This window comes from Budorcas taxicolor, chromosome 11, assembly GCF_023091745.1.
Source record: "Budorcas taxicolor isolate Tak-1 chromosome 11, Takin1.1, whole genome shotgun sequence".
Lineage (NCBI taxonomy): Eukaryota > Metazoa > Chordata > Mammalia > Artiodactyla > Bovidae > Budorcas > Budorcas taxicolor.
In genome coordinates, this window is record NC_068920.1 from 42382358 (window position 1) to 42662128 (window position 279771).

Genomic DNA, 279771 nt, shown 5'->3' on the forward strand with positions numbered 1-279771 from the left:
TTACAGCCTGGGAGCCTCAGACCCAGAAAGGGCCAAAGGCTAGTCAACCTGGTGCCCAGTGCTCACACCCACCAGCCTAGTGCAACCAACCCACACTAACACTGAGACCTAGAAAGGTATTAAATCACCTAATTCCTCTTATGAAGAAACTGAGACTGAGAAGCCAAATAAGTTGCTGAAAGTCACACCAGGAGTCTGTCTTTAGGTCACTGAATGGTTAACGAGAAACATCTCATGGGATGCAGGGATGCAGGAACTGAGGTCTGACCCCAAAGCTGGGGGATCTCTACTTGGCTGGGGCATAGAGCTGGTCCCTGCCCTGTCCACAGAGGAAGACGCCAGGCAGGAAAGGAGACCAGGCAACCCCAAGCCCACCTGCTCACTGTTTAGTGGCAGCTCAGCTCTGCCCTCCCAGCACACGGTGGGGAGAGCTGCCCCTCTGTGGTCAGCTGAGCCTGGGCTCTGCTGGACCCGCACCCCTCACCCAATTCCAGCCCACCCTACAGTGATGCTGGGAGACACTGAGTAGCAAAAAGAAGGGGGGACTCTGCGAACATGAATATTAACCTAAGCACAGTGCCAGGTGCTATACAGGGCACATCTTTCACCAGAAATATCTCCAACCCCCAGCATAGTGCTGGCTTTTGAAAATACTCAGTAACTGCTGTATGAAAGGCTGAGAAATACAGAGATCAACGAGGCACGGACCTGCCCTCCAAGAGGTGACAACCTGATAGAGGAATCAGTTATGCAGACTACTAATTAATTATAACATGAGGCAAACAAAATATCGTAGAAACTCAATGGAGGGAGAGGTTAATTCCAACTGCAGGACTAGAGAAGACTTCATGGAGGAGGTGGCATTTGAGCCACATAATAAGAACAATAGTAATGATGATGATGGCTTAGATTTATTGGATTTGTTCAGCACTCTTGTCAGTGCTTGTTACACATTACTATATTTATTCTTCATACTACCATCAGATATAGATACTATTAATATACCCATTTCACAGATGATGAAACCGAGGCTCAGACAGAGTAACATGCCATTAAGTCACACAGTTCTAATAAATGAGCAGAACCACAGTCTGAGCCCAATTCTGACTCAAAAGGATGTTTGGGTTTCTCTCTTCGTCCATTTGACATTCATTCAACAATTACTTATTGAACTACTGCTCTGTGCCAGACAGTCAGAGGCTAACTGACCACAAAACTGACTTCTACAGGTGATTCAGCAGGACTATAAATAAACTTAACATAAAACAGGAAGTGATTTGGTTCATAAAAGACGTACAGAGGATGGAGAAAGTGCAAGGCAAGGGTAACAGAAGCTTCATGGGGGAGGAGGCCTGTGAGCTGGACTCTGAGAGATGGATAGAATTTGGACACCCAGAGATGGCAGGGGTATTTTAGGCCAGAAGAACAGCTTAAGCAAAGGTGCTAAGGCAGGGGTGGGAGGGACCCATACAAGAAACGGTGAACGGTGCAATTCGACCAAATAGATTGCAAACTGGCACCTGTGTGCCACATCCGAGCCTCAGACATGTTCTGTCTGGCCCACCTGCACTGGCCTCCACAGCGTCCTTGAAAAAGGTGCAGTCCATCGCCAGAGCCAGAAGGTAAACAGTGAAATTGGGGGTGGAGGGAGGCGGGCTCAGTAGTCTTAAATTCCAGAAATGCAGCAACCATTGAGAAACTGAGTGGCACACCTCCCGCCCCAGCCCAGTCCACTTCCCTTGTCCCCAGTTACCTGTCTGGCCCCTGCAGGCACTTGAGTTTGAGGACCTGGATGAGAGCCCAGGACACCGAAGAGAGCAGCAGTGGATAACCACGGAAAGATACCTTGAGGTCTAGACACAAAGGGCCTTGAACCCTGGGCTGAAGAATATGGGCTTTATGTCGGCAATAGCTGTGTAGTTACAGCCCCTCTGCCACCAGCAGTTGGGTGAGAAGAGCGTGTGTGTGCACACACACACACACACACACACACTGAGGGGCTGGGGACAGTCTAAATTGATGCTCACTGTACTTGGGAAGTCCCAAGAGAAATCTTTACACATATTGTCCTGGCCTCAGTCTTAGTTTTCACAGCCCTCCTGTCCCCATGCCCAGCTCCAAAGTTGTCCTAGCTGTGCCCTCAGGAAGCTTCTCTCTTCTTTATGCAGAAGGGAGTCCCAGAGGTGTCTCCTGACCCCAGAAGCTCCCCAGCCCCCAGTGCGAAGTTGGCTGGCCAGAGTGAGAATTCCGGACAGGATTTAGAACTGGAATTTCCCTCTGGGTGGGCGGGGCTGATCAGGTGAGCTGTGTTACAGGGCTGGGGGCTGAGTGGAAAAATTTGGCCTGTCCCAGCCCCTTGCCCCAGTGACTCAGGCCCTGGGTGGTGGTGAGTCTGGGGAGGGGACGAGACAGGAACCCACAGAGAAAATTTCTCTTGTCTCTGGCTCTGCCATGGCTCAGTTCCCCTCCTCCATTCCACACACACACCCAGCCTTGCTGCTCACCACAGTCGCTGTCTGTACCTGCGGCCACAGACACAGAGCCAGCACGTCCCAGGGCTTCCCAGCCTGGCTGGGAGCAGGGTGACCAGTCCACTGGAACTTGAGCCAAGCCCACTTCCGGGCAGCCTAGGGGAGATGGTTGTCCCCATGGTGGTTGTGGGGGTAGGCTCGCAGGTTTAGCAAATAGAAAGACAGGATATTCACTGTCCCATGCAATATACTAAAAAATTATTTGTTATTTCTTCTCTCTTCTTTATGCCAAAGGGAATCCTGGAGCCAAGCACTCTGAAATTCAAATTTAACCAGGAATCCTGAATTTCACCTGGTGAAAGGCAGGGGTGGGGATAGAGAATACCCAAGGCACCCCCACCACTCAGGCCCAAGATCTTCTCTGCCCTGCCCCCCTGATCACATGCCCCTGCTAAGACCCCTTAGTCCCCTGCTGTAACTCACTGCGCCCCTTTCAGCCACAAGGCCTCTCTCAGATCTTCTAAGTCCCCAGGCATCAGGCCTTTTTTTTTTCCCCAGAGTCCTGGGACCTCAACCCCCATGCCAGACAGGGAGCTGGCAAGGAGGTAGGGGGTAGTTTTCCAGCATGACTATGTCTGAGGACACTTCACCTCTGCGGCATTCAGCTTCAAGTTAGGAGGACCGTGGGGAAGAGGGGTCAGCTACTCCAGGGGGCCTCTCTCTCCTCTGAGTTTCTCCCCGGCACCCAGGGTCTGGTTGAAACAGTGTTGCTCATTCCCTGTCTTCTTCTGGACCCCACATGCCTCCCAAAACACACTTGCCCATGACCTTGTTATAGCCCCCATCCCTGCAGTATTCAGGCCCAGGCCAGGGGGCTTTGTCCAGGGAACAGAGCAGTGGGGGAGGTGGGCGGGGGGGAGAAGGGGGGGTTGGATTTCACCAGACTCCCTGCCTGCCTGGAATAAGCACCTCCTATGTGCAGACACTGCGCTAGGCCTCAGGACAGCGGTGGCCAAGGGCTTCGAGCTGCTCCCAGCTTGCTGGAAGACAGAGGACATTCACCAGGCAGTGAAGGAGGGGCAGAGAGAGGGAGGAGAGAAGGACAGAGGACGTGGCTGCCTTTGGGGACGTCAGGGAGGACTTGTAGATTTCATAAGGCAGACGAACCTGAGCAGCCACTGCTTCTAGATTGCGGCTGCGAAGGGTCCTCCTCCCCCTCCCCTGCCCCATCCTCCGCAGGTTTAAATTGGGCTCCTGTCTGCCCCGGCCTGTACCAGCTGACTGGCTCTGACAGTAAGGTCCCTGAGGGCAGGGCCCCCAAGCTGTGTCAGATGTATCTGGAGATGGAGTGTTTTGACTCAGAATGAGTTGACAATACAATTGCTCCTTTTTTTTTTTTTTTTTTTGGCTGCAGCTGCCTCAGGCCAAGGGATGAGGGATAGGTAGCTGCTGAAGGACCATCTTGTCCCAGAGACACACCATCTTTTTCCTGGAGACTCCCACACCCACCTGCAGTAGAGAGAGGGCAGGGCCGGGACCCTTTGTCCACATGGAGAAGCCAAGTCTCAGTGACTCACCTAAAGTCATGCGGCCCACGGAAGGAGGGTGGAGCCGGGAGAAGAGCCCGGGGGTCCCAGAGCACACTGCAGCGCACCCACCACTTCCCTGCCTCCATCCACCCGCAACTTCGTCTGGTGATGCTGGCCGAAAGGGAAGACACTGGCTGTCACCCTAGTGAGGCCCTCTCACTCGTTCAAGCAGAGCAAGCAGAAGTCAGAGGGAGAAGAGAAGCATTTCTCTGACCTGTGGGACCCCTGCACAGTCCAGCCAAGGTCCTGACTCTCAGAAGAACTGGATCCTCAGATGCCAGGTTCTGAACTGGCTCAGTCAGTCTTCCCCTCCCACCTCCTCTGGGATCCTGACTCCCAAACCGCACGGGTCCTGCCCAGGTTGTTACCTCCATATTCATGCACACCCTCCCCACCTCTGGGGCTTGCCTTGGACAATCACATCCCAGCCGTGATCAGCCATCAGGCCTCTGTCAGTCCCCAGACTAGACAGCACAATGGGCAGAACATGGAGCCATGAACCCAGCAGAACCACTCTGGCCACCACCCAAACCAGACACTCCCCACACAGTAGCCTCTGGTCTCAGAGTCGGGAGAGAGGGTTTTGTTGAAAACAGAGGCTGAATCTTCAGGAAGGGGCCCTCACTCCACCCCAGCCACCTTCACCAGCAAACCTGGGGACCCTCAACAGGGAGAAACAAGGAGGAGAAGAGGAAAGACCCTGAGAGGCCCACAGTGGTCCCTCAATACACAGACAGGGAAACTGAGGCTGCAGGATAAGGGAGAGAAAAATGAGCTTCCAAAGCTCTGTGGTTAGCACTCTCTGCTTATACGGCAGGGGACATGGGTTCCATCCCTGGTCAGGGAACTAAGAGCCCACATGCCCTGCAGTGGGGCCAAAATTGTTTTTAAAAGAAAAAACAAAACTCTGGGTTCTAGTACTGGCCTAGCCACTGTGTGACTCTGGGCTAGTGCCTTCCCCACGCTGTGCTCTGGGGTTCCCTCCACCTTTGCTGTTCCAGGGTTCTGGTTAAAGCACCTTGCCCAAGGAGTTCAGGTCTGGCCACAGTCAGCCTCCTAAGGACGCCTCTCCTGTCTTCCCCTCTAGCCCCCTACCCCAGCTGGGTCCTGGAGACTTAGGGCAGATGGGGTGGAGGGAGGGGAGGAGGGGGGTATCACCCAAGGGAGGGGCAGTAGGGAAGGGAAACTGAGTATGTCCCTGGCTTGCCCCAGCCTGTCCCCCGCATCCGGAGGAGGGTAAGAGTGACTGTCAGCTGGGGAAGGAGGGGGCGAGAGGGGCAGGCTGGGGAGGGGCAGGGAACCCCCGTCCAGACTTGTTGGGGCGGCTGGGTGCCGCTGTTTCCGGCTGATGAAAGGGCCCTGATTGATATGGCAGCAGTGACTGACTCTAACCCCCAAACCTGAGCCCTTCCCGTCCTCAACCTGGGCACACCCAGGGCCCTGCTTTAAGGATAGGCAAAAGCCAGGGATAAGGGCTGCCACCGGGGACAGTACTCCAAGGAACGCGAGAGGGAAGCTTGTCTAATCTTCCTGCCCCAGCCCAGGAGAACAGGCAAGGGAAGAGGGGCAAGGGGGTTCTCCTTCCTCTCCGCATCCTGGGGTGAATACACACATGTTTGATTATTCAAATATATACACACAGAAATAGATTTTATCTCTGTAGCCTGCAGGGAGGCAGGGAGGAGAGCAGGGATTGTTACTGAATACTCGTTTTACCAACTATCTAGCCATTTTCCTTTTGCCAGGCCCACATAGTAAGAGCTAATGTTTACTGAGCATGTCCTCCTGTGTACAGGGCATCTTTTTAAGACCTTAAGGAGCATGAGCTCGTTGACCCTTCACCACAGCCCTATGAGGCAGATGCTATCATCACCCTTATAGATAAGGACGTACGGGGGGGAAAAAAAAAGGACGTAGAAGCCCAGAGAGGTTAAGAACTTGCCAGTGGTCCTCAGTGGCCAGAGGCAGACTTATGTGAACTCAGTCTCCACTGTGTTACTGCCTGCAGGGAATTCACGGTAGAGACCCTGCCAAAGTGTAACCAATTTGTAAATCAGTAATGACCTTACAAGTGGCAAATAAAGGTGTACAAGGTACAATGAAAGGCACAGTGGGTGAGGGTAGAGGGGAAAGGGAGAACCATACAATAAACATATTAATTGAAATTTAAAGGGTTTTTTCTACTTTAGGCTTTTGCGGGGGGTGGAGTTAGTTGTTTCTTTTTTTGTCTTTTAGGTTTTTTTGTTATGGTAAAATACACATAAAATCAAGATTGCCTGGAGAAATCAATAACCTCAGATATGCAGATGACACTACCCTTCTGGCAGAAAGTGAAGAGGAACTAAAAAGCCTTTTGATGAAAGTGAAAGTGGAGAGTGAAAAAGTTGGCTTAAAGCTCAACGTTCAGAAAACGAAGATCATAGCATCTGGTCCCATCACTTCATGGGAAATAGATGGGGAAACAGTGGAAACAGTCTCAGACTTTATTTTGGGGGGCTCCAAAATCACTGCAGATGATGAGTGCAGCCATGAAATTAAAAGACGCTTACTCCTTGGAAGAAAAGTTATGACCAACCTAGATAGCATATTGAAAAGCAGAGACATTACTTTGCCAACAAAGGTCTGTTTAGTCAAGGCTATGGTTTTTCCTATGGTCATGTATGGATGTGAGAGTTGGACTGTGAGGAAGGCTGAGCACCGAAGAACTGATGCTTTTGAAATGTGGTGTTGAAGACTCTTGAGAGTCCCTTGGACTGCAAGGAGATCCAACCAATCCATTCTGAAGGAGATCAGCCCTGGGATTTCTTTGGCGGGAATGATGCTGAAGCTGAAATTCCAGTACTTTGGCCACCTCATGCTAAGAGTTGACTCACTGGAAAAGACGCTGATGCTGGGAGGGATTGGGGGCAGGAAGAGAAGGGGACGACAGAGGATGAGATGGCTGGATGGCATCACGGACTCAATGGACGTGAGTCTGAGTGAACTCTGGGAGTTGGTGATGGACAGGGAGGCCTGGCATGCTGCGATTCACAGGGTTGCAAAGAGTCGGACACGACTGAGCAACTGAACTGACTGAAAATATACATAATATGAAATTTACCATTTTAACCATCTGAAGTGTACAGTTTTTTTTTCCAGTGGAAGTTTTTAACTTTGATGAAGTTCAGTTAATCTCTTATTTTAAAGAAATCATTGCCAAATCCAAAGTCTTGAAGATTTCTTTCTGTTTTTTTCTAAGACTTTTAAAGTTTCGGCCCTTAAATTTAGATCACTAATCCATTTCGTGGTAACTTTTATATGTAGTGCAAGGTAAGGTAACATTATGAAATCTGCAAACAGATAGTTTTAGTTCTTCCATTCTTGCTGGATGTCTTTTATTTCTTTTTCTTGCCTACTTGCTCAAGCTAGGATTTCCGTTACTGTGTGGAATCTTGTTTCTGATTGTAGGGGGAAAGCTTTCTGTCTTTCACCATTAAATATGATGTTAGCTGTTGGGGAAACAGTAGAAACAGTGTCAGACTTTATTTTGGGGGGCTCCAAAATCACTGCAGATGGTGACTGCAGCCATGAAATTGAAAGATGCTTACTCCTTGGAAGAAAAGTTATGACCAACCTAGATAGTATATTCAGAAGCAGAGACATTACTTTGCCGACTAAGGTCCGTCTAGGCAAGGCTATGGTTTTTCCTGTGGTCATGTGTGGATGTGAGAGTTGGACTGTGAAGAAAGCTGAGCGCCGAAGAATTGACGCTTTTGAACTGTAGTGTTGGAGAAGACTCTTGAGAGTCCCGTGGACTGCAAGGAGATCCAACCAGTCCATTCTGAAGGAGATCAACCTTGGGATTTCTTTGGAAGGAATGATGCTAAAGCTGAAACTCCAGTACTTTGGCCACTTCATGCAAAGAGTTGACTCATTGAAAAAGACTCTGATGCTGGGAGGGAGTGGGGGCAGGAGGAGAAGGGGACGACAGAGGATGAGATGGCTGGATGGCATCATTGACTCGATGGACATGTCTGAGTGAACTCCGGGAGATGGTGATGGACAGGGAGGCCTGGCGTGCTGCAGTTCATGGGGTCGCAAAGAGTCGGACATGACTGAGCGACTGACCTGAACTGAACTGAACTAGCTGTGTATTTTTCATATAGGACTTTGTCATGTTGAAGAAGGTCCCCTCTATGCCTAGCTTGAGAATTTTTATTATGAAAGTTTTTATATTTTGTCAAATGCTTTTTCCACACCAATTGAGATGATTATATGTCTTTTTCTCCTTCACTCTTTTAATGTGGTATATTACATTGACTAATTTTTGTATATTGAACTATTCTTGCATTCAGAGGTAAGTCCCAGTTGGATCATGGTGTATCATTCTTTTTAAATACTGTTTTATTTGGTTTGCTAGTATTTTGTCGAGGATTTTTTTGCACTTAGGCATTTAAGGGGTATTAGCCTGTAATTTTCTTTTCTTATAGTGTTTTTGTCTGGTTTTGATATCAGGGTAATGCTGGACTCATAGAATGAGTTGGAAATGTTCCCTCCTTTTCAGTGTTTGGAAGGTTTCGAGAAGGACTAGTATTAATTCTTTACATATCTGGTAGAATTCATCAGTGAAGCCATCAATCCCTGACTTTTCTGTCGTGTTGAGAAAATTCCCTTCTGCAGGAGTTTCATTACTGGTTCAACCTTTTCCATTGTTATAGATCTATTCAGATTTTCTATTTCTATTTAAGTCAGTTTTAGAATTTTGCGTGTTTCTAAGAATTGATTCATTTTATGTAAGCCATCCAATTTGTCAGTATATTATTTGTTGTAGCATTCACATATAATCTTTTTTATTTCTGTAAGATTGGTAGTAATGTACCCTCTTTCATTTCTGATTTTAGTAACTTTATCTTTTTTAGTAGCTTTTTTTAAAATCTGATTTTAGTAGCTTTATCTTTTTTTTTTCCCAGTCAGTCTAGCTAAAGATTGTCAATTTTGTGGACCTTCACAGAGAATTTTTGGTTTTGTCTATTTCCTATATTGCTTCTCTATTCTCTACTTCATTTATCTGTATTCATATTTATTAGCCTTGCCTTCTTCTGTTAGCTTTGAGGTTATTTTGCCCTTCTTTTTCTAGTTCTTTAAGGTATACACTCAGGTTATTGATTTGATATCTTTCCTTTTTAATGTAGGAATTTACAGCTACAAATTTCTCTCTGAGTACTATTTTCTCTACACCCCACAGGTTTTGGCATGTTGGGTTTTCATTTTCATTCATCTCAATGTATTTTTTAATTTTCCTTATGACTTCTTCTTTGATTTAATTGTTAAGAGTATACTGTTTGATTTCTACATATTTGTGAATTTTTCAGTTTTACTTCTGTTATTGATTTCTAGTTTCATCTCACTGTGATCAGAGAAGACCCTTTGTATGATTTCAGTATTTTTAAATTTATTAAGACATTTTGTGGCTAAGATACAGTCTGTCCTAGAGAAAGTTCCCTGTGCACTTAAGAAGAAAGTGTAGTCTGCTGTTATTAGATGGTGTGTTTTGAATATATCTGTTGTGTCTAATTGGGTTCACAGTGTTGTTCAGTCAGTCAGTTCTGTCGCTCATTTGTGTCCAACTCTTTGCGACCCCATGGACTGCAGCACGCCAGGCCTCCCTGTCCATCACCAACTCCCAGAGCTTGCTCAAACTCACGTCTGTCTAGTCGGTGATGCCATTGTTCAGGTTCTCTATTTCTTTAATGATCTTTTGTCTAATTGTTTTATCGATTTTTGAGGGTGGTTTTCTCCAATTGTTGGAACTATGGGAAGAGTAAACATTTTCTTTTTTTTTCTAGTGCATTCTATACTGTTTTAATTATTTATAGTGAGAATTCATCATTTTTATAACCAGGAAAAGCAATGATGCCTTTTTTGTTTTGAAGGGTAAAAAGAATAAGTAGGCATTCACTGTGGAGACAAAGTGGGGAAGGACTTTGGTCCTAGCAAGGCAGAGAACAGCAAAGGAGAAGCGACCAGTCTTCAAACCATCCTCTATTCCAGGAACTGCCAGCCATAAGGCATAGCTGTAGGGCATTGTAGGTGGCTGGAAAATGTGGCCACATTATCAAGGGCCTCTCACATCATTAAAGAAAAGAATACAGTGTTAGTTCTTGCCTCAGGGGCAGGAGATAACAGGTTTTGACTTTACATGTTAAGCAAATTAGTTAATGGGGATGGGGAAGAGCCCAGAGGCTGGAAGGCCACTGGGGAAGGTGTTGCAGTAATTAAGGAAAAAGAAGGTGGGACTGAAAGTGAGTCATAGCTTGGAGGGTAGAGAATAAAAATGGAAATACAAGATAAGTGGAGGCCAAATCAGACAAGAATTACCCATGAATGGGAAGTGGATTTGTCTGTTTCACCAGGGTCTCCAGTGCTGTAGCCTAGCCTGGCATATTAATTAATGGCAAGAGGCCAGGTCCAGGGGTGATCATGATCACAGTTATTATCACTAACATAATCATAATGAAAATAATGCTGATTCACAAGGAGGAGGAGGAAAATTCCCATTAAAGGAGTGCTGTAGCCCCTTTACAGCTGAGAAAATCCTCTGACTTCCGTCTCCTAACATATCGCAATGTTACTCCCATTCTACAGATGAAGAAACTGAGGCCTGGAGAGGTAATGCAACTAGATCAAGACCCATACTCCTTGTTGCTAACATTTATTCATCCATTCATTTATAGCCACACAGAGGGAAGCTCTGCTATCCCCCAGCAGAGCCTGAGCAATGACTGTGCGTTCACTTTCTACTTGTACAAATTTTACATTTACTATGCCTCAGTCTCCGGCTCTATAGAATGGCAGAAATAGTACACTTCCTCATATGGTTGCTGAAAGAATTCAGTTACTTAAAGAACCTACAGCCTGGCACATAGTAAGTGCTCAGTAAACAGGTGCTCTGATTACTTTTTCTAATTATCACTAGTATCTACATAGTATCCCAGGCAGATCACCTAAAAAGAATGAAAGGAGGGGGAGAAGGAGTGGAGCCAGACTCCTAGCATCCACCAGGCCCTTTCCTTACTTCTTTCCCATGAAGAAGACCCAGAGGTTGGAATCTGCATCTGTGGTCTCTTTCACTAGGGCTCTGGGCCTCTTTGCAGCACCCACCATTTCTGTTCCTTTCCATGCTTCTTGGTGCTAACATTTATTCATTCATTCAACAAACATGCACCAAACTCTGGGCCCATACTGAGGGCTTAGGGCTACAAAGAAACTTACAGCCTGGGCCTCCCTTCAAGAAGTTCACCATGTAGTCGATTCAACTTACCCACTCCCTCACTCACCCACTCCCTCATTTATTCATCATTTACTAGGAGCATCCTCTGGGCCACACACATACACTCTGTTTATATCTCCTCCTGTCTCTGGACCCAAAGCAATTATTCCAGGAGTCTGTTCCCAGGGTTTTTTTGGCTTCCAGTCTTTTTCTCATACTTTTCTTCTGTGTACCCAGATTGTGCCCACACACGAAATCACAGAAAGAAACCAAAACAGAGATCCCGGAAGAATACACTCTTCTCCCATATTTCCTGTGGCTGAAGACCTTCCACTAGTTCTTGGAGTCTGGAGGGGAGAGAAACAACAACTGAATCCTTTGGACTTTCTTCCTTTCATTCATTCACCCATTCATTCATTTATTTATTTAGCAAACTGCTTATTGAGCACCATGTCTGGGCCAGGCCCTGTACTGGTCAGTACAGAAAACCGAAATGAATAACCAAAGAGTACACCCTCCAGGCATCTCCACTGAGTGGCTCAGAGGCTCCTTCTTTCCAGGAATATTTACTGAACATCTTCCACGCATCAAGCACCAGTTAAGACTTTGGGACTGTGGACAAGAAAGATGAAGTCCCTGCCCTCCTGGAGCTTACCGGCTAGACAGAGAGACAAACAATGGGCAACCCACACATAGACAGGCAATGACCCATGATCAAAGTTTAAAGAAAGTAAAACAGCTTGATATGGTAGTGACTGAGGGTGAACAGCACAAGCTATTTGAATCTGAGCCGGGCACTTGCCTTCTCTGTAATTACGCCTACCTCTGCTGTCGGACACGACTGAGTGACTGAACTGAACTGAACTGCTGGGAGGAAAAATGAATTAACATATGTGAGGCCTAGCACACAATAAGCACTGTAAGTTATCTATTTTTTAAAAACAGATGCATAAATGGGTTATAAAACACTGGCAGCCAGTGCCGGAAAGAGTGATAGAGAGGTAAGGCATTCTGAGAGCGCTGGGGAGGAGCCCCAGGGGGCCAGATGTGACCCAGCCAGGGACAGAGGTGACATACTGAACACAGAAGCTCTTCTTCCTCCTCCCCCACCCCCACCTGAGTCCTGCGGTCCCACGGGCCACCCCTAAAGATGCTGGTTCTCTAAGGAGATAGAGTGGGTGGGGTGGGACAGAAGAATTGCACATGCCTCCCCTCTCCCTCCGACTGGAGAGGAGGCAGGGCTCACAGGTGTCCACTGAGGCACAGGGCAGGGGGCAGAGTGCCTGCTTTCAAGGCCAGAGCCCTACCGAGGCCCTTGGCTCTCCAAAGCGCCCATTGCTTCATCTGCTGATGGAGATGCAGGGGCAAGGGTACCCGGATGCTCAATCCACGGGAGAGTGAATGAAAGGTCAATCTCCATCCCTGGAGTCCCTCCCTCGATCCTAGGCTCCCTTCCAGCATCCCATCTTTCGGATGAGCACACAAGGGCAGAGGGAGAATACAGATCATTCTTGGTCACTCCGTTCAGAAATGGCAGTGGCAGTTAAAACCTGGCCTGCCCAGCAAGCGGCTATTCTTCTTTATCTTCCTCCATTCTGCTTCTCCTCAAAGGGAGCGAGGAGCCTTTAGAAAAGACTATGGGGCGGGGGAGAAGGGGGTGCGGTGGCTAGCAGAACTGGGAGACTCAGGAGGGCGGAGGGAGTGAGACACGAACTGAGGTGAGGGCTCCAGGCTTGGGGGCGGGGGGGGGGGGGCGCGTAATTACAACCAGGAAGGGACGGAACCACAGGAGAAAGCCCCACCTGCCCCACCCCCACCACAACAGGCATCCTGGCAAACAGGATGAGGATGGAGCAAGGCCCTCCTCTCCGCACCAACCCCCCCACAACACCCGTAGCATCAGCTGACCCGGCAGCCCCATTTCAAGCCTTGTGCCCACAGGGACCAGGATGTGGGCACCCCAGGGACGGACAAGCCCTGACGTAGACAAGTCTGCGGCCCCCCATGCCTGGCCTCCGCAGCCGCAAGCCAAATATTCCTTGTGGTTTGGGCCGGGAGCCAAGAGCCCACACCCCGGCTCACGGGACCGGGACCGCAACTTCCCTGTTGCATCAGGTTACCGAGCGCGCGCACAGCCCAGAGCCTGTTACACAACCGTGGTGCGCGCCCCCGGCACCCACACACCCCGGGTGGCCCGACAGCCCCGCAAAGGAAACTGCAGCCGTGCAGGGAGGGCACAGGCCCCTCTACAAGCTCTGGTGTGGAGAGCAGTTGGGGGAGCGGTGGGGAAGACACCCAGCCGGGAGCCAGGGCTCTTCGGGCGCCGCCACCGGCTCTCGGCGAAACCCCTGTAAGCCATGTCCCCTCAGAGCCTATCTCCCCACCTAGAAAGGAAGATCTCCTTCCACCCTCATGAACCTGAGACTCCCTCCCCTCGATGCCACTCGGCACCCTCTGAAACCCCACCACCATCCTCCTTCCCCCTAGGAAGGTCTCTGAGAAAGGGAGGCATGAATTATGCAGGGTGGAGACAGAGGGTTGGATGCGATGACCGCTAAAAGGGCCCTTCTCCGGATAGGGCTTCCCCCTCAATAGAAGTGGGTGTGCCTTGAGGGGAACCCCATGGTCACCTCCTCCCTGGGAAGAGGGAGGGCAGTGACCAGAGCTTTTTGAAGTGACTCTAAGGATCAGGAGATGAGGGAGGTAATTTTCTTCCTTGCACTTTTTTTTTTTCCTTTCTCTATAACAAACATGCTGCTACTGCTACTGCTAAGTCACTTCAGTCGTGTCCGACTCTGTGCGACCCCATAGACGGCAGCCCACCAGGCTCCCCCGTCCCTGGGATTCTCCAGGCAAGAACACTGGAGGGGTCGCCTTTTCCTTCTCCAATGCATGAAAGTGAAAAGTGAAAGTGAAGTCACTCAGTCGTGTCTGACCCTTAGCGACTCCATGGACTGCAGCCTACCAGGCTCCTCCATCCATGGGAACAAACATACGGTTGCATATTATTAATACTTTGTGATAGAAGCGGGGATGGGCTTAACTTTCCCTGGGGCATTTACCCTCCGCCCAGGATGGTGCCTGAAACCAGTGTTTCCCTAAGTGTGCCATGTGGTGAAAGGGCTGCAATCAGCATCGGAAACCTGGGCTGAACAGTCTGACACTTTTTCCTGCCTGCAGGACCTCTCTGAGCCTCTAACGTGCTAGTATGGGCTGAGACCTTCTGGGAGGAGGAGAGAGATGAGGAAACACATTTGGATGCAGAACTCTCTATAGGGAAGCATCTCTAGAGCCACTTTCTAGGGACTGTGGGAACTCAGGTCCAGCAGAGGCGGGAAGCCAGGCACACACCCAAACGTGAAGGTCTGCCACGGGAGGAGAGATGGCAGGCCCTGTAGGGCACAAGGGTGGACGCAACTACATGAGTCAAACCCCAAACCCTCTGCCCAGAGCTGGCCAGAGCACCGCATCCCAGCGATGATGGTTGCGAAGGCAGGTAGTAATGTGAGAGGGCCCTTGCGTGGCCCGGTGACCTCCCTGAGGTTACCTAGATCTGCAGTGACCCCTGCTGGTTCTGCCCAAAATCACCCCTACCCTTATTCCTTGCCTTCCTGGTCCACCTCACCCTCCTCACCCACCTTCTCCTCCCCAGTCTCTGACCCTCCAGCATCTCCCCCAGTGCCTCCACCCAGCCCTGTCGGGGTGTACTCTGCAGCTAGGATCTGGCTGGGCTGGGATCTGGCTGGGCTGTGATAGAGTGCATGAGTGAATTCTGAGCCCTGAACCGGGGAGACTCTGACGGCACAAGGAAGGGGGCTTCAAAGACTGCCTGTCTCCCTCTCGAGGGCATAGGACACCCCTAAGAACACTGTAATAATGGCAGACATTCACTGAGCACTCACCATCTTCCAGGAACACAGCTAAACCTTTATGTAGATTATTCCCTTTGAGTCGCGTAAGAATCCTAAGAAGTAGGCACTATTTCTTCCTCTGACATTAACCCAGTTTCTATAAATGAAACTGATAAGTAAAAAGGTAGCGAGCTGCAGAGCCTGGATTCAAATCCTAGTCTCTAACTTCACTTATCCATTAAGCTATTTTATTATTCTCACGTCTCCCCACCACCAGGACCACCTTCATGTTCCAGGTCTGCCCAGTACCCATTGCTTTAGGGAAATGTGCCTCCAGGGGGCCTTGGCCCCTGACCTCCAGGGATGGCCCAGGGAACCCAAATCTAACCAGTTCTTATACTGTTCCTCCTGGTAAATTGGGCTACAGATTTTGATTTCTCTGCCCAGGACCCACTCCTTCTTCTGATCATCGTGTCTAGATTTCTTCTGAGCCCTCGACAGAAATGACTTAGATGGAGATGACTCACCTCCGCCCCCATCTCCTGGGGGAGACATGTGATTCAGGCCTGGCCACTCAAGTGCCAACACGTCCTAATTGGTTCAGGAAGTCACATATGAACCAAACCAGGCCGATAGAGCCAATGCTGGGATTTTACTGAAGCCCCTGGGAAGGAGAATATTAATAGTTGTCTGCTCTGGAGTTGCTAACTGGGTGTGCGTCTGTCAGAAGCTGCCTGAGAAGGAACCCGATGCAGGGGAACAGAGACCAGTCCTGATGACATTATTCCTGCTGTGCCAAAGACAGGTCCACTTGTGGACTCTTCAGTGACCATAAGCCAATAAGTGACTTCTTTGTTGTTCTTGTCTTGAGCAAGTATGAGTTAGGTTCCTTCCTTTAAAACAGAGATCTATCTGAGCCTCCCCCCTATGGTTAATCATTGTTAACAGCTGTGTCTCCTTCCTGCCTGTTCCTCCTATGCTTATTTAAACATACTGGACATTTTTTTAAATAAAAATTGACACCACTGGCTACTCCTTCCTTCAAGATATATATACTCTTTTGCTTATTTTTTATGAAACTCCACTCCCCTAGTTTTCCTCTGGCCTCTCTGAAGTCCCGTCCAGCTCATTTTCCTTTGCTGGCTCCTTTTTATTTGTAAGTAACAGAAACCAACTCATTTATAAGGCTCTCCCCCCCCCCCCCCCACCACCAGCCTCCACCACCAATAGCATTTATTAGAAAAATATTGAGGAAGTAGCTCAGGGGTTGGACTGGGAGACTGGAAATGAGACATAAATTACTTGGCTGGATTCCAAAGGCCTCTTCCATGCTAGTGTTAGGACACTCAAGATACCCAGTTGCAAGGCAGAGTCTGGTCAGCTGAGCCCAGCTCACAAGACCACCGCTAGGCTGTTCCATGCAGGTGCGAGGGAGGGTCTGACAGGACAGGGCTCTAGAAATCCTTCTAAAACTCCAGAAGGAGAGGAGATTACCTGATATATCACCCTACAAGACGGTAGAGAGACTATCCCCAAAGGGAAATAAGGACCAGGAGGCCACAAAATGAGGGTTCTCAGGGTTGTGCCTCTAGTGTTTCCTCTTCTCACTTTTAACTGCTCCCTGGGCCTTCTCATTCCCTCCCGTGATGACTGCAGTTGCCGCTAACATGCCTGTGTGTGTGTGTGCTCACTCATGTCTGACTCTTTTTGCAGCCCCATGGACTGTGGCCCACCAGGTTCCTCTCTGTCAATGGAATTTTCCAGACAAGACTATGGAATGGGTTACCATTTCCTACTCCAGGGGATTTTCCCAACCCAGGGATCGAATCCACATCTCTTGTGTCTCCTGCATCGTCGGACAGGTTCTTTACCACTAGTACCACCTGGGAAGCCCCCAGCTGACAAGCCTACAATTTCCAATATAGACGTACAACCCAGGCTCGTCTCCTGAGGCCAGATCCATGTCTCCAGGAGCCTTACTACGTAGATGATTCATAGGCCCCTCAACTCAACTGGTCCAACGCTGAACTTGTGCTGATCCCCACATCTGCTCCTTTGGACTTCCCTCAAGGACCAGTGGTTAACAATCTGCCTTTCAGTGCAGGGGATGTGGGTTCTATCCCTGGCCAAGGAACTAAAATCCCACATGGCATGGGGTAGCTGGGCCCATGCATCACATCTACTGAGCTCTGCAATAAGAGAAGCCACTGCAACAAGAAGCCTGCCCGCTACACCTAGAGAGTAGCCCTCACTCTCCACAACTAGAAAAAGCCCGGGAGCAGCAACCAAGACCCAGTGCAGCCATAAATAAATAAATGTTTCAAGGTAAGTGTTTGGAAGGGGGAAAAAAAGCCTGCTCCTCCTTCAGGGTCCCTCAGCTCAGCAAATGCAGCCATCAGTCACCTGGCTGATCAGACCAGAAGCTGGGAGTCAATGCGTCATTCTCAGTGCCCTGTCCGCCTGAGTGCCTCCACACATGCAAGTCCCTGTCTCCGACACCCTTTTCAGTCTTCATTGCCCCCGTCTCTCACCCAGCTAAGACCTTGTGTCATAGACTTCTATCCATCTCTTCTTCTTTAGTATTAACAGTAGAACTGCTGATCTGTTGCTAAGGCCATGGCCATCTAGCATAAAGACAAGGTTCCTCAGCCTCACTAATTTAGCCTCAATGGGTCTCAGAATTCCAGCTCAACAAACAGGCTCATATATAGCTGAGAGTCTCCTCCAGCAAAGAGGAAGATGGCACTCACCAGCATCTTCCCATCAGGTATCAGCCCCAGGTAGCCATGAGAAAAAATGGGTCCACAGGCCAGGTGTGCCCCTCCAGGGTCTACTGTCTCCAGTTCTTAGTGCTTGCTCCGGTGCTCCAGATTTTCTCTGACCTCCAGACTCCAGAGAATTCCCCTCTCCACTTCTGTCCTCCACCCTCGTTGATCTCCCAAACACATGAGGATGTGTCCAAGAGGTGAAGTATGGAGGGTAAGGGATGGGGGACTGGTTTGGGATTAAACCCCACTAGGCTGTGACCTCCTTAGGGCAAGGATTAAGTTTTATCTGTCCCTTTCCTCCTACACCTGGAAGGGTACCTGGCACAGAGTGGGCACTGAGTAAGCATCTCCAGGATAAATAGAAAGGCTCTAGGGTGTGTGGTGGGGTGGGGTGAGGAGGATAATTTGAGATGCCGCCCACTGGGTGCTCTGAGGGCTGGAGGAGAGCATGAGGTGGGAAGGGAGTGACAGCTAAGGGTCTGCCTGGTCCTTACCACTGCCTTTGATGGGGAAGGGGACACAGTCAGGGGAGGCCAGGGGGAATCCAGGGTTGGTGGGAACTGGATCCCAGCAGACCCTCCTCACCCCCACACCCACACCCAGACGGGGTCTGTGAGTGAACAGGCACATTCGGCTATTGTCTCTCATCTATGATGGCCCTGCTCCTCTTGATAGAGCACAGTCAAAGGGGCACTGCCATGAGGCCACATAAGAGCCACACAGGGGCCTTCCAGGGCAGTGTCTTCTCTCCACCCCCAGCCACTACCAGGACCAGGCTGATCCCAGGGAGGCCCCAGAAACAGGAAACGTTCCAAACAGGTAGCTTGACTCCAAATGTCACCTGGAAAAACCTTCGGGGAGCAGCAGGTTGAGTCGGATGACTGCAGAGAGCAGATGAGGAAACTGAGGCCAGAGAGCAAAGGTTTGCCCCCAGTCACAGAGGATGCTACCTGCAAAATACGGATATAGCAGTGATTGTACTCATCTTACAGTGATGTGGGGAGCTCCATCAGGACACATATCGAGTGCTTGGAAAGGGCCTGACACGTAGCAGGCGCTCAGTGAACACTGGCTCTCGCTACTGAATCGCCGTCAAAAGGTCCCCTCGTCTTGCCAGAGTCTTTCCCAACCCAGCAAGAGCCTTCCCCTGAGGAGTGATTTGCAGGAGCGAGCCGCAGGCAGCTCCAATCACACCCACTTCCAGAGCCTGGGCCCTTCCCGAGGCTCTCACCCACCCCACCCTCCACTCCTCAGTCTCTGGGATTCAGTGGCCCCTCAGCCTCTCCAGTCGCCAGCCTGTCTGCCCGGCTCTCACGCCTGATGCAGAGATAAACACATCCCGTGACAGTATTGTTTCCCACTTCCAGAAGCTCTCAAGTGCGATCCTAGATGGTGGGATTAGCCAGGCATTTGGGCAGTTTAGGGGCTTGGAAGGATTGAGAGGCTGTTCCCAGAACTGGCCAGCCCCATCCTTAAAGGCAGCTGAGGTTGGCTGGGCCTGCAGACAAGAGGTGAGGGGAGCAGCTGTGACCTGAACTTCTGGAACATTCTGCCGTCCTCCCCGACCACCATACACATTTGGCCTAAGGTGGCAGGAAGGGCTGCCCAGCTGAGTGGAGAAATGAGATAACTCTCTCCAATAGTCAGTTCTCTCTCTGCCCCCAGAACAGAGCCTTCTGGTCCCTCTATTTCCCCACATGACTGAACCACATGACCAGCCAGGGTCTCCGGGGGAAGAGAAACTCCAAGCCCATGGCAGAGAACACCCACAGCACCCAGAGCCACTGAGGGGCAGGCAGAGGGGAGTGAAGTCTGGAGGAATGAAGTGTCAGGAATGCATACATCAGACTCCCCTGGTGGTCCAGGGGTTAAAAGCCCACCTGCCAGTGTGGGGGACGCAGGTTCAATCCTTGGTCTGGGAAGACCCCACATGCTGTGAGGCAACTAAGCCTATAAGCCACAATACTGAGCCCGAGCTCTATGAGCTGCAACTGCTGAAGCGCTCGCGCCTGGAGCCTGGGCTCCGCAACGAGTGAAGCCACCGTAATGAGAAGCCACGCACTTCAACTAGAGCAGTCCCCAGTCGCCACAGCTAGAGAAAGCCTACCTGCAATACCGAAGAAGCAGCACAGCCAAAAATCAAATGATAATTTAAAATATCTTTTTAATTAAAACAAATTTTTAACCTATGTGTAAAAAAATTAGTAAGAGGGCTTACCTCATCATTTCTGGTAGGGTCAGCCTGAGGAGAGAGGCCTTTCTCTCCCAGCCAGGGCGGGCCCTCTTTCCCACTCCACCCCCCAGGACTCTGGGTACAGCTACTCTCATGACCTCACTATCACGGCCAGGCCAGGCAGGTGGCCGGGAGCCAGGGACCCGCCAAAATCCGCATCCTCTCGAGATGAGCACGAGCCAGGCAGGGCCGGGACGTGTCGCTCAAATAACCTCCACCCGCCTGAACCCACGCCCATGAAGACAGCCTGTGTCCCACACCGGATTTACAGCTGCCAGGCAGGCTCACCTCCCCTCCCTGCAAGGTTGAATCTTGGGTTCCCTCCACTACCGATGCCATCTGTCAGCCAGATATATACCAAGTATACCCAAGTCCTCCCCTGCTAGGTTCGGCTGAGCTGTCCCGGCACAGGAAGTCTCCCCCGCGTCCCCTTCCTGCCCCGGACCTCTCCGGTATGTCACATAGTGATCGGCCATCGTGGTGGTGATGGTGGCAGGGGTAGAGGGGAGGTGATGAAGGTGAGAACGTGGCCGTGGCTGTTGCGGTCATCCTAGCAGTCTCAGTGGTGGTGGTGGGGGTGGAGCTGGTGTTGATGGTGGTCATGGTGACGGTGCTCGCAGAGGTAGAGGTGACGGTGGTGGTGACGGAGGGCTGGCAGTGACAGCAGAAGTGATGGCGTTGCTGGGAGGTGACGACAGCGGAGGTACAATGGTGGCTGAAGCAGCGTGCAGGAGGTGAGCAGGGCTGTCTCTCTTCCGTCCCTAAAGCTGGGGATGCAACCAGACCCTCAGACGTGTCCCCGAGGACTCCAGGGACAGTGGTGAGTAAAGAGTATCCAGGACATTTAGTCACAGAGGGCCCCAGAGCAATGAGGTAATGACTCCTCGCCCAGTTCGCCCGTGAGGCATGGCGTGTTCCCCTCCTGGGCCCTGGGAGAACTTCCCTCCAACTTGAAGCATGTATCCTCGAGCCCAGAAATTGCTGAGCTTCCCTTGAGAGAAGGTGGGAAGAGGGCAGGCTTCAGAGACGGAGGATCCGATACTGGAATCCCAACTTCGTGGAACAAACTTAGGTCTGAATCTCTCTATAGAAAGGGAATCAATTCTTCCCGGCAGGGTCCTTGTGAAGAATGAGATAAGTATCTTCAAATGTGCCTGGCACAGGAGAGTAGTATGATGAATAACAGAGCTTTTTCATTTTTCATTCTGCTTTACACGCTTTCTTATCAACCCCTGGCCCCACCAACCCCTTTGCCATATGCTTCCTTTTATCTATTTTCTAGAACTACCATCACAACTTACCACAAACTTGGTGGCCTAACACAACAGATATGCGTTACATTGCCATTCTGGAGGCCAGAAGTCTGGAGGCAAGGTGTCAGCAGGGTCAGGCTCCCTCTGAAGGCTCTAGCAAGGAGTCCTCCCTTGTCTCCTCCAGGTTCCAGTGGCTTAAGGCATTCCCTGGCTCCGGGCTTGCATCTCTGCTTCCAGCTTCATGCACATCCTCTCGTGGCCTTCTTCTCCCTTCTCTCTCACATCTTCACATACAAACCTCCCAGGGGTTTCTGTATGTTCATTTCTGCTTCTAAGAACACTCTCGTTGGATTTAGGGCCCAGCCTAATCCAGCATGATCTCATCTCAATCTGTACCTTAATGATATATGCAAAGACCCTATTTCCAAATAAGATCACACAGTGAGGTCTCAGGTATAGATTTGGGGGGCTGGGGGTAATAAACCACTGAACCCCTCCCCAACCTCTGCCAAACCTAGTTCCCCAACCACCCTCCCACTTGGCAGGATCATGGCCCCGGTCCCCCTCTACCTCCCAGGCCAGCACCCAGACACCCTGCCCCGCCCCCATCCTGTGGCCAGCCCGGCCCTCAGCCCCCGGCCGGGCTCCCTGGTGCCATGCATGCATGCCTGTGTGCATGTGCACAGACTCTCCTTTTCACTTGGCGGTAAGAAAGGGGGATTCTAGGTTTGAGTTGGAGCCCACAGGGGCCTCTCTGCTCGGAAATGCTTCTTCCTCTCCCCCTGGCAGCTGTTTGGCTTGGCGGGGGCCCAGCTGGCAGGCTCAGCAGCCAAGGAGCCCTGGGGGGCAGGGGGAGGGAATAGCGAGGGGCAGGCAGCTCCCTCTTCGGGCCCAGGCCCTGGGAGCCGGGCCAGTGGCGGGCCTCCTTGCTGGCCGGCTCCAGCCCCCACGGTCTTGATCCTCCTCCTCCTGTCCCCTCCATCCCACAAAGGGGAATTCTGGAGACCCTCCACCACTACGCCCCGGCCAAAGAGAAGACATGCAGAAGCGGAGCAGCCCTGGCAAAGCAAGAAACACACACACCAGGAGGAAGAGCGGCCAGCAGGCCCAGGGGCTTTGCTCAGAGGGCTGGGGGCACTCTGAGGGCACCTCGGGGCAACCTGGACTCCTCCCAACCTCTGGATCTCCTGTCCCCAGCCTCCCAGCCCCCCTCCCCACCCTGCTCCTCCCACGTCCTGAAATCTCCTGTTCTTAGTGCCCCTCTAGGGCCCTTGGTTTCCCCTCCCAGGGCCCCTCTGAACCCCTGAGCTGTTGTCCATTTTTCTGACACAGTCCTCTCTTTAGGTGAGCCGGATTGAAAATGATGCAACCCAGCCCCTAACAGGTCTTGGAACCTTTCACTACTAATTGAAACATAGTAACAATAGCAACAAAAACCAGGGAGGGGCCCAGTATAATGAGCCTGGATTTTAGGGTCTAATAGGTCTGGGTTCATGTTGACCCATGTGACCCTGGACAGTCATTCAGCCTCTCTGATCCTCAACTTCTGCTCATAAAAATGGGGGTACTCATAGTTAATTTCCAGGTTGCCAGGGTAAAATGGCCCAGCTTCTGAAACAAGGTAGGTGTTTTCTGAATGGTAAAAATGTACTACATGCCAGGCACCACGTCAAGTGTTTTGCATAGATTAACTTATTCCACTCTAATAATAGCTTCATGAAACAGAAACCATTGCATGGCCAAGAATGCTGAGCAGTGTGCCTTGGGTTCCCTAGCTGGTAAGTGGCTGAATTGGGATTCAATTCCAAGTGCTTAGAATTCAGCCCCTGATCTCTGCCTCCACCACTGGCAGTATAGCCAAGGTCGATAGTATCAGGATTAATATTAGTAGAGAAAAAGTGTGCTTATGTAAATTTTGGAAGGGAAAGTGTATCAAAAGTATAGTTTTAATCTTATTTGGGCTTCATTTTAAAACTTTTTTTAAAGCCTCAGTTATTTTATGGATTTGTTCGCTTTTGGGAAGAGACGCAAATTTGGGACCAGCCCTAGAGGCTCCATGTTTGCGTGACTGGCATTGGTCGTCATCTCCAGAGTCTTGCTGGAGATGAACCATAGCACCAGAGCCCATGCTTCATCGTCAGTCTCGACCCAAAGATGTCACCATTCCTAGTTACCTGTCACCACATAACCAGCATTGATTGGAAACTTTTCCCGAAATAGGATAGAACCGCTTATTTGTCTCTTCCAAGTCATTTAAGCTTAGTGATATAAATGAAGTAATAATCAGGGATTTCCCTGGTGGCTCAGTAAGACTCTGAGCTCACAGTGCAGGAGCCATGGGTTCGATCCCTGATCAGAGAACTAAGATCCTGCATGCCGCATGGTGCAGCCTGAAAACAAAATAAAGTAACAGTTGGATGTTAATTTAAAAAAATTTTAAAGGCATAGTAAGCAGCTGGGCCACAGGGGTTTTCCCTGCAGGTGCAGCACAGAAGTCTTCCTTGCCCTGCTCACATGGATTTGCATGAAGCTCTTGAGTAGGGATCTGCCCAGCTGCCTTGGCAGTCCTGAAGTCTGGGACACAGAGGCCAGCTCCTCCCAGCCTCCAGCCACGGCAGGAGGCTCCTTCGGCTCTCTCGTGCCCTGGCACATCTGGAAGCTGTTAGCCTCCATCCCTTCTCGCACCTCCCCCTCCCTGCTCCAGCTGTTCTTGGTGGCTAATTCTGGGAAAGACCCCCTCAGCCATGGATGCCTGCAGAGTGGGCGGTGGGGGAGGGGGGCCTCCCCACCGTGTGGGTGAGGTGGGAGGGAGGTGGGCAGGCTGCAAAGGGTGCATGTGTGTCACCCAGAAGAGCTGGTCTCCTCCTCCCTCAACCGTGCAGACAGTCTGCCTGCCCTCGGGGTTACTAGGGGTTGAGTAATGAGGAGAAAAGAGAGAGGGAGGAGGCAGGGGAGAGTGTGGAGGGAGACCGGGGACAGAGACGGAGAGAATGTTTCTGCTGGAAGAAATCTGCAAAAAGTCATCCGATATTGTCTATCCCCCTGTTGCCTGGAGGTCATGACAGCAACCACATCGTGTAGCGGACAGAGGGCAGCCTTTGTGGTTGACCAGAGCTGGGTCACAATCCTGGCTCCTTCACTGTTGGTCCATGTGACTTTTGAGCAAGGTCCTTACCCTCACCAGGTCTAAGCAGCCCCAGCTGTGCAATGGGAGGATGGCACTGCCCTCGCCAGAGGGTTCGCTGGTTTGGTTTACACCCAAGATCCCTGCCTGCCCCCTCTCTACGAACTGCAGGAAACTGCATGAGATGCCTTCCCCTGACTCCACACCCTGCCCCACTTTCTGGGGTCTCACTCACTGTGGCTTCATCCAGTTCACTCACTCCCCCACCTTGCCTGGACCCACTATGAAAGCCAGGCCCTGCCCAGATGGAGCCTGACCCTCCTTCCACTGTGCCCAGTTCTGCCCTCCTCACTTTCTAAACTTGCTGAAAACCTCCTGCCGAGGGAGACTGCCCCCAAATCTCCCTCTATCCCATAGTAAATGTGACCATGGGGAGGTTATTGAACATCTCTGAGACTCAGTTGTCCTAGGGGTTAAAAATCAGCACCGCTGCAAAGATACGACATGTCATCATCACAGAAATTCTGGAAACTATGGTTTCTTCGCCACCATTCTGTAGATATGGAGAGGACACATGCTGACATTCATTAAACCCCTGCCACACAACAAGCCATGTGCTGTGCCTGGAAGAAAAGCCGAGGAAATTCTGGATTCTTCTCTTAAAAGATGTGGGCTTGAAAAGGCCAAGGACTGGTTAATGTCTCCTGTGGGTGCTGCTGCGTAAGGACCGTGTCCCCAGGCCACCGCACAGCCTGCCCTGCCTGTCGTCATCCTGGCTGGGACACTCAGAGCTGCTCAGTTCCAAGCCAAGAAACTGATCTGAGCACCTGCAGTTGGATGGCCCTACACCCACCCTTTCCTGCTGGTCGACAAGCTCCAGTCCCCCTGGAACAATGAAATCACATCCCCTCACCCCCACCCCTGGGCTCTGACCTCATTCTTAGCCTTTCCTCTCCCCACCCCTTATTCCACACCCCCTTAACCCATTTGAAGACTGGTCCCCAGGAGCCAGGGCTTCCCTGGTGGCTCAGATGGTAAACAGTCTGCCTGCAATGCAGGAGACCCCGGGTTTGATCCCTGCGTCGGGAAGATCTCCTGGAGAAGGGAATGGCTACCCACTCCACTGTTCTTGCCTGGAGAATTCCACGGACAGAAGAGCCTGGTGGGCTACAGTCCATAGGGTCCCACAGAGTCGGACGCGACTGAGCAGCTAACGCTTTCACTTTTCTTTCCACAGGAGCCAATCCAGGTTGGCTCCTTGTTATTTTTTCACTACCATTTCATTGCTTCTTTTGTGCCAGGCGTCAGCTATCTCATTTGACCTCCCGCAGCAACCCCCCAAACGTGTATTATTTATGCCAGTCTTGCAAATGAGGAAACTAAGCCTCAGAAACAGAGCTACCCCGCACGCTGTGCAGACCTGGTTTGTGGGACCAGAACCCTCTGTACCTGGAAGCAGCCTTACACCGGTGGTAAAGAGCAGACTCCAGTCAAGCCAGAGCACAGGATTCTAGACCTGAGTAATCAACTGCCTATGCATCAGCGCCCCCTAGGTGCCCGCTAGGGACTCAAACTCAACATGTCCAAACCAAACCCTTGATCTTTCCCTCCAAAGGCACTTCACTCATAGCTTCCCCACCACAGCTAACAGCAACTCCTTCCTTCCAACGAATGGCTCAGTGCCACCATTGACACTTCCCTTCATCTCACCTTCAGTCATCAGGAAGTCCTGTTGGCTCTACCCTCAAAATACATTCAAGCCCTATGACTCCCAACCACCAAGCTGCCTTCCCCTCTCTCCTGGTTTACCTCAGGGGCCTCTCACAGATCTCCCTCCTTCTGCTCTTGGACCCTACAGTCTACTCTCTACACAGTCACCAGAGTTAGAGTTGATGCTTTTCAAGCCAACCTCATCCGTCCTCTGTTCAACACACACCAGTGTTACTTCCCACTTGGAGTAAAAGTCAGAGGCTCACAATGGCTTCCAGCCCTCTGCCCCCTTCCTCCCCTCGTATCACCCTCCCCTTCCCTCTGCTCCAGCCACACTGGCCTCAAACACTTTTCTGCCTCAGGGCCTTTACTTCTGCTGTTTTCTTTGCCTTGAATTCTTTGCCCCCAAATATCCTTACCTCCGTCAGGTTTTGATCCTAAATCTCACCACTCAGTTAGCCTACTTTGACCCAACAATATACTTCTGTAACCAATCTTCTATCAGCACTCTCAATCCTCTCCCCTTATCCTATTCAACTCTTAATTTCCAAAGTCCTTATCAGTCTCTAATATACCCCAAATTTACTAATTTTTGTGTTTTCTTCTTTGTCATCTCTCTCAACCACTAGAGTGCCAGTTCCATGTGGGCAGGCAAACCTATCTGTTTGTTCACTGTCAAATCCCAAGTGCCTAGAACTATGCTGGGCACACAGTAGGTGCTTAATTAGTATTTCTTGAGTGAGGTGGCTGAGCTGGTACATATCCCGAAGACACCTATGGAACACATCTTGAGGGATTCAGATGAGCAACAGTAAATCTACTTTTTTGCTAAGCAGTTTTGGAAGTCTGCCATGTATCAAACCCTGTGCTGAGTCCAGGAAAGTGATCAGGGACAGACATGGTCCCTGCTTGGAAGACTTCTTACCCAGAGGAGGGCACAAATACCATCTCCAGGAATGGGGTCAGGGGATGCCAGTTTTATTTTGTCCTTTAATGTAGATTTCACGATTGAAAACACCTCTCTATGCATATCTCCTGGGTCACCTACTGTCACTACCATCGTATCAACCCCCAAAGCCTCCCTCTTCCCTCTCTTCCTCTATTCCTCCCTCCCTTTATTCTCTCCTTCTTTCCTTTCTGCTAAAACACTTACTGAGCACCTGTTCCATTATAATACAGCAAGGTGGGACTTCCCTGGTGGTCCAGTGGTTAAGACTTCACACTTCCACTGCAGGAGGTGTGGGTTCAGTCCCTGGTTGGAGAAGGAAACTCCCTCATGCCATGCGGCACGTGAATGTGGTATGGTAAACACAAAAATAAAAATTACTTTTTTAAAGTGCCAGCTGATCTTGTACCTGATGAGGTACTTTAAAATGATAATAATAATAATACAGCAAAGTGTGGGTTGCAGTATACCAATGTGGTTTCAGAGTCCCAGGAAATTTAAAACTACAGTCACAGCCATTTCAATAGAACAGCAAGCTGTTAGATAACAAACAAAGCAAGTCATAGCCCTCAAAAGCAGGTTCTTGTCGTTCAGCCGCTCAGTCGTGTCCGACTCTGCGACCCCATGGACCACGCAGCACGCCAGGTTTCCCTGTCCTCCACTATCTTCTGGAGTTTGCTCAAACTCATGTCCATTGAGCTGGTGATGCCATCCAACCAATTCATCCTCTGTCAACCCCTTCTCCGAGGCTCAACCAAAAATATAGGGCGTTCCCAAGGAGAGAGTAGAGCTGAGCCAGATCTAAGAAGGGAAAAAGAAAAAAAAAGGATTATCAGATTTTCAGATAGAAAATAAGAAAGAAAAGGATGCCAGGTGGAAGGAAGAGCTTGAACTAAGGCTGGAAGAAGAGACAGTACTGGTCATCAATCTGATTGGCGCAGCAAGGTCATCAGAGGGGTGCTGGGAGGTACAGACAACCAGACCACATGATGAGTAAGAAGGTCAGCAGTTGGACTGTGCAGCTGGCCTTGATGGCAGGCAGTAGAGCAGAGCACCCACTCTGGATTCACACGAACCTGGAACCAGATCCTGGCCAAAGCCCTGGGGCAAGTCACTTTCCGTGTATTTCTCAGATCTAAAATAGAGATAATAATTCCCAGCTCACAAGATGTTTATGAGGATTAAATGAGATGATGTATATGAAAACTTCTGGCATAGTACCTCATAGATGCTTTTTAAAAAATGTTTATTGAATCTGAGAAAATGAAGGCAGTGGGTGTGAACCGCTCATTCAAGAAGCTTAGTCACGGAAAGAGAGAAACATATTGCACAATGGCCAGAGAGTGCAGAGCAGGGTCAAAGGAGGCTTTTTTTCTTTTAAGTTGAGGAAAACTGTGGGTGTTTGAAAGCTAAGGAAGATGGGTGCAGCCAAAAGATGGGTGGGCTAGTGATGGAAATGTTCTAAAACTGCTCGTGGGGATGGTTACACAACTCTGCAACTAGACTAAACCATCGAATCCTCACTTTAAGTGGGTGAATTGTGTGGTATGTGAATTACACCTCCAGAAAGTGGCTTAAAAAAAAAAAAAGCAGGCTGGATAGAAGGAAGGTGATGCTCTGCTAGGGCCAGACTTAGAGAAGCTAGGCAGACTCAGAGTTCCTCAAAAGAGACTGGCAGGCTGGTGGACTCACTTCTTGGTGCCATGGGCTTTAATGAGTGGCTTCCCAGGTGGCTTGAGTGGTAAAGAACCTACCTACCAATGCAGGAGACGTGGGTTCAATCCCTGGGGTTGGGAAGATCCCCTGGAGGAGGGCATGGCAACCCTCTCCAGTAATCTTGTCTGGAAAATTCCAAGGACAGGGAAACCTGGTGGGCTACAGTCCATGAGGTCACAAAGAATCAGACAATACTGAAGCGATTTAGCACTCACGTAGCACACAGCTAGTGCCAGGCACTATGTCAGAGGCTGGGAGGCTGAGATGCTCTCAAGGTGCTCACAGGGCCTGGGAGAGGCCAACAGGAGCCGAGCCATGGCAGGGCATGGTGGGGGCAGGGGAGACACTGCCCTGCCCGCAGTCTTCAGCTGGAGGGGAGCTGATCTTTCTCTGAGACAGACTCACCAGTGGGCGCAACGCTGCAGCAGAGAGATGCCGGGGCTGTGACTGAGGGAGAGGAGAGGGGGTGTGAGGAACAGCAAGGAGGGGCGCTCCCTAGCCTAACTGGGACAGTTGTTGAAAGTGCCCCATTCTGAAAGAGGTCAGAGTGTCTCAAGGCCATCACCCTTGATCCCCAAATCACTTTCATCAGACCGGGACAGGGAACCACCGAGAGCATTTATGGAGTCCTCACCATATACAGTTCTCACCTGCCCGTGGTTCCTTTGTTTCCTTGAGTAACTGCCCCCGATCGGACTTCCCTGGTGGTGCAGTGGGTAAGAATCTGCCTGCCAATGCAAGGGACAAGGCTTTGATCCCTGGTCCGGGAGGATTTCACATGCTGCGGAGCAATTAAGCCTGCGTGCCACAACGAACACACCCCTGCGCTGCAACTACGGAAAGCCCTCGCACCTAGATCCTGTGCTCCGCAACAAGAAAAGCCACCACAATGAGAGGCCTGTGCCCTACAGCTAGAGAGTAGCCCTCACTCTCCACAAGCAGAGAAAGCCCGCGTGCAGCAACGAAGACTCAGCACAGCTGAAAATAAATAAATAACAGATAAATATAGCAGTGTGCACGTCAAAATAAATTTTTAAAAATGTCCCCCACCCCCAAAACATGATGAATCCTGCTTATGTGGTAAAATGATGCTACTGATGACAGCTGGGGAGAAAGAGAGAGTTACCTGGTGGGCTTGAGGACAGGGCAAGGCGTTAGTCTGGGTCACAGAAGAGCCACCAAGTGGACAAACCACAGTTGAAAGGGCACTAAGAGTCAGATATATCTCTTGAGTCCACAGCAGGGGTCTTTGGGGGCACAGCCCAGTTCAGCCTGTAACAGCAGTTTGTTTAGCATGTCTCCAGACACCAGGCTGTCCCCACCACCACTGCCCAGAACAAACCGCCATCTCAGAACTACACGCCTGCTGACCCTTTCCCCAAACCAACCCGCCCCACTTTGGGCCCATCAGGCAAACTGAGGCAATGTGCTAGCGGAAGGGTCCTCAGTGCGGTCCTGGCTTCTAGCCCCCTAGGTTTTGCCATCAATCTGCGGTGTGACTGCCTCTCTGGGCTCTGCCCCTCACCTGTGAAGCCAGGAAACACGGGGGGGTTCAGAGCACAGACTCCAGACCGGAAGCTCCAGACTCCTAGGTTTTGATTCCCAGCTCGTCCCCCGGCAGTTACGTGAGCCTGGTGGTAAGCTCAGTGACGGAGGGCAGGGGCAAGGGCACATTCTTCATCATTTACGCCTTCATACACTTAAAATTTTGAAATATGCAAATATATTACCTACCAAGGAAAAATAAAATTTTTAAATCCAGATGACACTCATTGGAAGTTCCCTGGTGGTCTGGAGGTTAGGATTCTGTACTTTCACTGCTATGGCCCAGATTTAATCCCCTGGTTGGGGAACTGAGACCCTGCAAGCTGCATGCCATGGCCAAAATTTAAAAAATAAAATTAAAAAGATGAGATTTCATTCGACCTAGAGATGTCTTTGCTGGTCCTCACCCACTGAACCTCTGCTGGGTTGCCTCTGTGAAGCCACTTTCCTCAACATCTGATAACATGCAAAACTTTCCCTCTTGACCTCATCTTCACCTATTCAAGGCCAGGCCTGTCTCACCCAAAGGTCCCATTGCTGTATTTCCCCACAAAAGAACCACTTCCTCAAGATGAAACATAGTACATTCCTCGAAAGCAGAAAAAGTAGCTGTAGCTTCTATATTCAGTGGCCCTTTTATTTTTCTGCCAGGTCTGTTTCCACACCAGCCTCCCATCTGGACTGTGAGTTTCTTGGGGGCAGAAACCTGTCTTATTCATCCTCTGTCTCCAGCCTCATGTGTCCAGGGGATTCACAGCATCCTAAGGGCAGGAACTCCAACTTAACACATCTGTTCCTCCGTCAATGCCTGGCACAGGACGGCTCAGACCTCACACAGAGAGCACAGCAAGGAAATGTCTGTCAGATTGAATTGGTCTGGTGAGGTAAGTGTGTGGACGTGAACGACAAACAGGGAGGGTGCAAAACGGGCCAGATCTGGAACAGGAAGGCAGCGGCTGTGTAATAAGCACAGCTCATGTGAATTGAGCATTTTACGACATGCCAGGTGCTCCTCTAACAGCTTTTCATGCATTAACTCACTTAATCGCCACCACAACCTTACCAACTACCAACAACCCTGTATTATCCCCGTTGTACAGATAAGGAAACTGAGGCACAGAGCAATGAAGGAACGTGCCCAACATCACAGCTAACAAGTGGCACAGCTGGGATTTGACCACCGTCTGAACCCACAGCATATGTCCCCAACTATTTAAATTGTCCCGAGGCTTCCCTGGTTGTCCAGTGGTTAGAAATCCACGCTTCCACGACAGGAGACATGGGTTCAATCTCTAGTCAAGGAACAAAGATCACAAATGCCTCACCATGCAGCCAAAAAATAAACAGCAAAAGCCAGAAAATCCATATATTCAGCACCTTATAAATATTCAATAAAAATTAGCTATGGTAGAAGCATGATAAGGGCTTTCCAGGTGGCTCAGTGGTAAAGAACCTGCCTGCAATGCAGGAGAGGACAGGTTCGATCCCTGGGTCAAGAAGATCCCCTGAAGGAGGACATGACAACCCACTCCAGTATTCTTGCCTGGGAAATCCCATGCTCAGAGGAGCCTGGCGGGCTGCAGTCCATGGGGTTGCAAAAGAGTCAGACGTGACTGAAGCAACTGAGCACATACACAGAGACATGATAAATGGTTATTAATGAATACAAATTTAAAAATCATTAGGATAAATAAATAACCACAATTTTTATGCTCTCTAGAGAGAGGCTGGCCTGACCACCACACAAATGAGATGGAAAGGCTCAGCCCAGCAAGAGCGTGGTGTTGAGAGGTGGAGAAAAGGCCTTAGAGAATCTCCCTCTGCAGAAGTTTTTCCAGTGAAGGAGGACCACTCTCAGTCTAGGCCTGCATGGAGCCCAGGGGCTGGATAATATCACCTTCCAAGGTGTTCACCCTCTTCTGATCCACACCTGAGCTGAGAGCCCTAAGGGCAGAAGTCTATGTCTGGAGGTCACTCAGTGCCTACTGCTTGGAACAGCCACCCATGCCAGAGGTTAAAAGTGAGAGCGTCAGTTCCTTCATACAAGGAGAGAGACAATGATCCATCTGACCCCAAATCCCTGCCTGGCAGACAGAGGCCCCGACAAGGCTTCCAGGAAGCGGGCAGGAGACAAGAAGCCTGGGCCTTCCAGCTCCCAGACTGCCAGCCCCAGCCCAGAGTCGCCTGACCCTTCCCACCAACTACCCATGCTCCCAAATGCGTCCCAGCCCATCAGCAGGGCCCACACCCTCCCGTGGTACAGCCACTCTCAGCTTTGATGTGTACCAGTAATTACACACCCCAAGAAATCCGTTCATTTTCCTCCCACAAGTTTTCCCTGGGCTCGCCACGCTGAAAATCCCAAGTTAAGCACCAGAGATACTGGCCCGCAAAGAAGTTGCCCATCCAGGGACTTCCCAGGCAGGCCGGTGGTTAAGACTCCACCCTTCCACTGCAGGGGATGTGGGTTCCATCCCTGGTCAGGGAACTAAGATCCCACATGCTGCGTGGCCAAAATAAAATAAAGAACTTCTTCCGAAAAAAAATGAAAAAGTTACCCATCCAGTGGGGGAAACCGGTGGCGTTTATGTGCCTTGTTGAAAGGAAGCACACGCCCTCATCAGTTAGACACTGAGAAGGAAATACGTGAAGGATGCAGGAGTCAGTCAAGGTTACTTAAAGGAGTTAATGTTTGAGCTGAACCTTGAAAGAAAATAATAAATGAGGTCGGGGGAGCAGGGGAGGGGATGGGCTTTCCAGGCAGCGCTGAGGCCATCTCATTTGTGTGGCGACCAGGCCAGACTCTCTCTGGAGAGCATATGCTTTATACTGTGGGAGCCTGCGGGCCAGCTGGGGAGGGTAGGTCGTCTGGGGTGACTGGCTTGTGGAGCCCAAGACTAACATCTAGAGACAAGATGGAGAGGCGGGGGGAGCAGAGGGCTGGGAGCTGCTCAGGCCCCTGCAGTGTCCTGGGCTTGTGCTGCTGGAGACAGAGAACCGTGGAGGGACTGTAAGCAAGGGCATGACAGGGTCTTCTTTCTGGCTTAGAAAGATCATTCTTTCAGGGAAAAAAAAAAAGTGATCCAAAGGGGGAACCCTTGACTGTCAACCTCATGATCTGCAGGCCCATTCTGCCCTTCACACCAAGCAAGACTCTGTTGACGTGTGTTCGAACCACACTTCGCAGGCATGTGAAGGGCAGAGAAAGGAAAAGGGCCCCACACATGCCTGGTCTGAACGCTGTCCTAGGCCCCAAAGGTGGCAAATGCCAGGCCCAGCTGGTCCCCGTTGCTATCGACCACATCTCCAGCAGCGGCTCAGAGGAGAACAAAGAGAGCCTTTCATGGGACAGGAGAGACTGGAAAATAAGGTGAGGGGTTTAAGATGACAGTAAACACTTATTGAGTGCTTAGCGTACACTGGGGGCTCAAGGTTTTATATATGTCAGTTCTAGGAAGTAGGTTCTACGACTGTCATCGTTTTACAGAATGAAGCAAGTCCCACAGTATCTACCAAGGGCATTCAAATCCAGAGTCAGGCTCCTTTTATTTATACTATAAATACGTACTGAGCACCTACTATGTGGATGGCACTGTCTGGACACTTAGTATGCAATGGCGGATAAATAACAAATTTGCAAATAGTCCATGTAGTCAGCAAGTACTCCGTGCTACCTCCCTAGGGTGGGATGAACAGAAGCAAAGGTCAATCCTCCTGCCTGGAGAGGATGCTCAGTGCCCCCAGGGCATCACTGGCCCAGTTGCCAAGGAGAAAGAACAGCCCCTCTGCTAAGAAGCTGGTGGCATCTGAGGCTCATGATCCCCTCTCTGATAGCCAGGCTACAGAACAGAGGACCCAGGGCTCAGGCCCTGCAGCACTCTCACCACTGGGCAGAGTGCCCCTCCCGTGGTCTCTCTGCTCTGTACCCAATCTCTTGGCAGCCACTGGGGAGGGGGAGGGGTGAGAAGGGTAAAGGGCAGTCTGCCAGGCAGACTTTACAGGAGAAACAGAGAGAGAATTTATCCTTCCCCAAGCCTGTTCCTGACCTTACAAGGGTCTCTCTAAGGCTGGAAGTGAAGTGAAGTCACTCAGTCATGTCTGACTCTTTACGGCCCCATGGGCTATAGCCTACCAGGCTCCTCCATCCATGGGATTTTCCAGCCAAGAGTACTGGAGTGGGTTGCCATTTCCTTCTCCAGCTGATCTTCCCAACCCAGGGATCTAACCTGGGTCTCCTGAATTGCAGGCAGACGCTTTATCATCTGAGCCACCAGGGAAGCCCCTAAGGCTGGAAGCAGAGCCTATAGGCTGGAGGAAATGGCAGAACACTGGGGCAACTGCCTGGGTGGTCAGCGGCTACCTCTGCGATAGTGACTCAGCAGCAGCCTCTAAAGCTAAGACAAGGGCTTTGGTGTTGCAATCTTGCACCAGCTGCTCCAGGCAGGCGGGCTAAGGGCCAGTGGTCTGGCCTCAAGGGTGTGGACTAGGGTAGTGGTGTGTATTGGAGGGATCTTTGGGGACTTTCTCAAATTCATAAGCCAAAGGCAAGAAAGACATTGTCTGAGCTTATATTCCTGCTGCAGGCTCTACAGAGCTCCAGCCATGCCCTTCTTCCAACCTGTTCATTTCCTACTCCCCTCTCTCCAAGAAGCTCCCTGAAATGCTGCCTCCTCCAGGTAGCCTTCCTGAACTGTCAGGAGTTAATGCTCCTCACCTGCATAGATTGACTCAAGGTTTCTCCAGTGTTTTCCTCCAACTGTCATCCAAGTCAGGGAGTATGGCAGGCCAATGCCTCCTGACACAATGGTCAAATTTCTTTGACATCTAATCTTTTAGCTCCAAACATATGCGAGCTTTGCATTCTACTCCAGGATACAGCTATACATATCTGTTAGTATACATATTTAAATGTCTTAAGTTACTTACAAGGTGAATCATAATTTTTCTCCTAATATCTTCTAGGAAATTGATGCACCAAGAAGATACCCCATGTGTAAACTGTAACTAACTTCGTAAACTGCCTGGGACTTCAGCACAAAAACATGAATTTCCTCCATTGCAGGACCAATGAGGCAATAAACTTCAGCTGGAAAGGCATGAGCACTTCTTGCTGACACAGAGGTATGGAGTCATGCAGTCCTTAGGGACAGCCAGACAGGTGGACAGCTGGAGTCCTCTCTGTGGTCGCCTCTGGTGACATAGAACAAATACATAGAACAAATATCCTGCTTCCCTGGTGTCTCAGAAGGTAAAGAATACCTGCAATTCAGGAGACCCGGGTTCAATCCCTGGGTCGGGAAGATCCCCTGAAGAAGTATCCCACTCCAGTATTCTTGCCTGGAGAATCCCATGGACAGAGGAGCCTGGCAGGCTATAGTCCAAGGGGTCACAAAGAGTCAGAAACATGACTGAACGATTAATACTTCACCCTATGGATATCATGATGAGACCATGGTCAGAAAGAAGTTATCTAGAACAGTGGTTCTCAAACTTGTGTGTAAATTAGAATCTTCCAAGGACCTTGTAAAAAGGAGCCTGGTGGGCTACAGTCCACGGGGTCGCAAAGAGTCACACTGGCTAGTGAAAGTGAAAGTGAGGTCGCTCAGTCGTGTCTGACTCTTTGCGACCCCGTGGACTGTGGCCCACCAGGCTCCTCCATCCATGGGATTCTCCAGGCAAGAGTGCTGGTGTGGGGTGCCATTTCCTTCTCCAAACTCTGACTAAGGACCTTGTAAAAGTCCCAGTGCTCAGGCCACAGCCCATACCAATTAGATCAGCAGCATCTCTGAGGATGAAATCCAGTTAAGGGTAGTTTTTAAGGCTCTCCCAAAGGATTCCAACACGGAGTGCCTTTGAGAAGCAGGGATCTGGGCCAGCCCCTTTCTAATGCAGGTAGAGATGCTGAGATGTGAACGCCCAAAGTTATGAAGCTCAGCAGTGGCCAGACCCGTCTTTCAGTGCCCAAGGCAGATGTCCTTCTGATGTGCTCCTGCCCCCATCTTCCACGTTGCTGTGGAAACCAAGCCGGCCAACTGCTACTCCCAGAGGGACCTTGGAGTTCTTGGCTCAAGGCTGGCTCAGAGGAAGAGATCCAGGACAGGCTGAAAGAGTCTGCTCACCCCAGTGTGCCCCCACTAAGCAGCCCCTGAGGCTGGACACCTTAGGGCAGGGCCCCACCCAGAAATCCTTTGGATTTAACGGGAGCTCAGGGAGACGGGGTGGTGGGTGGGGCTTGCATCAAGGACACCAAAGGGAGATGTGCTACAGCCTGGGGGTAGAGAAGATGATGTCCCTGGACCCGCCCTATGGGGCCCCAGTACACACCACTCCCTCCATTCTCTGCCCTGCTAATGACGAACTGACCCCTGCCCTCCACTTCACTGTCTTCACCCTCAGGGAGGTGACAAAAATGCCAGCAGCCTGTGGACTGTCAGCCGCTGTTTTTATTCTGGAGTCTGGCTGGGCTTGATGGGTCCATCCCGGACCCCGCAGGGCCCTGTATCCAGGCCATCCTCTTCGGGAGGCACACTCACTACACAGAACTTCTAGAGGCAGGGGAGGAGGCAGCCCCAGGTTCTGAGCCACTGGACCTGGGGCATTTGCGGCCCTTGGCGGGGGCTGGGGACACAGGGGACGACCGAGGGGCTGAAGTGGGTGGGAGTGTCTATCCTTCTTCCTCTCTCCTAACCCAGTGCTCCTCAACCCTGAGGGCATCGAGAAGCACTTGGGGAGGTTATTTCAAAGACTGATGCCTGGGTATTTGAAAGTCACTAAGACAGCAGATCTTAAAAGTCTTCATTAGAGGAAAAAAATTATCACTTTCTGTGGAGATGGATGTTAACTAGACATATTGTGGCTATTGTTTCACAACATACACAAATATCAAATCATCATGTTGTACACTTGAAACGAATATAGTGTTACATGTCAATTATATCTCAAAAAATATTAAAATTTAAAAAAGAGGACTGATGCCTGGGGACTTCCCTGGCCGTCCAGTGGTTAGGGCTTGGCGCTTTCACTGCCAGGGACCCGGTTCAATCCCTGGTCAGGGCACTAAGATCCTGCTAAGACACTGCAGCATGGCCAGGAAAAAAAAAAAAATACTGATGCCTAGGGGCCCACCTGCTTTAAATCCCCACAGCGGATGCTAAGGCGCAGCCCAGAGGGAGAAACTGGCCTCACTGAATCCTGGGAACTGGAGGATGGATTCTCAAACTGGGCAGAGACTCAGGGAAAGTGTCAGTCCTTCCTGGGGGTGCAATGTGGGTGACATACCCTGGGCCTCCGTCTTCAGGTCCGTCATCAACACAGTGCAGCGAAGGGTCATGGCTGGAGCACACGCGGATGATGGTGCTCACTCTCCCCTTTCCTCGCCTTGGGTAAAATCACTTGGCTTTCCAGAGCCTCATGGAGAGAACTGTTGCCACCTGGGAGATACCGGTGACAATTAAGTCATTATGTCTATGCGGTTCCAAGCACACAGTAAGCAATCAATAACAGGTAGCCTTTTATTATTTTTTTAAAAAGCTAATTTGTACACCCATGTTCAAAGCAGTCTTATTCACAACAGCTCAAACATGGAAGCAACCCAAGTGTCTGTCGAGAGAAGAATGGCTAAGCAAAATGTGGTGTATACATACAAAAGAATATCATTCAGCCTTAACAAGGAAGAAAATTCTGCAATATGCCACAAGGTGGACACACCTTGAGGATGTTACGCTAAGTGAAATAAGCCAGTCACGGAAAGACAAATGGTGTATGATGCTACTTATATGAGACACTTGGAAGAGTCAAATTCAGAGAGACAGAAAAGATTGGCTTGGCCAAAAAGTTGGTTCAAGTTAGTGAATACATTGTTCAAAACAGTTCTAAGTGAAAATGGAAAAGGTGTCTTTTATTTGTACTTAAAGTTGAATGAACTTTTTGGCCAACCCAACAGAATGATGGTTGCCAGGGGCTGGGGAGAGAGAGGAACAAGCAATTAGTGCTTCATGGGTACAGAGTTTCATCCACAGATAAAGAGAGTTCTGGAGATGGAGGGTGGAGACGGTGGAGACGGTGGTACATTACAAATGTACGGCACACACCTGAACTGCACACTTAAAAAAACGGTTAGGATGATAAATTTTATATTATGCATATTTGACCACAATTTTTAAATGTGGGAAAAGTAAAAGCTCATTTTTAAAGAATCGGTGATATGACTGACCCCAGGCCTAAGCAAGGCCGTTCCCAGGGAAGGGTGGACACACGGCCCTGCCTTCGGGCCTTTTCCTCTGAGACGGTTCAGGGAGACAGATGCACAATGAATGAACTCAGGATTTACACTGCTAATAAACAGGAAATAATAGATGGGTTTAAATATTTACACGGTATGCAGGCTTCAGGGTGAGGACCTTACAGGGGCAGGCCAAGAGGAAGAAGGGGAGGAGGGGCAGGAGACACCCGGAGAACGTAAACCCTGGTAGAAAATGGAGGGGGGTGAAGCCGCCCAACTACGTGTTTCAGGCGCACCCAGGAGGAGGGGGAACCCCTGTTCAGGCCCTGGGGAGTGTGCCAGAGCCTGGGCAGCGTGTCCCTTCCTTCCACGGGAGATTCTTGTTTACCCTGCGAGGCTGGAAGAGAATGTAATCAAATTATGGCTCGTTATTCTAAATCACTGCCTCCTGCGGGGCAGGCAGGGAGCCTGGAAAGGGGAAACAAGTTGTTTTCCAGGACACTGCTTGTTTGCTCATTCTCCAGCTCCCTCTGTCCCCAAGCTCTTTCCTCCCTTTCTGCCTCCCCCTTCTGGCCTCTCCCTCCTTCCTTCCTGGATTCTGCTCTCTCCCTCTTACCAGCTTCTTGGGTAGATTGAACGGGGTAGAGTGCACAGTAGGCATTTCTTAGCAGTAGGCACCATGGGGAGAACCACAGGAATAATCTACCACCCAGGACTACCTGACCAGCCCCTCCCCGCTCCCAACCAGAAAGCGCAAATACAAGGCCTCTTTTTCCAGATGTCAGGTCATTTGATTGACTCGGACTTTGCCTCTAACTTTCTGTGTCACTAGACCGCTCTGGGACTGGGAGGTCCTTCCAGAAAGAGGAACTCCCTCTTCTTGCCCTTTCCTGCCTCCCAGGACTGCTGCCACCAGTCGGAGACCCTCGGCTCTGGGAGCCTGCAGGCCTGAGGTGGGGCATGCGCAGGTCTTCAGGGGCGAGACCACAGGTACGGTCTCCATGGATATCCCAGGACCAGCCTGGCCTGGAAGGGCCCCTCTAAGAGCATCCCATGCGTTGCTTGGTCTCTACTCAAGCCCACGCACAGCTTCTCAGAGAGGAAGGTCGCGGGAACATAGGTCCCTGTAAAAGGTCAGATGGGCTGGAAAGGAGAAAGCAGAGAAGACATCCGCCCCCACTCTGTGCCCGGGGTGCCTTCCAACACCCCCAGGACTGAGCAGAGAGGCTGGTTTCACTACCTCCCCTGCGTTCTCACGTTCCAAGCCCTGGTGGCTTGTGGTGCTACACAGAACTGAAAATCTTCTCAGGGGTCAAAAGGAATGGAGCCAAAGGAAAAGGTGGCCTTTTTCCAAACTTGACAGACATCTCTGCCCTCCCAGCACGCACATACACAAGAGCACACACCACGTGGTCACGAGATCTGTGTCACTGATAAAATCTATTTACATTCTTTTATTATTATACCCTTGACTTTAATCAATTCACCCAGAGACTGTCGGACTCAAAGTTCATCCGGAGGCTGCTACCAGCCAGGAAGGACAGTGCAGAGGGGAGGTTGTGACTGCCCGTTCCTGGCCCTGCAGTTTTCTCACTGCCTACAGCACCTTCCAACCACCACCCCACCCCCTTCTACACAAAGGCAGGCTTCCTGAAGGGCCAGCAGTGGCTTCTGTAGGGACAGCAGGGCCAGCGTGAAGGAAAAGAGGAGAAAGCTTAGCTTTCCGACTCCCAGCCTCTCCCTTACCCATCATCGCCCCAGAACGGAGGTGCAAACGATGCACTTCAGCTCATCAAGTCAGAGATGACCTCAGAGGCTCACACTCCACCTCTCAGTTTCCCGTGAGGTCACTAGGGGCTTCTCGGGTGGCTGAGTGGTAAAGAATTCACCTACAATGCAGGAGACACAGAGACACGAGTTCAGTCCTTGAGTTAGGAAGATCCCCTGGAGGAGGGCATGGCGATTCACTCCGGTATTCTTGCCTGGAGAACTCTATGGACAGAGGAGCCTGCTGGGCTATAGTCCATGGGGCTCACAAAAAGTCGGACATGACCGTAGAGACTGAACACACACGAGGTCACTGGAGTCCAGAGCAGCCCAGGGACATGCCCCAGGTGCCGCAGGCAGCGGTGGGCCCAGTCCTGAGAGCCAGGGGACTTGCCTGTAAGCCGTGAACCCCCGGATTTCTCAGTTGTCTCCCTCCCCACCTCCCACTCCCATGCTGAGTAGGATACTACCACAGACTGGACGGCTTCAAAACCGGACAGTTCATTCTCATGGTTCTGAAGGCTGGGCAGGCCGAGATCCAGGTGCCAACCAACAGATAGGATTCTTGGTGAGGGTCCACTTCCTGGCACTGCAGACAGCCCCATTCTCACAGTAGCCCCCCAAGGCAGAGAGAAAGTTCTGACATCTCCTCTCATGAGGCCGCTAATCCCATCACTGGGGATTCACGCTCAGGACTCATCTAAGTCTAATCAACTCCTAAAGACTTTCACTTCTCACTCAGTCACATTGGGGGTTAAGGGTCCACCCTATATATTTGGGGTGGGGGGCCATGCCAACGTTCAGTCTCTGACAACCACGTTTTGGCTTTTGCCAACCTCCCATCAGACCATTCCAAACAGCAGAGCTCCCCAGGGGTTCTTGCCAGTTGGTCCCTAAAGTTGCCCCTTTGTGACCTAGATGCCCATCCCTGGCCTAGGACCCAAGTGATTATATCCTCTGATAATGTCCACAGCAGCAAAGATAAGATCGGGGGTTTATGGGAGGACCTGGGCGTGGCCTCTGGATTCAAATCACGCCTTTGAATAGAGCTACTCCCGTACCCAATCACTCTCCACCCATCTCACCTGGTGATTCCCCAGACATCAGTTTTTACAAGAGGAGAAACTGAGGCTCAGAGACATGAACGGACTGGCCCCAAACGACCCGCCTGATCAGTGGCAACTGTGAGCCCGTAGGTCTCCCACTCAGTGACGGACTCCATGAGGCATTGTCCAGTCCCCACTTCAGGAATAAAGGGCGGATTGTTCCAGCTGCTGAGAGTGCTGCAGACAGAAACACCTGAGCTGCCAACCTCTGCAGAGACTACCCACCTCCGATGGTTGGTTGTCATGAGGCTGTAAAGATCAGGCCCTCCTGTCCCAGCTGGAGTCACCCTGAAGGATCACCCCAGCACTGGAACTCCTTGTGAGAGGCAGGGGCAGCTCACTGAGCCCCAACACAGCCTGACCCCTCTCTCTGTCCAACCTCCCTTCCTTCCCTTTAGCAGAACAACCAAGTACTCCTAGAACACTCACTGCATACTAACCTCTGCGTCCGAGTCCACTGCTCAGGAACCCAATCTGTGACATACTCTGAACGCAGGGTGTGGGTTTCCATTGCTCTGGGAGATCTTGCATTTTCTCTAAGAAGATACATTTACCCGAAGGGAGACAAAACACAGACTGCCCCATGGGGGACATGGAGGGTGGAGAGGGCACGGCTTTTGACCTGGCAGAAGTCGGAGGAGAAAGCAGATCCACCAACTGACAGTCAAGATATTAAATGAAGGCTTTGCAAGAGCAAGATGGCACAGATGCTTGGGAAGTCCCTTCTGCTTTAGGGTCAGTCTGTGGAGGAGCAGATTATGGAGTGAGGTGTCATACCAGGATGAGCGTGAGGTTAGAGGACAACAAGCCCCTCGAGCCAGGCACATTCTGTCTCAATCTGGGGACCTTAACAGATGTAGGGTGTTGAAATGGGGGTACCAAGAGCTCGGCTATATCTTGTAACTGGTCACACAACATCTGGGATACTGGGTCCAGCTTGCTGCTGCTGCTAAGTCGCTTCAGTCGTGTCCGACTCTGTGCGACCTCAGAGATGGCAGCCCATTAGGCTCCCCCGTCCCTGGGATTCTCCAGGCAAGAACATTGCAGTGGGTTGCCATTTCCTTCTCCAATGCATGAAAGTGGAAAGTGAAAGTGAAGTCGCTCAGTCGTGTCCGACTCTTCGAGACCCCATGGACTGCAGCCTTCTAGGCTCCTCCATCCATGGGATTTTCCAGGCAAGAGTACTGGAGTGGGGTGCCATCGCCTTCTCCAGGGTCCAGCATACAGCATCTCATTTTAAGGAGAATACTGACCAGCCTCAGCTGCATACCAGAACCCTGAGGTCTGGAACTTAGGAGAGAAAAATGGAACTTAAGGATGATCAGACCAAACAGATTTGGGTGCCAGGATTGTCTTTCAACCATTTAAAAGCCATAGTGTAGAAAAGGGCATCCCATTAGCAGGAAATGCCCCCTCAAAGCCCCTGGTGGATTAGGGTCATGGCACATCCACTGTCCTCTGACATCCATTCTCTCCTTCCCTTGTGTTTAACAGCACTCCTGACTCTTAGCTGTGCACATGGCTGCTCAGAATTAAGATATTTCCCAGAAGCCCATTCAGCTGTAGCCATAGAACTTATTTCTGACAATATAAGGGATGTAAGCTAAAGCATGTACAACTTCCAGAAGGTGACTTTCAAGGATAGCAGGAAGTTGGACCATCCTTTTTAAAAAATATATTTACTTATTTTTGGCCATACTGCACAGCTCATGGGATCTTAATCCCCTAACCCGGGACTGAACCTAGGCTCTCAGCAGTGAGAGCTTGGAGTCTTAACCCCTGGACCATCAAGGAATTCCCAAATCATTCTTTGTTTCTTTCTCCTTTCTGTTCCCTAGATCATACAGGCAGAAAGGCTGGAGCTCAAGCCATCATCCAGGACTAAGAAGTGGCAGAGCAACCAGCTAGAAGGAGCTTGGTTTCAGAGTCCTTGGCCACCTTATCATCTAATAGACACTGCTGCTCGGGGTTTTCTGCAGTGCGTAGCTGACCTGACTTCTAACTAACACAGTGGTGACCATGTGTTGGCCTTTCTATCTAGTACTTTCCCTTTCTCTTTCCCTTCTTTGGGGAAACTCCTCTTTGTCTGTCCTGCAGTTTCTCCATACAGTTCCACTGGGGCCTGCCAATCTTAGTGACTCAATCCCTGCCTCAAGGCTGGGAACCACTGGCAGCCTCTCAAGGAGAGAACGACGAGAGAATTAAGGCAAAGTGCAGAGAGAAACAGAGACAAGAGCAGGAGGGGAAGAGCCTGATGGTGGCTGAGTCTCTGGCTCCAGGTGTCCCAAGGCCCCACTGAACCCTCTCCACCCAGGGTTGCTTCTAAGGGGTAGCAAATGGGGAATTCCCTAGTGGTCCAGTAGTTAGGACTCCTGGCTCCCACTGCCGAGGACCTCCATCCCTGATCGGGGAGCTAAAATCCCACAAGCTGTGCAGCCAAAAAAAAATTAAAAAGATAAAAGGTAGGAAATATCCTTCTTCAAACTGGATGACTGTCACTTACATCTCAGAGAGTCCTGTCTAATGTGGAATAGCATGTACCTGACCTGCCTCTTGAGAAATCTGTATGCAGGTCAGGAAGCAACAGTTAGAACTGGACATGGAACAACAGACTGGTTCCAAATAGGAAAAGGAGTACGTTAAGGCTGTATATTGTCACCCTGCTTATTTAACTTTTATGCAGAGTACATCATGAGAAACGCTGGACTAGAAGAAACACAAGCCGGAATCAAGATTGCTGGGAGAAATATCAATAACCTCAGATATGCAGATGACACCACCCTTATGGCAGAAAGTGAAGAGGAACTAAAAAGCCTCTTGATGAAAGTGAAAGAGGGGAGTGAAAAAGTTGGCTTAAAGCTCAACATTCAGAAAACGAAGATCATGGCATCCAGTCCCATCACTTCATGGGAAATAGATGGGGAAACAGTGGAAACAGTCTCAGACTTTTTTGGGGGGGCTCCAAAATCACTGCAGATGATGAGTGCAGCCATGAAATTAAAAGATGCTTACTCCTTGGAAGAAAAGTTATGACCAACCTAGATAGCATATTGAAAAGCAGAGACATTCCTTTGCCAACTAAGGTCCATCTAGTCAAGGCTATGGTTTTTCCAGTGGTCATGTATGGATGTGAGAGCTGGACTGTGAAGAAGGCCAAACACCAAAGAATTGATGCTTTTGAACTGTGGTGTTGGAGAAGACTCTTGAGAGTCCCTTGGACTGCAAGGAGATCCAGCCAGTCCATTCTGAAGGAGATCAGCCCTGGGATTTCTTTGGAAAGAATGATGCTAAAGCTGAAACTCCAGTACTTTGGCAACCTCATACGAAGAGTTGACTCATTGGAAAAGACTCTGATGCTGGGAGGGATTGGGGGCAGGAGGAGAAGGGGACGACCGAGGATGAGATGGCTGGATGGAATCACGGACTCGATGGACGTGAGTCTGAGTGAACTCTGGGAGTTGGTGATGGACAGGGAGGCCTGGCGTGCTGCGATTCATGGGGTCGCAGAGAGTCGGACATGACTGAGCGACTGAACTGAACTGACTGAACTGAAGGAGTCAGAGGTAGAAATCAGACAAACACTAGAGCAGCAGGAAGGAAAGGGTGAGAGAGAATGCAGAAAGATCAAATGGAGGAAGTCCTGACAAAGGGGGTGAGGGGTGGGCCAGGCTCTGAAAGAGGTGGGGATTCTGACTAGAAGGTGAGGGAGGGTATCCCCAAAGAGAAACATGATGGGGTGGACAAGGGAAGGAAAATGAGCAGGGGTGGGTTTTTTAAAAAATATTAATTATTTATTTGGCTGCACTGGATCTTAGTTGTGACATGAGGGATCTTTGGCCAGCTTCTGTCTGATTGTGGCCTAGGGCTTAGTGGCCCCACAGCAAGTGGGATCCTAGCTCCCCAACCAGGGATGGAACCTGAGTCCCCTGCATTGGAAGGCAGATTTCCAACCTGGGACCAGGGAAGTCCTAGGATCTCTTCTTTAGTTTCAGCATGTGGGATCTAGTTCCCCAACCAGGGATCAAACGCCATGCTCCCTGCAGTGGACATAAGGAGTCTAAGCCGCTGGGCCACCAGGGAAGTCCTGAGCAGAGGTAGGTTTTGAGAGTCTGTGTGGGAGGAGAGGGAGGAAGAGTGGGGAGGGGAGGGAGGCATATCATAGAAGGCCCCTCATGTCAAGCCTCAGAGCTGGGATTCTATTTCCCTTAGTCAGCAGTTTTCAAACTTTCATCTTCCTTAAAAATGCAGATTCAGGCAGTAGCTGTGGGCGATGAGACCCCATCGAGTGGGAAACTGATTGGGGTGTTTCGGGAAATCAGACAGAGGCAGCAGAGTAGACTGAAGACGGGGAAACGGACGGGTAAATTGAGGCATTAGAAGACGGTGGGAATTCAAAGGTTAGGGAAGAGGAGGAAATCATGAAACAATTTTGAAATTCATGAAAGTTATGAAAGCTTTGGAAATTGGATGAAGGCAGTCAATGGTGACTATCTGAGCCACAGGAAGACCAACAGCCCCGATAGCAAGAGAAAGGCTGTCGTGGCCTTGGGCTTCCCAGGTGGCTCAGTGGTGAAGAATCTGCCTACCGATGCAGGAGATGCAGGAGACGCAGGTTCAGCCCGAGTCAAGAAGATCCCCTGGAGAAGGAAATGGCAACCCACTCCAGGATTCTTGCCTAGAAAATCCATAGACAGAGGAGCCTGGCAGGATACAGTCCACACAGTCACAAAGAGTCAGACACGACCTAGCAACTGAGCGTGAGGTGGCCTTGCTTAGAGAGGGTGCTTATTTAAGCTCCTTCAGAACCAAATAGAAATTTCTGTAGGCAGTTGGAGACAGAGGTTGGAGCTCAAAGGTGGGTTGCTGTGGTTAAGATTCCTTCCTTCAAATGCAGAGGATGATGGTTCAATCCCTGACACGGCCCAGAAGATTTTTTAAAAAGCATTGTCATGGATTTTGGACTTATCAGCCTCAAGGTGAAAGCCGAGGGTGAAAGTGGGTGAGACTCTAAGAGAGCAAAGAGAGGGGTGAGGACTAAAGACTGAACTCTACCACTCTGGGTTACGAAGATAGAAGTGTTCACAGAACCAGAATCCTAGAACCAGACAAGACTCCTCACAGATGGAGAAACTGAGGTCCAGAGAGCAGGAGTACTGACTTCTGCTCGCCTGTTGGTTAGAGGAGAGCCTGGGTTTCAGCCTGAAGCTCCTTCCTTTTGCTTTTGTAGCCGTCCCCAGTGCATACAGGGCACAGCATCTCCTTAGGTGTTATTTTATACTCATCAGCAAAAATGTGCCAATAAGTCCAAAGTATTCTAAGTGGTTAAAAGCCTTCCTCTTATGCAAGAACTGAATTGAGGCACTGGGAGAAAGAAATTTGATGAGTTTCTCAGCCGGACAGGGACATGAAGTCCTTTTCTGGTAGAGCATCCAGCCCACTGCAGAAATGCCCAGTCACAGCCAGGGCTTGCTTGGTTTGGGTGGCCCCTACCACTGGCTGAAGATGGGGTGAGGTGAATGCCAGCCAAGTGCTGGGGGTCCGGACTAGGATACACTCGCTTGGCATGTCTCCTGGCCTGAGCCTGAAGAGTGGACACAAAGGGCACTGCAGGCCCGCTCTCCCTCCTCTGGCAGTTCTATTTTGGGGTTGCCTTTCTCTGGTCTCACTTTCTGGAAAGGTTCTAGGGTGCTGAAGGCCCTTAAACCTGCTTCCCACCAATCCCACTTCTCTTGGATTTCTCCCCCTATCCATATCAGGGTAGCAGCATGCCCAAGTGATCTAGCATAGAAATAAACCAGTTTTGCTTTGCAATTAATCTATTATACGGCACAGTCAAGTTTTATGTACATTTCCTGAATGTGTGTTTTATTTTATTTTTTTAAGAATTTTTGCAGGGAAGATGGGGGAAGGAAGAGAAAGCAAACAAGCCCAGGTCAACCATCCAGTTTATTACAACATACTTATCAGACAAGAACTTTTATCCTCGGAAAGTGTTCCCCTGAGGCATGTAATCATTTGTTCACAAAAGGTACATAGTAGCTGCTCAGCTGAGACTTGCTGGGAAAGCAAATCCAAGAAGGAATAAGGGGATAAGATGAATAACTTGGACACAGTGAAGTCCCAATGAGGAAATGAAACAACACTGGAAAACACTGAATGAGCGAGGACACACCCCGATGGTTCCCAGGGCCATTGCGTCAATCAGGGCACACCTGTAGGTAGAGAGGCCATCAGTGAGCAAGAGGTTCTTTGTCCAAGGTCTCTCCATCCACCCCCACCCATACCTGTTTGGAAGCAGCAGCCCAAACAAGCAAAGAAGTGCCCTTTTTTTAAGGTCATAGGAAACCGAGGTGAGCAGCCAGGCGAGCTGAAAGCCAGCAGTCCCTGGCTGGCACCCCCAGCCCCAACTAGGGTGTCGTCCCTTCCCTCATCTGCACAAAGCCAGTTGGGGAGGAGGGGCAGAGGCCACAGAGGAAACCAGACCCTTGTGGGGAGGCCAGCAGCCTCAGCTCCTGGCCCGGGCAGGCCACGTGTTGTTATGGTTTGAGTTGACCAGCTGGAATCAGCGGGGGGATTTGTAAGGAAACCACATTAATTAGGAAAAAGCAAACAGGACCATCCCTTGTCCCTCGCTCTGCCAGCCCTTTCTCCCAGTTTCTCGTGCGGCCCCCTCCCACCATTGTCTCTACCCTATCAGCTCTCTCCACTTTCCTGAGCCTTTTTGCAGCTGCTGCTTCTTCACAGCGAACATCTGTGTGGCTCTTGGCTCTGACCCCCTCTTCCTGGGCGAGGTGGGAGGAGGGCTGAAAGAGCGAGCACACTCATCCACAGCTGGGACCAGGACTTCCTCAGCCCCGAAGCCATAGACAGGCTGACCCACCCAGAGCTTCCTAACGCTTGCTTTTGCTCTGACCTGAGCCGGCTGTCCCACTGGCCAGCAGCAAGTCACTGAGACCAAACAGATCTTCTCTGCTGCAAGTTTTTCTTGGGGAAATGAACATTTTCCTGGGCTCCTCTGTTATGAATGTTTCCCTGAACATCTTCATTAGGACAGTTTACTTGGGACTTGAGTTCTTTCCAGGTCTAAGATCTAGGGTCCAAGAAGGACCCCAGAGGAAAGAAGGAGGATTTTCTTGGAAAATGGGGTGAAAGCAAGGGGGCTGGGTTCCTGGGAAGAGGAGGAAGATTGTGTCAGGATAAGGAGTTGTTCATCGGCCTCCTTTCTCTCATACATGTGCACACAGTGAGGCATCTTGGTGGCCTGTTCCAGGGTTGCTATTGCAGCTGGAAATAGTTCCTTCCCGTGCATGAGAGTGAATCTGCCAACAGCTCTCTGACTCTTGAAAGGACCTCCCCATTGGGTGGCAGCTACCATTTTGCAGCCCTCCAGAGAAGGGCCCTCACTCCATTATATCCCACAGTACAGCTGTACTTGAAAAAACAATAATGACAAAAGCCACAACCTACTCAACTGGGAACAAGGTATGTAAGACTCACTAATGAAAAAAAAGATGCTAGTTTTGGAGTAGGGAGATAGGTCTTCAAAAATATGTCTGAATTGGATGCAACCTAGTGGTTCAGTGGTTAAGACTCGTCGCTCCCAATGCACGGGGCCTGGGTTCCATCTCTGGCCAGGGAACTAGATCCTGTATGTTGCAACTGAGAGCCAGCATGCAGCAACAAAATCCTGTGTGCCACAACTAAGACCCAGCACCAGGCAGGAAAAAAAAACAACTTAAATGCCTAGCAATTGGGGATTGATTAAGCAAGTAATGGCACTTCCAGACAATGAAAAACAGAAAAAGAGACCAAACAGAGATTCCAGAAATAGATCTGTATCAGATAAAATGCAGTGGGGGAAATTATAATATATTTAATAAATGATGCAAGGTCAGTTAAATATCGCCATGGGGAAGAAAATGAATCTTAATCCCAATCTCAGACCACATAATAAAAGAATTCCGGATGAGTTTAAGACCCAATGTAAAAGTGGAAGACTACACAGGAGAACATCTTCATGACCTTGATGAGGAAAAAATTTGAATAAAAACCAAACAAGCCAACAACAAAGGAAAGAAAGCTGATAAATTATATGATGTTAAAATTTAAAACACTGCTTATCAAAAAATATACAGTTGGTGTATATATATAAATATATATATATATATACAAACACACACTCACACACACAGTTGGGGCTTCCCTGCTGGCTCAGTGGTAAAGAAGCCACCTGCCAATGCAGGAGACACAGGTTCAATCCTGGTCCAGGAAGATCCCATATGCGGAGCAACTAAGCCCATGCAGCACAACTATTAAGGCTGGGTTCTAGAGCCTGGGAGCCATAGCTATTGAGCCCATGTGCCGCATGTACTGAAGCCTGCATGCCCTTGACGTTATGCTCCATGGCAAGAAAAGCCACCACAGTGAGAAGCCTGAGCATGGCAATTGGGCTTCCCTGATAGCTCAGTTGGTAAAGAATCTGCCTGGAATGCAGGAGACCCCAGTTTGATTCCTGGGTCAGGAAGATCTCCTAGAGAAGGGATAGGCTACCCACTCCAGTATTCTTGGGCTTCCCTTGTGGCTCAGCTGGTAAAGAATCCACCTGGAATTAGAGAGTAGCCCTCACTGGCCACAGCTAGAGAGTCGACACAGAGCATCAGAGACCCAGCTCAGCCATAAATAAATATAATTATTATTTTTAAAATATAGTTGACCCTTAATAACATGGGTTTGAATTGCATAGGTCCATTCACATGCAGATTTTTTTCAATAATAAATACTATAGTACCACTCAATCCTTGGTTGGTTGGTTCCATGGATATGGAACAGTGATTATGAACAAACCTTATATAGGAGGAAGCCTGTGTACAGAGGTCCAACTACAAACTATACTTGGATTTTAAACTGCATGGAGATTGGTGCCTAACCCCTGCATTGTTCAAGGGTCAACTGCAATATAAAAGAATGAAAAGGCAAACAAAGAGAGGGAGATGACATTTGCTATACATACATCCAACAAAGGACAAGTATTCAGAGCATATAAAGAACTTCTGCAAATCAATAAGAAAGACAACCCAACATAAAATGGGCCAAAAGACACTTTACAAAAGAGGATGTCTAGATGGATTGTAAATATATGAAAAGTGACTCATCCTCATTTAGGCATCAGTTCAGTTCAGTTCAGTTCAGCCGCTCAGTCTTGTCCGACTCTTTGTGACACCACGAATCGCAGCACACCAGGCCTCCCTGTCCATCACCATCTCCTGGAGTTCACTCAAACTCACGTCCATCGAGTTGGTGATGCCATCCAGCCATCTCATCCTTTGTTGTCCCCTTTTCCTCCTGCTCCCAATCCCTCCCAGCATCAGGGTCTTTTCCAATGAGTCAACCCTTCGCATAAGGTGGCCAAAGTACCAAATGTAAATTAAATACACAATGAGAACCTACTCTGTACTCACCAGAATGGCCAAGATGAAAAGTACAAAAAAAAAAATCAAATATTGATAAGGATGTGGAACAACCATAATCAGTAAAACTACTATGGAAAACTGTTTGGACTTCCCTGGTGATGCAGTGGATAAGAATCCGCCTGTCAGTGCAGGAGACATGGGTTTAATCCCTGGTCAGGGAAGATTCCACATGCCACAGAAAAACTAAGCCCATGGGCCACAACTATTGAGCCCTTGAGCCTTAGCTACTGGGTCTATGTGCCACAACTACTGAAGGCCATGTGCCTAGAGCCCGTGCTCTGCAACAAGAGGAGCGGCCCCAGTGACAATCCTGCACACCTCAGCACAGAGTTCCCCTGCTCGCCACCAACTAGAGAAACCCCTTGCAAAGCAACAAAGAACCAACACAGCCAAAAATTTAAAATTTTAATTTAATTTAAAAAACTGTTTGACAGAATCTACTTAAGCTGAGTGTACACATACCCTATAAGCCAACAGTTCCACTCCTAGATATATTCCGAAGAGAAGTTTACCCTTGTATTCACCAAAAATCATATAGAAGAATGGGTATCACATCACTATTTGTAACAGTCCCAACTGGAAATTCCCTAAATCCTATCAACAAAAGAAAGGATAAGTAAATTGTAGTATAATCACAATGGAACATTATATGCAATAAGAATGGACGATGATGACAATGTATAATAAAAATGTGGGTGAATCTCACAAACCTGACATTGGTGAGCAGATGAAAGTAGATGGAAAGAGTGCATGCTACATGAGATTCCATTTCTACAAAGTTCAAATGCAGTGGGGTGGGGGGTGATATTTATGGTGTTAAAAGTCAGGATAATGATTACTGTGGTGGGGGGTAGGGAGTAGCGTCTGGAAGGGGACACTAGGGGAGTGCTAGTAATATTCTACTTGTTGGTGTGGGTAATGTGTTCCCTTTGTGGAAATTCATCAATTGTAGATAACTTGTATACTTTCTTCAATAACAACTCTTTTTAGGTAAAGGCTAGTCTCTTAGCAAAATCTGGTCTCACAAAATTCTTTTTTCACATAGAAACTAATTACAAATGGATTCACAGAAAAATAAGGGACTTCCCTGTGGTCCAGTAGTTAAGACTTTGTGCTCCCAGTGCAGGAGGCCCAGGTTCAATCCCTGGTCAGGGAACTAGATTCCACATACTGCAACTAAGACCCAGCACAGTAAAACAAGTAAATATGGACTTTCGTGGTGGTGCAGTGGATAACAATCTGCTTGCCAATGTAGGGGACACAGGTTTGATTTCTACTCTGGGAAGATTCCATATGCCAAAGAGCAACTAAGCCCATGTGCCAAAACTGCTGAGCCTGTGTGCTTAGAGCCTGTGCTTCGCAACAAGAGAAGCCACCACAATGAGAAGCCCTCATACCACAGTGAAGATTAGACCCCACTCACTGAAACTAGAGAACAGCCCACTCAAAAAGAAACAGAGACCCAGCGCAGCCAAAGATTAATCAAAAAAAGACATTACAAGACAAAGAAAACACACAGTATTATTTCATTTTGCTGAATGCAAATAATGCTTATGTCTGAATTATGGCTATTTATTTTCTCTTCATTGTTTCATTTTTTTTACAATGATAACATGTTACTTATTGTAGAAAACACAAGTTTATTTTTTAAAATAAACTTTGATTAAATTAGGATATGATAACAAAGAGAGGGTTAACATTCAAGTCTTTTGAATCACTGTGTCCAAAACAAACCCTGGATGGGGCTCTGTTACTGCCTTGGTCCCAGTTAATCCCCAGAAGCTGGAGGCTTGTAAAGAAACATGGGGTGTGGTACAAGCAGGAAGGGTTCAAGGTCATCTGTACAGAAGGAAAGTAGAAGCTACCAGGACAGATGAGGACTTCCTGCCCTGGCTAGAACACCTAGACACACGCACCACCAAATTCCCTGCTCCACTCCTAACCCACGTGTCTGTCTCACCTCCTAGACTGACCATTCTCTCAAGTTCCCCCTTCCTGGGGCCTGTCTTTTCCGAATGTGATGTTTTAAGGAAACCCAGTGCCACATTTTTCCTTCTTTCCTCTTAGTTGATACCACTCAAGTACCCCATACAGCAGCTGCTCTGCATCATCTTAGTCCACCAGTGTGACAGTCCCACCTGGAAGATTGACTCCTTCCCTCCCCTCATCAGAGATTGTGCTCTACCCTTTAATAAGCCTTATTTCCCCATGTGTGAATCAGACTAGGATAACTAGAAAATCCCCCTTCAAGTGTGGAAAATAATATCCTAACCACCATGTGGAAGAACTGAGGTGTAAATGGCTTTCCTTTCTTATATAGCTCTAGAGAAATATTCTGTTCATCCTGCAAATCTAAAAGATAGAAAACTGAGCTTTATTTTTGGTACTATAAATTTCGTTATTAGACATGTCAAACTTGTGAAAAGTACCTAGCACACGGTCATCTCAGTAACTGCCTTATTAATAAATTATGGTTATTGAGCACTTATGTTTTTATCTCATCTAATCTTCACTTATTCACTCAACAAATATATTTTGCACTCATTATGTGTCAAGCACAGTACTAAATGCTGGAGACATGAGCGTCAACAACAGAACCAATGTCCTTGCCTTCATGGAGCTTACAGTTTGATGGGGAGACACATATTACACAAATTGATACAAAACTATAATTGAACAGGGTACTAAGATGGAGGGGGCTTCCCTGGTGGCTCGGTGGTAAAGGATCCACCTGTCAATCCCCAGTCTGGGAAGGTCCCTTGGAGAAGGAAATGGCAACCCATTCCAGTATTCTTGCCTGGGCGATCCCATGGACAGAGTAACCTGGCAGACTACAGGTTAACCTGGCACACTACAGAGTAACCTGGCAGTCCACGTTGTCAAAAGTCGGACACGACTTAACTAAGAAAACAACAACTAAGATGGAGAGATATCTGGTATGGAGAACCAGTGACAGGGACATTAAGGAAGACTAACGTGGAAGTGAAGTTTGAGCTGAGCCCTGAGAAATAAGCTTCAGTTCAGTTCAGTTCAGTTGCTCAGTCATGTCCGACTCTTTGCAACCCCATGAACTGCAGCACACCAGGCCTCTCTGTCCATCAACAACTCCCAGAGTCCACCCAAACCCATGTCCATTGAGTCGGTGATGCCATCCAACCATCTCATCCTCCATCATCTCCTTCTCCTGCCCCCAATCCCTCCCAGCATCAGGGTCTTTTCCAATGAGTCTCACATCAGGTGGCCAAAGTATTGGAGTTTCAGCTTCAACATCAGTCCGTCCAATGAACACCCAGGACTGATCTCCTTTAGGATGGACTGGTTGGATCTCCTTGCAGTCCAAGGGACTCTCAAGAGTCTTCTCCAACACCACAGTTCGAAAGCATCAACTCTTCAGCGCTCAGCTTTCTTTATAGTCCAACTGTCACATCCATACATGACTACTAGAAAAACCATAGCCTTGACTAGATGGACCTTTGTTGGCAAAGTATCGTCTCTGCTTTTTAATGTACTGTCTAATTTGGTCATAACTTTCCTTCCAAGGAGTAAGCGTCTTTTAATTTCATGGCTGCAAGTACGATCTGCAGTGATTTTGGAGCCCCCAAAAATAAAGCCAGTCACTGTTTCCACTATTTCCCCATCTATTTGCCATGAAGTGATGGGACTGGATGCCATGATCTTCGTTTTCTGAATGTTGAGCTTTAGGCCAACTTTTTCACTCTCCACTTTCACTTTCATCAAGAGGCTCTTTAGCTTTTCTTCACTTTTGCCATAAGGGTGGTGTCATCTGCATATCTGAGGTTATTGATATTTCTCCCGGCAATCTTGATTCCAGCTTGTGCTTTCTCTAGCCCAGCATTTCTCATGATGTACCCTGCATATAAGTTAAATAAGCAGGGTGACAATATACAGCCTTGATGTACTCCTTTTCCTATTGAAACCAGTCTGTTGTTCCATGTCCAGTTCTAACTGTTGCTTCCTGACCTGCATACAGGTTTCTCAAGAGGCAGGTCAGGTGGTCTGGTAGTCCCATCTCCTTCAGAATTTTCCACAGTTTATTGTGATCCACACAGTTAAAGGCTTTGGCATAGTCAATAAAGCAGAAATAGGTGTTTTTCTGGAACTCTCTTGCTTTTTTGATGATCCAGAGGATGTTGGCAATTTGATCCCTGGTTCCTCTGCCTTTTCTAAAACCAGCTTGAACATCTGGAAGTTCACAGTTCACATATTGAAGACTGGCTTGGAGAATTTTGAGCATTACTTTACTAGCATGTGAGATGAGTGCAATTGTGCGGTAGTTTGAGCATTCTTTGGCATTGCCTTTCTTTGGGATTGGAATGAAAACTGACCTTTTCCAGTCCTGTGGCCACTGCTGAGTTTTCCAAATCTGCTGGCATTTGAGGGCAGGAGAAGAAGGGGACGATAGAGGATGAGATGGCTGGATGGCATCACGAACTCGATGAACGTGAGTCTGAGTGAACTCCGGGAGATGGTGATGGACAGGGAGGCCTGGCTTGATGCGATTCATGGGGTCGCAAAGAGTCGGACACGACTGAGCAACTGAACTGAACTGAACTGCGTGCAGCACTTTCACAGCATCATCTTTCAGGATTTGGGGCAAAAGGTCAGCATCAAGTTACCAGAATGAAAGACCCCTTGGTGAGGGGAGCGCAGCTTGGGGACCATGGGGAGGGGGTGGGGTGGGGCTGGGGCGTGAGCATTAATTCTATCCTAGATCTGTGGGATACCTGATGTTCCAGAATCATTGTCCTAACCATTTCAACTTCTCTGGTACAGACTTAGGCGCAGCCTCAAGAAGCTGAAAATCCACATCTCACTTGTAAAGAAAAAGTTTTAAAGAAAAAAGGATAGTGCATGTGATTTTACCGAAGTCTTCCGGGGAACGAAAGCGACCCTGGAGACTTCGAGGACTGGCCGACAGGAGCTAAAACCTCCCCAGCCTCTCAGAATGAATGAAGCACAGGCTTCACACATTAGCTCTGCTTTGCTCCGAGCTGGAGAGGTGAGGTAATCGAAGTAACTGACAAGATAACGGAGCTGGACGCTCACAAGACGCACTCTTCCTACCCCCTATTGCGGCTGCGCGCGCGCCCCGTTCCGGAAGCGGAAGTGCACAAGAGGTCAGCGATAGTTTTCAAGATGGCGGCCCTCAATGTGCTGGTCTCCGGCTGCGGACGGTTTCTCAGAGGGCTGTTGACAGGCCCGACCGCGACCAGCTGGGCTAGGCCACCAGCCCGCGGGTTCAGGGAAGGTGAGTGCTGGGTCCTCGTGACCTCCTAGGGTTGAAGAGAAGAAACGAAGGCTGCTTCTGCCCCCATGCGCCCCTCCCTCCCTTTCGCGCGATTCTGAAACGTCGGAGATGTTTGCGCTCCGGGAATGCTAGCAGTTTTCTTCCGAACCCTGATGCTGTTTCCTTGATCTCTCACCCATCGTGAGTGTCCACATGGGTGGTGGCTGGGAGGGGGGCGAGGGGGATGAAGATCGGAGAGAAAGCCTTGCTTATTTAGGAGCAGAATAGAAACCTGTCCTAAGGTTCAGAAAAGTTTTTTGTTAAGGGCCTGGCAGTGCAAGAGACATAAGAGACATGGGTTCGATCCCTGGATCTGGAAGATCCCCTGGAGGAAGGTATGACAATTCACTCCAGTACTCTTGCCTGGAGAATCCTATGGACAGAGGAGCCTGGCAGGCTACAGTCCATAGGGTCGCAAAGAGTCGGACACGGAAGCGACTTAGCACCTACGCACGCAGGCACTGGATGTTAATTCTCTATTCCGTATTCTTCGAACCGCCGCCTCCTTCACTAAAGAATGATTGCGCGATCAGGGAAGGTCAGCTGGATACCCTACCCTGGACCTCCTTTTCCAGTTTCTCATCTGAAATGCTATAATCTGATGGCAGCTTTCACTGCCCGAACCCTTAGTCTGAGAGGTGGAAGGTAAGGTGGAAAGGCCATTGAACAGCTAAAACAGGCATATCCTGAATGGTGGGTTTGCTTTTCATTTAGTCTGGAAAGGCAGCCTGACATTGAACTGAGAGCTTACTGAAGGCGAAGTGCTATACTTCGAACTGTCAGGAGGTTCCTGAGAAGTTAGGTTCTAATGAGATGATGCAGTACTCTCCCATAAATACAGTTTAGGTATTAGGTATTAGGTATTTGGGGCTTCCTCAATGGCTCAGCCGGTGAAGAATCCTGCAATGCAGGAGACATGGGTTTGATACCCGGGTCTGGGAAGATTCCCTGGAGAAGGAAATGGCAACCCGCTCTAGTATTGCTTGAAAAATCCAGAGGAACCTGCTGGGTACAGCCCACGGGATCCTAAAAGAAATGGACATGACTTAGCGACTAAGCACATGTTCAGAGAGATTTGGTTAGTGGAAACAGCAAACTGAATTGGAAGTTTTCCTGAAGGGGGTGTGTCTTTAATAGGCTCATAAAAGGATGGAATCTGGCGGAAAATGGAAAGGTCTTTTCAGTACATAACCTTCCTTTGTGCACTGCTGGAAGCATGAAAGGATAAGTGATGTGCAAAGAAGTATTTGTGTGTGTGTGTGTTTAAGACCTGGAGTAGCATATCCTTTAGCTAAAGCTGAGATATATCCAGGGGGAAATGGTGATCATTTTGCCAAGGGAAGCATAAAAGTCCAAAAAAACAAAAAGAGCCTAACAAGGGGAGCATTGGATTTGTCTCAGAAAAAGTCTTTTGTAAGTTTTCAGTAGAATGGCAGATAAGGAATCCAGTTTGGGAAAATTAAAGAGAGAATTAATGAAGAAATGGAAATAGGTGTTTGAAGAATTTAGCTATGAAGGGAAGATGGAACATTTGCTGGAAAGAAAAACAAAATCCAGGTACTGCCTCCTTACCGTTAGATGAACTAATGCATTGATAAAGAAAGATGCCAAAGAGATCACGCTGATGGTAAAAAGGACTTGGAAAGTTGTTTCATGTGTTCCTATGCTGTAAAATAGGCATATGCCCATAGCTTTTTTTTTTTTTTGGCCACGCCACTTGGCTTGTGGGATCTTAGTTCCCCAACCAGGCATCAAACTTGGATTCTTTGCAGTGAAAGCACAGAGTCCTACTAAACACTGGGCCACCAGGGAATTCCATGCCTGTAACATTTTTGATGGCATCTACCAAGTGTCAAACATTAACAGCTACAATGCACATATCCATTTCGAAATTAGAAGTTGAAAACATTTCTTTGCCATGTTCCCAGAGGATAGGCAAAAGGAATAGTTTTGTTTTTTTTTAACAAAGGAATATTTGAGATTTGAATTTTTCAGTTGGAGAGATGGCTATATGATGAGATGAATATTTGAAGTCTTCCTCACCATGAATACCTGCTAACTTCTCTGTGTTACTGTCAGACCTAAAAGCCAAATAATTGAATTGATGTGATCTTACTTGAAGGCATTAGCTTAGCTTATACTTTTCTTGAGAACCACTTATCTCCAAAGCCTTTAAATTAAAAACAACACCAACAACTTTCTCTTGATATTCTATCCATTATGTGTAAAGCTAAAAGAATTACACATATAGCTAATTTTGACTGGTCCTGGCTGGCATATTTGAGGAATAATATTGTATAGATTTGGAAAAGACTCTGATGCTGGGAGAGATTGAGGGCAGGAGGAGAAGGGGATGACAGGATGAGATGGCTGGATGGCATCACTGACTCGATGAACATGAGTTTGGGTAAACTCCAGGAGTTGGTGATGGACAGGGAGGCCTGGCGTGCTGCGATTCATGGGGTCGCAAAGAGTCGGACATGACCGAGTGACTGAACTGAACTGATTGTATACATAGAATTTAAAGTCACAGAGAGGGAGCTGGTGTCTTGCTGAAAACATTCAAGCATTTCTACTTTTCTGATACGATAGTACTCTTTAATTTTAGTCAGAGTTCTTGGGCACTCAGCACTACTGCTCCTGCCTGTAGAAGCTCTCTGTATGAAGCAGTGATTCTCAGTCAAGGGCAGATTGTTCTCTCAGGGACACTTGGCAATGTGCAGAGACATTTTCGGTCTTCACAGCTGGGTGTGTGGTGGTAGAAGCCAGGGATGCTGCTAAGCATCTTCCTGTGCACAGGACAGCCCCCCACAACAAAGAACCACCTGGCCTGAAATACCAGTCCTGCTGCTGTTGAGAAAGCCTGGTCTGATCTTTGACCAGACGGACATACAGAACCAAAAAAGATGATTATGGAAGAAGCAAGACTTAAGGGAAGGGAAAAAGTGGAAATTGTGATTTACTAAGTGCCTGCTGCAAGCACTCTGCCAGGTTTTCCACATACACTTTTCAGTCTTCTCAACAGCCTTTAAGGGTGAGTATTACTGGCGTTTTTTACAAATGAAATCTGGTCCAGAGGTGTTCAGTAGCTGTGCCCAGCATCACACAGCTAGTAAGTGCTGGAGTCAGAAGTAGGGCCAGCAATCTTCCCTCTCCACCAGTGACACCACCTTGGTACTCTACAGCAGGGCTTCCCGGTGGCTCCCTTTCCTAAAAGCTCTTATCAGTTAACTTGCTGGAGTTGATTCCATGATTGGCACCATAAGACCTAGCAGAGATAAGACCTTGTTCCCGCCTTGTCACTCTTAGAGCCCTTGTGAAGGAAAGCATTTAAAACAAGAGTAATAAACACATATGACTTTCTAAATGAGCAATAATGATCTGGCAGACCCTCAGAGCAGAGTGAGTTGAAAGAAGTAAAAGCTGAAGGGAATGTTTTTCTTCTTTTCCAGTTAGCTAAGGGAGCTTTCTGGAGGACCTAGCATTTCAGAAAAGGATGTGCCTTGCAGGATGGACAGCCCTGTAACTAAAAGCTTTGAGATAGAAGTGAGCAAGTTGGGGGCTTTAAAGAATTCAAAAGACATGGTCCAGAGTAACCTGCTAGTGGAAAGAGATTTTTGTGTAGCAGTGAGACTCCTTGTTTGAAGGATAGTGCAGAGGGAAGTTCCCTCAGGTCCAAGGGAAAAGGAAAGGGTAGGTGGTGAGAGAATCAGAAAACTTTTGTGGCAGAGTTAAAGATGAGCAGAAGGGAGCAGTGCTTGAGGGAGGAAGGAGTTTGAGAAAAGTAGTCAGTGGCCACACTTGCGAAGAGTGCTGTGTAGGATTGATGGTGCTGCCTTGTAGCCACCTTGCCATTCAGTTACTCCATCCCTTCGTGCTCTGCTTGGGACTTGATTTCCATGGAGCCTTTCCAAGAAGGACATCGGTCCTCTGGGCACTTCTTGCAGGAGTTCCCTCCAGCTCTTGTCATTCATCTCCCCTCACTTCCTCCTTTACTAAACAGTTGGGCCTTTATCCCGCCGCAGTTCTCTGTGTCTGTTTGTGTGGCCATCGAGGTCTTTTTGCCTCACTGCAATCTCACTGCGATGCTGTTTGCTCTAAACTTACAATTCAGTTATCTTGGACTCCATCCTAGGTGAGTATTTACTGAAGTACTCAAAGGACCTCTTTACGAGGCATGGACTTTATTAGAGTGAAGTTCCCATGCTTGGTTTAGTTCTCTTTTCTCCTCTAGGGCAAGTCTCCTCTTAGAGGGGAGCTCTCCACGGTGGGTGGAGCCCAGTCGTACACTCCACGGTTGCTCAGCAAATGCCTTGCCTCCTGTGGCACAGATTATGTGATATGTTAGATCTTGGCCCTTAATCTTGGTTTGGGAAACTGCTTCTTTAGTTTACTTGATCCAGCCACATCTCAGAACACAAGGGCAATTCCATCTTTTTCTGAACAAGTTTTCAGTCAGTGACTAATGGTCTCCTGTTAGTCCAGCTTTTCTTAACCACCCCCACTTCTCTTGAATGGAGAGGAGGCCAGGGACAAAATGGATCTCAGGTTTTGTTTGGTTTTGACATGTTTTTGTATGCATGCTGAAAAGCAATACTGTTTTGATTCCTATCTCTGTTTTGAGAGGCCTGAAATCTACTAGGGCCTCTTCAGGCTCCAGTGGGCCCTCAGCCCCTGCACTGAGATACCGCCCTGATCAGTCTCAGATCCATATGAGTTCTCAAGTCATTCCTCCTCGTTTGACAAATTGTCTCTATGAGATAAGCATCTGCCTATTGTTTTACCCGCTAACTTATAGTGAGATGATTCACTGGCTCGGAGTTGCTGTGTGGGGAGCTTATGAATAGTGGAGCTTGCCATGGACTTTGATCTCTCTTCCAGGGGCCAGTGGGATGACTTCAGGGTTTGGTTCTTTGCCGGGAGTGATGTGTGTTTTGCTCGACTTGTTTACCTCATGGTTAGGACCCAAGTGCCTCCACGGAGAGGGGAAGCACATGTTGGTCTGCTTCACTTCAGGGTGCTGATCTCACGCCGACTCAAGTGATTCCGGAGTAGGTCTCTCCTTTTGTTTCCTATCGGGATTCTTAAAAACCTGTGCTGCCCCCCTCACCTGCTGTTACTCAGACTGGGTCATCCTCCGCCCCTCTTCCAACTTGGTTTTTGCAGATTTGCAAAGTTTCCTGGGTGCCCAGCTGGGCTAGGTCTCGGCCCTCCTGCCCTGATGCTCTTGTAAGCTGATGCAGCGCAGTGACCATCCCCCTGCAGATGTGCTGGCCTCTAGACTGAGTACCAGGTTGAGTCTCACCCACATCCCGTTTAGGCTGGTCTCTTGGGAACAAGTAGATCTGTACGTGGGGTGACGCATTTTGTCTTAGGGAGAGAAGCTTAGCTTGTCTTTGAGTTGATTAGTAACTATAGTGTTCTCTGGAGAAAGCCTCAGGGCCTTTCTGGCCACTTGTCACTCCCTTGTGTGTGTGGAGTCGCAACTGAGGGGCTCTGAGGTTGGTTGTTTGGAGTAATGGGTCTTTATGAATGGCCGTGCCCAGAAAACGAATAGGGGATAGTTCCAGGCAGTCTGGGTTCAATTTGGTGTCAGTCACAGAGCCCAGTGATCACAGATGCTGCCCTGGGCCTCCGGGTGGGTTCGAGTTGCCTCACTTTTTTTTTCTTAGCCTCTCTGTTTTTACTGCTTATTTTTATTGCAAAAGAAGTACATGTTTATTTTAGAAACTTTAGAAAATCACCTCCTGCCACCACTGAGGGAAAACCAGTCTTACCATTTAGGTACATAGCTGCAGGGGTCTGTGAGCTTCCTGTAATCCGTGTCTAATTGTGTGTACACCGAGGGACGTGTTTCTAGGGCGAGGTCCGTAACTTTGATTAGATTCACAAAGTTAACCTTGGGTTCTTTCTAATCTGTACTGCTTCTTTCCTTGACTAGAGCTGAGTAGAACTAATTGCGGTAGCCAAGCTGCTGTTAAAATATGGTTTTAGCATTTGGGGAGACCATTTGCAGCCTAGCTATAGCTGTGTGCACTCCCATTTTCTGTTACAGTAGTTAGCGGTCAGAAGGGCATCGCGACCAATACTTTGCTCCCTAGCGTTTATGGAGCATCTGCAGTGTGCCAGTTCCTGTGCCAAAAGCCACGGCTTCTCTCTTTCCAAAGAAACTGGGCAACCATGGGAGAATCTCCAGGAACCTTCTGTTTGATTTTATTTGCCAAATGTGGGTTATGAGCTTGGTTCTCCCTTAGGATATTGTTGAAGTTGTCTTTCTGCATCCTGGTTAAATAAGAGGACATAAGTACAGCCTGACATGCATGCAATGAAATTGTTTTGCCCTTGGGTTCTTTTCTGACTGCCTGTCTCCTAAATAGGCGAAGAGCTGAGGGAGTCCCTCTCAGGATGGCTCTGTAGTCCTCTCTTCGAAATTCTGCCCCAACCCCAACCCCGTACCTGCAGGCCCCTCATTCCTGTCACTCTTCCCTCTCCAGTGTGGATAACAAAATGCATCCCTGCAGGGAGGAGAGATAGCTGCCTTTGTACAGGTTTAACACAAGGCTCTCAAGATGTTCTCAGAGTGAACTGATCTCATTATTACCCATTGTGGGGCCCCTGGGTGCTGCATCTTAGATTCAGACTGGTCAAGGTCAGGAACCACATTTGTCTGGTTTCTTTTCATGAAAGAACACATACAATGGGTACTTTTGAAGGTCTTTTTATGGCCTCTGTCCACCCCCAACCCCTGAGCTCTTAGGCCATGATTGCTAGCCACAGTAGGGCAAGATCTTGCCAAGTACCTTGGATGGAACCAAGATAAATCTTGGCTCAGAAAGGCAGAAACAGTGTGAAGACCCTTAATCTCAGAGGTGATTGATATGGGCATCTGGATTTGCCCCCACTCAGCCTGCAGGAAAAGTGAGAGTGCAAGTCGCTCAGTCCGGTCTCTTTGTGACCCCATGGACTATACAGTCCATGGAATTCTCCAGGCCAGAATGTTAGAGTGGGTAGCCTTTCCCTTCTCTAGGGGATCTTTCCAACCCAGGGATCGAACCCAGGTCTCCCGCATTGCAGGCAGATTCTTTACCAGCTGAGCCACCAGGGAAGCCCAAGAATACTGGAATGGGTAGCCTATCCCTTCTCCAGCAGATCTTCCCAACCCAGGAATCAAATTGGGGTCTCCTGCTTTGCAGGAGCCCTTACATTATGGGCTTCCCCAGTGTCTCAGCAGTAAAGAATCTGCCTGTAGTGCAGGAGCCACAGGAGACATGGGTTCAGTCCCTGCGTCGGGAAGATCCCCTGGAGGAGAAATGGCAACCCACTCCAGTATTCTTGCCTGGTGAATCCCCATGGACAGAGGAACCTGGTGGGCAACAGTCCACGGGGTCGCAAAGAGTTGGACACGACTGAAGCACCTGAGCACTGCTCTGCACAGCCTGCTGGGCACAGAGCCGGGCCCTGGGCGGCAAACCCTGCACCCCCCGAGTGGAGGCCACGGGAGGCGCAGACAGAGCGCTTCATCTTCGTTCATGTGTAAGGTTTGAGCTATTGTTTAAAACGCCTGTTCCTTATTAAATGGCTGACCTAATGTTTCCCCTTTATCTCTGTAGTGGTGGAGATCCAAGAAGGGAAGACGACTATAGTAAGTATTGTCAAGCCGGCCACTTCCAACCTCTGTACCACTTGGAGCTGCCTGGCTCCTCCTCTGAGAAGAGGGTAGGAGCCCCAACTGGACTGGCTTCAGGATTTGCTCCCTCTGTGACCATAAATCCCGCATCTACTATTTTCAACCTGTGTGCGGGAGTGTGGTTAATCAGGAACAGTCGCTGTGTTGGACTGAGGCATCTGTTACTTGATTAGAGTGGCCTTTTGTATGACACGGGCTCAGAAGTATTTGCTGCTGTGTTTTTTGGCAGGCAATAAGTCAGTTTTCCGAAGGGGAAACTAAGGCAATGGCAAGGCTAGAAAGAGTAAGTTGACCCCAGGCCAGGAGCCTGGATCTGTCTCTTTCCTTTCTGGCTAGAATGACTAAGCTACTCCTTCAGTGAGGCTGTGAGGAGGTGACACTTTCTGGGCCCTGGGCTCATAGCTGGCGCCCTGGCCCATCTGGTGGTGAGAAAGCTAGACGCTTTTTCATCCCCTCTACTCCTCCCCCAACCCTCACTGGGCCCATCTCACCTCCCTTCCTCAGGGAGTCATGGGGCCTAGATTATCCTATAATCCCTAAAAGACAACGTTGTTTTCACATGGCCTTCTGTGCCTCCCAAGAAATTCTCAACCACTCCACAGAGTTCCCAGAAGCCTCTGTGGCTTCCATGTCAACCAGGGATTTAACCCTCTGGCAGCTAGCCATGCACGGCCCTCCCCAAGGCCTTCTTATCCCCAGGACAAGCCCTTAGGGTTCCCTCTTTGGGTCTTCTCCAGAAGGCTCCCTCTCAATCTTTGTACTTGAGGTTAAGACCTCAAGGCAGTTCTTTCTAGGGACTCGCATCCCGTTAAGAATAGTTCCCTTATCCCAAACTGAAACAAGCGTTCACCCTGGAAACTCCATGCTGGTGGAGAGAAACTCATTGGGTTTCTCTGTGTGCAGAGTGTTCTTCCTGTGGGGCATGAATTTGCTATTTGTGGAACGAACTCAGAGGCATGTGGTCCCATGAGAGCCCTTGGGGAGGGAGCCTAGCCATGCCTGGAGAGGCAGGGCCATGGCTGACTTTGGGTATTACTCATTGTCAGAGTCTCACGTCTTCATCAGTAAAATAAGATCATGAATCTGCCCTCACTAGGCTGTGGAGTTAAATGAGATGATCCATGTGGACCATTATCAGCACAGAGCCAGGCCTGTAGTGGGGAGTGTGTAAATGTTAGCTGTCCCCGCCCAGGCCCACTTTGACCCCCTCCCAAGACCTTCCATGCACCTGCCCATTTTCCTGAGCTCTTGGCTCCATTTCTGGCATCGCTGGGGTGGCATTGCTGGAAAGGCAGTAACAGCACCCTGCGCAGCCAGCTTCTTTGCCTTTTGCCACTTCTCCCCTGGGAGAGTTGCTTCCCTCCCAAAGCCTCTCAGACTTGGCCCAGCCTCACTCTCATAATCCGTGGCCTCAATTCAGCAAGGCTGTCTAACCTCCCCCTCCTGCAATTGGAGCTGACGCCCAGGTCACTGTTTTATTGCGCTTAGTCTCTCCAAGGCTGTGTCACAGGACACAGCAGCCATGGCGGAGGTCACTTCACACGTGGCCCAAGTGGGGTGTGAAAGGTGTCATCCAGAGTGCTGAGAGGAAGCAGCCAGGGGACTGTGTCCCCCGCTCTGTGTTTTTAGAGGGGAGGAGGGGGTGTGCACACAGTTGTCTGCTCGTGTAGGCCTAGACCAGGTTTCTTAGCCCAGCACTATTGGTGTTTTAGATGGGCTGGTTCTCTGCTCTGGGAGCCTGTGCTGTCTGTCATAGGATGCTTATTAGCAGCTTCCCTGCTGGGGGCTTCTGTTAGGTCCATACCATTTCTGTCCTTTACCGAGCCCATCTTTGCATGAAATGTTCCCTTGGTATCTCTAATTTTCTTGAAGAGATCTCTAGTCTTTCCCATTCTGTTCTTTTCCTCTATTTCTTTAGATTGATCGCTGAAGAAGGCTTTCTTATCTCTTCTTGCTATTCTTTGGAACTCTGCATTCAGATGCTTATATCTTTCCTTTTCTCCTTTGCTTTTCGCCTCTTTTCTTTTCACAGCTATTTGTAAGGCCTCCCCAGACAGCCATTTTGCTTTTTTTGCATTTCTTTTCCATGGGGATGGTCTTGATCCCTGTCTCCTGTACAGTGTCACGAACCTCATTCCATAGTTCATCAGGCACTCTATCTATCAGATCTAGGCCCTTAAGATGGGCTCGATAAAGGACAGAAATGGTATGGACCTAAGAGAAGCAGAAGATATTAAGAAGAGATGGCAAGAATACACAGAACTGTACAAAAAAGATCTGCACGACCCAGATAATCACGATGGTGTGATCACTCATCTAGAGCCAGACATCCTGGAATGTGAAGTCAAGTGGGCCTTAGAAAGCATCACTACGAACAAAGCTAGTAGAGGTGATAGAATTCCAGTGGAGCTATCTCAAATCCTGAAGGATGATGCTGTGAAAGTGCTGCACTCAATATGCCAGCAGATTTGGAAAACTCAGCAGTGGCCACAGGACTGGAAAAGGTCAGTTTTCATTCCAATCCCAAAGAAAGGCAATGCCAAAGAACGCTCAAACTACCGCACAATTGCACTCATCTCACACGCTAGTAAAGTAATGCTCAAGATTCTCCAAGCCAGGCTTCAGCAATACGTGAACCGTGAACTTCTAGATGTTCAAGCTGGTTTTAGAAAAGGCAGAGGAACCAGAGATCACAAATTGCCAACATCCGCTGGATCATGGAAAAAGCAAGAGAGTTCCAGAAAAACATCTGTTCTGCTTTATTGACTGTGCCAAAGCCTTTGACTGTGTGGATCACAATAAACTGTGGGAAATTCTGAAAGAGATGGGAATACCAGACCACCTGACCTGCCTCTCGAGAAATCTGTATGCAGGTCAGGAAGCAACAGTTAGAACTGGACATGGAACAACAGACTGATTTCAAATAGGAAAAGGAGTACGTCAAGGCTGTGTATTGTCACCCTGCTTATTTAACTTCTATGCAGAGTACATCATGAGAAACGCTGGACTAGAAGAAACACAAGCCGGAATCAAGATTGCTGGGAGAAATATCAATAACCTCAGATATGCAGATGACACCACCCTTATGGCAGAAAGTGAAGAGGAACTAAAAAGCATCTTGATGAAAGTGAAAGAGGAGAGTGAAAAAGTTGGCCTAAAGCTCAACATTCAGAAAACGAAGATCATGGCATCCAGTCCCATCACTTCATGGGAAATAGATGGGGAAACAGTGGAAACCGTCTCAGACTTTATTTTGGGGGGCTCCAAAGTCACTACACATGGTGACTGCAGCCATGAAATTAAAAGACGCTTAATCTTGGAAGGAAAGTTATGAGCAACCGAGATAGCATATTCAAAAGCACAGACATTCCTTTGCCGACTAAGGTCCGTCTAGTCAAGGCTATGGTTTTTCCTGTGGTCATGTATGGATGTGAGAGTTGGACTGTGAAGAAGGCTGAGCGCCGAAGAATTGATGCTTCTGAACTGTGGTGTTGGAGAAGACTCTTGAGAGTCCCTTGGACTGCAAGAAGATCCAACCAGTCCATTCTGAAGGAGATCAGCCCTGGGATTTCTTTGGAAGGAATGATGCTAAAGCTGAAACTCCAGTACTTTGGCCACCTCATACGAAGAGTTGACTCATTGGAAAAGACTCTGATGCTGGGAGGGATTGGGGGCAGGAGGAGAAGGGGACGACAGAGGATGAGATGGCTGGATGACATCACGGACTCGATGGACGTGAGTCTGAGTGAACTCTGGGAGTTGGTGATGGACAGGGAAGCCTGGCGTGCTGCGATTCACGGGGTCGCAGAGAGTCGGACACGACTGAGCGACTGAACTGAACTGAACTGCTAGGAGCTAGGGACCCATCCCCACCCCACCTCACCCCCGTGGGGACGATCAGAGTTGTTTCATTGTCTGGTGTCCCCTGGAGGCCAAATCATGCCTGGTTGTTGACTTACCTGTGTTAGAGCTGGAAACTGCAGTTTCTGCTAAGAAGGATATGTGGGATAAAGGGTGAGACTTCCTTTGGACTACACATCCCTGGGCAGTTTGAAACTTTTTACCATGTCCATGGATTACTTTTTCCCAAAGCAGGGAGAGGGAAGCATAAAGTTCTGGAGTTTTTGTCTTTTTGAGGATGGAAAGCTAGCATGCAGCAGATACAACACACCTCTTCTCTTGCCACCAGCATTAAGTTCAGTTTCTATTACCTTCACAGGTCACCAAGCCCAGCTCTGTGGCCACCTGAGACCCAGTGTCCAGCAGCCGTGTTCAGGCAGAGATGCCCATTAGCTGCTCCCCCAAGGCCTCTAGAGAGGAAGCCTCACCAGCTTTTGGGGGTTCCTCAAGGATCGGGGTCTCCACACAACTCTCCCCCTCATCAGCTCTCTTTCTCTGCCTCCTAGATTGAAGGCCGAATCACAGGGACTCCCAGGGAAAGTCCAAATCCCCCCAACCCCTCCGGCCAATGCCCCATCTGCCGCTGGAACCTGAAGCACAAGTATAGCTATGAGGTGAGTCTGCGCATCTCAGAGCTCCGTTTCCCGCGGGCTTAACAGGCGTCTCACGGAGCCACCAAGACAGAAGCATTGTGTCCAGTGGCTCTCAACGCTGAGTCCCGGGGGAGCTTTAAAAATGCTCAGACCCCACGCCTAGATGATTCTGCTGGCTTGGGATGGAGCCCGGCCATCATTATTTTTTAAAGCTCCCCAGGTGATTCTAATGTGCGCCAGGGTGGAGAGTCCCTGACTCAGTTCCTGGTCTGGTTGCAGGCAGCTCAGACCACCAGGGCCCTGGAGCCCAGTCTCGTAGGGCTGTGTTCCTGAGGGATGGAATCAGTCTGGGCTTGGTTTTCCTCCTTGTGTAATGAGGGTGTGTCTTGAGAGTTCTCACTGTGATCTGAGGGCACTTCACTCTCTTCCCACACTGGAGCTACAGGGACCCCTGTTTGCTGTAGCTCTTCCAGAGCTGTCGTTTCACGGAGAGATGATGAGAGCAAACAGTGGTAGGGGCATAATTCACTTTGTTTTCACAATATCCTGGTGAAGCAGGTACTGTTTTCCTCCTCGTTTTACAGATGAGGCAATGTGAGGCATGACAAAGTTAATGCACTCGCCTCAGATCACATAGCTAGTAAGTATCAGAGCTGGGATGCACTCTGGGGTATGAAACCCAGGCAGAGCCGCCAGGCCCAGCTGCTATTCTGCATCATATCTGGAGATGAGGCGGGCCTAGGGGATGGACACAGCCCTGGAGAAATACATACTTGTCCTTCAGAGTTCTGCTGGTGACATTAAGCACCCTATTTTTAGGTTTCAGGTGATTCAGGCTTTGGGCCAGTTTGACCTGCATGTTGTCCCTGTGCCCCTCTGTGGAATGGGATGACTAAGGGCAGAGATCCCGGTCAGGTGGTAAGAGCAGGAAAGGCCACATGCCCATGGGATCTGAACAGAACAACCCAACTAATCTCCTGGGCTGGGAGCCTTGGCCTCACACCACCCCAGGGTGGGGGGATGGCGGTATTCTTTCACCCTATCCCCGCCCTTTTGCTGATGGCCACTTGGAGTAACAGGGAACTTGCAGGCCACAGGCAGTGCTCTCAGCTTCTTGTGACATGGAAGTTTGTAGGGTCCTGGCCATACCTAGGATCCCAGCTGTGGATGGGGAGGGGAACCCACACCTGCCTGACCACTGCGGAGTACTCTTCCTACCAGCCGTTTCCAGGAAATGGACTTGGTTCTGTTTATCAAGCAGAAGAAATCCAATCCCCTCCAAGGTAAAGGCTGGAGAAGTTGTTTTCCTTTTCACCCCTTTCTGCTCAGGACAGCGCCACTCTGAGCTGCAGAGAGCTGTCAGCCTCCTTGGCAGCCTGCAGTGGGGGCAGCGCTGGGGCTGTGAGCCCCGTGTATTATCCCCAGATAATCCAGTCCAAGTTCTTTTCATCAGATTCTGAGGATTATGGGGGTGGGAATTGGGGGCCTGGGTCCCCCAGGAGCTGACCAGTGATTAAAGCAAATCTACAGTTATACAGTGAGGCGCCTGCCAGGGCAGCGAATCCATGTGAGGACCAGGACTGTGGAGGCAGGCATGTCAGGCCCCTGGGGTGGTGTGGGAGACTTTTTCTTTAACCCCTGCCATCCTGTGAGAGTTGAGAGGGGACTTGCTCTCTCTGGATGCTGTCTTTGTTTATCATTATTTCCTTGACTCATCCAAAGCAGTCTGATGGTTCAAAGGAAGCCCAAGAATCCATTCCCATCTGGGCACAGGGGGCGTAGAAGATGTGGGATTTAGCTTCACAACTTGACCTCATCCTCCTCAGCTTATTGCTGCCTGGTGCTTTGTTCAGAGGGCATGGCAGAAGGTGGAGGGGCTCTCTGCATGTCTTCTGGGCTGTGGTGTGTAGGCTGTCATATGTAGACTTTGGGGGCAGAAATGGTACAGGTCTTCCCTCTTGTGTGTAAATACGTAACATACACCCTATGTCACCCAAAGAAGATAACACACTTTTCATCACCAGGAGAGATACTGTGGGTGCATGATAGCTTGTTAACCTTCTTGAAAAGTTCCTCTTCTCTCACCAAGTCTGTTGGAAGACTGTCTCATAGAGGAGCTGAGAACTCTTGGGGTTGATGATGGAGCTAGGAAATCTTGCTAAGCTGGGATTGAACTTGTTGCAGTGGAGGCAGTGGGCCTGAGTGCAGAGCTCTGTGTGGAGGGAATGGTCTCAGGTCGCTCTCAGGGTGGCGTCAGCCCCTTACAATGCCAGCCACAACAGTCTACCCTGCAGGCCACTTGGCCCTGGCTCCCTGGCAGCCAGCACCCGTCCACACGATCCTCCTCTCCTGTCTTCCGCTTCCACTAGGATGTTCTGTTGCTCAGTCAGTTCATCCGGCCACATGGGGGCATGCTGCCCCGGAGGGTCACCGGGCTGTGCCAAGAAGAGCACCGCAAGATAGAGGAGTGTGTGAAGATGGCCCACCGAGCAGGTAAAGGGCCCTCGGGCAGATGGGGCAGGGGGCTGTGGGCATCATTACACCTTCCACCCCTAGCTCCTGAAAGAACAGTGTGCGTCCAGAGACTGCATTATACTTGCCCCCCAATGCCAGCCTCCCACCCCCTTGGGCTTTCTGTTGAGCCCCCAGAGCTGCAGAGGGAGTACAGAGACCATCCTCTTAAATGCTTTTCCCTCCATTCAGGTCTGCTCCCAAATCACAGGCCCAAGCTTCCTGAAGGATTTGTTCCAAAGACCAGACCCCGACTCAACAGGTACACAGGCCTGGGCTGGGGAGGCCAGCTCCTGGAGCTCATCCTGCAACTCAGGAAAGCTGGAGCGCTCTGTCCCTTCCAGCCTGAGCGCCACCCCCACCACCCAGTCAGTCCCACCACGGTGCGCGCCTGTTACTCTCCCTCTGCCAGCCTCAGCGTCTGTCCTTGTCCCTCCCCAGCAGGGCACTTGGCCCAGGGGTAACAAGGGTAAGAAGATCTGCTGGTTGGGCATTAGAATGTGCTAATCCTCTGTTTATGACATCATACTGGGTTGCTATGGGAATGTCAGAGCAGTTCTACAAACTTTCAGTAATAGCACTGGGGTTATTAAAGGGCAAAATGAGACTTTAGAAATAGAAATGGGAGGGCTCTCTGGGGTAGGACCACGTATAGAGCTGTCAGATCATATACTGTAAAACTTGAAGGCAGCATCCATGTAGACTAGATTCTGAATGTCCTCCCTAGAGTTGTACAGTTAACCACCTGCTCAGCTGCGTATGGCATCCCATGAGATCCTGAGGTTTTATGGAACAGGAGAAAAAGATTGATTCTAGAAAGATTCTAGAACCAATCAATCTGCCTTTCAGCCTGAGCAGGGTGGCCCCCTCTGGTGTAGGCACAGGTTCCTGTCTAACACTCAAACAGCTGTCTCTGACATTACCACACTACACACTCCTGGAACTACAATACTGTCTTATTGAGAGTGGATCCAGGTGTGTAAAATTGATGTTGGTGTTTCTTGTTCTCTCCTATCAACGGCCCTCCCTCCTTCAGCCTGTCCTAATGCCACTAGATTTGCACTCTTCGGGTGGAGCAAAGCAAGATCCCCCACCCCCAGCAAACCTCCTAGGCTGATCCCCAACAGAACCCGGGAATGGAGGATGGAAGGCCAGGCAGATACCGGCTCTAGATTGCTGGGCCGGGGGTGCAGGGCCAGAGCTGGGTCTTCACTGACTCCTTGCCAGCACCCTGGCCCTTTGCCCATCTCCACCTGCACCTCCTGCGCTGCCAGCTGGGCCATCTGCCAGCAGCCCTGGGGGAGCAGGACATATTAACTTCCTCTTGTCTTTCCCAAATATGCTGTGGACCATTTGGGAGTTGAGCCCACCCCCACTTCAACTTGTTAAGAGACAGCAGCAGGCCTGAGGATACACTCCATCCTGCCCTCAGCCTCTGAAGCAAAGCCAGGCTCCCTCCCATATATCCGGTGTCCATTAGTGTGACGCAGGATTGATGGTGTGTGGGGGCTCGTGGGGCTGCAAAAGGCCCTCCTGGGGAGGAGAGGGAGTCCTGGCTACAACTAGGGACTTGACGATTGTCAAGCCGTGCCATCTCCTTCCCCGCCCCTTCCAGAGAGGTAGGAGGAAGGAGCTCGATTAGTAGGGAACCTTGGTTCTTAGAGCTGGAGTAGTCCCAGAGCGCTGACCGGAGGCCCCAGCCCCTCCACAGCAGCTGCTTGCTCCTTGTGGCACAAGCATCAGGCCCAGGGCCAGCCGAAGCCCAGCTTCCCAGGGTCTCTCCAGGGTGGGAGGGACAAGGGTGGGCGGAGGGGTGCAATAAGGCAGCACCTCTGGAGAGCCTGGTGTGCTTCAGGATCTTCAATCCCAAGGAGCCTGCTTCCACATCCCACCTCTTCACCCACCCCTCTGAAGCCAGGGAGACACCAGCATAGGGCCCTGTCAGGTCCCAGCACCACCAGCCACAGCAGAGGCGGCTCTGGGGCCAGCTCACTGCACAGAGACCTCCCTGCTGAGGGGCTGACAGCCACCCAGTGGTCGTCAGAAGCCCTCTTGCCTGCGCACCTCACACGTGGTGTGTAGTCCTACAGCTTTTACTTCCTCTCAGGACTCAGAAGACGGAGGTCCAGGGGAGCTCAGTTGAAGTGTATACATTAGCAGTCACTTTTTCACTCTTTTTTTTTTTTAACTTTTTCACTCTTCTCTAAAAATTTTCAGCCATGGTTATTCATTTTTTTAATTAAAACTTCTCATGGGAGGGTCTCTAGAGGCACTGGGTTGAGCCCTAACCTAGTGGAAGCAGGGGAGGATCCTGGCCTTTGCCGAGGCTGAGCTTTCAGGACGAAGGGTGGGCCTCTGGATAGGATCCCAATTTCGTTCTGAACAGAGTAAACCCCAGTCTTAGCCGGCATGAGCCACTCTTCCCGGAACTGTCAGGGCCCTGCCGTCCCCAAGGAGGCCAAAGGACTATGGGCGGCAGCCATCTTTCCCCTTCCCCACTCATATTACATGAACCTTCCTGGCCTACGTCTGCACCCACGGGCCCTCACCCTTGGCTCCCATCATGGCCTGCTTGAGGTCAAGGGTCAGGGGTCCTCTGCCAGTTATGGCTGCCCAGGCTTGTTCCCTGAGGGCTGGGGTGGCAGAGTGAGCCAAGTGGGGGAGAGGGAGGGATTCCTCCAGGCCCTTCCATCAGCCTCTCCTCTCCCCACGACTGGGCCAGGAGGGCCGATCTGCTCTCTGAGCCGCCTCTTCCTCTGCCTCCTCCCCCAGCAGATACACACGCACACACACTGGCAACTCATAGAGACAAGCGAGCTCGTGGCCACACATGCGTGCGGCCGCCAGAGCCCAGCCCGTCTGCTCACGGCACGCCGGGCAGTTGCTCCCAGGAAAAGCCCCTTCTCCTCAAGAAAGGAAAGCTGGTCAAAGTGTTTGGTTGACCAAGTGCAGCTTCGGCCCAAGGGGCCCATGCCCGTGGTCTCTGCCACATCCTGGGCTGCCAGCCCTCATGGCTGCCTCCCATCCTCCCCTAACAGGTACCTGACCCGCTGGTCTCCCCGCTCCGTCAAGCCCATCTACAACAAAGGCCACCGCTGGAACAAGGTGCACATGGCTGTGGGGTCCCCCCTCCTGAAGGACAACGTCTCCTACACGGGCAGGCCTTTGGTGCTGTATCACTGACTGAGAGCAGGGCCTCCTGAGAGCCTGAGCTCATCCTACACTCCCACCCCATCCCACCAGGGCGGCCCGGCTCCTCCAGTGCAGATGGCACGGGAGGGCGGCAGGTCTGCTCCAGTGCCCGGGACCTGCACCGCTACGGTGATGGGCACTGGCGGCAGTCAGGGCAGGCGACCCTGCGCAGCTGCGGTGGTCTCACGACTGGCCTGGGCTCAGGGCTGGGGCACCGGCCCTTTGTCTGAAGGAATATTATAAACCAGGCTTGTGCTCCCCCGCTGGGTGTGTGCTCACTGCTTGGGGAGCGCGGGGGCCTCAGCCCGTTTCTGGCCAGTCACTGCGCATTGAGTCACCAGGCTCTGGTGGTGGGCCACGTGGGCGCATCGAGCGGAGCTCACGGCCACACAGGTTCCCTTCCTCTCTGTTGACAGCCGTTGGCTTTTTGTTAGGCTGCCCGGCCTACGTGCAGCTCTCTTCTGAGTCCAAGAAGCTGCCCTCCTCAGAGGCCTCCTGGCTGCCACCTTCTCCCCCATGCCGTTCCCTCCCACGATTCTCTCTTGTTAGCACATTCCAGCCCTCTGCCACTTGCTCTATTTAGAGCTGGGCGTCCCCTCAGCCTGGACACCAGATGGAGGTGGAGGTGGGGGGAAGCAGCAGCACAGAACAGACTGACCAGATCCACCGCCTTTATGAAAACACTGCTCAGACTCTGCATACCCCCTGGGCAGCCCGCCTACAGCATGAAGGGCAGGTCTAGGTTCTTCTCGCCGGTGCCCACGTAGATGTAGCCGTAGTTCTTGGTGCGAGGAGCGTGGTAGAAGGTGAGGCCAGGCCAGAGCAGGCTGCGCAGCACCACCAAGGCATTGCCCCTCTCCATCTGGACACTCCAGGACCCTGGGGGGTGGGGAAGAGGCAGCAGAGGGCAAGGCCTGGGCATCGTGGAGGCAGAGCCCGGCCGGGGGTGCGGAAACCCCAGCTCCAGGAAGCCAGGCCTGAGCGTGAAGGTTCCACTGGGAAAGGGAAGACAATTTAATTATCCCGGCGCTTTACTCCTCTGATTGCCTTTGAGCCATTTCACTGCTCATTAAAGCCACTTCCAGAGGGAGGGCGAAGGAAATGAAAAGAGGTGGAACTCAAAGCAGTCCATTTTGTTCCTGTCAGCAAGTCCAGTGACAGGTTGCATGGGGGAGGAAGCTGGGTCACCCGTGCACAGGCGGAGCGGGGTTGGGGCTAGGCCGGGGAGACGCCAGGCTCCTCTCTTCCCTGCACTCGGGCTCGCTGGTGGCCTGCTGTCCTGGTGCACTTCACCTCTCTTGCAAAATTTTGCTCCAGGCCCAGCAACTTAACTCTGAGATGGATGAGACCTGTCCAGGCTCACATAAAAGTGTGGCCTTTTCAGGCCTCCAGCTCAATAGCCCTTTTCTGGCAGCTGGTAGACTGAGAGCCGTCCTTGGTGGGAGGGGACTTGGGCCGCAGCTAATGAGCCTTTGTCTGTCCTGGGTTCTGCCCTGGTTTTTGCTCCCCAGACGGGAGCAGCCCAGCCTGGGGCTGAGTTGTGCAGCCACGAGGACTTGGCGGGAAGGGCCTGATCCAGCTCCAGAACCAAGGGAGGGAGCCGCTGTGTGGGAGGAAGGAGCCTGGGAAAATCGCCCCTGGATGCAGATCTGGAGCTTCTATTCCCCTGCGCCGAGGCCTCTCCCAGCCCAGCCGCAGCTCTGCCCCAGCCCCTGCCAGAAAGGCAAATGCTTTGAAGGTTTTGGTGCTGGACCAGCCAGTGATGCACTGAGAACTGCGCCGAGGCCTTCATCAGCTGCCAGCCCAGCCTGGCTGCCTGGCTCCCGCTGTGCCGCTGCCCCCAGGCCACCTCCAACCATGGCCCACCCCATCACTCCACACCCAGCAGCCTTGGAGCTCAGGCCCCACCCACCAGAGGCCACCCTGATTACAAGAGACCTGACCACCAGGCACCCTTTGCCCTGATGGCAGCTCAGCCCATCTCAGGGCTCCAGCACCTGCCCAGGTCAAAGCTAGAGCTTTTGGGGTATATGTAGTCTTGGTGGCCTTAACCTGCTTGGGGGGTGCCCACGCAGGGGCCACCTCAGCACTGTGCGGTGGCCTGCACCAAATACCACCAGCCAAGGTTGAGGTGATGAAGCAGAAGCCACAGTATAGGCTTGACCCCACTCCCCCAGGCCCCCTCAGTGCCATCCAGATAGCATTGAGAAAGAAGAGTGTCCCTGGGTTCCCAGAGCTCTGACTGGGACACTGCCTGGGGGGGGGGGGGGTGGTCAGAGAAGTGGGGAGTATCTCCCCCAGCTCCTGCAGCTTGCCCCTCTGGATCCCTGAGATCTTCCACCTCATAAACCTGCCTGTAGGTTCTGGAGCCATAGCCTGTTGCTCTGCTAGTCATTCATTCCAGAAAACAGATGGCCTAGGGGTAACAGGAGAGGGGGTGTGACAGACCAAAGTGTTCCCAGTACACCAGTACACCGTATGCAGCTTCAGGCCAGAACACAGACCCCCAGAAGGTAGCCCCTTGTCAGCTCCCCATGCCAGTCCCCTCAGCAGCATCTGGGGAGTCCCTCTGCTCCAGGAGTCCACAGCTACAGCCCCCTGGAACTGAAAAAGGTCAGGCTCTGACCACCCGGAGAAGGCAGCTTACAGCCCCACCGGCCCCCACCCTGGGCCAAATGCTGCCCTGGAGAAAGAACTGGAGTCCTCCAGCCAGACACACTCGGCAGTTCTGTCTCCAGTGCTGTGGCATACCCTGAGCAAGGACGGTCCTGGCTTCCCCGGTACCAACCTGCCCACCTAGGGCTTGGCCACCTCTTGCTTCTAGTAGGTGGGGAGGGGCCAGGCTCATCAGGGACTCCCTCTACACTGGCCAAGCAAGAGCAAGGAGAAACAGGGTTCCCCCACCAGGGTTGGCGATCTGTGCCATGCAGGCCCAGGGTGCTGGCAGAGTACAGAAGTGGTATGTACAGGGCTGGCCAGCCAATGACACTACTTCCTCCCTCCCCTTGCATTCCTGTCACACTTCTGTCCTTTCCTTGTCCCTGGCTCAGCTTGTCGCCCAGGAAACACATACTCTCAACGTGCCAGGAGTCACGTAGCATCTACCTGGGAAGCCAGGCTCTTGCTTTCACCTTCACCCACTTTTATTGCTGCAGCTGCTGGCAAGGCTGGGCCCAGCCAGCCACCACCACTGGGACTCTAGGGGAAGCAGCCTCCTGCAGCCCATGCTTCTCCCAAGTCTCCCCAGACCTCACCCTCCAGCCCCCTGGCAGCCACTCTTCTCCACAAGCTCTCTTTTCTGAGGATGTGGTGGGATACAAGCTGGTAAACGAGGAATGGGGCCTCCTGCATGAGCAGAAGTACCCCTGGGCCTTGGGGGTCTCACTCACCTTGCCAGTGTGGGAAGCTCAGGCTGGGAGATGCTCATCATAGTTACATTCCCCTGCCCTCCAGGAAGAAAGGCAGCCAAGTTCTGAGATTAAGTTGGAGGAGGAGAGTGGACCAGGCTGGAGTTCAGGGCTGTCCAGGGGCAGCAAATGGCTTAAATCCACTCAGACCAGCACTGCACAACTTGTCTCACACACACAAAAATGGCCACAGGCCCCTTTTCAGAGCAACCACTCCCCGACACCAGGGCCACAGCACATGGGAGGGGGTGGGGGCGGGGACACGCCGAAGAGTTCCCAGTCTTACTGATAGGCAAAGCCAAGCCCCTTGGTGCAGAAGGCCGAGCACCTGTCACCTGAACCTCCACTAGACTGGAAGGGAGGTGCCACCTGCATACCCCCTTGAGAGAGGGCTGATCCTGGACCCTGCGTTGCCCACCCTCTCCAGTGCTGTCTCCCCTGTCCCCCACCTCTTCCCAGCCATCACTTACTAAAAGCTGCTTTCCAGGCAGGCAGGCCCCTTGCTGCCCTCTGCTGCCTACTCTGGGCACTGTGCTGGAATCCTGGCTGCTTCGTAGCCGGCAGTCCCTGAGATCTCTGCTCTAGCCCAGAGAGAAGCGCTCTGCCCTCCACCCGCATGCTCTGCTTCCTAGGACACCTATGCGGCACCTGCTGTTTACATGGCCACTTCCCATCCTGTTTCATTTGATCTTCCCAAACGTCTGTGAGGCACGGATGGTGCCTTGTTCTCAGCAGCATCTCTGGTCCCTGGGACATACTAGCTGCTCAGTGACTATTTGCTGACAGCATAGAAGGTTAAGGAGCATTGAACAGCAGAGTACTGCCCAGAAATCTGGCATCCTGACAGTGCTCCGTGTCTCACCTAGCAGCAGCCCAAGCTCAGTGAACTCCTGGCTGTTGCCCTGTGTCTGCCAGAAGGATGCTTCTGCTGCCAAACCCTACTCCCACAGAACTCCACAGACCCCACGGCACAGTGGGACGGCTCGGAAGGCCACAAGTGGCTCCAGGCAACATTCTTACATCCTCTCTCCAGCCGAGGGTGGTCCAGGGACCAGCTGCTGAGCACCTGGCCAATCCACGTGGCCACAGAGAGCAGGAGTCCCATGGACTGCCTGACCCATTCCTGCTCACAGGTGACACAGGGTTCCCCTCAACAGTTGCCTCAGACCCAGAAAGGAAGCTGATCCTACCTGGGCAGATCCCATACTTCCCACCAGTCCTGGTGCCCCAGGGAACTCTTTGTTGGGACTTTGCTTCACTTAGCAACCCAGCCATTCTGGCTACTGTCTGCTTGGTGGGGGCAGCCTCCCAGCAGCTCCTTCCGCTCTTTCAGGGGCAGATACTGCAGGGAGTCTGGGAGCAGAGTCAGAGGGGCTGCTCTCCCCCAGCCAGCCACATTTCCTCCGCCATATTGCAGGCCCCACCAAACCATCCTGAGTAAAACCCGGCCAGACTTCCTGCAGGCTTTCTGGTGGTGGCTCTGGGAGAAGGGGAGCTGGAGGCCCAGAACTGTGGAGTTTCCCAAAGTCAGGCCAGGAGCATATCTCCCCTCCAGCCCTCCGACACAGGAGACTCCGGGAGTGCTTCACTCCTAAGGCTCTAGCACTAAGGACAAGGCGCTGTTGGGGCGTCAAATCATCAGTTGATCTCTCAGCCCTGAGGCCCACTGTTAGTGCAAGAAGTCTAGGTTCCGGGGGGGGTGGGGAGGAGGCCCCCTTGTGTCACCCAGCGCTCTGAAGGGAGAGCCTCATCCACTGGCCCTGGGCTCCCTTCTGCCGCAGCTGAGAAGTCCTCACTGGGCAGAGCTTTCCAGCCATGCTCCGAATCGGGGAGGGGCTGCTGCCCCCAGATTAGGGGTGCTAAGAGGACTTTTCTCAGTTGGCCATGCAGGCCCTGGCACTGGGTCCCACCACCAGTGTTCCTAACTCCCTTTACCAACCAGGGATGTGCAGTCCCCACGAGCCCCTAGTCAAGTGGGGAGCACAGAGTTGGAGGAGGTAATGGGAATCTGGAAAGTGTGTCTGATGGTTAAGAAATTCTCATCCTCTATAACCATCTCCCTGCCAGGTCCGAGACCCCCAGTCTATGCTCAGGGAGGCTTGACTCTGGTGCCCCCGTGTGGTGGAGTCCAGCATAGCCACTCTGCTGGCAGCCCTTAGCCACCTGTAACCCATGGCCCAGCCCCCGGGGCACTACAGTAGCCCCAAAACGGCCTCCAGAGCCCTGGCTTGCCCTCCTCATCCATTGATGCCGCCACTGCCTTGTTATCGCAGATCTGCCTACAAGCCACCAGCAGCTCCTACTGCCTTGGTCTACTCCTAGGGTCCCACGTGGCTCAGTGGTAAAGAATCTCCCTGCAATGCAGATGTGAGTTCAATCCCTGGGTCAGGAAGATCCCCTGGAGAAGGAAATGGTAACCCACTCCAGTATCCTTGCCTGGGAAATCCCACGGACAGGGGAGCCTGGTGGGCCACAGTCCATAGCATCACAAAGAGTCTGACACAGCTGAGCAACTAAACCCTCCTACCCTTTGGCCCTTTAGGCCCTCCCTAGCCTGCCCAACCCCCCTCTAAGGCCTTTTTGCTACTGAAAACAGTATCAGTAATACTTATTGATTTTTACTTGAGTCCTTAATGTCTTAAGTGAAGTCACTCAGTCGTGTGCGACTCTTTGCGACCCCATGGACTGTAGCCTATCTGGCTCCTCCATCCACGGGATTTTCCAGGCCAGAGTGCTGGAGTGGACTGCCGTTTCCTTCTCCAGGGGATCTTCCTTGCCCAGGAATCGAACCCGAGTCTCCCGCATTGCAGGCAGACGCTTTACCCTCTGAGCCACCAGGGAAGCCTTCGATGTCTTAAGCACTAGCATAAATGTTTGGTGTATGTGTTGTTATTTCATTTAATTTTCATAACAACCCAATGAGGTAGAAAAGATCAATTTTCCCCTTTTAGAAATTGAGGTACAAGGGAATTGAGGGAATTGTCTGAGGTGGCCAGGTAGTACACAGCAGATACAGGATTCCAACTCAGGCTTTCTGGCTCCGGAGCCCTTGCGTGTAATGACTACTGCCGCCCCACCTCTACCCTGAGTTCCAGCCCAGTTGGGTTGCTCATCACTCCTCAGAAATGTTTCCCCCTAGTGATGGGGGTGACTCCTGTCCTGCGATTCCCATCGTCCACTGAAAACACCATCTACTTGACACCACAGTTAAGGCCAGAGCCTTGGAGTCTAATGCTTTAACACATACTATGTCCTTGGATTTAACTCTCTGAGCCTCTGGTTTTTTCATCTGTAAAATGGGGATAATGATATAATAGTATCTAACTCACAGATCAGCTGTGAAGATTAAAATGAACTAAGAAAAAAAAAGAGAGGCACGGGAAAGACTGGGTACAGCGCCTGGCACACAATAAGCAGTGTCATTGCTTTATGAGTAGTTCCTAGAATCATTGTCTTTGCCATCATCAGCAACAGATCCCTCCAGCTCTCAGAACACCAGGCATGGGGAAAAAAGCAGGGCTGCTGAGGCAGCGCCTCGGGTGTGGCCCCTGAATGCCCAGAGCCTGGCACCTGTCCTGGGATGCAGAGCCCAGCAAGAGCATCTTCCGAGGATGTGCTCATCTCTACTGGGGGAGCCCAGGGAGGAACCGGGGTCTCTGACCCCCACCAACTGTGGCTGTGTGCCTGGGCCAGGTGGGCCTTGAAGCACAAGAAGGTCTCTGAAGTTGTATGTTTTATGATTTAAAAGCACCCTTAGCAGGAGACAGACGTACAGAACTCATTTCCTTAGCAGGTGGTCCTCTACAGGTCAGTTGGCACCTACTCCCTGAGCACCAGCTGTGTGCCAAGCACTGGATCTAACCCCGAAAACCAACCGTGAAGATGTATATACGGCTACTATTTTCAGGGATGTTTTGGTGGGGGGAAATTCCCAACTCGCCTTCATTCAAGATTGATATGAAAATCAAGAGAGACTTCCTGTCTGTGGAAGTACCTGGAAGACAATCCTTTTGTCTGCAGACATTTGAAGCTGAGCCCTGTATTGGGCCCTGGAGGAGCCTCCTACTCAAGCCCCCATATTGAACTCCCAGTTCCCACCCAGGCCATGGGTCCCACTCTTAAGAGGGAATGGCAGGTGGCATGGCCCACTGTTCTGACCTGGGGGTGGATCCAATGTCCTCCAAGTAACAGGCTGTTACCTTTGGGGATGTCGTGCTCCAGAGAGTCCATGAAGTCTAGGGACGGGTCGAGCTCAGCCTTCTCCAGCAAGGTCTTGTTCTTCAGCTCAACAGGCTCCCTGAAGTGGAAGTAAGAACTCAGCTTCTTGGCTTCAGACAAGGACAGTCCTACAAAGGGGCGGCAGGTAGGAAGGGATGGTCATCCCCAAGCCCCACAATCCCCTTCCTCTCTGATTGGCGACCACATGGAGGGGCTTGCAAAGGGTTCAGTCAGCTACTGATGGGGAACTGAAGGGCGGCAAGGGACCAGCATTTTCTCAGCCAGAACTTGGCTCGGCCCCTGCAACGAGAACAGACTACGGAGGAGCCGCGTGAGGAAAGGTGGGGAGCCCAGCCCCACACACAGCCCTGAACTCAGGTGGCCAGACGCTCTCTCAACTCAGGCATAAAAGTCAGGGTCCAGTGACGCCATTCGGCAGGTCCTCCCAAGTGATGTGGCGACAGTTATTCCTTCTCTGAGAAAACAGGTAGGTTCCCCTGGACTCCCAGACGTGTATCTGACTGCGCTCGGGAAGAGAACTTACCTTCAAAGGTCCGATTGACATTGATAGGTCCGAAAGGGGTCTTAAAGAGGGCGCCTCTGGGGATGACAGCCACAGCCTTGTCGATCTGGTCAATAATGGACACCAAGCGCATCTCTTCCTTGATCTGGACCTGAGGAGACAGGAGACAAGCTATCCCGCTGGGGTGCTGTGCCCAGTCAGTCACGCCTGGTGCAAGCGCCCTCTGGATGTTCATCTGACCTGGGTCATCATGCAGAGATGCCAGGTGCATGGAAATTCACCATGAGTGAATTTCTTGCCTGCCTTCCCTCCCTCCTGTCCTTTCTTAAGTTGGTAATACATACCGCTGGTGAGTACGATATTTAAAACTTTTTTAAAAAAAATAATAAAAAGCAGCGTCTCATCTCATTCCTGGTCCCCCAGTCGCTCTCACTGGGAGCAGACACCATTAACAGTGTTTTATATACCGGTCCAGAAACAAACCATTCTGTCATCATATTTTAATGTTGCTCATTTTGCCTTTTTAAAATATGAAAGCTATCGTGCTGACTGTAGAATATCTGGGTGATATAGAAGTATTTTATAATATACCTAAGAAAATTAAAGCCATTCATAATCCTACCTCCTGAAGGTAATCGCTGATAACATTGGTATAATCCCTTCTATTCTTTTTTTCCTATGCCTATATTCAAAGGAAAATTAGAGTTACAGTTTATATAGTTTCTTGTCCTGCTGTCTGACTTAACATCATTTCTCAAACATCACTCCATACTGTAACATGTTTACACAGATGAAATTTGGTTAGAATCAATATCAAGGGCAACCCCAACCCAAACAAAAGGACTTCATAGAGATGTTTGGGAGAAAACAGCACTTGACAGGGAAAGGGTCACTGGGAGACCCCAGAGCCATTCAGCCATGTATTTCCCCTGGGCTGCTGATTGGAATTGTTTACAAAGGAGATGGAAACTAATAAGTGTCTAGGCCAGGTGCTTTAAATACATCACCTTGGGAATTCCCTGGCAGTTTAGTGGTTAAGATCCTGTGCTTCCAATGCAGGGGACGTGGGTTCAATCCCTGGTTAGGGAACTAAGATCCTGCAACCCTCGTGGCAAGGCCAAAAAAAAATGGCACCTCATTTAACTTGTACAAGTCTCAGTTCTACAGAAGAGAAAACAGAGGATGTAGAGGTTGTCTGGCAGACAGGGGTTTGTAGCTAAAGCATCACAGACCTAGACCCAGACATTTGGCCTCACCCAGGTTCAAGGGGAAAGGTTGGATTTTGAATCACAGGTTTGTCTATTTTCAGAAATTGGATTATTTTCCAACCATGCAATCCCATATTTTAATGTTGCTTATTTTGCTGTTTTAAAATATAAAAGCTGTCGTGCTTACTGTAGAATATCTGGGTAATATGGAGATATTTTATAATATACCTAAGAAAATTAAAACCACTCATAATCCCATCTCCTAAAAGTAATCGCTGCTAACAGTTTCAAGTGAATGTATTATGTGTGTGTGTGTGTGTGTGTGTGTGTGTGTGCGTCCTAAGTCTCTTCAGTTGTGTCGACTCTTTGCAACCCTGTCAACTGTAGCCCGCCAGGCTCCTCTGTCCATGGGATTTCCAAGGCAGAAATAGTGGAGTGGGTTACCATGCCCTTCTCCAGGGGATCTTCCCAACCCAGGGATCAAACCTGCGTCTCTTATGTCTCCTGCATTGGCAGGCATGTTCTTTACCACTAGTGCCACCTGGGAAGCCTGAATGTGTTATCTAGTAAAATACAAATCTATACAAAAACATAAGCGCCTGTGCACATCCCCTGACCCCAGAGCAATGCACAGACCGCTTCTTCCTAGCTCTGGCCCCATAACCCAGCTCTCCTGAGAGCTGCCCATCCCCTTGCCACCCTGTCAACATTCAGGAGTGATGTCACCCTGGGCGGGTGACTTAACAGAGGTTTCCTCCTCTCCACCCCCTGAAGGCAATGCACCAGCGTCCCAGGGCACCAGGTTGGAGCGAGGGGGCTGGCACGGAGCCCCAGGGCCCGTGGCCCCAGTGACTGTGATGATGACCATGCTTGCTGCCACCAGTGTCCACCAGCCCAGCCCCTTGTGTTCAGGCCCTCCTCCTCTTGTCTTCACTCACCACTACTTCTTCCTCAAAGACCTTCTCGCCATCATTCACCTTCTGCAGCTCAGTGTGTTCATACTCATGGGAGGGGTCCCCCATGAAGCGGCCCTTCACCACAGATGTCTGTATCTCCATCTCCTTTGTGGCGGGAGGCAGGAGGCTCCACTCCATGCAGTTCAGGCTGCCAACAACATCCGCATGACCCCAATTCTAACTCCCCTCTCATTCCAGCTTCCTGTCTCTGCCCCTTCTCCCAAAGGGCTGAGGCCCAAGAAAGGCTGGTGGGAGTCATACCTTTCCCCCTTAGAAGCCACAAGAGCCTGTGGTGTACCCCACCCTATATGTGATGACATACAACTTAATTTCTTAAAAGCTTCAGTCTGCCAAGATTCCAAGAGTGTCTTCCTACATATCTGGATTATGAGACCGCAGATGAGTTTCTGGAAGCTGAATTGCCTTAATTTCAGATCCCTCTGCTCCAGAGGGCCCACATCCATGCTCAGCCTGCCTGCTGAGCTGACACACAGCCATCTCCCCCACGCTTCTCCCGGCCCAGGCTCTAGGAGCTCTCCGCCTCTGAGAGCTTCAGGGGCATCACCAGCCCAGTCACTTCTTTCTCACACCCTGCCGGGAGGGGTGTCTGCCTGCTCCTCCCTCATCCGCCCAGCACCCACATCCCCAGCCTGCTCTGTGTGCCCTCTTCACTCTCCACTGGCTCCTTCACAACATGCAGATGCCTCAGCTTTAACAGTCCTCAAATCCATGCCCCTCTGGGAAATGCCCCTTTCCTGCCCCTCCCTCCTCTTCCCCAACTCTGGACCATACTCAAGAACATTTTGCCCTGCCAGAGCCCTTCCTCCTCACCCCGCTTTCACTCTGACCACTGCACCAGGATTCCCTGGCACCGCAAGAAACTGCTCTGAAGGCCAGCCATGGGACCTACAAGCCAACACATGCATTTCCATGTCTGCTTCCTTTGACACCTCCCCTTCCCCTTCTCCAGCCTTAAGTGTTTCCGAGGATCTATTCTCACCCCTCTTTTGTCTCCAGTCTCACCTACCTGACTCCCAGAACCCCAGCTGCTCCCAAGTGGATACCCCAAATCCAGTCACCTCTCACCACCTCCACTGCTTCCACCCCCATCCAAGCCACCACCTACTCTCGCCCAGTATCACAGCAGCTTCCTAACTGGTCTCCCCATGTCCATACCTGCTCCCGCTTCAGTCTGTTCCCCACCCAACTGGGAAAACCTAAGCCGGACCGTGACTCTGCAGACTCTCCCAGTGACTTCCCACTGAGCCAAGCACTCGCAGGGCCCTGCACGACTGCCTCGGCCTCGCTGACCTCATGCTGTGCAGTGGCCCCTCACTCGCTCCTCTCTAGCCACACCAGCCTCTACAGGGTCCCACAGGTGCGCTGAGCACACACCTGCCTCGGGACCTTTGCACTTGCTGGAATGCTTTTCCCTCAGATAAACACAGCTCGCTCAGCTGCCTCAGGTCTCTTCTCAAATGTTACCTCCCGAGAGAGGCCATCCCAGATCGCCCTTTTCATAATAGCACCTGATCCTGTATTCCGTGTCTCCCTTAGCGCTTAGCACCAATGCTAAGCGTGTGCAGTATATGTGTGTGTGTTTATTGTCTGTCTTCCCTCCCACCCCCAACACACACACTAAAATGTAAACTCCATGAAGACAAGGACTTTAGCACTGAATTCCCCATGTCTAGATCAATGCCTAGCACATACTAGGTGCTGGAGAAATAAAAACTTGCTGGAATACAGTGAGGTTCAAATCTCTATCTTCAGTCCAAATTTTTCTTTTGGACTCCAGATCTGTACTTTAATATGCTTCCTTACCACTCTGCCCCATGGCACCTGACAGCAAACTCGCTGGGCCTCCCCCAGGACCTCCTGAGTTCTTTCCCAGTGCATGGCACCAGCCCTTACCCAGCTGCCTGAGCTAGAAGGAAGGGTCAACCTTGACCTCCTCTTCACCTTTCCCCATTTAGTCACAAGTCCTGCCACTTCTACCACCGAAATCTTTCCAAGCCCACCCCTCCATTCCTTCCTCCTTTCAGTCTGCAACAGATATCCAAATGCTCGCCCACTTCCAGACCCTTCTGCCCACTCAGGTCCAAGCAGACTCTTCATTGAAGGCCTTCAGTGGCTCTGCATAGCCTATGGACAAAGTTCAAATCTCCTGGCCTTTCCATCGAGTTCAACATTAACACCCTAGGCTGCCACTGTCCTGGTTGCCTACCCTCTGTTCTCCCAAACATCCCAAGCGAGCTCCAGCCAGCAAGGCATGCCTCTGATTGGCATGCCTTTCCCCAACTCCTTCCTGGAGAACTCCAGGTCATTTCTCAGATCTCAGTAATCTTATTAAAAATTGCTCTCCGAGTAGCATTGAAATATGTATACTACCATATGTGAAACAGAGCGCCAGTCCAGGTTCGATGCCTGAGACAGGGTGCTCAGGGCTGATGCACTGGGACAACCCGAAGGGATGGAATGGGGAGGGAGGCGGAGGGGGGGGTTCAGAATGGGGGACACATGTACACCCATGGCTGATTCATGTGAATGTATGGCAAAACCACTACAATATTGTAAAGTCATAAGCCTCCAATTAAATAATTTACAAAAAATGCAAAAGGAATAAATAAGATCTTAAAGCTGAGATCTTGAAGGCAAAAAAAAAAAAAGATGCCCTCTAGGAGAATGTTGCACCCTGCCTCCCCTTCGTGTACACCTCTGTCTTAGTTTTCAGATGCTTTGCTGTAATTGCTGGGTGTGAATAAATTGGAGATAGGGAGAGTCTTAGCCATCTTTTTAACCCCAGGTCTAGCATGGAAAACATTCAGTCAGTGTTGGATTGCTGCATGGATAGATAAATGAAGTCTCCAACTTTCTTCAGCCTGAACAGAATCCTTGTAAGATGGGGAGCTCCCCATCAACGGGGTAGTCAAAAGGAGGGTGGATGGTCCTAAATGGAGTGTACAGGAAAAGTTCCTCAATTCTAAATCCCTTTCCCTCCATTCCACATTCGTTCACTACTTCCTGGAGTGCCTCCTATGAGCCAACACCTGCACCCCAAATGCTCCAGGACCCATTTCCGAAGAGCTCCCCGCTGCCCCTCAAGGCTTCTGACCCTTCTCCAAAGTAAAGCCAAACTTTAGTTTGGACCCTTCTCCAAACGTTTCTCTTTGGAAAGCCAGGTCCACCACAGGGCTTCTACTCCGGGTTTTCATTCTCCGGAAGCTTTCATCTTGCCCCTCCTCCGTTCTTGCCCTGCTTCCATTATTAAACCATCAGCCTCTAAGTTTCTTTGGCGCCCCTCCCCAGGTGTCCTCCCGGGGCTGCTCTCTCAGATCTCACCCCCTCGCTTTCTGGAACCCGCCCCTTTAGGTCCTACCTCCCACTCACCCCTTCCCGGCCCGGTAGCCCTCCCCTCAGTATCCCCCTGCGGCCTTGGCCAGCCTGGGCGCCCTCTCCACCTGTACAGGGTCTTGCGCGGTGCGAGCTGATCCTCGCTCACGCCCTGAGCGATGTAGTAATCGGCGACGAGGCCGAGGATGCGGCCCCAGAAGAGGACCCGATCGAAGCGGTAGTCGCGTTTAACCAGCATGAGAGAAGTGAGCAGCGCGGCCCGACGGTCTGGGCTAAGGCCCTGCCCACTGCCAGACGCCAACTCCAGTGACAGCAGGAGGCTTTCCGCGTCCATTGCGCCGGCGGCTCTGCTCAACGCCCGCCAGGTTGCTAGGAGAAACCGTGTCCATGGAGACCCAAAGCTCCGCCCCTCCAACCCTACCGGAAGCAGGATTTCACCCACCTGACCTTCTGCAGGCTAGCCTTCTGGGGCCGCCGGCCAGCCAGCCCTTCTTGCCACGGAGCGCTTCCGAAAAGCCTGGGCGTACACACGCTCCCTCCTGCTTCCTTCCCCCGCTGGGTGATGGGAGGTGTTCAGTTGTCACGGCAACGGCATGGTTTTACCCCAGAATAAGCAGGATACAGTGGTAGGTTGGAGGTCCCAATTTGGCCCAATTCCAGGGCTATCTTGCTTCCTCTAAAACCCCTCCACAGTCGACATTTATTGAGTCCTCATTGTATAACATACGCAATGGGGGCTTGGGAAGAAAAATAACAGTAAGACTAGCTATATTATTTCACTTCATTCCTGTCCTTTCTTGGCCTCAGAATTTCCTAAGAATTTCAGATCTTCCTGGTTCTGAGATTCCCAAGACAATCAATCCCCCCGAACCAGGTCTTACAGAGTGGGGTCCATCTATTCCACTGTCTTCAGTCTTCACAGATAGCTCTTGATTTTTCCCTCTCATAGGACTGTTTCAGCTAAGTGGCAAGCAAAGACCTAGAAGGGGGAGTGGGGATGACCCAGAGGTCCAATGGTTAGGACTCCAGTGTGTGGGGGTAGGGAGGGGCTGGCCAGGCAATGGGGCACCATATAGGGCCACACCCTGGGAAAGGAAGGTGCAAAGAGGGTTACAAAATGTGAGTTTATGGACTACACTTCCCCATCAACATTTTCATTTACAACATCAACAGCTACACGTTCCCTACCACCTACATTTACCTACCTCAGGCCCCACACCTACTGCTTTTAGGTTCAAATGGTAACAACAGATGAAAGGCCAGAACCACTGAAGCTGGGGCTCTTCACTCCCTGGGCTAGATACGATTTCTTCACATGCATCTCTGGAGTGCCCAGCCAAGGTTAAAAGACAAGTGCCTCAGCAGGCTTGTTGTCAGAGATGATATTTGTTGATAAAATTATTAACTGATCTTTTAATTTCTGGATTCCTTTGGAGTGGATTCATGAAATCAGAATGACCTGGGCCCCAATGCCAAGCCAAGAAGTGTCTAAATTACCTGGATAATTAACTTTGCTTTGATTGTCTAGACATTATTTGTGACAGTTTTTTAAAGCAGGACTTGAGGGATCAGACTTGCCTTAATGTCTTCTACCTCAAAAGTTTATAACTCCCTTCTTCAAAATTCTCCCTCCCTTTAAGTCGACCCCACAGCCTGTCCCTTTCCGAGTGAGAGATATGGCCCTATTCCTCTTCTGTAAGGTACTATCAGACACAAAAACAGTGGAGAGTCCAAGCTGGCGGAGTATGCTTCAGGTGGACACAGCACAGAAAAGTACTCAAACCTTCTGTTTGCATTGATTCTATATTTACTTAGCACCAGTGAAGTGGCAGGTTCCACGTCAGGAACACAATCTAAAGCCAGAGATGAAGTCCCACAGCTTTCCAATGCTACCAAATTCAGCAGGGCAAACCCTGTTTAATCATCTCAGAGTAAAGTCACACAGAATGTACAGTACAGTGTAAAGCACTCAGCCTCTGGAGTCAGCTGGACTGGGTCTGAATCCAGGTTTCAACACTTATGCAAGTTATTCAGCCTCCCCAAGCCTCGTCTCTAAGACAGAGACAATAATATGAACTCTGTAAGGTTATTAGATAATGTATGTAAAGTGCTTAAAACCTACCATAAAATATAAACTATTTTCCATGTTTTCTTAAAATATACAAAATAGCATATATTGTATGCATACACACACACACACACCACACACCTATCCCCAACACCAGCAGGGTGAGGATTCTGCCTTCAACTTGCTTCCAAGAAATAAGCAGATGTTCTCAGCGACAAAGAGCATCAGTGCTCAGTGGTCAGGACAGCACCAAGCTGGAGAGGATAACAGTAAGGATCAGGATGGCCAACCCACAGATGCTGCCGAGAAGGAATGGCCACAGGCAGGAGGGCAGGGATGGCACAAGGACAATACTGCCAACAGTAACTGCCAGCAGCCACCATGCAACTGCAGTGGAGATGGCAGGGCGCATTCCAGAAGGGACATGTGGCCTCACGGAAGTGACTCTACAGGGCAGACCCGGTGTCTTAGCCTATAGTTCAATCAGGCTCTGCAGAGACTCTCTTGGTTTTTTCTCAGGGCCCTCGCACTGTGTGACCTCTGCTTTGGGTACACATACTCTAAGGGTCACAGAACCCAACATGTGGCAAGCAAAGAACATCGGGCTAGGAGTTAGCTGAAGAGGATTCTTAGTCCCAACTCTGCTATCAAACTGTTAAAGAACCTTGGCCAAGTCATTTAACTTCCCATATTGGCTCAGGAATAATGAAGAGAAAGAACTATTAAAAACAAAGAAATCATGGAAGGCTGAAGCCTAAGAGACCAAGGGAGATTACTCTAGCCTTAAGCCTCTTCAAGCCAAAAATGTTTCAGGAAAATTTAATATGAATCCATTCATTTTATAATATATTTAAGTCTACGAGTCACACCCACATTATGTCCCTGTTAAAAATTCTGAAAAGCCACAGCAAAAGCTAAAAAGGGTCACCTCCCTGCCCGACCCCCTCCGGGGGTGGGTGGGGAGGGGAGGGAGCCTGTCTGTGGGCCCATGTTTGCTTTCCAGCCCCCAAAAGAAACACCTGACCCAGCACCCTCTGGGAAAATCAGCCTGTGATTCAAAGAGATGCTTGTTCAATGACGATTATTACAACCCCAGCCAACCATCAGTCCACCAGAAAGTCTAAGGGGGGCAGGCAGCCAGAAGGACAGACCCTTCCTCCCACCAGGAATTAACTAGGTCCAAGCAGGAGATGGGTGATGTGGTGCCACCAGGGGAAAGATAATTTAGCCACTGTGTTCACAATGAGCATTCCCATTCATTCGTGGAAGCCTTTCAGTGTCACTGGTGCCTGGAACCAAATGTAATCCTCCCAGGTTGCAGCTGGGATGGTGGGTCGGCCACAGGACAAGGTCACAGTCAGCTTGTGGCCCCGGCTGGGCACTCTGTAGTTGAGCTTGGGTCGAAACCAATCTTCTCCACAGTCGCGGTGACCCTGTGCCATGACGATGGTGCCCATGAGTGGAGGGACCTGCAGCTCACTGAAGGCATCGGCCAGGAAAATGGCTCGGAAGAGGCGGCGCAAACAAGCTGCTGTGCTCAGGCTCGGGTCCATGCTGTTGGGGGCTAATCGGGACAAGTCAAGCTCATAGAACTCCTTGGGGCTGAGGGCATTGCCCCCAAGGAGGATCAGCACTCGAGGGACTAGTGTCCGGGCAAAGAGTCCCTCCAGGTGGCTGAGGACACTCTCCAGTTCTGCCAGGGTTTGCTGGCATTTCCTGCTGCTCACCTCAGCACTGGCCCGAGGTTTCTTCTTCACCATGTCCTCTGCCTGTGAGGACAAAGAATGGAGACAGAGAAGGTCTGCGAGGTAGACGAAAGCTAATGCCCTCTGAAGAACCCTGCTAGAACAGAGCAGACTTACGGGACTGGAGCTCCAGTTCAGTGAACCGCCACACTCAAGACCCTGGGTTTTATCACAGGGAAATGTACCAAAAAGGAAAATAGATTCTTTGTACAAAATTATAATTCTTCCTCACTCAGAATAGCAAAGACAGTGTACTGAACCAGGAGGGCATCCAGAAATTAGCAACTAAAATACTAAAATACTCATGTGCTGGCATGGCAGGTAGTAAGCTTTTGCTGTGCTGAAAATAATGACAAGACTGAGGACTGGGGACTTTCCTGGTGGTCCAGTAGTTAAGAATCCACATTCCAACACACAGGAGGAGAGCTTGATTCCTGCGTAGGAAACTACGATTCCCATATGCCACGGGGCAACTAGAGAGCCTGTGCTTGACAATTATTCAGCCAAAAAAAAACCACCAAGGATTATTTGGTCTAATAAATTCTGGAATTCATCCTCCAGTTAAACATGGCATTCATGTTGAGATTTGACGGAAAACAGCAAAGTTCTGTAAAACAATTATCCTTCAATAAAAAATAAATTAAACAAACAAACATGGCAAACTGATGGAAGGTAGGAAGGAAATGAAAGAGTGGGTGGGAGGGAGGAAGAAAGAGGGGAGGGAAGCAGGAAGGGAGGGGAGAGAAAGAGGACTCCCAGTGGCAAAAATAACTGAAAAATAGATGACAGTGGCTAAAGACAACAACAGATTTTTGGAAGAGAGAAAGCAGGAAGCACTCAAGGGAGCTGAATACCAAGTGCTGTCGGGCGGGACTCCCCCGAGAAGCAAAACCGCACCGAAGAAGCCCGTAAAAGGCCCAGGAGTTGCTCACTTAAGCACCACAGAACACAACAGTTGAACACATGGGGACTAAGTGAACACCTGTGCAAGGGCCCTAAGCGTGCATGCGCGCTAAGTCACTTCAGTCATGTCCAACTCTTTGTGACCCTATGGACTGTGGCCTGCCAGGCTCCTTTGTCCATGGGATGCTCCAGGCAAGAATACTAGAGTGGGTTGCCATTCCACTCCAGGGGATCTTCCCAACTCAGGGTTCAAAGCTGCATCTCTCATGTCTCCTGCATTGGCAGGCAGATTCCTTACCACTAGTGCCACCTGGGAAGCCCAGTACCCTTCGATGGCCTGCTAGTTTCCCCCACCTAAACACAATGCTTTGGAAGTGTTCTTTCTCTCTTTCCTTCCTTCCTTCCTTCTTCTCTCATTGAGTAGTGTATCAGATGGAAGCAGAAATAAACGTGTTCAGTTTACCATGTTTAACTGAAAGATAACTCCAAAATCACCTTTATTAGAGCAAATAATCCTCTTTCCCGTTATCATTACCACTTTGTTCCCACCCAATGTCCTTTAAGTCTATCAGCTAGCTCACAGGGCCAGCCTCGCACACAGAACTTTCAATGACTTATTCTTAAATATTCAGACACCAAATAAAAGCCTCAACTCTGAAAGAGACCAAAACAAATAAATAGAAAAGGAATCTGGAAGAAACAGAGACAGTGCAAGAGACAGAAGAAAACTTCAAAAACACAGTAATTAATACCCACAAGGGAAGTTCATACACAGGAAACAGGATATAACTAAAAAGGAACATGTGGGACTTCCCTGGTGGTCCAGTGGGTAAGACTGTGAGCTCCCAATGCAGGGGCCCGGGTTCCATCCTTGTTCAGGGATAGAACTAGATCTTGCTTGCAGGTTGCAACTAAGACTCAGCACAGTCAAAATAAATTTAAAATATAAAAATTTTAAGAGAAAGTTCTTAAGACTGCGACTGCCAAAAAATTAAGTTTAAGAACATAAACTCAAGGAAGAAAAGTATAACAGAAACAAAGAAATGAGGATGTGGAGAGAAAATACTAAAATTAGAGGATCAGTTCATGAAGTCCAAATGTAACACACAATAGGAGTTTCAGAAAAAGAAAACAAGAGAAAAAGCAAGGCTTTGAATATCCAGACTAGAGTGGGAAAGGACTGAAGCCATAGGGCTGAAACATCGTTTACAGCTGCTTATGCTGACATGCGTGAAGGTTCCTTTGACCACCCTTTCTACCTGCCACCATCTAACAGCCACAAAGTTCACTCACCAATTTTCTCCCAAAGCTTGTGCCTACCTGGGGAAAAGGTTTTCGGTAGAAGTGCTTAAGCTGTTCGTAGGGCAGAGGTAGTTGCTGGCGTTGGTACATGATATGTTTTAGAAGTTCACAAGTAAAGCGACAGCAGCCTTCCTGGCTCACAGGCCCAGGAAACACCACTGGCACCATGCAGTCTCTGGGACGAAAGGGCTCCAAAGGGTTGGAAGGTTCCCGGGTGGAGGTGGTCTCAAGTAGTTCTATCTGGGGGTCCTGGGTTTCCTCCGACTTCTCACACCACTCCAAATCTAGTAGGTGCACAGAGGGACAAGAGAGAAAAACGAAAAACTTAAAAGGTCTATGGACATACCACCCTGAAGCCCGATCTCCTCTGTTCTCCAAAGCTAAACAGGGTCCGGCCTGATTAGAACTTGGATGAGAAAAAGTGAAGAGGCCAGTCAGTCTTCCCATCCCTTGCGGGGACATCAGCCACCACAGCTGAGGCCACACGCCTACACAGGCGGATTCTCTCCGCAAACTCCCCTCTGGGAGGCCGCTCGCAGGTTCCAGATCCCAGTTGTCTAAGAGACTGCAGGATTTGGGGGGGGCAGATGGCGGGAATTTCGGAGACAGCGACTGGAGATCTGCTCAGAAAGCAGAGGCCCTGAGATGGGAAAATGAGTTGAGAGAAAGCGGTGTCAAGCAGAGCCCAGAACACGTCGCGAAAAGGAGAGTGAACCAATGGAATTCAGGGCCGCGGGTGCGATGGAGTCAAAGGGGCCAAGTCAGAGCTGGGAGGGACGACGGGAAATGGGGACAAGGAACACGGGCTAGTGAAACGACTACGGGCTAAATGACTGGAGGGAGCCGTGGCTGGGAGGAAACAAACTCCTCGAGCTCCGGACTCCATATCTTACCAGGGACTGCGGCCGGGGACTGCACTTCCGGCTCCGGGGCCGCCATCACGACCTCCTCCCCGTTCTCCATTCGGTTTGAATAGGCGCCCCGCGCTGCTTCATGGGAAGCCCGCGCCTCCACTTCCTGTTCTGCTGGCCCGGAAGTGGGAGGGGCGCCGCGTCTGTGCGGCAGAGGCTTCGCTGGGTGAGAAATCGAGCGCCTTGTTAAGGAGAGGAGCCCTCCTTAACACCCTTCGGCGAGTCCATCGAACCCTCCTCCCACAGAGAAACCGCGGGTTCTCAACTACTTGGCGCTGCCTTCCGAGGACACCCCCTCTCTCGCATCCATTCTTTCCTGCGTCCTCTATTCGCTACGCACCTACTTCGAGTCAGGCCCTGTCCTAGGTGCTGGAGTCTCTGCGGCGAAGAAGCCAGCGACTGGAGGGGTCCTCAAGGGGTTCAGTGCCTGTAGATTCAAGGCAGTGTGATGAATTATACAGTAAGGTGTTGAAGGGCAGTGGTCGCGGAGAACAGGAGCGCATAACCTAGAGGAAGTGGGAGTGAGGCGTGGTCCAAGAGGAAATTGATCTTTAAGATGAGTAAAGGTAAAGAGGAGGGTCTGGTGGTCCTGGAGACTGTTAAAAACAAACAAGGCCCAAATGCATTCACTTCTGCTAAATCTCACCAAGACTCATTTCCTAATCTAGTAGGAGTTTCAGCTTCTCCTGGAGTGGAATTTTAAACTAACCAGTCTGGCATTTCAGCGATAGTGAGGTAATCTGCAAGATAAGTCCCCCAACATTCCCCCTAAATGGAATTCCCCTTTCTTTTGCTAATAACCTCATTATCCTGCCTCCATTTCTATAAAAGTCTTGCATCTTGTACAGCACCTCAGAGTGCCTTTGTATTTACTCGATGAGATACTTCCTGATTCATGAATTGTTAAATAAAGCCAATTAGATCTTCAAATCTTCAGTTGAATTTTGTTTTTAACAAGACCTTGAGATACAAGAGCATTCTCAATTCAAGAAATAAAAAGAGTTCGGCTTATGAAGTATTAAAGCTGTGGTAGAGTACTCTTGCCTGGAAAATCCCATGGACAGAGGAGCCTGGTAGGCTGCAGTCCATGGGGTCAGAAAGAGTCGGACACAACTGAGCGACTTCACTTTCACTTTTCACTTTCATGCACTGGAGAAGGAAATGGCAACCCGCTCCAGTGTTCTTGCCTGGAGAATCCCAGGGATGGGGGAGCCTGGTGGGCTGCTGTCTGTGGGGTCGCACAGAGTTGGACACGACTGAAGCGACTTAGCAGCAGCAGCAGCAGACAAACAGAAGCCAAATCATAGTAAGGAAGGCTTTCTAAGTCAAATTAAAAAGTTTGAACTTGTTCCTGTAAGGGGATGGAGGAACGTCTGAAAGGTTTAAGTAGGAGAGTGACATGGTTATATTTACATTTTACACTGAAAAATTTAACCTCTACACTGGCTGCAGTGTGGAGATTAGATTACGGAGAGGACAAAGGAGGAGGCACAGATACTAGTCAGAGCTAGCAATTGGAATTACCCAAGTACACGGTGAGAGAGGCCTGAACTAGGGTAGTCACAGTGGGGTGGAGAGAACTGGGTGAACCCTATCTATATTTAGAAGTCCAGTGAGTAAGGTGGTTGATCCCAGGAAGAGGAGAAAGAGTGAGAGACTGTCCAGAAGATAAGCAAAAAAAAAAAAACAGCAGACTTTTTACTTCAGCAACTCTATGGCCAGTTGTGCCATTCAATGAAGGAGGGAACACCAGAGGAAGGCCAGTTTTATTGGGTATGGGTAAGGATTAAAGATGAGTTCCATTTTTGATGGGTTGAGTTTGCTGTTCCATTGGACAGTGAAGAGATAATTTAGGGACACCATGAGGAACAGAAATATGTATTTGAAAGTCATCAGCATGGGAGTGGATAATCACCCAGGGAGGTTGTATACAATGAAAATGAGCAAGGATCCTGAAGACACTAATGTTTGAGGATGAGCATAAAGAAAAAGGGTCTACAGAGGAGACTGAGGAGTAGCCAGTTCAGTTCAGTTCAGTTCAGTCGCTCAGTCGTGTCCGACTCTTTGCGACCCCATGAATCACCAGGCCTCCCTGTCTATCACCAACTCCTGGAGTTCACTCAAACCCAGGTCCATCGAGTTGGTGATGCCATCCAGCCATCTCATCCTCTGTCGTCCCCTTCTCCTCTTGCCCCCAATCCCTCCCAGCATGAGTCTTTTCCAATGAGTCAACTCTTTGCATGAGGTGGCCAAAGTACTGGAGCTTCAGCTTTAGCATCATTCCCTCCAAAGAACACCCAGGGCTGGTCTTCAGAATGGACTGGTTGTATCTCCTTGCAGTTCAAGGGACTCTCAGGAGTCTTCTCCAACACCACAGTTCAAAAGCATCAGTTCTTCGGTGCTCAGCTTTCTTCATAGCCCAACTCTCACATCCATACATGACCACCGGAAAAACCATAGCCTTGACCAGACGGACCTTTGTTGGCAAAGTAACTTCTCTGCTTTTCAATATCCAGGGAAGTAGTAATAAAAATAGACAAGTGTTAGGTGATAGAGACAAAAAGAACAAGTGTGTTTCAGGAAACAGGGACCAGCGATCAAAACACTCCATAAAAAGCATAATGATTAAAATACTGTGGTATTGGCTTAGGAATAAACAAAACCGAAGAGAGTCAAGAAACAGATTAATGTATCTATATATATATATAGGTCTTAGCAATGATGAGGCTGACTCTTAAAAGCAAATAATTTGAAACAACTCCCTATGCATTTAGGAGGGGGAAAAAAAAATTAGTTCCCATTACACATTCTACATAAAGATACATTCCAAATCAATTAAACATAAACATAGAAATAAACCTCAAAACTCCTAGAAGAAAATACTGGAGAATAATTCATAATTTAGGAGTGGGGTTGGCCTAGACATGACACAAAACAAAGAAAATATAAAGAAAAATATTGCTAAATCTGACTTTAAAATGTATGTAAAGATACTATACATAAAGAATGAATTATGTATGTACTAATTATGTACCAGGAAAAAAGTCTGCGTGTGTCCATCCATTATTTACCCCACAGGCAACCACCTCATAAGCACCTCATAAGCAACCCCTCCAGGAAACTAAACACACAAATCACCTTCCATCTCCCAGGACCCTGATCTCCTCCTGGGCAGACATCCCTGCTCCTCCTATTCCTCTGCCAGCCTTCACTCCTGTCTGCGGTAAGCCAGGTTGTATAAGATCGGATATCAGAATGGGCTATCCCACCCCATCTCTTAAAAGAAGGGAATTGGAAAGAATGAAGTGAAACTGTGTGGGGGACAGCTGAAAGATCTGTGGTGACGAGAGCACAAGTGTTATCAGGTGACTGCAGCAGACCCTGGTTATCAGGAGAGCCCAGTGGTGGTGGTGGTGGCAGTGATAATGTTGGAGGAATAGTCTTAGCTCTCGCTTCCAACCCTCATCTTTCTTCAGCTGTCTCACTCAGCCCCAAACAACAGTTTTCAGTTTTCCTGTTGGGGTTGTGTCCCTGGCTGTCTGCAACATAACTTTCCTTTAGCTGAACAGAATACAGAAGTCACAGCTGCTTTCAACCAGTGAAGGCCCCATAATTGGTTGGGTCTGCTAAGCCCTTTTGCAGATTTTGGTCCTTCTGCTTTCACCGGTTTGGGGAGTTACGCCATGTGGACAGCATCTACCTGATCAGTAACCTGCCTTCCTCCTTGTGGTCCTGGGGGGGAAGCCATGGACTCCAGCAGGTCTGAACCTCTGCAAGGATCACCAGAGGTAAGCCACTGGTGCTAGTTTTCCAAGGAAAACTGAGGTCTGCAGGGAAGGGTTGTTTTATTTCTAGGCCGCGTTTGAGGATCTCGCTGTTTGTGAAGAGAGGGGAAGTGGACGTACAATGGGTGAGTGGTGAGTCACGAGACAGCCACGAGGCTGGGAACTGAACTCTGGCGTCCTGACTCCCAGCTCAGCAACACCAACTGCTTCTCCACTCTGCCTTTCTAGTGTGTTGTACACTGGTTTGTGTCACTGAATGTGTTTACTCTTTGCTGACTGCAAGAGCCCTAAAGAGCAAGAGAGATGACAGCTTGGCAAGAAAGTCAAAAGTCAGCAATCCCCTGGGCCCTTTGCCAAGTTTCTATTCCAGACAACTTCCCCCGCCCTCACAGCGGCTGACGTAACCCGAGCCCCAGCCCCGCCCAAGTAGGGGCCAGGCCCCTCCTACACCCCTGGCTGCTTTAAAACCAAACTCGGTCTTCCCGGATTGGTTCTGCTTCAAAACAAAGGGGAGGCGTAATACTCGCTGCGGGGGCAGGGCTGGTTTATGGATTCCGACCTCGTGTCGGGGCTACCGCGGTGTCTCGGGCTGCTAAAACCAGCCCCCGGAGGGTGCCAGCCTGGTAATAAACCAGTGACTACTGTGTAAAGGTGGCATAATCATCGTAACAATAAAAGCCATAATTAGGCTAACCACCATCCGCCTCCGCCCTGGCATTGGTCCTGACTCACCCAGAAGGCACGCATGCCGTTGAGGGAGAAACTGAGGCATGGGCGGAGCCAGTAGGCTGGAGGGACAAGTCGCCCTGAATTCTTCAGCTCTCCAGGCCCAAAACATCTTGTCTGCGATCGCGTTAAGGGGCCAAATCCAGAAGCGCCTACCAGGCTAGATTCTATGTAAGTTCCCCCGACTCCAGTGACTGCCCCACCTCCAGGCCCCCGGAAAAGACCCGCTCAGCTCTCGGAGACTGGAGCCAGACTACAGCTCCCTTAGGCCTTTGCGCGCAAAGCCGCGCTCCTTGCCTACGCCCCGAAGCCACCCGCGGCCCCTTGCGCCCCGATGCCTCCTGGGAGTTGTAGGGCTGCGGCGAGCTCTTTCCAGGGAGCTCCTAGGCTTGAGAACTCTGTATCCCATGGTGCTCCGCGGCTGTTTCTGATGCGACCCGGAGGCCAGGTGATGCGGAGGCGTGGCCTGCGCAGGGCCCCACCCCGCTCTCCTCTGGCTGGCCCGACTCGGCCGTGGCAGTAGGCGCGGCGGCGGCGGCGGCGTCCGCGGCGGCGGTGGCGGGGGGGAGGGGCCGGGCGGGGGGCTGGCGGCAGCGGCGGATGGACTCGCGGGTATCGGAGCTGTTCGGCGGCTGCTGCCGGCCCGGAGGGGGCCCGGCCGTGGGCGGAACCCTCAAGGCTAGGGGCGCCGGCGGCAGCAGTAGCTGCGGTGGCCCGAAGGGGAAGAAAAAGAACGGAAGGAACAGAGGGAGCAAAGCCAACAACCCCCCGTACCTGCCCCCCGAGGTGAGCACCTGAGAAGTGGCGGGGTCAGAGGTAACCACTGCTTCCGGTCCTGGGACTCCAGGAAGGCGGGACAGAGAGTAGTACCCCCTTCCGGTGTCATAGACCCCCGAGAAGAGGAGAACCGTTTTTTCCGGTCCAAGGACCCCAGGGAGGAGGGCCAGAAAGACTGGGCCTCCATTCCTGTGTCAGTACCCGGGGGAGGAAGAGTTGGGAGGGCGGCGGGAATCTCCCCACTCTGATATAAGTAACTCCAGATGAAGTGGGGAAAGGAGGTCCCACCCGCATCCCTTGGGAAGAGCAGAGTAGAATGCCCCAGCCCTTTTCTTGTGCAGCTGAAGGAAGGGAGACTGCATCCGGGGATGTGAGGAGTTAGAGTTTTCTAAACTCGTTCCAAGGAGGAGAGGAGTACCGGGAAAAGAGCAATATGTTCCCTCCCTCTCCACACACACAAACACAAGCAGAGAACACTCAGGCTAAGTCCTCCCGCCCTTTGCCTGTCCTACGAGGAAGTGTGGACAGCCTCCACCTTCCTGCTCCAGCTGCTCCCTAAGGCAGGCAATAATTGCTATTTGTCCCTCTATAGAAAAGGACACAGGGGAAGAGCCTCATCCAGTGGTTGTCAAACTTGAGCACGTTAAGAGAATCACCTGGATTGCTGCTCCACCCCTAGAATTTCCGATTCGATAGGTCAAAGGTGTCCCTGATAATCTGCATTTCTTACAAGTTCCCAGGTGATGCAAATGCTGCTGGTCCTGGGACCACACTTTGAGAAACTTTAGCCTAGACCATCATCCTTGTATCAGTATTCTGAAGCCATCCATTCTAATTTTTCATCTCCAGCAAAATGATAAAAAGGAAAATCTCTGTTGATGGGGAAAGGTCTCCTTTACACTCCCATGCGATTATGGGTGAAGACCTGTAAAAGCCTGAGAGTCAAAGAGCCTTGAAGGGATGGAATGATGACAGGAAGGGGAGAAGAAAAATGAAATGGCCAGGGAGGAGGAGTGCAGAAATACAGGACTGGCAGAACAGGCAAATCTCATATCCTTTTGCACCTGAGAGGGGAAGGCTCGGGCAATGGGATACTTCTGTGTTGGGTCATCTGATATAGGGAAGGGGAGGAGGTGGTGTGATGGACTCAAGATTTCACCTCAGCTGGGGCGCAAGGGCTAGGGGGCAGAAGGGGAAAAGCCACAGTGGTCTGGTTTGTGGTGTCTGTCTCCTTCATTATCTTTTCTGAGTTTCTTCATCTCAACCTCAACTCTGGAAACTAGACTGTCCTTCACCTGGCTCCTCTCTCATTGGGTTTGTAGTGACCAGTGCTGAGCTCACCCTCTGGCACTGCTCCAAAACCTCTTGCAACCTCTTACTCTTGGTGTCATCAGCTGAGAGGGGCAGGCAGGAAGGAAATGGTGTCTCTCAGACCAGTAGCAAAGAACTGCCTCCGCAGCCTGGACATGGAGAAGACACAGACGTGGGGACAGCAATTTGAGGCCCTAGAAGGAAGGAAAGAGGGTGATCTTGCATCTAAGAAGAGCATGCTGCCAGTGATCCGAAAAGAGGGACTCAGGGTACCGTTCCTGGCTTAGATGGATGACTGACTATGTTCTTGGAGGCCTTTCTTTCAGAGAGGTCACCCTGGAGCTGAGTACAGAGCTGGTCTGCCATGGCCTTTGACAGACACCTGCCTAAACAAGTGCGGGTCAAGCTTCTTTCTCTCTTACGTTAGCTGCCTGAACCCCAGTGGGAATCAGGGAAGTAAGGGTTAGGTCTGGACAGTGTGGTAACAGCTCCCTGTTTCTTTTCAGGCTGAAGATGGAAACATCGAATATAAAGTGAGTCTTAGGCTGGGGAGGGGCAGGTTGTCCTTGGTGTGGGATGATTTCTTTATGATCCTTCTAACTTTATGCTCTATAGTCATTTAAAGATGTGGTTCAGAGTAAGGGCTGTGTACCTCATTCTGTTGGAAGAGGACTCGCTGTCCAAGGAGGTCAGGGATGAGGGTGGTTAAGAGGGAAGGGAAGGCCCTAGTCCTTGCAGCAGGACAGATGGGGAACCCTGTGGGGTCAGGAGGAGCATCTCTGACTTTTCCTTCTCGTAATACTTCACCTGCCCTAAGCTGAAGCTGGTGAACCCATCCCAGTATCGTTTTGAGCACCTGGTGACACAGATGAAGTGGCGGCTCCAGGAGGGCCGTGGTGAGGCCGTCTACCAGATTGGGGTAGAGGACAATGGGCTGCTGGTGGGGCTGGCTGAGGAGGAGATGCGGGCTTCCCTCAAGACCCTGCACCGGATGGCAGAGAAGTATGCTTCCCTTTGGTCCTCCTTTCCCTAAATCCCCAGGACCCGCCTTCTCTGGACAAAGGGCTGAAGTGGGGAGGGTTACTTTTCTGGGATCCTCTGCCCTGGATCCAGCCTTGTTTGCCCCTTGACTTAAGGTTCATTTGTGTCAAGGGAGCTGTGGATGCAGGATAGATTGGAGGCGGGTAGGAAGTGGAGTAAGGTGTTGGAAGCTCTGGGGGAGGTATGAGAAGGCCATGGGTCCAGGGGGATGGGGAGTACAGGTGAGATGTGGCAGCTGTGGCCTTGCTGTGACAGAGTTGGAGCAGACATCACTGTTCTCCGGGAGCGAGAGGTGGACTATGATAGCGACACACCCCGGAAGATCACCGAGGTGCTAGTACGAAAGGTTCCTGACAACCAACAGGTGGGTCCCCACCCCTTCCTGTTTCTCACACCCGGGCTCCCTGGGAAGGTCCTATGGTGGCAGACTCTTCCCTGGCCTGAGACTCTGAGGTTTGGTCCCCAGAGACTGCCTGTGCCTTTTTTTTCTGGTTGGACTGGGTCTTTGTTGGTGTGCACCGGCTTTCTCTAGTTGGTGAGCGGGGGCTACTCTTCATTGTGGTGCATGGGCTCCTCATTCTGGTGGCTTCTCTTGTTGCGGAGCACCAGCTCTAGGTGCACAGGCTACAGTAGTTGTGGCTCCTGGGCTTCGTTGCTCCACTGCACGTGCAATCTTTCTGGACCAGGGATCAAACCCATGTCTCCTGCATTGGCAGGCAGATTCTTATCCACCGCACCGCCAGGGAAGTCCCTGCCGCTGCTTTTGACCTTTCGGTGGACAGAGTTGAGGGGTTGGAACCTAACCTCTGACAATTCATCTGCAGTTCCTGGACCTCCGTGTGGCCGTCCTGGGGAATGTGGACTCAGGGAAGTCAACTCTGCTTGGAGTCCTGACCCAGGGAGAGCTGGACAATGGGCGGGGCCGGGCTCGGCTCAACCTTTTCCGCCACCTGCATGAAATTCAGTCCGGCCGAACTTCCAGCATCAGCTTCGAGATCCTGGGCTTTAACAGCAAGGGAGAGGTGCATGCAATCAACGGGACCCAGTGGGACCAGACTCTGAGGATGGGATGGTAGTGGTGAAGGACAGAGTGTGAGGGCAGAGTGTGGAGACTGTGGAGTAGTGTAGATGAAGGCCCTGAGGGCACTGAACCCGCTGTGACCTCCTTAGAAAACAAACAGGGAATCAACTGAACTAAACCCTCAGTGGGGCTCAGGGTTAAGAGGCAGAGTTACCCAGGGACTGGTTTATGTCCTGGCAGCTCTTGAAGGGTTGGGGAGGCTGGCCGGGGGCACTGAGAGCCCGGGGCTCTGGGCCAGGTGGTGAATTACAGTGACTCACGGACGGCAGAAGAGATCTGTGAGAGCAGCTCCAAGATGATCACCTTCATCGACCTGGCAGGCCACCACAAGTACCTGCACACCACCATCTTTGGCCTCACCTCCTACTGCCCCGACTGCGCCCTGCTCCTCGTCAGTGCAAACACTGGGATCGGTAAGAGGCGTCGGTGCAGGGGCGGGGCTCACTGTTCTCCCCCGGGACCCTACACATCTGGGAGCCAGACCACCTCTCCTCTTGCTCTCTCTCCCTTCCCTCATCCTGACTCTCCCGCCTGTCTTCTCTGAGCAGCTGGCACCACACGGGAACACCTGGGGCTGGCACTGGCCCTGAAAGTGCCCTTCTTCATCGTGGTCAGCAAGGTGGACCTGTGTGCCAAGACTACCGTGGAGAGGACAGTACGCCAGCTAGAGCGGGTCCTCAAGCAGCCTGGCTGCCACAAGGTTCCCATGCTGGTCACCTCCGAGGACGATGCCGTCACTGCTGCACAGCAGTTTGCCCAGTCCCCCAAGTAAGGCTTTCCCACTCCAGAATCCTCAGGGAAGGCTGCCACAGGGCCCCAGAGCATGGGGTACCCCTCCCCTTCCCTCAGACCAGACCAGTTGTGGCTCAGTTCTGTGCTTTTTCAGGTTGGGGTTGTGGGAGGGAGTCTTTGCTGAAGGCTGCATCTTTCCCCCAACCAGCTTTCCTGACCCTGGAAGCCTGGAGGCAAAGTGCTGTGCCAGACGTTTCCCATCTCCCTGGGCTCTGGGATGGGTCTCACGTGCCAAGCTCATAGAGAGAGGCCCCAAGCTCCTGGGATGGTTACCAGATAGGAGAGGGCAGCCCTTGTCCACTCTGAGAGAGGCTTGCCTTTCCATGTAGGGGCTCCAGCCACTGCCTCCTATTGGAACTTCCCTCATCTGCCTATTCCCTGCCTCCCTCTACAGCATCACCCCTATCTTCACACTGTCCAGCGTGTCTGGAGAGAGCCTGGACCTGCTCAAAGTCTTTCTGAACATTTTGCCTCCACTCACCAATAGCAAAGAGCAGGAGGAGCTCATGCAGCAGCTGACAGAGTTCCAGGTAATTGGCCATCTGGACAGGCAGTCAGCCAGGGAACTAGGAGGGACTAATCTCGAGCCCAGAGTCTGTTTTGAGGTTTTGGAGCTCCCAGCCCTTGATAGAATCTTCTTTGGCTTCAGGTGGATGAAATCTACACGGTACCAGAGGTGGGCACAGTTGTTGGAGGGACACTTTCCAGGTGAATTGCCTTTCTTGCTTGTTATCTACCCTACTCAGCCCTCATACACCCAAGGACCTGAAAACATCATAGCTCACAGGCCACGCTGGCACTGAACAGATGTGCTTGTTTGTAGATGAGGTTTTCACCATCAGAGGAGCTGGAGAAAGCTCATAAATTGGCTTACAAGGGAAGAAACTTACCACTTCTTAGGACCCTTCAGGCCTCTGCAGGGGGAAGTCTGGGTCTTGACCCCACGAAGATACGTAGAGTACATTCAGCTGACTTCATTGCCACCAGGGAAACGAGGACCCCTGAGACTCTGCCCAAGGGCATGATTGCGCTTTCAGGAATCAGGTGGTCAGTGTTAAGCCAGCAGGTCCCTGTCTGCCAGGCTCTGCTAGTGTGAGCCTTCAGTCTGGACTGGGGCAAGGCAGTCATCTCCTTAGCTTTGAGTCACAGTCTGGGGTCTCTCTCCCCGACCTGAGGGACTCAGAAGGGAATGACCTAGTAGAGAAGTAGGTGGGGGGCTTACGCTGACGTTGTGCCTTCTGCCCTCTGGGCTGCAGTGGGATTTGCCGTGAGGGGGACCAGCTGGTGGTAGGCCCCACGGATGATGGCTGCTTCCTGGAGCTCAGAGTTTGCAGCATCCAACGCAACCGCTCTGCCTGTCGTGTGCTGCGAGCTGGTCAGGCTGCTACGCTGGCCCTCGGGGACTTTGACAGAGCTCTCCTTCGCAAGGTGAGGTGGAAGGGTGGATAGGAGAGAAAACACAAAAGTGTCTGGGAGGCTGGCTGCTTGAAGGAGAAGCATCAAAGGTGCTTCAGGGGAACTCAGAGGGAATATGGTCTCTAACCCAAGAAGGCTGTCCGGGTATGGACATATGCTGTCTGGGTATGGAGAAGGCTTAGGATACTCACAAAGCACAGATCACTAAATGTGAATCATTGTGTCACAACCCTAGTGTCCAGGACTCTGAAAATACCAAGCATTAGATGGGTTAGAGGACACAGGTGGGTGAGGGCTCCTTAAAGAGAAGGGTTTTCAGTCTTCTGAGGTCTTTGTGTTTGAAGTCCTAGAGGAAGAGGAAGCTGTAAAGGGTGTGAGGGCAGCCATGGAGGGGACACTAACGTGAGGTCTGCCCTTCCTGAGTGCGAGGGTTCTGCCTCCCCAGGGCATGGTGATGGTGAGCCCAGAGATGAATCCCACCATCTGCTCAGTGTTCGAGGCAGAGATAGTGCTGCTGTTCCATGCCACCACCTTCCGGCGAGGCTTCCAGGTGACAGTTCACGTGGGCAACGTACGCCAGACAGCAGTGGTGGAGAAGATCCATGCAAAGGTGAGGGGACCCAGCCATGCCCCCATTTTCCCAGGGAACAGTCAGAATTCTACGTCCAGAAAGGAGGGAAGCCTGTTCCCAGACTCAGAGACCTCCCTTATCCCTCCAAGGGGACAAAGCCCCACTCAGGGTGGGTAGATGCCTGCTCAACCCTCGAGGGTGGAGGGCCAAGACTAGTAGAGACAAGAGGCATGGTCCAGGGCCAGTGACCGTGTATCTGCTGCAGGACAAGCTGCGGACAGGGGAGAAGGCAGTGGTACGTTTCCGCTTCCTGAAACACCCAGAGTACCTGAAGGTGGGCGCCAAGCTGCTGTTCCGGGAGGGTGTCACCAAGGGCATCGGCCATGTCACCGATGTGCAAGCCATTGCAGCAGGAGAGGCCCAGGCCAACATGGGCTTCTGAACTCCAAGCGGGCACAGCTCTTCTGCTGTCCCTACAATACAAAAGGTGACTTCCGGCCACGCTGCCCCCCACGTTGGCGGCTCTGTGTGTTAGTAGGCTAGAGAGAGGGGGCGCTCTCCACTGCCTGCTCCCTGCCACATTTTCTGGAGACATGCCAATCTAGGTATGACCAGGGAGGGGCAGTCAGTCGTGAGGGAGAAGACAGAATTCAGGGCAGTGCTCAGCAGCCTGGTGTTCACCTGGTTGGCTCATCAAGCCTGGCAACCCTGCGGCCTGTCTACCGGAGGGAGCTGACCACCGCCCCAGCGGCCCCACTGTCAGGACTGGGCATGATCCACCGGAGTGGTCCCTGCACATCAGGAATTGTCACAACTGCTCGGGGTGGTCCTCGAAAGCTCTCCTTTTTCTATACCTCTGCTCAAGGCCATGTAAGTTGCCCACCTCTACTTGACTATGGACAAAAGACCTCTGCTCCGGGCCATCCGGTGGCCCAGGGTCTGAAGAAAAGGCACAGGGACAGTGAAGGCAGAGCTCCCATCCTGTGCCAAGACACAAGGCCAGCTCCTCAGCTTTCTCCCCCTTCCCTTCTTCACTCAAGGGCCACGTCCCCAGTTTCTCCTCTCAGAGGCCCCACAGGTGCTATTTGTTGTGCTGGCCCAGGTGTGGGGCCGCCAAGCTAAGACTTGGCCAACCGAAGGTCAGCTGCATGTCAATAAGTCTTGTCCCCGCCTCCGCAGTGATCTGTTGATTTTAACACTGGATCAACCAGGATGTTTTACTTTCCCTGACCACAGCTCCCCGTCCCACACCCTCGCCTCCCTTCTGGCCCCATGTGAGTCCTCTCTTGTTTTAGTAGTTTGCAGTGAGCATCCCTTTCCCTCTGTTGCAGGGAACCTGGAGGGAAGGGAAGGATGTTGCCATATTTCCTACTCTTTAGGGCATGGATTCCCTCCTTTCCCTTTGTTAGTGTCCTGGGTTCCCATGGGCTCAGGGATTTGGTTGAGGTTTCTCTGCATATATATATATATATATATATATATATATACACACACACATATATATTTAAATACACATATATATTGTACAGAATAAAAATGTTTTATTGAACACACCGTGCTTATGTTTAAGCCCCAGGCTCATCTTCCAGAGCTGAATTCCTCTCAAGGATCAGAGAAAAGCAAATCCCTTATGGTGCTAAGCCCTGATGGGCGGAAAGAACCCATCTGGCCTCTTGTTCACCCTGCGTCCTTTCCTCCGCACCACTTGCGGTCAGTGTTCCAGTGCTGTGACTCAAATATTCTGGCTTGGTTTGCATAGTTCTTTGAGCAGAATAGAAAGTGAAACTGTCACCTTTCCAGCTAAGACAGGTACCCACCCTGTACTTGAGGAGTTGGCCACTTGCTCATGGTCACAAGGTTACATGAGGAGGCTGATGACTGCCCTGTCAGAGGGAGATAAGCATGCCAGCTATGTAGTGATGGGTAGAACTTAAGAGACATGGCAATCTGATCCTCTTTTCCTAGCAATGCAAAGTGAAGTGAGGTTCGTAATATAGTTTAAACTGACTTTTTGGAGCTGAAGGCTACCCACTGAAACCTTACTGTTTGTGTTCAGAGTACCTGACTACCACATTCTATAGGTGGAGAAATATGGCTCAAGGTTAAAGTCCAATGCAAAAACCAGGGACTACATTTGCAGTACTGATCTTGCAAAAGAAATTTAATAATAAATGTGGCCTATGGTCCCAGGGGTATTCTGCCTTCAGAGTATTAAAGTGAGCCTCCCTACCATTCAGGCTTAGCTGCCCTTTTTGGTCACACCGCACAGCATGAAGCATCTGTGACACCAGGGATCAAATCTGCACCCCCTGCAGGGGAAGCACAGTCCCTTGGCTGCTTTTTAAATATCACTGGTTTAACTGGCTACTAAGAAGCCTGTGGTTGAAGAACTTCCTACTGGTGTTGGGAACTAAGAACCCTTTACTTCCTTCTGTACAGCTGCTCATAAACTGCTATGAGGCAAGGCTGCAGTCAGCATGAAGTACTACAGCTCTTGCCCAACACTGGCCCTTGCACATCTGTCTGCTGTCCCCTCCATGGGCTCCTTGCCAGTATGCCAGGGCAGGGCTGGCATCCCCAAGAAACCAAGGTGTGCTTCCGGTGTGGCCTTGTTGGTTCTTCACTAGTGTTCCCTCTCCCCTCCCCCCAGGACCGCTCCTGGCCTCTAGAAGGCCATTGGAACCAAAGTTTCTACCCACAGTGCTTTTCTGTATGACTTCTTCCTGTCTACTGAAGTGTTAACAATTTGTTCAACTTAATTTGTACAGCACCCGGAGATTTCTTTTCAAACTTCTCCCTAGATTAAGAAAGGAAGTTTTAGAAAATGATACTGAGACATCTCCACAAACTAGTGAGGCACTCTGCATTGATACAGCACTGAGAAGGATGAAAAAGTGTATAAGCAGTCTGTACATTTTTAGTGTTAGTTCCCCTAACCCTAAAATTTTCACTCTCTATATTCATCCAGTGAATATCAAGGACCTATTGTGTGCAAAGCACTGTGAAGAATTCTTCTCTTTTTTTTTTCCCCCCCATTTTAAATATTTATTTGGTTGCACTGGGTCTTCATTGCAGCATATGGGATCTTTAGTTGCAGCATGTGGGATCTAGTTCCCTGACCAGGGATTGAACCCTGCGCCCCCTGCATTGGGAGCACGGGAGTCTTAGCCACTGGACCACCAGGGAAGTCTCTGTGAAGAAGTCTTGCCTTTAAGAAATCTACAGATCTAGTAAGGAAGAGCCATGTACACGGTAAGTACTGTCTTTTATTAGATACTTAACACAAAAGTGGAAAGTATTTTTGGAGGAAGAACTAATTTGCTAGACAAAGTGGTTTTCAAATGTTCCCCCTTCAAACTATAGGTCCCCAACTTATAAATAAGCTAAAATAAGTCTGAAAGTACTGGTTTGAGTACATGTGCCTTATGCCCCCATCACTCAGTTCACCTTCAGTTGGCTTCTCTGTGTAATCAACATGTCCCACATCAGAAAAGCCACAGCCGATAGCCACACACATAAGCAGAGTAAGTATACAGTAATATAAACAGACAAGTGCAAAAAGCTACAATAATTCATTTAAAATCCCAAGCTAAATAAATATTCACACTTCAGTAGGAAAGAGCTGAACAGGACAGTGATCCTGAAGGCCCAAGCACTTCCCTTTTAAATGTGTACTTAGGGTCTAAGGAAATGACATTGCCCAGAGGACAGTTATTATTTTCTAGATCAAGTTCATTTCTCAAGTTCATTAACACACAGATTCAGCAGGGGTAGGGATAAGGCTGAGATTATGTTTAACACGTTCCCTTGTGTTGCCAGTAACAAGGTCCTGGACAAGGTGACTTTCTTGAGGACATTTTCCAAGAGGCAAAGCCAGGTTTGGAACCTCCAAGGCCAGGCATTCTAAACTGACACTGCTTCCCTAAAGACTAACAATTGAAAAAACAGTTATCTGAAAGATGAGTTTTTACATCCTTTCAGCAATAGGATTTGAATCCATGCCTGTAAAGAGATGGGAGCCTTAACTCAAGATCTGGATTATTTTTCTTATTAAAAATTTCGTGAAGTTACAAGTCTCCTTGAGAAGTGAACTTATTCCCACCTCCCAGGTTACAGATAAAATATTACCACCCTGCAGCAAGCCTGAGGGCAGCACTAGTGTGTTAATGGCTTAAAAAATGATTCCAGTGTCTGCATGCCCTCAGGCCTGGGCCGTTTATTATTTGAAGCCAGAGGGCTCTTGGGATTTCTTTTGCTTTGAGGAGAACTGGGAGGAACAACCTGCAGGTTTGAGGAGTGGGGCTGCAAAAAGGAGTTCTGTAACTCCAATGCAAAATGATAGTCCGAGTGTTCTGGCATGTCCCACACAGGTACCAGAGAGCCACACTTCTCGCAGGGCACTTGGTCCTCAGCAGCCAGAAGACTGGAGGTCATAGTTGCCTTTTGAGCCACCTCCAGAGCAGATGTGGAAGTTAAAGGAGCAAGGTTGTTGAGGCTGTTCTGGGCCAAATCCATCTCTGTGGGAGTTGTTTTGGGGGATCCTAGCTTCAACATCTTTTCACAGTCAGGGGCACAATCTGGATTCTCTGTTGGAAAATAGTTTGTTAACTCTTTAGGACTGGGCTTCTGTGGAGGGAAGAAAACTGAAGGATCAGTGAGCTTCTGCTTTAGAAGCAGACTTTTCTGCTTAAAGAAGGGCTCGGTTCCTATAGTATGACTGCTTTGAAAAGCTAATGAGGGCTTGGATGGTGGGCTCATGGGGGCCTGTGTAGCGGCAGTAGGAGAAGAAAGTGAAGCTTCTTTGACTTTCTGCTTTTCTGCGGCTTTCTGGAAGAATGATTCCAGAGAAGTAGTTGCTTTCTTAGGGGTTGTCACCGCTGCGCCACTTCCCTGGGTCTTGGCTTCTGAACTGGTGATTGGCACTTTTGGCAGAGAACTTGGGTCACTGCTCAAGAAGGTGGTGATGTCTGGGCCAGGTGAAGGGGTAGAGGAACAGAATTTGGTAGCACAGAGGAAAAGCATTATAAGGGGAGGGGACCTGTATAGAAAGTAAAAGAATAGATTAGCAGCAGGTCACAGATTAAGTTTCTAAATGACTGGGACTCTGGTTCTGCCACAAAAGGAAATTATCACTATCTCAAACTTTGGGGTATATTGGGTTAATACAGATTCAGCGGACCTGGGATGGGTGGAGAATCTGCCATTCTAACAAGTTCTCAGGTGATGCTGATGCTGCGGTCTAGGACCACACCCTGAGAACCTTTGGGGAACACCCAGCAAGTAGGATGTGTAAGTTGGCTCCCCTGACAAGTGGGTTTACTATTTGCATGATACTGCTGCACAGCTGCTGAAATTCACAGTTGAGGCAAGACACTATCTAAAGCTACAAAAAAAGTTTTTATGTAGACTGGAAAGACGGAAAAAAAAATGCTCTATGCAGTTTTTAAACAGAACCTGAACTCTCATTTTCAACTCTGGAATTTATCTAGAGAAGGAAATTTCACAACTGCTTTTGATTACCTAGCCTAGTCTCAGAAATATTTCAAGAAATTTGTCATAAAGTTCCTCTTTATGTCTCATTACACATTTTCACATAAGTTGAATTTCAGAAGATGAAAATGTGCTTTTATATACAGATTTAGTCCCTCGATGAGATAAAGGGTAAATGCTATTTTAAGATTATTATGACAGTATCTCACTATTCTCTTTCATGCTTTGGGACAGTCTTATAATCAGATACTATTATGCTTCCCTGCCAATATAATATTTTATACTCCTGGTGAAATTTGTTATAATCTGCCAGTTTATAAGGTTTAATGTGAACACAGTATCACAATTATCATTTGGTTCAGTAAAATCACTCAATATTTGAAAATAAATAGTCTTCATTCTTTACTTAGAATAATTTACTTCTTGTTAGTCTTTGTAAATAACAGGTGTACCAAGTAAGTAAGTATTCTTCAAGTAAGTAAGTCTTCTAAGTATTACAAAGACTCTAACTTTAGAAAGTAATATATTCAGATAAGCAATAACTTAAGATGGCTAACTAAACTTTTCTTTTTTAATCTCTAATGTAGATCTATATTAAACAACCAGTTTATCTTTCTCACATATTATTAATATATTTACCTTGTGAATTTGGAATACTTTTACAACTTAAGAGGCTATGTTAAATAATGATAGGATTCCAATACTAAAAATCATTACTATCTGAACAGTAAATGAACACACTCCCATATAGAGCTGATTATTTTTAATGGCCAGCTGAAGTGAAATTTATTATTAAGGAGGATGATTTTAAAATATAATAATCAGACAGTTGAGAGAGAAGTTCTCTGGAACTTGGGAGTTCTGCATTCCCAAGTACACCTGGTCGTTCCCCTGACTATAACAACTTAGTATCAGAAAGGGTAGTGTTGGTTCAGTCTGCCTCTGAAACCTACCCCTGGGCACTGGACGGCACCCAATGTAGACAAAGAGGCTGAGCCATGTTTCTGGTATTTCTCCTGGGTTCTCTCCCTTAATGCATGACCACCCCTCTCTGTAACAGGTCATGCTACAAAGAACCTACCCTAACTGGAAAGCTTATATACTAATTTTAAATAAAGACAGGGTATGAGTCTCAAATGAAGATGAGCTAGAAGGAAACTCACCATTCAGTCTGGGTTCCTGAAGTGTTACAGTTCCTGATGGTAGCAAATGCATCATGGCTCATCTTGTGAGCATCATAGTGGGTGAGGGCACAGCAGCGTCGCAAGCTGCTGAGACGTCTGTCTCCTTGTATGCGCATGCTCACAACCAGCTGAGTGGCCACCCTGTCGTTCTGTGGGTGTAAGAGGATTGAGACAGTACTAAAGTTACCTTGAGCAGCTGGATTCTAATACTGAACTGTGTGAGAGCAAAGAATCAGGGTGGCATAATGGTTTGGAAATAGGGTTTCATTTTTAAAATATTTGTGCTGTTTCTCCGTATAAGTAACTGGAGATGACATAATTTGGGTGGAGTATTAGAATATCTAGGATATTTTGACAGAATAAATGAAAATGGTTTCTCCTAAATGTTGTTCTGTGGTATCCATGCAGGAAGATTATACAGAGGTCTATAGTACTATATTCTGTGACTGAAGGAAGAGTTCATGTAAGTCACTGAAAGGGGGTCAGGATTGAGTAGCGGATCTCTTCTTAACCTCTCTGGCGCTCTGATGCTCAAGAGAAGTTTCTACTAGCATCTCCTTACAGCCCACCTATAGAAGATACACAGGTAGTGAGCTGCCTCTAGAAAGCAAGATCACTGACTCACTTTTCGGTGAAATCTAAGTATATGAATCCTGTTGATGCAAAGCAAACTAAGAAAATAAGGCCAAGAGGCAATAAGGTGACAAGTATACACAGGGACCCCTCAAAATCAAAAGATTCTAGTGAGAAGAAATATACTTAAGACAAATAAACCAAAAGTAGCAACTAGTTTTTAGGTAAAAATACATTTTGTATTGTTGTGCATTTTGTAAATACAGCTTATTCAGGTTTGTATGTATCTCGAGAGATACATAACTACAAAGAAGTTCTTGTTGACTAAAACCAGTTACCTATAACTGTATCAGGCACTATCAAGAGATAAAGGAGAGAACAAAATAAAGTCCAGGCTCTGGAAGATCTTATCTTATAGTAGGGGCTACATATAATAAACAAATAGGCTTGTAATAGAAATGACTACAAAGTGCAATGGAAAAAAGCAGAGTAAGGCAGAGAGTGACGGAGGCTGCTGATATGATAGAGGAACTGGGGAGGAAGTGAAGGCGAAATTTACTTGGTGTGTTAAATAAATGGGGAAGAGGCCAGCAGAGTGGAGGCTGTTAGTGGACTAGGTGAGGGGGAAATGACAGGACATGAGGTCAGACTATCAGAGGATAGAGAGATGAGAACGGAGCGACACCTAGTGGGCAACATCAAATAAGCCCACAGCACAACCTCTTTATGTTACCTACTGAAGAACAAAGACCAAACTGCCAACCTTTGTTAGAAAAAACACCTACTTCTGCTTTACTGACTAAAGCTTAGACTGTGTAGATCATAACAAACTGGAAAATTCTTCCAGAGATGGGAATACCAGACCACCTTACCTGCCTCCGGTGAAATCTGTATGCAGGTCAAGAAGCAACAGTTAAAACCAGACATGGAACAATGGACTGGTTCAAAATTGGGAAAGGAGTACATCAAGGCTGTATATTGTCACCTTGCTTCTATGCAAAGTACATCATGCGAAATGCCAGGCACAAGCTGGAATCAAGATTGCCAGGAGAAATATCAACAACATATGCAGATGATACCACTCTAATGGCAGAAAGTGAAGAGGAACTAAAGAGCCTCTTGATGAGGGTGAAAGAGGAGCGTGCATAAAGTTAGCTTAAAACTCAGCATTCAAAAAACTAAAATCATGGCATCCAGTCCCATCACTTCATGGCAAATAGATGAGTAAAAAGTGGAAGAAGTGATAGATTTTATTTTCTTGGGCTCCAAAATCACTGCACACAGTGACTGCTGCCATGAAATTCAAAGATGCTTGCTTCCTGGAAGGAAAGCTATGACAAACCTAGACAGCATATTAAAAAGCAGAGACATGACTTTGCCAACAAAGATCTGTATAGTCAAGGCTATGGTTTTTCCATTAGTCATGTAGAGATGTGAGAGTTGGACCATAAAGAAGGCTAAGCACTGAAAAATTGATACTTTTGAATTGTGGTGCTGGAGAATACTCTTGAGAGTTCCTTGGATAGCAAGGAGATCAAACCAGTCAATCCTGAATATTCATTGGAAGTACTGATGCTAAAGCTGAAGCTCCAATACTTTGGCCACCTGACACAAAGAGCTGACTCACTGGAAAAAGACCCTAATGCTGGGAAAGCTTGAAGGCAAAAGGAGAGGAGAGTGGCAGAGGATGAAATGGTGAGATAGCATCACTGATTCAGTGGAGATGAATTTGAGTAAACTCTGGGAGATAGTGGAGGACAGAGGAGCCTGGCATGCTACAGCCCATGTGTTGCAAAGTCGGATATGACTTAGTGACTAAACAAAAACAAGCAAAGAGCAAACATTTACTACCAATTCCACTAAAAAGGGGCAGACAGTTAATTACAGATGAGTCCTGACAGTATTCAGTTGATGTTTCAACAGGAGAGGACACATCAAGCAATACCATCAGGAAAATGAAAATCCACAGGGAGAAAATATTTGTATATTATATATTTGACAAGGGATTTGTATCCAGAACACATAAAGAACTTTTAAAACTCAATATAAAGAGACAACTCATTTCAAAAATGGCAAAGGATCTCAACAGGTATTTCTCCAAATAAAATCAGAAAATAGTCAACATGCACCTGAAAACCACTTTATACCTAGTAACTAAACAACAAAGACATAGAGAAATTACAAGCCTCTTACATTGCTGGGAGTATAAAATAGTGCTGCGACAGCCTGATGTGCTAACATAGAGTTAGCATGTGACTCAGTATTCTACTCCTAGGTATATATACAAGGGAAGTGAACACATGTCTACAGAGAAATCTGTACATGAATGTTCACAGCAACATTACTTATGATAGCCAAAAAGTGGAAACAACTCAAATATCCATTCACTAATGAACTGATAAAATGTGATATATCCATTCAGTAGAATATTACTGTCATAAAAAGGAATAAAGGACTGATAGATGCTACAATATGAATAAACCTTGAAAACATGTTAAAGATTTCAAGCCAGTCACAAAAGGCCACATATAAGATTATTGCACAGATATGAAATGTCCAGAGTAGTAAATCTATACAGACAGAAAGCAGACTAGAACTGCCTAGGGCTTGCGGAATAACTATTAGTGGGTACAGGATTTCTTTTTGGGTTATGGAAATGTCCTTAAATTTATTATGGAATAGTTGAACTCAAATATATGAAAACTACTGAACTTTATACTGTAAATGGGTGAATTTTATGGTATGTAAATATATATATATGTCAATAGTTGTTTTTTTTTAAAGAGAGAAGATAAACTAGTCATATATTTAATCTTTGCCTTAAGACTCTGTCTCTAAAACTGAATACTTCTTTGTCACATGGACTGTGTTAAAGCTGAATAATTTACAGTCTAATCCCTAAATGTCCTGCTTAACAGTTCTGTACTCTGATGAAGATCCACTGTGTATTCAGAGTTGGAGTAGGATTTAGATAATATGCAAAAATGTAAAAGCAAATGGTAAAGAGGGAGACAGGAGTAGTCAGGTCTTCACAGATCTAGTAGTCAGTAGTTCACAGATCTAGGTTTTTGAAAATCATATTGAGTTTTACGGCAGTTTTATGGGAAATGATAAAAGATTTCTTAACATTTTGTAGCTGGTATCTTTTTGTATCTTCTTTCTACTCCATACTGATACTTATATTCCAAAGCTCATCCAAGCAATAAAGAAAATCTTACAGCATTTCGGTCCTTGGTGAGTCTCTCCTCTAGTTCCTGGGCTAATTGCAAAAGCCACCATTGCACCTAAAAAGAGTATTGAGATTTTAATCTTTCATTTAAAGACTCTAGGTTTATTACAGAACTCTCAGGTAGCGCTAGTGGTAAAGAACCCGCCTGCCAACGCAGGAGACGTAAGAGACATGGGTTTGATCCCTGAGCTGGGAAGATACTGGGAGGCATGGCAACCCTCTCCAGTATTATTGCCTGGAGAATCCCTTGGACAGAGGAGCCTGGCTGGCCTCAGTCCATAGGGTCGCAGACATGACTTAAGCGACTTAGCACACACAAATGGTCATTTTGTTCGGTTCTCCCCAAAATGGAAGTGTGCAACAGTCTCCCCCATAAGGATCACCAGATGACAGAAATCTTCAGAACTCTGACCTGCCCTAATCTAAGAGTTTTCACTTTCTTTTCTTGCTGGCATGCTATCAGGTAAACTTCAGGCATGTTCCAGCTCTGAGAAAAAAGACACAAAGTTGAGGCACAATGTCCTGGCTTCCTAAGTTTTCATCTACCAAAAAATGAGTAATTCCATTTCAAACTTCAGTCAGTTCCATTCTGTTTCTTTTTGGATGAAGAAAGAAAAAATAAAAATAAAAATCCCAAGTGAAATTCATCAATTTTCAACACAAAACCCCTTCGGTTTCCTGTATATTTTACAGCATAAAGGTTCCATCTAAGTTTCCACAGCTACCAAAACCTACCCACCAGTTCCCTTAAAAGAGACAATGTTCTGTCAAGAATGTCTGCCTACCTGAAACCGAGTAGATAGAGCTGTTTTTCCTGGGAAGTTCTTGCTGCAGCCAATGGTTTTGGTTATTGGCCTGGGTTTAACTGGATCATGTTCAATCCCCCGGCACATGGCATATAGCCAAGATCTAATAAAACCAACACAAAAGTTTAAGGTGAAAGCAAATGACTATCCTTGTTAAAACAAAATACCTATATTATACTAAACCTTTTATCCTTTTCATGAAAAAGGAAAAATCTATTCAAAATTAAGTTCATCACAGAATCTTGCCCTTCCCTATGAATTCCAGTACAATAAACTGCTCACGAGAAGAATACCTATTATGCTTTCTAAGGTCAAGTCATCATTTATATTTTTGGAAAAGTACCAACCAAGCTACAGGATTTTACATCCCCAAGCTTTTTTGGTACTTACTAAGCCTAAATACAAGGATCTTAAAGAAATAACAGCATCTTTGTACATATATATAACCAAGCTTCAAAGTTAAGAGTTCCTTTCTACCAACCTAATTAGTTAGGTACATGGTGGGGGGTGGGGGGGGAACTAGACTGATAGGCTATAGTGACCTAATATTTTAAAGCAAAAGGATCAATGCAGTTACCTCAAGGAGTGAATATTAACCTAATAGGTCTAGATTTTACCTGATGCTTTTGTCTACATTTGAATTTAACATATCCATAAAAGTTATGACTGAACAGTATCAGGAATCACTTACCCATTCCTCTCCCCAAAATGACTCTGGAGCTGGGATTCAGAGAACTGGGTCAGCTCTCCCATGTATTCTACCCCCAGGATTTCAATGACAGAGGCCCCTAGTTTTCCTCCAAGTTTACGGCTAACAACAACAAAAGACATTACATTTGCAAGTAACATCATCAATATCTAGTTAGCAAATAGATACGAAACGTTTTGTCTGTGTAAGCAGCTCTCCAGAAGATTCAGGGAAAAGGATAACACACAGTGGTCCTGTAAATTATTGATTTTCTAGAATAAGACTAGATGACTGGGAATTCAATACTCTGAGAGTTAGGGCCTAGGAATAGGAGTAACCATAGCATAAACACAAAGGTAAATTCATTAAGTGGTTATCAAATCAACTATATAAAATTCTTAATTATACAGAATCTACTGTCCCATTTATGGATTCAAATTCCACCTCCCAAAACAAACCCCTTCAATAGTAAAACCTTTTGTATTTAAGAATATAGTAATTCTTCAGCCTAGCCTTTGAGATGTCTAATAATCTGTCCTTAACCTATCTGTTCAGTCCTTTTTCCATTACTTATTTTCCTCAATATGGTCCTAGGTCATGTCCCGTTCACTGAAAATACCTTATACTTTCTCCCTTTTTGTGTTCAAAACATTCTCCAAATTGGTATTTCTCTTATATTCTCATCTGACTCCAAATTGTGCCAAATCTGAAAACAAAATCCCATGCCCTTTTTATAAGTCCTTCTCCAATGACTTTTATGAACTTTGGTGACTCCCTGTACAATTCATTTAGCAGTTCCATACAGTCTTGATTACGGAACTTTCATTATTGCTTTGAACAGTTATATTTTGTCCCTTCAACAATATTATAAGCCGTTGGTCAAGGACACACAATTGGTATGCACAGCCTAGTTATTAATTTTATTTGGGAACAGTTCAGTAGCCCTGAATGGCTTGCTACGATATTAGAAAAAAGGAAAGAGTTAAAGTTCCTATTTGTTATTTAGTAATAGGTTTTAATAAAAAACCTAGAAGGAAGTTAAACGTATGGCTAACAATCAGTTCATTTTTTAAAATTCAGGATTAAGTATCTTCCACAGATAATCTGGAATTGGAGGTTCATTAAGAAAAGAAATCTCAGTGTGTTCGCAGAATTTTCTATGTTTTCTCCCTCCTGTCTCCATGGTACCTGTTTTCCTTGGCTCCAATTCTTAAGGAACAGAAGAAGCTACAACTAGAGAGGGCCTTCACATAGACAGAGGAGTGGAAGGTGAGGTGCTCCCTGAGTACTCACACTTTGTTAATAGGCACTTGGTTGAAGAGCTGTGGGACTGACCCATGTGAGACCAGGGTCTGCCGGTTGGGCTTGTTTAATCCACAGGCCAGTTTTGCCAGAACCTGGAGCATGGGAAGCATAAAAACCTCATTACTGTCAACACCCACACATGGTGAATATTAATATATACACATACCCACATTCACACACAAGGCACAGCTTAAGGGCTGTAACTAGTGGTTTCCACATTAAAAACAAAAACAGAACCAGAAACTCAAGACATCTCCAAACCTGGGTGTCTAACAACATCCACAGTGGAAACATGACCCACTATCATTATCCTCACTGTTCTTCCCACATCTTCCATTCTGTTTTCCTTTAGTAGTTTTTTCCACCCTCATCTGTTCCTTAAGGTTCTCCTACTTCAAGAGGGTAAAGAACAAAGAAGCTACAGAAGAGACTTAAGAGGCATTTCTTACTGTGTCCATATGAATATGCTAAAACAAACTCATTTTGCCCTACCCCACTTACAGACATTTCTTGATTAATGGTCAGTCCATTTTAAGTCCCAGTTTAATACAGATTACCACCATCATTTAGTATCTGTGACAAAGACTGGGCTCAAAATCATCATCCAGTAGCAAACATCTTATACTAAATAAGACTTCAAAATGAAAAACACCCATGAGAAGTCTTTTCAAAAAACAAGGTACTTCAGTGGTATCAATTCACAAATTATAATTGGTAGGAAAAAATATAAAATCAATTCACATTCATGGGAGAGATTCTCTGAAACTTCTACTAGGTCATAATTAGTTTAAATTACTACACTGAGATTTTTGTTTCCTCTCCCTCGACCTAACCAGGGAAAAGCTTCCCCAAACTCTACTGGGTAATTTGGCAACTTTCCTTTTTGGAAATTCCCTGGTAGTCCAGTGGTTAAGACTCAGTGCTTTCACTGCTGAGGGCCTGGGTTCAGTTCCTGGTCAGGGAACTAAGATCCCGAAAGCTGCACAGTGCCAAACTTTTCTCTTCTTGAGGAAGGGAGAGAAGGTAGTAACCAGGGAAAATCAGCTACCACCCTATGACTAAGCCTAGACCAAAGGGGATGAAGATCCCAGGGCCAAACTGTACTTTAATTAGAATAGAAAAAAAGCGGAGAATACCTAGGTCACACCACAGAAGTGAGATAATACTAGAATATTCAGCAAGTGAAAAGGAATAGGTTCATATATAAAATAAAAAGACTAGCCTTTTTTTTTTTGGCTACACTGCCTGGCTTGTAGGATCTTAGTTCCCCCAACCAGGGATTGAACCCAGGCCCCGGGCAGTGACAGTGCCGAGTTCTAACCACTGGATCGCCAAGGAATTCCCGCTTCCTCCTTTCTTTGGGTAGTTCAATCATTAAGGAAATATTGTGGCTACAACTATATAAATAACCATTTCCAGCAAAATTTTCAGCCTATTTCCTAGGAAAGTACATGTGCAATGTCAATTCTCATGTTGAAATAATTACTTAGGTTTTTGTCTTCAATGTGAAGTTTAAAGAGGAACCCATTTCAAAGATGTGTAATGGTTTCAATGCCCCATGCAGGGACTTCCCCTGGAGGTCCAGTGGTTAAGACTTCTCCTTCCAACACAGGGGGATGTGGGTTTGATCCCTGGTCAGGGAGCTAAGACCCTACATACCTCAAAGTCAAAAAAAAGAAAAACATAAAACAGAAATAATATTATAAGAAATTCAGTAAAGACTATTAAATAGTCCACATAAAAAAAATCTTAAATGCCCCACTCATACCTATCCCGTCTATGTTTTATTGTTGTTGTTTTGTAAAGTTTGTGTTTGTTTCTATCCCTGTGTTTAACTATAGATATATCTGTTTCTCTTTGAAATCTACTATTAGCCTTCACCTTATTGTGTGAAATCCCAGCAGAACACTGAAAACCGGTCTGCCTCTCGATGGCTGCTCGCATTTCTTCCACAATCACTGCTCCCATAGTGAGCTGTAGGTCTGGAGAGCTGGTGCTTTCAGTCTGAAGAGAATCAAGCCATTGCAATAAGCCTTGTTTTCGCCTTTCCTCTGAAAAAGTTGAGAGGTCCCAGGTAGACATTTTTTTAAAATCAGGGTTTTATTTAATTGTGTTATCTAATGTAGAAATGCTTAGATTTCAGGTACTTTAGATATGTTTTTAGACTACTCAGTATCACAACAGAGATCAATTTCTCATACCAAGTCCAGCAGCCTTAATTTCCAGCCTAGGCTGAACCTTATAAGCTTCAATAACCAACAAATATTTTGTATTATCTTTTATGAGCAATGATTTTAAAGTACTTCTGTTTTCTCTCTCCAGTTTTGAACTTTCTTCCTCCAACTTCCCTTGCATGCCACCAAGAATTCTATTAAGTTACTCAATTAGAAATTATTCAGAATTACCTCACGCTTCAGTATAAACTTAAGTTAGCACTTCTGTATTTTTAGAGGTTGGTTCCACTTGAATAGCTTAAATCTAATCAGCACCACTAGAAGATTTATTCTCTTGACAAAGTATTTAAATTAGATGTAGCTTTGTACTTACGGCCTTGAAAATAACTTATTACCCAATTTAGGACTAGTCAGTTTTGGAAAAGCATTTTAAAATCATATAACAAGAAAGTTAAGAAGAAATATACACGCTGGTTTAAAGAGGCTGAAGTGAGGGCTTCCCTGATGGCTCAGTGTTAAAGAATCTGCCTGCAGTCAGGAGACACAGGTGATGTGGGAAATGTGGGTTTGGTCCCTGAGTTAGGAAGATCCTCTGGAGCAGAAAATGGCAATTCACTCCAATATTCTTGCCTGAAAAATCCCATGGACAGAGAGGCCTGGCAGGCTGCAGTCCAAAGGGTTGCAAAGAGTTGGACACGACTGAGCACACACACACACAAATGAGCTATGACAAGGCAAGAAAATACAGAGTATCTTGAAGAGATAGAGTAAAGGTTCGTATATATGAGAGGAGGAGGAAGATGAACACATAGAAGGAAGTATTTTCCAACTGTTGTTTCTCTCCTTTGCTAACCTGTCTTCCTCTAATGCCCTAACTGTGGATACTGAGCAACATTCTTCTCTGTGTAGATAACCGTTTCTCTCGGTGAACTGGTACTGGCTTACGTTTCAATTTGCTTATGCTGAGTACATGCAAATCTTAAGCTCCTGCCCCAAATTCTTAAACTTTAATCCCTTATTTCTACCTCCCTACAGAAAATTTTTCATTAAATGTTTGAATTTTTCATTAAAGTATCAAACAAAATGCTACTGAAGTCAATCTTTATATCTTCCTCCCCAAAGGTTCTCTTTCCCAAACAACTTCCTGTTTCTCTTAAAGGTTTAAAATCTAATATTGCCTTCTTTTCTTTTACTCCCCTTCACTGTAGTTATCTATGGAGAAGGAAATGGCAACCCATTCCAGTATTCTTGCCTGGAGAATACCATGGACAGAGGAGCCCGGTGGACTACAGTCCATGAGGTCGCAAACACTCAACACAAGACTGAGCAGCTAACACAATTGCAGTTATCTAGTTACCAAGGCCACTTCAGCATATTCCACATATCCATTGCAACTCACTCTATTTTACTCATACTTCTTCCATTCTTGCCTGTGCCACTTTGACTTTTGTTTTTGGCCACACCAGGGATCAAACCCGTACCCCCTGCTGTGGAAGCACAAAGTCTTAAACACTGGATCACTAGGAAGTACCCATAAATTTATAGTTAGCTCTTAAAATCAGGTAGTGTGAAGTTTTACAAATTTTTTTCTAAAATTGTTTGACTATTCCACATCCTTTGCGTTTCCATATAAATTTTAGAATCAATTTGTCAATTTCTATAAAATCCTGCTGGGATTTTGGTGAAAATGCAATGAATCTGTAGATTAGCTTGGGGCTTGACCTGCATATATCTTGAACTGTTTTTTCCACATATATTGTTAGATATATTTCTGATAATTTCATGGTTTTAATGCTATTGCAAAAATGCCATTGCTTTTTAAATTTCAACTTCCCATTTTAGATTTTAATATATAGAAGTATTACAAATTCTTGCACATTGACATTGTCCCCTGCAACCCTGCTGAACTCAATTATTTAGTGGGAGTGGGGGGAGGGTAGATTCCTTAGGATTTTCTATAAACATGGCCATATCTCCTATTTCATTCTTCCTTCACATCTTTTATTTCTTCTCCTGTACTGACTGCATCATCTTGGACCTCTAATACAATGTTGACTAGAACTCTCGTAAGAGTGAGCACTGGTAATTTGTGCCAAAACTTCAGGATTAAACTGATAAACTCTAGCTATGGTCCACAACTCTAGGATCCATAACTATTAATACAAAAGAGAAGTCCTTATACTGATAACTGGTATACCTTCTTCTGTGCCATGAGCTGAGTAGTACCTTCCAAGCTCTGGTGGCTCAGATGGTAAAGAATCTGCCTACAATGCAAGAGACAGGTTTGATCCCTGGGTCGGGAAGATGTCCTAGAGAAGGGAATGGCTACCCACTCCAGTATTCTGGCCTGGAGAATTCCGTGGACAGAGGAGCCTGGAGGGCTACAGTTCATGGAGTTGCAAAGAGTTGGACATGACTGAGCAACTAGTACTTTCACTTTCAAGCTCCCTCTGGTTGTTCACAGAATTTATCATCTTGTGGCTGTAGGACTGAGGTCCTCCTTTCTTGCTTGCTGTCAACAGAGGGCAGCTCTCAGAGCATAGACATGGGGGCTTCTCCAAAGGCCCTCTTGCAATATGGCAGCTTCCTTCTTCAAAGCCTGCAAGGAGTCTATCCCAACTCCTACAGCTCTCAACTTTGGCAGCTGATTTTTTTTAAGTTTTTAAATATTAATTTATTTTTATCTTCTTTTTGTTTCTTTTTGGCTGAGCTGGGTAGCACATGGGCCAGGGGATAGAACCCATAGCCCCTACAATGTAAGCATGGAGTCTTAACCACTGGACTGCCAGGGAAGTCCCTGAAAGTTGATTTATAATTTTTTTATATTAATACAGCTACACAACTGTTTCTTGTTATACACATTCACATGTTCAATATTTGCTTAGAAAGAAATGAATTAAGAGGAAACAAAGGAGTTCTTTAGCTAACACAAACCAGTTACAAAGAGGCCCCAAAGGGAAAGTTTTCACTCTGGCAGTTTTTGAGTATTAAGTAATCATACTACTTAAACTTCACACACACATAACTATTTCAGAAACAGAAAACCCAAAGTTGCAAATGGGTAAATAGGACCCATTAAGAGGCAGGATGGTCAAGTTGAATGGGAACTTTAGTATCAAAACATCACAGATATCTGGATTCTTTTCCTAGCTTTGAAATATATGTCATATTCATGAAAAATAATTTCTGGGAGAATATATACACTTAGATCAGCTCATTTCTGTTAACAGATTTTTTTTCTGGCTACACACATCATGTGAAGACTCAGGAATATGATATGAAATATCACCATAAATCATTTCCTAAACATTGTATTATTCTGAACACTCTAAATAATAAGATGTTATCACTGCATCTGGAAGCTTAAAATTTAAACTGGACACAATAAAGCAACTTGTTCCTTCATATACAAATACCTTTTATTTCCTCATACAGAAATAAGACTTCTTTAAAACACTGGCATTTTATAGAAAAATATAATAAAGACAGAACAACCATTTGAGTTGAAGTAACATTTGACCACCAACAGAGGTATGCACCATCATCTTCACCAGAGAGCTCTTCAACAATGAGTTGCCTCCCACAAAACCAATGTAATGTGTAATAGTTTTTATTCTGAACTATGTAGGTTTTGAGAGGGTCTTCAAATCTCCTGAAAACTGCATGCAAAATTGTCTTATATGTAAGTATCTCTTTTTCTGAGACAAGCAAGGGTCCATAGCTTTCAACAGGTTTAAAAGGGCATACAGTCTTAAAAAAAACTTAAACAACAAATTATTTTAAGTATTATAAAAACAAAACACAACCACACAAAATCTGAGATACAGCAAAAGGAGTCCCAAAAAGGAAGTTCATAGCTATACAGGCCTTCCTCAAAAAAAGAAGAAAAATCTCAAGACTTCTCTGGCAGTCCAGTGGTTAAGATTCTGGGCTTTCACTACAGGGGGCACAGATTCGATCCCTGGGCAGGGAACTAAGATCCTGCATGTCACTTGGCATGGGCAAAAAATTTTTTAAAAGAGAAAAGTCACAAACCATAAGATGTTGCAATATATATATTTGATAATGATTCATATCCAGAATACATAAAGAAGTCCTATAGATGAATGAGATAAGACAACCAAGAAAAATGGGCAAGTGCTTAAATCGACACTTCATGAAAGAATGGTCATCACTTACAAAAAGATGTTCAATCTCATTAACACCAGGAACATGCAAACTAAAACCATAACATGATATTACCATATATGATATCACAATCATCAAAACGGTTAAAACACAAGAGAAAAGAGCAAGGGTTGACAAAGATGTGGCACGACTAGAACTCTCATATGCTGCTAGTGGAATTATAAATCAGTACAACCATTCTGGAAAACTTTTGGGGGTATCTACTAACACTGAGTACAGACAAACTAAAGCTGAATACAGGCAAACCCTACAACTGAGCACATCAGTCACATGCTCAACAGAATGTATACACCTGTTCACCAAAAGATATTTACAAAAATGTTCATAGCAACTCTGTTATTAGTGGTCCAAAACTGGAAAAAAAACCCACAAAATATCCATGGGTAAATTGTAATATATTCATACAATGTAATACTACACAAACCCAACTATATACAACAGAATGGATGAATCTCACAAACACAATATTGAATGAATGAAGCCAGACTCAAGTATATACTGCATAATTTCAATTTTAGAAACTTCAAAAATAAGTTAAATAGAAATCAGGACAGTTGTTATATAGGAGAGAGGGAAGAGGGACAGAGAACAACTGGGAGGGCAAGCAAATGTGGCTTCTAGAGTTCTGATGTTTTTTGATCTGGGTTCTGTTTATACAAGTGGGTTTACTTTGTGAAAATCAGTCAAGTGTACACCTAATTTACACACTTTATGTATATTATATCAAAGTTTAGATGAGCAAGAAAAAGGGAAATCTACTGGATTCCAGATTTCAGAAGAAGCAGAAATAATCATAATCATATAATAAAAATTATAATTTAAAAATTACTAAAAGGTATGTGGAGTCTAAAGTAGGACACAAATGAACTATCTGTAAAACAGAAACAGACTTATAAAACAGAGAACAGACCTGTGGTTGCCAAGGGCAGCAGGGAGGGATGGATTGGGAGTTTGCAATTAGCAGATACAAACTATTACAATACATAGAATGGATAAAACAACACAGTCCTTCTGTATAGCACAGAGAACTAGATCAATATCCTGTGACAAACTATGATGGAAAAAATATGAAAAAGAATTATATATATGTGTGTCTTAAAGAATCACTTTGCTGTATGGCAGAAATTAACACATTGTAAATCAACTATACTTCAACAGGGCTTCCCTGGTAGCTCAGTGGTGAAGAACCCGCCTGCCAATGTGGGAGACACAGGTTCAATCCCTGGTTGGTCAGAAGCAGCTAGGACCATGTGCCACAGCTACTGAGCCTGTGCTCTAGAGTCTAGGAACCACAACTACTGAAGCCCATGCACCTTAGATCCTGTGCTCTGTAACAAGAGAAGCTACCGCAATAAGAAGCCTGTATACCGCAACTGTAGAGTAGCCCCCACTGGCCGCAACTAAAGAGCCCACACAGTAACAAAGACCCAGCACGGTCAGAAATTTTAAAAAACTACATTTCATCAAAATGCATTTTAAAATATAAATAAAAATCACTAAAAGGTACATTAAGTAAAGACCTAAAAAGCTGGTGAAATGTTTATAGATGGGATAGTTTAACACTAAGATACTATCTTTTTTTAAAATGTGAATTAAGGGGCTTCCCAGGTAGTCCAGTGGCTAAGACTCTGAGCTCCCAATTCAGGGGACCAGGTTCGATCCCTAGTCAGGGAACTAGATCCCACATGCCACAACTAAGACCCAGTGCACCTAACTAAATAAGTATTTTTTTAAATAAATACAAATGTGAATTCAATGTAACTTCCAGAATTTTCTGAGGAATTCAACTAATGCATTCTAAAATATATACCAAACAATAAAGGTCCATAAATAGCCAAGACAATTTTGAAAAACAAAAGTAGAGGGGAGTCCTTATCAAACATTATAATATACCACAAACTAATAAAAACAATGTGTTTCTGAAACAAAAGGAGACCCTAATGGGCTATTATAGAATAACTGATAGAAGTTGAGAAAAATGGATTATTAATAAATAAATGTTGGGGAAAACTGACTCACTAAAAGATTATTAAGGTGGCTCCCTACTTTAAATCAAATAAAATGGTCAACTCCATATAGCTGAAATACCTAAAAATAAGCTATAAGGCAAATTGAAGAAAATGTAGAAAAATGTCTTTAGGAACATCTGATAGAAATGAATGTCTAAAATGAGATTTAAAATGCACAAACCATAAAGTGAAAAATGGAAGGACTAAAAGAATTCGTTCAACAAAGTACAGTATAAATAAAGTTAATGGATGACAGACCTGGGAAAAGATGTTTGAAGTGTCAAAAACAGACAAGGAACCAACAATTAGGATACAGGAGACTTCTCCCCCGACAAAAAAGGGCAGGAAATCCAATGGAAAATTGGGTGATTATAAATAAGCAAACTCATAAAAGTGGAAACTCAACTGGCTAACAAGTATATGAAAAAAAAGCTCAACTTCAATTAGTAAATAGAGAAATATAAGCTAAAACAAGCCCCAAAATATAAAGTACACCTTTATAGCCATTACATTTTAAAATATTAGATAATACCAATTGCTGGTGAGGATAGGGAGGAAATGGGAACTCTTGTGTACTGTCAGGGGTCAGGCAAATTGTTACAGCAGTTCTGGAAACCAATTTGGCAATATTTAGTGAAACCAAGTATATGTGTATACCCTATGATCTAGCAGTCCACTCCTGAAAATACTCAGAGAAACCCCTGCGTAGGTCCAAAAGAGGATTAATAAGGACATTCATCATATAAACAGAAGGGTCTGTAAACATAGTAGATCCATACCATAGATTGCACTGCAATTAAAAGCAACCAACTGGGCTTCCCTGGTGGCTCAGTGGTAAAGAATCTGCCTGCCAATGCAGGGGACATGGGTTCGATCCCTGGTCCAGGAAGATCCCACATGCTGCAGAGCAACTAAGCCCATGCACCACAACTACTGAGCCTGTGCTCTAGAGGCAGGAAGCCGCAACTACTGAGCACAAATGCCCCAACTACTGAGGCCTGTGCACCCTAGAGCCCATTCTCCACAACAGGAAAAGCCTCTTCACTGAGAAGCTCGTGCACCACAACTAGAGAGCAGCCCCCGCTCTCTGCAACTAGAGAAAACCTCGTGCAGCAATGAAGACCCAGCGCCTCCCCCAAAATAAATGATTTTTTAAAAAGCAATCAATTACACATAAATACAGCTACATGGATAGATCTATAAAACCACCAATGAAAGAAAATTAAAAAGAATGAGATCTATAATACCATGACATGATCTTGTAATTAAGAAGCACAAGTTTTTCTTTTAACATTGTTTCACGGCAAATTAATGCAGTTTATACTCAACTGCATCTTTTTAAAAAAAATTTATTGGAGTATAGGTGATGTACAAAGTTGTATTAGTTTCAGGTATACAGCAAAGTGAATCAGTTATACATGTATCAATACCTATATCCACTTTTTAAAATTTTTCTTCCATAGAGGCCATAACAGAATACTAAGTAGAGTTCCCTGTGCTACACAGCACGTTCTTGTCATCTATTTTATATATATAGTAGTATATATACGTCAGTTACGATCTCCCAATTTATTCCTCCCTTCCTTATCCCCTCGTAACCACAAGTTGTTTTCTCCATCAACTCTACTTGTTTTGTAGATGTCCATTTGTACCTTTTTTTTTAAATTTCACACACACAAAAAATCAAATTTTTAAAAATTTCACATATCATGTGTTTGTCTGACTTCACTCAGTATGACAATCTCTAAGTCCAACCATGCTGCTACAAATGGCATTGTTTTGTTCTTTTTCATGCCTGAGTAATACTGCATTGTACATAGGTACCACATCTCCTTTACCCATTCCTCTACTGATGGGCATTTAAGTTGCTTTCACGTCCTGGCTATTGTAAACAGTACTGCAATGAACACTAGGGTGCATGCATCTTTTTGAATTATGGTTTTCTCTGGGTATATAACCCAGAAGTAGGATTGATGGGTTATATGGTAGTTCTGTTTTTAGTTTTTTAAGGAACCTCCAAAACTTTTTTTCCATAGTGGCTGTACCAATTTACATTCCCACCAACAGTGTACAAGGGTTCCCTTTTCTCTACATCCTCTCCAGCATTTTTATTTGGAAATTTTTTGGATGATGGCCCTTCTGACTGGTGAAGTGATACCTCATTGTATTTCTGATTTGCATTTCTCTACTAATTATTGATGTTGAACATCTTTTCACTTATATAATGTGTGCTTTTAAAACTCTAGCACAAGTTTTAAAAGAACAAATTATATAAAAAGCACAAGTTTTAAAAGCACACATTAAGTCAGAGAAAGACAAATACTGCATGTTATCACTTATATGTGGAATCTAAAATATAAACAAATGAATACAACAAAACTGAAACAGACTCACAGATATAGAGAGCAAACTAGTTGTTACTGTGAGGAAAGGGAAGAAGGGGCAAGTTAGGCGCAGGGGTTTCAGAGTTACAAACTATTGTGTATAAAATAAATAAATGGATACAGCACAGGGAAATATAGTCACTAATTTATAATAACTTTAAATAGAATATAATCTATAAAAATATTGAATCACTATGTTGTACACCTGAAACTAATATAATAGTAAATTGACTACACTTCAAAAAAAAATGAAAAAAATGATAATTATCAAATAAAATAAACAAAAATAATTAAAAGCACAAGTACAAAGCAACATTGTACAATCTGTAAAGACATATACATATTTAAGAAGATCTATGTCAGTGAGTGCCAGAGAGTTTGTGTGGTAGGGAGTGAGGGGAATCACTATGAAGGGAAAAGGAGTAAAATAAGTCAAATAAAATACGAGGCCTTGAGCAGCTCACTGATGACATCATCCTGTGAGTACGTCAACTCCCCGTTTTTGAGGTCCCCTTAAAAAAGCTCACCCTTCTTATGAACCAAGTTATACATTAACCTACAAATAATGGAAGTGCTCAGTCAGCCTTCTACTGATAACTTTAACCTGCCCTAGTTATGCTTAAGGAGAAACTTGATTTTACAGATTTCACAGCTTCTCAATATCCATATACCTGGAAAGATAAGAGAATTTGTATATCCTTCCATGTGAGTCCTTGAGATTCATTCACGTTGTAGGTTAAGTTTCGTTTCACTGAATCCAAGAAGGAGCAGTGTGACCAAGCAAAGCAGGTTCCAAAGGCAGGAAGCAGAAGCAATACTGATGCTATGGAAGTACCTTTCTCAACAGTCCCTTCTGTTGTAGGCCCTTGGGGAAACCCTTCAATGCAGGTGGTTGGCAACAAGTCTGCTGAGATACGCTGATTTTGGAGCTTTTGTAGTCTCTCTTGCACAGCACTGGTCAGGTCTAAATAAGCCTCATCAATGCTGCCACGTTCCATTACAGCAAAACGAGACATTATCTCCATCACTTCCATACTGGCTTCCCGGTACCTAAGAGCATGATAGCATAATATACTCACATACATACAGACCAAGGAAAGGATGCTCTTTCGCAGTAGCTGGTGTTCCTTCACAGACTTGAGTAAATTACTCCAAGGTATTTTTACAAATACTTGAAAAACTTAGTGTGTATATATACATATATATATGTTTCTGCAAATCATATTTTTATTTTTATAATGTGGCATCTCAAGTTAACTATTAAAATAATTTTAAATTATCCAGGTCTTAATAACTTTTTGGTCTATAAACATGTTCTTAAATTTTTAAAAACTGCCTTTGTTACTTGATGAAGATTTTAAGGGTAAAATAAATGATCCAGTATAAAGTTGGTGGCATGTGGCTTTTCAAAATCACACTCTGAAGTCAACTATATTTCTGGGACATGACACTGTCTTTCCCAGCCAGCATAAAATTCTATTCAATGCAATGTAACATATGTCCATTAGCTAAATTAATTCTACTTTAGAGTAACAGTATTAATCTTCAGTTAAATCTGTCTTCATTTCTGGCAATAATTCCAATGTGAGGTTGGCTATGACACTCCACTTTTAGACTTCTGATAGGTGAATTCAGGAATATCTCAAGTCCCAAGTCAAAGCATGATCCCTACACACACCACCACATACATGAGAACGTGGGGATCTGAAAAAGAGTTGAATCCTCAGTCTTCTGCTTCTTAGCTGTGTGAACTTAAATTATTTAACCTCTAAACTTACCCCTCGTGTGTGTGTGTGGGTATGTGTAGGAATGAGTGGGGAGGGGGTGGGGTGGATAATACTAGAATTTACCTTATAACGATGTGAGATTTAAGAGACACTGCCAATGAAAAATTTCACACAGTGCCTGGCATATGACATATGTTCAATATGTTTATTAGCTATTAGGATTATTATAATGGTGGGGGCTTGTACCTACCTCTAATTTGGCTATGCCTATATTAACGTCTTCTATTCTGAGGCTAACTTTCTAAAATCTGGGGGAAGAGAGCTCAGTTCAAAACAGAGAAGGTCAGCACCTTTGAATCTGTTCAATTCTGGCAAATAATTCTAGATATTGCACTAGAATGTGAATCTGACTCAACTTTCTCTGGGAAAACTCTTTAAGTTTCACAATCAATTTAATAACTGCAAACACTTCAGACTTTTGGCCTGAGAACATGGGAACTGGTATTAAGTTTTAATTACAATAACTAATTTTTAAACATTTAAGGAACTGAAAAGGCATTAAGGGTAGATATTGTTATAGGTAATGATTCTCAACTGTTCCTAAAATATAATATTAAAATCTGTTTTCATTTCACACTGAAAAGTTGGCTGACTGAAGGGAACCTTTTCAGATGTCATTTACACAAAACAAATTAGAAAACATCAGTTCCTAGCCTCATGAAATGATTCCAACTCCTCCACTCCCCTTAAACCATCTTCTCTTCTTACTTGGCGAGGTTAGCTTTTCCATGGAGCTCACGAACTTGTGCCAGTAGAAGATCTGGACATAACTTCTTAGCATCATCTGCCCACATGTTTCTAGTGACCCCAAATGCACGAGCTTCATAACTTACTGCAACTATTCTAAGGTTAGGAAAAAAAGGGGAGCAAAAACATTATATGATCATAAGCAAAAGTAATTAAAATTCAGCATGATGAATAGGTTACAAACATAATAGAAACTTTTTGATCACAGATGCTACTATTTTTTTTCCTTAATTTTTTGGCCACGGAGCAAAAATATTACATGATCATAAAAATTTCACATGATCATAAAATTTCACATGACAACTAGATTATAAACACAATAGTAGAAACTTTTTGGCCACTGACGCTACTACTATTTTTTTAAAACTTTTTAGCCACACAACAGCATGTGGGATCTTAGTTCCCTGACCAGGGATGGAACCCATACCCCCTGGAGTGAAGTCTTAACCTCTGGACTGCCACGGAAGTCCCACTGATACCACTATTCATTCTCAAACACAGCAGTTCAGAACTCTCAAAAATAGGACCTAGCATAGTGCCATGTATTCTCAGAGATTAAAACAGCAGTTTAGAGTTATAAGAATAACTATGATACATACCCACCACCCTTCCATGATGTGTACTGTACAACTGCACAAGGTTTATTCCTCAAATGAGGATTTTGCCGCTGTTCCACCTGAACGAAAAAACAGTCCATGTCCACTAGAGCAACTACCCGGTCTCTTCCATTAGTCATTTTTCTGTAAGACAATATATTATGAACAGTTAGAAAGGACATTGAATCTAAATCACCAAAGAAAACTACTTCCATTCTTTCATTGTCGAATTACCATAAGCAATGGGAGCAACAAGAATGAAACAGGCATTTTCATATACTGCTGGCAGGAGAATAACAAATTGATACACCTTTAGAAGGATAATAATAATAAAAGCTTTAAAAAATACCCATTTCCCCCCAAAGAACTGAACACTTTACAAAAGATATTCAGATAGTCAACAGGCATATGAAAATGGGCTCAATGTGTCATTAGGCATAGGGAAATGCAAATTACATGTACATCAATGCAAACTGCATGTACAAATGCAAATTACAATGTACATCAATGGTGGGATAAAGCCAACAGTTAGAATCTAATGGACAGACAAATTTCAAATATAAGTTCAGGGTAAAGAGAAGCACAAAATAATATATAGTATCAAAGCATTCATGTGAATTTCAAAACTTTCTTTGAAAAACTTCTAGGGTTACAGAAAAGTCACAAACATAGTAGGGTTCCCCCATACCCAGTTTCCCCTAGTGCTACATTTTACACAGCACAATTATCAAAGCTAAAAAATGAACATGAGCGTAATATTCACACTACAAACTTTACTTGAATTTTACCAGTTACTCCCATTAATGTCCATTTTTGGTTCCAGAATCCAGCTTAAGATCCAGTCTTAGTCATCACATCTCCTTAGTCTTCTCCAATCAGTGCCACTCCATGTTTCTCATGACCTTTCACAGGGAACTACTCAGTTGCTTTGAGAACATCTCTCAGTTTAGGTTTGTCTGATGTTCCCCCCGCCCTTTTTAAAAATAAATTCTTAAAAAAGAATTTTTATTTATTTTTGGCTGCGCTGGGTCTTCACTGTTGCTTACACTTTTCTCTAGTTGTTGTGAGTGGGGGCTACTGTCTAGTTGCAATGAGCAGGCTTTGCACTGCAGTGCTTCTCTTGTTGAGGAGAACAGCCTCTAGGTGCATGGACTTTAGAAGCTGCGACTCCCAGGCTCTAGGGCACCAGCCTAATTGCTCTGAGGCATGTGGGATCTTCCTGGGTCAGGAATCAAACCTGTGTCTCCTGCATTGCCAGGTAGCTTCCTTACAACTGAGCCATCAGGGAAGCCCTGATGTTTTCTCTTGATAAGACTGAGGTTATGCATTCCAGGCAAGAACATTGTGGAAGTGTTCTGCTTTTCTCGAGTCATGTATCATGTTTGGAGGTACATGACGTCACTATGTCTTAATACTAGTGATGGTAAACATATCATTGAATAGTGACAGTGTTTGCTAGGTTTCTCACTGTAAGGTTACTATTTTTTCCTTTCGTAGAAGAGATACTTTGAGACTATGCACATATCCCGTTTCTCTTCAAATTGTGAACTTCTGAGCACCCATCAGCGGATCTGGCCTGTAACAATTACTTTGTAGTGTTCTACTGCTGATTTTCTATCTATTCACGTTCAACTTTTGAAGACAAAAAGAAAACAACAAAAAAAAGAAAATACTACACACTATTTGTACAGACATACATAAACGTATGGATGCTAGATTGAAAGAACAAACCTTATAAACCATTGATAGAGGTAAATGTTTTCATTTAACATTGTTAGAAATCTGAAAGAAGGCTTTATAAACGAAAGCAGTGGCTCCCAAACTTTACTACAGATTGGAATAACCTAGGAACCTTTAAACACTATTGATTTCTGGCTTCTACTACCAGACATCTAACTTAATCAGTATGGGTGTGACCTGGGCATCGCAATTTTTATAAGTCTTCTCTAATGCGCAGCAGAGATTGGAAACCACTGACCTAACGTAAACAAGGTATTTAAATATGAGAGAACACAGGTTTTACAGTTGAGTAAGCACTCAACTGTACTTTTTTTAAGTGTCAAAAATTAACGTTCACCTTGAAAAAAGTGTCATGCTACTACAAAGCTGAAAGATTAGAGGGGAAAATGATGACTTCAAAAAACCAGAGTAGTCAAGGCATTGCTGTTGTTGCTGTTAAGTCGCTTCAGTCATGTCCGACTCTGTGCGACACCATAGACGGCAGCCCACCCGGCTCCCCCGACCCTGGGATTCTCCAGGCAACCCACTGGAGTGGGTTGCCATTTCCTTCTCCAATGCATGAAAGTGAAAAGTGAAACTGAAGTCACTCAGTCTTGTCTGACTCTTAGCGACCCCATGGACTGCAGCCTACCAGGCTCAACTGCAGCCTACCAGGCTCCTCTGTCCAGGGGATTTTCCAGGCAAGAGTACTGGAGTGGGGTGCCATTGCCTTCTCCAAGTCAAGGCATTAATTCCTTACAAATTCCACTCACTGAAAACAGGCAGAATGAAATACTTTAAACCATAATATACCAGAAATCACTTTGCCCTGAAGTGGCTTTTGTGTAGTCTTCGAACAGATTAATATTGGATTAAAAAATAGTAAATGCATTGTCTCATACACACACACACAGACTTATATCGGATTAAAAACAGTAAATGTAATGCCTCTCTCTCTCACACACACACACATGCACACACAGACTTACATTGGATTAAAAATAGTAAATGCATTGTCACACACACACCCCTGAGTACCATATTAGATACAAATACTAGAAGTGGAGTAGGAACAGGGAGCAGTGATTTAAGTACAGCAAACATTTCCTAAATACTCAACCACCAGAAACGGATATTTAGATTTTAACTGTTTTAGTTTTCAGTTTACGTATTTTGCTGGAGCAAGCAACAGCTTTTTAAAGATAAAAAGTGAAACACGCTCTATGTTAAAACTTTCCTTTGGGAATAAGGATTAGGCTACACCTCAAATGACCAAACACCTCAAATGACCAAAACTGTACAAACCTTCGGTATTTGCAATTCCTCATCTTTAACGATCTCAATTTACCAAGATCTGTACAAAACACATTTAGTGCCTATGAGGTGGTAACACAGCCAAGGAAAACCAGTATAAGTGAAGAGGGAAGTTTTAAAAAAGGCAATACGAGGGCCTTTTCTGTAAGCAATGCTTTCTACTTTATTGTTATTTCGGGCCAATGTTGTCCTCAATCACTGCTATACTGTACAACCAATAGCCAAGGCAACATGAAAAGTCTAAAAACAGATACAGAACGGTTCTAAATTCTCTTACCAATGTGACGGCACTTGGCAAAACCGCCACCCGCGGACGCCGTCGAGACTGGGCTAGGTGTCCACTGGAAGGACGTTAAAGCGGTCTTGAATATTTGTCCCCTTTCTGGGAACGGATCAGTCGGTTTCGAGACAGATTTGTTCCCTGGAACAACGGAGAAAAGAACCGAGGGTCGCAGACGGCCCTCGCCTAGGCAGCTGCTAGCACAGTCGGGCGGGTCCAACTTCGGCCAGCGCAACCGGCATACCGTCTTCCTGACAATCACACAGCGCGCGCGCCGCCGGGGACCGTTGACGCGCCTGCGTACCGCGGCCCCAAAGTCTCTCGCTCCGCCCACCAAGGAGCAACCGTCATAAGGGAGCCGCCGCTTCCGCGGGCGCATGCGCACTGGGACGTCGGGCGCGTGCGCAGCGCCGGCTCTTTCCCGGCTGGATCTTCGGCGGCTCACGCTCCTCCTCCTGCTCCTCACCGCCCCGCCTCGGCCCGCCGCGGCCCGGTACCAGCGTGTGGTCCCGCCAACGGAGCCGTCCGTGCCTCGTGCTCCCAGGACTGCGGTGCTGCGCGCTCGTGGTGCGTGGCACTACTCATGGCGATGGATCGAGTGAACACGCTGTGCGAGCAGCTGGTGAAAGCGGTGACGATCATGATGGACCCCAGCTCCACCCAGCGTTACCGGCTAGAAGCCCTCAAGGTATCTGAGTTCTGGCGACCCGGGCCTGCCCCGAGACCCTCCCCCAGCCTCAGCCGTCCCGGCGCAGCCCACGACGCTGGCCGTCTCCCGCCCACGCGGCCCCTGGACCTCGGTCCCAACCCCGGGGGGCCCTCCCCCTTGCAGCTCTCCGCGCCTGTTCCCACTCCCCGCCTTCTTTGCTCGCCGCGCCTACCCTTTTCCCGGGACGCTCTGGTCCCTGCCTCACTGTAGCAGTCTCTTCTCACCGACACTCCCCACTGCCTTCTCCTCCCCCTGTCCCCGCTTCTATTTACTCTTCTCCGCACCACGATCCCCTCCACAGCTGGCTGAACCCACTTTATTCCCCTAACCCCCACATTCCTGCATCCCATCTCCTTCCCGTGGAGCACGTGTCCAACCCGTCCCCAACATCGGCCACATTCTTTATAGTCTCCCTTACTAAACGTTTTCCTGCTGACACACTCTCCTGACTCGCCCTAACCGAGCTCCAGCCTCTCTAGTGCCCTTTTACTTACATCCCTACACTTCTCCCTAACCCACTTTTGTGTCTTGGATATTTCTGGCTTAATTCTCAACCCCCCACCCCCATGTTTTTTACTGTGTGATATTCTTAGACTATTTTGCGCAAAGGTGAACTTCTACCACTTATTTTGCATTTTAGCAAGGGCTTTTTGGTTTCCTGAAAGTAGTTTTCTTGACTGCCAGATTCTCTACTACTGAGACTGATTCTTGTGTAAATTGGGAAAGCAAATACAAAACAAATGGGGATGCTAATACGATTTGAGTTTATTCCCCCATCGAACAGTGTATGTGGGCAATGAGAAATGACCACTGGAACAGGACTGTGTGTGTTTTAAGAGATGTAACTTCATGAAGTAGAGTGAGCATCACTTGGAGGAAGTTTTACAATGTATAGATGTATGTCATAGGATTTGGAATCAAATATTTGGGTTCTGTTTGTTGTTTTACTATGAAATAGCATAAGTAGAATGCTATAATGATCTTGTGTATACTTGTCACCTAAACTCAGCAGTTGTAAAGACTTCCACATTTGGTTTATTCCTCCCCCAACCAAAGATTTTTAATCCTAGTAATTGTCGTTTCACCCCTATGTGCTTCACGGATTTATCCCTAACAGTTCTTTACTCATATAGGTCACATTATTTATTTTTTCCAACACTAATTGGCCATTGCATGGGAAATCTGGAACTATCAAAGTGAAAATAATCCTTTATATAATATTTATCTAACTTTTGTCACTTAAAACAATAGCTCAGATTGGAGTTTTGTTTTTTTCCTAGTCCCACTTTCTCTTGGCTCCTAAGGGAAACACTAACTTTCCTCTTCTTCAGTTTTGTGAGGAGTTTAAAGAAAAGTGCCCTGTCTGTGTTCCCTGTGGTTTGCGGTTGGCTGAGAAAACACAAATTGCCATCGTCAGACATTTTGGCCTTCAGATCCTGGAACACGTTGTCAAGTACGTGAGAGAGCAAATCTTTTTTTCTTATATAACTCTTAGAGATAGTCTTTAGGTAAGTAGAAAAGAGCAATCCCCAGGGAGAAAGGAATGCTTCCTAGAGGTCATCACAGCCTCATGGGAGCTCTCATTCAGAACTTAACCTTTCCCTAGTTTCTTCATCCGTGTAAAGTGCGTGGTACATACTAAGTACTCTGCAAATATTAGCTCACATCACTTAGCTAGTATTTATTGAGCTCCTAATATATGCGCACCAACCTCAGAGTTTTTAGAATAATGCAGTGTACAGGTAAATAAATACAGGTAAATAAATACCTGATTAGACACTAGAAAAACACTGCCGTTAATTTCTTTTTCCTTAAGTTTTGAGTGTGCATGGCCGGATTCTAACCAGGATTATATGAGAATAACTAAAAACCTGTTCTAACTTGAGTCTCCTACCCCTACTGTCTATTTGAAGAATCCATCAGCTTTTAAGATTTAGTCACAGTTTTTCTGGAATTGTGCTGTTATTACCTTCTAAGCCTAAGATGGCTAGATAGCATCACTGACTCAATGGGCATGAATTTGAGCAAACTCCGGGAGATGAAGGACAGGGAAACCTGGTGTGCTGCAGTCCACGGAGTCGCAGAGAGTCAGACACAACTTAGTGACCGAACAAAGCAAGTCTAGAAAGGGAGTTAGTACTATCAGATTCTAGTTTCTGAAAACCAACTACATTGTTGCAGTTGTCCCAGATATGTATTTGCTTACGGTCTGTCAATAAAACCAAGGGGGAGAGCTCATCTGTGCACAGATCCTACCTGGATTCTAATTAATGGGTCACTGTCTGTATTAAACTCTTTTTTTTGCTTTTAGCAGTTTGATTAAATGTGGACTGTTTCTGTCCACTTTTTGAAGGATACAAAACCCAGAGTATAATTTCTGAATAAAATCACCAGCATAATTTTAACATAGGAATCAAAGCTAATCTCTTCTGAAGAGAAGGCTTCTAATGTTCTGTTGACTTTATGCATTTTGGTGGCCAGGTTTCGTTGGAACAACATGTCTCGATTGGAGAAGGTCTATCTGAAGAACAGTGTCATGGAGCTGATCGCAAATGTAAGGAATGGTTGATTGGAAGACTTGCATTTATGAGGTAGTTTTAGACAAAGTGTGACTTTTCCAGTGTAGCATTTGTGTAAAAATTCACTGGTTCTACATAGGTCAAACAACTTTATGTAATATTAAATGTTACCTTCAAATTAAAAAGAACCACCATCACTGGAAATCACAGTTCATCCCATTTACTTGGTTTAATTAATCCTTTATGTGTTGACTTCTATTTTTAAAATTATGAAGACAAGGTAGAGATAGGTAAACATTTTTAACAAATGAATAAGAGTCTTAGATTAATCAGTTCTAGATTAGATTGCACTTTGCTGTTTCCTTTTCTCTTAAACTGAATTATGTTACTAGCAGTAAAAAAAAATAGGCTAAATGAGTTTGTTTTGGGAGTTCGACTATAACTTTATAAACACATTTAGAATCCACAGCCTTTATGTTCTTTTTTACAAAGGACATGAAAAGGGGAATTCATGCCCCTTTTCATCCCCAAAGTCTAGTGTCTTTGATAGAAAAAAAAATTCCCTTCAAAATTATTAATTTAGCTAGTTAGGATTTATATTTTGTTAGTTCTCGGGAGATGTGATAGAAATCTTAATCCATTAAACTTGATACCAGACTTGAGAAGAGAGTCCCAATAATGGTCTTCTGTGTCTTCTAAACCTAGAACTGTTAGGAAGATATTCAGTTGCTCCTGAATCTCTCACTTTATTAGCCTTTCAATGTATTCCTTATTTCCATGCTCTTCTACTCTGGCCCTCATACAAAATGAAACAATATGAAAGTCTCTTCGGTTTGTAAAGAAGAACAGTGATGTCTTCCTTGCTCTGTGTGACAGCCATTTTATTAGCTGATGCAACCCTCTGTTAAGCTTTAAGAGGGAAGAATGATTAGTGAGAATGCAGGACAGGTGACTCAGACATGGAGAACAGGTTGGTTGGTTTAGTTTGAAAGTAGGCCTGCTCCTAAGTTTTCTACACTCTTACAGCCCAGTTTTTTTCTTTGAATTCAGTCTTGCAAACCTCTTGATGTCACTTATTCTTTTGCAGGGAACTCTGAACATTTTGGAAGAAGAGAACCATATTAAAGATGTTCTGTCTCGAATTGTAGTAGAAATGATCAAGCGGGAGTGGCCACAGCACTGGCCTGACATGCTAGTAGAACTGGACACTCTTTCCAAACAAGGGGTATGCAGTACAGCTGTATCAGTTCAGAGTTTTGGTTTTGTTTGCTCTTCCGAGTTTTTCTGGTTCGTTTGACTGTCCTTTCCGCAGAAAAGAGCCCTTGGTCATATTTATAATGTAAAACATGTTTTCACAATATTGTAAATCAACTATACGTAACCCAGTTTTTTTAAAAAGCATATTTAACTACCTTCTTTCTATTGGTGTAGGAAACACAGACTGAATTAGTGATGTTCATTCTTTTGCGGCTGGCAGAGGATGTAGTGACCTTTCAGACACTACCCCCTCAAAGACGAAGGGATATCCAGCAAACATTAACCCAGAACATGGAAAGAATCTTCAGTTTTCTCCTTAACACGCTTCAAGAAAATGTAAACAAGTACCAACAAGTGGTAAGGGATACCGATTATACCCCCTACCTTTCATCAAGTTCTGTTTTCTGATATGAGTGGGTTTATGTGTGTTTTGAAGTTAATCCTGCGGCAAGGAACTAGGGTGTTCAGGTCAGTAAAAGGAAAGGCTATTTTATAAGCAGAACAGAAAGATGGCGTGAAAAACTGGAATTAATTTTCTAGGAGGTTCAATTCAGTGAGTTCTGAACATACTAGAAAAAATAATTCCCTTTTTAGTAAGAAAATTCCTGAGATAGTGTAAAAATGAAGCTAAATTTTTAAAAATTTAGTACAGTGGTTCTCAGTGGGAGGGCAATTTTTTCTTCCAGGTTGTCACACCTAGGGGCTGCTACTGACATCTAGTGAGTAGAGGCCAGGCATGCTGCTGAATATCCTGTAGTGCCCAGAAAAGTTTTCCACAATAAAGAATTATCTGACCCAAAATGTCAATGGGATTGAGGTTTCAGAACCCTACTCTAGACTCCTCATACATGTTTATTTCACACAAATAGCATTCATTAAGGTTCATTTTTTTTTCTGCCCTCAGCGGTTTCCTTAAGTTTATTTTTAGAGCTCTAGAATGCTAACACAAATGATAAGACAAAGTATTGTTAGCTGTCAGGGTAGGGAGACACAATGAGTATCTAATATTATGCTGTATACTTTTCCATGCTTTACACATTATTTTAACCCTCAAAACAATCCTGAGTCAAAAACTATTGTCTCCATATTATGGATGAAGAAACCAATTTTCAGAGAGTATTTATTGAAGATCCCCTGATTAATGATTGTGAGGAATTCAAGCCCCATCCTTTTTACTAGAATGAACTCTTTCCCCCAAAATACCTCCCCAGGATTTTTCAAAAGAAAATATTAAAAGTATTTTAATTGAAAAAACCTATGTGTATTGAGGGCGAAAGAGGTATTTTTGTTTTCCCCTAGGAGATTTAATCCCTGAGAGAAATGAACAAATTATGAATGCTTTGATACCCTAGACATCTAGCCAATATGCTAGAGCAGGGTGACACAAGTTAGAAAAACATCCACTGATGTTTTTCTTTAGCCTCAGTTTCTGTTTTCTCCATCTGTTAAACCAGGCTCCCAGGACCAGAGCATACCAAGGGACATTTCTTGTACCTGCAACTTCTTAGTTTGCTCGTAGTTCCTTCTCTGCTTCCATCCTTTCCCCTTCCTTGGGCAGTAGGCTGAATGGTAAACTAGAATGGGATGTGTAGGCTCCCCGTCTAGCCCCTGGCTCCTGCACTCGTTCCAGGGGCAGAAGAATAGGATCTGAATGGGAATGCAGGCTTGTTGGAGTAGAGGGTCAAGGCTGGACTGGGCTGTTGTTGCCTGGATCCCTTTTCCTTCTTGGGCAGCATCAGTAGATACTGGTGAAAGGGTTCTACTCATCTCTGTCCCGTTAACACCCCTCCTTGATCACCACTGGTGAAGGCTTAATACTTGTTCTTTGTTAAAGAAAAAATACCTTTTGAAAGTTGAAAAAAAGAATTACAAAACAAATCTTTTATGATGCTAATGGTGGTAAGTTTTCAAGTACTTCAGGAGTTGCTACTCCTGCTTATAAAATTATAAATTGTTTAATTTACTCAACAGACATTATTTTGGTGTGTTTAGCATTTAATATTCTTTGTGCATGTGGTTTTCCTACAGTTATGTCCATATATACATGGTCATAAATTGTACTCATTTTAATTTTGCTTCTTGTTTTTTCCACTAACACTACATCATTTCAGTATACCTTTGCCAGTTATAATTTGTCTCTATTTTAATATGGAAAAATTGCTAATACCTAAATTTTAACTTTCTTTTCATCAATAGCAGTGTTGAGTCTGCTTACATTGTTCATTTGTTAGTTTTATTTCTTTGTAAACTGCGCTTTGAAACTGTCTTTTTGGATCTTAATGTTCTAATAAATTTATGTCAGCTCTTTAAATATTAACCTTCTGTTGTATTACTAAAACTAAAATAACCTGTCCTCCTCTGGAGAATATCAGTTATGTGTTCTTAGTAAAGTTGTCTTCTGTTCCAAAATTAAAAGTTAAGTCTATTTGAAAATAGTTGAGGGCCTAGATTATGGGGGTGGAAGGTTATTACACAGCCTTTTATTCATTAAAAACATTCGATCCTTATACTTCTTTTCTTTCAGAAGACAGATAATTCTCAGGAGTCAAAGGTAAGAGCTCTCTGTGGAGCTGGAAGGAGGCTTTTTTTGAGACTTTTGGGTACGGGGATGCATGCACCTGATGGAGGGTGACCTCAGCCTTGTTTCATTTTGTTTGTTTTTGGCCATGCTGTGCGGCTTGTAGGAGCTTCAGTTCCCCTACCAGGGATCAAGCCCATGCCCTCAGCATTGAACCCACAGAATTTTAACCACTGGACCACCAAGGAATTCCCTCAGCCTTGGTTTATTTGATCACTGAGCTATGGTGAAAGGGAGTTAAAATTATAACATCCGAGATTTCTTGAAGGACGTAAAATGACCACACATGCCAATGTGGTCGTATTAACGGACATGAGGCGCCGTTGTTTGAGAAATGATTGTGTATCAGAAAAAACCTTTGAGTTGCCTATCAATAACTTGCATGAGCAATTTCTTTTCCATTGTTTTCTTTTTAGAATTAGAAAACAAAAGGAGGTCGGATATAACCACAGCTTTCTTACCTGTTAGTGAGGACTGAACGGTTAAAAGTTATTTCTTTCCATGCAGGCCCAAGCACACTGTCGAGTAGGAGTCGCGGCATTGAACACTCTGGCAGGCTACATTGACTGGGTGCCCATGAGTCACATTACTGCCGAGAACTGCAAACTTCTGGAGGTGCTGTGCCTGCTCCTGAACGAACAGGAACTTCAGCTGGGAGCAGCTGAGTGTCTCCTCATCGCGGTCAGCAGGAAAGTAAGTTACCACTTCAGGCTGACTTGCATCCTCAGCCTCTGAGGGGTGCCTGTGTGTGTTCCATTCCATGTTGTGGTGAAAGACATTTAAAGGTTTAGGTGTTGTGTTTTGTTTTGTTTGTTTTACTTGACTCCAGCCTTTTGGACAGCAGTTTGCCGGTATTCTAGGAATCCACTGGCAGGATATACAGAGATGTGTAGGGCTAGGTGGGTCTCGAAACATTTGTGGATTTTGGTGCTTCACGTTTAAAAAACTATATAAATGGCATGTTAACACTCACATAGTATCATGTCAAAGAATTGTAGAAGGTGACTGGACTGACTTTATAGCTGATTTGGCTAACAAATGAGATCATGACTTTTCTCCATGAAGAATGTTTTTAAATGTAATTTGCTTTCATATCATTATTACCCAGCATATTTAATTTTTATTCATTTATTTAATTGGCGTACCAACACATTTTAAAATACGTCTTATCCAGATTTCAGTTTAAAGAGTTGACCTTTTTCCAGTGTTCAGTTAGCCCGAGGGCTATGTAAAAATTAGGAAGTCAGTATATTTGACTATATAGGCGTAGAAGTTGTTAGTACTTAGAAGTCTGTAGTAACATAGTTTGTATTACCTGTGTTTCCCTAAAATTGGGTCTAGGGCAAGTTGGAAGACCGGAAGCCCTTGATGGTCTTATTTGGAGATGTTGCCATGCATTATATACTCTCCGCGGCACAGTGAGTGTCTACTTTTCTATGTGACTTCTAATTTCTAATTTCTTTGTCATTTTCTTTGTCATTTGGATATATCCAAAGTTCCTATCTGACTGTTGGCAGTCAGTCAACTGTTTTTTTGGTTTTTGTGTTAAGTTTGAGCTTTATTCTAAGGACAGTGTGAAGCTCTTATGGTTTATTTTGCTGTGGGCGTGTGTGTGTGTGTGTGTGTGTGTGTGTGTGTGTGTGTGTGGGCGTGTGTGTGTGTGTGTGTGTGTGGGCGTGTGTGTGTGTGCGCGCGTGTGCTGGGTTTGCTGCATCTGCACTGCAGCGTGCACGCTTCTCTGGCTGCAGTGTATGTGGGCTCTCTAGTCGAGGGGCACAGGCTTAGTTGCATGTGGGATCTTAGTTCCCCAACCAGGAAAGGAATCCGTGTCTCCTGCATTGGAAGGCAGATTCTTAATCACGGGACCACCAGGAATTCCCTGTATTTTTAGAAGAAAAATCAGGCACTCTTAAAGGGACCGTTTTGCCTTTTTGAGGACTTTCTGCCGGCAATAAGTTGTGGCTGTTGATTTAGCACCCACTCACATTCCACCAACCTGTAAACACATTCGAGGTCCTGAAATAGTGGCTTGTGCTTATTTTCTTCTAATTCCTCTGGAAAATATTAAAGCATTTCCTGATATGTGTTTCTTACCCAGGAGTCAGATAGAACTGTGTATTATAAGTAGTTGAAAGTGTCACAACACCCACTTTGCTTCCATACTCTTCACTTTTGGTGCCAAGGACAAATGAAGAGATGTGAGACACATATATATTACTTGAACTCTCTCACTGTCCATTCTAACACAGATTTTCTGATGGCTTTCTTTCCTGTGGAAATGAATAATGTGTCTTTTGGGTAGCCACTTTAGTTACTGTTTCCAAGTCCCATTTCTTAGTTCCCTAAAGATTATGACATTCCCACTGAGGTATCCCATCTCCATTAGTGCCACTGGTATTGGTTAGTAAAGCTGTAATTCGAACCAGGTGGCCAGACTTGAGAGCCAGCACCAGAAACTATGGTGCCACACTGCCTTTCAGCATCACTAGCACCTACCTTGAAGAAGGCGATGGCACCCCACTCCAGTGCTCTTGCCTGGAAAATCCCAAGAACGGAGGAGCCTGGTAGTCTTCAGTCCCTGGGGATGCTGAGGGTCAGACACGACTGAGCAACTTCACTTTTACTTTTCACTTTCATGCATTGGAGAAGGAAATGGCAACCCACTCCAGTGTTCTTGCCTGGAGAATCCCAGGGACAGGGGAGCCTGGTGGGCCGCCGTCTGTGGGGTCGCACAGAGTCGGACACGACTGGAGTGACTCAGCAGCAGCAGCAGCAGCACCTACCTAGGTCTTTCTTAGCCCGAGTCCCACGCTTTTTCCATTATAGTGTACTTCCTCCATGGCTGCTGTCCACACCAGTCCTGATTAATTCTTGTTAGTGTGAATTGTGCTACATCATTTTAGGTCAGGTTTTGCCACTAAATAAAACTCTCTTTTTAATTTAAAGAGATATTTGCACTCTAAAATAGCACCTAAGTGATTATTCATCTGAACTAAATGACTTGGAGAAATGATACACCAAGTTAATGTTTTTAATACAGTCTTTTAATAAAAGATTTTATGCTTTTTGAGCAGTTTAAGGTTCACAGAAAAATTCAGGGGGAAGGTACAGAGATTTCCCATATGCTCCCTGCCCCCACACATGCACAGCCTCTCCTTTATAGACCTCCCCCCACAGCAGTGATAGATTTGTTAGAGTTGATGAACTTCAGTTCAGTTCAGTCTTTCAGTCGTGTCTGACTCTTTGCGACCCCATGGACTGCAGCACACCAGGCTTCCCTGTCCATCACCAACTCCTGGAGCTTGCTCAAACTCATGTCCATTGAGTCATGATGCCACCCAACCATCTCATCCTCTGTCTTCCCTTTCTCCTCCTGCCCTCAATCTTTACTAGCAGCAGGGTCTTTTCAAATGAGTCGTTTCTTTGCATCAGGTGGCCAGAGTATTGGAGTTTCAGCTTCAGCATCAGTCCTTCTAATGAATATTCAGGACTGGTTTCCTTTAGGATTGACTGGTTGGATCTCCTTGCAGTCCAAGAGACTCTCAAGAGTCTTTTCCAACACCACAGTTCAAAAGCATCAATTCTTCGGTGCTCAGCTTATACATGACTACTGGAAAAACCATAGCTTGAACTACATGGACCTTTGTCAGCAAAGTAGTGTCTCTGCTTTTTAATATGCTGTCTAGGTTTGTCAAAGCTTTTCTTCTGAGGAGCAAGCCTCTTTTAATTTCATGGCTGCAGTCACCATCTGCAGTGAGCCCAAGAAAATAAAAGTCTTTCACTGTTTCCATTGTTTCCCCATCTATTTACCATGAATGATGGGACTGGATGCCATGATCTTCGTTTTCTGTTGAGTTTTAAGCTAGCTTTTTCACTCTCCTCTTTCACCTTCATCAAGAGGCTCTTTAGTTCCTCTTTGCTTTCTGCCAGAAGGGTGGTGTCATCTGCATTTCTGAGGTTATTTATATTTTTCCCATCAGTCTTGACTCCAGCTTGTGCTTCATCCAGCCCAACATTTCACTTGATGTACTCTGCATATAAGCAGGGTGACAACATACAGCCTTGACGTACTCCTTTCCCAGTTTGGAACCAGTCTGTTTGTTCCGTGTCCGGTTCTAACTGTTGCTTCTTGACCTACATACAGGTTTCTCAGGAGGCAGGTAAGGTGGTCTGGTATTCCCATCTCTTTCAGAATTTTCCAGTTTGTTGTGATCCACACAGTCAAAGTCTCTGGCGTAGTCAATAAAGCAGAAGTAGATGTTTTCTGGAACTCTCTTTATTTTTTCTATGATCTGACGGATGTTACAACAGATGAGGAACTTACAATGACACACAATGTGTTATACATTATATTACACATATTATGTTCTACCTTTTATGGGTACATGCTGTGGGTTTCAGATTTATCATTTTAGTATCCTACAGAGTTTCTTCACTGCCCTTAAAATCTTCTGTGCTCTGCCTGTTCTTTCCTCTCCCACCCAAATCCCTGGCAACCACTGATCTTTTTACTTTCTCCATAATTTTGCCTTTTCTAGGATGTTGTATTGTGGTTGTTCAGTCGCTGAGTCGTATCCAACTCTTTGCGACCCCGTGGGCTGCAGCACACCAGGCTTCCCTGTCCTTCACCAACTCCTAGATCTTACTCAAACTCATATCCACCGAGTTGGTGATGCCATCCAACCATCTCACCCTCTGTCGTCCCCTTTTCCTCCTGCCTTCAGTCTTTCCCAGCATCAGGGTCTTTTCTAATGAGTCGGCTCTTTGCATCAGGTGGCCAAAGTATTGGAGTTTCAGCATCAGGCCGTCCAGTGAATATTTGGGGTTGATTTCCTTTAGGATTGACTAATTTGATCTCCTTGCAGTCCAAGGGACTGTCAGAAGTCTTGTGTGTTGCCTTTGCAAGTTGTTTTTTTCCACTCAGGATCATGTATTTAGAGTTCCTCCATGTCTTTGATGACTTGTCAGCTTATTCCTTTTTACCACTGAATAATATTCTATTGTGTGATATACCAAAGTTTATCCATTCTCCTGATAAAGAGCATCTTGGTTGCTTCCAAGTTTTTGCAGTTATGAATAAGGCTTCTGTGAATATCTATATGTAGATTTTTGTATAGAGATGTTTTCAGCTCCTTCGGGTAGTTACCAAGGAGTGTGATTACTGAATCATATGGTAAGAGTATGTTTAGTTTTATAAGAAACTGTCAAACTGTCTTCCAAAGTGGCTGAACTATTTTGCATTCCCACCAGCAATGAATGAGAGTTCCTGTTGCTCTTTATCCTCCCCAACATTTGGTGTTCTCAGACTTACAAATTTGGGCCATTCTGATAGGTGTGTAGTGCTATCTCATTTTTGTATTTGCAATTCCCTGATAGCAATTTGATGGGGAGCTTTTTTTCATACGTTTATTTCCAATCTGAGTATCTTCTTTGATCAGGTGTCTGTTGGCCCATTTTTTTAATCAGAGTTTTTTTATTGGTTTTTAAGAGTTCTTGTGTATATTGTATAATAGTCTTTATCAAATGTCTTTTGTAAATATTTTCGCCCAGCCTATCACTTATCTTTTCATTCTGTCTCTATAATAATTATTTATTATTTATTTATTCTTGGCTGTACTTGGACCTCCATTGCTGTGTGTGGGCTTTCTCTAGTTGTGGCAAGCCGGGGCTACTCTTCATTGCAATGCACAGGCTTCTCATTGCAGTGGTTTCTCTTGTTGCTTTGTAGCATATGGAATCTTCCCAGACCAGGGATTGAACCTTTATCCCCCACATTGGCAGGTGGATTCCCATCTACTGTAGCACCAGGGAAGTCCCTCATTCTCTCGATTATAGTCCTTTTGATTCTGTCAGTGGTATAAGGAATCACTACATGCTTCCCTAGGGGTCCAAGTCCTTCCTGGGTATCACTGTCTTCTCATGCATTTTCTTATATGCATTGTTTTGTGGAGTCATGCTTAGAGTTTACATTACTATTCCAAAATACCCCCAGTACCATATAATACCCCAAATTAGGGTGCCTCTTAAAGGATGAGATTGCATTGAACCCTCTTCCTCATCGATCTTTCAGTGTTTGGTTGGCGGTCTGGGGGTTGATTTTTTTTTTTTTTCTTTTCAACAGTAACAGTCACCTGAAATTTGAATATTGGAGCACAGAGCACATAGAGTCCATTCCAGGGGGATATCTGTGGTGCTCTTGACGTGCTGTTGATCCCACTGTTTTCTCATCTCACAGGACCGCTGACGGAGGAGGCTTAGTCGAAAAACACTATGTCTTCCTGAAGAGACTCTGTCAGGTGCTGCGTGCCCTGGGCAATCAGCTGTGTGCATTGTTGGTGAGCACTTTCTGGAGAGTTTCAAGGCCATCTGAGGAGAGGATTTAGAAAGTTGTATTTGTGTAAGGGGTAACACGTGCCCTTGACTTTAGCCTGAGGAAACATTACCCTACAGATTATTTCTTATAATTCTGTAGGTTAAATTATCTTAATTGAATTTGAATGCTATAGATTTATTTAATATCAGTTATTAATATCTATAGTAAATGTTCATATCTGTTATTCCATAAAATCAGTGTTGTTTCTCTTCATTTTGGTACTTGTAAAACTTCAGTCTACCTGTTGCCTTACCCTTGAAAGTCCTATTAGATCATGAACCATGGATTCGAGTAAAGAACCCTTTTCCCAAGTTAAAGGATATATTATTGAATCATTAAAAAAAAACTTTAGTCTGATTGACCTGAAAATAACTCTATTACACATTAAAAGATTGAATGTTGGTACAAACTTTTGTACTTGATATCAGTGCCTATTTTGGTGGCTTGAGGGGATAGAACCTCAGGCATAAGATGTGTACCATCGAGGGATTATTTAATAGGTTGAATCACAGAAATGTGACTAGACCAGGTCTGAAGAAACAGGTGATTTCTGAAATGAATATTCTTTTTTTTAAAAAAAGTTTTTTACTCATTTACTTGTGGCTGTGCTGGGTCTTCATTGCTGTGCCAGGGTCTTCTCTAGGTGCGGTGCGCGGGGCTACTCTTCATTGCGGTGGTCTCTCTTGTTGCAGAGCACAGGCTCTAGGCGAGTGGGCTCGGTAGTTGTGGTGCATGGGTTTAGTTGCCCTGAGGCATGTAGAATCTTCTTGGACCAGGGATCGAACCTGTGTCCCCTGCACTGGCAGGTGGATTCTGAACCACCAGGAGGTCCATGAAGGCTCTTTTGTTTCACTGTTTGATCACAGAATAGATTTTAATGATGACTGAGGTAAAGCAGCTTTTCTGGGTTTTTGCCCTTGAAATGATGTCTTCCTTAGGCCACAAAGAAGTATAATAAAGTCCTTTCAAAACTGAAAGTTTTGAGGATATAAGTTGTCTTAACTCCACTCTCCACCTTGACCTCCCCATCAGCATTATTAATATAACAGCCTTTTTGTCCTACAGGGTGTGGATTCTGATGTAGAAATACCAGCAAACTTTGGAAAATACCTGGAATCTTTTCTTGCTTTCACAACTCATCCAAGTCAGGTAAACTTTATGGCAATAACTAATCAAAATTTCAGTTAGTAAATTAAAATCAAGTGCTATCACCTGAAATAATTAGCAGCTCACATATAAAATGTGACTCTTAAGATCCTGGGGAATTACTGTAGTGGGATTTCATTAAGAGAATTGCTGCATCTTCTTCCCAAGTTAGCTTTTGCAGTCTAGATCAGCAATTACCCCTCAGGTAATACCATTCTAATAATGCTCAATCAGATGTGAAGTGTTTCTATAGTAATTTGCTACTAAACATACTTTAAATAAGAAAGTCTGATTAATTGTGTTATTATAAAATTAATTTCATCCAATCCAAGATTTTCCTTGCAGTATCATCCTGAGGTATCTGTATGCTTTCTTGCATAAAAGAGAAAGTGGTAGAGTTCAGCTCATTCTCTGGGTATTGCACATGACCCACAGTCTGTCTTACTTTTACCGTATGGTATGTAGTGACCAGTCATTGCTGATGTACTCCAGTATGGGCAGTTTCAGTCAAAGTATTATAGAGCTTTATTTCCATGGAAAAATATAGCAGATAATTGCTGAGCTAAGTAATAGTCTTGGTTATATAAAACTTAAATCCTTAAACCTAGTGTTTTTCTTTTTTTTCCTTTAGTTTTTGCGCTCTTCAACTCAGATGACTTGGGGAGCCCTCTTTCGACATGAGATCCTATCCCGAGACCCTTTACTATTAGCAATAATACCAAAATATCTGCGTGCTTCTATGACTAACTTGGTCAAGGTATGCAGTGGGACCGTAAAGTGGAATGTAGGTGAATACACATCTTAAGACTTAGCTGGCACCATTGACAGCCCTGTGTTGGTCACTGAGATCCTTTCCTTAGGCATATTAGTCTTTGATTCCTTAAAAAGAAAACTCGTCACTGTGTCTACTCATCCCTGTGTCTACTCTTTCGTATTTGCGGGCACTTATGCGCCAAGTGTTGAGCCAAGTGCTGGGAAAAAAGTGATAGGATGAGAGCAGCGACTATGACCATAAAATGTGATCACTGCTTTTCAGAAGCTAAAAGCAGAACGGAGGGTGGAGTCAGGGGGATGCCAAAAGGAAGTAAATATCTGACTTTCTGAAGGCCAAACGAGAGTCAGGAACGTGGATGAGAAGAAAGGGAGAGCGGAAGCAGACTGCCCACTGCCTCAGTCGAGAGTTGCTTATGAACACTCGGAGGTCTCCTCGAGGCTCTTGGCGACTGACAGCTACTTATTCTTGATTTATAACATCAGAGGATGGGACCTATTCAAGGATTCTCTTATTTCCTCAGGGGTTCAGGTAGCACACTGTCATCTAGATCTCTGCCGTTGTGGTCTTTGGTACTTTCTGAATGAAACACAAAGTCCCATGCTTATTCCCAGGGTTCAACATTTAAGAAGACAAATAGTCTCAATTCTACTTATTGTTTGCTTATTGTGTTAACACTTTATTTTGAGACATTTTTATACTCAAAGACCTTAAACTGATTTTAGAATTTAATTTTCCATAAGACACTTGAAAGAGAGTATCAAATAAAAATGTTCTCTTTCTGCAACTCCAGGACTGTTCCAACCGAGAACAAATTGTGGATTTGGTGTAGACCAGAAGCAGTTATTTACCATAAAAGCCTTAACTCATGTAAACCCTTAGCTCTTCTCAAATAAAAGGTCTCTGAGCTCCTAAAATTGAAAACTCTTTCAGTGGGTCCATTTTCATTCCCTCCCCCAATTATCTTTCTGTTTCCAGATGGGCTTTCCTTCTAAAACTGACAGCCCTAGCTGTGAATACTCTCGATTTGATTTTGATAGCGATGAGGACTTCAATGCTTTCTTCAACTGTGAGTGAACTGGCCTGAAATTTTCCCAGCAGTCTCAGCACGACATCTAGCGTTGAGTCATGGTGCATGGGCTGGGCTTCTATATTATAGAGCCCCAAGTCTGGATGTTGTCATTGTTCTTTAGTCACCAGGTCGTGTGTCTGACTCTTTTGCGACCACATGGACTATAGCCCGCCAGGCTTCCCTGTCCATGGGATTTCCCATGGCAAGAATACTGGAGTGGGTTGCCATTTCCTTTTGCAGGGGATCTTCCCAACCCAGGGATTAAACGCGTGTCTCCTGCTTGGCAGATGGATTCTTTACCGCTTAGCCATCTGGGAAGTCCCCCCTCCCCAAGTGTGTACGGCAGTCTGTTTAATCTCCAGTTACACATTGCAGAGGGCGCTGGGGTTGCACTCATTCCAGGCTTGGTGTTCTCTCTTAAAACATGCACATGCACACTTTCTTTGGACGTTGATGTTTAGAGATGGCAGCCATACGTAAGGCACTTTGATTTCTTAAATATGTTAGGATTAAGTACCATGTTACTTTGTAAGTCTTTTTTACTAAAAGAGAGAAGGAAAGCTCACAATTCCTAATTCTGTTCTAGGTTTTTTGTACCTTGGTTCTACACCTCCTCTCCCCACCTTTTTTCAATAACAACTTTTCTGAGATAATTCATTCATCATACAATTCACCCGTTTATAGTATACAATGCAGTGGAGGTTTTTTGTGTATTTTCAGAGTTTTACAACCACAGTCCATGTTAAGACATTTTTTGATCTCATGAAACCCCGTAACTGTCAGCAGTCATCTCCCAGCCCTCATACCCCTCTGGAAAACCACCCATTTACTTTTCTTTATTTAACCTATTCTGAACATCTGATATAAATGGAATCATACAGTGTATTGTCTTGATAACTGCTGTCTTTCTCTTAGTGTAATATTTTAACAATTGATCTGTTGTGATGTTTATCAGTACTTGGATCATGTAATGTTTATCATTTCTTTTATTGCCAATAATATTTCATTATATGAATATACCACATTTTATTGATCCATTGATAGATACTTGAGTTGTTTTCACTTCTTGGCTTTAAGAATCATGTAACATTTGTGTACAAGTTTTTAAGTTAACGTATATTTTTGTTTTTCTAGGGTATATGCCTAGGAAGGGAATTACTAGATCATATGGTAATTCCATGTTTAATGTTTTGAGGAATTGCCAAACCATTTTCTTCAGTAGCCATACCATTTTACATCTGTACCAACTTGATCTTTTAATTCCAACAGAAAGGGGAGTTTCTGTTTGGTTTGCGGCTTAGAGGATTTAGCTGGTGTGACAGCTTCTTAGAATTTATTTTGGAAAATTTCTAGATTTGTTAACAAAGCTTTAGTGAACATTTGTTAGACTCTTTCTTCAAAACAGAATCTTTTTGATTATTTTTCTCTTGGGGTGGATAAATGAATAAACATTACCTAAGTATCTACGATACGCTGATCCTTGCTTCATGTCTTTCTCTTGGCAGCTTCTCGGGCCCAACAAGGAGAGGTAATAAGGTTAGCATGTCGTTTGGATCCCAAGACTAGCTTCCAGATGGCTGGGGAGTGGCTGAAGTATCAGCTCTCAACTTCTATTGACCCTGGCTCCATGAACTGTAAGACTTTTTGTTTTTTTCCCCCCAAACATTAGTGAAGTATTTTATCAAAACTGCATAGAAATAAACCTCTGAGCCCCATCCAAATCAATACATTATGATAGTAGTGTTCAGAAATAGCTTTGCTCACTGCCCACTTCCATCCTAGAGAGTGAGCCTTTTCATTGGAAAACACAGGCAGAGAAGACAGAGGTAATGCCAGATTTTAATTCTGTTTTAATTAGGGCAAAACCAGGACCCTATCAGTTTTGCCTTCATTTTTCTTTTCTAACAGAGTCAACCAGTTGTTTATTGTTTATTTTACTATTTCACCTCAGGCACCGTCTTAACAGCGTGTCTCAACCTAACTTTTTAAAGCTTTTCAACCAAGTTCTTGCATACCATTTCTCTTAAACTGGAAAAGAATGGCTTGTTACATTCAGCAGGAGCAGTACAGGGGTCTCCCATATTGCTCAACTCCCCTCCAAGTCTTTGGGAAATGTCACTTTATGTAAAATCAAAATAAGCCCCCTCTACCCAAAAGCATAGGCCAGATAACTTTTCTGTGTCTTCTGTCTGTCATCTGTCATCTGATGAATGCATGCAGCAGGTGAGAGGATTTTTTTTCCCAAGGATTTTAATTAATTTATTTATTTTTAATTTAAGGGAAGGGTTAAAGTCACTGCTTTGGAAAAGCTCCATACTGTGATCAGTTAGCAAGTACACTAGTTACTTGACATTCATGGGACATTCAGTTTTGTGTATTCACAATTTATTCTGAAGGTCCCTGGTATCTGTTAGTAGCTTCAGTATTCATGGAGGTCTGAATAGGTTGTGTACCAAGATGAAGCTAGTAAATGTGAGCACTATACAGTAGCAAGAAAAGTAATTTGTGATTCCTTTGGCTTGTGCCTTGCATTTAGATTCCCATGGACAGATTATAAAGGGGAAGGAAGGGGAAATTAATATTTCTCAATTGTCTAATGTGCCAGGCACTGGTTTTGATGATTACGTGTATATTCTCATTCAATAGTCAAACTGGTTTTGCAGACAAGGCTCACAGAGGTAAATCCAGATAGCTCATTTTTGGAGGTGGAGGCAGGATAAGGACCCCTTTCTGCTGTTCATCGTTTTCTCTTCCCTGGCTAAGCAGGGTTAGGTTATCCTGTTCCTTCAGCTGTGAAATTACCTAGTGGTTTCTGAGGCCCCACTGGCTCGATGTCTTCTGTGATCCTATAGTGCTTATGTGTGTGTGTGTGTATGTGTCTTTAAAATCCTGTTCTCCCACAGCTGGAACTGGAGAAAGCAGCCTCTGCTCCATATTCTCACCATCATTTGTGCAGTGGGAAGCCATGACCTTTTTTTTGGAAAGTGTGATCAACCAGATGTTTCGAACACTAGACAAAGAAGTAAGTGCTTGTTTCTCTTTGCTGGTTGCGTAATAATTTTGATCTTTTTAAAGCTGGTAGGGAGATAGGGAAATACGTGAAAGTGCATTTCACAGAAGAGGAAACTGAGATTCAGAGATGAATAACATATTCAAGATCAAATAGTTAATAAATAGCAGAGTTGGGACCCAGGTGGGTCTCTCTGACTCTTAAGCCCTGCAGGGTTTAGTATTAGTTTTTACGTAATAAGATGAACCTGATAGTACAGTGAACCACAAGCAGGATAACAATTATAGGGAGGACAGTGATAGAAACCTTGAATCGGAAAATCTGGAGAGATAATTACCATTAAGATTTATGGTAATTACCTTTTTAGTTTATGGCAGATTGGCCAGAATATTCATGATGGCTGATCTGCCTCCCTCTTTGCTAACTAATCTGGTTAAGTAGATCTTGCTTTTCTATACTTCATGTCACCTATCACCCATATCTTATAATGTTAAAGGTAATTATGTAATTATCTGGATAACAGCATATACTGTATTAACTATGTTAATAAGATTAAAATAATTGGATCACTTGTTTGAGGGGTAATCATCTTAGTGTATTCTAGGTTAGTAGTCGAAAGAATCTGAGTCCCTTGATGATAAGTGAGATTTATTGCTTTTTCACATAAGTGGCCTATTAACAAATTGGATGTTAGGATCATTGACTTCGTCTGCTTTTACATCACTTCAGTTAGAAATGACGGCGTTCTGAGTTTGTTCAGTTTCCAGTAGTAGGTGGTGCTGCAGCCCTAATAATGGTGGCATCACTTATGAAAATTTTAATAACGTGGTGTGATGCTTAGATTGTGTTAAGGGTTAAGAAGCAATATATAAAACCATATTTGGTGGCCATAATTATAGAGTGTGAAGGGAATTTAACAGAAGCAGTTTCAGTTCTTGCAACCTCCTCTAATGTCTGCATCCAGGAAATTCCTGTTACTGATGGAGTAGAGCTATTGCAGATGGCTCTGAACTTTGACACCAAGGACCCCCTCATCCTGTCCTGCGTCCTCACTAACGTCTCGGCACTGTTTCCATTTGTCACCTACAGACCAGAGTTCCTGCCCCAGGTCTTCTCTAAGGTAAACTCTCCCTCGTTTGTAAACTTTATTTTGGCATTTCTAAGTTAAATATTTTTCATAACTGTTTGTATAAATATATGAGATAAGCTAATAAACAGTTGTTTTTTCAGTTGTCAAATATTTACTCTGTGCTTACAGTGGAGCAGGAACCATGCTAGGAGGAAAGCCTTGTCCATAAGCACCTCTCTGTTTGGAGAGGAAATGCACATAGACAGGTGTGGTACCTCCGTGGCATCGCAGTTAGTGGACGTGTACACTGGGGAATGGAAGAGCACCTGAAGGAGGAGGTGTCAGCGTGTGCTGGCAGGCTGGGAGGAGATTTGCACGAGGAAAGTTTCCAGGGTCCAGTTTAGGTGATTAGTGAGAGTTGGAGTCCCACCTGAGTGAGAGTATTGGACCAGGAGGAAGGTAGGAGTGAGGAAAAGAAGGGGTGAGCTCTGTTTTGCAAGACTAGGTTTGAAGTATACATACAGTTTCAAGGTGGAGATGTGTCGCCCCGAATTGGCTATTTGAGATTAGGTCTAGACTCAGAAAATTAATGAGATAAAATTAAGGCATAGCCGTGATAGAAATGCCAACAGTACAGACTGTGTGTGTGCTTAGTCCCTCAGTCGTGTCTGACTTTGCAACCCCATGGACTGCAGCCCACCAGGCTCCTCTGTCCATGGGGCTTCTCTAGGCAAGAATACTGGAGTGGGTTGCCATGCCCTCCTCCACAGTGGAGATTAAGCTTTAGCAGAGGAGATGTATGTGGAGTTGGACATGGGCTAAAGCAGAGAATCCTGGGGATCACCATCAGTGAGGGAGGAGCCCTCAAAGAAGAAGAAAGGGATGACCAGAGAGAAAGTGTGTTACCAAGTCCAGGAGAACTTTAGACTTCAAAACAGACACATTTGTTGCTGTGGAAATTCTCTAAGAATTGGAAAATGTCCATTGAGTTCCTCGATCAGACCTTTGTTGGAGTATTACTCCATTACAGTGACTAGGGCAGCAGTTCCACCACATTGGATTAAGTGGGAAGTTGTGAGATGGATCAGGGAGAGTAGACCACTCAACTTTTAATAAAAAGTGGAGCTATGTTCCCCTGGCTGAGTGTTTCGGTAATGGCCTGGATTGTTCAGGGGTTCTGTGAACTTTTTATTTGTAAAATATTCAATGGTAAAATTAATGACTATCAAGCCTCTTCCAGTTATCTGAGGAAGGAAACACCTGAAACGTTGTAAAGCCAGTTGGAAACCCTTTTGCTACCATATTATTCGCACTTTGGGGATTTTGTTGAAATTTTTATAACTATTACTTTAAAATACTTAGCATTTGGTACTGATGAATGACTTTTTTTCTTTCCCTTAGCTGTTTTCATCAGTCACTTTTGAAATTGTTGAAGAAAGTAAGGTAAGACCATTCAACCTACAAATTATAACTTTCTTCAGAACAAAAATGTAAACACCCAGCACTTAGTCTAGCTTTTTTCTGTAAGCAAAAGGGGTTAATAAAGGCAGGAGACAGATAGTTATATAATGTGGTGTCGGGCACTAGAGACACTCTAGGGCAGGCAGCAAATGCGTGGGTTCCTTCGTGCTAAGTAGAGTGCCATTTCATCATGCTCCTGCAGCTATGAGAGTTGTGTTTGCCTCTGAAGGAGATACGCACATGATTCTCTGCAGCATCTGTAAATTATATTTAAAGTGGCTCTAAGGTGATTGAATATCTCCTCCCAGGCTCCCAGGACCCGGGCGGTGAGGAATGTGAGGAGACACGCGTGTTCCTCCATCATCAAGATGTGTCGTGACTACCCCCAGCTCGTGCTGGTAAGCCCTGACTCTGGTCAAGGAGCCACTGAGACATGCCCAGTTGGCGTACGTTTCCCTGTAAATCCACCTCTAATTATACCTCACATAAGGGGAAAACTAGGAACTTGAGCTTTGCTAAGAAAAAGTATTAGCATACGTGTTCTGGAGTTGGTGTCTTCTTCCTCTCATGCTTGCGGTGGTGGTGATGTTTAGTTACTGAGTTGTATCCAGTGCTTTGTGACCGCGTGGACTATAGCCCGCCAGGCTCCTCTGTCCGTGGGATTTCCCAGGCAACAATACTGGAGTGGGTTGCTATTTCCTTCTCCAGGGCATCTTCCTGACCCGGGGATTGAACCCGTGGCTATTGCATGATAGGCAGATTCTTTACCACTGCACCACCTGGGAGGCCCCCTCTCCTTCTTAGTGGAGTTAAATATGCAAACATATTATCTCAAATGAATAGGTCTCTTCCATATGGCAGTGTCCCTGTCATTCTACACCTCTTTACGGTACTATGTGATGTTCTTAACACCATGCCAAGTAATATACAACTCTTGAGAAAAGCCAGGTGCAAACCCTAACCTTTTTTGGAGGGTTTCTCTTAAGAAGTTTAGCACTACTTCAGATAACAATTAACCAAAAATTTCTTCTCTGAATACACAGTAGTTATGTCTGTCTGTCTCTTTCTTTCCCTCTCCCCCCACCTTTTTATTTGCTTTTTGTACTTATAGAGTATATGAAGAAGTGAAGTGAAGTTGCTCAGTCGTGTCCGACTCCTTGCGATCCCATTGACAGTGGACTGTAGCCTGCCAGGCTCCTCTGTCCGTGGGATTTTCCAGGCAAGAATACTGGAGTGGGTTGCCATTTCCTTCTCTAGTGATCTTCCCAACCCAGGGATCTAACCTGGGTCTCCCGCATTGTAGGCAGATGCTACATAAAACAAACTGATCTTTGTCCATAGTTCAGTGGCTCAGTTGTGTCCTACTCCTTGCAACCCCATGAACCGCAGCACACCAGGCCTCCCTGTCCATCACCAACTCCTGGAGTTCACTCAAACTCACATCCATCGAGTCAGTGTTGCCATCCAGCCATCTCATCCTCTGTCATCCCCTTCTCCTCCTGCCCTCAGTCTTTCCCATCAGCAGGGTCTTTTCCAATGAGTCAGCTCTTCGCATCAGGTGGCCAAAGTATTGGAGTTTCAGCTTCAATATCAGTCCTTCCGATGAACACCTGGGACTGATCTCCTTTAGGATGTACTGGTTGGATCTCCTTGCAGTCCAAGGGACTCTCAAAAGTATTCTCCAATACCACAGTTCAAAAGCATCGATTTCTTCGGCACTCAGCTTTCTTTATAGTCCAACTGTCACATCCATACGTGACCACTGGAAAAACCATAGCCTTGACTAGATGGACCTTTGTTGACAAAGTAATGTCTCTGCTTTTTAACATGCTGTCTGGGTTGGTCATAACATTCCTTCCAAGGAGTAAGCATCTTTTAATTTCATGGCTGCAATCACCATCTGCAGTGATTTTGAAGCCCAAAAATATAAAGTGTCTCACTGTTTCCCCATCTATTTGCCATGAAGTGATGGGACTGGATGCCATGATCTCGTTTTCTGAATGTTGAGCTTTAAGCCAACTTTTTCACTCTCCTCTTTCACTTTCTTCAAGAGGCTTTTTAGTTCTTCTTCACTTTTGCCATAAGGGTGGTGTCATCTGCATATCTGAGGTGATTGATATTTCTCCCGGCAATCTTGATTCCAGCTTGCGCTTCTTCCAGCCCAGCGTTTCTCATGATGTACTCTGCGTCTAAGTTAAATAGCGGGGTGACAGTATACAGCCTTGATGTACTCCTTTTTCTATTTGGAACAGTTCTAACTGTTGCTTCCTGACCTGCATACAGGTTTCTCAAGAGGCAGGTCAGGTGGTCTCGTATTCCCATCTCTTTCAGAATTTTCCACAGTTTGTTGTGATCCACACAGTCAAAGGCTTTGGCATAGTCAATAAAGCAGAAGTAGATGTTTTTCTGGAACTCTCTTGCTTTTTTGATGATCCAGCGGATGTTGGCAATTTGATCTCTGGTTCCTCTGCCTTTTCTAAAACCAGCTTGAACATCTGGAAGTTCACGGTTCACGTATTGCTAAAGCCCGGCTTGGAGAATTTTGAGCATTATTTTACTAGCATGTGAGATGAGTGCAGTTGTGCAGTAGTTTGAGCATTCTTTGGCATTGCCTTTTCTTTGGGGTTGGAATGAAAACTGACTTTTCCAGTCCTGTGGCCAGTGCTGAGTTTTCCAAATTTGCTGGCATATTGAGTACAGCACTTTCACAGCATCATCTTTTAGGATTTGAAATAGCTCAACTGGAATTCCATTACCTCCACTAGCTTTGTTCATAGTGATGCTTCCTAAGGCCCACTTGACTTTGCATTCCAGGATGTCTGGCTCTAGGTGAGTGATCACACCATCATGATTATCTGGGTCGTGAAGATCTTTTTTGTACAGTTCTTCTGTGTATTCTTGCCACCTCTTCTTAATATCTTCTGCTTCTGTTAGGTCCATACCATTTCTGTCCTTTATCGAGCCCATCTTTGCATGAAATGTTCCCTTGGTATCTCTAATTTTCTTGAAGAGATCTCTAGTCTTTCCCATTCTATTGTTTTCCTCTACTTCTTTGCATTAATCGCTGAGGAAGGCTTTCTTATCTCTCCTTGCTATTCTTTGGAACTCTGCATTCAAATGGGTATACTTTCCTTTTCTTTGTCCATGAAGATACTATAAAAGTTAATATGGGAAAAAAAAAAGAGAGACAGATGGTTTTCCTAGTTACAGACGAGGAAAGCACAGTTCCCCAAATACTGAAGCCTAAATTTCCTTGCCTGTTCAGGCAAAAGAAGAGTGTTGTAATTAAGTTATCAAGTGACAGTCTTATTGGCCTGACTATTCTGGGAATGTCTTCGTCCTCATTTTACCTTCCTTGAGTGACCCGCACTCACTGAAAATCAGACCTTCGCCACCTCTGGGTTTCTCTCTCTGTGATATACAGCCCAGTTTTGACATGCTGTACAACCATGTGAAGCAGCTCCTGTCCAACGAACTGCTGCTGACACAGATGGAGAAGTGTGCCCTCATGGAAGCCCTGGTTCTCATCAGCAACCAGTTCAAGAACTACGAGCGTCAGAAGGTGTTCCTCGAGGAGCTGATGGCACCTGTAGCCAGCATCTGGCTTTCTGAAAACATGCACAGGTAGAGGAGAGCCTTTGCTCTTCACCTTCTCTGCATTTGAGCACCCAAGCTCTTCCAAGAGCTGTGCCTGGGGTCGGGGCATAGGATATGGAGGTGTCATGGCAGCAGTGCGCTTCGATGTGTGTGGGTGGCTTGCTTATTCTCATTGCTCTCAGTGATACCTGAAGGTGTCTAAATGCAGTCTTGGAGTGAAGTGCTGAAAGTACCACCTTGCTCTGCAGAGATAGAGGAGCAGAGAGGAAATGAATAAAGATGGAGAGGGTGGGGCAGAAGGCCCCAGAGGGAGGTCTGCGGCGGTGTCAGGCTACAGCCCCAGCACATATAGAGAAGTGGGAGCAGCTGGTGGCGGCTGTGCAGGTAGGAGCAGCACAGATACCCCTCTGCCCACATAGCATTTTGAAGTTTGCATCCTCTGTGATTCCTCAAGTGTCACCAGTCACATTTAGAAGGGGGAAGAGAAGTTTAATGAATCCTCACATGACAGCTGACAGTGAGTATGATCAGACTCCTCTCACTGCAACAACTGCTCTTTGGGGTTCAAGTAATACAGCTTCTTATCTCTCTGAGGAAGTAACTGTCCTTGGTTAACATCATGGTGTAACTTGTCTTTCCCCTCCTGTAGAGTGCTCTCAGATGTTGATGCTTTTATTGCCTATGTGGGGGCCGATCGGAAAAACTGTGACCCGGGCCTGGAGGATCCCTGTGGCTTAAACAGAGCACGAGTAAGTAAGCTTCTACTGGGAGTGGGAAGGTGTGTTAGCCTTGGATAGAAGTAGGGTATTGTCATTCATCCAGGTTTGTGGACATTTTTTGTATACGACTGAAAAATCTGGGAGCCTCTGCTTCCCTGAATGTCCTTTCTTTTCTTTGGTCTTGAATTCTTGAGTTAGTTCTCACAGCACAGCTGGTGGCCTTTTTATGAAGCCGTTATTTTGATTTTAAGGCTCTAAGTAGCTCAGAGGACTAAAGGTGTAATGAGGAAGCAGCCCAGAACTTGGTCAGCAGGGTGGATTCTCCGTGCCTTTGCTCTCTGGCATGTAAAGTCCTGGGCTTCCCAGGTGATACAGTGGTACAGAATCTGCCTGCCAATGCGGAGACACAAGTCCGGTCCTTGGGTCAGGAAGATCCCTTGGAGAAGGAAATGGAAACCCATTCCAGTATTCTTGCCTGCTAAGTTCTGTGGACAGAGAAGCCTGGTGGGCTATAGTCCGTGGGGTTGCAAATAATTGGACATGACTGAACACAAAAACACAACATAGCGTAAAGTCCTAAATGGTGGCCTGACTTGCAAACCTGAGATTTTCCAGGCCTTTGCTATTCAAATGAGCATTGTTCCTAGCTCCATTATGGCAAAAAGTCTTATTAGTTAACCTGGCAAGTTGTCAGTTGGTAGAAAGTACTATGAGTGAGGATTAAGGCAAACCTATGAAGGCCTAAACTAGAGGGTGCAAGACCAACTCAAAACCAATATGAAATGTTGTTAGGGTAAACACAGTTTTGAAGCATGTCCAGTCTACCACCATTCCACCCTGAATGTGCCCAGTCTCGTCTGAAGCATGTCCAGGCCACCTTTGGGTCCTCAGGAGGGTCACCACAGCCTCTAGGACATCCTCGTGAAAGGGACGCTTCTGGAACCTACCACTGGTCTTGAAGATGGCATTGAATGGGTCCCTTCTGGACTTGACCTTAAAGAAAGAAACAAGAATGGTGGGGGGTGGGGAGCATCTTTCCCTTCTCTCCAACTTTTGTATCACTTTCACCATAATCTTGCAAAGATCTAATAGCCCTGTGGCCTTTTCTTCCCCTTTTATGTTTACTTCTCATGTTGTTTTTCTGTAGATGAGCTTTTGTGTTTATAGCATCCTGGGTGTTATGAAACGAACTTGCTGGCCCACTGACCTAGAAGAGGCCAAAGCTGGGGGATTTGTGGTGGCTTATACGCCCACTGGGAACCCAATATTCCGTAACCCCTGCACAGAACAGATCCTGAAACTTCTTGACAATTTGCTTGCCCTTATAAGGTGAGTCAGACTAAGGGTTTTTCTTTGTTGTATTTAAGAATTTACCTGACAAATCTCCAAAGCTTAATTTGTGTATATTTCTTCAGACCATTTGGTGGTAAATGAGAGATTAAGTCTTGGTTCTTTTCTAGAAGGGCTCTTCTTTTTGAAAATAACATTGGTTCTCCCTTGTCTGAGTCCTGCATTCCAAGTGAACGCATCCGTGGGTGCTAATCTCAAAATGGTTTTTCTCATTTTGAGCGCCCCCTGAGTTCTTTTACTTCCTTTAAACTTCATTCCCTACCTAGTTTTCTTTAGTCTAAAATGTTGCCACTAAGGGAATTTTTCTTCGGGAGCAGGGCAGTTGCTTTCTGTGGTGGTGCTTTTCTGGGTTAGATGTTCAGATGTGCTTATCTGGATTTATTAGTAGTGACTATGCTCTCAAATGGACCAGTCATGCCAAAGGAAGGCATGGCACCTCTTCCACGGCAGGGTCCTCGGTTTTTATTTCTCAAAGCTGAGTCCTCAGACCAGCAGCATCAGCAGTCATCTGAGAGCTTGGTTAAAATGTAGAATTAGGGTTTCACACGCTAAATCTAGACTTACTGATTACTCGATATATGTTTGATGATCCAGGAATAGATAGTCTCTGCAGTGCGAGAGAGCTTCTGGAGAGAAGCCGTTCTTACTGACCAAAGCAAAATTTGATTGCTTTTTTACACGTTATAGTGTTTTTGAGTTCAGATGAGAGCTCTGTTCCTCTGCATTTTGGCCTCTCACCCTCTGGTGTAAGACGACAGTCACAATTGGGCAAACCAGATTACTCATGTGTTAGGGATGCTTTGCTGTCAACAGATTCCAAGGTTTTAAGTTAATGTTGACCAAATTGGAGGGCTGGAGTGTCTGAACAAGTTGTCATTGTGGACATGTCTGTGGAAATAGACAATATTTTGCTCTGATTTCAAAAGGAGAAAAAAGATTTCAAAGAAGTATGGCTTGCAAGTTGAGAGGGTGGTGGAATATTTAGTCAAGGAAAGGTTTGTTACTATGTGTATGTTTCTAAGACCAGAAGCATCTTCTGTGGCTTAGAGAAATAAGAACGTGATGAAGTCAGGCGGCAGGAGACTCACTGACTTTTTAGGCCTGTGGCCAGAGTCCATGTGGTGGGAACCTAACCTGAAAACAGGGTGCACCCCTGGTCGGGCAAGGAGACAAGGCAGTTGTCAGAGAGTTCAGTGCTCCTGGAAAATCCCAAAGTCAGTCAAAAGGTATTTTGAAAAATGTTGACTGTAGTTAACGAAGTAGTTAGATTGCTTGAGGAGTGTGCCGCTGGAGCTGTTAAAAGTTTTGCCTTATTTTTGTAATAAATTTTATCTTGAAGTATAATGTTAAGGGTACAGATACACATAAGAAAAGGACACGAATTGTAAGTGCAGGCAGATGAATTTTACAAGGTGGACACCTCCGTGCAATCAGCACCTACATCAATAAACAGCCTTACCCAGCGCCTCTCAGTCCTTCCCTGCCGCCCCAGGGTGACCACTGTTCCAACTTCTAACTAACACTTGATCTGGTTTGGGAGCTTTAATAAATGGAGTCAGAAGTGTGCAGTCTTTTGTGTCTTGCCTTCTCTTGCTCAGTATTGTTTGTGAGGGCATCCGTGTTATTGCATGTAGTTGCGGCTTGTTCATTTCCATGGCTGGTATGGTATTCCATTGTGTGAATATGCTCTAATTCATTGATCCACTTAGTGTTGATGGACTTTTGGGTAGTTGCCAGCATTTTTTTTTTATTACAAAGAATGTAATAAATCTTTTTTTTATTACAAAGAACATTTATTACCATTAATGTTCTTACAAATGTCTTTTTGTGTTGGGTAGGAATAGACTCCTACATATAGGAATGGAGTTCCTGGTTTATAAGGTGTGAGTATTTTCAGCTTTCATAGTGTGAATCAAATAGTTTTCAAAAGTTGTACTGATTTACATTTCTGCCAGTTTCTATATTAACTCCTTGTGAGAAGATTCCTGTTTTAATTCCTTATCAACTGATAATCAAGGGTGTTAGAGCTGCACTGTCTAGTGTGGTAGCCATTAGCCACATAGCTGGCAGCTGAGCACTTAAAATATGGCTTGTCTGAATTGAGATAAACTGTAGGTATGAGATCCACACCACATTTCAGAAATTTAGTACAAAAAGAATTTAAAATACCTCATTAATTTTTATATTGCTAACACTGAAATGATCTTTTTATGTATCAGGTTAAATAACAATATAATTAAGCTATTTCTTTTCACTTTTCAAGTTTGGCCGGCTAGAAAATTTTAAATGGCTTACGTGGCTTACATTTTATTTCCACCGGACAGTGTTGTTCCTAGTGAGCTGGATGGAAGATAGCTGTGGGGGATAGAATTTTCTGGTTCTCAAAAGGTTCATTATCATTGGCTATCTATTAGAATAACAACTTTTCTGATAAACTTGAAGTTTGTTACATTGTTTCCATGTATCTGCTATGTTTTATTGGAATTTTTGTATGTGGGAAGCCCTGGTTAGCCTAGTGATCATACTTTTTTGTTTGTTTATTTGCTATATGTATATATTTTGAAATGTTAACACAGTAGATTTAGTTATCATCATCACCTCATGTGGTTACACATTTATTATCCTCTGTGATCTCTTTTGTAAGATCTCTTTCAAACACATCACACAGTATTGCTAGCTATAGTCACTGTGTTGTATACATTACCTCTCCAGAACATGCTTATCTTTTTAATGGAAGTTTGTACCTCTGACCACCTTCACCCATTAGCCCCACCCCCGTCTCCGTCTGGCACCCATCAAACTGGTTCTGTTTCTCTGAGTTTGGGTTTTCTGATCCCATACGTAAGATCACACTGTATTTGTCTTTCAGTGTCTGATGTATTTCATGTACATAATGCCCTCAAGGTCCATCATGTTACAGAGAGCAAGATTTTCTCCTCTGTTGTGGCTGAATAATATACACCTATGTGTATGATGGCTGCATTCTTAGCTGATGATAATAAGAATATTTCAGATAGGTACAGATGATGCACAACTTGAAATTTTTATCGCTTGCTCATCTTTTTCTTTGCCAAACAGTAACCAGTTCCTCTTAATAGTGGACGCATAGTGCTCTAACTTGCCAGTGTGTCAGGAAAGGCGATATTTTAGGAATCTGAATATTACTAGGGCTTGTTGGACACCCTGCTTATGAACACCTGATCTGGGGTCAGAGACACCAGAGCAGTATGTACTGAGTCCTTCTTCCATTGCATATGAGTTAGAAGTGCAGTACCATGGTGCCACTCCTTAGTGAGAAGTCATTCAACTTAAAAATATGTATCAGCATAGTAAAACCATACTAACAGAAAAAGGGGGCGACCCAGTTGATCATCTTAGTTGACATAGAAAAGGCATTTGACAAAATCCAGTGCCCTCTCATGATAAATCCAACACCCTCTCAACAATGTTGTTTTGCAACAGCAAACTAGGACTAGAAGGAAAGTTTCTCAACATGAAAATGATTTTGACGACAAATCCATAGGTTACATTAATACTTAGTGGTGAAAGATATAAAGCTTTTCCTCTGTCATCAGGAACATGAGAAGGATGTCCACTTTCACCACTGTTGTTTAACATTGTGTGCTAGAAGTCCCATACACAACAATTAGATAAGAAATAGAAATAAAGGTGTCCAAATTGGAAAAGAAGCAAAACTATCTATCTGTATGCACAAATGATGATCCTCCCATTTCATGGAAGATCCCCCCCCCAAAAAAACAAACAAAACAAAGCAAAAACTACTACTGCTAATAAATAAATTCAGCCAAGTTATAGAATACAAGATCAACATACAAAAATCAGTTGTGTTTTTATACACCAGCAATGAATGATCCCCAAAGGAAATTAAGAACTTAATTACATTTGTAATAGCATTCAGAAGAATAAAGTATCTAGGAATAAATTTAACCAAGGGATATGCAAGACATATTCTGAAAACTAAAAACCATTCCTGGAATTAAAGATGATCTAAAGGGAAAGGCATCCTGTATTCATGGATTGGAAGACTCAAGTTCATTAAGATGGAATATTACCCAAAGCAGTCTGAATGTTGAATGCAGTCCCTATTGAAATTCCAACAGTGGGAATTCCCTGGCAGTCCAGTGGTCAGGATTGCATCCTCTCTACTGCAGGGGGCACAGGATTGATCTCTGGTCAGGGAAATAAGGTCCCCCAGGCTGAGCAGCAAACGAACAAATTTCTAACAGTGTTTTGTTTTGCAGAAAGCTGATCCTCAGATTCATATGGAATTGCAAGGAGCCCCCAAAAGCCAAAACAGTTTTGAAAAAGAAGCACCAAATTGGGAGACTCAGATGTCTCAATTTCAAAACTTATTGCAGAGCTAGAGAAGTTAAAATAGTTTGTAACTGGGAAGGATAGTGATGGTGCTTTAGTCACTGAGCTGTATCCGACTGGCTCTTCGTGATGCTATGGACTGTAGCCTGCCAGGCTCCCCTGTCCGTGAGATTCTCCAGGCAAGAATACTGGAGTGGGTTGCCGTTTCCTCCTCCAGGGGGTCTTCCCAACACAGAGATTTAACCCGCATCTCTTGCTTGGCAGGCCTGTTCTTTACCATTGAGCCACCTGAGAAGCCCACTGAGAAGGGTGGACATACAGAAACAGATAATCTCATCAAAATGAGCAAAAGGCTTGCATAGACTTGTCTCTAAAGAAGATGTACAAGTGGCCAATATGGCTATGAAAAAATGCTGAACGTCTTTAGTCATTAGGGAAATGCAAATCAAAACTAAAATAAAGAAACCTCACATCCATTAGGATGGCAGCTATCCAAAAATCAGAAAATAAGTGTTAGAAAGTATGTGGAGAAATTGGGACTCTTAAACACTGTTGGTAGGAATGTAAAATAGTACACCTGCTGTGCAAAACACCTTGGCAGTTCCTCAGAAATTAAAAATAGTGGGAATCCCTGGTGGTCCGCAGCTTAGGACTCTCTGCTTCCACTGCAGGGGGGCCAGTTTCAATCCCTGATCAGAAAACTAAGATCCTGCAGTACAGCACACCCCCCCCAGAAAAAGAAAATTTAATTAAACAATTAAAAATTGAAAACAGAATTGCCATGTTAAGCAGCAATTCCAGCTCAAGGTGTATACTCAAAAGAATTAAAAGTGGGTCTTAAAGAACTATTTATACATCCATGTTCATAGCAGTATTACTCGCGATAGCATATAAAACCTGGAAGCAACCAGAGTGCTCATCAGTGGATGAGTAGATAAGCAAAATGTGATCTGTACAATGGAATATCATTCAGCCTTAAAAAGGAGGGAGTTTTTGCAACATGCTACAATATGGGTAATCCTTGACTTTATGCTAAGCGGAGTAAGCCAATCACAAAAACGCAGTTTGAAGGAGTGTAGTGATGAATGCACATGGTTAGGTTTTTTAAAAATTATTGAAGGTTTTCAAAAAGTAAGCATGGTCTAAAGTAATCATGTCCATCCTTTGTAAAGTTATCTGTTTATTTATCTATTTGGCTGTGTCGGGTCCTAATCGCAGCGTGTAGAATCTTGGTTGCAGCACACAGACTCTAGTTATGCTCAGGCTTAGTTGCTCCATCACATACGGGATTAATTCCTCAACCAGGGATCGAACCCGAGTCCCCTGCAATGCACAACGGATTTCTAACCACTGGACCACCAGGGAAGTCCCTCAGTGTTCATCTTAAATATTTAATCTGCCTGGTCCCATTTTATATTCTAGAATTTCCTGTACATTTGAAATTTTTATAATTAACCTTTAAAAGAAAAATAGGTAGCTGTGCCTCTGGCTATCATGTTCAGGGGTGCTGTTGCTGTGGAAGACAGATTAGGTCCGTACTTTAACAAAGAGGGTAACTGTTGAGGTGAGTCATTTTTGGTGAGGAAGAAATGCTCATGTTAGGAATTGCATAGGTGCCTCTAGGAGGCTAAACAGCTGTCAGAACATTGTTGGGTCCACCCTGTTGGATCAGAGACAAAAAAATCCTAAAGATGGGGGTATATTACTACCTGCTGTCAATTCCTGCCTGTGTTCCTGCACCACAACGCCTCTTACATTTCATCCTTAGTCACTGCCGTCAGAAAACAGAGCACCCAGGCACTGTCTCAGATTTGAAAGAATTTTGCTTTCCAGCTTTAGACTGAGATGATGTCCAGCTGTCTCAGAATTCAGTTCTTGTGGTTGATTGCTGTTAGGTGTTGTATACCATACAGATAAACTTAATAGCTTCAAGTCTAACCCCTTCTCCAGGGAAACATTTAAATTCTTCTGCCAAGAATAGTGCTGACAGGAAGATGTCTGTGTGGAAATGCAACATCATTGAATTGTAAGGTAAAATCCATTCTTTCCTTCTGCAGCAGGCTAAGAAAGTTCACACAGCATTCTTATTTTTTTCAGAACTCACAATACATTATACGCACCAGAAATGCTAGCCAAAATGGCAGAACCTTTCACAAGGGCTCTGGATATGCTTGAAGTGGAAAAATCTGCTATTTTAGGTAAGAAGTCGAACCTTTTTTTTTTTCTTGAAGTTCAGCTTATCCCTAATGCAGCTTCATTGTGCCTTGTGTCCCTTTCTCCTCACCTGGCAGTACCTTGACCACTAGTTTGTTCAGAAATGCTCAAATGGAATTCCTCCAGGCTCTCTGGAAACAAACGCATTCACTTCATTATCTTAACATGCAGAGAAGGTCTCCAGAAGCAAACACACCCCACATTAACCCCTCTTCTGCTTTAGCTACCAGCTGGTGGTACATGTTAGAGCGTTTCGATTGTAAATCATGGTTTTTTTGACCTGAAGGATATTAGCTTACTTTCCTGTCTTTTGTATGGGGGGCAGGAGGAAGGGGGAAAGTAATCAAACAATTAAGCTTAAATAGCTTTACAGTAAAATATTATATTTATTATTAAATTTTTAAAGGAATAGTTTCTAAGTCAAGTTTCTCAAGTTTTGCCTTTATCGGAACGTTGCTTTAACTCATATTTCCCATTAGCAAATAACTCTACAGTCATAATCACGATACGCACTGTGTAGAAAAGTGACTGGGAGAGAGGGTTTATTGGAAGACCCAACCCAGTCATGGAAAGGAGTCACAAGATTGCCTCTGAGTGGAGACTTAGGATGCACAGGAACCAACCAGACTGGGGGGCAAAGGAGATGCTGAGCATTCTACACAGACAAGAGTGGCAGATGCCAGAATCCCAGGCATGAGGCAGAAGGTGAAGGTGAAGTCGCTCAGTCGTGTCCGACTCTTTGCAACCCCGTGAATCGTAACCTACTAGGCTTCTCCATCCATGGGATTCTCCAGGCAAGAATACTGGAGTGGATTGCCATTTCCTTCTCCAGGGGATCTTCCCAACCCAGGGATCGAACCCAGGTCTCCCGCATTGGAGGCAGACACTTTTAACCTCAGTATATCCAGGGAAGAGGAGGCAACTCGTGGCTGGAGCACAGAGAGCAGGGTGATCGGTTAGAAGTTGGAACTGTAGACAACAGAGTTGTCTAAACTGTGTGCTGATCTCTGAAAGTTCAGGCTGGCTCTCCATCACAGCCCCCCAGTGTTTCTTGCCCCGGCTGTCACCTCTGCCTGGCCCTGGCCATTATTAAGCAATCTAATGTGCATGCCTCAGCCATGACTCAATGACAAGAAGACTGTTGGTTTCCCTTTCCAGAGCCCATCTGTCTTGACCTAAATAATCTTGGGCCATTTCCTTTGGCACCACTACTTAAGTTCCCTGTTTCAGACATCAGTAAAGATAGAACATCCAAGAAATGTCTTACTATTAGTATAAAAAGTAGGTTTTGCTTCACTGCCTATTCCTCTTCCATCCCCCTTCCGTTATTCAAATTAAGCCAGGAACTCGTGCTGTAGAAATGTATGACCAACCAAAACATAGTAGGATGGGTAAACAATTCCCTCTGGCAGCTGCCAACCAGAAGCAAGGCTGGAAACAAAATTGCCTCTGATGAGAAGTACAGATCTTCGACGGCAGCTCTTATACTGAGATAAATGGGCTTCATTTTGATCTGCCATACATCTCGGCCCTTTGCATAAATTTTTGCTTGAAAAAGAGATTCTGTGACTTAAAAGGGAAGGGGTACATTCCAAGTGCTTTATGGAGAGAGCATTTGGGGCTGTCATTGGTGCTTCGGTACAAGTTCCATCTGGAGAAACCCAGGCGAAAGTTGGAGTCCTCAGACCTGGACACTTAAATGGCTTTCACCTTTGCCTGCAAAGACAGTGTAATAATCCCTTCAGGGAAGCTATTAGCGTCTCCTGCTGGTAGAAGACTTGGTTAGCTGCTTTGCATTTATAGCACCCCATCCCACCCCCCACTCCCCAAACCAGCTCTGCCTGTGAAAGGTGCTGGTAGGTTGAGAGCCCTCAGCAGTGGAGCAGCAGGTTCCTGACCCATCTTTGTCTGTAGGATTACCTCAGCCTCTCCTGGAACTGAATGACTCTCCTGTCTACAAAACGGTCTTGGAAAGAATGCAGCGTTTCTTCTGCACCCTCTATGAAAACTGGTAAGGAAGCCATGCTGCCTTTTCATGTTCTCCTAGAGATGCCCTGTGTAGGAATGGCCTTGGGTTTTATATCTGATCCAGCATTCTAGTGTACAGGTAATATGAAGACAGAATTTGACAAATGATTCTAGTGTCAAATCAAAATGAACAGGCTGATTTCCTCCTCTTTCTTTTTTTTTAATTGTCACATGTGCCTTTAATCCTAGCCATGACTTGATATTTTAATGCCCACCTTGTCTATTTCCAGTGCATATAATGATGAGATCAGAGTAGAAGATACAGTGATGGGGATGCAGGTTCTCAGACCCCTTACTACTTTGCATGGGACACTAGAAGGTGGTGGCTATGTTTGGTGGCCTGGGGTCCTGGTTGTGGTATCTGGGGCAGGGGAGTAACTGGCTCTGCTGTCAACAAGTTTCCTTAAAAGTGGTGGGGGCTGGTATTTTCACTTCTGATAGAAGATTAAGTCCACATCTTCAAAGGATGCTGATTAAACTGAAGTTCTCTTAAGAAGGAAATACAGTCAATTGCTTTTCTAGCTGAGAAGTCTTCTCGTAGACAAGAGATTCCCAGGGGAGTCAGGGATGGTGGTGACAGATCATGGATTTGATTTTGTCCATGATTTTCCCTTGCAGTTTCCATATCCTCGGGAAGGCAGGCCCTTCCATGCAGCAGGACTTCTACACCGTGGAGCACCTGGCCACCCAGCTCCTCAGCTCTGCTTTCGTCAACTTGAACAATATTCCTGACTACCGACTCCGACCCATGCTTCATATCCTTTTGAAAGTCCCTAGAAAACCCCCAAAGGGCCAGAAGGTTAAGACAAGAACTGTTCACAGGCACTAGAGGAGGCAGAGCTGAGCTGCGTGAAACAGATGGCGTCATTTCTATTCACTAAACAGTAACCACATTAAAAGGACAAGAAGATTGAAGTGAACAGCAGGGACAACCTGGAAGCAGTTCAGGGGGTCTTGAAAGCTCTTTCTCCTTAGAGATAGATATCTTTGCCCTCCCACTGCTTGGAAAGATGGAAGATGAAGCTCTTATCCCTTTTCTGTACTTTGTCGGGTGCCTCTCTTTGAAGACACACTCTCATACTGCATTCTCAGTCGGATTCTTTGTTTTCATTTGTTTGTTTTGGGGAGTGTCTTTCTTCCCTGAAGTTACAGTATAAGGAAAGTGGTGAAGGAGAGCTTACTGTAGTTCCAGCCTCACGGGGGAGCAGTGCTTTAGAACAACAGGGTGTGCGCTCGTATGCTAAGGCTCCTTAACCTGCCTCGGCATGGGTCTTTGTGAAGCCTCTGGTGCTCTTCTGTCCCCCGGAGCACTATGAAGCCCTGGTGTCTCCCATCCTTGGACCTCTTTTCACCTACCTCCACGTGGTAAGAGATCAGTCAGAAAAGGGTAGCACAGAGACCTCTTAGAGTAGGTGGCCTCTTGTGAGTCTCACAAGAGCTCCCAGAAGTGTTGTCTCTTCGCCCTGCCAGGACAGCTGCACATCCGCCCCACCCTACACCCTACCCCCCCGCCCTCACCCTGCACTGGATAGAGCAGCTCACCCAAGAACCAGACTGCTGCCATTGCCCACCGAGCACATGCAGACTCGGGTTCTGCTCCTGTCCTCCTGTTAGCTGAGGAAAGGTGGTCAGCAGCATGCTCCTCTGGAGTTCTGTTTCCCCAACTCTGGAATTAAGCAGGGAGACCAGCGGGGCAGAGGATTAGGTGTGTCCAGAAGAGACTCAGGAATTAGAAAATGCTCTTGATCCTTGCCAAGCAAAGAAATGTTTGATATGCTGCCCTTCACTCGGGTTTGGGAGAGGATGCTGTTCCGTTGCTGAGTCATGTCTAACACTCTTCAACCCCACGGACTGTAGCCCTCCAGGCTCCTCTGTCCGTGGGATTTTCCAGGCAAGAACATTGGAGTGGGCTGCCATTTCCTTCTCCAGGGGATCTTCCCAGACCAGGGATCAAATCCGTGTTTCCTGCATTGTCAGGTGGATTCTTTACCACTGAGCCACCTTGGGAGAGGTTACAGAAACCATATCTGGTTTTTTAACCTTGTGGGATTTCCTAAGGCTCTGCAATTGTTACCTGGACTCATCCTCAGCTAATTCTAACCACAAAGTGGCGCTTAGATGTTATCTTTTCCAGCCTCGCCCCCAGTGTAGCGCTTATTTCTGTTTTGTTTTCCCAGAGGCTTTCCCAAAAATGGCAAGTCATCAACCAGAGGAGCCTGCTTTGGTAAGGGAGTATCTCTTCTCCTCGATGGATGAGCTGGCAGCCAGGTTTGGGGTGAGAGAAGGCAGCCATGGGGTAGGAAGGATTCTACCATCCCAGGTCTAGAAGAGTACTGGGTTATAGTCATGCTCAGCCTAAATGGTAGAAGGAAGGATTCTACCATCCCAGGGCTAGAATAGTGGGTTATAGTTATGCTCAGCCGAAATGGTAGATGGCGACAGGCAGACTCGGCTCAAGCTTTCATTGGGGGTACCTTCAGCTGCCTTAGGTGAGTGCTGAGACATTTGTACCACTTAGGATTTTGATCTAGTCCCCTCGAGCCAACTGGATAGTCACAAGTGTTACAATGATGCCCCTCAGTGATCACTGCTGCTGCATACAGGCTCTTTGCAGCTGTGGAGAGCAGAGGTCACCCTTTGTTACGGTGCCTGGGCTTCTCACTGCAGTGGCTTCTCTTGCGGAGCATGGGCTCGAGCGTGTGTAGGCTCAGCAGTTGTGACACGTGGGCTTAGTTTCCCTGTGGCATGTGGGCTCTTCCCGGACCAGGGAGCGAGCCCGTGTCCCCTGGGTTGGCAGGTGGATTCTTAACCACTGGAAGTCCACCGCTGCCCATTCCTAACGTCCGAGTGGAATGCAGGCCAGGGAAGTCAGGAGGAGGAAGTGGGCACAGAGGGCCTGGCTAGGGCCACTGCTGCTTTTGCGTCCCCTGAGACTTGGTCCCTGATTTCCTGCAGTGGAGAAGATGAGACAACAGATGAAAACCCAGAGTCTCAAGAGATGCTGGAGGAACAACTGGTGAGGATGTTAACCCGAGAAGTCATGGACCTGATCAGTAAGTGGCGTGGGAACCAGGGGTAGAAGACAAGCCTTTTTCTGGAAAAACAGCTGGTCACTTACCTGTTTGCAGCAACACTGACAGACTGATAAGAAATAATGAACTAAATAGAAACTAGGTAGCCCTTAAGTCAACTTAAAGACACGTTATGAATTGTGAACTGAATTGTCATTGTTCATGCTAAGGCCAGTATGTGAAGAAATGGTTCAAATGGCAGGAGGAATTTGGATTAATGGTAGGAGTGACTTCCTAGCTTTGTCAAATGGGTAAACTTTTAATTCTTGGACATGCAGGTGGTTATATTTCTTTTTTATTTTTTGATTAGTTCATTTGTTTGACATCCAAAGTAGACCAATTAAACCTATGAGACGTCCACTCCCAGTCAGTTACTCTTAGGTCATTCTGTAATTTCCCTCCAGTTGATTGAACTTGAAGAGGGACCAGAACACGGTCTGGTTAAATGCTTCGGTTTCTGTTGGTGAAGCCGACTTTGTGCCTGGACGGTCCTCTACCTTCCCCCATCCTCGCCTGCCCAGAGACAGTTTGGGATCCACTGGCCTGAGATGGCTGTTGTCTGGTGATAATCAGCCCAGTAACCCTGCTTTCTTGCTTTAGCTGTGTGCTGTGTTTCAAAGAAAGGTGCTGACCACACTACTGCTCCCCCTGCAGATGGAGATGGTAAGTGAGGCTGTTGCAGCCCTTGGAGGTCAGCCTTTAAGCTCCTACTCCTAAATACTGTTAGTTCTGTAACCAGGTCAGTTCCCATGGAAAACGTGTCCCTAGCAGGCTGGTGTGGAAGAGTCTTTGTACACATACATGTAGCTTTCCCCCATACTGGCCCCCTTGCTGTATTCTCCAAGAGCCTCTGCACCAAGAGCACCAACAGCCTCTGCACTTGGTGATCTCTCTATCCAGATTCTGGATCAATCTATCCAGAATGATTGTTCTCCCAGCTATATGCTGGACCATCCCAGGATATTGTTGCTTTGATTCAGGTCTCTGCTCAGATGTCACTTCTGAGGGGTGTCTTTTATGTTTGTCTTATCAAAAACAGCAGCGCCAGCCTCTGGTCTCCTCCTCTGCTCTGTCTTACCAGCACTGATCACTACCTGACATCATGTTTTACTTACAGTTTGTCAATTACTTCTCTCCCTCACTAGAACTTAACTCAGAACAAGAAAGGGATTTTGTCCTATTTCTGTTATATCCCCAGTAAGTAACTCAGTGTCTGCTACAGTGGGTGCTCAAATACTGGTTCAGTGATGAAAGAGCCTCAGCATTTGTGGCTTTTTAAGTAACTGTCCCGAAAAAATTGTTTTGCAAGTGTACAGTTAGGTGTATCCCTAGATCTGCCGTGGGCCAGGGCTTCTACACCCTCTCATGAGCCTAAGGGGATGTCCTAGTACCTAGAACCACCAGTCAGCCCAGGATCCTCACTCCGTTTTATCCCAGGCTTTTGTCAGAAAGGACAGCCTCTGTTCTGAAAGGATGAACCTTCACATTCTGCTCTCTACTTACAGATGAAGAGATGATGGCCACAGAGGTAGCCCCCTCGGCCATGGCGGAGCTTACAGACCTGGGGAAATGCCTGATGAAGCATGAGGTGGGTGGAGGGGCAGTTGAGGTTCTCTCCTTGCCCTGCTGGGGAGCCCGCATCCACTTTACTCACTTTCTGGTACCACCAAGAGGGTATTTTAGTAATATTCCTTCACATGGGAAAGGCACAAGGCCCCGGTGTTGCCATGCTGGCATGGGTCAAGGCTCAGATAAACACCCAGGCACGTCGCCACCAGGCCCGTGTTCAGCTTCCCCGAGCCTGGGTGCTGTCTCCTTCCTGCACTGGTTTTCTTTTCTATACTGATTGGTTCCTGTTTTTGATGGCCTGATAGACATAGCAGAAATAAACTCACATCTCTTCAGTAGCTGCTTTTATCATTTTCCTGCTTACCTATTGAAACCCTAGCTCCTGATGCATAACACAGAGAACACTGTGCTTGAGTTCTCATTGTATTCCTTCATCCCTTTCCCTTAGGATGTTTGTACAGCGCTGTTAATTACGGCCTTCAACTCCCTGGCCTGGAAGGACACCCTGTCCTGCCAGAGGACGACCACACAGCTCTGCTGGCCTCTCCTCAAACAAGTATGGTTCCTCATCCCTCCTCCTCACCTCTAATGAAACGCTGGGGTCATGGGGATTGAATCAGTCGGACGAACCCGGGTGCTGGGGCCTTCAGAGTCCCCCTTCGCCCTGAGCACAGCTGTCTCCCCAGGTGCTGTCAGGGACACTGCTCGCAGATGCTGTTACATGGCTGTTCACCAGCGTGCTGAAGGGCTTACAGACACATGGGCAGCACGACGGCTGCATGGCTTCCCTGGTCCACCTGGCCTTCCAGATATATGAGGCGCTGGTGAGTGGAGAAAGCCTTCAGGCAGGATGGCTGCAGCTTGATCCCTCACAGGCCGCTTCCAGTCACTTGGGCCTTAATAATTCAATGCAGGCAGTTGCCAAGTTGCTAGTGCTGCCTCTGCGATGTGGGTGTGGCAGGGCCCAGACCCATGCCATTGAGTGGGTTTATCCCTACTTCTCAGCGGCCCAGGTACCTGGAGATAAGAGCTGTGATGGAGCAGATTCCGGAAATTCAGAAGGACTGTCTGGACCAGTTTGACTGCAAGCTGTTGAACCCCTCTCTGCAGAAAGTGGCTGACAAGCGCCGGAAGGACCAATTCAAGCGCCTCATTGCTGGGTGCATTGGGGTAGGTCTCACGTTTTCTTTATGCTCCCAACCACCTCTGCAGTCGCCTCAGAAACCAGCTGTGGTCATGCCCATTACGGTAAGATGATCCTTAAAGTAACCCACTACTCAAGCCCCGGCATTAGTTCTTTCTCTTTGTCTTCCACAGAAACCCCTGGGCGAGCAATTCCGGAAAGAAGTTCACATTAAGAATCTTCCCTCACTTTTCAAAAAACCAAAGCCAATGCCAGAGACAGATGCGCTGGATGAGGAGGGTGGCCTAGCCACCATCTTTGAACCCTAAATCAAGCTGTTGCGCATCCTTCCTCGACCTTTATTGTCATCTCTTCTTCCCCTGTGTAGCTGATCTCTAGGCCCCTCTCCACTGCCACCTCACTTTCCACCGTCGTCAGCCTGGAGAGAGATCCAGGGCTGGAGCTGGAGAGAGCGGGCCCTGTTTAGGGCTGGAAGTCATTGTGCTCAAGTATCAAGAGGGAGTCAGGGCTTACACCATTCTGTCTAGATTTCCCAGGTATATCCCATCCTCTTTGGAGTTTTGCCTTTTCCCAGAGAGAAAAGCTAGAGCAGAGCGGCCCTTCTCCCCAAGCCCTCCCATGCCCAGGCAGCCATACACCTGTGCAGAGTGGTAACTAGGGGCGCTACACCCAATGCTGTGACCAGCCAGGCTTGCGGCAAGGGCTCAGCCCTGAACTACTTGTGCCAGAGTTTCTCCTGGGTTGTTGAGTTCCATTGAGCCCCCTTGCTGCCGGGCTGACAAGAACCTTCCCCATTCTCCAGGGGCGTATCTGGGTCAGGTGCTGAACTGAATCTGGCCAGTTCCCACTTTGAGCAAGAATCTGGTCGCCTGAGGAGATCCGTGGTATGAGCCACTGATAAGCTCTGGGTACAGTATCAAACATCCGTCCCTTCGGGGGCCAGGGCTGGGCCAGGGTCTGTAGTGCTCTAACACCCCTTAGAGCTCACATATTTTGTCCTGCCACGAATCCTCAGTGTTGTTTCCCCAGCCCCCAGGGTCCACTCAGACACAAGAGCCACAGTACCCTATCTAGTGTCATGTGATGTCACTGGCATTCAAGGATAAATCCACACCAACTAGGCTATATCTGTAACAAGCAGCTAGCCACTGGTCTCCTCTCCTAGGACTAGCTGAGTCCAGGTGCCTTCAAAAATCTCATGGTCTTTTGGGTCCTGGTCACTTCCCTCATGGGCCATTTGCAGAAGAGAAAAACATGCCTTCCCATCAGAGCCTTTATTGTGAGTCTCCAGTCTCTTCTAGACATCACTGGATGGCCCTATAAGCAGAGGGGACATGGGTGTGGGAATTAAGTTAATCTCCACAGTGTTCATGTGCTCTCCACAGAGGCCTGGCATCAGTCCAATCCACTGACCAGGCTTTTCAGTGAGAGCCAGTCAGAGTGCATGGACTGAAGCTGCAGCTCTTAGCTGGTATGGCCCCAGGTCAGGTGGGGGCAGGAAGAGGTGAAGCTGGAAAAGACTTGGGAGTCCACGTAGCACCCTATGGCACAGGCTGGATCCGTCCCCTCTTCCTGGGTGGTGCTTTGGGCTTCCTGTCCACTGTGAAGGCCGTCTCCGCATGTTTCCCTCCAGGTTTACCAGCTGCCTACTCCTCTCTGGTGGGGCTGTGGAGGGTATAGTTGTATTTATTGTGTTGTAATATTTTTAACATCCAGTGACTTCATGCTAGAAGTTTTCTATTGTTTATATAACCTTTTTGTAGAAACATTTAACTGAAGCACATCTGCATGTCAGTAAAAATCTCAGTTTCATACAGAAAGGGCCCCATCTGCCTTTTTCAAACCAGTGACACACTCCAGGGTCGCTGTTCCTCACAAGCATCTTGCCAGCGGGGCTGGACAGGAGGAGCTGCCTAGGAGACCTGCTCCACCAGGCCCTCCCTCTGAACTAAGATAGCATGCCAGCCGGGGGATTTCTCTCCACGACATGTAGGCCAGGTAGTCCTTGCATCCTCTCAAGTGTTGCCACTGGTGGCCGCTGGACCTAACCCAGAGGGGCTGTCCAAAGAGCACTGTTCTTCCTGCCTGTGTCTTGATGGCCCTGTGACTCGACTGCCATGGAACACCCTCTTCTCAGGAACGTCCTCGTATCCAGGAAATAGGTGAGCAGCACACGCTGTTTTCCTGCGGTCTGCTTGTGCCCCCATTTGGCATTCTCTTGGGGCTTCAGAGGTACTTGGCCCAGAACCTGCAGTCATGTCTGAGCTCAAAATTCCTAACTGCTAAATAATGCGAAGTCTCTTCTGAGGTGGGGCCCTGTGTTTCTGGATGGAAACTGAAGAAATGGTCTCCAAGAAAGGGATTTTTGTCTGGATGTGAATTTATTTACACCAAGGCCTTACAAAGGCATAAAAGACACATTTTGTGGCACATTTAACAAAATGTATTGACTGAAAATAAAGCTGGAATTGTCCCCAGAAAACCCAGGCCCCCTAGTCTCTCTGGGCTCCCAGTAGTAGTACTGCGGGGGCAGGGCAGAACCTGAAGTCTTCAGCTTGCCTCAGGAGTACCCGATCCTGGCCATATCATCCAGCGTGGCCTTAGTCCATCTGAACCGCATCCAATTCGTCCAGGAACCGCTGACACTTCCCCATCAGCACCTTGATGGCTTCACTCACCAGCACATCTGGTGGCAACACCCCTGTGGACTCAACAGAAACTGGGGACCAGAGAGAAACGTGCCTTAGCACATACTGCTAGATTCCACATCTGACCTCCAGCAAACTGCGGCATCAAAAAACCACCACCGCCCCACTGTCAACTTGAAACTCACAGATATAATGGTCTCGAACACGCGCAAGCCGTACAACCTTCTTTAGCTTCTCATTCCGGAAGACTTCCCTGCTAAAGGTATCTAGCCGGGGATTGGCAACTCTGGCCACCTTTTTACCTAATGAAAACAAACCATATTATAAATACATGAGCCCACAGCTTGAATTTCTCTCTGCTATCTTCAAAGGAAATATGCTTTAGGGCCGGGCTTACACACCATCCCAAATCCCATACCTTGGATTTCCTGCACCTCAATAACACCAGGTGAGAAGCAGCGGCTCAGCTCTTCCGCCGCCTCCCCTTCCACAGGCTCCAGCAGGGTGATATCTGGCAGGAGCCTGTAACTGGCTGTTGCCACAGGTGAAAACTTGGCATGATCTTTGCCTGGAGGAAAGAGGGCACTCAGAGCCTGGGAGGAGACCCTTCTTCACATTCCCTAAGCTACTGAGTGAAGGGCCAGCGGCTTTCTCCCTGTTGGGAGTATCTCAGCCAAGCTCCTGTCATGTCTCACTGACAGTGTAGTCAAAAGGTCTCACCAATGCCCTTGACGCAGTGCATGAGCAGGTCAATCTCCTGGCCAGGCCGCAGCTGCGCAATGAGGATGTCGTCGTGCACTGGGCGGATGGTGCCCTCCGGGAAGAGGTCAGCCTGGTTCCCCAGGGGCACCCACGTCATGTGCCTGGTGTACACTGCGGGGGGAGCACATCACACCCAAGTCCCTGAAATGCGCCCACCAGGGAGTGAGCTCCCCTCCCCCCGCAGCCCCCGGCGCGCACCTTTGTGGTTGACATAGAGCTCATTGGGGTCAGAGGAGTCTTTAGCAGCGTGGGGGTTCCGCGTGCACCTGACCTGCAGCCGGAACTGCAGGGTGTCAATCTCTGTGCCGCCTTCGTCTCCTGCACAAAGGGGGAATGTGGGGCGCTCACAGCGCTGACTGAGACATCAGCACCGGGCACCATGCCCCCCGCCTGGCACATTTCTCTCATTCTCTTGGCAAACACAGGAAGGGCGAGGGTAAGTGTTCTCACAGAGAAGAGCACAGATGCACCCCAAGATGGGTAATGGGCCCAGGGTCCCAAGGTAGATAATAGAGGATTCGAACACAGGCAGTCTGATTCCAGAACCCCTTTCAGAGGAGGACGGCCCCCTTTTTCCCAAAATGTCATTTTCTCAAACCCTCACCTTGGTTCCGATATTCAAAAAGACGGGGGTCGGCATGAATGGGGATGAGGCCCAGGCGGTGGGCGAGGATCTCATCCTGGACGATGGATGTGTTGTTGTACACCAGGACCTTCTCCACAGCCATGGTCGGCACCTGCCCAAGGAGAGAGACCCTGCAGTGCCCCCAGCAACTCCCCCGTGTCCAGATACAGGGAGACCGAGACCTCATTCTAGGATACTTAATGAAAAGTTTACGAAGAATGAGCAGGAGGAATGCTCAGCAACACTGCAAGAACACCGCTTGAGACAATTCCCCAAGTGAGCTCCCCCCCCACAACCCCACCTTTGCCACCGTGCCCACCGATACCTCAGCTAACAGAATGCGCCGAAACGCATTGGCAATGGCTGCGTCGATTCCCACCATGTCAAACTCCAATGAGTTTTCATCCATGTGTACCACATCCACACGGAAATTCTAAAGGGATAGGAGAGACACTAAATGAAGCCTGTTTCTGTATATGCAATACCTCCCCACCTGACATTCCCCTCAAAAACCTCCCTTTGCCCAGATGTCCCTCATTAGACCTTACTTTCTCCCTCAATCCTTCATTTGATTTTGGAAAAGCCTTCATTTTTGTCTTCCATTCATTTAAAACCCTCTGCAGGGATTTCCCTGGTGGTCCAGTGGTTAATGCAGGAGGGACACGGGTTCGATCCCTGGCCCAGGAATATCCCACGCACCATGGAGCAACTAAGCTCATGAACCACAACTATTGAGACAGCACTCTAGAGCCCATGCCCCACAGGAAGAAGGCCCTGCAGTAAGAAGCCACTCACTGCACCTAGAGAAAGCCCAGGCCCATTAAAGACCAAGCACAACCAGAAATGAAATTTTCTTACAAATTCCTCAAAAAGTAAAAAAACCTTCTGCAATATGGCTTCCAGCCACATTCACAGAGGCTATGTTACTAAGAACAGGCTCACATACTGCTCACCCAGTTGACACTACTCAACTTTTATCTTACTATACACCTCTGCTACACCTGGGACTGTTGAGAGAAGCCTGTTTCCAAACTCGGCTGCCTTGATTTCAGAGCATCAATCTCCTCCTGGTCTGATCAATCCTTCTAAATGCACAGTCTTCTACCTACTATATAAATGTTACTGTTTCCCAAGTTTTTGTCTCTCTCCAGCGTGACCTCACAGAGAAGGCAATGGCACCCCACTCCAGTACTCTTGCCTAAAAAATCCCATGGACGGAGCCTGGTGGGCTGCAGTCCACGGGGTCTCGAAGAGTCCATCTCGACTGAGCAACTTCACTTTCATGCACTGGAGAAGGAAACGGCAACCCACTCCAGTGTTCTTGCCTTGAGAATCCCAGGGAAGGAGGAGCCTGGTGGGCTACCGTCTATTTGGTCACACAGTCAGACATGACTGAAGTGACTTAGCAGTAGCAGCAGGGTGACCTCAACCCTGCTCATGATTTCAGCAATAACCTGTATGAACAACTCATATATATATATAAAATCAGTTTGCTGGACTTCACTCACAGGAAACTGAATGCCCCAACAGTCCCCTTCCCCAGACTGATTTCTTATCGCTAAATGACCACCACCCATCAGAGCAGTAATTTTACACTCCCCCCAACAGCCCATATCCAAGCAACCACCAAATTTACCTTTCGTCTCCCCTGTGCTCTGTTTCATCATCACAATCTTCATTTCTGCCTTCAGCCTCAACTTCCCTATGCAACTGTCACAAATTGTGCACACCCCACAGGACAAACCTCAAATCCTCTCTCTACCTCTTAGCTTGCAGATATGATCCTACTTGCTTAAGAACTCTTCCAGAGCTCCCTATCACCTCCGGTGCCTAAAATGCACTTCAATCTTGCCTACCACTGAGCTGCTTGGACACTCCTCAGCCTCTGCTCCTTGTTCAAGGCTGAACTTAGATGTCACCTCCTTCAGAAATCTTCCATACCTCTGCTCCCCATTCCCATTCTGGATTAAGTGTCTGTGTGGGATACCCCCCAAAAAATCCCGACCTCCACCCTATCCCCATCATCTTTTTTTGCTTTCAGCTGCCTTTGCCGCATTACACTGGAGTCATTTGTTTATGTTGGCCTCATCATACACAGACATTAGGCAAAAGGCAAAGCCACCTCTCCTTGTTTTGCACTGAATGAGATGAAGCATGGAGAAGTGGCATCAGGAATAGGAATTAAACCTTGATTAAACTTTGTGACACCTATATAGGAAACCCTGACTAGTAACCCAACAGAGCTTGGCCAAGCACGCGCAATAAAGGTTCTATACAACCTTCCACACCTGGTGTTTCACTCCAAGGGAAAATTAAAGGGGGGAAAGCTCTTAGTGTGGTGGCTTTAGGAGACAGATGCACAAGAGAAGCTGTTATAACCAAGTGCAATCAAGATCCCACCCATCCTCCCAATAATAAATAGACCATCCCTAATCAAAGAAGTCAAGTGGGCCTTAAGAAGCATTACTATGAGCAAGGCTAGTGGAGGTGATGGAATTCCAGTTGAACTATTTAAAAGCCTAAAAGATGATGCTGTTAAAGTACAGCACTCAATATGCCAGCCAATTTGGAAAACTAAGCAGTGACCACAAGACTGGAAAAGGTCAGTTTTCATTCCAATCCCAAAGAAAGGCAATGCCAAAGAATGTCCAAACTACTGCACAACTGCAGTCGTTTCACATGCTAGCAAAATTATGCTCAAAATTCCCCAAGCTAGGCTTCAATGGTATGTGAACCAAGAACTTCCAGATGTTCAAGCTGGATTTAGAAAAGGCAGAGGAACTAGAGGCCAAATTGCCAACATCCTCTGGATCATAGAAAAAGCAACAGAAGTCCAGAAAAACATTTACTTCTGCTTCAATGACTAAGCTAAAGCCTTTGACTGTGTGGATCACAACTGTGGAAAATTGAAGAGATGAGAATACCAGACCACATTGCCTGCCTCCTGAAAAACCTGTATGCAGATCCAGAAGCAACAGTCAGAACTGGAGATGGAACAATGGACTGGTTCAAAATTGGGGAAGGAGTACGTCAAGGCTGTGTATTGTCACCCTGCTTATTTAACTTATATGCAGAGTACTAGATGAAGCACAAGCTGCAGTCAAGATTGCTGGGAGAAATATCAATAACCTCAGATACGTAGGTGACACGATCCTAACGGCAGAAACCGAAGAGGAACTAAAGAGCCTCTTGATGAAAGTGAAAGAGAAGAGTGAAAAAGCTGGCTTAAAACTCAACATTCAAAAAACTAAGATCATGGCATCTGAACCATCATTTCATGACAAACAAACGGAAAAAATGGTAACAGTGACAAACTTCATTTTCTTGGGCTCCAAAGTTACTGCAGACGGTGACTGCAGCCTTGAAAGACACTTGCTCCTTGGAAGAAAAGCTATGACAAAGCTAGACAGCACATTAAAAAGCAGAGACATCACTTTGCTGACAAAGGTCCATATAGTCACAGCTATGGTTTTTCCAGTAGCCGTGCATGGATGTGAGAGAAGGCTGAGTGCCAAAGAATTGATGCCTTCGAATTGTGGTGCTGGAGAAGACTCTTGAGAGTTCCTTAGACAACAAGGAGATCAAATGATCAAACCAGTCAATCCTAAAACAAATAAACCCTGAACATTCACTGAAGGACTGAGGCTGAAGCTGAAGCTCCAATACTTTGGCCACGTAATGCCAAGAGCTGACTCACTGCAAACGAGTGATGCTGGGAAAGATTGAGGGCAAGAGGAGAAGTGGGTGACAGAGGATGAGATGGTTGGATGGTATCACTGACTCAATGGACATGAGTTTGAGCAAACTCCAGGAGATACTGAACGACAGGGAAGCTTGGCGTGCTGCATTCCCTGGGGTCACAAAGTCAGACCCAACTGAGCAACTGAAGAACAACAACAAAGAAACCTGCACCCATTCAAGGAATTAAAATAAAGGAGTGGGGCTAGAAAGACCCTCAGGTGGGCTCCTCACTCGTGTGGACACCCGTATTCTGTGAGTGCCTACTTTCCCTTCTCCTTAATAAATTGCTTCTTTGTTCTCTCTACACCTTAGTTTCTCTGTGTGACATTTTTCTGCCCTTTGGACAGGTAGAATAAGAACCTGGACCTTTACTTTAGCCTGTCCCACATCACAAGTATGGTAGGAGACAGACGGGCTCCAGCTGAGGAATTTCCTATCAGCCTCCTGTTTGCCCTCCAGAAACGAAGAGAGAACAGAAACAGAGTCAACAGTCTTTGTCTCTTGTAAATATCTTGAAGAAATAATTACAGCAAGAACAAAGCAAGGCGAAATCCCTCGTCTGAGTAAGGATTAAGGGATCTCTGCTTCCCCCTTTTTAGGATAAGGAAGATACATCACAAGTGCAGAAAGGCTACTTGGGGTCAAAAGTCAGAGGATAATTCAGGCCATAACGAGTCTTGCTCTTCCCAGAAGCCTTCACTTCCAGATCCATCTTGGCTAAGAGGTGAGTGTGCATCCCATGGGAGGGTCCTGCCCGTGTGCCTTTCTACATGTACTTCTCTTTTCAATCAACTTCGTACTTTACTCTGTACCTTCAGCCTCCTCGCCTGAATTCGTTCTTGACTAGGCAGACAAGGACTAGGGACTCTAGCCCTAACTGCTGGCTCCTGTGGTCGTAGTTAGGACTACCGGTGGGGGAAACTACAACCCTGCTTCCAGCTACCGCCCTCTGCCCCTTGCTGCAAGCTGCCCTTTTCTGCTGCGCCTTGGAAATTACAAGGACAGCTTCTAAGGCACAGGTTGCTCATATCACAAAGTCCGATCCCACAGTTCCAGCTCCACCTACCTTCTCAAAGCGGTCCTGGTCCCAGGCATCATCGTAGCCGCAATAGTTACCGGGAAAGTCAGTGGTATGAACCTAGAGCAAAGAGAGACGAGAATGTCTGCGAAGGGGCAGCGAGGCCAAGCCCGTCCCCACTCTGACGCCAACTCATCCCTGATTCACTCTGCTCCCGAGCTGAAGGCCACAAGACTTACATTGCGAACCCCAAACTCCCCTAGAACCACGCGGGTCCTCATTTCCTCCACAGCCTGGGCCGCCGCCATCTTCAACTCCTCCACGTGACCAGAGTACCTAACTGATGCGTGCGCACTAGTCGTCCGCCTCCGTTTCTGTAGCAACGCACCACCTCCTAGACTCTTAAATATCGCGAGACTGTGCCTTGCCTCCGTCCACGTCCCCAGCTACCGGAAGTTGGTTTGAGCCAAACATCCGGGTTTCTCCTTTTTTCGCTTTCCGACCCATCGTACCTTTCTTTCTTGTCCCTAGACCTGTCCCTTTCTCAGGCTCACATCTCTCCCACTACTCCTCCGCGCGCGGGACAAGCACGGGCTTCAGCGACGGGAGCCCTCGAGGGACATGGCAACTCCGGCGGCGCCGGCTGGCGGCGCCCGAAACGGGGCCGGCCCGGAATGGGGAGGGTTCGAAGAAAACATCCAGGTAATGGCCCCACGGCTCCGGCTGCCCGCAGCCCCTGGGCCGGCAGCCGCCCTGAAGTGTCATGGGGACTCTCCCTCAGAGCCTGGAAGTCTGGTCCATTTGCAACACTTTTTATCTTCTTTTGAGTCTTCGTGCACAAGAAAGGCAGTGGGGCTAGTGCTGGTCTTAAAGCTCCAGACTGGTACTCCAGCCAGGGGCCTTAGGTATCTGGGCCCAGCTGCTCTTGCTTTCCACAAGTTTAGGAAAGTCAGTCGGAGACAGGCATGGCGGGAGTGGGCTTGGGGGTGGATGGGATTCACTAGCCAAAACCACACTTGGTGCGCATAGCCTTGTTTTGGGGTTGGGAGAGACGAAGAAAATGGGCAGTTTGCAGCCCTTTGGGGCCTTGGTAGGGAAGGTAGGAAAAAGCCGTGTATGGAAGACAGGGACTAGGTTCCCCAGACTAGAACAGAGAACCAAACAAGCAGGGATTCTGAGACCAAATGAGGAGAAGAGAGTGGCGTCATCTGTGGCGATTTCAAGTCCCCTAGCCCCAAACCTTGTGGTGAACAGAGAAGGACTCAACTGGACGAAGCAGAAAGGTCCTGCACTCTAGGGTCTGTTGTCTTCACAGGGTGGGGGCTCAGCAGTGATTGACATGGAGAACATGGATGATACCTCAGGCTCCAGCTTCGAGGACATGGGTGAGCTGCATCAGCGCCTGCGTGAGGAAGAAGTGGATGCTGATGCAGCTGCTGCTGAAGAAGAGGATGGGGAGTTCCTGGGGATGAAGGGCTTTAAGGGACAGCTGAGCCGGCAGGTGGCTGATCAGGTAAGCACAGTTGGCTCCCTGACAGGTGGAAATGTATACCGAGGAGACCTCTGGTTCTGGAGTTGGTGAAGTCCACCCCAGGTTGTCCAGTTCAAACCATGTTGAAATCAGATAAATAAGTAACATTAGAGCCAAGAGTTTGACAGCACCCTTTCACCCCACCCATCTTCCTTGCTATAGATGTGGCAGGCAGGGAAGAGACAAGCCTCCAGAGCCTTCAGCTTGTATGCCAACATCGACATCCTGAGACCCTACTTTGATGTGGAGCCGGCCCAGGTGCGAAGCAGGTGAGGCTCCTCCTCCTGACAGAAACTGCCCTCCTAACACCCAGTCCTTCATCCAAACTACAACCGGACATCAAACCCTTAGACTCGCCTTGTTATGACCCAGCCACACCATTCCTGTTGTCATAGAACAGGGCGTAGTGATGACATACTGCCTTCCTCCTCTTCTCCATCTAATAAAGTGTTCATCTTCCTCAAAGCTTGGCTCAAACGTCACTTCCTTTGCTCCCCATACCCGGTTTGTCCTTTCCTGGTGCTCCAGCAGGGCTCTCTGCACTTCTCACAGGTAACATGTCAGCACTGCTGTACTTCCTTATTCCTGGGTCTCTCTTTCCAAAGACTTCCTCAGAAGCAGGCTCTGTTTTGTTCACTTTTAAATTCTTAGGACCAGAACAGCCTCTGAATCTGAGTATCAGTACATAGTTGTTGAATGACTTCAAGAACTGGATTTAATCTTGGCTTGGTTCTTTGTTCATCCTTTAATTCAACTAGTGCTTATCAAATACCCACTACCACTTAGCAAGTATTTACTAACTTTCGCTGTGCATCAGGCACTGTAGTAGTTGTGTCTGGGAGCCTTAGATGTAAGATGGGATGCCTAACTCAAGGGCAGCCCTCAAGCACTCATTTGCCATGAAGGGACACACCCAGGAGGGACCCCTGACCCAGGGTTGGCTGGAGGGTTGGACAGGGCGCTTTCTCAGAAGTAAAATCCAGTCAGGATCTAAGGTACTACTAGGAGCTACTCACTTAAGAAGTGGGGAAGTTTTGGGTACTTCTGTTTGTCTTGCCGGGAATTTTAATACCACTTCAAATATATTTCTCAAGAAAATGCTCAGTGTGGTATCTGGAGGGATGATAAGTAGAAAGAGGCCGGGGGCACCCTGGTTCTTGCAAGTGACAACTTTCCTCCTAAACATTTCCCAGGGGTTTATCTTTGCATCTCTGCTGAGGTTTGCATGTCTTTTAAAGGGGAACAGGTCACATAGGTAAACGGCCAAGCCCTCCCAAAGGCCCAGGGGTCTCTCTGGATTCCCTGTGTCACTGCTGCGTCAGTTGGCACAGCGTCAGGGCTGTTCTTCCTGAAAGCATTTTCAGGGGCAGGGTAGTGATTTCCTCGCTCATCTGTCTTTACTACCCTCTTCTTCCTTAACAACCGGCATGTTCTCTTCAGTTAGTGAGATGAGGAAGATTCGGGCTTTCCAGAACCTCAGGGCCTGGTGCTGCCTCTGCTCTCATCTGCTCTCCTCTCCCCTCTCCCCTCCCAGGCTCCTGGAATCCATGATCCCTATCAAGATGGTCAGCTTCCCCCAGGTGAGTAGGGGGGCGTAGCATGTCTGGAAGAGCCGGGGAGGAACTGGGGCAGAGGGTGGAGCCACCAGGCAAAGCCCAGGAAGACATCAACAGAAGAGCCATCGTACCCCCCAGCCTGAATGAGTTGGTATATTGACAGAAAATCGCAGGTGAGCTCTACGGACCTCTCATGCTTGTCTTCACGCTGGTGGCCATTCTCCTCCATGGAATGAAGACATCTGACACCATTATCGTAAGCAGGACAGAGGACTTTGCGGGGGGTGACTGAAATGAGTTGAAAGCTGCCCACAGAGACATGGTGGATAGAAGCAGGCCCTGAGGGAGGAGGCCCTGGGTGAGACTGAGACCAGAGGCCTCACAGAACTAATGAGAGCTTTCACCCCACAGCGGGAGGGCACCCTGATGGGCACAGCCATTGGCACCTGCTTCGGCTACTGGCTAGGCGTCTCGTCCTTCATTTACTTCCTCGCCTATCTGTGCAACGCACAGATCACCATGCTCCAGATGCTGGCACTGCTGGTAAGGAATCCAGCACAGTGGTGGGCAAGTGTGATCTAAAGGAGTAACCAGGCTCTGGTCTGCACCTGTCTTAGGGCCCCAGGGTCTGGAATGGGGTGAGCTGGCCAGTGGACCATTCATTTTTCAAGGTCCCCACGAGGCCAGCTCAGTCTGAGCGACTTTCCTCTCCACCATCCTCCTTCCTAGGGCTACGGCCTTTTCGGACACTGCATTGTCCTGTTCGTCACCTATAACATCCACCTCCATGCCCTCTTCTACCTCTTCTGGCTGCTGGTGGGTGGGTTGTCCACCCTGCGCATGGTAAGCTGGGCAGCAGGTTTCTAGGGGTGGGCTGCCCTACCAGGGAGTTGGGAAAACAGCTCAAAGCTCAAGTCCCATCCCACAAAGAGTTTTTGCTCTGGGTAAGAGTGGCTTCCTCACACCACTCGCTTGGAGCAGGCCTCTGAGCTCTATTCCTGTTGCCCAAGGTGGCAGTGTTGGTGTCACGGACCGTGGGCCCCACACAGCGGCTGCTCCTCTGTGGCACCCTGGCTACCCTGCACATGCTCTTCCTACTCTATCTGCATTTTGCCTACCACAAGGTGGTAGAGGGTGAGTGTCAGGAGGGCCTGGCTGTGTGGAGGGGAAGGACAGCTGCCCAGGGCAGGACCCTGCCAACCCTCACTCACTTTGCATCCTTCTCCTTTCAGGGATCCTGGACACGCTGGAGGGCCCCAACATCCCGCCCATACAGAGGGTCCCCAGAGACATCCCCGCCGCACTCCCTGCTGCCAGGCTTCCCACCACCGTGCTCAACGCCACAGCCAGGGCTGTCGCCGTGACCCTGCAGTCACACTGACCCCACCTGAAATCCCTGGCCGGCCCCTTTCCCCCAGCGGTGAAGCGGAGGAAGATTAGAGGACAGTACTGATGACGTGTGTCTCTTTGATGGGGTCTACAGCTGCCACAGAGCTGTAGCCACTTAAGTATCTCCTCGATGCCTGTCGGGCTTCTGGGGGCACAAGGCCAGGAACTCCTGGCCGGGACTGCAGGGCTCTGCAGCCAGTGAAGAAAGTGGGTCAGCTCCTCGGAGGCCCTCTCACCACCTACCCCTTCCTTCCTCTTTATCTCTCCCACATTGTCTTGCTAAATATAGACTTGGTAATTAAAATATTGATTGAAGTCTGTGCCTGCAGCTACCCATTCTAGTGGTCCTCCCTGCCACCCCTCTTCCTGCGCACTTCCCTATTCTGTCAGTGGTGGTCATGTCACATGTTCCTCCCTTAAGTATACCCCTATGCAAGCAGAATGAAAGTCAGACAGCCTAGGGACTTCCCCTGGCAGACCAGTGGTTAAGACTCTGCACTTCCACTGCAGGGGGCCTGGGTTCAGTCCCTGGTCAGGGAACTGAGATTCCACACGCCAATGGCATAGCCAAAAATACTAATACTAGAGTGGGGTAGTCCAGACTACACCGGACTGCGTTGAAGACTGCCTGTCCCCAAGGCAGAGGGAATGAGAATCCGTGCAGCATCACAGAGGCCTTAGCTCAAGAACCAGGAATCTGATGGAACAGTGCACCCAACTTGACTCTGGCCTCCGTGTCACTCTTGGGATGCCTATGGAGCAGTGACAATTGGACACAACTTTCCAGATGCAACCCCATGTCATAACAAGGTCCTTTGGCACCTGGGTCATTGTGTAAGGATAATCTTCCTGTGAGAGTTAACATCTGAAGTCAAAGTTGGCTTTGCCCTGGTTATATGGGGCCAGAGCAACAAAGCTTTCTTCAGTTCTCAGTCTTTTCTCTTAAAAGCAATAACCACCTGGAGGAGAGCACATCCACCCCCACTAGCCGTTTAATCTGTTCCACCTAAGGAGTTACTTAGGGTGGTTAATGGAAGGAACAGGATCTTTGGCCTCCCTTCACTACTTTATATGATTCATTTTTAAAAAATTAATTACCCTAGTAAATCTGGGTCAGCATTTCTCCTTTCTAATAAGGGAACTAAAAAATACATGCCTAGGGTTTGCCCTATACGACCATATGGGAGTGGACCAAGTTGTAAGTGCACTGCCTGTGTTAAGCAGTGTACCCTTACTGAAAGCTCCAGCCACCATCCACGGCCGCAAAACCACTCCAGGAGGCCATCCTGGCACGCCTTTCATTTTGGCTACTCCAGTCTCCACCGGTACTGAGAACGTCAGAGCAACAGCAGCGCCCTGATCACCTGGGAAAGGAGCCGCACCAGCACCTTGCATCTACCCGCGGCTCACCTGCTCCAAGGACCCTTTGAGGGTTCCACTGGGCCTGTCAACTCAGGCCGTCTCAGCCAGGACGGGACCCCGGGGGCCGCAGCTGCGCCGCAGCCATCATGGCAAGGGGCACGCGGCTGGAATCCCCACGCACGCGGCGCCTCTCGTCGCACGGGCGGGGCGAGGCGCAGATTAAAGGGCCCTAGGGACCTCGAAACTGGATGGCGGAGCCGGTAGGCGGCGGGGATCCCGCCTTGGAGAGAGAGGCGTGCCTTGGATCCCGGCGAAGGCACGACGAAAAAATGAGCAAAAGGACCCGGTACACTAATAGTCCCAAACGCCATCTCCACGTGACGGGCCTCTATTCTCCTCTCCTCATCCCCTCCCCGACCCAGGCTTCCACCCGGCTACCTACTCTCCACCTGTCGTCTGGCCCCACACCCAGGGGAAGGGCGTCCACACCTGAAGGCCGGGTGTGCGCAAACCTCGCGGGCCCGCGTGGCCTAGGCCGGGCAGGGGGCGGGGCGAGCGGTGGTGACGCGGCCGTTGCCATGGGAACCCGCCGCCCGCTCCGGCTCAGCAGCTTCAGCCGGAGCTGCAGTCCGCCGCCCTCTGCCCGCCTGCCGGCCCGCCGGCCTGGCCGCCTCGGGCTCTCCCTACGAGGCGGTAGGGGGAGCGGGGCTGGAGGAAGGGAGAGAGCAGATGCGGCCTCCGAGTGGAGACTGGTCCCGCGCGTCCTAAGCTGAGGTCCCTGAGCCGCCGCCGCAACCGCGAGGGACGAGGAGCGTTCCCGACCCCGGAACGCGCCCCCCGGCCCGTCACCCAGACACGGACCCCACGGTCCGTCCCAGCTCCAGCGCCGCGCGGTCTCAGCCCGGCCGGCCACTTCGGCGGCTCCGCAATCCCGGCCGGCCCCGGCGCCCCTCTCCGCCGCCGCCGCCGCCGCCGCCGCCGCCACCGCCACCTCCACCGCCGCCGCCGCCTCCTGCGCCTCTGCCGCCCCCGCTACCCCCTCTGCGTCCGCGACCCGAGCCCGGGCCCCGACCCCAGCCCCGACCCCGCCCGCGGCCCCGCCAACCTCGGCCGCGGCCCGGGCCCCGGCCCCGGCGGCCCAGCCGTGGGTACGATGCTGCCCAGCTCCATCCAGATTTCGGGGGAGCCTCTGTCAGGCGCCGAGGTGCGGGACATCTGCCGCGGCCTGCGCGACAACGCCGTGCGCCTGCTCTCACTGCGCGGCTGCCGTCTCTGCGACCGCGACTTCGGCCGAATCTGCCGGGCCCTGGCCGGGGCCACGTCCCTGGCGCAGCTCAACCTTAACCTGGGCGTCGTGTCCAGTCCCAACCGCATCAAGCAGCTGGCGGAGGCGCTGCGGACCAACCGCTCCATCCAGTCCCTCTTGTGAGTGTGCTCTCTCGAAAGGGGGTCCTGGGCACCACACCCCTTCCTCTCACTCCTCTTGCCACCTCCTGTTCCTTCCCACACCTCCTTTGACCTGTCTTGGCTCTTGACCTACCTTCTCACCCCTTATTCACGCCCCTTTCCTCTCTGACCATACCTCCACCACACCCTCCAAGCTCCTGCTTTATCTCCAGACCATGAACACCAGCCCCAGCCCAAGGGAGACAGGACACCCACCCCCTCCCTGGCAGGGTCCTTGTACCTCCCAACCCGATCACCCCAGTGGCTTCTCCTGGGCAGCTGCTCTGTCCCCAGAGAAGGAATCCTCCCCTGAGGACTAGATCCCTGCCCATACATTATGTCCAAAACACCATCCCTACACACCCCTTCTCTGTGTTCTGATCTGGGGCCTAGTCCCTGCCCCCCAAAAGAAGCCACATTCTTCTTTTAACTGCATTCTTTCAGAATCTAGAACTTTCTTCCTTCCCAGGGCCTCTCCCATGTGCTGTGACCGAATGTCCTCCTCACCTCTAGGGCTCACCATCAGGGAGGGTGCGCCTTCCCCCTTACAGACAGGGCTGATGATGGCAGTAACCTTTGCTCTCTGCTCTTACCCCTCAAGTCTGCATGGGAGCCCTCTGACGGACGCGGGGCTGGCCTTGTTGAATCCAGCCCTGGCCCTCCACCCTGCCCTTGTGGCACTGGACCTGGGGGACTGCATGCTGGGTGATGAAGCCATCAACCTCATCTGTGGCCTCCTCCCGCCTGACGGGGCCAAGTCTGGTGAGCAAGGGCCCTGCTGAGGGCAAGGGCTGATGTGGCCTTGATGAAAAGCAAAAAACTAAGTGCAGAGGGGAGGGGGCCCGGCCCGGAGAAGAGGGCTCTAACTGTGTGGGTGAGAATGGTTTTCAGATCCTTTCAAGGAGGGAGAGTTGGAGCTGAGCAGGAATGGAGACACAGGAATCAGGCTACAGCAGGCAGGAAGGGCATGGGGCTCTAATGTCCCTGAAGCTCTGTGGAGGGGGTGGCGTGGCTCTCAGTCACTAGGGACACCCCAAAGATCCCCAGGTGGGGGAGGGGTTGGAGAAGGGCCTGACCTTCCCCATCCTGGCTTCTCACTGTGATGCTGCCCAGGCCTGAAGGAGCTGACACTGAGCGCTAATCCCGGCATCACCCCTAAGGGCTGGAGCCGCCTCGCCATTGCCGTGGCCCACAGCTCCCAGGTCCGCGTCCTCAATCTGGACTACAACCCCCTGGGTGAGGCTCGCAAAAGTCCCTTTTGATTCTCAGCACGCCCCTCACCCCAGCTCCAAGAACCTGGGATCATCAGTTGCCATGGTAACCACTACACTGGAGAAGGAAAGGAAAAAGAGGGTTGTGGGTGGAAGTACAGGAGCCACCGGTGTGGAGGACCAGCTGACCAACAGTTAGATGAGAGCATCCATCACCACCCCTGGGGCCTGGCTGGCTTCATCCATTCACTGGCCAGTCACAATGCTCCCCTCCTGGCCATCTACCAATTGCCAGCCTTTCCTGGCCTGGGGTGGGATCTCAGGTGTTTAGGGTGATGGGGAGGCTGTGGGAAAGTTAGTAGGCCTGCAAATGACTGCAGGTGAGTGTGTGTGTGCTGTCTCCCCAGGTGACCACGTGGCAGGGATGCTGGCTGTAGCTGTGGCCTCCAGCCGCACCTTAGAGGTCCTAGACTTGGAGGGCACAGGCCTCACCAACCAGTCAGCTCAGGTGAGAAGTCTTCACTTTGGGGAATGGACCAGAGGTTGAGGTTAGCCTCAACATACGTCCTGTGGACATACCAAAGGGGTGGCAGCTTGGAGCCTGAGGAGCCGCGTTAACTGCATTCACTCTTTTCCATATCCTTCCCCACTGCAGACCCTGCTGGACATGGTAGAAAATTACCCTACAGCTCTGCGGAGTCTTGTGTTGGCCGAGAACAGCATTAGCCCGGAGCTGCAGCAGCAGATCTGTGACCTCCTCTCTGAGGGGGAGGAGGAGGAGGAGGTGGCAGGAGGGCCTGGCGACACCCAGGAACGACAGCGAGCACGGGAGCCTGCTGCCCATCAGAGGGGCAGCAGCTCCTGGACGGGCCCCAGTGGTAAGAGCCCCCAGAGGTTGATTGGAGGCTTGAGACCAGGGAGACGGTGTGGGAAACTTAGGCCACTTGTTTGTGGTCCCCAGAGGAGGGATGCCTGGTGGTCTGAACACCCCTCCGCCTTCCACAGATCCCAGCTCTCAGATGGTGCTAATGACATCAGGACTAGGGGACAGTCTGTTGGCTGAGACTGAGATGTGACTCTCCGTTTCTGCGCATCATTACATTTGTGTCTCCAGCACTCTGCCCCAGATGTCAGGGTCAGACCCTGGGGCTTGGGGATGAGGGGTGGTGGTGCCTGGGGCTCTGGCAGCTCCTGGCAGTGTGGTGGGAGGCTCTGGAGGCTGTGACTCAACAAAATCCTCGGGGGCGCTGGAACCCAAGGCAATGCTTCTGGACTTGTTGGCAGCCCTGGCTGCAGACCGCTGGCTCGGAAGAGATTTTATGAACTCTATATCCTGGTGTGTGGCTCTGGTCACTGGGGGACGGCAGTAGGGGAGGAACTGGAAATACCTCTAGACATCACTAGGTGGCAGTGCTACCCTATGGCCCAAGCTCCAGGCAGTATCCACTGGCCCCAAATGTCTCAAGCAGGTCTGGCTCAGGTCTGACTTCTAGGACCTGGGTTTTGGGGGTGACACCTTACACAGACCCTGTAAGGGCCATAAGTGAGGTGAAGTGCCCCCAAAACTTGGCTGGACCCTACCCCAAGGAGACTCAGGAGCCCTGCCAAGGTTAATTGAGGGATACTCTCTCCCCGCCTGATGCTCTGTGCCCAAGGAAGCCCCAGGCAGAGGGAAGGCAGGGGGAGTCAGGAGCAAAGACTAGGACATGACTAGGACTGGGGATACTCAAGAATGGGGAGAAGACTGGAGAAGGAAGGTCAGTAAAACAAATGAGGCCATTCCAGTAAAATAGTTTAATTTTAAAATAGTTACCGATGTGAAAATTTCCCAGTGCTGGGAGTAACAGTCTAGAGCCAAGGTTGGGAGTGGGGCCAGGCTTCACCTAGAGCCCAGTTTAAGGCCCCTGAATCCCACCCTCTACTCCCTTCCAGAGGGAGGAGGAACATCTGAGGAGCCCTGAGTCAGTCCTCTCCCACACCCCCGAGGGCCTGCTGTGCTAGGCCCCTTGAAGGCAACAGCTCGTGCGAGGATTGAAGGAGAGGGAAACAAGTCAAAAACTAGAATTTAGAGGTTAATAATCCCAATGACCCCCTACACTCTGGGGGAAGAAAGAAAACTGGTGTCTATGAAAGGAGGATGGAGGATAAACACTGATGTAATAATCGCCTCAGCTCCCCAGAGCAGACCAATTTGGGCTGACTGGAAGAACAGTCACGAGCCCCAGCTGCACGTTACCATTGGAGAATAAATATTCCAGGAGGGAAAAACCACGAGGCCAGCTGGTGCCAGTGAGTCAGTGCAGCTGGAAGGCCTGGTGTGGCCTGGCCCTGTTTGCGCAGGGAGCAGAGGCCAAGGGCTTGGGCTGGGTGGAGACCCTGAGCTGCAAGGGCAGGGGTGCCCTGCGACCCCAGTGCGGTGGCGGCGGGAAGGCGAGCCGGGCACTAGTGCAGCAGAGTGCCCTGCTCCTGGGCCTGAGTCAGGCTGTCCTTGCGGTGCAGGTGGTGCACCCCCATCCTCTTGGGGCTGCGCTGGGGGCGGCTGGGGCTGGGCAGTGCCCACACCCTGCCCTCGGCGCGAGGCGCGCTGGGCCCCTCCTCAGTGCCAGCATCGCTGGGCAGTAGGCTCTGGCGCTCCTCCTCTGGGCTGATGGGCAGATTCAGCTCTTCCTCATCCTCCTCCCTGGGAAAGCCAGGGTCAGCTTCGGGCAGCAGCAGAAGCCCGCTTTCACCAGGCGGGGACGACGGTGCCTGCACCTCATCTCCACCAGCAGGCCCAAGGGCAAAGTGGCGCTGCAGCTCGGGGAGCGCATCCCGGCCGAAGGCTGTGCGCTGGGCCGCAGCAGCCGGGGGCGGAGCGCGGTCCACAAACGCCCGCTGCCAGCTGGCCAGCAGGTCCTCCTCGGAGCTGGCAGAGCTGGCCGGGGCACTGAGCGCCGGTGGGGCAGGGCGGGGCTGGTGCTGGGGGGAGGCCTGGGCCGAGGCAGGGCTGCTAGGCACCGGGCTGGGGCGGGCCCGCTCACTGCCCTCCTCCACCAAGCTCAGGGAGATGGCCTGGCGGGTGGCATATGTGCAGTTGGGCAGGGGGCTGTTGCGGGGGATCCGCACCTTATCCTCAGAGAACTCGATCACCCTGCGGCCAGGATACAGTGGGTGTGGCGGAGATGGGGTTGGGTAGGGGCTCAGCTTCTCAAAGGCCGGCAGGGGCAGCTCCTCCTCTGGGGAGCCCCCAGCAGTGCCCAGGGAGTGGCACTCCCCGTTGGGTTGGGGGCTGGGGCTGCTCGGGGCTGGGGGGCTAGCTGAGTCACCCGGGTCACCCCCACTCATATCCACATGCACGAAGACATCCTCAGCCAAGGGGTGCCCGGCACTGCCTGACTGGGCTGAATTGAGCAGGAGAGACTCCGGCTTCTCCAGCACGCGGGCAATGACCGAGGTGGGCACCACAGCCCCAGGGGCCAGGCTGGGGGCAGGCCTGGGGCTGGAGGCCTCCTGACCACTGTGCAGGTGTTTCCGAACCATGTCCTGTAGCTCACAGGGCAGCTGGGGTACAGGAACGAGAGAAGGAAAGAGACATGAAGGATCCCAGCCTAAGACAGCTTGCTGCTGCTAAGTCGCTTCAGTCGTGTCCGACTCTGTGCGACCTCATGGACTGCAGCCTACCAGGTTCCTCCATCCATGGGATTCTCCAGGCAAGAACACTGGAGTGGGTTGCCATTTCCTTCTCCAAAGCATGAAAGTAAAAAGTGAAAGTGAAGTCGCTCAGTCGTGTCCTACTCTTAGCGACCTCATGGACTGCAACCTACCAGGCTCCTCCGTCCATGGGATTTTCCAGGCAAGAGTACTGGAGTGGGGTGCCATCACCTTCTCCAGGGCAAAAATAAAGGCTGCCGTGTGCAAGGCTCCCTCCTCACAGTGTGTGGGGCACTTTGCTATCAGCTGTTCTCACAGCACACCGAGGTATGTGCTCATTTTGCAGTGAAATGACTTGAAGCTTTTGATTAATACAGCCAGGATCTGACCCCAGAACTGGTGCTAAGGCCTACTCCTTCTGTCGACCCTGTCAGCCCTAAGCCGCAGCTCTGGAGTCTAGAGCTTCCCCTTGGAGCAAGGGGCTATCTCAATTATCTTATGGCCCATACTTCTGGCATCCCCCTCCTTCCTGCATCAGATCTGGAAACTGAGACCCTCTCCCCATCTCTGTTCCAGAAATACCCATAGGGCCAGTCCTCACCCTGCCCCTAGTGATGGCCCTTGAGAGCATGTAGGACACCAACCAGAGGCTGAGCTGCCTGGCTTGAGGGGAAACAGGAAGGCGAGGGGAAGGCAAAGCAGAAAGCAGGGGAGCCAGAGGTGCAAGGACAGGACAGAGGCATAGACACTGGAGCTGGAGGGGTCCTAGAAAGGGTGGGCGGGCACTGGCTGGGAGGGCATGCTACTCACATCAGCGAACTTGTGGTTACGGAAGTGGGACTTGTTGCACTTGAGCAGCTGCACGGCCAGGTTGCAGTCCAGCCGGTACCGCTCCTGCAGACACAGACGCAGTTCAGAGCCCAGCCCCGCTTGGGGAGTGGGGTGGGGACAGAGTGGCACAGGCAGGGAGGCCCCAAGATGCCGTACATTGAGCTCCTCCAGCTTGTTGATGGTGTTCCTGGCATCCAGCAGCTTGTTGGTCAGCTCCACAATTTCCCAGTCCAGCGTCTTCCTGTCCATCTCAGCCTTCTTGATCTGAGGCACGAGACTCACAGTGAACCCAGCCCGGGCCCCAGCCAGCCCTTCCTCCCCTCCTCCCAGCCCAGAGACACAGGAAGCCACAGGTGCTAGGGCAGCCAAGGCACATGGAGTAGAGACAGATGACGGACAGACAAAAGGAGACCAGACACTTCTCCTGCAGTGCAGGCGGGCTGTGCGGCAGGGGCTTTCTGAGCATGACCGACAGTGGCCCAGGCCCAGAGCAGTCTAAGAGCTGCCCAACCTTGGAGGGCGCTCAAGGAGCTCTACATACCAGGGGAGGGAGCTTCTACCCTGAGAGGCAAGAACTGCAAACCCAGGGGCTCAGGCCTATGCTGCATGGAGCTGTTTCCAGGATCAGGCCATTGGGTGGGGGGAGGAGGCTGGGCACGGAGCGGGGCTGGGTGGCAGCTGGGGGCACCTGGGAGATTATCTAGTCAAGCAGGGAGGGAGCTACAGTCTTCTGATCTTCAGCTCAGGGACTGGATCCACAGGCCCCCTTCCTCCAAGTGGTGGGGCTAGCTGCCACTGCAGCTGAGAGGCTGTGAGTGTTCAGTGGTGACATCAATCAGTACCTCTGCCCAAGCCAAGAACAGGCTCCCCACCTGTCCCCCAGGAGTGAGGCACTGACTGCTGACCAGGCCTCCCATGAGGAAGAGGAAAGGAGTGGGCAGAGGGCAAGGGCCAGGCCCCAGCCATCCCAGATCTCAGCTGAGCAGGAGGCAAGGGCAAGGGAGAAAACACACAAACTCAGACGCAACTGCAAAAATCCAGCTGTGGCTAAGAGAGGCCTGAGAGAAGAGTACAGCAGCGGCGGTGGCAGCGTGAGGGGAAGACGAGAGAAGAGAAACAGTGTGAACGTTAAGACGATCCTGACTCGCACAGCACATGGCAGGCCCCTCCCCACTACAGCCACCCCCTCCCGAGCCCAGGGCAGGACGGGGGCCCCCTCCAAGTCCCAGCCCCGTGCTGTGCTGTGAGTGCAGCACCCGCCAAGCTGCCCTCCTGGACAGATTACCAGCGTGTGCAGCTTGTCCTCCAGCTCCTGATTGGCCCTCTGGGAAGCCGTGTAGCTGCTCTGCAGCCTGTAGAGAACACAAGGCAGACCCCTGGTCAAGGTGCCGCTCTCCAGACCCTGCTCAGTCCCTTCTTGGTGTGGGGCCTTGGGCAGGGGCCCCTCCCAGAACTTCAGTTTTCACATCAGAATTGGACCACCTCTGAGGCCACGCCTGGCTAACAACCCCCTGTGAACGGGGAGATGCATGCATGCGTGTCCCAGCCCCCGGTCCCACACCTGCGGAACTTGTCCTTAAACTTGTCCAGCTCCTCCCGGCTCTGGCCCAACTCCAACTCCAGGCAGTCCTGCCCGATCTCCAGCTCGCGCTCCAGAGCCTCAGTGCGCCTGGTGGCCGAGGCCAGGCGCCGACGAAGCTCTTCATTTTCCTGCTGCAAAAGCCTAGGAGGATGAGGGGTCAAGGGCAGAGTGGCATCAGAGGTGGAAGGGCCACCTGGAATCCCAAGCTGGATTCAAGAAGGAAGTAGGGGTGACAGGACAGGCAGCTGTGGGCAGGGGACTCCCTGAGGCTCAGCCTGAGTCCAGGGAAGCATATCCCATAGGCCTGTTGCCCCTGAGAACACGGCTGGGCCTGGAGGGTGGGGGAGGCAGAGGGGATGGAGGGGGACAGTCGGCCCCCCTCACTGGAGAAGACAGAATTGCAGGGGCCACAGTTGCCATCTGTCTCTGGTTACAACCCAAGCCAGGCGGCCCCCAGCTCCAGTTTCTCCACTGCACAGTCAAGCTGCTCCATTATTCAGCTCGTGGAAACCCAGCCCAGGAGGGCCCTGCTCTGCAGAGGCCTCACGGAGCTGACAGAAAGGGCTGCGAGACAGCTGGCAAGGGAGGCGGCAGCTGGGGACTCGCCCGAGCAGCCCCTCAGAGCCACTCGCCTCCCCAACGTTCTCATCAGACAGATGCTTTTCCAGGAGGAATATCCAAACGTCAAGCTGCCTTCCAGAGTCCCTAAAATCCCCAACCTTTACCTCTACCTAATCCAAGGAAAAGCCCAACGGTACCAACAGCCTGGGGCTGAGGGGACCGAGCTGAGGCGGGGAGGCTCCTGGGCACCAGGTACTCACTTCATCCTCTCCGCATCAGTCAGCGGCTCCTGTGCACGAAAGAACAGAAGCGTGAGGCTTGGCTCTGGACCACTTGCCTCCCGCTCACTCCCACCTCCTCCAAACAGCCTCAGAGAGGCTCATGTCTGCAGCATACATGTCTGGCACAAATGGGCTGCAGGGACCCACAGAGAAGGAGGTCATCTAGTAACTTCTGGACCAGCCGAGACTACCCTCGCCCATGCCGCCAGACTCTAACCCTGCCCTTCCCCACACCAGCTCCAAGCCCTCTGAGTCCTAGAGGCCATGCCACCTCTCCCTGGGCTAGACAGCCTCTCAGCTGTTCACTGGGCTCCTAGTGGGCCCTGCAGGCAAGGCTGAAGACTTTCCAGGGAAGTGACAAAGCCAGGTGGGATGGAGTAGGGTCTGGAGCTCTGATGAAGCCCTGCGGCCCCCTGGGCCACACCAGGCCCTCCCAGAGCTTGGGAGGCACGAGTGCAAGACAGCCTCTGGGGTAACCCAGACGGAGAGGAGCGAAGCGTCTCAACCTGCTTTCTCCCTCCTGCAGCATCCTCCTCAAGCCCCCATACAGGTCACGAGCCCAAGGGCCAGAACTCAGCCAACCACAAGGCAGAGCCAGCCCATGCTATGGCAGGAGGGAAATGTTGAGTGGCATTTGACTGGCCTCACAGCTTCAGGACACTCATCACAGGCAGGACAATAAGGTGTGTGGCCCAGACTATGGCCCTGGGAGCCACTGACACCTGGACTGGTTACATTAATCTTGATGAACCCTAGAGACCACGTCTACAAAACTGGTGGGGGCAGGGGGTGGTGCCCAGAGGGCAGCACCTTGCACAGTATCTGGCCTTTTAATGTTTCCTGAATTGAAAATGGGCAAGTCGTGGATGGCACTTCTGCCCTGGGTGCTTGGCACATGCTGGCCATCTCTCAAGTTCTCTAAATGTGCTCCATGAATTTCAACAGGGTAGAGACACAGTATCAAGGAGAATAAACTCTCCTCCTCCTGCAGGAGCTTAATGAGAGAGGAACAGCGATCTGGAGAATGTTTGGCGGTTGCCTGAATAAGGCCTCCTAGGAATCTAATGCGGTTCCTAGCAGGGAGCACATATTTGATAAATGTCAGCCAGACAAAGCAAAGCTGGACGAAGGGCAGCCTTTCGGGGACAGTGGAGAATAGCTAGGCTGAGGGTAAGCAGCTGGAGCTCCCTAAAGGTGCCCAGAGGGGCCGCAGGTTGCACAGCTCTGCTCCACCAGCGGAGGGCCAGAGTCCCAGGCTCTGGGCAGGCCAGACACCTCTGTCTGATGCGCGGCCTGTCACATCAAGAATAATACTGCACAGATCACTGAGGCTGCGCTACAGACTCTGGGGCTCCTGGATGTGTGGACGTGTCACAGCCATCCCCCATTAGACTGCATGGCCCCCCACGAGCATGGCGGCAGCTGAGAGCCCAAGCGGGTACCAGCAACACCCGCACCCCAACTGGGGGAACCAGATGCCCCCTCAGGACAGCCAGGCCCCGCCTCAGGGGTCTGCAGCTGCCAGCTGGAGCAGGGGGACCACTCTTGCTGACCTCCTGCTCGGGCCGGGAACCAGGGCTTTCCAGCCGCAGCTCACGATGCTCGGGTGGTGCCTTACGGTAGGGCTTCTTAGCAGGGGCAGCACTGGTCATTCTGGGAGGCGAGAGCTCTTCAACCTGCTGAGGGAAATAAGGAGGGAGGAGGCTTAGAGACGTGGCAAGAAGCCTCTGAATTGAGGGAAAAGGGGGACAGGTAGGAGCCACCAGGCAGGCAGATAGGCCTGGGCCACTCCCAGGGTTATTTGAAGTGCTTAGCTCTGGTGTGCCACTGCCTGTGGGTCAGTGGTGAACAGGAGAGGGGTCCAGGGCCAGTGGGAACACATGAGGGGAAAGGCAGGGCCCAGGGCCTGGGCACAGGGCGCATGGGTTGGGCTGGAGGAGTGACCCACCCCTGGCCCCTGCGGGCATGGGAGGGCCACCGCAGAGGGAAGAGCAACTCTCCAAACACCAGTTTCCTCAACTCCAAACTGGGTTGAGTTTCAACAACCAATTTCATTGGGTTGTTGTAATGATTATGGAAAGCACTAACAACAGAAGCTGGCACTCAGATGCTCAACTAATGTTAGCTAAGAAAGTAAGGGCTTGAGATGTAAGCCCAGCCTGGACCCCTCGGGGCGGGGCGTCACCAGGTTTGGGGGCCCTGAAGGTCAAGCCTCTCTGGCCTCCACCACTCTCTTCACCAGCCCCCACCAAGAGGGGCTACCTGCTGCCCCCTCACCTGCCAGCCTTCCCAGGAAGGGGCCCAGTGGGGGGCGCAGGCCTCACCAACATACCGTCCGTCCGTCGGCAGCACTCTCTGTTCTGCTGTCCGGGAGTCAGCCTGTGGCTCTCTGCATCCCACGGCCCGGCCACTTCCTCTGGCCAACAGCTCCTGAAACCGGAGACGGGAAGAAAACAGAACCCAGGTGTCAAGGCCTGTCTGTCAGTGCCCACAGGAGAGCTACGCAGGAGAGCCATGGAGGCGGGACCGGAGCGGAAGCACTGGGCTCCTCATGAACAGCGTCCCAGGCCCAGGGAGACACAGGTGTGTCTGTGCGACCATGCTCTTGGCTTACCACACGCCTGATTCCAGAAGAGGCCTGGTCCTGTCTTGTCCCTATCCTGCCCCATATCTGTCCTGTTCATCTCCAGGGCCTCTCAGAGTCTAGAAACAACAACTCAGAGATTTGGGGGATGTGGGTTGCAGAAGAAAACACCAGGAAAAAGCCTAGGAGAGGCCCAAGAAGATGCTGGGGGAAAAAAGGAAAAAGCGCCTCGTGATTCCAGAGTAGCCCAAACACCAGTTCTGTGGGCAACAGTGGTGAACAGGCCGCGAGGTGGAAGGGAAGGTCCCGGCGAGAGAACTGGAGAAGGCAGCACGTTAGAGCAATGATGGTTCTCAACCACAGTGATTTGGGTCTTCCCCAGCCCCCTCCTTTCCCCGCCCCTGGTATCTGGCAAATATCTGAAGGCATTTTTGCTTGTCACACCAGGGGTGGGTGGTACTGGCATCTAATGCGTAGAGGCCAGGCATGCTGCTCAACATCCTATAAAGCACGGTGCAGCCTCCCACGACAAGGAATTACTGGCACACAGTGTTGATATTCCCGGGGCTGGGAAAGCCTGTGCAGGAAGCCCCAGTCTGGAGAGCTGAAACACCTGGCTTCTGGGCTCAGTGCTGCTTCTGACACACGATGTGGCCCTGGGTAAGTCCCTGCCTCACTGGATAAGCTTGTCTCTCATCTGCAGAGAGGTGGCTGGAATGAGTGGCCTGTGAGGTCCCCTCCAAGTTCTTGGGGTTCCGACCTCTCCCCACCTGTAATGAGCTGGGCTGCAGCATGGGGGCAGCAGCTACCACAGGGACCGGTGGAGGCACCAACCTCAGGTGGCCTTCCGGGCATCAACAATTCTGCCTCCGCCATCCACCTAACCAGAGCTGGGGGCTGAGGGAAGCCTTGCGGGCTGAAGCGTGTGTTCCTGCTGTCGGGACATGCCCTGGCCACGACTCCTGTCACATTCCAACAGGGCCTGAGGCGGGAGGCACAGTGAGGGGGTGGGGAGGGCGGGAAGAGGAGTGGCCTCCCCCCTCTGTCTGGGCAGCCTGGCCTCTGGCGTGGGGTTCTGGGGTGTGGCAGCAGGCACGAGCCGCCAACCTCCAGCCCTTTGATGGCGAGGCAGGACGTGTCCCCACAGGGCACACGCAGCGGGCTGTGTCAGGCTGACTCCCTGTTCAGGAATCTGGGCAGGCCTGAAGGGACAGCACATTCCTGAGGTGTGTGGGAGCAAACAAATCACCCCCACAGTTCCCTGGGGCTGCCCCTTCAGTGGGGCCCTGGGTGGAAGCTCCTCTGGCCTGGGGAACAGGCCCAGAAAGTGCCAAGCCAGCCCAGGCACCTGGGTTCTGATACTCAGAGGGTCTAAGTTGGGGTCGGGGGCGGGGTACGTGTGTATATGTTAGAAAAGGAAGAGTCAGATGGCAGGAGTGAGAGACACTGGTAGCCAGGCGCGCCTATGAAGTCCAGAGCCGGCCTCTGCCTTCCCCCCTCCTCCCTATTCCTGCCAGCGCCCACACTGCCCTCCAAGCTCTGGGACACTGGTGTGGGTGGTGGGCGGAGGACACTGCTGTGCCCGGGTATCTAATCATCCTGCCCGTGAGGAGAGGCAGCGGCCTCACTCCACATCCCGCTGCCCCAGCTCGAGCTGTCACATGTCCTACGAGCTCATCTTGCCCTGTCTCAACCTCATGGCCCCACAGCACATATTCCTGGGGCTTTCATGCCCAGACAATCTGGCCTGCTGAGGGGACAGGCCGCGTGGATATAGCTAGTAGTGAGACGGGTCAAAGTGCAGACTAGGACTCTCAGATGAACAACAGTGGTTTTGGAGGTTCCTTCCCCCAGCCAGAGGTGCCCTTTTCATACATATCGGAGTCACACGGAGGGACATGGCTCCCGACTGGGGAAGCAGAAGGCCACACCCTGCTAGGGAGCCGCAGCGATCCCAACACAAGTCCAGAAGGGAGACTCCGTGCCACTCCCTGCCCCATATCCCAACACAAGTCCAGAAGGGAGACTCCGTGCCACTCCCTGCCCCATATCCCTAAATTCCAGCGCACGCTGGGGCCCTGGTTCCAACTCCTGAGGTCTGCTACGGGCTCCAGATCCAGCCTGGAGGGGACCACAGTTCCAGCACTGAACAGGCACACACAGGCCTGGCAGGCTGCTGGCACTGCAGGGAAGGTCAGCCCCAGGGGCGAGCGCGACGCCAGGCCTACTGGAAAACACAGGGAGCAGCAGCCGGCAGCCGGGTCACGGGAGGAGAGGAGAGGCAGGTTACAAAGCAGCAGAGCAGCCCCTCCAGGAAGACCCAGCTCCTGGAGGCCGCCTCCCTGGCACACAGCTTTCACCCAGAGATCTCCAAGCTGCTTTGGAGTGTTTCAACCCGAGCTTGACTCCTAATCCCACAGCAAGAAAAAAAGCCCCCCAGGGAAGGCTGGACAAATCCAAATGGGCCACAGGCCACGAGGAGCGGCCAGACAGCCCTTGAGGTCTCAGCCTCTGGATGCTGCGCTGGCTCCAGGGCACCTCCACGAGAAGGGTCTTCTAGAAAGTCTAGAAACTAACAAGGAAGAATTCCACTCCCACCCCTCACCACAAACTACCTGAGCTTCAAGGAACTGGAAGCAGAAGACTCAGGATGTGGGCTACCACATCTCAGGCTGGGTTTGTGCAACAACAGCTGTGCTCCGGGAGAAAAGTGAAAGTGGCTCGGTGGTGTCCAACTCTTTGCGACCCCCACGGACTATACAGTCCATGGCATTCTCTAGGCCAGAATACTGGAGTGGGTAGCCTATCCCTTCTCCAGGGATCTTCCCAACCCAGCAATCAAACTGGGGTCTCCTGCATTGCAGGTTGATTCCCTACCAGCCGAGCTATGAGGGAAGCCCTTCTGGGAGAAAGGCTGAGACCTGAGTCAATCCCCGCAGCTGACCTGGTCTGGGGTTCTTGGGGCTGCACCCGCAGGCACTGCTGAGGGAGACACCCCACCCCGCCCCCCGCATCACTGAGACGAGGTGAGAAAGGAAAGCAGCTCTCTCACAGCCCCCACCCCACCTAACCTGCCTCCTCCTCCCTCTCCTGCAGAGTATTCATTCTTCACTCACTCAGGAGCAGTTCAGAGGACTCAACCATATCTGCGGGGTGGAGGGAGGGGGTGATAGCCTCGTAATTGCCATGTTGCAATCTGCCAGTCGGCGCAGGCCCCTGTTGCCGCCTGCCCTGTATTAAACACCTTCTCCCTGATTGCAGCCCACGGGCACGATTAGCTGCCTCCAGAGAACAAAGTCTGCTTTCATTAGAGATGGGGCTCGGCACGCACAGCGAACCTGCGCTCTGAACCCGCTGAACAGCTGAGCAGAGCGTGTATCAGAGGCAGACATAAGGAGCAATATATGCCAGGAGCCGGCTGAGCAGTGTCCTTCAGTCAAAGGACAAAAAATCTGCCTGTCTCCTCTCTCGAACCAGGGGACGGCTCTCTGACTCGCTCCCCTTTGCGGACAGGGAGCGTGTGTGGATGTGACCAGGGCCCCACCCCCACCCCGCCCCCGGGGTCAGTCCTGACACTGCTGGAGACAGAGCAGGATGAGGAGGAGCCCTCTTCAGAATCTGATTCTCTCCAAACCGCTATCCTTTCTCCTCCTCCCTGCAAACACTCGCAGAGGCAACAGTGAAAGGTTCAATTCCAAGAGCCAAGGACACTCTCTTACTTCCCTCTGCCGTCCCTTCTGTGCGTCTGCCCAAGGCCCAGGGCAAAGTCAAAGGTGCAGGAGAGGAAGGGAGCTCCCAGCATCCAGCTTTCTCTCTGCTCAGGGCTCAGAGGTTACCCCCTCGACACTGGCCGAGCAGAGGGAGACGACTGAATCCAAACAGGTGTGGCTCAAACTCTGCCCTCCCCCGCACCCCCCAGGTCTCTTCTAGCCCCCAAGTTCTGTACCACACCCCTGCTCCCTACCCAGTTCAGCTGCCTACCCAAAGAAAGTGCCTGCCTCCGTGACTTCCATCACCCACAGTCTCTTTAAGAAATGATGACCCCAGCAGTTTACCTGGACTCAGCATTTCTGTACTTACTGATGTCTCTGTCCCCAGCTGTCACTGAAATCAAGCAAGTGAAGGACCCTGAGGGGCCAATGAACCCAATCTTCTGAATCAGGGAAGGCACACACATCACAAAAATCATTAACTAATGCTCTTCTTTCATAATTCACCCAAAGAAAGTCAAATGGAAGATAGCAGGCATTGCTGCTTTTAAAATGAAAGGAAAACTGGCCCCTTTTCAGAATACCCCAGCTGTGCTGTATGCTGCCTTACCCCAGCAGGATATAAATTAATAATAAAACCAAATATGGGCCCTTCCTAAAGCCCCCGGTGAACCACTAAACAGGAGCGTGTGGTCACAGGGATGAGTGTCTCCCCTGTGGGAATGGTCCTCAGCTGTGAAGTGGTCCCTGAACCCTGCAGGCCTGGAGGAAGCTGCGCCTCAGAGGGTGGGGTGGGGTGGGGGGCAAGACACACTCCTATAGTGCAAGCCCAACGGCTTCTCAGGCCTCTGAAATCCGGGCTCTGGCTCCAACTGAGGACCAAGAAACACAAACCTCCACCCTGCAAGCGCCAGCCCCTAACCAGGTGGGCCAGCAGGGGGCCCGGAGACTGCCCTGTCCACCCCTAATCAGGAAGGCTCCTATCCCCCTTGGCTGTCAGTGAACAGCCGCACGGAGCCGATCCCACTGAGGCAGCCTGGGTTCAGTCCTCCCAGCACTAGGGCCCCGGTTTCCAGCGCAGCTGTTCCCGAGATACCTGAGCAAAGCCCTGAGCGATCCTGGGCGCGTGGCAGGCAAGCAGCCAGCAGAACACGGGTGGGGCCCGGGCAGGCTCTCCTCTGGGCCGATGACAAGGCTGGAAGATTCAGACCAGCCCCACTGCCCCTCCCCCAGGCAGGCCTGCCACCCCTCTGGGAAAGCACAACCTCACTCTTTTGGGACATGCTGCCTGCGGCCCTAACCTGGCCCCCCGCCCACTCTAAGCGGAACAAACTACAGGTATTTAAAAAACCAGAATGGGTGGGAATATTCCGCCCCAGAGTCATCCTGAGGTCTCAGAACTAGTTCTGGTGGCCTGTGAGAGCTCACCTGGCTCCCACCAGAGCAAATACCTCAAGTCTATCCACCCGGCCTTGCTCAAGCCAACACTTGACAGGAGGAAAGGGGCTGAAGACTGCTGATGAGCCAAGCAAACCAACCCCAACCCAAAGGGGGTGCTCAAAAGTCCCCAGATCAGAAGCAGCACTTGACCTTCATCCCCATCCTGCCCCTCAGGAAGAAGCAACCGTCCACTCCTCGCCCCTTCCGCTCCCCTGGTCAGAGCCAAGCCACAGGCCCCTCCAGCCTGGGGCTGCTCAGCTGCTCAGTCGTGTCCGACTCTTTGCACCCCCACGGGCCGCAGCATGCCAGGCCTCCCTGTCCATCACCACCTCCCAGAGTCTGCTCAAGCACATGTCCACTGAGTTGGTGACGCCATCCAACCATCTCATCCTCTGTCGTCCCCTTCTCCTCCTGCCCTCAACCTTTCCCTCCAGCTTGCTAACTCTCTATTCAGGGTCCACACCATCCGCGGAGCCCCTACACCCTCCCTTGTTTATACACTCCCACTCTGTGGACGCTGGCAGCTTCCTGCCCTCTGCCTCCTGGCTCAAGGGAAACAGAAGCAGCTTAGAGGGCCTCCGGGTCTCAGGTCCCCCTATCTAGCGCACCACACTCTGCCCCCCTCCCCGGGCACTGCCCCCAGAATCAGCAGACAGGGTCTGTCTAGTTACCTGTGCAGACCACCAGGGCACCCTGCGTAGTCAGCCTTCCTGCAACCTCTGGACCCCCCTTCTCCTTTCCCAGCCTGGAGGGAGGAGGGAGCCTGTTGGGAACTTCTCCATGGCAAGCTGAGGCCAACGCCTCCCCTCAGGCCGACTGTGGAGTCCAGAGCCAGGTCCTGCCCCCTCTAGCTAAGGCGCCCTTCCCAGCTCTTTTCGGTTAAAGTCCACCTGAAGCTCCAGACGTGGAAGGCGGGGGGGGCGGGGATCAAGTCCTCCCACTCCACCTCCCAGAGCAACGGTCACCAATGGGAGCTACATCTCAGATGGGTATCCGGTTCTGGGCTCCAACTTTCAGACAGAGCTTCACTCCTCTGTCCAGGCCATTTCTCACAGCCAGGCCAAGGTTTTCCTCAACCTCCCAGTCCCCAAGAAGAACCTGCAATTTCAAATCTTATCCTGGGATGGGAATAATGGGGACATCATCTTCTCCTTTTTCCTTCCGGCTATGTCCATGAGAGATCTTAGTCCCCTGACCAGGGATTGAACCTGGGCCCTCGGCAGTGACAGCACTGAGTCCTAACCACTGGACTGCCACAGGGATTTCCATCATCATCCCCTCTTGATAAAGGGAGGAAACTATCCAGTCTAGCAGAAAATTCCCTTCCTACTCTCCTTCCATCTGTCTCTGCGGCATGAAACCAACAGCACCATGACTGAAGGATGCTCTCAAACTCCACGGTGCTAAAAGCAGATTAAAGAGACATGCTGTTCTAAGGGAGAACTGAGCGGCTCATACTGACTGAGGGGAGGGATGGGGGCAGAGCCCAGCAGCTGGCTGGCAGGTGGACAGGCGCCTGTGCACAGCCCCACATACGGCAAGGAGACCGGGCAAACAGAGGGAACCCGGGGGGTAAGGACAAGCGCGCAGAGGAGATGGCTCGGTGTAAGCAGAGGGAAGGACGCCAGGGGCAGGAAGGGAGACGAGAGGCTTGGCTGGAGGCACCTTCAGGGTGGGTTAGCTGGCCCGGGTCAGACTCACAGGGTTAGTGTCTTCTCCCCAACCAGCCAGCTCTCCTGCTTAGCACGGTTAGCAACAGACTCATGGCAGACGCCCTCCAGGCACTCCATACAAACAGACAGCTTGGTCTGTGAGCAGCCCAACTCCGGAGCTGCAAAGAGAGAGCAGAAGGAAAGCCAGGCTGCAGGATGCCCGAGGGTACACACTGCCCTCTCCTGACAGGGACGCTCCTCCGGACTTACCGCCAGACCCTGTGGGGCCTCTCCCCTCTGGCAGACAGGCCACATGGAAGTACAGCACCCGCCCTGCCAAGCAGTGAGCCCGGCTGGTGACCCCAGGGAGCAAGGCTCTCTGGCTGTCAACAGAAAGAGAGCATCGCCGTGGTGGAAGGGGGCACTGCTACCAGGGGGCAGCTCTCCTGTCTCACCTATTCCCAGAACACTGCTGCCAGGCTGGACCACAGCCCTGAAAGCTGCTTCTAAGAACAAGCCACCCACAGCTGCAGCTGCCACCTCGCCCAAGCCTGTGCCAGCAGAGTCCACCCCACCCCCTCCTACGGGCTCCAAGGAAAGGCACTGGGAGAGAACTGGCCCAGGGACCGGAGGTTGCAACAAGAGCTGCATGGAAAGCACAGCACAATGGGGCAGTGTGCGCCCGGCCCAGAGCCAGACCAGCCCAGGGAACGGGTGACACACCGCCACCTTCAGCTTTAGAAAGGGTCAGGGGATGGTGTTTCCCAGGGAGCTGGCCCCAAAGGAGCCCACGGGGCAAGGGTAAGGGCGAGGCCACAGGCAGGCTCCCCAGACCCTGAGGGACTCCCCCATTCCCTCAGAATGACAAAGCCCAGAAAGGCTAAGGTTCTCACACAGCTAGCCCAGAGAACACTCTTCCCTGAAGCCTCCAGAATCACCCAGGGAAAGTGACACACCCTGGCTTGGAGATCTCCAGGCAAATGTGCCACAGCAGCGGAGTCCCAGAGACCCCCTGCCCTGTCCAAGATGCGACCCCTGGGGAGGCAGGACAGGAAAGTTCCAGCACAGACTTGAGCAAATACTGCCTGTGAGTCTCGGAGAAGGGCTGGCAGGGAAGAGGCAGGAGAGTGACCCCCATTCAGTCTGGTGATATGACGACTCGGGGTAGGAAGGGGAAGACAGAGGCCACCCTGGCCGCACACATAGGCCTGGCTTCTCCCGAGCCCAGGCCAACGCTGAACACGTGCAAGAGAAGCTCCAACAGGCTTCCTAACTGGCCCCTCGCTGGGCTCCCCACCTTGCTCTGATAGCCCTGGAGGTCCAAAGGCCGAGGCCTGACCAGGAAGGGTGAGCTAGCCATCTAGCAGAGAAGACGCCAACTCCTCCTGTTGGCTCTGACCGCTTCCCTGGACTGGCAAGGAAGCATGGCTATGGGCAGACTGCCTTCTGAATCCTTGACACAGACATACTAATAAATAAACAAACATGCACCAGTTGGGTCTGGTGTGTTTTTTCAAACGGGGAGCAACAAGTGACCTAGTTAATCCAAGGTTTCAGACAGCAGGGGTTGAGAAATCAGGGAAGTCTCCGCCCTTTCCAGCCAGAGAGGAAAGAAGAGTGAAGGAGAGAGACACGCGTGAGCCGGGGGTGCTGGCGCCCCCATCATGCCCGCACCCACCCTGATTCCCACCCCAGGGCACTCCCACCAGAACACTTCATCCCAGCATAAAAGACAATCCCTCAGAGGTAAGCAGGGGGTCTGCTGTGGCAAGAACCGCTGGGAAAGCTGCTCCAGCCCTCCCAACGAGCCAGCCAGCCCCCCAGGAACACACCAAGCCGGGCGGGAGGCTGCAGCCTCCTCGAAGGCTCCAGCAGGGACTAATTCCCCCCTCCCCGCCCCATCCAGGGTTAATTGTTAGGAGGGCAGAACAAGCTGAAGAACAATATGTGTTACTATTGAGTTGTGTTTATTTTACAGGCAATACATGATGGGGAATGTCTGGAAGTATTAATACATTAGAATGATTAGAAGGATACAGGATAAATGGTTAACAGTATTCCCTGTCTTTGGAAAAGGGCTTAGACAGGAGCAGTGGGGCAAGAAAGGGAAGGTCTTTTTACTTTATTTTTAATTTTGTATATTTTCCTGTACGGTTGGTATTTTCAATGAGGTGATACACCATGTTTATGATGAAAACGCACTGTTTCTTGACAAATGGACAAAATCACTCCATCTGCACTGTGCTGTACCCTTCCAGAAGTGCTTCCCCTTCAACTGTATTTCCTTTGGTCCTTGTAGCTCAGTGAGGCCAGGGAACAGGTGGAGTTCTCCCATCCTGAAGTGACACAGAGGATAAAGGACTTGCCCAAGGCCACAGACACACGGGGACAGAGCCCTCCACTTCCAATTTCAGTTCAAAGCCTGGAAAGCTGTCTTCTGCCGGGAGCCAAGGAAAATGATGACAATTCTGCCCTGAGGTAAAGCCCTTCAAAGACATCTGAGACCGAATTCCCCATCTGGCTCACCTGGAAAGGGGCAAAGAGGCCACTGCTCAGCACCCAAGGTGATAAGTGAAGAGTTCTATCCCGCTGGTGAGCTTAATGGAAGCCCAGGGCTTTCGGGTCTAGGCTGACTCTTCACAAGGCAGTCCCCCCATCAGGGAGTTCTCTGCCAGTTTACCATGAGAACATAAAAGCGCTTCACAAACAGGGGGCCGTGTCCTTGATAGATCCCAATGTCACCTAGTGGACAGCTGGCACTTACAAGAGAGACCAAACAAAGAAAGTCTCACTCTTCTACTCACGGACCCTCACCAGACTCAGTCCCTCTGAGGCCTAAAAGCACACAACACAACCCAGTCCAGCTGGCTCACCCGATCTCCTCTCAGATCTGCTTAACGTACAGCACAGCTTATCACTCCTGCCAAGATGCCATCATGAGGACGGGCCACACTGCAGTGCGCACCCCACACCAAGGGATGAGGGCAGAGCCCAGGGAAAACGCCTTCAGTCCACCTCCAACTACTGGTTTCATCCTGTGGTTCTCCTAGGCGTGAACAAGGCTGTACCAAGATGTCTTGGCTGTGAGCGTGGAGCACACCAAGGTAGGACCAGCGATACCACAGAAAAGCCAGCAGACGACTGCAGGCACTAAAAGGAGCTCGATGAATAATAAGGCGGGTGCCGGCAGCCAAAGCCTTTTTAAGATGCTAATTAAGCAAGAAAATACACCTGTGTGCACTTCAGTGCCTCCTTTAACTCCTTCCGGCTGGCTTAGGGATGTGTGGTTAGAGTACAAGGCTGAAGAGGGAGACGGCTGAAGCCAAGCACCTAGATCACGTAACCGCATTAACTCAACCCTGGAAAATAATTAGTAATGCGATTGTTAATACTATCACCTTTTGTTTATGCAGGACCTTCCTTCCTGAGAGTTCAGAGTTTCAGCAGATAGATTTTATCTGCTTTAGTCTAAGAAAGGACTAGACTGGGAACAGGACTGCTCAGCACCTCCAATGTAGGGGCTAACTAAACGCTCAGCCTTCAATAAATGACCTTGCCCCTAAGAAGCTTCAAAGAAAGACCCCTAGCTGGGGAGAGACAGGTTAACAGCCCCCCTGCATCACAGTGTGGTGAGTGCTCTCAGAGCAAACAGGAGAGGCATCTGGCTGGGGCAGGGAGTTAAACACCAGACAGAAAGGTTGCCCTCCCAAGAACCAGACGAATCTTCCTGTGATTGCAAACTCCCCTTGGAGTGCGGCCCGGTATTATACAATTAAGAGGTCTAGACTTCTGGAAACAAACTTCTCTGGCGCTTGTTCAGAACTGGTGCTGAAGAATTATTCCCATCAGCTATACTGAAAACAAAAAGTCAAAGAATGGACAGCAACCCTCAGCCTCCCACCCCATTTCTGGGGAGCACCTGAGTTCATCAGTCTGTTCTGTGACTCAAGATCATCAAAGCCCGCCCCCCACCACCCCCCCAAAAAAAAAAAAAAACACTGGGACAAGAAGTCTGGCTTTCTCAAAGCCTAGACCACCAGCTTCATCCAACATTTTTTCAGTCCACAAAACACCAGGGAACATGGATCCTCAAACAGCCCATCCAATACATGCACATGTATGGCTGAGTCCCTTTGCTGTCCACATGAAACTATCATAACATTTTAACTGGCCATACTCCAATAGAAGTTTAATAAAAGAACAACAGCAAAAACCCACCCCATTTAGTCATCTCTGGCCTTAACTACATAACAAATCCACCACCTACTCACTCCCATGTGTATCCACCAAAGTCACTGCTAATTTCTCATGCTTGTCACAATCCATCAAAGGAAGCATTTCAACGTAAAAGACGGGAAGAAGCATCAACACACTTCCTTTGCACACTGACACTGTTCCCCAGTCTCACCTGTTTTTGTTGCTCAGTGAAAGAAACAGACAGGTAAACAGGTAGACAAGTGTCAGAACAGAGGTTCAAAGTGCTGTAGGGACCAAGAGGAAGAAAGGGAAACAGAGAAGTCTTCTCATCCAGGGTGACAGAGAAGCTGGGTCTCAGGAGGTCAGAAGAGTTTCAGAGACAAAGGTGAGCACGATGCAGAGAGTAAAATGCACAAGTAAGAAAAAAAAGCAAACAAATGTTCAGAAAAGGTTCCGGAGCAGTAGGAAACTCAGGAGCAAGGAGACACAGGACAGATGAAACACAGTGGCAGTAACTCAGGCTAGAGAGCGGAGTTTGGGCCTCCGGGCACACAAGGCTGAAGGTTGTGGACTCTGTCCCAAACAAGAGAGAAACCATGGCCTCAAGGGAAGAGACAATATATTTTTTATAGGAAAGTAAATTTTTACAGCAGCATGGAAGATAGAGTAGGGAGAGACTGCCCATCACAGTTCTTTCATTCTATATGCAGCACAGCATTATAAAGCACCTCTTTCGTACCCTGCACTATCCCAAACGCTAGAATACAACAGTGAGTAAGACAGTGTCTGTTCTCGGGGCACTTACAGTCTCGTGAGAGCCAGACAAATAAACAGGCAATTACAATATAGCCCAAGTGTTAAAACAGAAGTAAGCACAGGACAGTAAAGGGCAGTGGGATCCCAAAGGAAGTGACATTTAAAATGAGACCACGAGCGCAATAAGGAAGGTAAAGGGAGTCTGGAATGCAGCACAACCAGCGTGTACGAAGACCCAGAAGCTAGAGAGCGAGGTAAGTTTAAAGAGCTGTTAAGGGATTTCCCTGGTGGTACAGCGGATGAGAATCTGCCTACCAGTGCAGGGGACATGGGATCAATCCCTGATCTGAGAAGATTCCACATGCCACAGGGCAACTAAGCCCGTGTCCCACAACAACAAAAGCCACCGCAATGAGAAGCCCATGCACCAAAACGAAGCGTAGCCCCCACTCCCCGCAACTAGAGAAAGCCCTTGCAAAGCAACAAAGACCCTGTGCAACCAAAACTAATAATACAACTTAAAAATAATTTTCTTTTTTTAAAGAGCTGTTAAGAGGCTGAATCCTACTGGAGAAATGAAGGCCCAGTTTACTCACAGGACTTGGCACTCAAAATATGATAGCAAAAAGGAGGTGAAGGAATTTGATTCAAAGATAACAAATGAATACAGGGTGTAATGAGAACAAGCTGATTTAGACAACAACAAAAAGAGAATGGTAACAGGGGAGAACTGGCTCAAAATCCATCAGCCTTCACGCTGAAGTTCAATCGTTTCCTAAAATGTGACCTGAATCTAGGAAGTCAGGGAACTTCTACCAAAACACTATGGAGATAACACGTTTCAGCATGCTGACTGCAGCACAAATCAAGATAAAGCACACCATCCTGGGGCTGGTGGCGCCTCTGTTGATGGAGGAGGGGAGCAGAGACTGATAGATGCTCTCAGAAGCACATGCGCTATGCTACAACAGATAGAAAATTTCATCACGGGGCAAGTCCTAGGTCCTGAGCCCCCGACACCATGAGCCCAGGCGTGTGCCTGCCCTGATGGCAGAGTGAAGAGTCATTTACTAAAGAAAAAGATGGGCCCTAAGGGCATGTATTAAATAGACAGGACATGACTCAGATGGAGGGAAAGGGTGAGTCTTGAATACTGGGCAAAGGAAAGCCGGTCGTCAGTCAATCCTTACACATACTCTGCCTCCTGCCTGGCTTAAAGGAAAGAGACCTGGGCATGGCACCAGGGCCTTCCTCTACAACACAAGCTTCAGCAGAAGCACATTTATTTTCCAACTTCCTCTCATGTTAATACCACAGTTTTTCCCCTTCTGTAGTTTGCTGTTTTTAAAGAAAGATGCATGTAGACTGTCTATGAGTTTAACACTATGGTTCCTTCAACGGTTCATGTCAGTAACCATAGTCAGAAATGAGCCTATATTTACATCTACATTAACTAACACAAACACCGACACATTCAATGCACGCTAAGAATGGAGCTCTATGTCCTTCTGTCTGCTCACCCCACCCAGCTCAAAGTTCTCCAAAGAGCAGTCACCAAGTTGAATCATGATGACAGAGTTTAGATTGGGCGAACATGGCACAGGGCACTCCCACACCAGTCCCCGTGTGTGTGCTAAGGCACTTGAGTCGTGTCTGACTTTTTTCAACCCTAGGGACTGTAGCCCGCCAGGCTCCTCTATCCATGGGATTCTCCAGACAAGAATACTGGAGTAGGTTGCCATGCCCTCCTCCAGGGTTATTCCCGACCCAGGGATCGAACCCAGGTCTCTTCCATTGCAGGCAGATTCTTTACCACTGAGCCACCAGGGAAGTCCCACCAGTGCCTGCAAGGGTTATTAACTCTGAGAGGAAGGGGAAAGCTGAGATAAGAGCTCAACTCCTAAAACATTTTTTAAACAATCAAAAAAACGTTCACTACAATATGGGTTCACATCTAACCATCATGACAAGCAAACAAGAGACACAAATTGCCAGTGGGCATATTTAAAAGTTAACTTCATACCAAATGCAAAAGAAAAAAAAAAAGGCTCAACTACTTATGCCTGATTGCCTAGCTTCAAATCCCAGCTCTGCCACTTACTATCTGGGTGATACTGAGCAAATTACTTAACAATGCTGCACCTCTATTTACTCTTCTGTAAGATGGGGATACTAACAGTATTAAACTACTAATCCACTTACAAAAGTGCCAAGCATACAGAACGTGCTCAGTAAGCACTATTATTATCTTCATCACTCGATGGTAAATTGATAATTCTACAGCCTCACAGTTTCAAACAGGAAATCACTGGCATTTTAATATCACTTTAAATAGTTTAATGAGGATATTCTCACTATATGTAAAATCCATACTGTCCTCTTCTCACACCAGGAGAGCAGCTCAAACCAGTACAGGTCTGCCACAGAGAGACACCAAGTTCAATCATGAATCAGAAGTTAGGGCTGAGATCTGGCTAGCATAACAACAACAAATATATATACTGAATGTCAGGCACTGTTCTAAATGCACTAATGTACTACCTTATTTGACCTTCGCACAACTCTGTGAGATAGGTACTCCAACCATCTCCATTTGACTGATGAGAAAGCTGAGGCAGAGGGCTGTGCAATATCTAAAGGTCACAGAGTCACAAACGGCAAGGTCTAGGTTTGGACAGGCAATCTAGCTCCAGAGTCAGTCCTCTTAATCTCTATGCTGACTCACCACACTGTCCTTGCTGGTTACAATCTCCTAGAGGCATCCACAAATTGTTCTCAGAAACAGAAGTTTTTCAACCTTCTAGGAATGAAGTCACAGCTCAATAACACCAGTTCTTCAGATACCCAAGGGTACTGAAGCTAGTCTAGTGACAGTGACTTGGGCTGGTCTGCCTGGAGTAAGACTTTTGGGGGCACGGATGGGTTGACAGTAGGGAGCAGAAGATGGTTAGTAAGGAGTCCTAGATCAAATCAGACTTGCTGATCCAACCATGGAGCAGATGTTTCAGCAGATGCTGAAACAGGTTCCAGTAAGAAGCATGCTCCTAATTCTGGCTTAGGCATAACCAAAGGGCATCAAAGAAGTGGGAACCACACTCACTGCGCTCTCTGCCTCCAAACCCCTTCTCTTTCCTCCAAACCCAAATCCACTATCTCTAAAGTCATGGTTAGTTTTGCTAATAAAACTAATTTTTTTTTTTTTTTTTTGCCACACCGCATAGCCTGTGGGTCCTAAGTTCCCCGACCAGGGATTGAACCCATGACCCCTGCATTGGAAGCACGGAGTCTTAACCACTGCATCACCAGGGAAGTCCCCAAAACTTAAAAAAAAAAATTTTTTTTAATGTGGTTTGATAGGAAGATATAAAGGAAGAGGAAAAAACTACCAGAAGAGAAAAAGGCAAGTTCTACAAGCCTTTCCTTGCATCACACTGCTCCAGGTTGTAAAGCAACTCTCAAATATCAGGGGTCTCAGGGACAGAATGATGTGAAAAACATGTGCAGAGCTTTGCACCAGTCAGCCTGACCTCTTACCATGAACTGATCTGGGTTTCTCCTCCCTAATCCCAACTTGCCTGCCTCACTCCTCTGACCCAACCTAGGCACCAAATCCACATCCCCAAATAACACGGGCCCAAATAAATGAGCCCTTCTTACCAAAAGAAAAGATCAAAAGAGGCAGACATGTGGCAAGAATGAATTCAGGAATCGGTGACAGCAGGTGCCTAAATGGTTAATGGACACCAACCAGAAGTTTGTTTTCTTACGGCTGCCCACCATCTGTCACCCACAAATCTCCACTTTGGGCAGGAGACCAAACTGAAGATGTGATGGGGAGATCAAAGCAAATACAGTGACCGTGAAGGAAACTGCTTGTGACGGGGATGTGTTAAAACATTTTCAGTCTGATCTCTAGGCTCTTGCCCACGTTCGCCTGCACAGGTGAAGGCATACAAGGCTCAGTACTACACCCAACTCTTAACAAATCAGCGTGAGATCTAAGCAGAAGACTAACTTAGGGACCACAGGCAAAAGGCAGCCTCTAGAGAAGAGCACCCTTCTCAGAATAAATGATTTTCAGCATCACTCGGAGCCCATGCATCCTGCTTCCAGGGAGCATGCCAGCCTGTCAACGGAGGCCACCTTACCCGCTCTGGGGTTGAGCTGGGGCAAGTCGCTACCTCTTCTTCTTTCCAAGCAGGCACTGTGATTTCTTCCAATCCCTGGGGCCCCTGAGTCTTCAGCTGAAATTGGGGCAGATGCTGCTATAAGAACTGTGGAAAGGCTGATCTAAGTCTAGAAGAGGGTCATTTGTTTGGCTTTAGTTCCCTCTTTCCTTCAGGTCTCTCTTCCTCCGTTCCCTACTATTCTCCTCCATGGAAAAGACCCCTTTTCTTCTCTCACCAGCCTGCGCTAGGGCCTCCATTCCACGCTCCGGGCTTTTTACTCTTGGCTAAGAAGTTCCGCTCCAATTCGTGACTCTGCTTCTTTCTCCCTGCACACCTACTTCTGGCTCCCCGCCTGGAATCCCCTCCCCCCAAGGCTACCACTGGAATCTAGGCCCCCTCCCCTCCATCCCTATCTCATTTTTTTCTCTGCCTCCAACCTTCCACCACTCCACTTCCTCTTCTCAACCCCAGAGCTACTCCCTCCGCCCCAACTCCCCGTTGGCATCCTCACGATCCCCTACAAGTATAGACTCCCAGCCCGACTAATCCAATCCCACAACAAACTTTCTGCCGCTGCCCACCGCCTTCAGACCGCCATCTTGCCGCGGGGCAGGCCGGGTAGTGGCCACGGCCGCGGGAATCCCCACGCACCAGGCGCCGCGCGTCATCGGGGGGCGTGGCCATGGGGGTGTGGCCTCCGACTGGGGCACAGGGGTGCGGGACCCCGAGGAAAGCCGCGGATCTTCTAAAAGCAGGATTTTGTGGGCTGGCTGCAAAAGAAGGAAGGTGGTGTCTTGTCAGGACTAGGGAGATAGCGAGAAGGGTGAGGAGAGAGTCTGGTATGCAAAAAGAAAAACAAAAAAGAATGGGAGGAAAACAGCACAAAAACGTAGTGATAGTTGTAGCAATGGTTCCCCATCACTCAAAGGATAAAAGGCAGCTTCTCAGCTTGTCACGTGGAAATCGGTAAGACCTAGCTTCTTCGCCCCTTCACCAGCCTCATCTTCCACCTCTGCCGGGGACTTCCTGTTCTCCATTGCAAGCCCTCTCCTCCCCTTGCATTGTGAATTCCTGCTCCTCCTTCAGCCCTCAAGTCAGATTATCACCTCCTCCAGGAAGCCTTCCCCAATTTCCTAGATTGGATTTGGTGCTCTTTTGCTGGTTATCTCTAGCCACTTACACTTCATTGTAGCTACCCTATGCTGTAATTATTTTGGAGAAGGCAATTGCACCCCACTCCAGTACCCTTGCCTGGAAAATCCCATGGACGGAGGATCCTGGTAGGCTGCAGTCCATGGGGTCACTAAGAGTCGGACACGACTGAGCAACTTCACTTTGACTTTTCACTTTCATGCATTGGAGAAGGAAATGGCAACCCGCTCCAGTGTTCTTGCCTAGAGAATCCCAGGGATGGGGGAGTCTGATGGGCTGGCGTCTATGGGGTCGCACAGAGTTGGACACGACTGAAGCAACTTAGCAGTGGCAGTAATAGCAGCTGTTAATTATTTATTTGCACTTTGTGTCCCTTGCTAAACTTGCTGCTCCTTCAGGGCAAAGCCTGAATCTGATTATATCTTCATACCCTAGCAGGTGTGTGGCTCACAATAAATGTGTAACAAATAAATAGCATAACATCCCATGAGCTAAGCATATATCTGCCCCAGGACTTCTAGGTTTACTGTTCCTTGTGCCTGTGATGGGCTACTTCCAGACAGTCCCACCCATTTGTGTCTCTGCTCAAATTTACCACCTCAGAGAAGCCTTCCCTGGCCACTCTGTCTAAGACAACATCCCCAATCACTCCCCCCTTGGGGCTTCCCTGTAGCTCAGATGGTGAAGAATCTGCCTGCAATGCAAGAGACTGGGGTTCAATCCTTGGGTTGGGAAGATCCCCTGGAGAAGAGCATGGCAACACACTCCAGTATTCTTGCCTGGAGAATCCTGTGGACAGAGGAGCCTGGCAGGCTACAGTCCGTGGGGTTGCAAAGAGTCAGACATAATTGAGTGACTAACACTACTCCGATTCATGGGGTTGCAAAGAGTCGGACACAACTGAGCGACTGAACTGACCTGAACTGAACACTACACCACACTACTACACCACACCACACCACTACACCACACCACTTCTACTACCGCTCCCTTACCCTGCTTACTATTATGACGTATTTTTCTTTGTTTGTTGATCATCTCCCACTATACTGCAAACTCCAGAGCTCTAGGACTTTATCTCATTCATTACTGTATCCCCAGGATCTAAAATAATGCCTGACGTAGTAGATACTCAATAAATGTCTATTTTATTTATTTTATTTGGCTACACTGCATGGCATGCAGCATTTTAGTTCCCTGACCAGGAATCGAACCTGTGCCCCCTACATTGGAACCATGGAGCCCTAACCACTGGACTACCAGGAAACTCCTCACAATAAATGTTTGTGGAATGCATAAATAGCGTGGAAAGAAGTGATGGAGGAATTTTGGGATGTAGTGACGGGGAGAAGAGGTTGAAAATACTGTAAAATAGAGAAATGCATAAATGGAAGGTACAGGTCCCCAAGGCCAGACTTGGCCACATCAGGTATGGGAGTGAAGACAGAATCCAGACTCAGGAAGGAAGGGAGGGAGCAGGATGAGAGCCAGGTAGAACTTTGGAGCAGGGTCCTCAGGGAGTAGAGCTCTCCTGGGAAAGCTCCAGTTTAGGTCAAGGAAATAGGATGGGCTGGAGGCTGAGGCGTTTACTCAGATCTAAAGATAATATCCACCCCAAGCCCAGGCCTCTTTTGGCCAGATGGTGCTAGAGGAGCCTAGGCATCTGTTCCTCTGTAAATTATCCGTGCTGCCTCCTGTCTCTCTTCTCTGGTGACAGCCGGAACAATTGTCCAGGAATTCCATCTGCTCCCCTGTCCTTCTCCCCTCCACAGCTCATCAACATTTCAGAGTGGAGAGGTGTCCTCTTTCCCTGGGCTCGAGGGTTGGGAGTCGGGTTTGTCTCTTGGTGGAACTGGCCTCAAGCACTCACTCCTCGAACAACACAACAAATAAAACTTCAGCAGAGATTCTCAGGCCCCTGGAAGGAGAGGTCAGCCATCTTTATTTCTCATCCTGTCTATGTTTTTCAATCCCATGCAACTTTGTATTGTTATTAATTTAATAAACTTATACTCAATGAATCAATTATATTGGTTCTTGCAGAGCTTTTCAAATAAGGGTTCCCAATCATTGTACATTTCTTTTTTTATTATTTTTTTTAATTGGAGGCTAATTACTTTACAATATTGTGGTGGTTTTTGCCATACATCACTGTACATTCCTGCATGCGTGTGTCCTCAGTCACTCAGTCATGTCTGACTCTGTGAGACCCTATGGGCCATAGCTCTCCGGGCTCCCCTGTCCATGGGATTTTCCAGGCAAGAATACTGGAGTGGGTTGCCATTTCCTTCTCCAGGGGATCTTCCTGACCCAGAGTTCGCATCCGCGTCTCCTGCATTGCAGGTAGATTCTTTACCACTAAGCCACCTGGGAAGCCACATTTCTGCATGTTTCCCTTTAAATCGCCCATACAGGGACTTCCTTGTGGTTCAGTGGCTAAGGCTCCTTCCTCCCAATGCAGGGGGCCTGGGTTTGATCCCTGATCAAGGACCTAAATCCCACATGCCACAACTAAGAGTTTGCACGCCACAGGAAAGATGGAAGATCCCACAGGCTGCAACAAAGACCCAGCACAGCCAAATAAATAAATATTTCTTTAAAAATAATTTTAAAATTACCCATACAGTACTTTCAAAATGTGACATTTGTTGTGATATAAGACCACAACAGATTATTTTGAAATGACTTTTACTATTTTCTGAAAGGAATCTGCCTGAAGGAAGAAAGAGAAAAGAAAGATCGTCTCTCTACCTTTCCCAAAATTGTCTTGGGATCCATAGGGAGAGGAAAGTCCATGAACTGTCAGGTAAACAAATTTAGTGTAAATAAATCTGAAAAACTATTTAAGTTTATATTTTGTAAGCAGGGAAAGTGGCAGTAAACATAAACATATCTTTGAAAAGAAAGGAAGTCACAGTCCTCCAGAGTTTTTAACTTTTAGCATATGCAAGATAAACTTATTTTTACTATGAAGGAGCTGGTTGACATCATCACTCCTCTCCTTGTGGATGTGCAAATGTACAAGTGTGTGTGGCTTTTTTTAAATGTTTATTTATTTGGCTGCACCGAGTCTTAGTTGGCGGCTTGCAAGATCTTCCATCTTCGCTGTGGCATGCAAACTCTTAGTTGGGGTATGTGGGATCTGGTCCCCTGACCAAGGTTCAAACCCAGATCCGCTACATTGGGAGCATGGGGTCTTAGCCACTGGGCCACCATCATGGGAAGTCCCTATTATGTTAGCTTGCAGGACCTTAAACCATATTCAGTCATTTGAGTTGCAGCTGACTTTATCTACTAATAGTTTAGGAGGCTGTCTTCTCGTTTGTGACCTGATTAGACCTGCTGAACTCCATTTACATGTTTTTTCTGACAATGCTTTCAAAACCTCAAGAGGTGATAACTTAGTCTGCTTCCCTAGATTTAAGTTATACACATTTCATAATTCTTCTATCTATTAATAGAATACCACAGCTGCCACCCTGGTGGATAAGCTTTTATTACATTTAAATGTCTTTTTTCCTATCTCGGGATGTTGAATTTGGTGTAAGGCTAAGAAATGTAATTTTAAAGACCTTGAAACTGGATAGGATCTTGCATTCTTTAATATTCTTAAAGCCTCTTAACTGTTAAAGATAGGATTATGACAACAGCCAAAAGGTGGAAGCAACCCAATTGTAAAGGATAAATGGATTAACAAAATGTGGCATATACATACAATGGAATACTTTTTAGCCATTAAAAGGAAATTCTGACACACGCTACAACACGGATGCACCTTGAAGACACTGCAATATGTTCAATAAACCAGTCACAAAAGGACGAATACTCCATGATTCCACTCTTATGAGAGGCCTAGAGTATTCAGGTTCTTAGAGACAGAAAATAGAACGGTGGTTGCCAGGTGCTGGGGAATGGGGGAGTTAGTGTTTAGTGGGTATAGAGTTTCAGTTTGGGAAGATGAAAAATTCTGGAGCTGGATAGTGGTGATTGTACAACAAGGTGAATGTTGGCAATCAGTGTTAATGCCACCGAACTGCACACTTAAAATTAGCTAAAGGGACCTCCCTGGTGGTCCAGTGGCTAAGACTCTGAGCTCCCAATGCAAGGTTCCATGCCTGGTCAGGGAACTAGATCCCACATGCCATAACTAAGAGCTCATATGCACAACTAAAGGTCCTGTGTGTTGCAACTAAGATCTGGCACAGCCAAATAAATATATACATATTTTTAAATAAATTTCTGTGCTCTGTTTATTCATCTCCCCCACTCCCACTTCTACCAGCAACCAATCTCTAATCTTTAAAAAAAAAGTTGGCTAAAATGGAAAATGTCATATATATTTTACCACAATAAAAACATTTCCAGTAAAAAGTTATTTTTAAATACACAACCCATACATTTTTATATGATACTGAGTTTTGTGTTCCAACTTCTGGTGGAGTCCCACCACAGTCAGCTCTAAGGCTGGGACTCCTTAAGGGCAGGGCTTATCTCCCACCTTCAGACTTCCGGCAAATGCTTCCCTTCTCAGACTTCAGTTTTGAGTCCTGGGGAAGCTCAAAAAGGTGCAGAAGCAACAGCTTATCTCCCTTTCTGGACCACACTGGGGCCCATTCATTAGGCCCTACTTCACTCTGACCCGTTATCAGCTGGGTAGTTCTGCCACCCCCTGTCTCTTTGCCAAATCACAAGGGCTTCCATCCATCCCAGGTGTGCACTGACACTCGGCCTTGAATGTGTATGCTGTCCTACAGATCAGGTGACTGGGGCTTGTACATGAAATGTGAAAAGAGGGGCCCAGCTCCCAGAGGCTTCAAGGAAAACTCTGGGGATGGCTCCTTTAGCAGCTGCTGGAGGGGCTAGAGCAGGACCTGCCTGGGCTATGGCCTCCCCCACCCCATCATGGGCACTGGGTGCTGTGTGAACACTTGGTACCACTGAGCTTTGCACTCAGAGTTCTGGATGTGGGTGAGCCTCTTGTCCTTCCGGGCTTGTGCACAGGAACTGCACACTCTCATGGCTCCAAATAGAGGCATCCCCTCTCTTGACATGTGGACGTGAGCCGTGTGACTGCACTTAGCTCATCAGCAGGCAAAGCATCTCACTCTGCCACTTCTCAACTATCCCCGAGGCCCACAGTCAGCATCAACCCTAGTCCAGCTTCCTCCCTTTCCCTGAGCAGGTATCCCAGTTACCCCAAGCATGGCATCTGGGGCCTGAGTCTTGGCACTCCATCCCCTGAGGCACATAATAAGCCCTCCCCCCCTCCCCCACAGTCAAACAAAGCCAAAAGGAGGGGCACAATAGCTGGTTTAGTTTTCAGGCCTTGAGCAGCTGCCTCCACTCCTGCTCTGAGGGAGAGGTAGGGGTGGAGGACAGGAAGCAACCAGAGCGGGAGGGCATTTGTGCAGGGCCCTGGGCTGGCAGAAAGCCCCAGCGAAGGGTGGGACAACACAAACACGCCTGACTCCCTGCCTGCACAACTCAGCTTCCACCTACAGCCCCCACTCGGTGGACTGGCCAGAACTGGCTTGGGGAAGCAGTAGCAGGGAGGAACAAGCAGGCAGATGATTGTCCCTTACCTGGTGAGGACAAGGGTCAGGCCTGCATGCCCCTGGGTCTCCATGAGGTCTTAACCCTACAGGTGTACCTGGACCCCTGTTTACACAGAGCGTGTGGGTGGTGAGTGGGTGTGTCTGCCCTAATAGACTGTCAGCTACTGGGGGTCAAGGCCCAGTATCTGTTTTCATTCGTATTAATTCATGCATACATTTGACTGATGCTTACTGAGTGTGTGGAGTCCTTTCCCAGCTCCTGACCACATGCTAGGCTCTGACAGGGAGAAAGAGAAATATCTGTGGGTGGGCCCATGAATGTGCAAATAAATGAGGCTCTCCTCTTGTTCCCCATTCTCTTGTCTCTGCATCCTCATTTGGTGTTGGTAATATACAAAACTTTTGGTTTGAAAGGAGGTTAGGGAGAGAGGAAGGGGACTTGGAGACCTGCCCCCAAGGTGATAGGTGGGAAGGCCAAGAAAGATGAATCCACATGGTTGGGGGCCCTGGAGGAGAGGTTGACTGGCTGGTACTCAGAAAGGAAATGCTCAGGAAAGTGGGGAATCCAGAAGGTTGGAAGACTGGGGTGTTCTAAAGCAGTAGTTACTGGTAGGGTCTGGGATCAAAGCCAGAAATGAACCTTAGATGTCTACTGGCACCCTTCTAAAACACGCCACTCACTAATCAGGCAGGCTTAGGAGAACCCCAAAGTCATCACGTTTTTAGCCTAACTGTTCCCAAAGTCTTCCAAAGAGTAGCCACTAAGTTGTATTGTGAAGCAGAAATCAGAGCCAAGAGCTGATTAGCACCAGATAGCCCATACCAGTCAGTTTTCACAAGGATAAGAGCAGGGCTGTGATGGACTTCCCTGGTGGTCCAATGGGAGCTCAGTCCCTGGTTGGGGAACTAAGATTCCATAGTCACAAGGTGCAGCCAAAAAAGAAAAAAGAAAATCAAAGTCCTCGCCCTCACAGTGTTTATAATCTAATGGAAGGAGCCAGCCAATATATAAATATGCTAATAGATGTATAGGCCAGGTGGGGATAAGAATTATGGAGAAAAATTAAGTAGGGGAATGGAAATATGCCTGGGGTAGAAATGGGGTCATTCTATAGTGTAACTGGGGAGGGCCTCTTTACTAAAATTAAATTTGAACAGAGGACTGAATGAAATGAAGGAGTGAACTATGAAAATATCTGAGTAAGAGCATTCCAGGCAGAAGGAACAGCTAGTGCAAAGGTCCTGAGCAGAGAACATGCTTGATGTGTTCAAATACCAACACAGAGGCCAATTTAGCTGGAGCAGAGCAAGGATGGGGAAGGTAGGGGACAAGGTCAGACGAGATCCGCTGGAAGGGTTTGAGCAGAGATGTGACAATCTGACCTCTACCTTTTAAATAAACTTTTTAAGGACTTCCCTGGCAGTCCAGAGGTTAAGACTCCACACTTCCAGTGCAGGGGATGTGGGTTCAATATCTGGTTGGGGGACTAAGATCCCACATGCTTCAGGACATGACCAAAAAAACCCAAACTTTTTATTTTGAGTAATTTGCAATTTACAGGACATTGTAAAGTGAGTTCCCATATAGCATTCACCCAGTTTATCCTAGTATTAACATTATACATTCAGTTAAGTTCAGTCGCTCAGTCATGTCTGACTCTTTGTGACCCCATGAATCGCAGCATGCCAGGCCTCCCTGTCCATCACCATCTCCCGGAGTTCACTCAGACTCACGTCCATCGAGTCCGTGATGCCATCCAACCATCTCATCCTCTGTTGTCCCCTTCTCCTCCTGCCCCCAACCCCTCCCAGCATCAGAGTCTTTTCCAATGAGTCAACTCTTCGCATCAGGTGGCCGAAGTACTGGAGCTTCAGCTTTAGCATCATTCCTTCCAAAGAAATCCGAGGGTTGATCTGCTTCAGAATGGACTGGTTTTATCACCTTGCAGTCCAAGGGACCTTCAAGAGTCTTCTCCAACACCACAGTTCAAAAGCATCAATTCTTCGGCGCTCAGCCTTCTTCACAGTCCAACTCTCACATCCATACATGACCACAGGAAAAACCATAGCCTTGACTAGACGGACCTTAGTCGGCAAAGTAATGTCTCTGCTTTTGAATATGCTATGTAGGTTGGTCATAACTTTTCTTCCAAGGAGTAAGCGTCTTTTAATTTCATGGCTGCAGTCACCATCTGCAGTGATTTTGGAGCCCCGAAAAATAAAGTCTGACACTGTTTCCACTGTTTCCCGTCTATTTCCCATGGAGTGATGGGACCGGATGCCATGATCCATTACTGTGGTACATTTGTTCCCATGGAGTGATGGGACCGGATGCCGTGACCCATTACTGTGGTGCATTTGTCAAAACCATGAAGTCAGGGCTTCCCCAGTGGCTCAGTGGTAAAGAATCCCCCTGGCAGTGCAGGAGACACGGGTTTGATCCCTGGTCCAGGAAGATCCCACAGGCTGCGGGGCAACTAAGCCTGTATACCACAGCTATTGAGCCAGTGCTCTAGAGCCCAGGAGCCACAACTACTGAGCCCACAAGCCCCAGCTGCTGAAGCCTGCAACCTCTACAGCTTGTGCTCTGAAACAAAAGAAGCCACGACAATGAGAAGCCTGCTCACCACAGCTAGAAAACAGCCCCCACTGGCTGCAACAAGACAAAAGCCTGTGCAGCAATGAAGACCCAAAATAAATGAATAAAATTATCGTTTAAAAATTAGGAAGCCAGCACTGGTACTTTATGCAAACTACACTCCAGACTTTATCCAGACTTCACCAGTTTTTCCACTAATGATTTGTTTTTCTATTTCAAGATTCAATTTAGAAACCACATGGCATTTAGCCGGCTTTCACTTTATCAGGATCACCACGGCTGCTACACGATAATAGAAGACCCATTAGGAAGCTGTTGCGGTCATCCAGGCAGTAAATAGTGGTGCTTGACCCAAGTGTTAGAGGTCAGATTGTGGAAAGCGAACGAATTCTCAGTTGAAGGCAGAGTCAACAGATTTGCAGGACATGGGATGTGAGAGAAAGAGGAGAGTTAAGTATGATGCCAAGGATTTTAGCCTAAAACACTTGGCCATTCACTGATAGAGGTGAGACTGACATAGGAAGCCATCTGGGACTGAAATCAGGACTCCGTCTTTGGGCATGCTAACTCTGAGTCGCCTATTGGAGAATCCCAGCTGGAGATGTCAATCGAGTAGGCAGTTGGATACATGAGCCTGGATTTTAAGGATACATCTTAAGTTGGAAATATAAACTTGGGAATGATTAGCTTACAGCTAGTATTTAAAGTCATTAGGCTGGAAAGGAGTGGGTGCAGCTGGAAAAGAGATGAGGTCTGAGGATGGAGCCCTGGGGCTGTGGAAGAAATTAGAAAGATGAAGCAAAGGGGACTGAGGAGGGGCAGCCGTTGTGGTAGGTAGGAAAGCTTGCAAGATCGACCCTAGAGACCTGGGGAGCCACCATGTCCAAGGCAGCTCACAGAGCCACCAAGATGAGGACTGAGAAGCAACCCTTGGCAATGGCGATAGAATCGGTGACCTTGACAAGGGGAATTCTGGTGGAGTGGTGGGGCGAGTGTGGGTCCAAGAGATCATGGGGGGAAATGAGGTGAAGACAGGTGTTGACAAATGTTTTTGAAGAATTTTCAGTAAAGAGGAGCCAAAAAACATAGCTGGAAGAGAATATGGAATTGGAGGGAGGTTGCTGACTCTTTGAAAAAGACCCTGATGCAAAAAAAAAAAAAAATACCCTGATGCTGGGAGACATAGAAAACAGAAGGAGAAGAGGGCAACAGAGGATGAGATGGCTGGATGGCATCACTGATTCAATGGACGTGAACTTGGCCAAACTTCGGAAGATGGTGAGGGACGGGGAAACCCGGAGTACTGCAGTCCATGGGGTTGAAAAGAGTAGGACTTGACTTGGTCACTGAACGACAACATTTATTTTAAGATGGGAGACAGGATGATGAAAATGAGCTCACAGAGAGCAGACTGATGATGCAGAGGGGATGAGGAGAACTGCTGTGGCCCCTGAGGGACACAGGTAAGAAGGGATGGGGAACTAGTGCCCAGGTGGGGGGAAGGGGTCACCTGTGTAAGAGAACTGGCATCGCATCAATGGTAACAGATGTGAGTATATGGAGACAGATGCAGGTAGGCGGAGGAAGCATGCGGAAATTCTCTTCAGGCTGCTTCTATTTTCTTCGTGAAGTTGGAAGCGAGACTACCAGCAGGCGGAGGAGGAACCAAGGGGTTGGCAGTTGGGAGGAGAAAGGAGAAAGCAAAAATAACCATCGAGGAGGCTGAGAGTGCGCAACACTGGGGAAAAGCAGAAGCACGAGTGTTCAACACAAAGAGTGCTTGAGGATATGAAATTAAGTGACACCAGACAGCCTAGATATGTGTTATTTTCAGCCACATTCAGCTGCTTGGGTGTTGGCTGTAGAACATACCATGGTGGGGTTTTACCAGATGAATATGATGGGAGAGAGGGGCCAGGGAGTTGGGAGTTGGTATAGACAAGGCGCTGATTATCATGATAGATCGTGGAATCAAAGCTGGGTAAGGAGGGAAGGGTGGATGTGATGGGGGTAGGGGCTGCTGAAAAGAAGGTGAGATCAATGGTTGAGAGACAGGGCCAGCTTATCCACAGGAGGCACAGTGCCAAAGGCCTGCAATACTTTTAGGGGCCCACAAAATATTTTAATTTTTCTTCTGTAAAATCAGAAGAAAAAAGTGAATATAATAAAAATGAAAATATAATAATGAATCCAACCTGGATTAAATTTATCTTGATACCAAGGCAATCATAAAATATAACATTTAATATTCTTTCATGGAGGAAGAGGCCCATGCAGGCGAAGTGTCTAGGGCCCACTAAGGTTGTAATGTAGCCCTTATGAGTGATGCCTGTAGATCCAAATTCAATATTTGTTGAATGCATGTATTTTTAAAATATTAATTTATGTATTTGGGGCTGCACTGGGTCTTTGTTGCTGTGAGTGGGCTTTCTCTAGCTGCAGCGAGTAGGGGCTACTCATTCCGGTGCTCGAACTTCTCATGGCAGAGCACAGGCTCTAGAGCACAGGCTCTAGAGCACAAAGGCTTCAGTAGCTGTGGCTCATGGGCTTAGTTGCGGAGTCTTCCTGGACCAGGGACTGAACCCATGTTCCCTGCACTGGCAGGTGGATTCTTAACCACTGGACCACCAGGGAAGTCCCTGTTGAATGCATTTATAATGGCAAAAAAAGTAAACACAACCTAAGTATCAAAAGTACCTGTTTGAGTCCAGGTACTATGGGCTGAAAAGAGAGGATCTGGTTATAGGAAAAGTGTAATACTTAAAATTATGGACTGTGTGAAACAACCGGTAGTAACAAGATTCGGGTGGGAACATCCTTCTCATTGGTGGAGAGGAAGAAATCAAGGGAATGGGCAGCTGGTTTTTATCAGTTTGGCCACCTGTTGTGAAGAGTCGACTCATTAGAAAAGACCCTGATGCTGGGAAAGATTGAAGGCAGGAGGAGAAGGGGATGACGAAGACAAGGTGGTTGGATGGCATCACAGACTCAGTGGACATGAGTTTGAGCAAGCTCTGGGAGATGGTGAAGGACAGGGAAGCCTGGAGTGCTGCAGTCTATGGGGTCACAAAGAGTTGGACATGACTGAGCGACTGAACAGCAGCATTGCTATAGTAACAACATCCCAAAACAGAGTGGCTTAAAACACCCACCATTTAACTGCTCATCCACTGTTTATCCGGTAATATGGCTGGACTCTGCTGAGCAGTTCTTGCTAGTCTTGCCAGGGCTCATTCATGAGCTAGAGTCATCTGGAAGCTTGACTGAGGCAGTTAACAGGACCCTCCTATATTGTGGATATTGACCAGGGCATCTCAGGTCTCCTTCATGGGGCTTCTTGTCTTCCAGCGTGCCAGACCAAACTTCTTTACATGATATTGGAAGTTTTCTGAGGGAGCAAACAGAAGCTGCAACGGTTTTTGGGACCCAGACTGGGGACTCACATAATGTCACTTCCACCATATTCTATTAGTCAAAACAAGTCCTAAGACCAGTCCAGATTCAAGAGCCTGAGAAATAGGTTTCCATCTTTTGCTGGGAGAAGCAGCAAAATCATTGCTAAAGGTCATGTGGGACAGGAGGAAGTGTAGTGGCCATCTTTGCAAACAAACTATCACGCTTACTGGAAAACTTGCCTATGTGGTACTGAATCAAGAATCACCAAGAGGGACTGCCCTAGTGGTCCAGTGGTTAAGACTTCGTCTTCCAATGCAGGGGGTACAGGCTTGATCCCTGGTTGGGAAGCTAAGATCCCTTATGCCTCAAGGCCAAAAAAACAAAACATAAAACAGAAGCAGTATTGTAACAAATTCAATAAAGACTTTAAATATGATCCACATTTTAAAAAGTCTTTTAAAAAAATCACCAAGAATTTGGCAGAAGGAAGGGTGAAGAGAGTGACATGCCAGGTGCTAAAATCTTCAAAACATGAAGTAAGTGATACAATCTGATGCCATCAGCTTCCAAAGCTTCAAGTATCTTTATTGTTTCATCAGTGATTGCCAGTGAATTTCATTCATGGAAAGCAACTATTTATTTTTCACAAATTCTTTGACGCAGTCACTCATCAATTCAGACTCCATCTTAAGGAAGGAATCTAAAAGATGGGGAAAAAAACTATGTGAAAATCTGTAGCACTACTATTTATCTTGGAGTTGTAGCTCAGTGTCTAGGATGATGTCTGGCATGGAGTAGTAGCACATACGTGCTGCATGAGTGCTGTGTGCTAAGTCGCTTCAGTTGTGTCTAACTCTTTGCCGCCTTATGGACTGTAGCCCACCAGGCTCCTCTGTCCATGGGATTCTCTAGTAGCAGAGAGGTGCTCAGTAAATATTTGTGGAATGAATTTATAATGATGAAAAGCAAATACAACCTAAGTATCTAGTAATGAAGGCTGGGTTAGATAAATTGTGTGTGCTCAGTCACTCAGTTGAGTCTGACTCTTTGCGACCTCATGGACTGTAGCCCATCAAGCTCCTCTGTCCATGGAATTTTCCAGGCAAGAATACTGGAGCAGGTTGCCATTTCCTACTCCAGGGGATCTTCCTGACCCAGGGATTGAACCTGTGTCTCTTGTGTCTCCTGCATTGGCAGGCAGATTTGTTACCACTGCGCCAGGTTAAATAAATTAGGGTGGGAATCCCAGGTTAAATAAATTAGGGTATATCTATTTAACAGGCTATCATGCAGCCATAAAAATTATGCTTTTAATTAATTTATTTTAAAAATTTTCATTGGTGTTTAGTTGCCTTAAAATGTGGTGTTTGTTTCTACTGTACATCAAAGTGAATCAGCTACACATAATATTCCCTCTTTTTTGGATTTCCTTTCCATTTAGTCACCAGAGAGCACTGAGTAGTTTCCTGTGCTGTAAAGTAGGTTCTCATTAGTTGTATTTTTATACATTGTATCCATCGTGTAGCTTTTGAAAACTATTGATATATGATGCAGTGAAAAAAAAAACACAACACCAGGATATAACATTACAGGTTCTGGATAAAAACAGCTGGATAGGAAAAGGCGTCAAACAACAACAGTGGTTTTATCAAGCAAATAGGATCATGGGTGATTTTTAAATTTTTATTTTATTCATTTATTTCTTGGCTGCACAGAGAAGCTTGTGGGATCTTAGTTCCTCAACCAGGGATTGAACTTGGGACAGGACAGTGAAAGTGCCGAGTCCTAACCACAGGACCACCAGGAAATTCCCCCAATTTTTACTTTATTCTATAAGTTCTTTAATGTTATTGAATTTCTTTTACAATAAGAAAAAGTTAAACATGCTCATTCTGGGAAAACGAGAAATGTTGAAAAGCATCAATAAGAAAAAATTACCTGTAATTCCATCATCTGGGGAAAAAAAATCACTGCCAACATTGAGACACATTCTGTTTCTTGTTTTTATCCCTCCACCTAATATATTCTTAGCTTTAAAAAAAAATCTTTAGACTTCCCAAAGGTGACTTTCAGTAGTCACATAGTGTGTTGATATACCATAATTTGTTTACAATCATTTTGGACAGTATAGGTTGTTTGCAATTTTTCAGTAAAAAAAAAAAAGTAAAACATATGGTCAGAGCTATGGCATTGTTCAACTCAAATTTAGAAAGCTCTGGAGGAAAGAGGTGATCAGTGTTTTGGGGAAGATGGCTAGGCAGATGCGGTGGGTGTGGCTACGTTTAATGAAGAATGCAAGAAAAACTAGTTCAGGGGCTCCGACCTGTGGGGGTTGTCTGTAGAAAGCTGCTCTGCACAGGCTAGGGACTACTTCTTACCACGAATCTAAGGATGGTGAAACCAAATCTTGATTTGAAGGACTAGAGATGGGGCAGGTGGTCCTGATTTCTGCTCTCTTGCCTTGGGCAAACAAGAATCGGTTTCCTGTCCTTTCCCGGGACAGAGGTCTCTGAGCCATTAGCCTGGAGGCACAGAGCTTCCTCACAACACTCAGTCTAGCTCTGGGTTTGGACAGTAGACGATTAGCCTGAGGTCAAGAATGGAGGTGATCCGGAGTACAGAGGAGGGAACTTGGGTGCACATTTACAGAGCCGGGGGCGTTCCCAGTGCACGGAACCTTCCCAGTAGTGGTAGCGGAACGCAGAGATAGGAAAGACAGAGGTGGCGGGAGGAGGGATGGAGGGGTGGGTGAGTGGGCCACGCTAATACCTAGGCAGGGATCGACCCTGGAAGGCTGTTGATGGCCGCGAGGGGAGAAAGAAGCGGACGGCGGGGAAGAGGAGAGTAGCGGACAGATTAAGCAGGTGATGTAGGATTTACAAATGGAGGAGGCGTGGGCTGGTGACAGGAGGAGGGCCGGGAGCGTCAAGTGCGCCCTGAGCGTGCGCGAGATTTATCTGAGAGGCGTGATGGGCGGCGGACTGGGGAGAGCAGAGGTGGGGCGCGGGGTGAGCTGCTCGGGTCGCGAAGGCGGAGATGCGAGATGGAGAATAACGGCTGCGCACACTTGGCCGACCCTTTACAGTCGGCTCCCACTTAGCCTCCCGTAATTTCCTCCTTGCAGCGGAGAAGGCGAGGTTCGGAGAGGTCGGGTGACTGCGGCGGCCGGGGGCCCAGGGGAGCGCGGGGCCGGGAGGAAGGAGTGACCGCTGGGGGTGGGAGCGCCGGGCGCGGGCGGGTGGGGGGCGGGCCGGCGGCGGCAGCCTGGGAGCGGAGGGGGGAGGCGGGCTCCGCCGGCACACGCCGCCCCTGGCAGGCGGCCTGAGCGCGTGCGAGGAGCCGCCGCAGCCGCTCGGGGTCGCCTCGAGGCCCAGATTCCCCAGCGCTCGGCTCGCATGGCAGCCGCCTGGGTGCCCGGCCCCGCGACCCGCTAGGGGCGGCCCCGCTCCGTGGTCTGGGCCTTCGGCGGAGTCCGTCGGATCCCGCCTCGCTCTGCGCCCCGCGGCGCGCCGCCTCCCAGCCAGAGGTGAGGACCGCGGGACAGAGCCGGGCTGGGGGCGCGCTGGGTATCCGAAGGCCCGCGCCGCGGCCGAGCCCAGCGCGGCGGAGACAGGAGGGGGACGTGGGGAGTCAGAGGCGGGGGCAGAGACTGCGCGCCGCCGGGTCCCCGTGTCGCCTCTCGGCGGTATCCCAGTACCCCTCCGTCCCGATTGCGTTCCCAGCCCCGGCCCTGACCTCTCTCGCGCTGTCCATCCTTCACCTCCTTTCCACGTAGCCGGCTCCGCGTTTCTGTCTCCAATCCCCTCGCCTGCTCACACCTTCCTTGCCCCCGCCCTCTCGCTGCACCACTCCCCCCGCCTTTTTTTTCTCTGGACGCCCCTCTCCCCCTCGACTCCTGTCACTCGGAACCGAACCGGAATCCTCGCCGCTATCTCCACGTCCGGCCGCCTCTCAGCCCATGTCATCCCACAGGTGTCTGCACGTCCGGCGATCCATCCGTCTCTCCGTCCCGGGGCCGGCGCTGACCATGCCCAGCGGCTGCCGCTGCCTACATCTCGTTTGCCTGTTGTTCATCCTGGGGGCACCCGTAAAGCCTGCCAGAGGTGAGCGCTCCCCCGGGGGGCTGTGGTCGCTGCCCTGTCCGGCCGTCCCTCGCTCGCACGTTGACCTCTGCCGGCCAGAGATGGCACTGCAAGCCGCACCGACCGCGGGCTTGGCGACACCCAGTACTTCCCTTTGGAATGCAATTAGTCTGTTCTACCTTGCCCCAGAGCTGGGCCCCTCCATTTACCGGGACCCTGCGTCCTTTCCCTGGCCCGGCATCTCAGGCAGCCGAACCCTGACCTCCGGGCTCACCCCTCCCACATCAATCTCTTGCAGGCAATGACTGCAGCTCCCTCTGTGACCTGGCTCACGGCTGCTGCGCGCCTGACGGCTCTTGCAGGTACCTCTCCGTAGAGCTCGGTGCTCCCAAACCCTTTGCTCCGCATTTCCCAGGCCTCCATACCCACAACCGAGTCAAGCCCCAGGCTTGATCCAGAACGTCTAGGGCCCTCCCCATCCCCTCAAAGCCGTGGCACACAGTTCAGATGGGCAGCCCAGCACCATGCCCAACCCTTCCCCCTTCCACTTTGCCTTGCCTCTCCTTTGCGTGTTCTAACTACGGCTTCCCACTTTACTCTCCCAACTCTGGTCCAGGAACTCTAAAACTTTCCTCTTCAAGATACCAGGAGAAAGATCTGAAGCTTAAGGGAGTGTGGAGAGTGGGAGCCATGAAGCAAGGGGGAGGAGATTAAGATAAGACAGACGGCGTAGCCTGGAAAAGAAAGGCTTTGCCAGGGTTCTTGGGGAGATGCACTTATTCAAGGGGGTCTTTCTTTGATGAATTTAAGTAACTGACACACTGGGGTAGGGGTCGGGTAAATTCTGCAGCAGGAGGAGTGTGTCTGGATGTGAAAACATGAGCTGACAGGCAAGCTGCTGGAGGGGCTGGGGGTGTTGGGGACTCTCTAAAGCAGGCCTTGCCCTGGAATCAGAGTAGGAAGATAGTCCTGATGACCTTTCAAGGTCACTCTTCTTTCAAAAATGTTTCTAAGCACCTCAGATATACCAGAAATGGTGCTAGGGGCACTTAACAGACATCATCTTAATGTCTTTTCTTTTTAAAAATTATCTTTGTTGTTGGCTGTGCAGGCTCTTCAGGCTGCACATGGACTTTCTCTAGTTGCCTCAAGTAGGGGCTACTCTTCATTGCAGTCCTCAGGCTTCTCATTGAGGGGTCTTCTCTTGCTGGGGAGCACAGACTCTAGGGTGCGCGGGCTCAGTTTGCGGCACATGGGTTTAGTTGCTCCTCATCATGTGGGATCTTCCTGGGCCAGGGATTGAACCTGTGTCCCCTTCATGGGCAGGTGGATTCTTAACCACTGGACCCCCAGGGAAGCCCCTCATCTTCATTTCTTCCTCAACACATCCCTGCCAGGTGTCACCCCAGGTTACAGATGAGAAAACTGAGGCTTGGAAAGGTTGGACAGAGTGCAGAACCAGAACTCCAACGCTGGTGCCTGGTAGCCTGGCACAGCTCTCTATCCACCCGGGATAGGCCTGCTTTCCCTTAGGGGCTGTCCTGTTTGTCTCCTGTTTCCTGGAAGCTCTGAGCTTGCCTCCTCCCTGTCTTCACCTCCTCCTACCGAGCCCTGACCCTGTGCTTCCCCCCGTCAGGTGTGACCCCGGCTGGGAGGGGCTGCACTGTGAGCGCTGTGTGAGAATGCCTGGCTGCCAGCACGGCGCCTGCCACCAGCCCTGGCAGTGCATCTGTCACCCCGGCTGGGCAGGCAAGTTCTGTGACAAAGGTAGGGAGTAGAAAGGGTAGCTGTTGGACTGGGGGCCCCACGTGTCTTGGGAGAAACATGCATCCTTATTTATTGAGTGCCTCTTGTGTCTGGCTCAAACCCTCAAATACGTAGTATTTTATATACAGTCCATGGAATTCTCCAGGCCAGAATACTGGAGTGGGTAGCCTTTCCCTTCTCCAGGGGATCTTCCCAACCCAGGAATCGAACCCAGGTCTCCCACATTGCAGGCAGATTCTTTACCAGCTGAGCCACAAGGGAAGCCTGTAGTATTTCAGTTGTAGACTTTATACCTCTGTTATTTGAACTGGTCCTCAACACAACCCTCTGTGGTAGGTAAGACACCTGCGGGAAACTGTCCTCATATCACAGATGAGGAAACTGAGATACACAAATGAGATACAACTTACCCAAAGGCACATTGAGACAGACTGACAGGGCTAGGACTAGGCGCCTCCTGACTCCAAATTCAGTGTTTTCCATCCAGGTCGGGACTGTAGTATGAGTCAGCCCCACAGAGTTCTGGGTGGGGCCTGGGCAGGTCTGGGTGCCACGTGCGAGGGGCTGTCCTAGAACCCTCTCGGTCTCCTCTGTAGATGAACATATCTGTACCACGCAGTCCCCCTGCCGGAACGGAGGCCAGTGCGTGTATGACGGGGGCGGTGAGTACCACTGTGTGTGCCCACCAGGCTTCCACGGGCGTGATTGTGAGCGCAAGGCTGGACCCTGTGAGCAGGCAGGGTGAGTGCTGGCCCCGGGGTTAGGTGAGAATCTGCTGACAGAGGAGAGACGACTGTGGAGGGGGGTGGCGGGGCAGTGTTAGGGCTGAGGGTCTAAAGTCCCACATGGGGACACTCAAGGATAAAACCCCAGTCTGCGGGAGTATCCTAGGGGCTTCTCAGCTTTTTTTACACCATCTGAACCATTTTTCCAATGACAGAAATTGACAGGGGCTGGAGGTATAACTCATCACTGCGTGATTTCCCTGGTTGGGGAGGCTGTGGGCCTAGGACCCCCCTCATCCTCCCAGGAAAGCTGGCATGCAGCCCCTGAAGTTGTCCCATGCGCCAGCCTAGGCCTCATGGTGAATGAGGAGACAGCCTGTGGGGCTGGACTTGTCCTCATTCCCACCTCGGGTCTGAGAGTCTAAGAGGACACGAACAGTACACTCGCCTTGGTCTTGACTCTGGGTCAGGCCCTCTGCAACCTGCTTGACCTCGATCATCTCATTTAACCCTCACAACCTGGGAAGCTGGGTACTGCTCTGATCCCATTTTTAAAGAAGGCATTTGAGGCTCAGAGAGAGTGGCTCGAGGGGACAGAGCTAGAGAGGGGTGGTGGTAGCAGGGATCCGGATGTCGACCTGGTCTACCCTGCAGGTGGCAGTTGATAAAACACCCTCCCCGCCTCCCCCACCAGCTCCCCGTGCCGGAACGGTGGGCAGTGCCAGGACGACCAAGGCTTTGCCCTCAACTTCACCTGCCGCTGCCTGGCGGGCTTCGTGGGTGCCCGCTGTGAGGTGAATGTGGATGACTGTCTGATGCGGCCTTGTGCTAACGGCGCCACATGCCTGGACGGCATCAACCGCTTCTCCTGCCTCTGCCCCGAGGGCTTCACTGGGCGTTTCTGCACCATCAACCTGGACGACTGTGCCAGCCGCCCCTGCCAGAGAGGGGCCCGCTGTCGGGACCGGGTCCACGACTTTGACTGTCTCTGCCCCAGCGGCTATGGTGGCAAGACTTGTGAGCTAGTGTTGCCCATCCTGAGTCCTGCCGCCACAGTGGACAGCCCCCCAGGGCCCACCTTGGCTGTGCTGGTACCCGCCACAGGGCCCATCCCTCACAGCGTGGGCGCCGGCCTGCTGCGCATCTCTGTGAAGGAGGTGGTGCGGCGGCAAGAGGCCGGGCTGGGCGAGCCCAGCCTGGTGGCCGTGGTGGTGTTTGGGGCCGTCACTGCCGCCCTGGTCCTGTCCACGGTGTTGCTGACCCTGAGGGCCTGGCGCCGGGGCTTCTGCTCCCCTGGACCCTGCTGCTACCCTGCCCCACACTACGCCCCAGCACGCCAGGACCAGGAGTGTCAGGTTAGCATGCTGCCAGCAGGGTTCCCTCTGCTGCCTGACCTGCCCCCTGAGCCTGGGAAGACCACTGCTCTGTGATGGAGGTGGGGGCTTTCTGGGCCCCTCCTTCACCTCCTAGGGCGCATGGACTGGAGTGGCCCTTTCTCGCCACCCCTCAGCTGGGGCACACACACTGAGGGACCTCAGCCTCATGCCACAAATATTATTTTTTTAATACACAGAATGTAAAAATGGGAATTTTATCAAATAAAACTATGGAAGTGCACATGGGCTCCTTTGCCAGAAAAAGTCCACCTGGAGTCCCAGATGCCGGAGCGCCAGAGCAGAGGCCTGCCTCTGGGGAAGCCACGGGACTCTGCCCACACACAGAGTGGCCTGTGAAGAGGAGCCCAGGGCGCCCTTTCCCCTCTGTGGAGGAGGGGGAGAGGTAGAGACACGGAGGAGTGTAAACCATCGGCAGTGGGGGCTGGGCCCTCACGGAGAGGAGCGTGCTCCCCGCGGGCTGCTCTGCAGCAGCTGCTGGAACAGCGAGTGGGGCTGGGTGCGCAGGGCGGCAGGGGAGCCCAGCTCTGCCACTCTCCCCGCATGCAGCACCAGCACCCGGTCGGAGTTCAGGATCGTGTTGAGCCTGCACGGGAGGGGGTGGTCAATGCGGGGATGGAAGACAGCACCCTAGAGAAGGCTGACCTCCTTTTCCTCCTCTTCCCTCCTGGACAGTGGCCCCCTGCCCCACAGGCTTCAGCCCCCGGGCTCTGTGCTAGGGAAGGGGCTGCATGTTCCCTGAGACTGCGCCCTCCAAGGAGCCTGGTGAGAGCCTAGAGAATGAGGAGCTGAGTCAGGGGTTAGAATTTCCAGAGCCCTGACTCCAGGGTCCCTGAAAGGAAGTGAGGCTCTGGGTCCATGACACCCCTGATTTAGATTCTCACTCTGGATGCCACACACCTGTGGGCGATGGTCAGCACTGTCTTGTTGGCAAACCGTTTGCTGATGGTTTGCTGGAGCAGCTGGTCTGTCTTCTGGTCCACGCTTGCTGTGGCCTCATCAATGCACAAGATCTGGAACGTGTTGGGAGGGTTAGCAGGAGAGGGGAGAAGAGGGTTAGCTGAGGCTGCTACCCAAGCCTCCAGCCCCCACCTCCTGGTCTGGCCCAGGCCAGCCCACAGCTCCCCACCTCCAGCTCTACAAGAAAAATGAACTCGGTCCCTTGAGACCTCTCCCCAGTCTTCTTCCTCAGCCCTCACCTGTCCCCTGCCTTCTTCCTGGCCCTCTCGAATGGCCCTCCCGAATGGCCCTCCCTCTTGTCTTACCTTGGCATCTGTGAGGAGAGCCCTGGCCAGACACAGCAGCTGCCTCTGCCCCAGAGATAAGCGCCGGCCCCCCTCGCCCAGCTCACCATCCAGACCACCTGCAAAGCACAGCATCTTCACCCTGGGGTTCCAAGCCTCCTCCAGCCCCTCTCTGCTTGCTCCTCCTGCCACCACGCAGGACAGGACACTCACCCATAGACTCGATCACCTCACTCAGGTGGCACTGCTCCAGCGCCTGCCATAGGGCCCCATCCTCATACAGGCCCCGGGGATCCAGGTTTTCCCGCACGGTCCCGCTGAACAAAAAGGGCTCCTGGGGGATGATCGCCAGCTGGGATCTGGGGGGACAGGGGTTGAGGCTCGAGATGTGACCACTTCTGCTCCCAGCACAGGTCGCAGTTATAGGTCCAGCCCTTCAGGAGAACGTGGGGTAAGACTTGATCACAGTCCCCATCCTGCTCCCTGCTTGGTCAGCCATGCACCTAGAATTGTGCTGGTGCTATGAGGAACACCAAGGAAACCAAAGGCCTGAGGGGCGAAAACAGAACAAGCATAAGCCAAACTGTGTGGCACTGACGCCAGGGTCATGGGGCAGCAGTGGATGGCAAGGAACGGCCAGAGAGTGTGACTGGGTAGGGCACGCTTCCACGTTGAAAGCAGGCCTGAAATCGGGTCCGGGGGAGCTCTCTGGTCAAGCCATAAGGGGAGGCCAGCACAGGTTATAAGAGAAGGCAGGAGGGACAGGGCCAGGGCCTGGGGTCAGTAATGGCTTTAAGACAGCGCTTCCCCCTACCTTTTCCCATATCATGGAACTAAGAGAAAATTATAACAGAGTAACATGGTTGGGGGAATGTTTGGCTCCAGATGAAGCCACTTGTGGCCAGAGGCTACTGGCCCAGGTCACCAGCTGTCCCAAGCCCCAGGGCACAGCACCTCGGAGGCTCTGATTCAGGAGACAGTGACCAGTGGTCTAGAGTGGAAGGCATCATGTGCTGGGAAGTCCAAGATGAAGCTGGGAAGGTGAAAGCCTTAAGGCCGCAGCTTTGAATCCAGGCCTGAGTGCAGGGAGCTCACTATTCTAGCCTGCTTGTTCCACCCTCTGTCTCACCTCCTGATCCACCCTGGCTGCTGTGTGTTTATATAAAGCTTTCCTGGCTGGGCCTTCCTCTCTCTACCAGTGGCCGTGTCCCCTCTTCTCACTCCCCCACACCTGAGCTCGGCCAGCTCCAGCTGGCTGGTGTCCACGCCGTCCAGCAGCACTCGCCCGGAACTGGGCTCCAGCAGCCGGAAGAGCACCAACAACAGGGAAGACTTGCCGGAGCCCGTGCGGCCCACGATGCCCAGCTTCTCTCCAGGCTGCACGTGGAAGGTCACCCCATCCAGGGCGTTGGGCAGCCCAGGCCGGTACACCAGCACCACATCCTGGAACTCCACGCTCCCCTGGTTCAACCAGCCGATGCCCAGCTGGTGGGGTCCATGCATGGGAGAGGGCAGGAGACAGGTGAGACGGTGGGGAAGGGTGGAGGAACGGGTTGAAGAGGGGAAGGGAGGGACGGATGGTGTGAGAGGAGAGGTGGGGAGAGTTAGGAGGGATGGGGGACAGGCACGTAAAATGGGGAGATCACAAGGGACACTACAGGAGTGGAGAAACGTTGGTGAGGGGCACAAGGAGAGGAACTGGGGGCGCCTTCAGGGTGCCAGTGCCCAGGCTGGTGCTACCTGTGGCTGCTGGCCCCGGGGCTCCTGGGGCAGGTCACAGGAATACTCCTCCAGCCGCTCGACGCTCACCAGCATGGCTTCTGTCTGTGTGAAGCTGCTCACTAACCCTGAGAGCAGGCCTGTCAGGGACAGGGCATAGGACAGCGACAGGCCCACCAGTCCTGGGGGAGGAGACAGAGGACAGACCGCTAGGGCAGGCTTGGACACTGGGATGCGTGTAGGGAAGGGGTGGGCAGAATGGGCGAACCCTAAGCTGTGGACCGTGGGCATTTAAAGGAAGCTAGCACTGAAGCAAGAAGATGCAGGAGCCAGGCCAGGCCCACCGGGAGGCTGGGTGCAAGGGAGAGGGTGGACCTGGAGAGGCTACGCAGGGGGGCAGGGTGAAGGCAGGTGGACTGCGGTGGGGTAGTAGGCGCTGAGGACGGGGTGAGCAGGCGCAGGTGGTGATCAGAAGACCTGTTTAGCCCCAGACCCACCACTACCCGGCAAGGGACTCCTCGAGACTCAGCATCCCCAACTCTGAAACGGGGGTCTTGAGAATGACAACACATCCTCAGGGAATCCTGGCCAAGAGGTGGAAATCCTCGGCGGTAAAGGGAGACGTCATGGTAGTCAGGGGGGATGAGGAATAACAGGCTTCTGAGGTGAGACTGAAGGGCCCCGGGGTGGCACCTGGGTTGGCGAGGCCCTGCTGGTGCTGCACCAGAGCGATGCCCGCGATGGCGCTGACCACTGCGGCCCCCATGAGCTGTAGCCGGATGTCCAGCCACTGCATCGTGGCACTGGCAGCAAACTGGCACCTCTGGTTGAGCTCCAGGAGTCTCTGGTTCTCCTCCTCAAACCTGGAGGAGGCCATGCTGTGGCTGCACTGGCCCGCCCAGACTTCCTCCCTGCAGAACACCCCCTCCTTGGCGCTGGCCCGCACGCCCACAGGCCGCACCTCAGAGCTACGGAGGAACCAGTGCGCTCTTTCACAGGGGGGCTTCTCAGCCTCACTAACCTGTTTTTTCCGTTTCCTTCCTCTCTCCCCTACTGCCATCATCATCCACCTTTCTCTTCTCAGGGGACCTGAGATCCACCGCCAACCCCCTCCACCAACTTCACTCCGACCATCCCAGCATCTCACGCCTGTGGCTCTGGCTGGAAGAGGCACTCACACACCTGTAGGTGGCCCCGGCGGCCCGGAGCACAGGAAGGCCGGCCAAGGTGTCGGCCAGGTGGGTGTAGAGGGGAGACAGGCTGAGGCTGCCCAGGCGCCGCAGCTCCCGCGAGGAGGCCCTGTAGTGGCTCTGCACGCGATAGTAGATGACGCTCAGAGGCGGCAGCAGCAGCAGCAGCCAGGGCAGGCTGAAGCCCAGCACAGCCAAGAGCCCCAGCAGGCCTGCTGTGTTGGCCAGCAGGATGTTGAGGATGAAGGGCAGGCTGTCATCTGCACAGGCCACGTCAGAGGAGAAGCGGTTGAGGACCCGGCCCGTGGGTGTGGAGTCGAAGAAAGTCACCGGAGCCTGGGAGAAGAGATGTGGCTGGGCCAGGGTAGGACAAGGCAGAAAAGCCGCGGAGGCCGCCCCCGGGGAGGTGGGCTGGGGGGAAAGGCCCAAGGCAGAGGACAGGAAAGCAGTGAAGTGTTCCCAGAGTTCAGGGCACCGAGGAGGGGCTGGAAGAGCTTAGAACAATACCCCAGGGTGGGCAAGAGAGGGGCTCTCTGTCCCTCTGTCTGGTGGGGACCCTGAGAGGCCAGGCTGGCCACCCCTCTACCTCTACGCTACGTGTGCCTACTCCACTTTTGAGGGCAGGGAGCTAATCCCATTCCAGAAGGTGGAGGCTTCAGGCCATGTTGAGTACAATTTCAACGTCAGGAGGAACACCCTGACTGCCTGTGGCTGGACAGAGTGGTGAGGACAGCGGTCAAGTGAATACTGTCTCATGGTCAAGGGCTCAGGCTCTGGAATCAGACTGCCCCTTGGATTCCAGCCCTGATGCTTATCAGATGTGAGACCCCAGCCAAGGGAGCTTCCTCTCCTCAAGGCCCCCATCCTTCATCTCCAAAAGGGGGACGGTAATGGAGCCACACATCCTGGAGCTGATTGCATAGACAGCAGTCAGGGGCTCAGCGGAGCCTGCCTGCCACAGAGCAGGGGCTCAGGAGCTATTTAGACTACTCATTACCGGGGGGTACCGTCTCAAAGACAACCCTTTTCCTTTCCCCGCCTTCCCTGTCTCCCAACTCTCTGCCTTTACTGGGAGAACAGTCCTATCTTAAGGCAGGGAACTAGGTCAAAGGGACTTGCGAATGTCACCCCTAATGTCAGCTTATGATAAAATCAATTCCTTCACAGCCTGAAGATGTGAGCAGACAGTGGGCAGCTGCTCCCTGAGAGGCAAGGGAAAGACCCACACAGTCCTGGGTTCATGGCCACAGGACTAGCTTGCCCAGGTCACAGGACTAGCTTGCCCAGGTCACACGCACTCTCAGAGCCTGTTTCTTCATCTGTAAAATGAGGATAACAGTACTCACTTCACAGGGTTATAAGGAAGCCCTAATAAGATACCAGACAAAAAAGAGCTTTGTAATAATAACATCGTTAATAATAATAATTGCTAATTGAGCACTCAGTATATGCCAGGCACTATGCTACGTGCTTTCCATGTACTGATGAATCCTCATAATGTACTACAGGGTAAGCAACAGACAACATACACACACACCAACAGGCGTGGATCTTAAAATGAGCTCTAAATAAAACTGGAAGGAAAAGAATGTCATTTATAAAACTGCTGCTGCTGCTGCTAAGTCGCATCAGTCATGTCTAACTCTGTGCGACCCCATAGACAGCACCCCACCAGAATCCCCCGTCCCTGGGATTCTCCAGGCAAGAACACTGGAGTGGGTTGCCATCTCCTTCTCCAGTGCATGAAAGTGAAAAGGGAAAGTGAAGTCGCTCAGTTGTGTCCGACTCTTAGAGACCCCATGAACTGCAGCCCACCAGGCTCCTCCATCCGTGGGATTTTCCAGGCAAGAGTAGTGGAGTGGGGTGCCATTGCCTTCTCCGCACATGAACTAAGGGGTGGTTAACTCAGTCCTCTGAGCTTGAAGTCCAACTGGAAATGACTCAGGAAGAGTCTCTTCTCCTCACGTTACAGACGAGAAACCCATAGGCTTAAGTAACTGGATTTGAACCCAAGCAGCTGCTCTGCTCTCAGTCTCTCCAGGTCTCAAGGTGTCAAGTGCTGCACCCATCTGAGAGGAGCTGATTTCTCCTGAGGACTGGGGGATGTGGCGGGCCCCCCAGTGGAACCCAGGTACTGGGAGGGGCCCCCGAGGCCACCTCCACCCTCCCGTCCCCTCACCATGAGGACTCGACCCAGGAGGCGGCGATGCAGGGTGGCGGCTGCTCGGAGGGTGCCCGCCGCGAAGAGTATAGCCCGGAGAAGGGTGCAGAGGGAGTTGACACCAGCGATGGTCGCGTACACGGTGAGGTAGAAACGGAGGTCTGAGGAGCCGTTGGGGGCAGCTTTGGGCAGTGGGAACACTGAGGTGCTGGGTGGTGGGGAGGGGGCTGTGGGTAACCAAAAGTGGGGCCACTCAGGGTTCCCTTCCCCGCCCCCACGCCACCTCTCCCCACCTTCCAGAAGACACAGCCCCTGTAACAGCAGCCCCCAGCTCATTCCCTGCCCAGGAACCAATGAGAGCCCCAGACCTGTGCCCCGGCCACTCACTAGAGGCTCCCGGGGGAGAAGAGGAGCAGCTGGGCAGACAGCGGCCCCGCGGAGCCCAGTCTGGTGGGGGCTGGTGCTTCCTGGGAGCTATTCTTGGCTGCCTTCAGCTCAGAAATCCAGTGGGAGAGCCACCAGTCGGCCGCGTTCCTGGTGGCTGGGGGGATGGGAGAGAGAGAAAGCTGCCGGACAGACTCACCTTCCTCGTTCCATTCAGACACCCTCTTCTGCCCTTGACTCTGGTTTCTACCCTCCTTGGCCCCCAGCCCTCCCTACCTTGCCACCACCCCGTGTCCTCCCTAGTGCACGTGTCTTTCCCGGGCCAGTCACCCTTCGGCTCTGGAAAGAGTGTGATCTTAAATCTGCAGAATGGGAAGTCAGCCTTGTGGGCAGGTCAGAAGATGGCTACGGAGCCCAGCCTCCCTACCCCTCGCCAGCCACCAGGACTCTCAGAATTAGGGATGTGCCTCTGGTCCCAGCTGCTGCCCACGCCTGGTGGGTCTCTGGGCTTTGTCATGATTAGCACAAGGTGAGGCGAGTGATAGGGACCTAGGCAACAGGGCAAGTGGGGGAATGAAGGCCTGCAGAGATTGCTCCTACCTTGCATGAGAAGCAGAGAGAAGAGGATGGCGAGAGCCATGCCCCAGCCCACGGCCCTCCAGTAGGCACGGTACACATGGAAGGCCACAGCGCCCTCCTTCTTGCTTTCCTCCTGCCGCAGCTGGCCAGATGCGCTCTCCTCCACCTCCAGCCCCTCCTTTGTCTTCTTTGGGTTCTCCATGGACCAGGCTGTGGCTGCGAGGATCAGAGAGGTGGCGGGGTGGGGAATTCAGCTTATAGAATGATAGCCGAAAACCTCAGTGTTTTCAGGGGCAGGCAAGTTTCCTAGAAACCTGTCTCTACAAGCGTGGTGGGGAAGAGCAGGCCCTTTCCTCTCACCCCCAGACCGTACCTGGGTCAGACTCTTGTCCATCCTCAGCCCAGGCTCTGGGGGCAGCTTGTACCAACGGCAGGATCTCAGAGGGAGGCCCTGGAAGGCAGCAGGAGAGATTAGGAGGGGGCTCTTTGGGGTGCAGTCTATGTGTTTCTAAACGTGTCAGCCAGTCCACCTTCCATGCTCTTTGGAACCCCTATCTGACTTCCCCTAGTAGGCCTCTGCCCTGGACCCCCAGACCCTGAGCAGAACCATCAAGTTCGGCCCTCCTTCTGTGTCTGGAGCCTGATCAGCAGAGACAGAAGAGGTCCACCCCTGGGAGGAGAGTTATGGCCACGTGTGAGCACCCAGTCCTGTCACTACCGCTGGGCTTTCTCCTCATACTTCCTGCAACTCCTAACACTGCCGGAGCTTCATTTCCTCCTGCTTCTATCTAGTGAACCTGCAGATGGTCATTTCCCTCTGGATAATAATCCATCAGAGTTTCTGTGTATCTATTTGTAAATAAAATGACGGTTCTAAACCTGACTCTCTCTTCTCTGAGGACATCAGACTGCTCTCAGAGATCCTAGTACTCTAGGTTTCCCCAAGCCCCGAGTCCCAGATCCACGGCTCCTTTCCCTCCTGTTCTCCATCCTTCATGCCAGTTCTGTGACGGCAGGAGAGGGCCTCCCATCAGACAGAGGGATGAGGGGGACCCAGGACACACACAAGGCAGGTGGCCGAGTCTCCCCTTGATGATCCATCTGTCGCACCCAGCAGGTGACTCCCTCACTCAGCCTGGCTCCCGCCTGGCCTGATGGCCCATGTTACCGGCCCGGACGAGGTGCCCAGCCTCCAGCAGCAGCACCATGTCAGCCTGCTCCAGGTACTCAGTGCGGTGGGTGCACAGCAGCCGCGTGGTGTGGCTCAGCACTCCCAGGATGCACCTGTGCAGCAGGTGGGTGGCCACGTCTGCATCCACGGCAGCCAGAGGGTCATCGAGGAGGTACAGCTCCTTTTCCTGGGGAGGGGGGTGGGGACACCATGGGAGCCAGGTCCTCTGGCCAGAACCCAGACCTCTCCAAGCACGTGATCTTGAGGCCGTCATGCAGGAGGGTTGAGAGGAACTCTGGGGGCTATCCCTATAGCAGTAAAGAAGGAAGTGAGACCAGAGGGTGGACTTGCCTCCAGTAAAGTGAGGCCAGTGCTCAACTGTGCTGGTTCTAGTGCCTCAGGCCACATAATGTTTTTTCCAAAGGGTCTTTAATGCTGCCTTGAATCAGCAAAAGGAGGATGGGATGGCCAAAGGACCAACACCTTAGCAGCACAGAGGAGGGAGGGAAGAAACCGGATGCTGATGGAAATATCCCCACACCACCCCCTCACCCCCCAGCCAAGCTTCTGAGTTCCGAGGCTCCAGACACCTCTTGTCTTCAACTTACCTGGTAGACAGCACGAGCCAGGGCAATCCGGGCCCGCTGTCCTCCGCTGAGGGTCACGCCTTTCTCCCCCACCTCCGTCTGGTCCCCAGCAGGCAGGATCTGAAAGGACAGGCCTCCCGGTGTTGGTCAGCGAGCTCCCAGTACCTTCTGCCCCATTTCCCATCCCTCCATTGGGAAGAAATGGCGGGGGTGAGAGAGCCAGGGAGTTTGAGGAGACTGAACTTAAATTTGGGGTGTCGGAGCCAGAGGGGGCAAACCACAACTCCAGCAGCAACAAGCATGTGTTGGACACTTTCTATTTTCCTACTTTGGCCATCCCTTGTGGCATGAGAGATCTTAGTTCCCCAACCATGGATCAAACCTGTGTCTCCTGCGGTGGAAGCACAGAGCGTTAAACACTGGACGGCCGGGGAACCTCCTGTTGAACACCTTCTATGTGGTGAGGAGCTTACATGCATCCTCTCACCCAACCCCACAGCAACCTTATGATGTTGATACTATCTCATTTCACAGGTAAGACCAAAGCTCAGGGTACATACGCTGTCCAAGGTCATTCCATAGCAAGTAAAGGGCGGGACACGAATGCAGATTCTTAACCACACTCACTACCCTGACTACAGGTAGTCACACACTACCCTGCCTTTTTCACAGGCAAGGATGAAGATGGGCAAATTCAAAGTGAAACTTCCCTAGGCTTTTAGAGGAGGAAGGTACCTGAGCCTCCCTGTGGCCTGGGGAGTGGTCTCCTTTGCTAAGGGGTCCTTATGCCAGAGGCAGCACTTGTGGTCCACCAGACAGTGGCTCCCCTGAGGGAAAAGCTTTGTGATTCACCTCTTTTTCTTAGTGCTCAGAGCAGTTCCCTGCACCCAGGAGACATGTGGGAAATGTCTCCGAGGTAGAAGCAAATGAGAAGTGGACAGAGGATGTCCCACGGTCAGAGGTCTTCCTTTCCAGGGATGTTCCACATCTACCTGGACAGGGTGGTGCTGACCATAGTCCTGCTGGGGAAAAGTCAGGGGACAAAGCTGGACTCTCATTCCCCCTAAATTCAGCATTCTGGATGTGGGGATTCTAGTGGCTTGCCAGACTTCTCTAGAATGACCATGACTCTTTCAGGGGAAGGTGGGGGAAGGCCTCTTGAATCAGAACCATTAGCCAGATATGCAGAGAGCTAAACCTCATGGGAAACCTTCCCCTAGTCTCAGAGACCCACAGAGTCCCCTGGCTGCTGTGTGGAGTATCTGGTCACCAGCCCCCACACTTGCCAGGTGCTGCGCAGACGCGGGACACTCTGCGAGGACCATAGCCTGGCGGCCAGTCCTGGGTAAATGACGCCCAAATACAAGCAACCCCTTTTCAGAGAATCAAGTCTCTGACCTGCGGTGTCAGGGACAAAGGGAAGCGGGGGGCCAGGCACTCACACTGAGGTCCTCATCGAGGGCACAGGCCTCCAGCACTTCCTTGTACAGCTGGGCGTCAAACGTCTTCCCAAAGAGAATGTTGTCTCGGATGGTGGCAAACTGGATCCAGGGCTCCTGCGTGGCCAGGCCGAAGCCTTTGGACAGCCCCCACACTGCCACCTGCCCACAGAGCCTGCAGAGACCAAGGCCAGCAGTGTGGGGCCGGCTCCCTGCTGGTCCCCTCCCGGCTCAGCCCCTGCCTCTCAGAAGCCTCTCCCGATGGCTGTCTTTTGCATGGGGGCCCCCTTCATGTCACATGGCTCTCTGGATTGGCAGCCACTGAGGTCAAGGGGTCCTAAGGAGGCTGGAGGCCCCCTGTGGACCGGTAGGGCAGAAACTGCTCTTTGACTGCAGTCAAACAACTGTCAAGGTCAAGGTGCTCAGAAAAGAGTGTGGCCAGCACCCCGCACACGTTCACTCTCACAGTGAAACAAGTAGGCCCTCCCTCACCTCTGTTCCTCTCTGGATCCCTTCCGACACTCTCTGAGAGCAGCTGATGCCAGGTGTTTCCATTTATTTCCTCACTCATTGTTACAGTACTTCTAACACTCTGCAGTGATGGTTATGCTGCTGCTGCTAAGTCGCTTCGGTCGTGTCCGACTCTGTGCAACCCCATAGATGGCAGCCCACCAGGCTCCTCTGTCCCTGGGATTCTCCAGGCAAGAACACTGGAGTGGCCATTTCATTCTCCAGTGATGGTTATGAGAATCCACTTCCTTGACTGCCTTTCCCTTTCCAGACTGAAAACTATCCCAAGAAAGGGACCAGGTCTTGCTCATCTGGGCATCTCTGGCCCCTAAAACAGTGTCTACCACGTAGCGGGGGCCAGGGAGGTGCTGGCAAAGGGCAGAACTAAGGATGGGGGTGCTGGCAGTTGCTTACCTGTGCAGCTCCCCGGTGATAGCGGCCAGCAGCGAGCTCTTCCCGCAGCCCACCTTCCCCACGATGCCCACCAGCATTCCCTGCGAGGAAGCCACAAGCATGAGTGTCAGGCCTCCCTCCAGAGGCCCTGGGCTGCCAGTCACCCCACAGCTTCTCTCTAGGCCCCAGTTAAGCCTGAGGGGAAAGATTTCCCCAGCCCACAGACTAAGGTGTGCTTCAGTGATTGATGCGATGCTGGCCCCAGGGGAGCAGTGTTTTATTCTCCACTCAGAGAAGCATCAGTTTCACTGTGTGAAGAGCCTCTGGAGAGGAACAGTGTGCCAGAGAGATGGGAGGAAAACTGTCCTTGAACTTTCCAGGAAAGCACTGAGGCAGGCAACTCAGGATGGGGACAGGGGAAGGAAGGACTGCAGGCTTTGGGGCCTGCATAGTGGGCTGGCTAAGTCCACCTGCAGCCAGACTTCTAAAGACTCAAGGCAAAAAGCAATGTTTACACAGATGCCCATTTCTGTGACCTGCAGTTTAAAATTTTCTGTGCTCCCTTCCTTGCTTGGCTGTAACATACATTCACGGAGCTATCTGTGTGTATGTCTGTGCGTTCAGTCGTGTCCCCCTCTTTGGGATCCCATGGACTGTAGCCCACCAGGCTTCTCCGTCCACGGGATTTTCCAGGCAAGAATACTGGAGTGGGTTCACAAAGGAAAACAATTCCTTCTCTAGAAAAAGGTGGGATCCTAGCAGCTGTCTGTGGTGCCCACCCTGGCAGCCAGGGTGAGCCTGTCTTTGAGTGGGTACCAGACCAATCTGAGACCTCTCCCTGGGAACCCCCCTCCTTCTGTCCAGGGCCTGTAAGTGGAAGGGCTCTCTGCAGGCCTACTTCTGTGTGGGGGAGAGCAGATCCAGAGAGGAAGGGAGGCAGATCTAGAAGGAGCGAACAGAAGGACCAGCTTGGCAAGTCGAGGCCTGGCTCCAAGCTGCTGCTGAGATCTGCCCAGGTGCTTGACTGTGGATTCTGCAATTCATCCCTATATCCGTCTTACAAATTCTTGTTGGCTTAAGCTAGCTCCAGCGGGTTTCTATGACTTAAATCCAAAAAAACCCCAACTGACACGTTAGTAAAATTCCTTTGAAAAATTCCAGCCTTGTCTTGCCTGAACTAAGACGAAAAACAAAACATGTAGCCCAAGCCAGAAATGTGAGCCAAATGTGGTTGAGGCGGTTCAGGAACAGCTAGAGAACACCGGGTTGAGCTGTGGGGCAAAGGGTTGGACACGGGTCAGGGGAGAGTGAAAACTTAGGACTTGGTGAGCAGGAGTTGCCGTCTTGCCAGGAACGTTCTTACAAGTGCTCCTTTGACGATGTATGCCCTGGTGTGAGTCACAGGGTGTGATGCCTTTTCACCAGGCTAAATAGAGGATTATCTAAACCATTTGCAATATCCTTCTGAGAAGGGGCTGCTGGGGCTCCCCAGCCTGGGGAAGATGCTGGACAAGTTATGGGGTCTGTTCTGAACTCGACAGCCCCCGCAGGACAGAGAGAGACAAATGCAATTGCTGGTCTGGACTAGGCGGACATGCGCGGTCTGGCGACCAGGGATGGATGTGACTGCTCTGAAGCAGCTAGGTGTTAGAAAAATGCCATCCTGAGATAAAATCTCACCACCTCTCCAATTCAAGCCTGCCCACCAAAACCTCTCTGCTCTTCCCCTCGGTAATAAGAGCCACAGGGGCCGCTGCTATGACTGGCTCTGTGCTGGTCTATCAGTCACTGAGCTCCCATGTCTTTCTTTAGTCTGGAGACTCTCCTAGGGCGTTTGACCAATGAACCTTTTTCACTTCGAGGTGACTGATGAAGGTTTCCTGGCTGGTTCCAACTGGGTCCCAGGAGAACAGAGCTTCGTGTAGCTCCAGGGCTGCAGATGGCTCTGTCGGGGGATCTGTACAAGGAAGAGGCCACTCACCTTGGGCTTCTAGTCCACAACCTACCTGCCCAGGGATAGTCTGGCCTCAGTCTTGGTCTGAGGATTCTCCCTGGGGAAATGACCACCTGCCCCACCTAGACTCTGCTCCTCTGGCTTCTCTTGGCAGCATCTGTGTACTGCAACTGAAGGACTACAGATCTCTGCTCCCCTGTGCCAGGTTCTGCCCACCAGCTTCCCATTACCTGGGCTGTAGTAGGCCTGGGGGTCATGGTTGGGAAGGTCGAGGAAATGCTGGATCCGGTCCAGGGACACTTTGGCCTCAAGGAGGCCGTTGATCACCCAAGGGAAGTTGTTGAGGGGAAGAATGAGCATGCGCACCAGTGCCAGGGCAGTGAACACCTAAGTGGGGTCAGAGGTGGGGGGGGAGGGGTTGACGCATCACCTAAAGCTTAGGAATTATCTGAAGGCCTGCTCTATGGGTGGCCCTGCAAACACGTCTGTGGAGGGGAGAACAGGCAGCAGCAGAACTGAGGGCTTAGCTGGCTGATATTTGGGATACAGATGGTAGAGGTGGCCACTCTAAGAATATCAGAAATCCCAGATACCCTCCAGGGACTCAGGTCACTCCCTGATAAACACACATGCCCAACTCACGCTGAGACCTTCTCAGAATTTCTAAGGGGCAACATCTCCTGGCTAGACCCAGCACTCGACCCATCCTACACTGGATCATGAATTTCTCCCCCAGGGCCATCAGAATGAGGCTAAGGGCACCCAAGCAGAACTTGGAGAGGAAGAGGTGGGGAAAAGAAGTAATTCCTTCGCAGAGGGAAGGGTCATATATCCGAGGCCCCAGATGAAAGGTCCCTTCAGAGAACTTCCCCTCAGTAGGGTAAGGAGAAGGCAGACAGGGGCCCTCCACTCCTTCCCAGCAGCACGAGGCCCCCGGCCCACGCCCCACTCCACTGTGGTCTCTGTGCTGCTGCTTCCGTCTCACATCTCCCTGCAGCCATTGCCCGCCCCCCCCCCACCCCACCCCGGCCTTCCTGGTCCTCACCTTGGTGGCAGTGAGCTGGTGCCCCGTGAGGACATAGGTGATAAAGATGACGATGGAGATGACGACCGGCAGGGCAGCCCACAGGTACACACAGGCCGCATCCAGGTACTTGATGACCCGGAGTCGCCCCAGCTCTCGAGCTCGGCAGGCCTCCACGCGGGCCCCCAGCGCCTGCTCCCACCCGAAGAACTTGATGACACGCATGCCACTCAGCAGCTCTGTCACGAGCTAGGGACAGGGACAAGAGAGCAGGGCGAAGTGGAGACACTGCTCACATGTGTTCTCTGCCCAGCCTCCCCCAGGCTCCCGGCATGGGGTGTCAAGGACTTGGAGCTCCCCTATGCCCCAGCTGGGGGCAGGCTGGAGCTGGAATCCCCCCACCTTCTCAGCAGACGAAGTGGTGGAAACTACAAGGGCAGTGGGGGGAGGTCACCACACTGGGGTAAAAGCACTCCTTCCATTAGATGAGGGACTAAGAACCATTCCCAAAGCCAGAAGATGTGGGCTTCAGGGGCTAGTCACCAGTCTGGCCCCACAGCTTGGGGGGTATAGAAACCATTCCTGTAGGAGTACCCACCACAGCCCAGGGTTGGGCAGGCTGATAGACCCAGGTAAGATGAGCAAGGGCCAGAGAAGCTCCTTGGATCCTAACATTCAAACATCTCCCGCCTGCAAGCCAGGGAGGCACTGGGAGCCATCCCAGGAGGCCCTAGAGACTGGTCAGTAGCTGTCATGGGTAGGGGAAAAGGCCATGCCATAACCAGCTATCAGGGACACCCCCTCACCATTAGCACTCGGAGGTATGCCAGTGAGAGATGGACAACTGTGCTGTATGGACCCGAAGCCCACCATCCCCTCTGAAAAGGTACCACAATCACTGTACATTGCAGAACTGACTCAGCCAGACCCTCACACCTAGAGTTGGCCCAGGCAGGGGAGATGGCTGCTCCTTTCCCCATAGCCCATCCCAAAGAGGCAGCTGGGGTTCTCCTAGGCCTCTACATGTGGCTATGGGGCACTCCATGCCTGAGATGAGGAGGAGGCTGGAGACTTGGATCCTGGCTCTAACACTAAAATCCCATTTGGCCCCAGACAGCTCAGTTCCCACCTCTCTCAGGGTTGCAGAAGCTGATACTATAACATTACTAACAGGCCACATTAACTTAGTGCTTACTTTGTAGCTGGCACCGTGATGAACACCATCTTGCACGATCCTCCCAACTGTGCTATGAGGCAAGCTATGATTACCCTCATTTCACAGATGAGGAAACAGGAGTCTCAACGAGGTGAAGTGACTTGTCTGAAGTGACTGAACTAGTAAGTGGTAGAATCAAGATGTGAACCCCATCTGTCTTTCTCTGGTCTGAGCTCCTAACTTTTAGAGCACACACTCACTCTCTCAGGTACTGTGCATGGGAGACCTGGGCACCAGAAGGCTGGGTGGGGTCTCTGGAAGGCTGAGGGACCCCAGGCAGCCCCTCACCTTAACCCGTGCGTCTTTGTGCTGTAGCATCTCCTGGTTGCTGGCCATGATGCGGGTGGCAATCACTTTGTTGACGGGTACCAGCAGCAGCGCCAGGATCAGACCACCCACGAAGGCCACACCCACCTGCTGGTACAGCAGATAGAGGGTGATGGCCAGTTGTAGGGGCAGGCCCCAGGCCTCATGAAAGCTCCCAGCAAAGTTGAGCAGCCGCTCAGAGTCGGTGCCTAGTAAGTTCAGGACCTCCCCGGCAGGAGGGCGTCTGGGCCCCAGCTGTAAAGCCTTTCGGTACAGGATGTTCAGCACAGACCCCCGTGCCTGAAGAGCCACCTTCCGAACTTCATACCCATACTGATTCTGCAGCACGGCTCCCAGAACGGCCCCTCCGGTAAGCCCCAGGGCATATAGCAGGCCATGGTTTAGTGGCTCTTGCCCCTCCTCCAGGAAGCCCACCAGGAGGGACAGCAACAAGGGCCCTGAGAATCCCAGCATGGTCCCCACCAGCTTGAGCAGTCCAAGAGTCAGGTAGCAGTGCCCAAAGGCCCCATACAGGGTCCTCCACAGCCGGGCCCCCTCCTGCCACTGCGCCTGGAAGACACGGGCTAGGTAGGTCGGGTGCAGCCTGCGGGGGAGGTGGCAAGTGTCCTGGGGCTGCCGGAGCTCTCCCCGGGCCCCGCGGGCCAGCAACGGTGCCAGCCAGGCATAGGAAAAGCGGGACAGCCAGCTCTCCCCATCTTCAGCCACCTCGGGCTCCTGGCCCTCAGAGAGGAGGGGCTCATGGGCCCAGGGTTCCCGTGGCCGCCCGGGGACTGCCCAGCCCAGTCCATAGGCCAAGAGAGCAGCCAGCTGCAGGATGAGGAGACACAGGCGGGAGAGGGGCCCTGCGAGAAGCGGTGGCAGGAGTGTGCCTCGCTGGCAGTGCCACAGCAGGGTCAGCACCAGGGCTGGGGCCGGCAGGAAGGCAGCCAGAGCCAAGGCCAGGGGCCCCCGGGAGCAGCCATGTGGGGCATGAGCCAACACCCACAGGGCCAGGCTGTGGCTGATCCAGGCCACGGCCGCCACGCCCCCTGCCAGCACCTCAAGCCCTGTGGGCCCTGGGCCTGCCCCTGGTGGCAAAATGACTGGAAGCAGGTCGAGCAGTGGAAAGACGGCGAGCAGGACAGAGGCTGCGAGTCGGAGGCGCCAGCCGGGACTGCAGTGTGGGGCGTAATCTGGATTCCTGGGGACAACAGGGGGAAAGAGAAAAGAAGGCAGGCACATCACAGCTGACTCGGGGCCCAGAGAGACTTCCAGCAACTCACTCACGGAGGGAGTCAATTCCCTTTCCTGCTTTGTATACCTTTTCATCCCATTTTATCCTGGAACTCATGGTCTTTTCTCCCAGGAAATCTTCCTGGATTAACCTAATCCATTTTCTCATTTCTATACCATTTCTGATCATTCTTTCACCACAGAAATAAAAACAATTCTGAGATAAGGTTGTACTGAACATGAAGACCCTAATTACAAAACAAACAAATAAAACACACACACACATCACCTCAACCTAAATTTCCTACAGATAACCTCTGTGGGGTGAGTTTTCACTTTTACAAAAGTATCTACTCAAAAGAGCCCTTTTGCAGCCATGAAATTAAAAGATGCTTGCTCCTTGGAAGAAAAACTATGACAAACCTAGACAACGTATAAAAAAGCAGAGACATCACTTTGCCGACAAAGGTCTGTCTAGTAAAAACTATGGTTTTTCCAGTAGTCATGTATGGATGTGAGAGTTGGACTGTGAAGAAAGCTGAGTGCCGCAGAATTAATGCTTTTGAACTGCGGTGTTGGAAAAGACTCTCGAGAGTCCCTTGGACAGGAAGGAGATCAAACCAGTCCATCCTAAGGAAATCAGTCCTGAATATTCATTGGAAGGACTGATGCTGACGCTGAAGCTCCAATACTTTGGCCACCTGATGCGAAGAGCCGACTCACTGGAAAAGACCCTGATGCTGGGAAAGACTGAAGGCAGGAGGAGAAGGGGACGACAGAGGATGAGATGGTTGGATGGCATCACCGACTTGATGGACATGAGTTTGAGAAAGCTCCAGGAGTTGGTGATGGACAGGGAAGCCTGGCATGCTGCAGTCCATGGGTCGCAAAGAGTCAGACTTGACTGAGCAACTCAACTTAACTGAAAAAGAGCCCTTAAATTCACCTGAAGCACTATTAGATGAATAATAATTTGATTTACACACAGCTTCTGTACTCTATTAGTATAGGTTAAACTTGCTGAAGCCTCAGGATATTCCACTCTGTCTCTCTTATGGTTGTAGAAAACGGTGTGGATCATTTTTGCAGTTCCATTAGCTGAAGAAAAACATCTTTTGAGTTTTGTCTGTATCTTCTAGGCTTGCAAAAAATGTTTTTAATAAACAAGAGTGAACTACTTGCATTAAAAAACACTCCCTTTGTTGTTGGCAGGGCTGGGTGACTGAAAATTTTAACTGTAGAGTAAAACGTTTGGAGTTTCCTTTAAAACGTTCAGTGATCAGTTATACAAAAGGGTTTATATTTGAGTAAAAGTCAGTCTTTCATAATTCTATTTCTTAAGATGCAGGGCAGAATAAGAAACATTGTGAACCCTTGGAGGCTGGTACACTGGCTCCAAGCCTGGTCATTAACCAGGTTTACGAACATGGGCAAGCCGCTTCTTCTCTGCATCTCATTTTTCTTATCAGCACAGTGAGCAGTGAGGAGTCTGGACCCAAAGCCCTCTGAGATTCTTTTCTGTCTGAGATTCTGGATCTCTCTTACCTGTTTGAACAACTTGCAAAGAGTCTGTTAAATGAAGTGAGAGAAACATACTTTCTATGGATTACATATTGGTCTTTCTTGCCTTTTCCTTACACTGTGAGTTCTGAAGGGACTATGCCCATTTTAAAAAGATACTTGTCTCAGCACAGTCGGTCTCCCTCTGTGCCATCTCCAGACTTTTGTCTCTGCATAAGGGACAAAGCAGGATTCCTCCAAGACCAAGCAGATCTGAAGCTTCTACTCAAGGAAGGGATTTGCCATCTCTGTAACTCATCTTAAGTAAGGACGCGTTTGTCCGTTAGACTAGACAAGTTAGACTTTCCTCCTGCCTTATCAGTAGCCAAAGTGAGATTAATTTTACCATATCCAGCTATACAGGAACTAAGCATAAAATCAAGGTGAGTTCGGCACCTGCATCTTATAGCCCCAAATGGAGGCAGGACTAAGGTTCTAATTTAGCTCTTCTCTTCTACCTACCACTTCCTGTCCAGATGAGTACCTGTGCTTTTCTTGGCCTAGAAACACTGAAGTTTCCTAGATGGCAGGGGTGAGAAACTGGTCCAAAAGCTTCAGCACACATTAACCTTTTTGTCTTAAAAACACTGTTCACCCACTTTCGTCTCCAATTCATGACAAATGCGGTTGGGCATCTGATAATCTACAAAAGTGATGACTGCTACCATGCATTGGGCGTTTAAAAATGTGCCAGACTCTGCACTATATGCTTAAATGCATTATCTAATTTAAGTTTCTCAACAGTGCTATGAGGCGCAAGGAAAACAGGTTAACTTGCCCTCAAACAGACACAATGCTGCAAAGTGGTAATGGCCACATTTTATTCTCCTTTTTCCCTAGAAACCTCACTGTTTAGGGTACACTTCCGCGGAGACGTAGGTTTCGAGTGAAGTCTGCAGGTATACACGGACAGATGTCTGCACCTGTCTCTACTCACCTCGGGTGGCCCCAGTGGCAAGCACTGAGCACGGCCAGGAGCGTGTGGGGAAGGGCGCTGAGCACCAGCTGCGTGAAGCAGTGGCCGGTGGTGTCCCCCTCCCACACCGGGAGCGGCTGCAACTCGCTGGTGCCGCACAACCGGGCCAGGAACCTCTCCATCGAGGCCTCACCTGCGGGGAGAGCCGAGGGTGAAGGGAGGGAAGGTCTCTTCCAGAAGGAGGGAAATCCGCGTTCCCAAGGACCCAGCTCAGCCTGGGAACCTGCACCCGAGCGGGCGGGACGCCGACCAGGAAGCGGGGTGGAGCCAGAGTGACAGCGCGAACCCTGACTGACCTCGCCGCCTCCAACCCCGCCCACGACCCCCACCCCCACCCCGCCCCCGGGCCTTCCCTTGCTTCAGCCCGGAATCTGGACCCGGCAGTTCTTGCGTTACCTCAGCGGTAGAAAGCGAGTTGCTTTGGCTCCCAGAAGCTGGCGGCTTTCTGTACTGGTCCCCTAGCCGGGTTCCGCTTTTCCCCACTCCTTGTGCCCCCGTCCCCAGAGATCCGGAACGTTTAACTTGAGGAAAACTGGTTTCCACCGGATCCTGAAATCCCGAACACTGGTGGAAGCGAAAGAGCCTGCGGCCGACGTGGGACCCTGGCTAGGCTCGCTTGGCACCCCCTAGAGGCGGGATGACCTCCCAAGTGCGCACCGACCCTCCCATTCTCAGGCCTTCTGTGCGCGTGCGCCCCGCTCTCTGTGGGGGTTCTCTATAAGGAGGCGCACTGATGCAGGTCTCACGGTTATACTGCTGTTTACGTGCGCTTCTGCTGCCTCGCTTGCAAATGGACTGATCTCAGCTCTAGTGCAGCGTCAGCCATACTCTCTCACTTGGAGTACTCGCTCCCATCTGTTTACTGTTTGCTAGCAGGCACATGCATTTCATAGTAATTCTGAAAGCTTCCAGCCATGCGAAGCTAGACGGGCGAGCTAAGTGCCGCTTTTTGTTGTTCTTTAGTCCCTAAGTCGTGTCCGACTCTTCGCGACACTATGGTCTGTAGCCCTCCAGGCCCCTCAGTCCGTGGGATTTCCCAGGCAAGAATACTGGAGTGGGTTGCCATTTCCTTCCCCAGGGGATTTTCCAGACACAGGGATGGAACCCGCGCCACTTAGGGACACTTAAACCATTTCCTTCCTTACACCAAGGCTGATGGCCTTTGGGAAGTTACCTAACCTCTGTGAACCTCAGCTTCTTTATCATTAAAAGGGGGCAATAATATCACTACCAAAGTACTGTTGACAGGGTTGAATAATTTAGAGTGCTACTGGGCAAGTGTCTTGCTTAGAGTAGTAACACAAGAAATGAATCTTTTAAGGAAGCAGTGGAAAAACAAGTTTTATATTTCAATGGACCTGAGCTTGAATCCTGAGCCCACCAACGTTTAGTAGAGTGATCTTGGCCAGGTTACTTCTGTATCTTAGTTTTAGTATTTGTTTAAGTGGCATTCCCTGGTGGCTCAGCTGATAAAGAAGCCACCTGCAATGTGGGAGACCTGGGTTTGATCCTTGGGTTGGGAAGATCCCCTGGAGAAGGGAAGGGCTACCCACTCCAGTATTCTGGCCTAGAGAATTTCATGGACTGTATAGTCCATCAGATGGCAAAGAGTTGGACACGACTCAGCGACTTTCACTTAAGCGGTATGGTATTGGTAAACATCTCACACAAGTATGTGCAGCACCCAAAGAAAAGTAGCTCAACAGATAACTAAGATTATCCCTTTTAGTCTCAGTGAGAAGCTTAGAATCTCTAATGTCAGCAATTAATGCTCCTAACACAACACTGTAAGTCAACTATAAATTAATAAAAAAATTTTAAGTGAAATCAATGGTCCTATTTTTACAAATTAAGATGTGAGGGCGTGCATTTCACACCCTCTAATAATTTATGGATCATTTAGGCATTGATCATCAATGGCTGCTAACTCACAAAAGGAGAGATACCCAGAGGTTGTGTGCCTCCTTACCAAAAATAAAATATTTTTGCCAAAAAAAATCTTGACCAAGACACAGACTCTAATTATGTAGTTACAAGAAATAGAGGACACAGCTAAACAATACTACAGAGCTACATGCAAGTTTACATTAGTCACTGTAAACAAATATGTCATCCTAGACAAGGATAAATGTTTTTCATTGCATGGGTATGAGCAGGCTGGTGTGAAGTTGATTGTGGGGAATCTAAGAATCAGAGGACAGAAGGGCTGTTTTGAGAGGCCACTTCTGGATAGAGGGGCAGTTAATGTTAGGGGCATTTCTGTTAAAGATCACTCCTCCTCCTTTACCACATTTTACTGCCAGCCATGGCCAGCTTGATGCTCAAGCACATCTGAAAGGCTCTAGTTCCCACTGACCATCCAGAGAAGGTAGTGCAGAGTGTGGTCCCCTCATTTTCATAACCCTCCAGGGTCCTAATTTTCAGTAAGAATTTTGGCCAAGGAGTCATACAACCAATAGGATCCTTTCTGACTGCCACAAACAAGCAATTTACATTTTCCCAGATAGAGGGGAAACGAAGAAGGCGATGGCACTCACTCCAGTACTCTTGCCTGGAAAATCCCATGGATGGAGGAGCCTGGTAGGCTGCAGCCCATGGGGTCACTACTAGTAGGACATGACTGAGCGACTTCACTTTCACTTTCCATTTTCATGCATTGGAGAAGAAAATGGCAACCCACTCCAGTGTTTTTGCCTGGAGAATCCCAGGGACAGAGGAGCCTGGTGGGCTGCCGTCTATGGGGTTGCACAGAGTCAGACACGACTGAAGCGACTTAGCAGCAGCAGCAGCAGATAGAGGAAGAAAGATAATTTGAAACCAATAATTCCTCCAATTAATATCATTTGGCAGACTTCCCTGTGGTTAAGAATCTGCCACAGCTACTGAGCCCGTGCCCCCTAGAGCCCACGCTCCACAACAAGAGAAGTCACCGCAATGAGAAGGTGGCACATCGCGACTTGAGAATAGTCCCTGCTTGCTGCAACTAGAGAAAGCCCACACGCAGCAACAAAGACCTAGCACAGCCAAAAGAAATTATATATATATATATATAAATTCAGCCCCTTAGTTCCACTCAGTTTTCCGGAGAAATTTTACACCATAGTGTCTAAAAATGAGCCCAAAGGTACAGTTTTGTCTCCTTCCTTCCACTTTGGGGAACTGTTGGAGTAACAGCTAGGTAACAAGAGGAGAGCTGCAGAGGGAGGGGAGGAAATCATTGGTCACTAGATGATTTGCAGTCTACAGAGTGGAAGGATGGCCAACTTTTCTAAGACCTGAATGGCCAAAGAAAGACTCTACAACTTTGCAAACTGACTTCAGTTTTGAGACTGATGTAAGCTGAGCACACCAGACACTCCTGGAGCTGGTGGGAGTGGCGGTGGGCAAAGGTGGGCTGAGTGCCCGGGAGGGGGCAGGGAAAGGAGGGCAGAGGAGGAGCTCTGAAGAGTGAAGAAGAGTTCTCCTAGGTGTTCATTTTCCAAGGCTGTAGGTTCTGTTGCGGGGGCTTCCCTGGTGGCTCAGTTGGTAAAGAATGCACCTGCAATACAGGAGGCCCGGGTTCAATCCCTGTTGGGAAGATCCCCTGGAGAAGGAAATGGCAATCTGCTGCAGTATTCTGGCCTGGGAAATCCCATGGACAGAGGAGCCTGGTGGGCTCCAGTCCGTGGAGTCACAAGAGTTGGACACGACTTAGTGACTAAACCGCCACCACCACCAAGCTCGGTCTTGCTAGTTCCCTCTTGGCTCAACTTTCTCTTTTCTGCCTGCACTTTGCTCCATGATTATCAGCAAGATAATTTGCTGGAGGGCAAGGGGGCAAGTGTGGTTAGGACTGAACCTGGGCAAGGCCCCTGATACACCCAGGCTTTGTTCTGCCCACATCATCTCACTGCCAGGTCACCGTGTAAGTGATCGCCTGGAGCGGTTCTAGTCTCAAGGTTGGGAAGGGAACAGGAACTAGGCCTGCCCACGCCACCTGTCATCTGCTTTTCTTTCCCCAAAACCACGTTTCATATAAATGGGGTCATACAACAAGTGACCTTTTTTTGTCTGACTTCTTTCACTTAGCACAATGCTTTTTCGTTTCGTTTTGTTTTTAATTTATTTATTTGGCTGCCCTGGGCCTTAGTTGTGGCACTTGGGATCTTCAAACTTCTTTAAGGCATGTGGGATCTTTAGCTGTAGCACGTGGAATCTAATTCCCTGACCAGGGATCAAACCCAAGCCCCCTGCATTGGGAGCCCAGAGTCTTAGCCACTGGAACACCACGAAGTCCCCAGAAGAATGTTTTTGAGATTTACCAATGCTGTAGCATATATCAATAGTTTGTTCCTCTTTTTTGAAAAACAGCTCTAGTGAGCGATAATTCACATAAACAGTTCACCCACTTCAACGGTCTTTAGTGTGTATTCATACATACATTCAACCATCATCACAGTCAACTTTGGAACATTTTCATCACCTCAAAGTGGCACTTTCACTCGGGTGGTGGCCCCAGGTTCAATCCCTGGTCAGGGAACTAATACCCTGCAAGCTGTCCAGCACAGTTAAAAGAAAGAAACCTTGTACCTTAGCTATCGGGCTTCCCAAGTGGCGCTAGTGGTAAAGAACCTGCCTGCCAGGGCAGGAGATGTAAGAGCCTTAGCTTGGATCCCTGGGTGGAGAAGACCCCTTGGAGGAGGGCTTGGCAACCCATTCCAGTATTTTTGCCTGGAGAATCCCATGGACAGAAGAGTCTGGAGGGACAGTCCATAAGGTAGCACAGTGTTGGACACAACTGAAGTGACTTAGCATGTATGCCCCTTAGCTATCAGTCTTTTATTTCCCCTCGCCCCCTTCGTTTCTAGCCCTAGTCTGTCTCTATAGATTTGCTTATTTTAGCCTTCCATGTGAATGTGTGTGTGTTAGTCACTCAGCTGTGTCCGACTCTGCAACCCCATGGACTGTGTCCTGCCAGGCTCCTCTGTCCATGGAATTCTCCAGGCAAGAATACTGGAGTGGGTTGCCATTCCCTTCTCCAGGGCATCTTCCAGGTCTCCTGCATTGCAGGCAGATTCTTTACCATCTGAGTCACCAGGGAATTTTCATGTGAATGCAGTCATATAAAATGAGGACTTTGGGGGTTTTTTGGCTATGCAGTTCGTGGGATCTTAGTTCCGTGTCCAGGGATTGACTCTGGGGCCACAGTGATGAAAACGCCGAGTCTTAACCGCTGCACCACCGGGGAACTTCCTCTGTGGACTTCTGTGATTGGTTTCTTTTGCTTAGCGTAATGTTTACAAATTGTTGTAGCATGTGTCTGTACTTCATTCGTTTTTTATTTTTATTGTGATAAAATAAACATAACATAAAAGTTACCATTTTAAATGTGTTAAGTGTATGGTTCAGGGGTATTAAATACATTCCCTTACATAACCACTATCCAGTGACAGTACATTTTCCATCTTCTCAAACTGAAACTCTAGACCCATTAAATACTTACTCTCCATTCTACCCCCTCTCTCCAAACCCTCGCAACCACCATTCTTTCTGTTTCAATGCATTTAACTAGTCTAGGTATTTCATGTTAAGTGGAACCATACAATATTTGTCTTTTTGAGACTGGCCTATTTCACTCTTGTAAAACGTCTGCCTACAATGCGGGAGACCCGGGTTCGATCCCTGGATCGGGAAGATCCCCTGGAGAAGGAAATGGCAACCCACTCCAGTACTCTTGCCTGGAAAATCCCACGGATGGAGAAGCCTGGTAGGCTATAGCCCATGGGATCGCAAAGAGTCAGACACGACTGAGCAACTTCACTTATTTCACTTTTTCATAGATATTTACTTTCATCTGGATTGTTCTGTACAGGAGTATAAAAATAAAATTGCTTTTTGTAGTGATCTTGTGTCCTGTAACCTTGCTGAACTTGTTTATTAGTTATGATAATTCTAGTGGATTTCTTATATACAAGATGATGTCATCTGTAAATAGAAATAGTTTTACTTTTTTCTTTTCCAATTGGGATGCCTTTTTTCTTTTAAAAATATCTTATTGGCTTTATTCAACAATTCATGAATCAGGCAGCATACAACCTAGAAGACAGAAGCACACTCTGAGGGGCTGTACAAAATGAGACTTTTATTGGCCAAATGAAGCGGATCAAGGAAGTTATGCTATACCAAAAAGCAGGTTTGTTATCGCACGGTCGCTTTTCCTGTAGAGGATGGTGGGGGTCTATTAGGCAAAATGATGTCAAAATCTTTTCTCTCTGTGTTCCGATGCCAAACAGAAATACGGAGACAGAGTTATGGAGGAGAAATAAACGGTGGTTTTATTTCTTTGTCAGGCAGAGTGGGAGAACAGCAGACTAGCACCTCAAGAACTATGCCTCCCCCCTTTTATTTCTTTTTCTTGCCTAAATCAGCCTGGGTAGAGCCTCCATTACTGTGTTAACTAGAAGTGGTGAGATTAGATATCTTGTCTTCTTCCTGATCTTAGAAGGAAAGCATTCAGTCTTTCACCAGTAACTATGATGTTAGCTGTTTATTTTTCATAGATGTCCCTTATCAGATTGAAGAAGTTTCTATTCCTAATTTGTTGAGTTTTTTTTTTTATCATGAAAGGGTGTTGGGTTCTGTAAAATACATCTTTTGTCTATTGAGATGATCATGTAAATTTTGTTTTTTATTCTATTGGTAGAATGTATTACATTAGTTGATTTTCAGATATTGAACCAATCTTGCATCCCAGTTCTTTCCTTTTGATTCCTGAATAGTATTACATTGAATGAATATATCACATTTTGCACATCTGTTCATCTGCTGGAAGAAACCTGGGCTGTTTCCAGTTTTGGCTATTATGAATAACACTAATATAAATATTCTTGTAAAAGTGTTTGTGTGAACATTGGTTTTCACTTCTCTACTCTGCATGCGTGCTAAGTCACTTCAGTTGTGTCTGACTGTTTACGACTGTATGGATGGTAGTATGTCAGGCTCCTCTGTCCATGGGATTCTCCAGGCAAGAATGCTGGAGCGGGTTGCCATGCCCTCCTCCAGGGCATCTTCCTGACCCAGGGATCCAACCCTAGTCTCTTATGTCTCCTGCACTGGCAGGCGGGTGTTTTTACCATAGTGGCACCCCACTCCAGTACTCTTGCCTGGAAAATCCATGGACGGAGGAGCCTGGTAGGCCGCAGTCCACGGGGTCACTAAGAGTTTGACACAACTGAGCGACTTCACTTTCACTTTTTGCTTTCATGCATTGGAGAAGGAAATGACAACCCACTCCAGTGTTCTTGCCTGGAGAATCCCAGGGACGGGGAAGCCTGGTGGGCTGCCATCTATGGGGTCGCACAGAGTTGGACACGACTGAAGCAACTTAGCAGCAGCAGCAGCAGCAGCAGCCACCTGGGAAGCCCCTTCATTTCTCTAGGGTAAATACCTAATTATGACATTGCTAAGTATTATGGTAAATTTATGTTTATCTTTTTTAAAAACTGATAAACCGTTTTCCAAAGTTGCTGTACCATTTTACATTCCTAGTGTCTAAGGTTTCCTATTTCCTCACATCCTGGACAACATTTGTTATTTTCTTTCTTTTTTTATTTTAGCCATGCTAATGGGTGTGAGATGGTATCTCATTTTGGTTTTAATTTGCATTTCCCTGATGGATAATAGGGAGCTTCCCTGGTGGCTCTAATGTTGAACAGGAGAGAGGGCCAAGCATATCCATGGCCCTTATATGGATTTCCATGGGAAAGGCAAGGAAGAGCAAGATAAACAGTTTAAGACTGGCTAGTTTGAATAATTTTGGTGTGCGGTAAGCTGTAGGATTAGTCTCCAGTTAGCTTGCATTTAGACCTGACATGATTTAGGGTAGGGGAAATATTGGTTTGGTGTGTGAGAGTTAGATAAGAAGGTAACTGAGGATATAAACCCTGGATTAGTTGGTTTGCATATGAAAGGCTTGCTTGTGAGCAAGTTATTCGTTGTTATTTAGTTGCCAAGTCACGTCTGACTCTTTTGCAACCCCGTGGACTGTGTGGCCTGCCAGGTTCCTCTGGTCTATGGAATTTTCCAAGGCAAGGATTCTGGAGTGGATTGCCATTTCCTTCTCCAGTGGATCTTCCTGACCCAGGAATCGAACCCAGGTTTCCTGCTTTGAAGGTCAATTCTTGACCACTGAGCCACCTGGGAACCCCAGGCAAGTTATTATCTTGCTGGGGCAGTTTCTCCCAGCAAGATAGTCTTTTTTAAAGATGTAAAACCATCATAATATACTGAACAATTTAAATATTTACATTACAATGTGTTTATCTTTATATATATATATATATGTATACTTGTCTTTATTTGTGGGTCCTTGGCAGTGAATGCGTGAAGTCCTACCCACTGGACCGCTGGGGAATTCTCTGACACATGTTAAACATACATTTTTTTTTTGGTCCAGATCTTGTAGTGTACTTTTAAACTCATTCAATATACTGGCAAAGGCAGTTCCCTTTGTCAAATAGTTCACCTTCCAATTAAAATAAGCAAGTTAATTGGGCTTCCCTGGTGGCCCAGTGGGTAAAAATCCACCTGTCAATGCAAGGACACGGGCTGGGTCCCTGATCCGGGAAGATGCCACATGCCGAAAGGGCAACTAAGCCTCTGCGCCGCAACTACTGCGCCCTCACTCTCTAGAGCCCACAAGCTGCAATTAGTGAAGCCTGGGCACCTGGAGCTTATGCTCCACAGCACGAGAAGGCACCGTGTTGAGAAGTCCACACACCGCAGCTAGAGAGCAGCCCCAGCTCGCTGCAGCTAGGGAAAGCCCAAGCACAGCAATGAAGATCCAGCACAGCCAAAAGCAGAATAAATAAAAATCAATGAATCTTAAACAAATAAAATACACAGATTAGTAATGGCCCTGTGATGACAACACCTCACTCCGAAGTTTAATGCTAAATAAATTGAGAATATATGCCCTCTTGCCATGAATTTACTCTTGAATGAAATAAGGTGACGTCATCTGCTGTGTTTCTTGCCTACGTTCTCTTTGTTCTGTTCTCACAGGACCTCCACTCTGAAGGGTCTTTGATGGTAGTCAGGGAGCAGAAGAGGGGAGATGGGTGGGTAAAAATTACCATCCGTGCAACCACACTCCACAACATATCTGAATTTAGAACACCTCACCATGGGCCAAAATACCCTGTTCGTAATCATGCTTGCCCACGACAGAAACAAATGCAATCATCCCTCTCATCTGCAGGGCATTGGTTCCAGGATTGCCATGGATTCTAAAACCCAAGGAGGCCCAAGTCCCTGGTATAAAATGGCATTGTGCCCTCAGCCCTCTGTATCTGGGGTTTGGCATATGTGGATACATAGCGCCTACTGTATAAGTCAGAAAGAGGCAGCAAGTCCAACCTAGAACCCTGAGTAAACAGGACGCTTTTGTTCTTGTTCCACAAAGTTTTACACACTAGGGAATTAAATCATGTTTTTCTGTTGATTTTTTTTCAAATTTTTATTTTGAAATAATTATAGATTCACAAGATGTTGCAAAGAATATACAGAGAAATCCCCTGTATCCTTCATTCAGTTCTCCCACCCCCACGGCTACATTTTACATAACTATAATACAATATCAAAACCAGGAAACAGGTTGGTACTATATGCAAGTAAAGTTTCATATCATTTTATCAAGTGTAGATTTGTGTAACCAGCTTTGCAACCAAGATACAAAACCACTTACTTATCAAAAAGATATCTCTCCTGATACTCTTTATAGTCACTGCACCCCCAATTGCTGTCCTTAATTTCTGGTAATTAACTTTCTACCTCTGTAATTTTGTCATTTTGAGAATGTTATACAAATGAAATCATGTGACATTTTGAGATTGTTTTCTTTTTCATTCAGCATAATGCCCTTGAGATCCACCCAAGCTATTTTATGTATCATTTGTTCCTTTTTAATGTTGAGTAGTACTCCATGATATGGATGTACCATGGTTTGTTTTACCATTCACCTACAGGGGGACATCTGAGTTGTTTTCAGTTTTTGGCTATTACAAATGAAGCTGCTATGAACGTTCATGCATCAGTTTTACGTGGGTGAAAATTGCAATTTGGGAGGGATAAACATATAGGAGCGTGATTGCTGTATTATATGGGGTGTGTGTGTGTGTGTGTGTGTGTGTGTGTGTGTGTGTGTGTGTTCAGTCGCTAGTTGTATCCCACTCTGCAAGCCCATGGATTGCAGCCTGCTAGACTTCTCTGTCCATGGAATTTTCCAGGCAAGAATACTGGAGTGGGTTGCCATTTCCTACTCCAGGGGATCTTTCTGACCCAGGGACCAAACCCCTGTCTCCTGCATCTGCAGCTTTGTTAGGTGAATTCTTTACCACTGCACTACCTGGGAAGCCTGTGTTATATGGTAAATACATGCTTTGTTTTTTTGAATAACTGCCAAACTATTTTCCAGAGTGACTATACCATTTTATTTTCTCATTAACAATGTATGAGACGTTTGGAAATTCAGTTTCTCTGCATCATCACTAGTGTTAGGAATTGTCATTAAAAAAAAATTAGCTGTTCTAACAGGCCCCATTTTTTTTTTTTGGTCACATTGTGTGGCTTGGAGGATCTTAGTTCCCTAAACAAGGAACCCCTTGCCCCCCTGCAGCAGAAGGGTGGAGTCCTAACCACTGAACCACCAGGGATTTCCCTCTCCTCTCATGAGAGTCTTAATTTGCATTTCCTTGTTGGCTAGTGATGTTGAACATTTTTTCTGATATACTTGTCACCTGTATATCCTCTTTGGTGAAATAGCTGTTCATGCTTTCAGCCCACTTTCTAGTGGGTTATTTGTTTTTTACTGTACAGTTCAGTTCAGTCACTCACTCATGTCTGACTCTTTCTGACACCATGGACTGCAGCATGCCAGGCCTCCCTGTCCATCAGCAACTCCCAGAGTTTACTCAAACCCATGTCCATTAAGTCGGTGATGCCATCCAACCATCTCATCCTCTGTCGTCCCCTTCTCCTCCCCCCTTCAATCTTTCCCAGCATTGGGGTCTTTTCAAATGAGTCAGCTAGTTATATATTTTAGATAGTAGTATTTTTTGTAAGATATGTGGTTTGCAAATATTTCCTCCCAGCTTGTTTTCTCATTCTCTTGATGGCTTTTCACAGAGCAAAAGTTTTTAAATTGATGAATTCCAATTTATCGATCTTTTTTCTTTGTGGAGCACGTTTTTGGTATCAAGTTTAACAACTCTTCTCCAGGCCCTAGGACCCAAAGATTTTTTCCTGTGCTTTCTTCTATAAGTTTATTAATTTCATATTCTACCTTTAAATCTGTGATACATTTTGAGTCAATTTTGGTTTAAGGTGTGAGATTTATATTGAGATTCAATTTTTACTTTTTTCCCTATGTATATCCAGTCGCTCCAGCATCGTTTGTTGAAGAACTGTCCTTCTGGACTTCCCTGGTGGTCCAGTGGTTAAGACTCTGTGATTCCACTACAGGGCGACGTGGGTTCAGTCCCTGGTCAGGGAACTAAAGTCCTGCATGCTGCTTGGCAAGGCCAAAACATATGCATATGTACATGTATGTATGTATGTGTGTATACATGTATGTATGGGTGTGTACGTGTGTGTGTGTGCACATGCGTGTGCTCAGTCATGTCTGATTCTTTGCAACCTCATGAACTGTAGCCCGCCAGGCCCCAATGTCCATGGAATTCTCCAGGCAAGAATACTGGAGCGGGTTGCCATTTTCTTCTCCTATACATAAATATATAGTAAAAGAAAGCCTTTAGAAAAAGACTGTCCTGTTGATACCACACATTCTTGATAACTGTGGCTATATAATATGTCTTGAAGTAGATTCCTTCCACTTATTCTCCTTTTTCAAAATTATTATAACTATTCTAATCCCTCTGCCTTTCCATATGAGTTTTAGAATACTCTTGTATACATTAAAAAATATTTGCTTTTTGGTGAGAATTATGTTAAACTTGTATACCAGTTTGGGAAGAATTGACATCTTTACTATGCTAAGTCTTCTAACCCATGAAAACAGTACATCTCTCCATTCATTTAGATCTTCTTTGATCTCTTTCGTCAGTGTTTTAGAGTATTTAGCATACAAGTCCTGTACATGTTATGTTAGACTTCAGTTCAGTTTAGTCGCTCAGTCGTGTCCGACTCTTTGTGACCCCATGGACTGCAGCACTCCAGGCCTCCCTGTCCATCACCAACTCCCGGAGTTCACTCAAACTCACATCCATCTAGTCGGTGATGCCATCCAGCCATCTCATCCTCTGTCGTCCCCTTCTCCTCCTGCCCCCAATCCCTCCCAGCATCAGAGTCTTTTCCAATGAGTCAACTCTTCTCATGAGGTGGCCTAAGTACTGGAGTCTCAGCTTTAGCATCAGTCCTTCCAAAGAACACCTAGGACTGATCTCCTTTAGAATGGACTGGTTGGATCTCCTTGCAGTCCAAGGGACTCTCAAGAGTCTTCTCCAACACCACAGTTCAAAAACATCAATTCTCTAGCGCTTACCTTTCTTCACAGTCCAACTCTCACATCCATATATGACCACTGGAAAAACCACAGCCTTGACTAGACAGACCTTTGTTGGCAAAGTAACGTCTCTGCTTTTCAATATGCTATCTAGGTTGGTCATAACTTTCCTTCCAAGGAGTAAGCATCTTTTAATTTCATGGCTGCACTTACCATCTGCAGTGATTTTGGAGCCCCCCAAAATTAAGTCTGACACCGTTTCCACTGTTTCCCCATCTATTTCCCATGAAGTGATGGGACCAGATGCCATGATCTTCGTTTTCTGAATGTTGAGCTTTCGGCCAACTTTTTCACTCTCCTCTTTCACTTTCATCAAGAGGCTTTTTAGTTCCTCTTCACTTTCTGCCATAAGGGTGGTGTCATCTGCATATCTGAGGTGATTGATATTTCTCCCAGCAATCTTGATTCCAGCTTGTGCTTCTTCCAGCCCAGCGTTTCTCATGATGTACTCTGCATATAGGATGAATAAGCAGGGTGACAATATACAGCCTTGATGTACTCCTTTTCCTGTTTGGAACCAGTCTGTTGTTCCATGTCCAGTTCTAACTGTTGCTTCCTAACCTGCATATAGGTTTCTCAAGAGGCAGGTCAGGTGGTCTGGTATTCCCATCTCTTTCAGAATTTTCCACAGTTTCTTGTGATCCACACAGTCAAAGGCTTTGGCACAGTCAATAAAGCAGAAATAGATGTTTTTCTGGAACTCTCTCGCTTTTTCCATGATCCAGCAGATGTTGGCAATTTGACCTCTGGTTCCTCTGCCTTTTCTAAAACCAGCTTGAACATCTGGAAGTTCACGGTTCACGTATTGCTGAAGCCTGGCTTGGAGAATTTTGAGCATTACTTTACGAGCATGTGAGATGAGTGCAATTGTGCGGTAGCTCGAGCATTCTTTGGCATTGCCTTTCTTTGGGATTGGAATGAAAACTGACTTTTTCCAGTCCTGTGGCCACTGCTGAGTTTTCCAAATGTGCTGGCATACTGAGTGCAGCACTTTCACAGCATCATCTTTCAGGATTTGGAATAGCTCAACTGGGATTCCATCACCTCCACTAGCTTTGTTCGTAGTGATGCTTTCTAAGGACCACTTGACTTCACATTCCAGGATGTCTGGCTCTAGGTGAATGATCACACCAATGTGATTATCTGGGTCGTGAAGATCTTTTTTGTACAGTTCCTCTGTGTATTCTTGCCACCTCTTCTTAATATCTTCTGCTTCTGTTAGGTCCATACCATTCCTGTCCTTTATCGAGCCCATCTTTGCACAAAATGTTCCCTTGGTATCTCTAATTTTTCTTGAAGAGATCTCTAGTCTTTCCCATTCTGTTGTTTTCCTCCATTTCTTTGCATTGATCGCTGAGGAAGGCTTTCTTGTCTCTTCTTGCTATTCTTTGGAACTCTGCATTCGGATGCTTATATCTTTCCTTTTCTCCTTTGCTTTTCGCTTCTCTTCTTTTCACAGCTATTTGTAAGGCCTCCCCAGACAGCCATTTTGCTTTTTTGCATTTCTTTTCCATGGGGATGGTCTTGATCCCTGTCTCCTGTACAATGTCACGAACCTCAGTCCATAGTCCATCAGGCACTCTATCTTTCAGATCTAGGCCCTTTAATCTATTTCTCACTTCCACTGTATAATCATAAGGGATGTGACTTAGGTCATACCTGAATGGTCTAGTGGTTTTCCCTACTTTCTTCAATTTAAGTCTGAGTTTGGCAATAAGGAGTTCATGATCTGAGCCACAGTCAGCTCCCAGTCTTGTTTTTGCTGACTGTATAGAGCTTCTACATCTTTAGCTGCAAAGAATATAATCAATCTGATTTCGGTGTTGACTATCTGGTGATGTCCATGTGTAGAGTCTTCTCTTGTGTTGTTGGAAGAGGGTGTTTGCTATGACCAGTGCATTCTCTTGGCAAAACTCTTAGGCTTTGCCCTGCTTCATTCCATATTCCAAGGCCAAATTTGCCTGTTACCCCAGGTATTTCTTGACTTCCTACTTTTGCATTCCAGTCCCCTATAATGAAAAGGACATCTTTTTTGGGTATTAGTCTAAAAGGTCTTGTAGATCTTCATAGAACCGTTCAACTTCAGCTTCTTTAGCGTTACTGGTTGGGGCATAGACTTGGTCGGTAGGTGCCCAATATGCTACTGGAGATCAGTGGAGAAATAACTCCAGAAACACTGAAGGGATGGAGCCAAAGCAAAAACAATACCAGATGTGGATGTGACTGGTGATAGAAGCAAGGTCTGATGCTGTAAAGAGCAATATTGCATAGGAACCTGGAATGCTAGGTCCATGAATCAAGGCAAATTGGAAGTGGTCAAACAGGAGATGGCAAGAGTGAACATCGACATTCTAGGAATCAGCGAACTAAAATAGACTGGAATGGGTGGATTTAACTGGATGACCATTATATCTACTACTGTGGGCAGGAATCCCTTGGAAGAAATGGAGTAGCCATCACGGTCAACAAAAGAGTCCGAAATGCAGTACTTGGAGGCAGTCTCAAAAATGACAGAATGATCTCTCTTCGTTTCCCAGGCAAACCATAATCACAGTAATCCAAGTCTATGCCCCAAGCAGTAACGCTGAAGAAGCTGAAGTTGAACGGTTCTGTGAAGACCTCCAAGACCTTTTAGAACTAACACCCCCCAAAAAGATGTCAGACTTACATCTACTTTTTTGAGTGATTGCAAATTGCGTTATATTTAAATTTCTGTTTCTATATGTTCATTGCTAGAATATAGAAGTGCAACAGAATTTTGTGCAATTACCTTATATCTTAAAACTCCACGGAATTCATTTATTAGCTCTAGGGGTTTTTGTAGATTCCCTGAGATCTTCTATGTAGGTACTGGGTCATCTGCAAATAGAAAGAGTTTTATTTCTTCCTTTCCTGTCTGTATACCTTTTACTTCCTTTTCTTGCCTTATTGAACTATGTAGATCTTCCAGTATTAGTACTGTGTTGAACAGACTGTATATAGCTTAACTTAAGAAATCTATACATTTTACATTTTTGTTTTAAGCAGTTTACAAATATTAACTCATTTAACACTCATAACAATCCTGAATCAGGTTCTATTGTGTTATCATTCTTCTTTTACACATGAGGAAACTGAAGCTCAAAGAGGTTGAGTAATCTGCCCTACAGTTATCTGTGATAAGTTGCTTAGTTATCTCTGACTCTTTGCGACCCCATGGACTGTAGCCCGCCAAGCTCCTCCGTCCATGGGATTCTCCAGGCAAGAATACTCAAATGGGTTGCCATTTCCTTCTGCAACAGTTATCTACAGCTGTGTAAAAATTAGTCCTTGCAGTTGAGTGGTTAAACTAAATGCCAGTTCCCTCCCTAGGTGCGCCAAAGCAACAACTACAACAACAACAACCCCCCTCCCCACAAAAAATCCAGAAAGAGGGAAAAAACTACCCTCAAATGTAGTGACTTAAAACAACAAGAAATATTTATTATCTTTCACAGTTTCTGTGAGTCAGGAATTCAAGAATGGCTTGAGTGGGAGATTCTGCCAAGGGAGTCGTTTATTCGACTTCAGGCAGACGTTATCTGGGGTTCTTGTAGCTAAATGCTCTATTGGAATGAGGGAATCTGTTTGCCGGGCAGTTCACTCACATCGTGGGTGAGTGGGTGCTGCCTGTTAGACAGAGGTCTCAGTTTCTCTCCACTTGGACCTCTCCTAGGGCTGCTTGAGTGTCCTTATGATCGCCTCGTTGGCTTTACCAAGAGCAAGCCATTCAAAAGAACAAGGTAGAAGACACAATGCCCTTTTATGACCTAGCCTCAGTAGTCATAACATTAGTCACATGGACCAGACCCGAATCACTGAGATACAGGACAACTCAAGGGTAGGAATATCAGGAATCAAGCTGTCTTGGAGACTGGCTACCACAGTTGATAAGGAGCAGATCTGAGATTGAATTCAAGGAAATCTGACTCCAGAGTCCGAGGTCATAATCACTATGTCACACTGCCTAACTATGGGAAGATTTGGGCCGGTGAGAAGTATGAATTCTGTAAAATGGGTGAAGGGCAGTTGAGGAAGGGCAGAAAGAAAGAAAGCGAAGTCACTCAGTTGTGTCTGACTCTTTGCAACCCCATGGACTGTAGCCTACCAGGATCCTCCATCCATGGGGTTTTCCAGCAAAAATACTGGAGTGGGTTGCTATATCCTTCTCCAAGAGACCTTCCTGACCCAGGGATTGAACCCAGGTCTTCTGCATTATAGACAGATGCTTTAACATCTGAGCCACCAGGGAAGCCCATTGGCAGGTTGGTATAAACCCCTGACAGGGTTTCTGCCATAAGCCGTATAAGGTCACCGTGGAACTGCAAAGCAGGGCTCCTTCACTTGCTTCTCACAGGGCATGTCATTCATTCACACAAGCACACTGTAGAGTTAGTAAAGTACAGCAGAAAACATGTTCGCTAGGGGAACAAAGAACTAGAGTTCCAAGCATCCTTACTTTGTTCTAAAGAATCCTGGACAAGCCCCCAGGATGAAAGGTTGCCGCTGAACCACAAAAGACGCCGGGATTCTTGGGCTCCAGGGGAGAAGAATTCAATCTGGGGCCAGTGACGAGGCTTGATCATTCAGAGCTTTTGTGTAATAAAGTTTTATTAAAGTATAAAAGAGAGAAAGCTTCTGACACAGATATCAGAAGGTGGCAGAAAGAAGGGCAGGTGGCATCTTATTGTTGTTGTTCAGTCACTAAGTTCTGTCTGACTGTTTGCAAACCTATGGACTGCAGCACGCCAGGCTTCCCTGTCCTTCACTATCTCCCAGAGTTTGCTCAAAGTCAAGTCCATTGAGTCAGTGATGCCATCCAATCGTCTCATCCTCTGTTGCCCCCTTCTCCTTCTGCCCTCAGTCTTTTTCAGCATCAAGGTTAAGAAAACAGATCAATTTTAGGAAGAGAACATTTGTAAATTGAGCATCTGGAAACTGAGTCTCTTAAAATTATCCATACTGTGAACCTCTTGAGAGGTTGCCTTATTCCCCAGACTGCAATCCTGAATGACAGTCCTGTGACTTCTCCAACCTCTTACACTTTCTCCCCTTCTCATTCTCTGCTGATGACACTGCTTCCTAATCTACAGAGAAAATGAAGGCAACCACCAACCACCAACCATCTACACTGACAGCATCTATACCCATACATTCTGCTTGCCCTCCTCCTCTGCTCCCAAGGCCAACTCCTTGACTCGAGCTATTGTTGTTTAGTTGCTAAGTCATGTCCAACTCTTTTGCGACCCCATGGACTGTAGCCCACCAGGCTCCTTTGTCCATGGGATTTCCCAGGGAAAAATACTGGAGTAGGTTGCTATTTCCTTCTGCAGAGGATCTTCCCAACCCAGGGATCAAACCCTTGACTTGAGTACTAGATCTCATTTTGGGAATTCCCTGGTGGTCCTGTGGTTGGGACTCCTTG

General features: G+C 48.7%; 12 protein-coding genes and 1 long non-coding RNA gene across 18 annotated transcripts; 7 read left to right on the forward strand and 6 right to left on the reverse strand.

The window, feature by feature from the left end:
* The first annotated feature begins 56153 nt into the window (after window positions 1-56153).
* On the forward strand, window positions 56154-74472 carry MRPS18A (mitochondrial ribosomal protein S18A). Of its 2 annotated transcripts, XM_052649823.1 has the most exons (6): window positions 56154-56288; window positions 63938-63969; window positions 68421-68528; window positions 70877-71000; window positions 71211-71280; window positions 74057-74472. In XM_052649823.1, exons 1-6 carry the CDS (start codon window positions 56177-56179, stop codon window positions 74199-74201), a joined length of 591 nt encoding a protein of 196 aa, XP_052505783.1. In that variant the 5' UTR covers window positions 56154-56176; the 3' UTR covers window positions 74202-74472. The 2 variants fall into 2 exon arrangements, with proteins under 2 accessions (XP_052505783.1, XP_052505784.1); XM_052649824.1 differs by lacking the exons at window positions 56154-56288; window positions 63938-63969; window positions 68421-68528 and adding an exon at window positions 69556-69790.
* Window positions 74473-74871: 399 nt separating this feature from the next.
* On the reverse strand, window positions 74872-88210 carry RSPH9 (radial spoke head component 9). Its single transcript, XM_052649822.1, has 5 exons — window positions 87984-88210; window positions 84505-84670; window positions 82380-82509; window positions 81817-81963; window positions 74872-75089 (listed from the first exon to the last, which is right to left on the reverse strand). Exons 1-5 carry the CDS (start codon window positions 88208-88210, stop codon window positions 74929-74931), a joined length of 831 nt encoding a protein of 276 aa, XP_052505782.1. The 3' UTR covers window positions 74872-74928.
* Window positions 88211-89856: 1646 nt separating this feature from the next.
* On the reverse strand, window positions 89857-94857 carry MAD2L1BP (MAD2L1 binding protein). The gene is made up of 3 exons (XM_052649820.1): window positions 94788-94857; window positions 93913-94178; window positions 89857-91713 (listed from the first exon to the last, which is right to left on the reverse strand). The coding sequence occupies exons 1-3, from the start codon at window positions 94855-94857 to the stop codon at window positions 91201-91203; spliced, it is 849 nt and encodes a 282-aa protein (XP_052505780.1). The 3' UTR covers window positions 89857-91200.
* Window positions 94858-99898: 5041 nt separating this feature from the next.
* Window positions 99899-107804, forward strand: GTPBP2 (GTP binding protein 2). Of its 2 annotated transcripts, none has more exons than XM_052647715.1 (12): window positions 99899-100102; window positions 101911-101937; window positions 102222-102406; window positions 102701-102809; window positions 103270-103467; window positions 103765-103939; window positions 104075-104294; window positions 104713-104848; window positions 104968-105026; window positions 105575-105746; window positions 106180-106344; window positions 106571-107804. In XM_052647715.1, the coding sequence occupies exons 1-12, from the start codon at window positions 99917-99919 to the stop codon at window positions 106745-106747; spliced, it is 1809 nt and encodes a 602-aa protein (XP_052503675.1). In that variant the 5' UTR covers window positions 99899-99916; the 3' UTR covers window positions 106748-107804. The 2 variants fall into 2 exon arrangements, with proteins under 2 accessions (XP_052503675.1, XP_052503676.1); XM_052647716.1 differs by lacking the exon at window positions 99899-100102 and adding an exon at window positions 101421-101798 and having other exon boundaries at window positions 106571-107803.
* Window positions 107805-109580: 1776 nt separating this feature from the next.
* On the reverse strand, window positions 109581-136990 carry POLH (DNA polymerase eta). Its single transcript, XM_052648855.1, has 11 exons — window positions 136776-136990; window positions 133469-133609; window positions 132831-132965; window positions 131171-131385; window positions 121462-121631; window positions 119569-119672; window positions 118279-118398; window positions 117567-117690; window positions 116771-116836; window positions 112959-113128; window positions 109581-111343 (listed from the first exon to the last, which is right to left on the reverse strand). Exons 2-11 carry the CDS (start codon window positions 133603-133605, stop codon window positions 110461-110463), a joined length of 2124 nt encoding a protein of 707 aa, XP_052504815.1. The 5' UTR covers window positions 133606-133609; window positions 136776-136990; the 3' UTR covers window positions 109581-110460.
* A 236-nt stretch (window positions 136991-137226) lies between these two features.
* Window positions 137227-181726, forward strand: XPO5 (exportin 5). The gene is made up of 32 exons (XM_052648393.1): window positions 137227-137466; window positions 138819-138940; window positions 139969-140041; window positions 141094-141231; window positions 141438-141620; window positions 143788-143814; window positions 144349-144534; window positions 145183-145259; window positions 150077-150176; window positions 151280-151363; window positions 151992-152117; window positions 153111-153201; window positions 154710-154838; window positions 156108-156226; window positions 157179-157334; window positions 158685-158726; window positions 159053-159142; window positions 162169-162368; window positions 162991-163090; window positions 164208-164389; window positions 170843-170943; window positions 172874-172970; window positions 173606-173756; window positions 174269-174352; window positions 175165-175211; window positions 175943-176040; window positions 176659-176721; window positions 177564-177646; window positions 178076-178183; window positions 178314-178451; window positions 178633-178797; window positions 178945-181726. Exons 1-32 carry the CDS (start codon window positions 137362-137364, stop codon window positions 179077-179079), a joined length of 3600 nt encoding a protein of 1199 aa, XP_052504353.1. The 5' UTR covers window positions 137227-137361; the 3' UTR covers window positions 179080-181726.
* Window positions 180072-187918, reverse strand: POLR1C (RNA polymerase I and III subunit C). Of its 3 annotated transcripts, none has more exons than XR_008200123.1 (10): window positions 187805-187918; window positions 187614-187685; window positions 183132-183239; window positions 182786-182918; window positions 182380-182499; window positions 182140-182292; window positions 181838-181987; window positions 181605-181721; window positions 181313-181490; window positions 180072-180436 (listed from the first exon to the last, which is right to left on the reverse strand). XR_008200123.1 is itself a non-coding variant. In XM_052648399.1 (10 exons), exons 1-9 carry the CDS (start codon window positions 187871-187873, stop codon window positions 181372-181374), a joined length of 1041 nt encoding a protein of 346 aa, XP_052504359.1. In that variant the 5' UTR covers window positions 187874-187918; the 3' UTR covers window positions 180073-180436; window positions 181331-181371. The 3 variants fall into 3 exon arrangements, 2 of the variants coding, with proteins under 2 accessions (XP_052504359.1, XP_052504358.1); XM_052648399.1 differs by having other exon boundaries at window positions 180073-180436; window positions 181331-181490; XM_052648398.1 differs by lacking the exon at window positions 180072-180436 and having other exon boundaries at window positions 181145-181490.
* A 95-nt stretch (window positions 187919-188013) lies between these two features.
* YIPF3 (Yip1 domain family member 3) lies at window positions 188014-192361 on the forward strand. Its single transcript, XM_052648397.1, has 9 exons — window positions 188014-188267; window positions 188881-189078; window positions 189259-189365; window positions 190631-190676; window positions 190816-190908; window positions 191064-191195; window positions 191382-191495; window positions 191663-191786; window positions 191885-192361. The coding sequence occupies exons 1-9, from the start codon at window positions 188187-188189 to the stop codon at window positions 192031-192033; spliced, it is 1044 nt and encodes a 347-aa protein (XP_052504357.1). The 5' UTR covers window positions 188014-188186; the 3' UTR covers window positions 192034-192361.
* A 2195-nt stretch (window positions 192362-194556) lies between these two features.
* On the forward strand, window positions 194557-197136 carry LRRC73 (leucine rich repeat containing 73). Its single transcript, XM_052648400.1, has 6 exons — window positions 194557-194828; window positions 195451-195611; window positions 195963-196085; window positions 196468-196568; window positions 196716-196938; window positions 197066-197136. The coding sequence occupies exons 1-6, from the start codon at window positions 194557-194559 to the stop codon at window positions 197134-197136; spliced, it is 951 nt and encodes a 316-aa protein (XP_052504360.1).
* Window positions 197137-197847: 711 nt separating this feature from the next.
* Window positions 197848-222098, reverse strand: TJAP1 (tight junction associated protein 1). The gene is made up of 10 exons (XM_052648394.1): window positions 222018-222098; window positions 221433-221528; window positions 205278-205375; window positions 204499-204624; window positions 202925-202953; window positions 202083-202244; window positions 201807-201873; window positions 200678-200785; window positions 200501-200584; window positions 197848-199600 (listed from the first exon to the last, which is right to left on the reverse strand). Exons 4-10 carry the CDS (start codon window positions 204595-204597, stop codon window positions 198503-198505), a joined length of 1647 nt encoding a protein of 548 aa, XP_052504354.1. The 5' UTR covers window positions 204598-204624; window positions 205278-205375; window positions 221433-221528; window positions 222018-222098; the 3' UTR covers window positions 197848-198502.
* Window positions 213949-215492, forward strand: LOC128055843 (uncharacterized). Its single transcript, XR_008200124.1, has 3 exons — window positions 213949-214077; window positions 214631-214809; window positions 215382-215492. It is a non-coding gene; the product is annotated as an uncharacterized LOC128055843 (long non-coding RNA).
* A 15107-nt stretch (window positions 222099-237205) lies between the features above and the next one.
* Window positions 237206-242307, forward strand: DLK2 (delta like non-canonical Notch ligand 2). 2 transcript variants are annotated; one of them, XM_052648395.1, is made up of 6 exons: window positions 237206-237302; window positions 238128-238258; window positions 238536-238599; window positions 239874-240004; window positions 240601-240745; window positions 241424-242307. In XM_052648395.1, the coding sequence occupies exons 2-6, from the start codon at window positions 238183-238185 to the stop codon at window positions 242157-242159; spliced, it is 1152 nt and encodes a 383-aa protein (XP_052504355.1). In that variant the 5' UTR covers window positions 237206-237302; window positions 238128-238182; the 3' UTR covers window positions 242160-242307. The 2 variants fall into 2 exon arrangements, with proteins under 2 accessions (XP_052504355.1, XP_052504356.1); XM_052648396.1 differs by lacking the exon at window positions 237206-237302 and adding an exon at window positions 237557-237681.
* Window positions 242308-242525: 218 nt separating this feature from the next.
* ABCC10 (ATP binding cassette subfamily C member 10) lies at window positions 242526-261891 on the reverse strand. Its single transcript, XM_052648392.1, has 21 exons — window positions 261731-261891; window positions 257983-259201; window positions 256500-256727; window positions 255685-255841; window positions 255348-255457; window positions 253522-253601; window positions 252601-252772; window positions 251180-251278; window positions 250569-250758; window positions 249774-249851; window positions 249422-249616; window positions 248825-248978; window positions 248456-248645; window positions 246269-246612; window positions 245780-245949; window positions 245108-245268; window positions 244599-244852; window positions 243581-243726; window positions 243389-243486; window positions 243024-243136; window positions 242526-242709 (listed from the first exon to the last, which is right to left on the reverse strand). Exons 1-21 carry the CDS (start codon window positions 261889-261891, stop codon window positions 242556-242558), a joined length of 4473 nt encoding a protein of 1490 aa, XP_052504352.1. The 3' UTR covers window positions 242526-242555.
* Window positions 261892-279771: the final 17880 nt, after the last annotated feature.

Excerpts from the sequence above, each read along its gene's own strand:
- POLR1C (XM_052648399.1), bottom strand. The coding sequence starts at position 187,873 with ATGGCGGCGGCCCAGGCTGTGGAGGAAATGAGGACCCGCGTGGTTCTA. Across the intron at positions 182,500-182,785 it reads TTTTGAATATCGGAACCAAG|GAGACGAAGGCGGCACAGAG; the intron begins GTGAGGGTTTGA and ends CCCTTTGTGCAG. Across the intron at positions 181,722-181,837 it reads TGAGGTGCAGGAAATCCAAG|GTAAAAAGGTGGCCAGAGTT; the intron begins GTATGGGATTTG and ends TGTTTTCATTAG.
- TJAP1 (XM_052648394.1), bottom strand. The coding sequence starts at position 204,597 with ATGACCAGTGCTGCCCCTGCTAAGAAGCCCTACCGTAAGGCACCACCC. Across the intron at positions 201,874-202,082 it reads TTTAAGGACAAGTTCCGCAG|GCTGCAGAGCAGCTACACGG; the intron begins GTGTGGGACCGG and ends TGTTCTCTACAG. Across the intron at positions 200,585-200,677 it reads ACAAGCTGGAGGAGCTCAAT|GAGCGGTACCGGCTGGACTG; the intron begins GTACGGCATCTT and ends CTGTGTCTGCAG.
- GTPBP2 (XM_052647715.1), top strand. The coding sequence starts at position 99,917 with ATGGACTCGCGGGTATCGGAGCTGTTCGGCGGCTGCTGCCGGCCCGGA. Across the intron at positions 102,407-102,700 it reads CTGCACCGGATGGCAGAGAA|AGTTGGAGCAGACATCACTG; the intron begins GTATGCTTCCCT and ends TTGCTGTGACAG. Across the intron at positions 104,295-104,712 it reads CAGTTTGCCCAGTCCCCCAA|CATCACCCCTATCTTCACAC; the intron begins GTAAGGCTTTCC and ends CTCCCTCTACAG.
- MAD2L1BP (XM_052649820.1), bottom strand. The coding sequence starts at position 94,857 with ATGGAGAACGGGGAGGAGGTCGTGATGGCGGCCCCGGAGCCGGAAGTG. Across the intron at positions 94,179-94,787 it reads GTCCCCGGCCGCAGTCCCTG|ATTTGGAGTGGTGTGAGAAG; the intron begins GTAAGATATGGA and ends TGCACCTACTAG. Across the intron at positions 91,714-93,912 it reads ACCGAAAACCTTTTCCCCAG|GCAGAGGACATGGTGAAGAA; the intron begins GTAGGCACAAGC and ends TTGTCCTCACAG.
- LRRC73 (XM_052648400.1), top strand. The coding sequence starts at position 194,557 with ATGCTGCCCAGCTCCATCCAGATTTCGGGGGAGCCTCTGTCAGGCGCC. Across the intron at positions 196,086-196,467 it reads TCTGGACTACAACCCCCTGG|GTGACCACGTGGCAGGGATG; the intron begins GTGAGGCTCGCA and ends CTGTCTCCCCAG. Across the intron at positions 196,939-197,065 it reads CTCCTGGACGGGCCCCAGTG|ATCCCAGCTCTCAGATGGTG; the intron begins GTAAGAGCCCCC and ends CGCCTTCCACAG.
- XPO5 (XM_052648393.1), top strand. The coding sequence starts at position 137,362 with ATGGCGATGGATCGAGTGAACACGCTGTGCGAGCAGCTGGTGAAAGCG. Across the intron at positions 156,227-157,178 it reads TTCGAACACTAGACAAAGAA|GAAATTCCTGTTACTGATGG; the intron begins GTAAGTGCTTGT and ends GTCTGCATCCAG. Across the intron at positions 177,647-178,075 it reads AATGCCTGATGAAGCATGAG|GATGTTTGTACAGCGCTGTT; the intron begins GTGGGTGGAGGG and ends CCTTTCCCTTAG.
- POLH (XM_052648855.1), bottom strand. The coding sequence starts at position 133,605 with ATGACTAATGGAAGAGACCGGGTAGTTGCTCTAGTGGACATGGACTGT. Across the intron at positions 121,632-131,170 it reads AGAAGGGACTGTTGAGAAAG|AGGAAAGGCGAAAACAAGGC; the intron begins GTACTTCCATAG and ends CAACTTTTTCAG. Across the intron at positions 116,837-117,566 it reads CTCTATCTACTCGGTTTCAG|GTGCAATGGTGGCTTTTGCA; the intron begins GTAGGCAGACAT and ends TACTCTTTTTAG.
- RSPH9 (XM_052649822.1), bottom strand. The coding sequence starts at position 88,210 with ATGGACGCGGAAAGCCTCCTGCTGTCACTGGAGTTGGCGTCTGGCAGT. Across the intron at positions 81,964-82,379 it reads TGTCAATCGGACCTTTGAAG|GACTGTCCTTGTCTGAAGCC; the intron begins GTAAGTTCTCTT and ends GCCCCTTTGTAG. Across the intron at positions 75,090-81,816 it reads GGAGCACGACATCCCCAAAG|GGTCCTGGAGTGTCCAGATG; the intron begins GTAACAGCCTGT and ends CCCACCCCCCAG.
- YIPF3 (XM_052648397.1), top strand. The coding sequence starts at position 188,187 with ATGGCAACTCCGGCGGCGCCGGCTGGCGGCGCCCGAAACGGGGCCGGC. Across the intron at positions 189,079-189,258 it reads GCCGGCAGGTGGCTGATCAG|ATGTGGCAGGCAGGGAAGAG; the intron begins GTAAGCACAGTT and ends TCCTTGCTATAG. Across the intron at positions 190,909-191,063 it reads AGACATCTGACACCATTATC|CGGGAGGGCACCCTGATGGG; the intron begins GTAAGCAGGACA and ends TTCACCCCACAG.
- MRPS18A (XM_052649823.1), top strand. The coding sequence starts at position 56,177 with ATGGCGGCCCTCAATGTGCTGGTCTCCGGCTGCGGACGGTTTCTCAGA. Across the intron at positions 63,970-68,420 it reads AAGAAGGGAAGACGACTATA|ATTGAAGGCCGAATCACAGG; the intron begins GTAAGTATTGTC and ends TCTGCCTCCTAG. Across the intron at positions 71,001-71,210 it reads GAAGATGGCCCACCGAGCAG|GTCTGCTCCCAAATCACAGG; the intron begins GTAAAGGGCCCT and ends CCCTCCATTCAG.
- ABCC10 (XM_052648392.1), bottom strand. The coding sequence starts at position 261,891 with ATGGAGAGGTTCCTGGCCCGGTTGTGCGGCACCAGCGAGTTGCAGCCG. Across the intron at positions 249,617-249,773 it reads TGGACAAGAGTCTGACCCAG|CCACAGCCTGGTCCATGGAG; the intron begins GTACGGTCTGGG and ends TGATCCTCGCAG. Across the intron at positions 248,646-248,824 it reads TTCTCCCCCGGGAGCCTCTA|CACCTCAGTGTTCCCACTGC; the intron begins GTGAGTGGCCGG and ends CCCACCACCCAG.
- DLK2 (XM_052648395.1), top strand. The coding sequence starts at position 238,183 with ATGCCCAGCGGCTGCCGCTGCCTACATCTCGTTTGCCTGTTGTTCATC. Across the intron at positions 238,259-238,535 it reads ACCCGTAAAGCCTGCCAGAG|GCAATGACTGCAGCTCCCTC; the intron begins GTGAGCGCTCCC and ends AATCTCTTGCAG. Across the intron at positions 240,005-240,600 it reads AGGCAAGTTCTGTGACAAAG|ATGAACATATCTGTACCACG; the intron begins GTAGGGAGTAGA and ends TCTCCTCTGTAG.